At 43.1% G+C, this 249,861-nt stretch overlaps 1 protein-coding gene across 4 annotated transcripts; it reads right to left on the bottom strand.

Annotated features, from left to right (window-relative positions):
* Positions 1-31,656: 31,656 nt before the first annotated feature.
* On the bottom strand, positions 31,657-240,928 carry RAD18 (RAD18 E3 ubiquitin protein ligase). 4 transcript variants are annotated; one of them, XM_075938716.2, is made up of 14 exons: positions 240,771-240,928; positions 240,153-240,339; positions 164,472-164,553; positions 162,069-162,130; positions 159,154-159,224; positions 138,314-138,669; positions 133,876-133,975; positions 127,957-128,141; positions 113,657-113,733; positions 108,788-108,848; positions 100,075-100,209; positions 93,453-93,615; positions 71,202-71,264; positions 31,657-34,434 (listed from the first exon to the last, which is right to left on the bottom strand). In XM_075938716.2, the coding sequence occupies exons 2-14, from the start codon at positions 240,153-240,155 to the stop codon at positions 34,335-34,337; spliced, it is 1,458 nt and encodes a 485-aa protein (XP_075794831.2). In that variant the 5' UTR covers positions 240,156-240,339; positions 240,771-240,928; the 3' UTR covers positions 31,657-34,334. The 4 variants fall into 4 exon arrangements, with proteins under 4 accessions (XP_075794831.2, XP_075794830.2, XP_075794829.2 ...); XM_075938715.2 differs by lacking the exons at positions 240,153-240,339; positions 240,771-240,928 and adding exons at positions 51,027-51,097; positions 166,371-166,593; XM_075938714.2 differs by lacking the exons at positions 240,153-240,339; positions 240,771-240,928 and adding an exon at positions 166,371-166,590 and having other exon boundaries at positions 31,657-34,431.
* Between the last annotated feature and the right edge of the window lie 8,933 nt (positions 240,929-249,861).

The following is a 249,861-nucleotide window of genomic DNA, read 5'->3' as shown; positions in this document are numbered from 1 at the left end:
CCAACTTATTTGGAGAGTTTGGCTTGGGTGTCTATACCGCCTGCCTAGCTGAAATTCTTCCCTTCTGCCAGCTCAGCACAAGGCTAGACACCCCCAAAAGTCCAATGGAGGCCTTCAAAATAAGGCCTAAGTGGGATCTCTACGGTGCACCTTCTGTACTGGCGTGAAAGCTGCCCTGCCAATTTCTTTGGTTAATTCAAATCCCAACTTACAGCAAAAATGCTAATTGCATTTTTCTTTTCTTCCAGCTCTTCTGTTGTCAGCTAGTAATGACACTCACCGCTCTGCTGCTGGTATGATCATGGTAAAGTCCTTAGATACATGTGAAAGGCGATACACAGAATAAATCAAGGGAAATTAATCAGAATTCTAGCAAAGAGATGTTGCCAGACCAAAGCATGTGCCATGTTCAGCATGTGCTTTTTAGTGTGCACGGAAGAAGAGATCAAACGACTTATTAAGGAAATGTCACTGGCACTAGGACAACAGAGCCACTTTGCTAATGGAGAGACAAAGCCAAATGGGGCCAAGCCAAGCCTTTCTCTCACTTCTATTTTCATTATGCTGCATGTCTGATATGTAATGAAATCATTTGGTCCCATGAATGCGCGTAGAGTGCAGCAACTGCCCTTTAGAATTCTTATTTCTATTCCAATAGCATGTAGGAGCACTGGTCATGGGTCAGGACCTCATTGTGCTAAGTGTTGTATGAAGAGATTGCAAACTGCTTGGGGCAGGGATTGTCCTTTTGCTCTCACTATGAAAAAAGTAACAACAGTTAAGCCCAGACAGGCAGGCGAGTACAAAGGAACAATAAGAGAATATTGGTCCGCATTATACACTGTGGTCTCAGTACACCAGCAGCCTGTTAAGTTTTTTTGTGGGCTTCACTGCAAAGCAAAGATCTGAAGGGGGAATAATAGGTTTCACTGGTCAAAGCCAGACAGAAAATATTGATATTGTTTGCCTGAGGCAACCCAAGAGAGGCTAGACTTACGAAGCCAGTTTCAGGAAAGCTGTAAATTTTAACTTTCCCCATTAGCAAAAGCCCTTTCCTCCTGGGAGAAGGTCCAGATTGTGTCTTGGTAGGAAAAGGGGGCAGCTTTAATATCAGCCAGTGCCCTCTAGGAACTGAGCTGGAGGGAGCTCTAAAAATGAGGTGGCGGAATAGCACATGGTCGCACTGAAAAACCTGCAGTCCTTCCTCAGAAAAGCCTTCATTAAAGCCAATCAGCCAAATCCCAAGAAGTGCGGAGTCCTGGCAAATCATTTAACTTCAGTGTGAGTTGCAAGCCTTCAGCCCTTCTCAGGATTCAGCTGATTGAATTCATTGAAGGCTTTTGTGAGTACAGATGGAAGGATTTGGAATATGGATGGAATTCTACCATAGGTGCTGAGTGCTTTCAGCCCCCGTTGGTTTATACTAGTACCCGCTGAGGACTGAGTTCTTTGATAATAATAAAAAAATACTACTCTCAAAAGTTGTGACATCCAGATCGAAGAGTCTTGCATGAAAGTCACTCTTGCTCTTTTTCTCAGATAACAAACATTGGAAATCAATGGCCTGGTGTACTCGTTCTCCACAAACTAAGTGAACATCAGACCTCAAACATCTCTGGCAAGATCTTCCACTAGTATGAATCAGAACAACTTTGTTGAAGCTAATGGTGCTACATCAATTTCTGCCAGCTGGAGATCTGGCCATCAAGTTGTGTTTTCTGAATAGGTTCTAAATTTTGTCCTGTGCTCCACTTCTTACTTAGCCTCACAGAATCGTACAATCCTGCCTAAAGGCAGCAGCATTTTTGTGTTTGCTCAAGCTCTAAACATGAAAGCAATGTGTGGTGATAAGCCCAAGTGTCCTTTATGCTGTCACTTCTAAAATGAGTCATAGCCCAAATTAATATCACAGCCGAGCCAGATCCATCACAGTGAACACGAGTTGGTTGGTATGACTAGAGATTTGAAACAATGTAAAGAGAGAGGAAGAAGGCAAGAGGATGTTCAATTACTTTGAAGGCCTTCAATTTGCAGAGTGAATGGATATATTCCTGCCAAGATCCATACTTTGGAATCTGTGCTAGTCATGTGTCATGCAAAGCACTATTTTTCATATGCTTCAGGTAAGATGTCCTCAGTTCTTGCAGACTATGTATACACACCCTGTTCCTTTGCAGAGTACTTGCAAGCAGAACATACCAGGCTCATGACCCTGAACTCAGCTCCTACCAGAGAAACAAAGGAACAACTAGTTTCAAATAGTTTGGGTTTACATTTATCTACAAATAAATTTAGCCTACCCCTTTATTTAGTCGTGCCACATGAAATTCCTCTGTTTCAATTTGCCAGTGTGTATTCTAATTGAATATATTAGGTACATTTAGAAGAATTAGTAGGTGACATCTATCAAGTGCACATCACCTCAAGAGATGCATTCTACCTGGAGCATGTGGGTTTGCAGCAAGGCTTTTCTACCTCTCTCTGGACTTGGAACATTTGCAGCAGACCACAAGCATTGTATCTCCTGAGCCACAAAACAGCAGTGGCTACAAATCCCAGGTCCTGCACTGCGGTGGCAGCAGCACGTAGGACAAAAGCCCAAAAGTGGAGCCATTTGACACTGAAACCCTTTTTTGAAAGACTGGGGGTTTTTAAGCTATTATTACACCCCCACAGCAAACTATTTTGCTATTTATGGCAACTTCACTTGGGAGATAAGACAACTGCTTGCCTTGAAACAGTGACGCCTTCACAGGCAGTAAAGGAAATGAGAAATTGGAGTGGGCAGGAATGATATTTAGCAGGGAATAGTAATAAAAATTGTTGCCAGTTCCATACAAAATGTCCCTTGGACCCGTGTGCTCATCCCAGCTGAAGGAACTATCATAGTTCCTGAACATCTAAACAGCTTGTTTTTACTAGATCAGATGCTCAATGCTAGATAAGCGTGCTACGCATGGGGCAGAAGATCACCTAGGGGCTGGAAGAGCACACTGCAAAAAAAGAAAAGATGCTCAGAACTTATTGTTATACAGAACTATCTGGGTGTTCACACTGGCCTCATCACTGTAGCCTTTGTGTGCCAGTGCTGTTTCACCTGGCATGACTTTGCATGGTGTACTGTTGTGACACTGAGTGTGGCCAGGGTATTCACCACTCTCCCAAAGTCTCCAGGAGCAACAGACTCTAGGGTCCTGAGACTCAGAGATATTGAGCACCGGCCACACTATTAACTTTAGCTGGAACTATGTGCGCTCAATACTCTGTAGAACTCCATGGAACTTTACTTTAACATACTAACTAGACTGCAGACAGACAAATGTTGACGAATGGCATCAGGCATCAGTCTTTCATCCGGGCTTAATCAGAGATCCAAGTAAGCCAATGAATGTGTAACCAGAGGCACTGAGAAGGGAGAGCAAAGTCTGCTTTATAGTCTTAGCTGAGAGCCAGTTGGCTTTTAGCGTATGTGGGAGAGGCTTGTGGCTTTCCCACATGCACTAAGGCTGGTTGTTTTTATGATATTCAAAGAAATGGGACTTTGTGTGCATATTTTACAAACAAACCTATTACACCAAGTGTGAACTCTCTCTCTTTTTATATGTGATTCTTATAATCCAGTTCTCATCCTAACAAAAACCACCTTGGGAAGGCCGAATATTGGCTAACCAATTAGGTTAAAGGGATATCAATACATGCGCATATACACACACCTGCTCTTACACACACACACACACACACACACACACACACACACACACACACACACACACACACACACACACAGAGGTTGGGCTGAATCTAGGACAAAATCTTCGGGTATGTCTACGCAGCAAAGTTATTTTGAAATAACAGCCCTTATTTCGAAATAACTTTCCTAGCGTCTACACAGTCAAATCACTGTTTCAAAATAAATTCAAAATAGCAGAGCGCTTATTTCAAATTTGGTAAACCTCATTCTACAAGGAATAACGCAAAATTCAAAATAGCTATTTCAAAATAAGTGCTGTGTAGACACTTCTTTCAAAATAGGGGGCCTCCAGCCTTCCCAGGGTGCCTTGGTGGCCACTCCAGCCTCAACCAAGAACACTTCTCTCCCTCTCCCCATCCCTGGAGCCCTTAAAGGTGTAGAGAGTCTGCCTGTGGCAGCTCCAAGCCTGCCAGCCCAGAGCCAGCAGTCACTGCCCCTGACCCAGTGGCCCCAAAACATGAGCCAGCAAGCCACTGGCAGCCAGCCCTCCACCGCTCCCCAGGACCAGTCTGCCAGCTCCCAGGAGCCTGCCAGGGCCCAGAGAAGGCAGGCTCCTTCTTGGTCCAGGGCAGAGATCATGGACCTTATTCAGGTTTGGGGGGATGCTCCCAACGTCCATGATCTCCGTACTAGATGGAGGAATGCGGCCGTCTATGGCAGGATAGCTACCTGGCTGGCCACCAAAGGCCACATGCGAACCCAGGAGCAGGTTCGCATGAAAATCAAGTTGGTCCGGCGAGACCCCCAACCCTGAGCTTCCCCTCCTCCTTCTTCCCCTTGCTTCCCCCTTCCAGCTTCCTTCTCTCAGGTTTCCCCCTTCCCTCTCTCCTCCTCTTTCCCGCCTCCTTTCCTTAGTCTCACCAGAGTTTCATCCCTCCCCAGTTTTGTTAAATAAAGACAGTTTGTGAAAAAACGTGTATTTTATTTTACATCAGGAAAAGGGGCTGGGGGGAGGATAAGTGGAAGGACATGAGGGAAGAATGAGGCACAAGCCCCCAGTGGGGCAGACCAGGGAGACTGTTAGTGCTCCTCAGGGTGGAAGCTCTCCCGCAGGGCCTCCTGGATACTGACAGCCCCCCAATGGACCTCCCGGATGGCAGCCTGCAGAAAGTGCAGCCAGGCTCGCAGCAACGCACCCAAGAGAAGCACTAGAGTGCCCAGGGGCAGCGCTGGCTCCAAGTTGCAGAGTGCTGTGGTGTCCCGAGTGAGGGCAACCAGAGCAGAGACAAAATGCTTTGCTGTCTCTCATCGAGGTAGGCAAGCAAGCAGGGAAACCTGAGAACCGGCTGTCGGGGGAAGAGGGGTCACTTTAAGCACAGGCCTCAGATAGCCTCAGGCAACAGCCACACAAAGTGTAGACATACCCTTCATGATTATTTCTCCCTTACTAGAACACCAGTCACAGCTGATTCAATTCAAGCCCTTTCACCCTGACAAATCTGGACAGAAAGTCTATAGCAGACACATGTTCCAGACTGACAGCTTTTGTTTGACTCATCAGTCATTTGGGGGATCACATCTGAAGCTCCAATACCTATGCCCAATTCCTGAAAGGAAGTGAGAAACACATACTGTCCAGATGCCAACGCCACGAGAACCATACTTTCAGCTACTTAACCCTATGATGAAGTACTGCACCACACTCCCCCTCAGGGAGTGCTATGTGACTGACAGGAAAGATGTCAGTTCAGTCCTAGCTTTGTGGCCATTTCTCTTCCTTTTACTTTCCTACAGGGGCAGCCTATCCAGCAAAGACCTATAGAAAACGGTAAAAGTTAACTGAACATGGCAAGACATTTCCTAAACATACAGATTTTGGGAATCATAAGAGCTTGCAGCGGAAAGCTTGGAGGAAATGTGAATGCAAACAGGCCTCTGGTTTATTACCTAATCTCTTAAAAAAAAACCCAAAAAACCACAGGAGCACACAATACCCTGGCAGATAGCAGATGAGTGAATTCATCCCTTTAAATCTGCCATCAACGTACACGAGAGCAGATTTAACTCAGAAGGAAGGCTATGCTTTGATGACTGCATAAAATCCATAACATTTGGGTGCATTGCTTCTACTGCAGTAGGAAAAAAAACCCAGACTAATTCTGCAGAAATGTGCAGTTTTGATTTTGAAGATGATAAATTTCAGCCCACTTCTCCACTCACAGAATAATTGACTCTTGGCTGCAAATCTGAAAGGATCCCGATAAATAGTAAGGAGAGGATTTGGATCTCCCAGAGAGAGGAACTCTTGAACCCATGGAGTTAACTGGGAACAGTGGATCCAAAATAACTCCCCCTCAGAGCAGCCCTTTGCACTTCTGTGGAGCTTCTTCATCCCTAGATCTCAAAGTCCTGTACAAAGGAGTGTAACCCTTCTGCTGGGTAGGCCTGGCAGTAACCAGGGCAGGGTTCAATATCTTGGGGTCAATCTCACATAGAACCGGCTCGAGCCCCCACCCAGTAATCTGGGAAATTCACACACCCCTGGGTGCCTCCTAGAGGCAATCTTCCCCACTCACAAGCACTGAGTCAGAGTGTAGGAAAGAAACATTTAATGAAACAGAGGAGAAGTCATACGGCATTAACTTGGGGGAAACACCACAAACAGAGTTCATAACCCAAACATGAGCCAAGCCCCCACCCCAGCCAAGAATCGCCCGAAGTCCAAAGAGTCCGACACCCCAAAAGTCTCTGTCCCTGGTCCATGCCACCCAGAGTCCCGAAGTTCACCTGCAGGGTTTCACCTCCCAACCTGGGTAGAAATGGGGGTGGGGAGATATATAGGGGGCACCTTATATGAAACTCCGTCATGCTCCACCAGCTGTCTCGTCCAACACCTCTGGACACTCCGCTGGGCACCTGCCGCAGCCTCTCATCTGCTGCTGCCACTGGTCGCCACTCTTCGCCTGCTGCAGCTCCACACCACGCCGCTGACGGCCGCTCCTCGCCTGCCGCCGCTCCATGCCACGCCGCTGGTCGCCGCCACTTCACTGGCTGCAATAGGTCTGGCTCTCAGCCAAACCAGTGATTTCAGCTCTCAGTGATTTCAACTCTTTAGCCACCAGCTGGACTGCCAAATGAATCCAGCTTTCACTGAACTAGCAAAAGGAAAAGACTTTTCAGGGAGTCTGCTTTAGGTCTGTCCTTAAAACAAAGGGGGAAAGGTGCAGGCCAGGCCAGGCCAGTCTTATAGCTCACACCTGGCAGGTGTGAAGCAGGCTGACTCAAGTCCTTTAATTCTTTCCCTCAGCTCAGTTCACTCAACTCTGGAAGGGGGGAGGCTTGTTCTTCTGAGACTTCTTACCATGATGGTGGTGTCTCTCCTGCAAGCACTGGTGGCATGTTTTACAGTTCCCACATTTAGGGGTAGCATGATTAGTTACCCCCACAACAGTCCCAAATTATATACAATTCTCCACATTCCATTCCAACACTGACCCTCCATCAGCCCTGGCTGAATGGGATTTTTACATAGCCACACCTTGGATTCTTTCCTGAGAAGTATTTACATAACAGTTAACAGTTAATTACCTTGCAGAGCTAAACAACTGTAGTGGGCACACCCACCCCTCCTTTTAGCTGGCTGATAACAAGCAGCAGTTCAGCCCCTGCTTACATCAGTTTAGGATCCTTATCTCCATTTTGAAGAGAGGTGAAGGGGCTTACACAGGGTCATATGCAACAGGTCCATGGGCAGAGGTGAAAGTGAGTTAGTAGGGCTAAACAACTTTATGTAGTACGTATGTAGTACCAGCAAGAAAATGGCCTGCAAGGCCCAGTTCTCCATAATAGCTATTTATAGCCAACATGGCACATTGGCAAGACACCAAACCACCCCCAGCTCCTCCACAGAGCTGCCCCTACTCCGGTTCCCTGTACAGAGAACAAGTGGGGATGGAGGTGAGAGCTGCTGCCATACGGCTCCTTTCCCTGCATGTTACTGCCCTTCCCAGGAGGGAAAGAGGCAGTAAAGCCCAGCCCCGCCCCCTGCTGGCAGAGCATAAAAAGCAGCAGAACTGCAGGCAGCTCTTCTGGCTGCCGTACTGCCCCCAGGCCTTCCTCTCCATAGGTAATGTGGGATGGGGAGGGAAGGAGAGGGAAAGAGCGTGAGGGCACTGGGGGTAGGGCAGAGTCATGGGAGACTTACTAGGGGAGGTTACGAGTCCGTCCGCCCAAGCCTTTAGCTGATGTGCCAACCTCCACCCTGTACTTTCCTCCTTGTCCGAGGGAGAGCCCAGAATAGAGCTAAGGTCTCCTGAGTCCTGGTCCAGTTTTCCATCCTCTGAGACACCCAGGGCAGTTCCAGTCAGATCTCACCTTACAGGGCACCGCCCACGACATAGGAAGTGTGACAGGGCTGGCTCGGCCCTGCCTGCAAAGAGCTCAAAGCCCTTTGGCTGGGCAAACACTTCATGAAGTTGATTTACAGGGTTCTTTTCCACGCCTTTGCAGGCTGCACGTCATCATCTCAACCGTACCATGGAGCCCTTGGCTTCAGAGCCACAGAAGGAAGAACTGACTCATGGCTATGACTCACTCTCTCTTTCCTTCTCCTGCTTTCTGCACCATCTGGGCTAATGAGTTAATTAGCCTTCTAACTCTCTCCAGCCCAGCTCATTTCATCACGTAACTGGAGTTGCGATGCTTGCTCGGCGACCACAGTCCAGCCGTCTGTCCCAGCATGCGAAGAATCAGGTCCATAGTATGATTTTTGGGCACCTCCAGCTTCAATGAAGTGGAGGACCAGAGCATTAGTTTATATTTAAAATAAAATAAAAGTTTTTATGGGCTGCCCTTAAAGGTGCAGGCGACCTTTATTTTTGCTCAATAACTCCCCCCCCCCCATCCTTTTTTTTTTTTTTTTTTTTTGCTCAACAAAAAATTCTTGGTGTTCCTCATTAAAAAAACCTGTTTGGTGTTCCTCAGTCTTAAAACAATGCTCTAATGCGAAGTCTGTAGCTAATGATTTCTACCATGATTCTCTGTTGCACGGCAGTGAAGAGGAACTGTGGAATAGGTTTTAAACGGGATCTTTCTTTATGAAATAAAAAACATATGGGCAAATTATGAAGATCTGGCCATGATTTAATTACCATGATGGCGCATGATCTCATGCCAGCTTCAAGCAACTCTACACCCCAATCCTAGAAAGACATGCTTATCTTTATGCCATTGTAAATAGCCCCCTTGATATCAAAGGGGCTACTCACAGGACATACAGTTAAGCATGGGAGCAAGTCTTTTCAAAATTGGTCCTACTTTCAGAAAAATATGGGGCACAGTCTAATACTTTGACCTTGCAATGTTGGATGTAAAAATTTACGTTTGTGCAAAACATTTCCTGCTTTATTATAGGCACAATAATAATCTCCCAAAGCATTAGAGAAAAATACCCACCAGTTCCACAGATCAGTGTACAACAGGATGCACTCCACATCCATTAGAAGAATGTACTTGACCAAAGCCAACAAATTCCAAGATACTAAAAAAGTTTAATCAAACAGCTGTTTTCATTTCACTACAGGAAGACTCAGTAGGATTCTTTAATTGTCAGATAATTAGGGTTTAATCATTATGTGCTTTTTAACATCTTGAAGTTGTCATATTTGAATATAAAACTGCATCAGAAACTGTTTCCAGTTCCAGTTTTATTTTATGATAATCTCCAGACATTTGAAAAGACACTGTCTGAGTATTCATTTTGGTACTGAACAAAACTGAAAAGGTGCCATTCAGATAAGCATCCAGAAATGTGGATGTTGTTTCCAAAAGTCTTTGGTTTTAAACAGGCACAAATAGCATCTTTCAGCCTCTGTCTTGATTTCTAGAGTTTCCTGCTTTGAGCCAAATCTGAAATAGACTAAGCCTCTCTCCAAACAAAATTCCAGAATAAAGACTCTGTGCAAACATTACCATTCTCGCTGGTATGGCTTTCCCATTCCCACTGTACATATGACAGTTACATGTTTATTGTTCCCTCTAATCTTTTCCATTCATATGTGGATTTTTTTCCATCCATACATGGAATAAAATTTTATGTGCACCAAGGCTTGTTGAATGTGCACCACTTATAGAACCACAAAACCTAGCTGTGAGCATCTGCTAATCAGCTGGGGGCTTTGGAATTTCTCCTGAGCAGCTGCACAAGTGCACAGTTTACCGGGAACACTGCATATGTGACTGAAAATATTAATCAATTACTAATACAAAGCAATAGCAGAGTCAAGCTGGGCAAAAACCTCCTATAATCATTTTCTGTGTGTTTCCTCTCAGATTTCATGTGTATATTTAATTACATTCACTTGGGATACAAGTCGGTTGTGTCTACATTGGCACCCCTTTCCGGAAAAGGGATGCTAATGAGACCAGTCAGAATTGAAAATGCCGCGGGAGATTTAATATCCCCCGCGGCATTTGCATGAACATGGCTGCTGCTTTTTTCCGGCTCGGGGTTTTGCCGAAGAAAAGCGCCAGTCTAGACGGGATCTTGCGGAAAATAAGCCCTTTTCCGGAAGATCCCTTATTCCTACATTTACATGCATCCATGTTCATGCAAACGCCGCAGGGGATATTTAAATCCCCCGCGGCATTTGCAATTCCAACTGCTCTCATTAGCATCCCTTTTCTGGAAAGGGGTGCCAATGTAGACACAGCCGTCATGTCTTACAGAATCATAGAATCCTAGGCCTGGAAGAGCCCTCAGGAGGTCATTGAGTCCAGCCCCCTGCCCAAAGCAGGACCAACCCAACTAAATCATCCCAGCCAGAGCTTTGTCAAGCTAAGACTTAAAAACCTCTAGGGATGGAGATTCCACCACCTCTCTAGGTAACACATTCCAGTGCTTCACCACCCTCCTAGGCTACATCTAGACTGCAAGCCTCTTTCGAAAGAGGCTTTTTTGAAAGATACTTTCGAAAAAGCCTCTTTCGAAAAAGAGCATCTAGACTGCAAGCAGTACTTTCGAAAAAGCAAGCCGCTTTTTCGAAAGAGAGCACCCAGGCAGTCTGGATGCTCTCTTTCTAAAAAACCCTGTTTGCATTCAAGAACGCCTTTTTTCGAAAGAGCACTTTCGAAAAAAGGCGTTCTTCCTCGTGAAATGAGGTTTTCCTCCGTTGAAAGAAAAGCTGCGTTCTTTCGATTTAATTTTGAAAGAACGCGGCTGTAGTCTAGACGCAGGTGAAGTTTTTTCGAAAAAAGGCTACTTTTTTCGAAAAAACCCTTGAGTCTGGACACAGCCCTAGTGAAATAGTTTTTCCTAATATCCAACCTAGACCTCCCCCACTGTAACCTGAGACCATTTCTCCTTGTTCTGCCATCTGTCATTACTGAGAACAGCCTCTCTCCATCCTCTCTGGGACCTCCTTTCAGGAAGTTGAAGGCTGCTATCAAATCCCCCCTTACTCTTCTCTTCTGCAGACTAAATAAACCTACATCCCTCAGCCTCTCCTGGTAGGTCATGTGCTACATCCCGATAATCATTTTGATGGCCCACCATTGGACCCTCTCCAATGGGTCCACATCCCTTTCTGTAGTGGGTGGCCCAGAATTGGATACAGAATTATCCTGTTGTATTTCTGAGAATAGGCAAGGGTGTTGTTTTACTGACATATTATGCACTATCGTTGCTACTATATGCTGTGAAGTAGTGTAAAATGATATAAAAATGAAAAACCAAAGAAAATGGAAATGAATTTCACTTAGCAGTTTTTCCAAAGTAAAAAAATAACATTTAGAAAATACTTGTTTTCATGGGAAATGTAGTCAAAATAGATATGATTTTGCAATAATGATAATAAAATAATAAAATAATAATAATAATAATAATCTCAGTTTTGTCTAAGTAGCTTTTTTTCTTTTTTAGAGAAAATTATTTTGACAAAAATTTTCCAACCAGCTCTAACTGTGAATTGTTTACTCATTTCTAATCAGAAATCATATCAAGTATTGCATAATGCAAAATTACCGTTTGGTAAGTATACTTTCAGCTACAAATGATCCCAGCAATTAAAGAACAAAGTGGACGGCTATAGTTAACAGCATGATTCACTCAACTATAATTTTCACTAGAACATTACGTTTAATAGAGTTGCCATATTACTGTAGCTGTCTCTATTAAATTAAATACATGGTGCATCCTACTTCTCTCATAGCACCATAAATAACCCTAGGGAAAGTGAAATATTTTCTTTTATTTCTAGAGCTCATGAACTGTGAAACTATTTGCAATCTCCTGCCCCAGTCCCGTGAAGCCACTGCTGATTATCTTGGGCCATGTCTTCACTAAAGGGAAGATTGACGTTGCCTCAATCGATCTTCCAGAGCTCAATTTAGTGGTTCTAGTTAAGCCCCACTAAATCAAACTCAGAGGGCACTTCCCTTGGCAACCAGTACTCCTGCTTCTCTAAGGAGTAAGGAAAGCTGACAGGAGCATTTGCTCCCATCAGCCTCCTGCTGTGGGGACGACGAGGAAACTCGAAACAAGGTATGTCGACTCCAGCTACGTAATTAACTTGTTTGGGGAGTCAGAACCGAGCTTTTGTTAATGCAGTGGTGCTTTGTCACCTACCAGCATGAGAAGCAAGAACAGACACATCAGCCTTGAGGGTGGGCTGATTTCATACGATATGTAGACAGACTAGGAGTGAGGAGCAAATCCCCCAGCTCACTAAAGTACTTCTAAAGACTCACTTGCCATGTAGGGTGGTTTTTTCCTTGAGGTGTGCGCCTCTATGCTCAGCTATGCTGACTAGACCCACCCCACATTGGTGGAAAGGAGGCAATCTGCTCCGATAGCTCCCAATGGAGCGTGCCCACGGACATCATCCTTTCAGGGCCCTCATCTCATCCCAGATCTCCTCTGCTAGCTAGTGCCAGGGCATGGTGGCACAATGCTCCTGACTCATCCCTGCCCCTGTTAACAATGGGCGCCATGGAAGTGAACTGAGGGATCAGCTAAACATGGGGACATTGGCAGGCCTTTGCGATGGCCATGCAAAGGGGTCACGAGATGCATCTTCTGATCCCTCCTACACACCATCCTGGGAGAATCTGGACCTATGACGAGGCAGAGCATGGGCACAACCACTGCAAGGTGTATGTCCCTCCAACACTGTAATCTCCTGCTGCTGATCTCCTTTCTCTGCAGGTCACTTGCCAGGATCATCTGGCTCTGCCTAATTTAATCTATTCCTTACCACCGTAGAGGCTTCAGGCACTGGTGGCCCTCAGTCCCTCTTCTCCTCTGCCCATGGCACACACTAGTCTATTCTCCTGTGGGCTGCAGTACCTAGGTTTAATTTCAGTAGTGGGGTATCGCATGCTGGTGGCCTGGGATATATAAATTAGATTATCTGATGTGGTGGCTCCTTCTAACCTTATATGTTATGACTTTCAGGAAGTTATATTCTTGGGGATTTTCACTCCAGCTTTATTCACATGGTTGAACCTTTGGGACAAAGTCCTTATTCTCACTTCTGCAAACTCACCCACAATGTGAGGAAATCCCCACTTACTGGGAAAATGCTGGCACCAGGATACAAAGTAGGGAGCAAGTGCAGGATTTCTAGATGTTCCTGTTTTATGAATTCTACTGGTTCCTACAATTTAGCTGCTTTTAACTCTAACTGGTCTGAGGCTACATCAGCTATTGGGCTCACTTATGCCTCCGTGTTGCTGCGGCCCACTACAGACATTCCCTTCTGGAACAGGACATTTTCTACAGTCTGCAATGGAATCCATGTGGGAAGAGACAGATGATGCCCTGAGTCATCCTATATTGACTCAGCGTGAATAGATATGTTCATCTGTCTCTTCCCACATGGATTCCATTGCAGACTGCAGAGAATGTCAGTGTCGCACTGTAACTTATATTGTCTCTTTGTAATGCAGATAAGAATGTTAAATTCATGCCCATTATAAGTCAGTTAACTCCAGTGGACTTGCAGCATTCTGGCCTCAGATGATCCATCAAGACCCATATTCATAAATCCTGGAAATAGAATATCAACATTAATAATTTTTTTAAAAAGTATGAATAGATCCCTTGAATTTGTTTCCATGACATACTTCCCTTGTGGACTTTGGAATATTTATCATATGACTACATAATTTCAAGGCTGAAATGCTCAGATCTCCCCCCTTAACTCCAGCCTTTGATCCTTTATGCTGAATTAGTCACTATTTCAGATGGCAAAACTTATTAGTGGAAGTTTGCCGCGTTGCTCAGCCGACACTGGCTAGGTCTACACTGCGCTGGTTTTGCGCAAGAAATATGCTTTTTGTTCTGGAAAAAGAGGGGTGTTTTGTGCAAAAAGGAGCTGTGTAGACAGCTCCTTTTTGTGTAAAAGCCTCTTGCATAAAAAGCGGCTGCTTATTAATTATGCAAATGAGGCTCGACAATATTCCATGCTTAGCCTCATTTGCATATTTTTTGCGCAAAACCAGCACAGTGTAGACATAGCCAGTGACGAGCAAGAGAAAAGAAATAAAGATGGGCATGAGGACCACATGTAAAACAACTATTCAGCTGTCAGCTAAGGAACATCTTAGAACAACTTCATAGAGATGTCCTGAAAGCTGGCACACAGACGGCTTTTTGTTTATTACAATTTCTAGGGTATGCATTACCCTACCTGTCTGAAAAAAAGGCTAGGAATGTCACAAGTATTCTGTTTTGGCCCAAGTGCTCCCATTAAAATTTATAGAACTTTTATCGTTGATGTCTGTGGGAGTAGAATTAACTTGACACTAACAAATTAATTTCCTTTAAGCCTCCCACACAAGTTTACAAAAACCCTAACAGTCTTTTCCCAAATTAAGTAGCTAACTTTTCCTTGGAGTTCCTACAACAACAAATATGTCTGGTACTGGCTGATTTAAACACTTTTTTTTTCAGACGTAGCTCAAAATATAGCTAGTCCATCACTACTGCACCAATGAGTTATGAGGAAAAAAAGGGTGCTCTGCATGAAAATGAAAATTACAAAAAGAAAATCCTCAGGCTAAATTAATCCATTGAGTCACAGCACTGATGGATTTTGGCCCAACTCAATCACCATTCATAACAAAAACAATTCACATGTCTCCCAAGACTCTGTGGGAATGTATTTGCCTTCTAGTAGAACATAAACACTGAACATCCTGCTAGTACACTTGGATCACTCCAAATCCATTTGGTGGGTATAATTTGCAGGGGTGTTCATAAGAATACATGTGGAAATAGCTATAAAATACAATTGAGAAATGTCTCAACTCCTATTGTATTCATGTTGAGCAAACAAATGAGTCCAAAGGTGTAAATATGGCCCTGTCACGGCCCAACATTGTAACAGTTTTAGACAAGATTCAGGATTTGGTATACATGGACCCAGGGCTGTCCTGATATGGGCCTGGGCCCACCCTCCCCCCAATTACAGGCCCTGCTCTGTCCCCAACCAGCCCCCTCCCCAAACTCCACCCATGCTCTGCCCCTACCCTACCTCCCACTCCTGAACAAGGCAGTCCAGAGGATTACAGGGGGACGTGGCATGGTAGCAGCGAGGGTTTCCACCTCCCATTCACCATAACGGAAGGAGCCAGAGCAGCCTGGGGGCCTGCTGCGCCCCGCTGAGCTGAACCACTCTCCCAGTCTCCTGTGCCCTGCTTCTGTACAACAGCAGGACGTGGAGTGTCCTGCAGCCAGGGAGCTCTTCTTCCCGCTGCCACTGAGAAGCTGAGCACAGTGGAGCGAGCGGAGTGGAGTGGAGCAGGTTGCTAGGCTGTTCTAGCTCCTTCCTCTACGGTGAGTGCAGGGAGGAGCAACCCCTGCTGCTACTGCACCAGGCCCCCAGTAATCACGTGGATCCCATCCATTGCACAGTTCAGGTGGCCACTGCAGGGCCCCCAGAGGCATGGGAACTACGACCACCACCCTGAACCATCCTGTGGATGGGACGGCTCTGCATGGACCTCACCCTGCATAATACTAAAGTAAACATCCCATTTAAAATCTTTGTAGCTTTTTGTTAAAGATACAGAAAAGAATGAAAACAACTAAAGCTTTGGACATGTAACATACGAAGTAAGATCTGATTTTACCAGCCACCTTTTCCTTGCCACCTCGGCTGGAGAGAATTTTTAAGAAGGAAATCAACCCCTTTGGGACAACGTTTTACACGGTATCAGCGACGGTGAAAACCAGCCTTTTCAGGGGAAAGGGAAGTGACTTGAGATGGGCCAGCACTGTCCATTGCTACTGTCATTGAAGACTGGTCCCACTGCCTAACAGACAAAACAAAGCAAACCCACATGAGGGGAGAGAAAAGAACAGCAGAGAGAGAAGATGCAGCTTCTGTCCCTGGTGTTGACATTCACTGCTGGAAAAGCACAGGTACAGCACACACTAGTATCAGCCACTCCCAAACCTGGCAAATTTGTTTAAGCACCGAACTGTCCAGGCCACTGGTTTTAGTTGCCTCTTTCGGATCACAGGCTTACAGCAGCATGGTGAAATGTACAGTCTTGACTGGCTAAGCCATCTCCTGTTTAAACAGAAGGCATAGGGAAAGGAATGGGAAAAGGAAGGAAATGGGGGGGGGGATGCAGGGCTGTATTATGACTTTCGTGGGCCCTAGGCACTTTTGTCTTTGTGGGCCCCTCCCGCCATAATAATACCAATATTAAAAATTATTTTTGATATAACTTTAAATACTTCAACATTTTATTTTTTTCTGTTTTAGGCAAAATTTAATAGATTTTCGTGGGCCCTAAAAGTTTCATTTTTTTCTGATGTGAGAAAAAAATTAAAACATTTTCTTCGACCCTAAAAGTTCATTTTTTTCTTCTGATTTTAAAAGAAATTAAAACATTTTCGTGGGCCCCTAAAAGTATCGTGGGCCCTAGGCACTGTGCCTACTGTGCCTAATGGATAAGTCGGCCCTGGGGGGATGAAACCCTGGGGGAGAACGGAGAGACAAAACGTCATATCCCACTCACAGGGTATTTGGGATACAGCCAGACCGGGTGACATCATTTGGGTCCCTCTCACTGGCCTGGTCTGGACATCCTTTGGGTTTAGAACATGGATGGTCCAGTGGTGTGTCAGTGGATCCTGGAGTCCCAGGAGATGGGGTGGATGGTGCCCATGATAATTAATCTTGCTTCTTCCTGCTCTCCCATCTTTCTAGCAGACAGCATTTTGGTTTGTTTTTGTGCTGTCTAGAAATATGTTATTTAAAGACCCCAAAAGGTGAGTGATGGGTGGAATAGCCCAGCCCCTCATTATTTTGTGCACTAAGTAGGCCTAATTTTCAATCAATTTTGGCCTATGGATTTCCAGTCCCACACTTTTCTTGTATATCAGGCATGATTTTAATACAGTCCTTAAGACAAATCAATAGGACTCAGTCTGTTTGTTTGGACTCAGTCTGTGTGCCTTTTGCACCTTTCCCCATTAGCATTTCCCATTATAGGTTATTGGGGCACTTTATGAACTTTCACTCACTTCTTGAAATTGAGCTGCCATTTAGGGTATGTTTCCAGGCCTGCTTATTACACCATGCCCTAGGCTAGAAAGGGCAATTTTTGAACATCATTACATGACGCTCACAGTTAGTTGTCAAATGATGAAGCAAGTCAAATGACACAATCTGGCATAGTCCAAGGACAGAAAGGAGCCCACACAACGTGACTTTCTATTACTATAAGACTGCGTCTCAGTTAATTAGCATGGCTTCAAAAATTGTTCTAGTACCTATTTATGCCACATACTCCCACGCATCAAAAGAGCTAGTACCATCTGTTGTCTATCTAGGTACTTATGTGGATTGCATTTTCAATAAAGTGTCTCACATTCAATAAGGCACAAATCTATTGGTCATCCTTGAAAACCTTTTCGGGATTGCCTTAAATAGCTGAACAAATGTATCTCCATATTGCCATACTTGGTATATTGGAGGATACTTCAAGCTGGCAAGCAGCTTTATTTAGCTATCTAATTTAAAACAAGAATGACTGAAACCTAAGCACTGTAGCTGACCACAATATTTTCAACAAAAAGTACATTTATCAAAATACCCTGGTTTGTGGAGATGTTTCAAGGGGAAATTTTCTGAGGATCAGGATCAACTCTGTGGTAACTTTATACATACTGGGAGCATGAGGGAATCTAAAACCAGACTTTTCTGATCTGGAAACAGACATTTCACCACACTTCCATTTCATTTCATCCCCATGTGGAACAAAAACTAATTGCTCACTGTCAACAGTTATCATGAAATGGAATAGTCCTCCTCTAGCCAGCTAGGAAGTACTGTGCAAATGGAGGTCCTGATTTGGCAATGAAATCCTACTAGCACTACTGCCTACAGATTTCTACTGAGGGCACTTTTCGAGGGCACTTTCGAGGGCACTTTTACAAATATTCTCAAACGAACTGGTCTCTACGTTTAAAGAAAATTTCAAAGCACTAGATACTTCTGAGGAAGGTCAATAGTATTATTTAAGCCTGTAGCTAGTAGCAGAAGCTGAGGTAATGAGAAAAATCAGTGATTTTATCCAAGCTCAGGTAGCTAGCGATGGTTGAAATGTTTCTTCTGAAACTGTTTTCCTATGCAAAATTGTGTTTGGGACTTAACTAAAATGTTCGTTTCAAAAGGATATTTTCCACCAACGTTTGTTATTATCCATCTAAAATGAATGCTTCAAAACAGAAAATGGGCCACACTTGGGAGCTGCGATTCAGGTGCCTTGTGTTTCCATTTTCTCTCCATGGGCCAGATTCCAAACCAGACTTCATCTCCCATCATGCACTGCAGCTATGTGACTTCCACAAGGAACGAACTGCCCTGGCCAAGAGGTGAAATGACACAGGTGAAAGATGGAAGAGTTAGTCAGACTAGGGAGCCTGACTTACAGAAGATGAAGGGAGTATGAAGCACCTAACTACAACTCCCATGAAGCGTCTGGTGGCATTTTAGAATCAAACTGCTATAGTTTTGGGATGAAGTTTTTTATTTTGATTTTTTTACTGAACACTTGACATTTCCACATTTTGCGATGAGCAGATCACTGACCTAGCTAGAAATACAACACATTCTAACTCCCAGTTCCTTGTGTTTACTACTTAGAAAGGACTCCCTCGTCTGGCAGTGGGATTTATTACCCAATGCACAAGCATAATGAATGAACAATGTAGATTTGACAAATTAATGATGATCCAAGAGGGATTTTGAAAAGCAGTGTTTGCAAAGAGCTGCTTCTTAGATCTAATATTTCTGACAATCCTGAATCGGAGCCAGCTATTCTGTAGTCTGCTCCTGGTAAACACAGTGATTTAGGTGCTCTGGCCACGATTCTCCAAGCACGAGGACAAAATATTAAAATTGTGATTAAAGAAAAAATTCACAGAACTTGCTCATTTGCTAATAGGCACTTTCCCTAGGAGGCCTAATCATGCTGGCATTCCCTGAAAAACATAAAACTACCAGCAAGTTTGGAAAGAATTTGATGACACTTCTAATTTTATATCAGCTCTGCACACTGCAGATTGTATACAGAGTGCCTAGAAGAACTTTGGAGACTGCAGACTGCTGTGCCCCCTAAAATGTGGGGAAGATGTGATGTACATTTAATTTTCAGACACTGAAGTGTTGCACATCTTTCAGGCTTGCATTCACAAGAATTGGGATAAATAGGAATTACTCTTTACACTCTTATATCTAAGGCAATATTTTGACTATGTCCTTTCAAAAACTCTCTAATTTTGTTTCACAATCTAAATAATCTCAATAAGAAATAAACTCCACGGATTAGCAACAGAGAGAAAAAGAAAAATGTGAAGCTTCTTCTGTGTTTTAGATGGCTAGACAGATCCAGCCACATATTATGGTATTGCTCTTCTAAAGTGCAGCAAATATGCCCAGAATATTCTCTTTTTCTATTGTTACCATTGAATCTGGCTCCATCATTAGTTAAAGAAACAGAGATTTGTGAGTCAAGTGTGGTCCATTATCAGGGCCTGATGGGATAACACTTTTCAAACAAAGTAATTTGAATTAATCTTGACTCTTGAAATATTAGAACCAAAACAACTACTGCAGCTTTTAAGGGGAATGCACTATAATTAAAGAACTACTTATATGAAGCCTCCAAACCCGCTGCCATTATCCTCAATAAAAATATCTTGACCAAAATTATCTTAATGTGCATCAGGATAGTGGTGTCAGAATTGGGTCCTTAATATAGTTATTTTCCCTTCTCTCTATTTGTTCTCCATTTGGGCTTCATCCCAAGACATGCTGAGAAACCTCCAGCTCTCACTGAATTCTATGGACATTTCATACTTTCTTCCTTGATCTAACAAAGGTAGATCCTGCTTTATTTCTAGGAAGATGGTACTAACTATAAAGCAAACAGAATCCCCCTCCTCCCTTGTTAAGTAAACATGCTTGCCTGTGAATAAAAAACATTTATCTTGCTCTGTTTGTAGACAGCCATATATTGCTGCTGTTAGGATTATAATCAACTATTGTCTGCAAATGTCACCACTGGTTAAAATTCAGAAGTAGAAAGATGAAATAATAGCACAGTGAAAAAAAAAGCTCAAATTTCAATATTCACAGAAAATGTGTAGGTAGAGGTGAGACTCCATATTTATGAAGTACTGATTGATTTCTATTAAAATAGAAATGTGACTAGCACACAACTGTTCTATAACATTCAAAACAACATGATGTTATTAAATGAAATCACATCTAAACATTAACATTTAAAAATGGTTACTTCTTTATTTCTTTGATTAACTGCACAAGCAATTCAGTGTTAACTCAGTAAACTCACCAAGTTGTAATAGCCACATGTTTTCAACAGCATATCTGTTCTTAAAATTTCCCGTTCGAACTTAGGGTGTGTCTAGACTACTGAGTTTTGTCGACAAAAGTGGACTTTTGTCGACAAAACTATACCAGCGTCTACACTACCGCGGAGTTCTGTCGACATAACGTCGACAGAACTCAGCAGTTTTGTCGACGCTGGTATACCTCATTTTACGAGGCATAACACCTTCTGTTGACAGAGTTCTGTCAACAGAAGGTGTTATTGCCTGTAGGGTTGCGTCTAGACTACAGGGTTCTGTCGACAAAGCAGCTTGCTTTGGTCGACAGAACTCAATGTGTCTGGACGCTCTTTGTCGACAGATACTGTCGACAAAACTTCTGTCGACAAAACCTGGTAGTCTAGACGTACCCTTAGTTGTCATTTTTATAGATTTATTTCTATTACTCCATAATATTGCTATGGTCTCATCATCTGTGGTGCAATTATTCATTGACTTATGCCAAGGGCCCTACCAAATTTGAAATGGTAACACACAGAAACCTGTTGGCGCTCATTAATGGATTTAAAGGTGGCTATTCTCTTACAAAATAATTTCAGGAATCACCTCGAGAGAGAATCTGCAGAACTGGCCTTCTTATACGAATTTGATGCTCTCTTGCACGGCCTGAACACAGACATGAACTGATGGGAGACTTTATATTCAACACCCAAATGACATCAAAAGCTAAGTATCAGGCACAAACAGCCCACTCAATTTGCCTCATTTAATATGGACCCTTTATTGAAAGGGTTTTCCCCCCTACCTATTTCCTTCCCATCTTCCCTCTTTTCCTGCTTTATATTTCAAACTCTGTGCCCCTTGCTCCATATTTGTCAACTGAAAAAGTGGGTTGTGCCCACAAAGCTCATGATACTATTTATATATTTTTGTTAGTCTTTAAGGTGCTACAGGACAATTGTTTTTAAACCTATACAGCAACCTTCCATAGGCATCATGATTGATAGAGTCAAAGGCTGTGGTTAGGTCAATGAATGCCATGAACAGCTACTGGGGTTGCTCTCTGCACTTTTCTTGAATCGGTGGTCTTTGATGCATTTTTCTTGGCTGTGAATTTGGTAGGGCCCTACTTATGCCACAATATGCAGCAGATGGGTCAGTATTCCTAGTTGGCAGACCGTGATCCTCTTTAGGCTGGTTAAAAAATTTCTACTAAAACTATTTTTGGATGCAAAATTGGTGGGTTTTGACTATCCAATTTTTGTGTGTGAAAAGTGTTGAATTTTTCATGAAAAAATGTTTTTTTATTAAAAAAAGCCCCCTCCAATCATGCGTAAAAACAAAATATTTTCGCCAAAGCACAAGATACTTAGATTTTGACATGCTGCTTTGGGCCTTGTTGGAGTTGTTGCTTGAATGCCTCATTCTCCTACTCCCCAGATGGACTTAATCTGCTCTGGAGGCCCTACAGCCATGGGATTCCCATGGTGCACTGCCTCCAGTCCTCTCACAGAATAGGAAGATTGTACACAAAGGCTACGTCTACACTGCAGGCTTTTTGCGCAAGAATGGCCATTCTTGCACAAAAACGGCCATTCTTGCGCAAAAACTTGTAGAACATCTACACTGCACGCGTGTTCTTGTGCAAGTAAATTTACAGTAAAGTGTTGGAACAGAGGGCTTCTTGCACATGAGTTATTTCTCTCCCCATGAGGAGTAAGCCCTCTTTCACAAGAGCTCTTGAGCAAAAAGGCTAGGGTGGACAGGCACCAGGAGTTTCTTGTGCAAGAAACCCCTATGGCTAAAATGGCCAAAAGAGATTTCTTGCACAAGAGTGTCTCCACATCGCCATGGATGCTCTTGCACAAAAGCACATCTCTTGAGCAAAAGCATATGGCAATGCGGACATGCTCTTGCGCAATAATTTTTGTGCAGAAATTCTTGCACAAAACTGTTCTTGTGCAAGAAACCTGCAGTGTAGACATAGCCAAGAAGTTTTAGTGCCAATAGAAAAAAAGCCCTATTTTTAATCACCAGCTTGAAACAGAAAATTACTACTTCCATTTTTGTGTGTGATAATTCTACGGTGTTGCTTGTAAATTGTGCACTTGTGCGGCTGCTCAGGAGGGATTCTAATGACACCCAGCTGATTAGCAGAGCACCCACAGCTAGGTTTGTGTTTTTCCCTGCAGATGCACATTCACCCATGCCTTGGTGCATGTAGCAAAATTTATTCTATACATAGATGGAAAAAATCCACACATGGATGGAAAAGAACAGAACATAAGAACATAAGAACGGCCATACTGGGTCAGACCAAAAGTCCATCTAGCCCAGTATCCTGTCCACCGACAGTGGCCAGCACCAAGTGCCCCAGAGAGGGTGGACCGAAGACAATGGTCAAGCGATTTGTCTCCTGCCATACCTCTCCAGCCTCTGACAAACAGAGGCCAAGGACACCATTTTATCCCCTGGCTAATAGCCTTTTATGGACCTAACCTCCATGAAATTATCTAGCTTCTCTTTAAACTCTGTTATAGTCCTAGCGTTCACAGCCTCCTCTGGCAAGGAGTTCCACAGGTTGACTACACGCTGTGTGAAGAAGAACTTTCTTTTATTAGTTTTAAACCTGCAACCCATTAATTTCATTTGGTGTCCTCTAGTTCTTCTATTATGGGAACTAATACATAACTTTTCTTTATCAGCCCTCTCCACACCACTCATGATTTTATAGACCTCTATCATATCCCCCCTCAGTCTCCTCTTTTCTAAACTGAAAAGTCCCAGTCGCTTTAACCTCTCCTCATATGGGACCCGTTCCAAACCCCTAATCATTTTAGTTGCCCTTTTCTGAACCCTTTCGAAGGCCAAAATATCTTTTTTGAGGTGAGGAGACCACATCTGTACACAGTATTCAGGATGTGGGCGTACCATAGTTTTATACAAGGGCAGGAAGATATTCTGGGTCTTATTTTCTATCCCTTTCCTAATAATTCCTAGCATCCTATTTGCCTTTTTGACCGCCGCTGCACTCTGTGTGGAAGTTTTCAGAGAACTGTCCACGATAACTCCAAGATCTCTTTCCTGATTTGTCGTAGCCAAATTAGCCCCCATCATACTGTACGTATAGTTGGGGTTATTTTTCCCGATGTGCATTACTTTACACTTATCCACATTAAATTTCATTTGCCATTTTGTTGCCCAATCACTCAGTTTGGTGAGATCTTCTTGGAGTCCCTCACAGTCTGCTTCTGTCTTGACTATCCTAAACAGTTTGGTATCATCTGCAAACTTTACTACCTCACTGCTTACCCCTTTCTCCAGATCATTTATGAATAAGTTGAAAAGGATTGGTCCCAGGACTGACCCTTGGGGTACACCACTGGTTACCCCTCTCCAATCTGAAAATTTACCATTTATTCCTACCCTTTGTTTCCTGTCTTTTAATCAGTTCTCAATCCAAGAAAGGACCTTCCCTCTTATCCCATGGCCATGTAATTTACACAAGAGCCTTTGGTGAGGGACCTTGTCAAAGGCTTTCTGAAAATCCAAGTATACTATATCTACTGGATCCCCCTTGTCCGCATGTTTGTTAACCCCTTCAAAGAACTCTAACAGATTAGTAAGACAGGATTTCCCTTTACAGAAACCATGTTGACTTTTGTCCAACAAATTATGTTCTTCTACATGCTTCACACAATTTTATTCTTTACTATTGTTTCGACTAATTTGCCCGGTACAGATAATAGCTCAGCAATTTCCCATTTGAGTTCTTTTAGAACCCTTGGATGAATGCCATCCGGTCCCGGAGATTTGTTAACATTAAGTTTTTCTATTTGTTCCAAAACCTCCTCTAATGACACTTCAATCCAGGACAGTTCCTCAGATTCATCACCCACAAAGGACGGTGCAGATTCAGGAATCTCCCCAACGTCCTCAGCTGTGAAGACTGAAGCAAAGAAATCATTTAGTTTCTCCGCAATGGCTTTATCGTCCTTGATTGCTCCTTTTATAGCTCGATCATCTAGGGGACCCACAGGTTTTTTAGCAGGCTTCCTGCTTCTAATGTACTTAAAAAACATTTTGTTATTTCTTTTTGAGTTTTTGGCTAGCTGTTCCTCAAAATCTTTTTTTGCTTTTCTTATTACCTGTTTCCACTTGATTTGACAGTGTTTATGTTCCTTTCTATTTATCTCACTAGGATTGGACTTCCACTTCTTAAAAGATACCTTTTTGTCCCTCACTGCTTCTTTTACATGGTGGTTAAGCCACGGTGACTCTTTTTTAGATCTCTTGCTATGTTTTTTAATTTGGGGTATACATTTAAGTTGGGCCTCTATTATGGTGTCTTTAAAAAGTTTCCATGCAGCTTTCAGGGATTTGGCTCTAGTCACTGTGCCTTTTAATTTCTGTTTAACTAACCTCCTCATTTTTGCATAATTCCCCTTTTTGAAATTAAATGCTAGGGTGCTGGACTGCTGAGGTGTTCTTCCCACCACAGGAATGTTGAATGTTATTATATTATGGTCACTATTCCCAAGCAGTCCTGTAACTGTTATATCCTGGACCTGATCCTCCACTCCACTCAGGACTAAATCGAGAATTGCCTCCTCCCTTGTGGGTTCCTGCACTAGCTGCTCCAAGAAGCAGTCATTTAAGCCATTGAGAAATTTTATCTCCGCTTCTCTTCCTGAGGTGACATGTATCCAGTCAATATGGGGGTAATTAAAATCCCCCATTATTATAGAATTCTTTATTTTGGTAGCCTCTCTAATCTCCCTCAGCATTTCTATGTCAGTATCGCTGTCCTGGTCAGGTGGTCGGTAATATATCCCTACTGCTAATTTCTTATTATTGGAGCATGGAATTACTATCCATAGCGATTCTATGGAACATGTTGATTCACTTAATATTTTTATTTCATTTGATTCTACATTATCTTTCACATACAGTGCCACTCCGCCACCCACCCGGCCTGCTCTATCCTTTCTATATATTTTATATCCCAGTATGATTGTGTCCCACAGATTTTCCTCATTCCACCAGGTTTCATTGATGCCTATTATGTCTATCTCCTCATTTAATACGAGGTACTCTAGTTCACCCATCTTATTAGTCAGACTCCTAGCATTTGTGTACAAGCACTTTAAAAATTTGCCACTGGTTATTTGTCTGCCCTTCCCTGATGCATTGGATTCCTTTGTATGCGGTTGTTTGTCAGCTCTGGCCCATGGTTTGCCCTCTCCCCTCCTCTCTTTCCGACTACAGCTTAGAGAATCTCTATCAACGGATTCTCCTCTAAGAGAAGTCTCTCTCCGATTTACATGCATCTCCGCACCAATCGGCTTTCCCCCATCTCTTAGTTTAAAAACTGCTCTACGGCCTTATTAATGTTTAGTGCCAGCAGTCTGGTTCCACCCTGGTTTAGGTGGAGCCCATCCTTCCTGTATAGGCTCCCCCTCTCCCAAAAGTGTCCCCAGTTCCTAATAAATCTAAACCCCTCTTCCCTACACCATCGTCTCATCCACGCACTGAGACTCTGAAGCTCTGCCTGCCTACCTGGCCCTGCGCGTGGAACTGGAAGCATTTCCAAGAACGCCACCATAGAGGTCCTGGATTTCAGTCTCTTTCCTAGCAGCCTAAATTTGGCCTCCAGGACATCTCTCCTACCCTTCCCTATGTCATTGGTACCTACATGTACCATGACCACCGGCTCCTCCCCAGCACTACACATAAGTCTATCTAGATGCCTCGAGAGATCCGCAACCTTCGCACCAGGCAGGCAAGTGACTATACAGTTCTCCCGGTCTCACAAACCCAACTATCAATGTTTCTAACGATCGAATCACCCACTACTAACACCTGCCTCTTCCTAACTGGCATTATGGTTATTATTTAATTTTAACCTCAAACTGTGCTTGTGGGATAGGGAGATGATAAAGCATAGGATAGATTATGAGACTTACCCAAGGTCATATAGGAATCTTAGGTTGGAATTAAACTCAAATCTCATGAAGTTCCGTCTGAACCATCCCCTTCCTACTTCTGCATCATTACCCATACCCGCAGCTTGACATAAGGACATTACAAACTTGAAAGAAGCTGCAACCAACAGAGGAACATTGATTATCTCTTTTCATTGTCTTGTTTTCCTAATACCTTGAAAATTTAGATTTAATGAGACTTGCTTTCTACACTTCAAAACTTTCAGAAGTCTCCATAAAATCGCTTGTAAAAGGGTCTTTGAAACAAATTAAATCAAAGATTTTGGCAGTCTTGTTCACTGATCTATTATTATACTATCTAGATTTCAACATTTAATATTTTCAGCCTTAGCCGTTGGCATTTAATTTCTTTAAGACAAATCTTTGACATCTGACAGTTAAACTGTTAAAATGTGGGATCACGTAAGTTTAGTTTTGAGAACCTTGGCCATGGAAACATTTGAACAACTATTTAAGTGCTTTCAAGAACAAACCCTTTTTCTAGGACAAAATATTTGTGTGTGAATAGATTGGGTTGAGCAATGCTATCAATGTAAGCAGGAAAAAAAATAATTGTGTTACAGTTATAAACATCTGTACATCTAGTTTTTATGGCCTTATCCCTGTAGCATCTGACCACTTTATGGTTATTATTTAATTTTAACCTCAAACTGTGCTTGTGGGATAGGGAGACGATAAAGCATAGGATAGATTATGAGACTTACCCAAGGTCATATAGGAATCTTAGGTTGCAATTAAACTCAAATCTCATGAAGCTCAGTCTGAACCATCCCCTTCCTACTTCTGCATCATTACCCATACCCGTAGCTTGGCATAAGGACATTACAAACTTGAAAGAAGCTGCAACCTCGCTATATAGTAAATATAGAATTGTCTTCAAAATATTAACACCCAACATCCATTTGGGATACTTAGTAAACAATATTCACCATTGTTCAGTGGAGCTAGAAATTATGCAACATATTTTTGGGGGCTCTAGCATCAACTGAAAGATTGTATTGTCTATTTAAATAGATTAGATAAAGAGATGAGAAATATCTGTTTGCAACTCCATGAGTTGCAAGTGAAAACTTTGTAAGGCACATGGCAGAGAGATGAAAAACTTTCCTATCAATAAGCAAAGACGTTCTCAAGGACTTCTAAATAGAGGACACTGTACACACATTAAAAATAATTTTGGTATGCCAAAAGTGGCCAGAGTTTTGGAAGTTTTTTCCTTCAAAAAGTGTGCTTTTCATAAAGTCTATTTAACAGGAGAAATACAGAGGTATGAAGACTAAAAACATTTTTGGAAGCAAAGATGGGGAGTCCAAAATCCACCTATCAGTCAAAATATATTATTTCAAAGATTGCTGTTTCTGATTAAAGGAATCTAGGAATTCAGAAGCCTCTATGCAGCTGCCAATCCCTTTGCTATGGTAAGCCATCATGCTATCACAGTTCTTAGCCATTATTAAATAGTGTGAGAATATTATGTAACTTCCCTTTAAGTTATATGAAGATCACAACTCTGATCCTTTAATATTCTCTCCATAAAAGACAGTATTGTTTTCAGTTCCATTAAGACTGTCTTACATAACTGTCCTGATTTCATTTAGTACATAATACTGATGACAATACAACTATGCCTGATAAAATACATTAAGTAGCATCTCCATCTTCAAATCCATTAAATAATTAGTCAGTTACCAATAAAAATGATGTGATTTGTATCTTTGCATTATTTTATAGGGCAGCATTTGAAATACCTCCAAAGCAAGAGGAATGGTTTATAGAGCATCAACAGATACACACACAATTGAGACAGTGCTTCTAATGCCACATTTAGCATGCCAGTGGTTGGAAACACATTGCACGCACAGCTCAACAAGCTTCCAATATCTGAGTGGAAGAACTTTCTCACATTGCATGAGGAGAGATTCATTGTTTTTGGGTCATCAGCAACAAAGCCTTTTCCATCCTTACCACAAATCCCTCATAAACAGATGGCATTGCCAGCATTCGAACACAACATGCAAAGGCAGCTTCCTTCAAAAGAAGATAGTCAAACCAGGTACGGTGGCTTTATCCTTTTATACCAATTCTTTACTTTACTTTTGGTCACCCCACTAAAAGAAAAAAGCTCACAAAGGCGTTAAGACTGTATAAGCTGTCTGCTGGTGCTGACTAAAACCAGATAATATGTTTTAAAAGGATCTGACTATAGTAATTTTCAAAAACATAAGCTAATACATAGTAGTGGAAATATGTTAGCTAACACATTCTTGACATTAGCTATTTTCCTAGTCCTTAGCAAAAATCTCTTCAGTGTACAGAGTTTTTAATTATTCATTTCATTTCAGCAGTAATCACTTTCATGCACAGCACTTATTAACAGATGTTCTCCCTCTGTACTCTGCAATATTTTCTTTGAATGCCGCAGTATTTAGCCACCAAAAACCACCAGAGAGTTCTCAAATGGGTTGTTCTTTGAGAATGTTTTTGAAGAAGGATTTTCTTTCTAACACATTATAGAGTATCTTTTTCCAACATACCTTTCAAACTGGCATGACGGAGGCAGAGTTTTAGGGTTTCTGACATCTGAGCTGTACTCTTTTTAGTAATGATGACAAATTATTGCAAGAAATGGCAATGAAAAAGCCAGGGACTTTTCTAATAGACAAATGAAAAGATCACCCTTTAATCAGTAAGGCTATACTGCAATTAAACAACCACAGCTAGTCTATGCCAGCTGACTTGGGCTTGCACTATGTGGCTATTTAAGTGAATTATAAATGTTAGGGGTTGGGCTCTGGGGCTCTCCCACCTCACAAGGTTCAGTCGGAGCCCAGAAATCTACCCTGCAATAAACCCTGTAACTCAAGCCCTGTGGGCCCCAGTTAGCTGGTATGGGCCAACTGCAGGTTTTTAATTGCAGTGTAGACATACCCTAAGACCAGGGTCTCAAACTCCCCACAGACTGGGGCCTCCAAGCACCACCCCCTTCCTATCATCATCCCACCCTCTTACCCAGTCCTTAGAGCACACAGCTTTTGGGCTCACTGGGTTGGGGGTGGGGTTGATGCCATCGATAGCACCGTTTGTGCCACCCCTAGAGTGCAGCCACCCTGGCAATGTAGAAGGAAACATGACGGCAAATATCTTTGAGTCCTGTTTTCGAAGTTAAAAAAAATGGAATTTTATCCATATTATAATCATGATCATCATGTCAATCAGATGTTTTATACATGTGAAAATAAGACTGAAAACAGCAAATAAAGGTCTTGGAACAAACTGAATTCAGACACAAATAGTTTGCTTTTTCCTGCTGGCCAATAGGTTCACCATGGAGACCAAAAAGGGCTTTCTTTCTTTCATGGTCCTTATTGAGTGGCTAAAATGACACCAATCAAAGACAAAACTTCAGACCTTTGCAACCCTTACTGAGATTAACTTTAGGACATGGTGAAAAAGGAAATGTCACAGTTTATGGATGATATTGTGTTTCATTTGGCATGGAATTTAATGGATTTAACACTGCACACTTTGGAGTGTGTTTCTTAGTTGTAAGGATGTTGAGTTTCCAGATTGAACAGGAATAATTCATTTAGATAAACAGAATAGTTAAAAGGATGGAAAGTGAAATTTTAATTGAATTTAAAAAATTAAAATGAAATTGTCTTTTATTGCAGGCAAAAGCCAAGATGCCTGAGCTCCAAAAATGTGTTAAATTTTACATCTCTTTGGGACATATTTATGAGGCCTGACCAACACAGGGATCAGTGGTGTATGGGTCCCTGATAAATGAGGATCTCCCTGCTCTCATTACTGAACAATTATAACATACTACACTGATCACCAGAAATGCTCCATTGGAAGATGTAGGGTGGGATTTCCAAAAGCACAAAGCACTTGTCTAAAGCAGCATTAAACTCCTATTGACGTTACTGGCAGCAGCATTAAGCCAATGCTAGTTATACAAAGGTGTTGTATAATATTTGCTGTAAATGTTATACAACACCATTGACAGTTAATCATACTGTAATTGCTGGCCGCTAGAATAAAAATAACTAGAGAGTCTGGTAAATATAAGCTTTATCATTTTGTTCACTAAGGCTGTATCTAGATTACATCCCTTTTTTCGAAAAAGGGATGTAAATTAGACACTTCAAAATTGCAAATGAAGCTGGGATTTAAATTTCCTGTGCTTCATTTGCATAATGGCGCCATGGTTTTTTTTTTCAAAACAGGGCTTTTCAATAGAAAAACGTTAGTTTAGATGGGGATCTTTCAAAAATAAAACTTTTTCGAAAGATCCTGTACGCCTCAAAAAATGAGGCTTACAGGATCTTTCAAAAAAGGGTTTTATTTTTGAAAGATACTCATCTAAACTGTCGTTTTTCTATTGAAAATCCCTATTTAAAAATAACGTGGCTGCCATTTTTCGAGAAAAGGGATGTAGTCTAGATACAGCCTAAGTCACAGCATCTACGTGTACTTCAGTTTCAGTTAGGACTGGAATGTGACATTTCTTTGGAAGTAGAATTCAGTAATAACGGATACCTCTATTTCACTTCTGCTTTGGGAAGGCAAGATGGCTGAGGTAAAATCTTGGACCAACTTCTGTTGATGAAAGAGCTGTCGGTTGGTCCAATAAAATATATGACCCTCACCTACCTTGTCTTTCTAAAATGAGATCAACATGACTACATTGCTCCTGCAAACAACACTGTGGTTTTGGTTGGTTATATAACCAAAATGCTATCTAGGGGTAGGTAGCCAAACCAAACTTAAGCCAAGGCAAAGGTGCTTACTTTGTTACAGATGTACAGATTCTTGCTGTTATTTTTCATGATTTCCCAAAAGAATTTAAAAGTACCTCTCAATGCCTCATGTGGCTACTTTGCCTATTTTTGTCAGTGTTTTCCCCAGTGTAAAGTCAATAATTATTAACTTACTGGAAGTCACCAAAATTGGTACAAACATATAAAAACAAGTAGAACCAAAATGTTAAATGATGAGAGATGAGACAGAGGCAAACAAGCAAGGGAAGAAGTACCCATATAGACTTATGATGAGGAGAGAAGAAATAAACGAGTCTCATAACAAGCATTTGTATCAAGTTTTATTACAAAGAGATATTAGCAGGCAGTATCACAAATTACAATAAAAATCAACAGCAATGAAAGCACAAATTGGAAAACATAAAAGACTAACCTGCAAATTTCATCTTTTAATTATTTTGTGTCTATCTTACTGTATTGCTTGCAATGACATCACTCAAATTTAATGATTTATATTTTCCATCTTGTATGTAAAAAACAGAGTCATTTTGATGTTCAGGGAACACAGCGTACTGAAGGGAACTTTGGAACACAAGTTTCAACCATTCACATGATTTTCCTAGAATATCCTGAATTTTGCCATGTATTTAATTTTCACAAAATCTTATGTTTTAAATATTTCACGGTTTCAGTGTAACATTTCACTGGCTGCAGGTATATACAGAAATAACCTAGTGTATTAGTGAAATGCAGAGTATAAGGAGCATACACCATGAACAGATTCAACTCTTCCAAGAGAGTGGCTTTTATAAAGATATTTTTTTGGTTTACATGCTCATGGATTTAACTTTGCAAATGCACAGTTTTAAACATAAGTTAGCAATTCTATAAACAGTTGCCTATTGTGCCAACATTAACAAAGGTACTTACTACTTCAGTTGAACTATAATACTCACTGACATTTCAGCAGTTTCAGAGCCTCCTGTTAGAGTAGCACATTAACAAGCAATGCAAAGGCCCAGACCTCGTTACTCAAATTTTATTAACAATATTTTCACACTTGCCCTCTGTGGTTAAATTTCAAGTATGTGCTAGTACTGGTTACATTTTCATTGATGGAATTGTCCATGCCTAGCAGTGGAGTAAAATCATGTTTTTTTAAGTATTTAATTAACCCCAACTAACTATAAAAATAGGGCAATCAAAAGCAAGGACCTGGTACTGCAAACTCACCTGGGACATCCTTTGCTACTGTAAACTGCCATTTAAGTCAACAGATGTTGACCTATGTATGTAACATGTTTTATATCTTTCTCTATATAATTGAGTGGAATTTAAATCTTGCTTCTGTTAATTGCCATGAACCACAATACAATAACCTAATAATTGTAGTTAGTAGTTATCTAGTCTCAATGGGATTATTTTAATTAGAAAATGCCGCATCCAAGCTCTTATTTCTTATCTCTACTATGACAGTTTACACTAGCTGCAGATATGCCTATTAGAACAGATACACTGTTTGCTACCCTGGGCCGAATGGAAATACCCAACAGTAAGCAATTTTCCCAGTAGAAGCATGTTAACCTCAAACTTCAAAACTGTATTTTAAAATATAAATTCACAGAACCCTCTATCTTAACCAGTAACTGGATTTTGTGCGTCACACAAAACAGTCATGACCATGTAGACTTTGCTTTCCAAGGGGACTAAATTTGATTATTTTTAAATTCGGGGAGAGTATGTATTCTCTGTGTGAGTCCTATATAGGGGAAAGAGCCCCTTTAATTTTTGTATATGCCTTTAAACTATTAAAATAAGCATATATACATTTTAATATTTATTTCACATCTAGAATACATACATTCTAAAAACCATGGAATCTTCAATTTAAACTTAATGCTTAAACTACAATAATGAAAGGAATAAGAATAACCTTACAAATATATATTTTCACACAGCATATTGCTTTGGGACTGAAATGGTTTGAAATATGAAATATTTCTACCACCTGCAAAATCAAATTGTTTCATAGTGACCAAATATATTAATCTCCCTGCCTTATCATTTCATTACGATTTCAAAAAGGCAAAGATTTTGGTTAATACCAATGCAAATAGAGCCCAACTACCACAAATATTTAAGATAAAACGCTGGTAGTACAAAAGGTCACTGGATTTATATTACTCTTTAGTATGGTTTGTGGTGTGTTGAACATTTACAATAATTCGTAAGAAATTCAGACATTTTAAATGCAGGGGTTATGTTTATCTAATTATGGAATGGTTAAGGGACAGATCCGATTCCCCTATTCACACTGGTTACAACTGAGCCAGCCTATATATTCCCTACGACCCTCAGGCTCCATCACACAGCTACATCCTCTCTCCTACACCAGTAAATAGGGAGTCAATCTTTGGCTCCAGCCAGAAACTGAGCTATCACATGGAAGTAAGCAGCCCAAGGAAAAGAATTAGCAAAGCTTGCATCCCCATTTTTGGGTTTCAACTGTGACTTAAATCAAAACTTGGTCCAAGCTCTGCTCTGAAGCAGTGCAACACCACGCTGTCCTTTGTCAGGTGCCAGTTTTCTCCATTAAGGAAATCTTACTCCACAAATAGTCACACCGATCTTAAGAAGGCTACTTACGGAGTAAACTATTCTCCTACCTGAGCAAAGGTGTCATTTCTTCCTAAATGATAAAAACCATTTTCCCCACAATGCAACATATTTGTCATGCTAAAAATATGGGCAGAAGAGTTAAATGTTTATAGAAAGATGCAGCATTATTGCATGTCCATTCTTAAAATGAAATGGCCCCAGTATTGTAAGCAAACACAAGTATATCAGTTATTTCAAGGCAGTTTAAATGATAGGAATGCACATAATTTCAGTGCTTAAAGTCTTCAAGTGCCCCCAGACATACCTGGGAAAAAAAGAGAGAAACTGTATGGAAATCTCATAGAGTATCCAGATGACTGCATAGCCTTAGATGTCAGGTGACTGTATTGCTAGTTCTTCTTCCGCTTACTCCTGGGAAGCAATTGCCCACTTTCTGGTGTTTTGGGGCGATGTAATTTTCGTTTGCTAACTTTCACTTCTGGAAGGCTGCTGTGAAAAAAAAATAGAAAAGAAAAAACCTGTATAATCTGTTTTAAATGTAAATAAAAGCTCAGTATTTCTACTAACATGGCATACACTCTACATCTATATTCTTTGCGAAGATAAAACACATACTGTTTTAATTCATTTTGTCTGCTTCATAGGTATTGATTCATGAAAGTAAGGTGGAAAATAGAACTCTTGTTATCAGGTTCCTCCTATAAATAATACCAACCCAGTTGTCAGTACAGATTGTTTCTTCTGCACTTAAGGGAGCAAATACTGACCAGCCAGAGATTATGAACATTTCATGTCATGGAGAACTGAGAAAGCCACAAACTGTTAAAATGTGGAGTGGCTGCTCTTCAAAAGCACTTCAGTGAACTGACTGATGGTTTAATGCAGTAAGCCATGTTCCAATATCATGTTTCATGCAAAATATCAATTCTCTTGGGTACAGACACTCAACATAAAAGTAACAGGATGTATCATGCAAAGTTTAAGACTAAACAGCAGTTCCTCTGTTTAAACTTTGAAATAATACTTTCCTTGGTCTCTAAAATTGTTCTCTAATTAGTAGCACATGGTTGGTTGTTTCTTTACCTCTCATAATTTTCATTAAAATAGACAACATCAAAACTTTGGAATCACAGCCTCCAAATGTGGTAAACCCCAGTTCATGAGAGTGAAGCACTTAATTTCTCCGGGCCTGAGAATTTGAATGTGACTTTATTATAACATTCCTTATAAGGACCCAACACTTACAAAAGCAAAAGAAAATTATTTTAATAAAAAGTAGCAACTAGGGCTCTGACTCAGAAAAGGTACTAAAGTGCATGCCTAACATAGTGTACATAAAAGCCTGCTGAAGTCATACAATCATGGCATCATAGGGTTGGAAGAGACCTCAGGAGGTTATCGAGTCCAATCCCAACTAAAGCATCCCAGCCAGGGTTTCCCCCACTGCAACTTGAGACCATTGCTCCTCATTCTGTCATTTGTCATCTCTGAGAACAGCCTCCCTCCATTCTCTTTGGAACCCGCCTTCAGGTAGTTGAAGTCTGCTATCAAATCCCGCCTCACTATTGTCTTCAGTAGACTAAATAAACCCTGTTCCCTCAGCCTCTCCTCATAAATCATGTTTCTCCAGCCCCCTAATCATTTTTGTTGTCCTCTGCTGGATTCTCTCCAATGTGTTCCACATCCTTTCTGTAAGGACCCCAGAATTGGATATTATACTCCAGATGTGGTCTCACCAGTGCCAAATAAAACGGAATAATCACTTCCCTAGATCTTCTGGCAATTCTCCTACTAATGCTCCGCTATATGCTGTTAGCCTTCTTGGCTACCAGGGCACACTGTTGACTCATATCCAGCTTCTCCACTGTAATCCCCAGGTCCTTTTCTGCCAAACTGCTCCTTAGCCAGTCAGTCCCCAGCCTGTAGCAGTGCTTGGGATTCTTCCACCTCAAGTGCAGGACTCTGCCCTTATCCTTGTTGAACCTCATCAGATTTCTCCAATCCTCCAATGTGTCTAGGTCACTCTAGAACCCAATCCCTACCTGCCAATGTATCCAAACTCTCTCCTCAATTTAGGGTATATCTATACAGCAAGGATTAGCTTGAAATAAGCTATGCAAATTGAGCTACATTAATTGCATAGCTTATTTCAAAATTGGGACCATTTATACAGCACTTATTTTGAAATAGAACACTTTTCTTCCAACTTCCCTTACTCCTCGTACATGAGGGTAACAGGAGTTGGAGTAAGAAGTCCTCCGGCTTGACAGTATTTTGACATTATTTCAAGATAACCACCTGCTGTGTAGATGTCGACTAAGTTATGTCAAAATAATGTTGCTGTGTAAACGTACCCTTAGTGTCATCCCCAAACTCCCCGAGGGTGCAATCTATCCCCTCATCCAGGTTATCAATAAAGATGTTGAACAAAACTGGCCCCAGAACTGACCCCTGAGGCATTCCACTTGATACCAACCACCAACTACACATCCAGTTGTTGATCACTACCCATTGAGCCTGACCATCTAGCCAGCTTTCTATCCACCTTCTAGTTCATTTCTCCAATCTATATTTCTTTACGTTGCCCTTAAATTTACAAATCGCTTAACTTTCTTACCTCAGTTTTTCTGTCAATAAGATGGAAATAATGCATCATAGGAGCATTGCAAAGATCAATGCATTCTATTTTTGGTATTTCTAAGGCTCATCTCACTATAGTACCTTGTCTACACAGGGAAATACATGGGCAGTAAGTGTAATTCTGAATTAAAAGCACACCAGCCCCTTCACCCTAAGGCTCTGTCTACACTTACACAGCTGTGCTTTAAAACTGAAAGAGTGGTCATGGCATGAGTACTCGTGGAGTGCTCTCCCAGCATTCTATGTAAACCACCTCCACAAGGGGAGTAGCTAACAGTGTTGGAAGCATGGATCCCAGTGCGGTAGCCTGGTTCATACTGGTGCTTTACAGCATTGTGTCTTGCTGTGCTCAGGGGAGGGTTTCACACCCGAGTCAGAGTTATAGTACTGTAAAGTGCCAGTATAGACTTAGCATAAGTCCCCATGTAAACACTCTTATTTAACTTTAAGAGAGCTCTTGTGTGATTTAGCCTAGTACGTTTCTAAAGAACATTAAGCTAATGCACACAACAGGCACTCAGTGTGCACTAAGAGGCTATGTCTACACTGGCGGGTTCTTGCACAAGAACATCTTCTGCAAGAACACGTCCACACTGCCATGTGCTTTTGTGCAAGAGCATCCATGGCAGTGTGGACGCTCTCTTGTGCAAGAATGCTCTGATGGCCATTTTAGCCACAGGGTTTCCTTGCGCAAGAAACCCCTGCTGCGCATCCACACTGCCCTCTTGCACAAGAGCTCTTACCCTGGTTAGAAAAGAGTGTAGCTCTTGCGCAAGAAGCCCTGTCCTCCAATGCCGTACTGTAAATCTTCCTGCGTAAGAGTGGGCAGGAGGTATTGATGCGCCGTGGGTTCTTGCACAAGAATGGCCGTTCTTGAGCAAGAACCCGCCAGTGTAGACATAGCCAGAGGTGTGCATGCAGAGAGTCTGTGGACACACCGTCTCCTGCAGATTTTTTCTTTTGTAGACAAACCCTGAATGCTGTTGTCCTTACTAGTTATACTTGGCAGGAAGAAAAATAACTTAAGATTTGGAGGTTTCTTTGACAGGCAAAAAAAATAATAATAAAAAAAATCTTTCACTGTAATAATACTAAAGGGTTGCGCCCCCTGCTTACTATGCTCGCCAACCCCCGTCCGTCCGCTGTAGCCAGATCGTGGCCTCTCCTCTTATTCATGCCGTATCAGGACGGAGGCTGCCACTAGCCTTTTCTGTGGCAAGATTGGGAGTGGACCATTGGGCCTGCCCCAGGATCAGGACCGGAGACAGGACCCTGCGGCCAGATGCAGGCGGGGCCCCAATTGGGGGCTTGTTGGCCAGCCTTCATTTTTAAATCAAGTAAAATATTATATCCAACACAAAAAGGTTTCAACGTTGTATTTATTTATTGCAGGGGTGGAGAATCTTTTTTTGGGTCAAGGGCCACTGACCCACAGAAAAAAATCTGTTGGGGACCATACAAATGAGAAGGAAAAAAAGCCCCTCCAAAACCCTCAATGATGTGGCCCTCAACTGAAACACCTCGCTCCCCTGGTGCTCCAGCACTGGGACGGGAGAAGAGGACTGAGGTTCAAGGCCTCAGGCCAGATTAACTCTTCTGGGGTTCCAGGGTTGGTGGATTTTGTAGGCCCCCCCTATGCTCTGGGTTGGGGCCAAAAATGAGGGGTTTGGTGCGTGGGACAGGGCTGCCAGTGAGTGGGATAGGTATGGGAGTGCAGGAAGGGCTGAGGGTACAAGGTCTCAGTGGGAGCTAGGGGGCAGGAATGGTCTGGGGGGAAAGTGTCTGATCAGGAGGAGGGGGCAGGAGAGGTCTGGGGGCAGGTTGCTTGGCCAGGGGCGAGAGAGCAGGATGGGGGAAGGGGCGCAGGCATGCGTGGTGGGGGGCTCTTGGCAGGTGGTTGAGTGAGGGGCCTGGGATGCAGGGTCTGGGCACGAGGAGGTTGGGGGCACTTACTTGTCTTCGGGCCCCATGCCAGTCCCAGGCTTGGCTTCTCGCTGCTCCCATCAGGTGGAATGTGGCCAAAGGGAGCACAGGAAAAGGCTCCAGCCAGCACGCTCCCACACTGCTGTTCCCCCAGCCCAGGAGGGGCAATGCTTCTTCCCTGCACAGCGAGGCTCGGGGCTCTCTCTCCCTCCTGCTTCCTCTCTTCCTAAACCCCACGTGGAGAAGCTCAGGGCTTTCTCTCCCCCGCAGCCCTGAGCCTCGCTGCTTTCCATCCCTGCCTCCCTCTGCAGCAGAAGCCAGTGCTAGTGCTCCACTCACACGGGGGAGGAGGGAGAACAAGGGGCTGTAGCACCAGGCAAAGGGGGCCCAGGTTGCTCAGATCAGTGCTGCCAGGCACCTCCTCACCTGCCTTTCAGAAGTGCTGCTCGCTGCTGCAGCCCCATGTGTGGCTGGGTGGGCGGGTGGGAGAGAGGTAGTCTGGGGGCTGGGTTTGGGTCTCAGCACAGCAGCTCGGCACTGGGCTGAAGACTGGGGCACGGTGGAGAAAGGGGTTGTGGGTGGCCAGGGATGTAGGGCGCCTCTCTCGACGCCTGGCACTTCTCGTGAGCCAGCTGGCCCAGAAGCCTGTGAGCGCTAAGAACAGCAGCAGCACAAGCAAGCAGCCCTGGAGCAAGTTGTGCTGTCCCTGAACAGTGTCTGGGGCAGAGACCCCGTGGGAGGGTGGAGCCTGTGGGACACCAGAGTGACATTATGATGTCATCCGAAAGGAAATGTTTTTTTATATACATAGCGAGAGAATTTTGAGGACAGTCTACTGTTTTCTACACACATTTAATCAGTACATTATCAAATTATCTTGACCTATGTTAACTGGGAAAATTAATCCCTTAAACTTAATTTCTATTTTCTTAAAAGCACAAGGACACCAAGATACAAGTTTATGCCATTTATTTTACACAGATTTGCACATTTGCTTAACGGGTTAATTGGTACTGTTGAAAAAGGTAGGAAAATATATTACAAGTCAAAATGATACAACTATTATTAAATCACTAGATTTACTCAAGCATTGCTCGAATCCTTAACTCAATTTTTGGTTTTTGGAAAATAAAATTAAAATGTCCATGCTTCATTTGAATAATTGCTGTGGGGGTGGGGATGAGGGATTCAATATGAAGGCTGTCCTGGGGAGAGGACTACCCAGTCCTTTCTCACTGCAGCATCTTGGGACTAGGTGAAAAATGGCTCTCCATGGCTGCTGCAGCTCCAGCAGGCACAGCCGCAGGAGGAGTGCATGTCCCCTGGTTGGGGCAGGTCCAGGTTCATCTGCCCCCTGCGTTCCCCAGCCAGAATGAAGAATGCAGCAAACTATGCACTTTCCCATCCCCTGACAAAGGGGAACAGCCAGCAATGTTCCCATAGGAATCAGAGAAGGGGGGCACTTCAGCCCTCCCCTCCACCTTCCCTAAAGGATGCCAGAAGGTGGCAGGCTCAGGCCTGGGGCAGACCAGACCCTTTAATCTGCTTGGTGATTGTCTCTTTTCTGTATGGTTTTATGAGAAGCAATCCCATTCCAGACACATCCCATTTTCCTGGCACTACCAAACCCTTACCTTGCTTTAAGTTATGGTAAGAGGAAAATGTATATCAATTTTTGTGAGCCTAGTTCTTAGAATTTAAGAGGAGTTCTTGAACAAATACACAGACTCTCTCAAATATATAGTAGATTACCTATCTTTCTTCATATGTATGTGGCTGCTGGTATTCTGCCAATATTTTATTACACCAAGAAAGCTCCTGGTGGTTGTGTTTTCAATAAGCTTTAAACATCCAATTTCAGCTGAAGCAGAGACTTGTGAGGCAAGAATGTCAGCTAAGCTGAAAAACAGACTCCAGTTTATGGTATTAAAGAACTTTTCTAAAACATATCTCCATACGAGCTATTCTTTCAGTGGAATTTTCCTTTGTAAACTAAGCATAATTTATCTTGTTCCATGTTAACAACCTTGCTTTGTACTGCAAATTAAAGATGAAGATCACGCTTCAGTCTCAGTTCTATAATCTTTTTATTTATCTAACAAGCTAGAGATTTTTGGGGGGGGGGGCGGTAGGGGGAGAGCAGGTTAACTTTAAGGTACTTAAAATAAGGGAATTTAACATTTACTACAGTTATAGTTCCAAAATGATGAAGTTAACATAAAACACGGCACATGAGAAGGAAGTAATTGCAACATCAAATCCATGTATTTTTTTAAAAAGGATTTAATAAAAGGCAGAATATAAAATATTCCCCTTTCTATTCACCCATTTTTTATCATGACTTTTGAGGGATGGGGGGGAAGGGAGGGGGAAAGAGGGGAGAAAGAGAGTGGTCGGGTGGTGGTGATTAGACAGTTTTTCCTCCAAAACTGTGTGTGGGTAGGTCACTTTCTGACAATAGCAATCACTCATGTTCTCTCTGTATAACTTGCTCCCTCTAGCATATCAAGGGCAATGGTCACATTTTTGTTGATTTAAGTGACTTCAGTCACTGAGAGCTGAATGTACTATGAACTTAGGTCACCGTATTCAGCATTAGATTGAATGCGTAATCAGTGTCTCTCTCCAGTCAACCTGAGGGCTATGTCTACACTCGCGGCTTCTTGCGCGAATAATATGCAAATGAGGCTAAGCGTGGAATATCGCTGAGCCTCATTTGCATACCTAATGAGCCACCGTTTTTTTCAGAAGAGGCTCTTGCGCAAGGAGCGTCTACACTGCCCCTTCTTGCGCAAGAAAAACCCTCTTGCTCAATGCCGTTCTTCCTCTCAAGTAATAGGTGTAACAGCATTGTGCAAGAGGGTTTTTCTTGCGCAAGAAGGGGCAGTGTAGACGCTCCTTGCGCAAGAGCCTCTTCTGAAAAAAATGGTGGCTCATTAGGTATGCAAATGAAGCTCAGCGATATTCCATGCTTAGCCTCATTTGCATATTACTCACACAAAAAGCCGCGAGTGTAGACACAGCCAAAGGGTTTTTGAAATCAACCCCTGTACTCCACCGAAAAGAGCGATATTCACACCTCGAATTAAGGGCATATTAACACTGTGTGTGGCAATTTGGAGTTGATAGCCTCCAAGCGATGATCCAGAGTGCTCCGTTGTAAATGTTCTGGTGAGCTCTTTGAACTCTAATACACTTTAGCCATGTGAACAGGGAAAGCCCTGGGAACTTTTGAATGTTCATTTCCCATTGGAGTAGTGTGGAGAGCTCACTAGCACAGCTGAGCATGCCCAGGATCACAAATGCCTCTAGCATGAAGCATTCAGGAGACAGGGACTCTGACTGCTGGAAGGAGGAGGAACAGGCTGTGCAGGTAGAGCTCTGAACCATCAATAAAATATGCCAAAAGTGCACAGGGCTGGGTGCATAAGGACTATGCCAGGGACCCACAGCAAAGCCATGTGATAATAAAGGAGCTTAGACAAGCGTACCACAGGACAAGGCTGGTTCTGAGCTACAGACATGGGAGGCTGATGACATGCACCCGTAACAACCCACAACAATCTTTTCATTCCAAAAGGCATTGGGACCCTAGCTCAGAATTCCAAGTTGCTGCAGGAACTTTGCAACAGCTACCCACAGTACATCACTCCTTGAGTCGAAGCAACCCCTGGCCATGAGGATATGCTCCATTGAGCACAGCTACCTAGCAGAGACATGCAAAATTGCAGTTCTTAAATTGGATGTTCAAAGTCAAAAGAAATAAAATCAACCTAATTTTGTAGTTCAGACATGTCTTGAGTTTTGAAATTGAACCAGAAATGGGATCTAAGTGAGGAAATGATCTTCAGGAAGCACCAGGAAGCCCAGGTGTTCCAACTCCATGACAGAGACTGAATACACATTGATCGGGATTGGTGTACGGGAGGAACTGAGTAATTTGGTCTTTCATTCCCAATTTAAGCATACACATGCATACAGTAATTTTATTAGCTAGTAATTGTATAATATTACAGTAAGAATAACATGGAGTCCTTTTTCCCAAGTCAAATTAGTTGCTTAGGAAGCTAGTAGGCAAAGTTACAGAGGCGATCTTGCTGAGACATCAGTAATTTGAGGTACATCATTTAAAAGGCAGGCAGATTGGGAATTTACACCTCATTTAGTGACATACTCACTCCACAGGAGGGTAGGACATCTTGTCAATGTATTTAAAAAAATAGGATTTGGGGAACTGCTTGTGAAAAAGGAAAGGATACTACAGCAAGCAACAGCAAAACTGTGAGAAGTATTAGCTGCAACAGAAACAAATCTAGCTCTGGATAAACAGCTAGGCCAAAACCTCCAAATATGGCCTTACTCTTGTGAAGTGAGATTTTAGAAGGCTTGTATGTGGAATGGGAATGTTTGTATAACACCACCCTGTCCCTACTGGGCATATCAGTTTGGGAAAGCCAAGATATAATCAATACTTGTTGCTGCGGTTTTCCCTAGCCCCAGCTGCTGATGGAACAAGGTGGCCATACACTCAAAACCATTTAGGGATTCTATTAATGCTGGCTTAATCCACCTAGTGCTCAATGGAGTGCTGTGCTCCATGCAAACAAAAAAACAAAAAAACAAAAACAAACAAACAAACAAACAAAACAGTGCGAGAGAGGTTGCAGGCTCTTTGTATTCTTCTCCAACTAGTATACCCAGCATAAGACAAATTCAACTTTGTTACAATAGGGAGCCACAACCAGTATTCCCGCTAATTTTTTCCCCTTCTGAGCAGAATGAATTTTCTTGTGTGTACCAATGCAGAGATGATGTGCAACAAATCACCTTCATATTGGTGCATATAACAAAATTAATGAGGCAGGAGTGGAGTCTAGGGGTTCTGAATATAGGAGGGGATTCAAGGCTGGGGTGAAGAAGTGTGAGGGCTCTGGCTAAGGGTGAGGGATATGGGAGGAGGGGCCTTGGGTTGAGGGACTCAGGGCTAAGACAGAGGCTTGAGATGCAAGGGGCTCCAGCTGGGGGGTGCAGGTTCTGGGGTGGGGCTTGGGATGAGGAGTTTGGGGTGCAGGAGGGGGCCCAGGTTTGGGGGGTTTGGGGATGGGGGTGTGGGATTTGGGGCAGTATCAGCAATGAGGGCTTTGAGTGCAGATGGGTGGTCAAGGCTGGGGGGGGTGTTGGGGTTTGAGTTTACATGGGCAGCTTTGTGCTGGGGCCAGCAAGTAGGGGCACCCTTTTGCCAGCTGCAACAGCTCTGTGCTGGGGTCAGCAGGGAAGGGCTCCTCCTTGCCAGCCGCAGCAACTCCATGCTGGGGCTGGCAAGAAGCAGCCCCTTTCCACAGGTTGCATCAGCTTCAGGACTTGGGGAAAGAGATCTCTCCTCGCTACAGCCCCGAGTGCCTGTGCAGGGTTTAATGGGAAGTTGCACAGCCAGGCAGCTTAAGGGGAAACTTAGGTCACAACTGCTGACATTTCCCTTGTTCAGTGTTTCTGAAGAATCAAATTCTCATTTTTATTTTGAGAGCTAACCCTCTATTATGGCTAGTGTTGACAAAGCAGGACAGGTAAATTATTGGAAGAGGTCTACTTAACATGGAACTCTTTATGGTGATAAAGAGCTTGAGAGAAGCCACAGGGGATATTTGCCACTGCTCCTTCTAAAAAAAGGAAGGAACGTGGGGAGTTTTCTTTAGATGGATCCCATTTGCCAGATAGTCTTCACCAATTAAAACCAATGAATATTCCATCACCAATTCAAATAGTTTCCCCCTCTCAGTCACAGAGTTAACTGCGTACAATTGCAGTACTGGTTGAGTTTAAATTAGGCAGCTAAATTCCATCTTCCACATTAACAGCTTGAAATCCCATGTAGTGATAACATGAACGATGTGATGTTCATTTATCCATACCTATTACAATACCAGAATTCTCCATTTGCCAATATTAGTCAAGGAAAAATCATCTGGTGAAACTGGAGAATGTTATCAATACGACTGGAGGAACTCATAGTTCAGAGTCCAGTCTGAAGAGTGGAAAGGCCCCGCCACTGGAATAAAACCCCTGCAACATCACTGACTGTGACCCTCAGGATTTACAATGTTCCTTTGTTGGCTGATGTTTGTGTGACCCTAAGAACCTCTGAATGCCCACTAGCAAAGGGATCCCTATTATGTAACTGGACCAAATCGTCAGCTGACCCAAATAAGCTGGTGTGTGCACTGCCCTTTTGGAGATAGTTTCTAAGACTATCCAATGGCTAAAGGCTGGACACTGGAGGGGAATGCTTCAAGGGGACTCAAGGATTGGGGTGCACCTATTGTTACAAAGTACAATAAGGATTAGCATTGTCCAGAGGAGAGTATTTGTGTGCCTATCAGGCTACTAATATCAGGCAGCTGACATCCAGATAAACATGCAAATCATCTTCTTGATGCAGACAACAGGGTAATAAGGTGACTCAGAGTCCAGGGCATCTCAAGGAAAGTATAACAGTTTGATTGAATCTCACTTGGTTATCCACAGAATGAAGCCCACAACCGAATGTACCTGACCCCACTGAAGCCCTTCCTGGACCATGAAGATACAAACCTAAGGACTTCAAGAATTTGATTTCTGAGTGTGTAGGGGAAGTGAGGGAATCAAAACTGTGGCTACTGTTCCCTTTTCCAATCCCGACCCAAATTCAATTCTGGCTGCTTTTGATTCCCAGCACACGTTAGTGGAAGGGAATGTATTAGCTCTAAGCCAGAAAAAAACCAGAGCCTTTAAAAACAAACACACACACACAGACACACACACACACCCTCCTTCACTGGCACAACTCACAGCCCTGCATCATTTAAATTCAATGCCCCTGCATCATTTAAATTCAATGCAAGTAGTATAGCTGTATAGCATGAAATATCCCATTACTGTAACACATTGCTAAAGGCAGTTCCACGTTGAACTGAAACACATAAGCCAACTTATGAAAGTATTCATAATAGATCTAGGTTGCTGAAGCTCTTTTATAAGCTTGCCAAATTCCAACATGTCATTTTTGAAACATCAGCATCAGAGTTATTTTCAATTTATTCATAACTCAAAACATGCTGGAATGGTTTCTTTTGGTGTCTTTTTACTGAATTCTTACAAATTAACTAGTTTCAAAGAGCTCTCTGTACATGTGACATACATGAAAGGGGAAGGGATAGAAAACTTCATGCTATAGCATTAGTCAACCTCTAATTACTGGAAATTGGGGGGGGGGGAACATCCTTTGGAGTAGATTAACCAATAACTATCAAATTCAGGGCATGCACCTTTTCCCTATAGTTATTGGTACTGAACACAAGAATGGCCATACTGGGTCAGACCAAAGGTCCATCTAGCCCAGTATCCTGTCTGCTGACAATGGCCAATACCAGATGCCCCAGAGGGAGGGATCACAACAGGTAATCCTCACATGATCCCTCCCCTGTCTTCCACGTCCAGAGAAACAGAGGCTACGGACACCATTCCTACCCATCCTGGCTAATAGACATTGATGGACCTCACCTCCATGAATCTATCTAGCTCTTTTTTGAACCCTGTTAAAGTTCTAGCCTTCACCACATCCTCTGGCAAGGAGTTCCGCAGGTTGACTGTGCGCTGCGTGAAGAAAAACTGCCTTTTGTTTGTTTTAAACCTGCTGCCTATTAATTTCATTTGGTGACCCCTAGTTCTTATACTGTGGGAATAAGTAAATAACTTTTCCTTATTCACTTTTTCCACACCACTCATGATTTTATAGATCTCTATCATATCCCCCCTTAGTCTCCTCTTTTCTAAGCTGAAAAGTCCAAGTCTTTTTAATCTCTCAATTAAGGGACCCATTCCAAACCCCCTACTGGACACTGTCAGAGACACAATACTAAGCTAGATAGACATGTGGTGTGATTCTACATGATGGTTCAATAAACCACATTTGCATTTTCCTAATCCTGGGTCTGTTCTCCTCGTACAGTTAAGAGGTTATTTAACCTGCAACGTCTATAAGATGGCCATGACATCTTACTTCCCTCTATTGGAATGATCCTCTATGTTCATTTGTGCCTTTGAAGCAACACAAAGCTTCCCTAACACCAGGGAAGTCCTTTATTTATCCACAGGCCAGGTACAACATGAGCAATGGAAGCACACGCTTCATCACCCTACAAAGCTCTTCATTCTCTTTTGGAGGAACCACCTCTAAGATAAGACAAGGAAGGAGATTACTATCCATGTCCCAGCAAAGGCTGTCACCATGTATGTCTATTGTTATTGTAGTTTTGAAATACAGCCATCTCTCTGTTCAGAAACTTAACTGAGGTAACTAATTATTTTCACATAAGCCTGCGTAGTGCTTTCAGACAACAGTGATGTTTGGTCTCTCTGGACCAGGGCCAGATTCCATACAGTGATCAGACGCAATATATTAGGTTAATTATAAAATGGGAACTAAAATTAATTAGTATTTTAAAGTTAACGTTGGAGATTGATGAGCAGCTATTTTGTCCATTTTCATTTTATAGGGTACTAGAAAAGTCACCCAGCATTGCTCGGGACCTTAACTCAAATACATTTTGTTTTTCTTTATTTAAAGCATTGTTCTGGGGTGGAGCTGAGAATGACCGGTTCAGTATGCAGGCTACCCTGGGGGTAAGAGGACAGCTCCAGCCCTCTCTCACTGTAGGGGCTCGTCTACACTGGCCCCTTTTCCAGAAGGGGCATGTTAATTTCAGAGATCGCAATAGGGAAATCCGCGGGGGGTTTAAATATCCCCCGCGGCATTTAAATAAAAATGGCCGCCGCTTTTTTCCGGCTTTTAGAAAAGCCGGAAAAGAGCGTCTACACTGGCCCCGATCCTCTGGAAAAAGCGCCCTTTTCCGGAGTAAAAGTAGGAATAAGAAGTAGGAATAAGATCCTCCGGAAAAGGGCGCTTTTTCCGGAGGATCGGGGCCAGTGTAGACGCTCTTTTCCGGCTTTTCTAAAAGCTGGAAAAAAGCGGCGGACATTTTTATTTAAATGCCGCGGGGGATATTTAAATCCCCCGCGGATTTCCCTATTGCGATCTCTGAAATTAACATGCCCCTTCCGGAAAAGGGGCCAGTGTAGACGTAGCCTAGCAGCTTGGGGCCAGGTCAGAAGCGCCTCTCCATTGCCGCAGTAGCTACAGGAGGCACAGCCGGGGAAGGGGTATATGTGCCTCACTTGCGGGACAGACAGACACACAAGCTGAAAAAAAAATCTTTGAAACATATAGTAGTTAGCGGTCCCATTTTCCACTTCTGCCCCCTGCTAGCTCAATGTGGCTATAGCTGACCCGGTCTCTCTCTCTGGTCCCTCGCTGCTGATTCTGTGGTCATATTAGAGTGCAATTGTCCTTCCTGCCAGACTCCACCTTTTCCACTTTATGAGAAAGGTTCAAATTCAAAGCACATCCCATTGCCCTGGCACAACCAAATGCTTATGTTGCTTTAAATTATTATAAGAGGAAGCGACATACTAAATTTAGTGGTTCTAGCTCTTGCCATTTAGGAGGAGTTCTTGAACAACTGGACTCAGACTGAAAGACAGATGCCCATTTCTAAAATACATAGTAAGGTAAGTTAACATGTCTTGTTTTAGATTTTGCTAGCCCACCAGGAGCAACTCAAATAAATGAAAGATCAAGAAGACTCAGCAGGCCATCTAGAGTAGGATATTCCCAAATTGTGGTTCATAGGATCATGGGTGCTATGCAAAGCACATGGTACTGGTTTCACATTCTTTTTTCCAGATACTAATTATATTGTATATATTAAATATGTTTGTAATGTTACTTTTCCTATAAACAACTGCAACAGTTGACACAGGATGTTAAATGATTGTAAAGGAGGGATGTGGTTTATGCAGTCATGATGGAGAGAGGAGATTTTCTAGGAGACACTTTCTATTAAAAAAGCACACTATGGAAAAATTTGGGAACAATTTTCTTCCCCACACAGGATTGTTTTCTGAAGTACATTTAATAGTACTTTGCTGAGCCTAGACCAGGGTTGGCAAAGGGGCCTCCATGGGCCAGATCCAGCCTGGGGGTGGAGGTGAGCGCACAAAGTTTCCTCCATCCTGCCAGGAGTGTGTGGAGGTTAGTAGCGCTATGCACTCCTGACAGGGTGGGAGGAGACTTTGCGCGCTCTCCTGCCCCCAAGCCCTGACTGGCTTCGGGGCAGAAGGAGGAGTGCACAAAATCTCCTCCCACTGCCAGGGGTATGGGCACCTACGAGGAACCTTTGGGGTGGGGGTAGAGAAGACTTCAAGTGCTCCCCTACCCCGAGACCAATCATGGTCTGTGGGTGGGAAATAAGGGAAGTATCCTGGCCCTGCCCCTTCCGCTTCAGGTCCTGTCCCTTCCACTGCAGCCCAGGGCCACTTCAAAAATTTCTGAAGTGGCCCCTGGCAAAAAAATATTTCCCACTGAAGTGTCATTTCCTCAGCTTAGGCAGGTGGATCACACTGGTGTGAAGTCTTTTCTGATATTTACCCAATTATTGCTGTCAATATCTTGCTTTTGCACTGTCCAAAATAATCTGTCTCCATCTGTAAAATTTACTCTTAAAGTTTTGGTAGACCATTATTTTATCTTCATGTAGTCACTGCTTAGTCAGGCAATTACCTTAGCAGATTAACTTCATTAATACTACTTCTACTCAGGTCCCTCTAAGCCTTTGATAATTTTTCTTGTTTGCTTCTTATATCCCTCCAATTTATCAACATCTCTCTAGTATCAAAGACTCCAGAAATCATTGCAATATTCCAGATCTTACTATAATCAATTAGACATTGATTATTGCCTCCTTTATCCAATACACAATGCCTCTGCCAAGCAGAATGGCAGCGCAGATGGCTAAAATAATTTTGCTTTTCACAACGCATACTTGTGTCTAATTTGGTCTTATCATTATCACCCCCAAGTCTCTTTCAAGTTTACTTGTTTCCAGCTTCCTCCCACTTAATCTGAAATACAAACACAGTATTATTAGTGTTCACTTTCTAAGATGAGTCTTTGGGACTTTCTATATACTGTGGCCCACGAAAATACTCAGCTCTGTTACAGCAGCGTTCTAACATATGGCCTTCGAAACTGAAATAGTAGCCATTCCATGAAATAGCAGCCAAGCATGCAGCCATGTATATACACAGTCAGGAGTACACCATGAGACGTGCAAATACAGCTCTTTTTAGGGATGTGGGATAAACACTAGACTGAGAAGCAAGCAGAGGGCTTAAGGGAGCATAGTATGTCAGCGAGAGCCAGAAACAGCCTTAGCACAATTATGGGCCCCAATCTCTACTGAATTTACATTCCACAAATTTGGAGAAATTGGCTAGTGAAGCATTATACGAATTCAAGATATACAATATTCTGCTCTCATACCAGCTTCCTTTCATTCTGTTTAATAACTACTTGAGCATAATTATCTATTTAATATTCCCACCAAATTGCCCATCAGCTTAGTGTGAAAAGTAAACCCTGCTCGTGCTCATGTTTTATATAAATTTGCTTGGATTTCAAGAAGTTTTAGGAATACCTGTACCAATTTTATTTGCATGTGTATGAGTGTTTCACACAACCCTGGCTCTAGCTCCATACATTTAAACCAACTGGTTTTTCAAAAGCCATCCATAAAGTAATTTCTTTTATGTAGTGTTACGTTACTTCAAAACAAATTTTGTATATAAGAAGAAACAACACTCACATACTTTACACTTAAGTTCAGCTACTGCAAAACATCTTGATTTCATAATCACTTTCAAAAAACCAAATACTTAAGAACCAAGTATTCAAGACTAATGTTTTAAGTCAGTCAAGAAACTAGAATTTGAAACCAATATTTGAGATTTTGTGAATCTACTGTACCAAATATCCAGATCAAAGTGACAAATATCTCACTAATTTGTAAAAAATTATGAATTTTGTCACTGGTCTGGCAGAGTCATGACACAGTCCCACTAGCCTATGGTGGATATCACATTTACATAGACTCAGAGGGATAGCTGTGTTAGTCTGGTAGTCTCTAAGGTGCCACATAACTGCTTGTTGTTTTTACATTCACATAGAGACAGTCAAGGACAGAACAATCTTCTGAGTAACAACTTTTTATTATCAACCAGAATTTATAAATTGTATAGACAGATCCTCCAAATCATCACATAGCTTCCTTGCCAGAGCAGAAATTGGATATTCTGACTGTAGTACAGAATTAATCAGTCCAGAACATTTATAGCATGCATGCCACAAAATCTGAAACACTAGACTGATGAACTTTTCAACATATTAAAAATAGAAATTGAAAACAATATAAACTGTTTAACATATCTATTATGTGGTACACATTAGTGTTAATTATGTCTTTAAAGGGAAAGTACATGTTGCAGAAGCACAAAAAATCTAACTCTGTGATGGCTCTTTAAAAGGTTTTTTTTTTATTTTGTTCCTATATTAAAGGTGCTAATTAGCATTACACACTCTTTCCTACCTTTTACATGGATAGTGATACCAACAACAGATGTAATTAAGCCGTGCTTGTGAGGAAATCCATTCACATCACTTTGGACAAAAAAGGAGGAGAAACATGGACTGAGCTCTTGCAGCATTTCACTATTATCAAACAACATTCAGAGACAAAGTTTTGGCATTGAACAATTCACTTAAAATCAAATTATTTTAATTCTGAAAGTCAATACCAGTGTGACAAGGTACAACATCTGCAAAATTCAATCAACTTGTTAATTTATGCTTATATTGGGGGCTACTGGAGATGGTACAGTAGGTTAATGCACTAACCTCGAACACACTGCCATGTTAGGTTCAAAGAGCTTAGCTACAGGAACAATTTCACCAAGTTTAGAAGGACTCAGTGCACATTCACGAGAGACCAGCACACAATGACAATTTTTTGTAAGATCACACGCTCTGATTCAATAAAGTACCCCTATTCAGGTCCCTAGTGATGCACAAATATGCATCTGAAGTCAATGGGAGCTGAGCACATGCATCAATGTTTTGCTGAAGCAAGGCAAACTTAGGAATGATGCAAAGTCCTGAATTTGCAAAGACTTAAGCATATAGTAACTATGCGCTGTGACTAGTCACAGTGCAATCAATGATGTTATTCACAATATGTAAAGTTATACATATGCATAAGTATTTGGAAGATCAGAGTCCAGGTCAGTTATTAAATATACTGATTAAAAAAAGAGTATGCAAGGAAAATGGTGATATACATCTGCCCCCCACTTTCATGGCTATTAAAATGTATCATTTAAAATTAAATCCTATTCAAGGTCACTGAGTAAAAATGGATTTTAACATAGGAAACAGATCCTTTATTCCTCTAATAGACACTGATTTGGAAATGGAACTTCATTATAACAACAACTTCATTATATCATTTAAATATAAAACTAGTGATATTTTCATCTCTAATAAGCTCATCATTGATTGACTTAGCTCTTAAAGACAGTTTGCACTGGATCTGAACGGCTTTATCATTTAAAAATAACTTGTTACATTATACAAAACAAAGTTTTGACAATAAAGGTATAGAAATAAATGTAAGATTGCTATTAATTTTACAACTGTTCTCCTGAGATGTTTTTTATTAGTGCTTTTTGAACCACAAATTCGGTTTTAATTTTAAAAACAGTTGCTGCGTGTAAGTGAACCATAACAGTGCTGAACAAGTTTGTAAGAAATAGTTCATGCCAAGCATCATTTCCAATTGTACTATGCTTTTCATTTGTGATATGCATGTCAAGACTGTTTAATAGTTATTCTAAATCCATTAAATTATGTAATCACTGCCAGCATTAGAAGTTAGTTACTTACCCTACAGATTTAATATAGATCTTTGAGATGTGCTATCCCCACAGACTCCACTATTGGTGTCCAAATGCCCCAAACATGCAAGAGCAGATTCTTTTCAATAGCAGTGTCCTTTGGGGCTACTCACACATTCTCTGTGCCCCTCACACATTCTCATTTCCTGTAGTTGGGGATATAAGGCACAGGGCATCCTCCACCAATGCTCAGTTCCTTTGCCAATAAAAATCCCAGATATAGGACCTCTGATGAGCATGGGCAGAGTATAAGATATGGAATCTGTGTGGATCACTCATCTTGAAGAACTTCTATTAATCTTGGGTAAGTAACTATATATATATATATATATATATATATATATATATATATATATATATATATATACACATACATCCATCCTTCTTTGAGTGACTGTCCACACAGACTGTATTCCCTGTAATAGCCAACAGTCCTCCTGAAAGCCAGGAGACAAGTGAGTAAATGTCTATTTGAAATGTGACCATAGGAGCGCCCCTTGAAGTCTGTACCCACCTGGAGGCAAGCACCAAAGAACAACAGAAAGTAAAGGTGTTCACAGAAATCCAACTTGCCACTCTGCATATATCAGAAATGGGGCATTTGCAAAGCTGGTTGTAGAAACATAGGTAAAGTGAGCCCTAGCTGTATTGGAGAGTCTTTATTGGCTAGACAGTTACACAGTCTGAGATCCATTTAGATTGTCTCTGGTGATACTGACTAAACTCAACAAATGCAATGAAGACTGGGCATGCATCTGAATGGTTTTAGTTCTATCACAATGAAGTTCTAACAATGTCTAGCATATGAAGTCTCTCATATTTATATAATCTTTTTCTCCACTCATCTCAGGAAGGTGATTTTGCCCATGAAAGCTTTTATTTATATACTAGCAAAAATACCCAGCGCCGCCCAGAGAAAATATAGTAAAAGGTGTGATGAATGAACTACATCAATGACATTTACATAGCATATTTTATTGGAAATACTTTTATTTTATATATTACTTTAAGAAATTAACACAGTTAGTGATGTGCTTACAAAACACATTTACATTTAACTCATTTCTTGATAACAAAAGGTGCGGTGAATGAACTGCATAAATTATGTTAACATATTTTATTGGAAATACTTTTTCTTTTATCATAGGGAAAGGATCTCATAGTTGCAGTTTATGTGACACACTTAACGGAAGAGTCCAGCAAATACCTATGATCAGGTGCTCCTAAAAGCTAATTAGTGGCCCAATTGGAGCTCTGGGGGCCCAACTGGAGCTCTGGGGGAACTAATTTTGAGATATAACCAATCCAGTTATTTAAGTTAGGAAATTAGTAGTATCTATTCAAAATTTAGTGTTTCTAGCTCTTACCATTTCGGAGATCTTTCGGGACAAACAAACAAACTTTCGGAAATATTTATAAGACAACTAACAGAAATACCCAGTGTCACCCGTGGAAAATATAGTAAAAGGTGTGATGAATGAACTATGTCAATTACATTAACATAGCATATTTTATTGGAAATACTTTTCTCTCATATATTACTTTGAGAAATTAACATAGCTAATGATGTGCTTACAAAACGACAAATCCCTTAGGGTCTCTTTTCTCAATCCCCACAAATCAGGAAGACCCATCTTCCCTTAAAGACTCTATGCAAACCAATGTCTGCAGCCCTGAGAAATGGAGGGGATGTCTCTTGGGCTCTGCAGCAGCAGCAAATCACTACTCCAAGTAGCCACTCCCCGAGTGCCTTCAGTGCACACTCCATGGGGCAACCTGAATGGACTTCCTAGCAGCAGCTGGACCGGTTGCATTGATCAGACAAATCAAAATACCTTCAGACCATGTCCAATTAGTGATATCTAGATGATCAGAATATGCAGCACCTGATAATACCTGCTCTTATGAGAATAGGCTGTTCTGAGCATACCATGTCCTCCTCAGCCTCCACAGTGCTCAAAACTTTGTCCTCCTACTCATCTCCTCTTTGTACTGTGAGCTTAATCCTGCAAAGTACATAATGCCTGTGGCACTTGCTGATAATGCACACAGCCCTGCCAGGAGAACACACGCAGCCCAAAAGAGGGCGAGTGGTGGGATGGCTCGTTTGTGTGTGCGTGTGTGTGTGTAGGGGGGGAAGCAACTTTATTTTCCAGAAGGGTTTCCATCAGAGCCCAGCTGCGTGAAGATGTTGAAAGGCTGTGATATCTGGAGACTTCTCCTACCCACAATTAGCAAGGCTAGACCCCCGCCAGCATCACCCACATTTGGGTCTGTCCTGGAGACCTGCTGGTGCCCTATTATAGCAGAGGTTGCTGATTCTCTGCCCCATTGCAGCCTCTCCCCCATGGGCTTTCCCTTGATGGTGCTGCAGGTGCCCACATGCTTTATCCTCTAGTATCTCATAGTTGCAGTTTATGTGACATGCTTAACAGAAGAGTCCAGGCAATGCCTATGATCAGGCACTACTAAAAGCTAATTAGTGGCCCAGTTAGGGCTCTGGGGGACCCAATTTCAAGACATAACCAATCCAGTTATTGAAATTAGGAAATCAGTAGTATCCATGCAAAATTTTGTGTTTCTATGATCAGGTGCTACTAAAAGCTAATTATCAGTGGGCCCAGTTGGGGCTCTGGGAGAACCAGGGGACCTGTTTCGAGATATAACCAATCCAGTTATTTAAGTTAAGAAATCAGCAGTATCCATTCAAAATGTGGTGTTTCTAGCTCTTACCATTTCAGAGATCTTTTGGGACAAACAAACAAACAAACAAACAAACAAACAATTTCAGAAATATTTATAAGAAGATTTATAAAATAAATAAATAAATAAAAGCTTTCATGGGCAAAACCACCTTCTTGAGATGAGTGGAGAAAAAGAGTGTGTTGGCTGATATGAAAGTTGGATACCCACATAGGCTGACAGTTGGAGTTAAACCTATGGACTCTGTGTCCTTGTGAAAAAATACATATAGCAGACCCACCATGAAATCTTGCATTTCCCTTATCCTTCTAGCTGAGATGACCACCACTAGGAAGGTGTTTTTTATTGACAAGCAACAAAGACAATACTTGGCCCTTGGTTCAAGAGGAAGGGCTCAATCAAGGATTATCACATGTGACGGGTTGGATCACAGAAGTCCCTTTGAGACTATAACCCAATGTGCTGATCATATCACTGATCCTGCCTACCTACCCTCTCAGGCACCCCACTATCCTATTCTGCTGGGCCAGAGCTCTGGTCTCCTGCAGCAAAGGCACAGAGTTGAGATCACAACCCACAGCAGAGTAACAAAGACACTGATAATAGCTCATCTCTGGAAGGCCTCATTTACAAGAACTTGACAGCACCAGGAACACAACCCCAAATAGGACCAAAATGCTAAATAAATCCATCTCACACTATACAAAAGTTTTACAAAGAAAAAAGGAAGCACATGAAAAAACAAACAAACAAGAAACGTCAAACCCATGACATCAGAGTACATAGTTGGTCATCTCCATCTCAGGAGGAATGAAGTTTACATATGCTAATACAGGTTAGTAATGGAATGAAATAAAATTAATGGTCACTGAGACAGAAAATAGTTTAATCACTACAGCAATACGTATAACTGGTGCACCCTGATGGCATCTACCCGTTAAGCTACGATCTCATTAAGCAAATGGATACTGAAACCTAGCATGCTTTCAGAGCAGTGATGCCAGACGACACATGAATTAACTCTGTATCCATCAGTTTAATTGATTAAACCAAACTACGCTAAAAAAGAATGCAATGAATTTAACTTTATAGGACTGTAGGTTAGTTAAGAAGCCAGTCCAAAAAACTCATTTGCATACCAGAATGGAAGAATAAACAATGAACTTTACAGGATTTTTATAGAGCAAGAGCCTTTAAGGAACCAAGAAGCAACTAGTAGATATAGGATAAAATAAAAAAAGCTTTAAGAAGAGTATATTAAAATAGAGCCTAAGTAAACAAAAGTGCTAGTAAGTCATTGTAAGGCAATCAATTAAATGTATTCTATTACAAGGGTAATAAAAATCACCCTTTGTTGAAAGCTCATCAGAGATTTACAAAGTCTATTGTATATTTGCCAAAATACAGATACACTCATAATGCTGATTATGTAATACTGACTCCTTAACTCTATAGATTTTCTCTGTATGTCAGAATCATATCTGCTTAGTCATCATGGCTATTCTTAGGCAATGAGTTGTAAAATGGTTGCATTCTTGTGCCCATAGAAAGCTCCAATTAAGACAATGGGAATATGCTTGCAAACACTGGTTTGAGGTTTACATACCAATCACAAACTCCTTTTAGCTCTAATGAGCAAATACAGATATAGAAAGGAAAGGCTGGATTCTCCATTTTGTTTCATAACCGCCACCAACAAAATTTGGCATTTATGTTTTAAATTCAGGATCATTGTTCTTAGGGAAAAAGAAGAACATGTCAAGCTCACAGTGCAAAATTCAAAATACGTATTTCACTTGTACAGTGAGCAAATATGATCTGAGAATCATCTACAACAAATACAGAAGCCCTTGATATTTTTATCACCTTTCCAAAAAATTATATGGGGAATTGTATAGGTTGGAGATTTTCATTTGTCTGAAGCTATTCCAGGTTGCATCGTATACTCAGTGCAAAATATACATGGTATGCAGGGTGCAAATTGAAGCTGAAGTCTTAGACCGGTTTCCAGTGTCGTCATCCCCAAAACTGCTGAAACTGCCGTGAAAACTGTCTGAATGAAAACAAGGACCAAATGGGCATGGAAACGGAATTACTGCCTCGCCCTTAGATGTGACCCCACTGTGATAAAACACAATGGAAGTGGAGGTATGGGGAACTTTGCATTTCCAGTGCTCACAGCATATACCAATTCCATGGATAAAAACCATCAGACTGCATGGCTGTTCATTTGGTACTCTTCATGTCCCATTCAGAGACTCCACCCTCAGTTGGGAGGTCAAACAAATCCAGATTCACTTGCCATGCTTTCTTCCCTGCCCCTTCTCCAAGGCCTTGCCCCACCCACCTCCAAGGCCCCACCCTGCTCACTCTGTTGAGATGAGTATGGGGGGAAGGAACACTGGCATCTCAGAATCTCCCTCCTCAGTCTCCAAGGCAGAGGGCAGGAACAGCACAGCAGTGGGAAGAGGGGCAGCTGAAGGGCCAATCCAGTCAGGATCACCTGTCAGAGATTCCGGGATCTACCAATAGATCCCAATCTATTGGTTGTTGACCACTGATCTAGAACCTTGCCATGATCCACCATTTGGGGAACACTGTCTTTAACGATGCTTGAAGGTGTAGGAAGGATTCAGATTCATGCCTTAATCCAATATCTTGTACACAGATATCCCCATCATAAAGACAACACCAGGAAGATTTCAATGGACTTTATAAGTTTCAGTACAGTAATTCCTCATTTAACACGTGCCCACTTAACACATTTTCGTGATAGCATGATTTTTTTTAGGGAACGTTTTTTGAATTACACGACCGTCCCCGGAATAACATGATTTCCCCAGCCAGCTCATTGCTGGCGGCTGCGTGGGGCTTCCCCTGCCTCCCTGAAAAAAGGGCGGAGGGTTCGTCGCTCGCTGGGCCATTCCCCACTGACTCCCCCTCGCTGGATGCAGTGCGAGTCCTGGCAGACTGGTCACCGGGGCATACTCCCAACCTAATCCCCCTCCCCTCTCTTTCCCTTCCCTTCCCCAGAGCCAAACACTTCCCCTTCCCTGCTGCAACCCAGTTCCCTTTCTCCCCCAACCTCATGTCCCGGTCCCAATAGACACCACTGCTTGAAACACAACCCCCACCTTTTTCATTATTTTCAATGGGAAAATTGACCCCACATAATACATTTTCACTTAACACGATCGTTTTCTGAAACATATCTATAGTGTTAAATGAGGAATTACTGTACTGAGCACCTGTAATGCCACCTCAATTTCATTAGATTTGGATGATCTGCATGTATGTTCCAATTAATTTGGTTTGCAGGCCTCCTCAGCATATTTGAAAAGGTAGCAAGTTTACCTGTTATTTCTTCAGAGAATGAGAGAAGCAATAAAAACAACAACAAAAAAGCCTTTCTGAAATTATGCTTAAATACATTTCAGGAATGACCCTCAGATTTAGATAAAAAAGGGGTAAAAAAGCCAATAAAAAGGAATAAGATGTTACTGGGCTGTCAATTTCTGCATTTTTCATAAATAACTTAAGTGCAATAAATAAAATAACTAATATTTGGATTTACTGCTTCAATATTAACTTTTAACTTCAGTGTGTCAAAATACAATGATTAGCGCAAATAAAAGGGATCTCAAGAAGATTAATGTAACATCTTAATGGGGCCCATTAAAAGCTTTATGAGAGTAGGCAATTTATTAACTGCAGCATATGAATATTAATTTATCCTTTATTAGCTCTACCACTTAAATTAATATGTACAACAAATCATCATGTTCCCATCAGTAAAACTGTCAGTAGAGCTCTGGTTTGACTTTCAAATTGCTGGATGTGAACAAATGTAACACAACTGGAGATTTCAGACCAACTTTTAAGCTACTGGAAAATAAAAGGTCTAGAATTCAGTTACAATCCAAAAACTATAGTCTCAATTATGTTCTTTCTTTATCTGCCTAGGAAAAGGAATATGCAGACTAGATACCAGTGAATAGAAGGCTATAGATTACTATATGGTTTCTGATTTGTATCATATCTGTCACCCTCAATCTGTGTGTGCCCTATCAAACACTAAAACAAAACTATTGACATCAAATGGTCAAATGAAAGACCCTTTGTTGCCATGGCTACTCTTCACCCTTTACCCTCAGATAAATTTTCTCAAAGGCAAGTTAAAAGGCATTGGCGTTATGCTCTAAGTCTGTCAGACCAAGCTGTGGTATACCATGGCGAAGTCAAGGACTCCCCATTGAAAGTACTCTGACATCTGGCTTCAGAAGTTCAACAAAAGAATCTTAGATAACTGCCCCAGCTCCAAGTGGATACTGAGTGGAATGTATTAGAAAAAGTGATCTGTGGGGTAGTATACAAATTTGATTTCCCATTCATAGAAATACATTCCCCACCCCCACCATTGCCCTCGGCAAATTAAATTACTGCAGCTATCCTTTTACTACTCAGCACAGAGCAGCTAGTTGACATTCTCCACACAAGTGTTAGCATGTCTTCATCATAATCCATTCATATCTCAAGGAAACCTTAATTGCCAACAGAATAAAATCATTAGAGTAGAAAACATAAAATGCTCATTAAGTAAAAGGTTAGAAGATTGTTAAATATTCTGCGTCAGACTTGACAAAGAATGGTTGTTTAGCTGAGGAATAATCATTTCTCTTTTAAGATAAAAAAATCATCCTGCTTCAAAGATTATAACAATGAACACCAGCTGTCCTTTACAATATAAAAATATAAAAGCAGTAATACTTATTAGCATCCTCATCATAGAAAGGAAATGTGGTTTTAGAGAAATAAATATTTCTAACAGTTGGTGTTTAAAAGGTGACTGTCAAGTTTATTTGTTTTTATTGTACCTATATTACCAACAAGATAGATAAGGTTCCTAGTCAGATTCATTCTATAGGTCCTCACATTCTAGCACATTACTGTAGTGTTGGATTTGCAAATACGAACAGGGTAAACTTTGTATTTGGATACACACTACCAACAAAATTTCTTCACATCATAAAACCTACATTTTGGTTCTGATCACAGAATCATAGAAACATGGAATTGAAAGGGACGTAGAGAGGGCTGAACTGAGGCAGGATCAGTGTTTCCTGTAAGCTGAGTGCTTATGTGGCTGCTCAGAAGAGATTCAAATGCTGATTAGCAGAATGGCCACAGCCAGGTTTGTGTTTCTACTGGTGGTGCACATAAAAAAACTATTCTGCCCATGGATGGAAAAAATCCACACTTGTATGGGAAAGAGTAGAGGGAACATTGGACAGGAGGCAAGTTTTTTTTTCTAGATCATCCCTGTCTAACTAGTTCTGAAAAGTCTCCAGTGATGCAGAGTCTACAATCTCCCTAGGTAATTTGTTCCACTGCTTAACTATCCTTACAGATAGGAAGTTTTTTTCCTAATATGTAATAATTTTGGTGCTCTTCTCTAGATGCTCTCCAATTTATCCACATCCTTCCCAAAGTGTGGTACTCCTAAATGGACACAATACTCCAGATGAAGCCTTATTAATGATCAGCAGAGTGGAATAATTGTTTCATGGCTTGCTTGCAACACTCCTGCTAATACATCCCAAAAGCATGTCTCCCCCCCTTTTTTTTGCAACGGTATTACTATAGTTTGTGTACTACTACAGGTTGAACCTCTCTAGTTCAATACCCTCAAGACTTGTCCAGTGCTGAATCAAAGAATTTTCCAAACATGGAAGGTCAATATTATTGTGAGTAGATCTCTCTATTTTTATTTCAACAAGATGAATCAACAGGACAATGCTAGCAATGCTCCTTAGTAATTAATGTATGATTGTACTGATACACCCAATATATGCTTATGCCTACCCAAGGCTTGTCAACTTTCTTCATAAAAAAGTGCTAGTGTTGTTACACCATTTTACTGTATTGGCACAAGAAAATAAGTAGCTAAAGCATTAAAAAAATATGCTTACGCTTAGCAGCATTATCATCAACACTGCCACTGCTTACTGGACTCAGAAGATATTTTGGGGTAAATTAGAGCTAAACAACAGCACAGAAAACGGAGAGCAGGACTGGTGGCCAGAAACAAACTTTGAGGAATTTGGCCACGTCCATGATAAGTGGACATCCAACTAACTAAAATCATGCCAAACCACAAACATTGCCAGACCACAGCATACAAGATGAGAGAGATTCAACATGTATAACCTCCAGACCCTTTGCTGCAGTACTCCTATCCAGGTAGTCATTTACCATTTTGTATACATGCAACTGATTATTTCTTCCTCGGAGCAGTATTTATTGAATTTCCTTTAACTTATTTCAGACTATTTCCCCAGTTTGTCCAGATCATTCTGAGTTCTAGTCCTGCTGTCCAAAGTGCTTGCAATCCCTCCTTAGCTCAGTATCATCCACAATTTTTGAGTATATTCTCTGTTCCATCATCCAAATCTTTTATGAAGACATTGAATAGAACTGGATCAGAACAGAACCCTACAGGTCCCCACTCAATACTCCCTTCCACCCTTAGTGTGAATCACTGGTAAGTACATGATCTAAGCTTTTCCAAACAGTCGTGTACCCACCACACAGTAGGTTTGTTCCTTTTCTAGGCTATATTTCTCTAGTTTGTTCATGTACAACTGTATCAAAAGCTTTAGTAAAGTTGAGATATATCACATCTACTGCTTATCCCCTGACGACAAGGCTTGCTACCTTGTCAAAGAAGGATATTAGGTTGGTATCACGTGATTTGTACTTGACAAATCCATATTGACTGTTACTTATCACGTTATTTTCTTCAAGTTGTTTACAAATTCCCTGGGTTGTCTTTATTCCATTTTTTCTGGACAGGTACTATATTTACACTTTTCTAACCTTCTGGATCTCCTCCATATTCTATAAGTTCTCAAAAATTATTATTAAAGCTCAGATAGTTCTTCAGCTAGTTCCTTAAGTATTCTAGGATGTATTTAATCAGACCCTATCATCTTAAAGACACTTAGCCTAAGTAATTTTAAATTTGTTCTTTTCTTGTTTTAGCCTCGGATCCTATCCCATTTATACTGCTGTTCACTATGTTACTCATCCAACCATTGCTAACTTTATAAGTGAAGACTGAAAAAAAAAAGGCATTAACATTTTGGCCAATGCTATGTTTTATGTTATTATTTTACCTTCATCATTCATTAACGGCCCACGCTTTCCTCAATCTTTCTCTTGCTTCTCATTTTTATCTGTAAAATGTTTTCTTATTACTCTTTATAACCGTAGCTAGATTAATCTTATTTTTTACCTTGGCCCTTCTAATTTTGTCCTTGCATGTTTATGTTGTTGTTTTTTTATATTCATCTTTTATAATTTGACTTAGTCACACAAAAAGTGAAAACTCTTTATTGAGTTTCAGTGTCTTGAAGATCTCCTGGTTAAGCAAGGGTAATCTCTTACAATACTTTCTATATTTTCTACACCTTGGGACAGTTTGCTCATGTCCTTAATAATATTTATGTAAAAAACATCAACTCTCCTGAACTATTCCTCCCTCCAGACTTACTTCTCATGGGATCTTACCTACACATTCTATGAGTTTGCTAACGTGCATCTTCTTGATGTCCATTAACTTCATTCTGCTGTTTTCCCTCCTATCATTCCTTAGAATAATGAATTCTATCATTTCATGCTCACTTTCTCCTCTCATGCCTTTCACCTAGAAATTCTCAACCGGTGCCTCCAGTTTCTCAGAATCAAATGGAGAATTGCCTCTCCCCTATTTGTTTTTTCCATCTTCTATAATAAAAATTGTCTCGAGTGCATTCTAAAAATATGTTAGATAATCAATGCCCTTCTTATTTTATAGATGTCTGTGTAGTTTAAATCCCCCATCATCACTAAATCCTGGGTTTTGGATGATTTTGTCAGATGTCTAAAAATAGTCTCATCCATTCCTTCCTGGTGAGGTGGACTATGATAGACACCTATCATGACATCCATCATCCATGGGGTTTTTAAAATTCCTTTTTAACGAGAGATTTTCAACAGATGTGCCTCCCACTTCTACCTCATCTTCAATGCAAGCATATGCATCTTTGATATAAGGCAACAACTCTTCCCTTTTCCCCCGTACCTTAATCAGTTGAACATTTCTATACCAATATTCCAGTCACATGAATTATCCCACCAAGTTTCTATGATGCCAATTATATCAGAATTGTAATATTCACTGGTATTTCTAGTTGTTTACTCCCCATACCTCTTGCAATAGTAAAAAGACATCTAAGATGTTTATTAGGTTGCCCCTCAATATTCCCTCCAATCTCTCCTTTGTCCCTACTGTTGCTGCCCATTTCCTCCCAAGTTCCTATGTTTTGGACTTACATTTGGGCTTTTGTCTTAAACCTAGTTTAATGCCCACTTCACTAGGTTAGCCAATCTATATAAAAAGATGCCTTTAATGAAAGCAGAAGAGCATCACAACAAATTTTTACCTTTCAGAGTTGATCTAGCTGCCCTATTCTGCTTTGAAAAAAGGCAAAATTCATATAAAAGTGTAGTGTTAACTTGAATTTTTGTATGACAGAGTGAAAAGTCTTCTTCCTATATTTATTTATTGGAGTTTTCTTTTTAGTACCCTGTAGATACATGATAACAAAATATTTCACAAATGTTGGCTTTTATTTTATGGAGTGGCTAAACTATAGCATGATATTTGGCTAAGAAACATTGGTTTCCGGCCAATGGGAAATGCCGGTTGTCAACAGGTAGCTTGTGAAGCACCCTGTCCCCTTCCCCTGAGGCTCATGGCTGTTCAAAAACCACATGCCCCTGCAGCCAGTGTGGGGGCAGGGAAGGTAGGGAGTCTACCTGAGAAGGCTGCTGGCTGGGAATCAAGCAGATAAGTTTTTCAGCCGGAACCTGCCTCTGGCACCCCAACCCTTTGTCCGTCCCACTCCACATAGAATCACAGAACCATAGAGCTGGAAGAGACCTTAGAAGGTCATCAGGTCCAGCCCCCTGATCTAGGCAGGACCAATCCCAACTAAATTAACCTGGCCAGGGCCTTGTCAAGCCGAGACTTAAACACCTCTAGGGATGGAGACTCCACTACTTCCCTAGGTAACCCATTCCAGTACTTCACTACCCTCCTAGTGAAATAGTTTTTCCTAATATCCAACCTGGACCTCTCCCACCACAACTTGAGACCATTGCTCCTTGTTCTCCCATCTGTCACTACTGAGAACAGCCTTTCTCCATCCCCTTCAGGAAGTTGAAGGCTGCTATCAAATCCCCCTCACTCTTCGCTTCTGCAGACTGAACAAACCCAACTCCCTCAGTCTCTCCTCACAGGTCATGCGCTCCAGCCCCCTGATCATTTTCGTTGCCCTCCGCTGGACCCTCTCCAATGCGTCCACATCCTTTTTGTAGTGGGGGCCCAGAACTGGACACAATACTCCAGATGTGGCCTCACCAGAGCCGAATAAAGGGGAATAATGACATCTCTGGATCTGCTGGCAATGCTCCTCTTAATGCAACCTAATATGCCATTAGCCTTCTTGGCTACAAGGGCACACTGTTGACTCATATCCAGCTTCTCATCCACTGTAACCCCCAGGTCCTTTTCTGCAGAACTACTACTTAGCTGGTTGGTCCCCAGTCTATAACAATGCTTGGGATTTTAGAACAATGTTCTAAAATTAACGTAAAGAATATGAAGCATAATCAAAACTATAGTTTACTTTCTGCTCTAGATTCCTGTGCACAAATCAACCTGCCCACATGTTATTACAGCTTGGCTTAAACAAACCTATCAACTACTTGACTACATTTTCTGTGTAAGAAAAATATGAAGAAAAAGAAACAACTTTATTATGAACAAGTCATCCTGATATTAATTTCCTATAGTGCTTGTAGCCAGACAGCCCGCCCCCATCACATCCATCTTATTTGCCTCTCTGAGGTTCCTGAAGCATACAGGGCAGAGAAGGAGCAGTAAAATCAGCATAGTCTATGCTGGCTCATCTGATCCTGAGAAGCTGAAAACATAGATATGAGGAGAGAGCGATTAAGGCAATAAGCTGGCCTTGAGGCTGCAAGAACTGCCACCGGCTGGCACCTATGTTGATTCGAACACACACACAGTCCCTGGGAGAGGAATTTCCCACTGAGAAAAGAATGTCCAGTAATTCCAATTTAGTTATCTCTCTTACAAGTGTAAATTAAGTTCACAACTCCCTTGTAAGAACTGGTCTCACAAAAGACAGACCAGCCCCATTTGGCATGACAGACAAGAAAGAGAAATACGTGACCCCATGAGTATAAAGGTGGTACAGCAGCACACTCTCTTTTGAGTGTCATTCTACCCTCTATCTGCTGGTCGGGTTAGGTGTTTGACCTCCCGAGGTTCTATGGGGACGCCCACCTCGTATTTTTGTCTTTCCTAGGAATTTGAGGGACCGGCCCTGGCCTGACATGCTGGAGTCGAGAGGCACAGAAGGGGGTAAAAATTGTACCTGGATGTGGTCCTCTGTCTTAAGTGTACACATAGAAAGAGTAAGCTGTTACTTGGTACCATTATTTCTATTTTTCTATCTTTATCTTCTTTGTAACCATTTTTAAGATCTATATTTTGCTAGTAGTTAAGAAATAGAGCAATAGCCATTGTAACCATATGATTTATAAGCTTCTTTAATAAACCTGTAACTGTTTAAGTTTTAACCTGACTCCTTCAGTTGCTGTAACAGAACCAAGCACAATTTAAAAGAACTTCAGCCGGTCTTAAGGGACAGATATAGGGAGCCCTGACAGTCAGCTGACAGTGCTGTGTAGAAATAATCTCCATACATAAACTAAAACTCTGCAAGTTTCAATTTCCTCTTCCACAACAGAACATGGTCTGGAAACCAACAGAGAATCTAATGATTCCACTCCCTTAACCAATGGATCTCTACTCAATCAGAATCGGTAACTGGCACTCTGCATCACAGTTTCATTGATGCAAAAGGGAGCATAAGATTTTTACACAATTGTCACTGGGCAAACTAGATGAATGTCACTGCTTATTAGTTTAAACATGATGGCCTTCAATCTATGGCTCAGAGAATAAATGATGATGTTGGGAAAATAAAAGAGTCCCTCCACTGGGGGAGAGATTTTTAGTTGCCCTATAAACCTTTGCATGAAGTTCTCAAAATACATGGCAATGATAGACTGGATGATACAAATAATCAAGAATGGAGTAAGAAAAAAATCAGTGCATTGTTTCTATTAAGAAATAATTATTTCCAACTGCGAACATATTTAAACAATGGGTTCTAAATGTGAAACCAGATTTAAAAAAAAGTTACAACAGGATCAATAAATAAGCTGTGAATTTGGCAAGAATCTATAGATAAATGAAAAAATCCCCAGAATGTACACTGAAATATTCTCACATATATCAAACACTAGAAGATTTACCCAGCATTGCTTGGATCTTTCATTCAATTAATTTTTGTCTTCATTTAAATAATTGTTCTGGAATGGGGCAGGGGATGAGGGGTTCAGGCTGCCCTGGGGAGAGAGGACAACCCCAGCCCTCTCTCACTGCAGCAGCCTGGGGCCAGGTGAGACGCGCCTCTCTATACTGCTGAGTGTCAGTGGGCACAGCTGGGGCGGGGTGCCTGTCCCCCAGCTGGGGCAGGTCCAAGTTTATCTGTCCTCTGTGCTCCCCAGCCAGAGTGAGGAATGCAGCAAACTAAGTAATTTCTCCTCGCTCCCTGACAAAGGGGAACAGCCAGCAATGTTCTTGTGCAAATTGGTAAGGTAGCAGCTTTGGTCCGCCCCCACCCTCCCTACAGGGCACCTATGGAGTGGAAGGTTCAGGGCTAGAGCAAGCTGGGGAGGGCATACCCCCAGCCAGTCCCTTTCACATGCCTGGTGATTCTGTCTCTTTTTTGTATGATTTTATGAGAAGCAATCCCATTCCAGCCACCCACTGTTTTCCTGGCACAACCAAACCTTTACCTTAGTTTAAGTTATGACAAGAATGTCTACCTGTGGTCTGAGAAGCAAAAAACTGGTCTATCTGGGAGCATATACGGAGATATTGCTACTGTATAGGACCAAATCCTGGCCACATCTTGCAGCCCTCTATAAGCAGACTGTGCTCTGGAGAGATTCTGGGCAACAAAGGGAAGAGGATTTCTTCTCCTCCTCCAAACAGTGAAGCCATCCAGCAGCTGGGCTCCTCCCTTTTGTTTGATCCTGCTTCCATCCAAGCCAATGGAAATTCTGCCACTCATTCAAACTACAGCTACATCCAGTTCTGTTGTGTCAGGAAAGTGTTAGTTGATTTTGTTTCTTTTCTTATTATGAGATATTATGGATTAAGCTAGTTGATAGAGATACCCAGTTCATAATGGATAATGAGCGAAGTCTGAAGTCCAAGAAATGCAAACATATACATTGTAGGGATGATCAGGTAACAGAATAGTTGTGTAACTGCATGAATTCTTATTGATTACATGATTATTCTATAGTTCGGAGGAGGGAGGGGAAGCAGGGCTGGCAGCCAGTAGACTCCAGCCCCACTCCCGGGGAGCACCCTGCCACTCTGCATTGTTCTGTCTGTATCAGATACAGCAGTGCGGGGTACCAGGTGGGAGTAAGTCCAAAAGGGGAGCTAGTTTAAAAACCAGTTCCCTGTGCAGACAGGCTGCCTGCCACCCCGCGTTGCTGCCTCTGATACAGAGGAAGCAGCATGGGATGGCAGCAGCCCCTGTCTGCAGGGGTCTGAGTTCCCCACCGACAGAGGCTGCTGCAGGAGGGAAGAGGAAGAGGGAGGCTGCCACAAAGCATCCTGTTTCCGTGGAGACCCGGGTTGGCGGTGGACAGAGGCTGGTCCTCAGAAGCAGCCTCTTTATGTGGGTAGGGTCAGAGTTCCCCATAGACAGAGGTTGTTCCATGGGAGGCAGAGCAGCCTCTGTCCGCAGGGAGTTCGGGCTCGCTGAGGACAGATGCTGCTTCACGGCAGCCTTCCCTGCTCTCCCCCTTCTGATAGAGGTAGCAGCATGGGGAGGGCATGCGGTACTGCGGAACTGGTGCTGAGGGGGAACAGGCTTTTGAGATGATACAGAGGCAACAAGTGGGGGGAAATGTGTGTAGTTGACAAGATTAACCAATAAGCCTCAGCTTACTGGTTAATCATATAGTTGACTACACGTTGACATCCCTAATACCCTGGTGTGCTTTTTTCATTTGCTTTTATACATGTCATCTAATTTATATCATGTTAGTGGACATAAAATATATCTGCAATGATTTCTCTTTTAAGAAACTGTAACCCAACAGGAAACATTCCAAGCAGTGACAGTCAAATGTCATTCTTCAACATAACCATTTAGGACAAATCTAAAGACCTCTTCAAATTTCCTTCTTTCATCTGATATTGTCAGATTATTATTATGTTTGTCATTTGCAATAAGCTCTCTGCCGATTCATATTCGGCATCCTGTGCTATAGTCATGTAGGAAGTTTGAGTCATAAATCATCAATCCCTTTGATATGGTGCACCAAAAGACATTTTGTTGATTCAAATGTGTCATTCTGTAGAACATTTACAATGGTATGGATCTGTTCAACAAAGATTTGTGATGGTGTGCAGGAGGGGGAGGTGTTCTCTCCACATTTGCCCCTCCACTTCAAAAAAGGCAAATATGTAACAATTTGCATGCTGATGACAAATGGGAGTCTAAAGAGAGACATAGGTAGCTTCCTAACAACAAATCAACTTGGTATATTTTATATACCTCTCTCCTTGTTAACAAGAACTTCATAGAAACAAATATTGTTCTCAAATTTGTAGCTTCTTAGCAGTATAAATCTGTTCCTTAGCCACTTTTATTTGTTACTTTTTCAGACTAATAGTTGCCTTTGAAATCAGTAATTAGTATCTAGCAGGAAACAAACCCAGCAACACTTTTCTAAGTACTCTGCAGTGATATTACCTGAACTGAACCAAGAAAATGACATTTTTAGGGAATTGATTATATGTCCCAGATAAGTCTTTATGGACATTCCAATTTTCTAAAGAACAGATGTAAGATAAATATATTTTGCCAACAGAAGGTATAAGAAATCACAGCAAATCACATTTGTGCTGTTTTTGGGAAAAACAACACATAAAATATTTCATATTTTCATCCCATTTTCAACTGCACTTGTCATAATTTAAAGAAGGTATAATCCTACCACCTTTACACCCAATCCTAAAATAAACTGTTATCCCAATAAACTTCAAGAACAAATCTTAGATATATGTTCAAATTACATTCAAAATAAGTATAGGTAAGTAAAGGGGAGCAATAACTAACTCTGTGTCATTTCATGCTAGGTAATACGTTATGGTTCACGTTACAACTCATTTGAAGGAGTTTGCATCTCTTACATTGCCAATACCTGGGTAGCAATCATACAATTACACTCGCAAGTGTTTTTTTTCAGGAAGAGGGTTGTGAGGAAGGAGTCAAGCAGTTTATGTATAAATATACCCTAAATATTAGGAGTTCTAACTCCTGTCTGCTTCAAAGACAGCTACGGCTGCTTGCTTGCATTCTGGGTTAACGTTCCAGACAATGGAAATAGCAGCAGAGGAAAATCATGAGGAAAATGTTACAATGCAGATTACAGCACTGGAAAATAGTACAACTGAATATTTTATGCTGGTGCTGTCAGAAATTATGCTTACGAACATTCTTCTTCTAAATGCTATATATTTCTCTTTCCTAACCAAGGGCTGATTTTACACTAAATGTCTAATGATTACTTATTTGATTTTTTTCTTCTGATTAATATTCCCATTTATTTCTGGCATTATTATAGTCAAGGCCTTGTCAGTGTTCCCTTTACAAACTGTTATTATGCAGTATAGCACCATACTTTTGAGTAAATAATACACATTAGGAGTTTCAAATTTAATTTCAGTTATGGCCTATGACTGTGGCCCTCAAACTTTTTGTCCCACAGCACACCCTGCTCAATGCAGACCTTTCCGCAGACCACCAATGATGACAAATTAATGCAAGGTGGGGTGTGAGTGTGGGGTCTGGCCGGGAGGTAGGGAGCAGGAGCGAGCTGACGGTGGGGGGGTCTGGCTGGGATTCCAGCCAATGGGAGCCATGGAAAAAGCCTCCAGGTGAGTGGTTTCCTGTGTTGCCATTCCCTTAGGCAAGGGGGAAGGCTCACAGAGTCAACCTCACAGGGAGATGGGGGAGAGAGAGGGCTGGAGTCCCAATGCGGGGTCTACCTGGATTCTATTTCTAGCTCTGACACTCTTGTGTGATCTTGGGATCTATCACTCTGTGCATCTATTTCTCCCCTACACCCTTTGTGTGTCTTATCAATTTACACTAAGTTTTTAGAGCATGGACCATTTCTCATTATGATGCCTAGCACAATTAAGCCTGATCTCAGTAGGGACTTCTAGACACTACCATAACACAAATAGTAATAAACTATATTTTCTGTTCTAAAAAATGCTTTTAAATGCAGAGGAGCAGACTTCCCTCGCCACACAAAAGGAATGCAAAATGAATACTGGGAATACTGTGTGCTTGCTTTGTAAAATTTGTGATGCTATCAATGTTTTTCAACATTTCTAACTCCATCACGGCAGCCTTAACTGCAAGTTTTCTGTTACTTGTGTAAGCTAGGGATGTGACAGTGTAAATGTGTAAATGGTTAACCAACGAGTCTCGTGGTTAACCTTCATGGTTACATGTAGCTCTCCTTTCCCACCGATATAGAGGCAGCAGCATGGGGGGGCAGGGCGCTCAGGCAAGAGCTGGTGCTCATGGGGAGCCCACGCAACAGCATGGTGGGGGAAGGTGACTCCCAAGGAGCTGGTGCTTGTGGGTAGCTGGCTTAAAAGCTGGCTCCCCGCAAGCACCAGCTCCTACTTGCTCCCTCCCATGCTACTGTCCCTGATACAGTGACATTTTCAGCAGTTACACATTTACCTAAACACATCTGAACATCTCTAATTTAAACCAAGTCTTTTTATTTACACAGAGGAAACAATTAAATGGCTTAGAATAGTCTCAATCAAAAAAACTCATTCATCCACATAGTGTACTCACTTATTGGATGGCTCTGTGAACATCTCAACTTCTTGCAGATCTCTCAAAATATCTGAACTGGAGCTGAAAGGATAATAGAAAAAAAAACCTTTTAGACTATCTAAGCAATCCTTGACAATTATCCAGAACTGGACTTTCAATAATAAAGTCCAGTTCTTTCAATAATAAAGTCTCATGGAACGTCTTATAGCTCTCTGATTCTCAGGGTGATTACTAGCTGATCTAGGCTCCAGCACAGGTTACTGAAGCTGAAGGACCCCACATCAGCTGACCATAGCCAGAATGCAGTATGTTCTGGCCACTTCCCCTTCCCAAACCAGAGCTCAGTGTGTAAGCAGGAAGGAAGAATCAGTTATGTTGATGGAATTCTCAGCTGGCCAGATCCAACTGCTGTTCCTCCTGTTTGCACAAATTAAGTAGCATATAGATGGGGGACATATTAGAAGAAAGAATCTGGTCCTATAGTTGCCATTTAAGTTAGCATCTAGGAAATAAAGACTCATTATTATGTGAGCACCATTTTGCAGGTGATTGGACATGACAGCCACAAGATTAATGAGTTTCTGAAAGAGATGAGCATGTCCATTTACAGTGTCCATCATGCCTGAACAGTTTCATTAGGCAGATTATAATATAAAGAGACTGAAATCAACTAGTACAAAGAGAAATATTTTCCTGTCAATTTTCTGTCAAACCTTTGATAACAAAATACCAAAATGTAAATTTCTTTACAAAATGTATCACCTCTGTTGAAAAGCCACAAATGGAACATAAAAATCCTTATATTGAATTGCCATATTCCAAACAATAAACCAACGTACTGTAGTTTTGGCTTAACTCCATTCCTAGGCCACCTTTCACAATAATTGCACTGGTTTTCTTCCAAGTATAGGAAACCTATTCATGTTATGGTGAATAAGCTATCCAAGCACTAAAATCGTGTAATATTATTAGAGATAAAAGGGTTTTTTTTAAATCAATATATTAGATAAAAACATTGCAAAAGTATGAATATCTTAAGCACAAATAAAAGAAAAATAACATGACAAATGTCAGTGTTCTGCAAGAACAATTTAATCACATCATGGTCATTGTCGGAGCATTGTTGTGCTTGTTTTGTTGAGCATCACAAATTTTATTCCTTAATGACTTCCATTCCATCTGAGCCTTGTTTTTCCAATCTTCAACTGATTACTTCATTCCCAACATTCATAATGCCACTGCATCTGCTCTTTCAGGTCTAACAAATAATCTATCTTAAATTTTCTCCTGTCTGCCAGCTGCTTCTCCAACACCTCCTCTTACTCTGTTTCCAAGCCTCTCCAGGTTTCCGGTGCACTAATCTAAGACAGCTCTCCCACTGCCTTCCAAAACCTTTTGCACTCCACACACTACCAGGGTGGAATCTCAATGAGACAGAATACTATATTTTTTTAAAATAAAGAATGATTGTCAATGTGCATGCATTCTCCATATGTGGCTGGGATTTGGTATCAGAAGTTCATAAATCACTGGCCATGTTCAGTATCCTGGGCTATGCTGCTTCCAGTCACTGCTTGAATCACAGGTAAATATCATTTTCTGGCTTTCCTTTTAAACATTATGATTAAAGGCAAGAGACATAAATAGATCAGTTCACCCATTGTGACGTAGCGGGGATTGTATTGCTGTGTTGCTTTGCGTGTTATGTGTGGTTCCTAGCATCCCGGGACCTGCAACACTGTCTGGAGGAAGGGGGATGACTCACTGCAGAAGTGTATTTGGCCTCACACCTAAGGATCAGATATAGGAGATAACTCCTGTTCAGGAAGGGAGACAAAGGATAGGCAGAGCTGACACCAGGCTGGGACTAGAGCTTGGGGGAAGGGCTCAGTCTCCGCTGAGTTAGGATGAGAGAAGGGGTCTAGAACAGCAAAGGAGGGAGAAGGGCCCAAGACCCCTACTCCCCGAGAGGAATAATGCTGCCTGCTCTTGATCCCTGTGTTAACATCGATCCTATGCTATGCTGTGTCCCTGTGAACCAATAAATCTTCTGTTCTACCCACTGGCTGAGAGTCACAGCTGGCTGTGGATGGGGGTGCAGGGCTCGGGGATTCCCCGACACGCCTGACAGCCATCAACAGTTCTTTTCTTCTTACTGCTTATTCCACATCTGAAGGTACAGTCCTGGATTGCTAAAATTAGAAATAGCTGTCGCAGACAAAATTGTGAAATCACTAAAAGGATTATCACTGCACAGGAGAAATGAGCAACCAAATCAGATTAAGTGCTATGGAACAGAGAAACTTCTTATGCAAATGTGTCTGCAGCATTACTGCAGAAAGCCTTACTCATTTTATGTGTCTGTGCAAATGACATAATGATGAAAAGGAAAAATAAAAAGGAGATCCAACGGTGGTGTAGGGACAGAAGTATTTCAAAGCAGAATGGGTTTCAAAGTTTTCTAAAAAGAATTAGACTTTTCCAACGCCTCCTTTGGAGCATTTGTGAATAAAGAGTAATTTGTGACTAAATCATGGAATACAAATATTACAAAACAGCTCTACTGTGTAAATATAGAAGTATCATAATCTGAAATTAAAAGCAGTGATTGTGATTATGGGGGAAATACCTTTCTCTTGCTCCAATCCTAGGTAGTAGGGCTTGGCACAAGAGCGCCCCATTGGAGACAGTGGGAAGGAATTCTGTTTTCCCCCATTTGAATGCAGAATGGCAGAAGAGCTTTTCCATGACTGCCTAGATGGAATCTCCACTTGGGTTGCATCTGGTTTATGAATGCACACTTGCCTGATGAGCTCAGTAACTCTCCAGATCAGGAGTGGGCAATAATTTTTGATAGGGGGCCACTCCAAGATTTTGGAAAGTGGTCAAGGGCAGCACTTCTCTATGGAAGGGATGCAGGGTTCAGGATGGAGGGTGGATGCAGAAGGGAGCTCAAGATAGGGATCTGGGGTGCAGGAGAGGGTGTGGGGTCTGAGAAGGAGTTTAGGTGAAGTAACGGGTTGCGACCTTGGGCAGGGGATTAGGTGCTGGGTCTGGGAGGGAGTAGGGGTGTAGTAGCGAATTGTGACCTGGGGAAGGGGTATAGCAGGAGATGTAGGGTATGCGAGAGAACTGTGATCTGGGGCAGTGTGCAGAGGATTTGGATGGTGACCTACAACAGAGGGGGTGAAGACCTGGGGTATGGAGATAAGTAGTAGATGGGGCTGGAGTACAAGAAGCAGGAGCTGAGGTGCTGGAGGCAGACTCTGGTCAAAAGTCATTTATTTACCTTAGGCACCTCCCAGCCAGCAGTCCAACAGTGTCTCTGGAGCAGCCCTAGCCACATGGGTTCCCTCTCCATGTGGCTCCCCCAGAGCTGTGCATCCCTGGGGAGCAAGAGACTTTGCACACACATGCTTCCCCACCCTCAGGCCAATCGGGTCAGATCTGACCCATGGGCCATATCATACCCACCACTGCTCCAGATCAAGCTTCAACATTCTAAAATAGCAACGGAGTATATTTCCAAACAAGCTCTAAAGGCTGTTGTGTGCCTACGAATTTATACAAAACGAGGCTACATAAACACAAACCATGCTGCTGATAGCAATGAGTGACTGAGACTCTTTGCTCCACGAAACAAACAGAAATGCCTGACACCTCTCCAATCCCATTCTTGCTACAAGCAGGACAGTTCAGAGGAGAGGAATGATTTAACATGACCTATGTTGAAGTCATTTGTGTTACTTAAAGTTCCAATTCAGCAAAGCACTTAAGCACATGTTTAACTGTAAACATGACCTATCTGCTGACTTCTAAATGTGATTATTCATGTGCTTAAATGCTCTGCTGAATGATGTACTGAAACATCACCCCTGCCACAGAGCACCAACATATCAATTTTATAGTTAATTCAGTACTCACGGGCTAGGGAGTTGGGGAAGAAAGAAGCAGTTTTATTACTGTACAATAACACACCTAATCTGAGCAAGTTAACTAAAATAAAAAAGATATTTCAGAGCTTCTAAAAAAATCAGATGCAAAGGGGCTACTTAGAAAGTTGTTAGTGGCATTTTGTTACTAGTTTAAGTACACTTATTTGCCATGTCCTTTAGGCCCATACCAAATAAGCATACTTGCAGAAAAAAATAACTCCAAGCAAAGGTATACAAAGTAAGTGTTGCCTGTCATATATTGTCTAATGCGAGCAAATTCTGCTGTCATGGATGGGTCCGCTTATCCGAATGCATACCCTGCCAGAGCAAAGATTGTGCTTTCATCTTGTGGATATGGAATAATGTGGGAAAAAATATCCCATGTTATTTTTGAGAAGCCTTCTCTGACCAAGACAGAAGCAGCACTGGCAGGTTGCAGAGGGTGTTGCCATCAATAATTAAGAAAGGACTAAATTGGAATGGACTTGACACATAGTACATTCCCATTTATCTGGATAGCCTTGTGCACATGCACAACTTTTGGATAACCAGATGTCCACTAATAACTTCGTAAGTAGCTTCTTTGCAGCTGTTAGAATGTTTTGTATTGATTAGCACTACAGATAATTGTGAAGGTATTAGCTGGAGAGTAATACATGGAAGACACTTTTAATCTGTACAACTAGGACTTTCAGATGGAGGGAATTCAGATAAACAGCAGTACACTATTATATACACACTGATCTTAAACCAATGCTAGACTGTTGACTGCAATGGAGCTACTCTAGTTTTGTACTGGTTTAAGTGGTAACCACCCCATATTCTATATGGGTAAGCAGAAGTATACCAAGGTGCACAGGAAAACTGAATGCTTACAAATTCTGGCTACACCAATAGTCACCAACCAGTCAATCAGGATCTACCGGTAGATCTTAGAGCCTCTGACAGGTGATCCTGAGTAGTTTGGATGGGAGGTTATCAAGTGCCAGGACTTTAGCCTCCCCTCCTCCCACAGCCCTGCTGCTCCTGCCCAGAGCCGCCTCCTGGGAGCCTCCTGTGTGTTGTGCAGGGTGGGGGAGACCGGGGCAGGGGGCGCTGATGTCACTCTGTCCCCCATCTTCATAGAGTAAGGAGGGCAGGGCCTCATCAAAGAGGCGGGGCAGAGGCGGGGCCTCGGAGAAGGGGCGGGCCAGGGGTGCTTGGGTTTGAGGTGGATCCAGGGCTGGCTTACATTCAAAAAAGGTTGGAGACCACTGGGCTGCACAGTGAGGCACACAGCCAGTCAACAGGTTTCTGGGTATTTAATATTACTGATGTAGTGAAGTTCATTATTGCTTTTAATAAATGTTATGTTGTGACAGAAAATCAATAGCTGATTAAAAAGAGAAAGTTTTAATATAAAGGACACAGGGAAAAAAGTTCTTATTTCAAAATAACATGGATTTTCAGTGTTAGGAAATTTATTTCCAGGAAAACAGGCCAGCAGTTGAGGGGGCTTGCTTGATGTGTATTTCATACAGCGAGATTAAAGGCTCCAATACCATATTTCCAACATACTCTTCCAAGCTCTACCATGTTGCCTTTTTAACCACATGACTCTATATTACCATATAGCTGCTTATTTCTAAACATGTGATGATTTACACAAAAGAAAAGGGAAGAAAAGTTGTGGAACAATTACTGGCTACCATCACTGGCTCATGTCCCTATCTTTAGCTTGTGTTGCCTATTTAGAACAGGGGTGGAGAACCTCAGGCCTGGGGGCTGCATGTGGCCCCTGGCTTGCCTGGATCCAGCCCCCAAGGCTTAGGGAACCCCCCAGACTGGGGTGCCCATGCTGGAACTCAAACCCCCCATTGCCCTCCCACCATGGGGCTGGAGCCCACAAAATCTAGCAGCCTGGGCTCCCTAGGCTCTGGTGTGCAAGAGGAATGTGGGGAGTGTATTTCTTCTTCTCAGGCTGTATCTACACTATGGAGTTTTTCTGGGATACTGCATCCAGGGAATGCATCTGCTCTTCTGACATTTTTTGCAAAAGAGCAGATGCGCTCTTTTTGAAGCCCTGTCTTCCTCACGTCACAAGGAAGAAGAGCTCTTTCAAAAGAGGAGATTTTCCAGAATTTGGCCTAGTGTAGATGGGCCAAATTTCGGAAAAGCCTCTTCCGAAAAAACAATCGGAAAAAGGTACGCAAATTGCAGAGCACATTTTGCGTACCCTTTTCCAAAAAAGAAGCATAGTGTAGACATAGCCTCAGTCAGGGCCGAGACTGTGAGGGTTGGGTTTTGGTTTTTTGTTTCTCACTTGCATGTGGCCCCCGACTGATTTTTCTCTGGATCAGTGGCCCCTGACACAAAAAAGCTTCCCCATCCCTGATTTAGAGGGTAAGATCTTTGGGGAAATAATAGTCCCTAATTCTAAAACATAGCACAAAGGGCCTCTACTTGGTTGGCTCATAGGCACTACCATAATGAACAAGATAAATAAGCGCAATTTTAAATGGTAAATAAATTAAAATATATGAGTAGGGATTCTGTGGTTTTCTTCTTTCACTGTCAAAATAAATTATCCAATAATTAACAGATACATAAGAGCTAGGTATGTATGATTTTAAATTATGTATAAGCTTTGCCTCGGTATGTCTTCTTTTATCATACTTGTTTTTAAAAATGACAAATCTAGTGTGTTTTCATTTAAAATACAAATAGCAAATACAATTTTTTGACAGCTGGGAGACTGAGAACATCTAGAATATGTTTGGGAGTAGAATTAAAACTCACTGGCTTATGCCTCAGGTCAATTAAAAGTTAATTATTCTACAACAGAAGCATGTTTGATCTCTGGGGAAGGATATAAACTTGATTTATAGATTACATATGCAACTGGCCTCACATAGTTGTACTGTCACCACCCTATTGGGACCACTCTCCAAATGACTTTTACATTCAGAACAATAGGTAGAAGAGGAGTATCTAAAAACTGTCAGGGGTTTACAGGAAAAGAGATAAAAACCATTAACAAATCTGTTTGATTATTTTTTCCACTGGTTTTAGTCCTGTGTAATAGTATTACTGACACAGCCCAAAACTAACGGAGATTTGTGCATGTGTTATTTCTTTCAATTGCTTTGTTTGATCTCAGCCACTGAATAGGTTACAGAGTGAGTTTGGATGCAGTAAAAAAAAGTTTTCTGTAATTGGATTTACACAGATCTTGATTTCATTTTATTTTTTAGTGTATAGCTTTTAGAGAGCAAGAGCGCGAGCACTAACTAAAGTATAAGTCTCATTACAATTATGCAACACACAGGGTACATCTAGAATACAAGCCTCTTTTGAAAGAGGCTTTTTTGAAAGATACTTTCGAAAAAGCCTCTTTTGAAAGAGAGCCTCTAGACTACAGCCAGTACTTTCAAAAAATCAAGCCGCTTTTTTGAAAGAAAGCACCCAGGCAGTCTGGATGCTCTCTTTCAAAAAAGCACAGTTTGCATTACATAGCACCTTTTTTAGAAAGAGCACTTTCAAAAAAAGGCATTATTCCTCGTAAAATTAGGTTTTCCGCGGTCGAAAAAACTGCCGCATTCTTTCGATTTACTTTCGAACTCAGGAACCAATCCTTGCAACAAACCTCAGTGCCAACTCTGCCCACATATATACACCAGCAACACCATCACAGGACCTAACCAGATCAGCCATACTGTCACTGGTACATTCTCCTGCACATCTACCAACGTAATATATGCCATCATGTGCCAACAATGCCCCACTGCTATATACATCGGCCAAACTGGACAGTCCCTACTTAAAAGAATCAATGGACACAAATCTGATATTAGGAATGGCAACATACAAAAACCTGTAGGGGAACACTTCAATCTTCCTGGACATACAATTGCAGATCTAAAAGTAGCCATCCTGCAGCAAAAAAACTTCAGGACCAGACTTCAAAGAGAAACTGCTGAGCTACAGAGATAGAAATGTAGCCGTGTTAGTCTGGTGTAGCTGAAACAAAATACAGGACTATGTAGCACTTTAAAGACTAACAAGATGGTTTATTAGATGATGAGCTTTCGTGGGCCAGACCCACTTCCTCAGATCAAATAGTGGAAGAAAATAGTCACAGCCATATATACCAAAGGATACAATTTTAAAAAAATGAACAAAAAAATAATTCTTTTACCTAATTATAATTCTAACAGAATGCAGAGGATTACTGCTTAGTTCTGACTGAAACCAACTGTGGCAGAAAAGAACATGAAGGGAAGGTTGGCTGTGCACATGCAGTTGCCACTCCGGTGCATGCTGGCTGCCCCACATGCACAGCCTACCGAAGGCACTGCTATCATAACTCTCTGACCAGAGGCTCAGTGGTGCCCCAAACACCTAAGGTGCTGCATCCACAAGGACAATCCTTGAAGAAAGAACAAACTTTATTTCACAAAATAATTACATAACTAACCTGAGATAAGGGCTTGTCTAAACTGACTGAAACTTTCTCATTCAGGGGTGTGAAAATTCGCTTTAATGCTGCAAGTGTAGACAGCAAACACTACAAGAAATTATAGTCATGATTTTGTTCTCAGTAAATTGGGATCAGATGCATCTTGTATCTCTTGTGATCAGAATCCAGTCTTGATCTTCTGTTAATACAGAGAATTACAGGAGACAGAACACCGCAATTTCATGTCCACTTACTGTGTTTGCCAAACTTTTTCAAGCACTTATTGTCCATATCAAAGAACTCATAGTACCATTCTGCCAAATCATTCCTTAGAAAGCAGTGTTTTTATTTCACAACATAAATCTGTCCTTTGCCTAAAATATAAGAAAATAATTATCTACTTTACTATAGGTTAAGTTATGACTTCTCCTCAGCTCTGACCACAGGTCAGTGTGTAGTTGCTGCTCTAGGAGCACATTAAGACTCAAATAGTGTCTTGTAGGTTTTTCCTTCAATCTAAGTAGGGAAATAAGATATGCCAGCCATATACTGGATTACAGTATAGATGGCTTGCCCTGGCAAACAAGCATAGCTGGGCTGGCTATCACATTGGAGGAGAAGCTGGAGTTAAAGCTCCACTCCCTCCCTGCCTCTACCAGTATACATGAGTAGGAATCTAGTAGACACTACTCTCCCCAAACACTGCAACCTGGAACCAAGGCAGCCTATGCAAAGCAGTAAGGGTCATACTACCTTTTCTTTGTGCAGCCCTATCCCACAATAGTTCTGCCTTTTGAATACAATTTAAATATGTGCCTAACATAACCAGACATAGTGAAGCAAACTCCAGAGACTTCATTCAGCTTTCAAAACCACATACAACATTTTTGCATACCTGCTTTTCTATTTTTTCTTTATTAAAAATCTCTGCTCTTGTTTAAGACTTTGCATATTAAGTTTCAACTGAGTGAATTTTAATGACAGAGCTATAAAGCTATGAAATTCAAGTGCTTGTAATGGAAAAATTGAGAACTACAGCAATAGGAGGTCAAAACTCTTATTTGTTGGAGTTGCTCTCAAGTTGTGTTAAGTGCAGATCACATCAGCCTCAAGCACTTCCCCAAGTCTGCCTCCGTTTATTCATGACTGACTACTATTAAGCAACAAGAGGTATTATACCTGAAGTAACCCATTCTTTTATTGACTACAATTTGGATTTGACTATAAACATTTTCAAGCAAATTAACCATCCAGAAAAAAGAAAAAGCTAAAATTAAGGGAGCTAGTCTCCTTTAAAGTTTATTTGTTTTAAAGGGGGAGTACATTTTCTTAGCTTCACAGAAAATCTAATCAATCCATTTTGTTGGGTATGAGGTAGTTAGAAACACGGATGTTATCAAACTTCAATATCCAAGCTCAATATGCATACATTGAAATCTGAGTTTACATGTACAATACTTGTTTAAAATCTTGAGGCGCTTGATATATTTTCTCACTTAGATAAAAGACAACCAGGAAGTTATTGTAAGTAAACAGTGTTTGCAGTACATAAAGAACTCCTCAGAGCACAGAGATAAATTTGCATAGGGTTGATGAAAATGGAGCAGAGATAAAGCAACTTCTGACATCCATGCATGCTCTTCCTGCATTATAGATAAATGATTACTCCTCTATTTAAAAAGATGGCTTATTCATGTGCAAAGGTGCAATGTGAAAACTTAGCTTCACCAACTTGTGGAAAATTAAAGCTAAGTGAGTGAGTGAGTGAGAGTGAGAGTGAGAGTGAGAGTGAGAGTGAGAGTGAGAGTGAGAGTGAGAGTGAGAGTGAGAGTGAGAGTGAGAGTGAGAGAGAGAGAGAGAGATCTGAAAACTGAGCATGGAGATCTGGAATGTAGACAAATCACTACCAGTCACTGATCATGAAAAAAATTCAGAAAAGATAGGCTGTACACTTTAAAACTGTGGTGGGCAAATACCAGCCCCCACATTGCTGTATTTACCTGCCTCTCTGCAGATATGAGAGATCACAGGTCCCATTGGCCACAGATTATGGTTCTCGGCCAGTGGAAGCTGTGATCATCCATACCTGCAAAGGTGCAGGTAAATATAGTGGCAGCAGCCCAGCAGGGGCTAACTCTGATGAACTATCGCTATTTTATTGCCCACCCCTGCTTTATAAGGTTCTGAATTGTTGACATGGTGGACAGACATCAGTGCCTGATGATCACAAACAAAGTCCAATTCAAGACCAACTCTCAATTCCACAGAAGATCTCTGAAGCATGAAAAGCAGACAAGCAAATGTTAAAACAGTTATGCAGTGGGTACAGACAGTATCTTTGTGGAGATTTTCAGATATGGGGGCCATAAGGGAATCATGAAGCTCACTGGCGTCTACATAAGATTTTGGAAACAAGAGGTGTACCACAGGAACTTAAAAATGACAACATTATTCACCTTACCAAAAAAATAAAAAGCAAGCAATTGCATGACTTAGAATAACCATTGTTACATCTTGCTCCTTGCCACTTCAGGAAAAAATACTCAAGTCATGCTAAACCAGCTGACTGCTCAACTTGCAGAAGTAATAATGGAGTGCTGCTTCTGTTCTGAATTTGGTACTTCAGACATGATCTTTGCACCCTACCAAATTCAGGCAAAATGTTATAAGCAGAAGTCCTAAATGCAGTTATCATCAATCTTAATAAAAAACTTGTTCTGTAACTCAAGATGGCCTGAGAACAGTCCTCTGCATATTTGAATGTCTTCAATAAGTTTGTCAATATTATTAAATAATTTCATTCTAGAATTCAGATGTATGTCCTTGACAGAGGCTGACTCTCAGCTCCCTGATGTACACAAATGGAGTAAAACAAGTCTGAGTTCTTGATCTGATTTCATTAGCACCATGTTTGCAGCTGTTCTAATAGATGCATTTAGAAACATTTGGTGAGGCATATGCAGTACTAAATGTTAACCTCCAATCTTGTCGTGCTGACCTACACATCTGAACACTGCCAATTCATAACAAGACCTCTATACTTTGGACTCGAAGACTTCAAGAGCTCACAGATTTCCTGCAATCAAGAAGAGAAGTGAGGGCATAAAGCTAAAAGCAGAGCACATTCATCTGCAATTGTTTTCACTTGTGGCACTCATTGGCAGGGCCGCAAGTACAAAATTGGTCTTTGGTCTGATCTCAAGTCCCACAATAATTGACTGTACCTCACCTATCCAAGTCAACATGAGACTCCATTATATCATTACTCCATTATATTAGTAATTTTAAATGTAACTATGCCTTTGACTACACTTTTTTTAGATATTAATAGATAGACATTAATAGATATTGATAGAAAAGTTGCTGGCTGGTAAACTTCATGTTTTTTAAATGAAAAGTGGCTTTCTTCACCCCTATTTCTGCTTCTTAAGTTGGTAGACAAAAGACCCAGTTTGGCATAGTTCAGCACATGCTGCAGTGCATCACTAAATCTGTTCATTGGAGCCTTATCTAAAGCATCAAAAGCTTATACCAAAACACCAACTGACTTCAGTGGGCTTTGGGTCCAGTCTTAATACTACAGATCAGAAGCTTAGCAGTTTAAATTGAAGCTATATGATTTCTACCAGTTATTTTTAACTTTTTTTTTCATCTGTGGACCTCTAAAAATTATGAATTGAGGTGACTCATTTGGAAATCTTAGATATAAACTGCAGAGTTCAGGACTTCATGAATCAGAGGTTGAAAACCGCTGATTTACATCAACTGAGAATCAGTTTCCAAGTCTGTTCGCCCTGTTCAGTGAGAATTTCAAATTAAGTTGTCAAGTTTCATTACACACTTTAATAGCTCAGCATGCTGGTTGGCCACTCCAGAAAACATCACATACAGAAGAGTAATATCCAATAACACACAAGTGCAACTCCTGTCACCATTCATGGGTGTCTGCCTCACATCAGGAGATTTTATAGAGCAGCTTTTGTTTATTTTTAAGAAAAAGACTGAAAACTGTCCACATTATGGACCATGCTTTAAAGAAGAGAAGAAAATTTGATCCTTTATAGCTGATCCATTGATTTAATCATAATTGCCTCCTAGGTTTCTTTTTGAGTCCTGCTACTTTAGAAGTAGTTGTGTAAAACATGGTTTTGGTTGAGAAAGCTAAGGAATATACCACACCTATTTACACAGAACTCAGCAGTTCATGAAAGCTATATACATTACTTGAGTTAATATTGTTGAAAGAATTATCCATTAAAAGTCCTGTTCAAAAGTCCTGTTAAAATTATCCATGTTCAATTGGCATGTTATATATATTTTACTTTGGGTAGTTTTATCAATTGATGAAAAATGACTGAACATGTTTGGATTACTCTCATACCCCATAGATACGCACTTTGATATAAGTCTTAAGATTTTTAATAAGTGTCATTTACTCTTATTTCCTCAATGAAAACAGTAGTATGCATATCTAAAATAGTAGCAGTGGATCCGTACTAGTTAAACTAAAAATGTACCAATTTCTATCACTATGATCATATGTAAAATAAAAATTTCAAGTACTGGTGTTAATCGGTTATTAAACACACATTTGTATGATAGTAACAACAGAGAGGTGATGAACGTTCCTAGATTACAGTACTTAACTCAAAAAAATGCAGAAATCATAGCATCTCTTAATCTTTAGGAGTCTTTTGCTCAAAAATCTCTCTTTATTACTCTCCTATAAATATTTAACATGTAGGCTTGAACTTTCTAATGTATTGCACATGCTAGGGGTCACCTTTGACAACTGTTATATGATATCCTATTATCAAATAAATGCAACACCCACAAAAATCATGGTTTTGCTAAAATACGCAAAGTTATTTAAAGAAAAGATTTAAATTATTATTTTTTCTTAAAGCCCTGCTCAATTTACTCCTATCTGATTACATATGAACCTTACAGTTTCAAGAATCAGAGATACATTGTCCTGCATTTTGCTTCAGCTACCCCAGACTAACACGGCTACATTACTATCAAGAATCAGAGAGATACTTTAATTTCATGCTAACTACATTACCATACTATTACATTCTATCATGTAACACCTTGCACCAAAGGACCTAGGGTAACGATTGGGCTGCAAGATTGTTGTAAGCAAGATAGTATCCCAGGATAGAGTAGTTTTGCTAACTGCGCTCGCACACCTAGAATTTGCAGGGTTTGCCAACTGCATTCGGGAGGAGATCCCGCCTCTGCCCGGTGCTGGTTGGCTGAGAGGTGGGGCAGGACACGCCTTTCCCAACAGTCACAGTGGGAGAGGAGGTGCTTGACGATGTACTTCAGCCCCAGCCACCAGAGCCACTGTGTCCTGGCAGCCAGAGGTCTGCAGACCAGTAGTTGGGAACTGTTGCTGCAAACAATGAAGCTACCCAAATGTTAATACTTATTTAGGGCTAGATCATCCATACCCCAGATGCAACTAAGCAGGGGAGGAATGTCCTTCCTCTTCCCCTGCACAGCTGGATGAAGGCTGCATGGACTGCTGTTCTTGATGTAGGGTTGCCAGGTGTCCGGTTTTGAACCGGACAGTCCAGTATTTGAGCTTTCTGTTTGGGAAACAAATTGAGAAAATATAAATGTCCAGTATTTTCTAAATAAGAAGTAATGTAGATTGTGATGTAATGTCAAGTGTGTCTGGTATTTTTGTTGAAACCATCCAGCAACCCTATCTGGATGTAGTGAAGAGTATGCAATAAATGGCCAAAGCACCCTAATGCTAGTTGGTAGGCAAAACAAACCACAAGTGTGCCAAACCCTGAAGAGGGAGCCAGAAAGGAATACTAACAATTCCTTCCTGGTGTTCCTCCTGGGGTGACACTGCTAGATACTAACTCATCATCAGGCTTGAGTTTAAATGCTCAGACTAGGCTTCATTTATTTTACATCCACCACCGTTAGGAGCAAGCAAAAGGCAGCAAAGCAAACTGAGAAATAGCTCCAGACACTGACCTAAGAAATATTGGCAAAAAAAGTAGTCTTCTGAGGTGCAAGAACAGGCCTAGAAACAAGGGCAGGCAGAAAACACAGCTGCAGCATTAAACTCCTCAAGAGACATAAAAACAGACAAGACTGGGTTTAGTACTAGTATTTCTGTTTTAGATTCTCTCTCAGAGCAACTGAGAGGAAGTGCAAGGGCAAACAGAACCTAAGTGAGATGACTGCTTTTTGCCTTTTTGGCTGCTGTATTTTTTTCCAAGTTTCCCATTGCTGGGTCAGGAGAAGTGGGAGAGAGGGAGACATTTTAAAAATCACCAAAATGTGTGTGTGTTTTCTTGCAAGGAAAAGGCTTGTTCCGTACAATCTTGGTAGCGCACTCAGAAAAAATATTTTGGGTAGCTTTTCAAATGAAGTGCAGTTTGGAGAGAACACCATACTGCTGGCAATAGGCTGGTGCCTCACACATATCTGCAGTCGTTTATGTACTTCACTTAAATCTTTGCTTTGTTGTTAGCATTAGTCTCACTCTCAATGTCTGATGAAAAGAATTACAGTACAACATGTGGTACTCTCTAAGTGCACACTAAACACTAACTGTCTGAATTTATGTGTATTGCTTTAAGATACAACATGGCCAAACTTTTAAAGCGCTTTCTGAACCACTGCAGTATCTGGTTGTTAAAGTTCATATTTTTAGAGTAGCATACTAACCTGAATTACAAAATAAATAGTGAATATCCCCTAAGTAGGAAAGATGAGGAAAAGCCCTCACAAATTCTGAAAAACACAGTTCTTTGGAGTCTCTACAGCAACTCAACATGGGGCAGGATCAAAGAGTAAACCACAGACAATTACGAAACATTTATTTTTGTAAAGAAGGTCCAAATAATTGCAATGGATATCTCATGCTGTTCACATCTGTGAGATTATGAGTACAATTCAAGAATTAATGGATATTTTTCGTTGTGTTTTTGCACTTAAGAGAGTGAATTTAGTTCCCATAAAAGGGAGGGACAAAAACACTCTTCGGCTAGACATATATTCCACCAGGTTGAGACTGTAAACACATTCAGATTATTAGTAACAGCAATACTAATATCCTTTACAAGACATTGTTACTGCAAATACTAAAGTTTATATGATTAAAACTTCAAATATATAACTTCCAATGTTATGAACAGTTCTGCACAAACAAAAACTAAGGAATCATCTCTTACATCTCACATACTACAGAAAGGACCATCTCAAAACAAGAAATCACATACTCCCACCTGCTGAAAACAAGGACTCGCAAGCAAGGACAAGAAAATTCCACCAGCGACATTTAGATTGCCTCATGAAATGGGTCATGCAAATACCCTGAGAAAACCTGCTTGAAAACAGAAAAAAATCCCTCTGATCATACAACCCTAGTTGTTACCTACAACCCCATGCTGGAAACCATTCTAGGTATCATTAAACAACTACAACCCATATTCAGTAGAGACTAGGAATGTAAAATCCCATTTAATTAGTTAACCAGTTGAATATTAAGGTTGACTGATTAAAGGGGGTGGGCAAGGAGCTGTTCCAGCCCACTGGGCTGCAGCAGCCTCCCCCCGCCCACCATGACCGGGCTGGAGTGGCCTCCTATGCCATGGGCATGGCCTGCTCCAGCATGGTCTGGGCATCCTCAGCCTCACAGGGTGGGAGGAGGGGGAAGATGGGCAGAAGTGTCAGTGGGGGGAGGCGGAAGCGACAGCAGGGGGGAGGGCTGCCTCCCACCATTAAGGGTGATGCTTACAAGGTAACTGGTAACCGGTTACCAATTTACATCCTTTATGGAGACCACACCACAAGAAATCTTTTTAGAACCCCTTCTTCTGGGCTTCAGACACCACATCATTCTCACTACCTTCATCATCACACGCAAAGTCCCCACAAACCAGCATCCACCAACTCAAAGCAGCACCAGACTCTGCCAAACAGCTGCAAAACCTATTAACATTTCTCCACTGCTACAACACCAAATATGCCCCACAACTTACCTTTCAAAATTAAGGGGCCTCTACATTTTTATCACATTTTGTGTCCCTCATCCAGTGCATTAATGCCACAACAAAAAAGTGTGATACCAAACGAACATCATGCAAAGACCTCACACAGAAAAACATGCAGTACCGAATATTATACTATCTGTGAGCAAATACTTTTCACAAAACAATCACTCCATATCTGACCTCTCAGTTCTTCTCCTCCCAGAAAACCTGCACAACACTTCAGAAGATGAGCCTGGGAGCAGCAAATTCATAACTTTAGTAGACACTAAAGATCAAGATCTTAATAAAGATGCTGGATTTATGTTTTATTACTACAATCTGTACCTTGCTTTTTGCCACTTTTTCTGTCTTTTGATTGCAGGCGTGTTAATGGCAACCTAATCTTGAAAGGTCCCTTAGCATATGTAGTTAACATATTGTAACAATTTGTTCCATCTTGAATTTAGCTGTAATACTGGGAATACATTTCTCAAAGATGAATAAGTTGGTCCAATAAAATTTATTACCTCACTCATCCTGCCTCTCTGTTTAAAACTTAAGGCAGAAAGGGGAATAGAGAACTTGGTTTGGCAGGAGAAAAAACGAGGTCTTGAAATATCAGGTACTCAGTCTATGCCCAATTTCAGTTTACATGTTATAAATTATTCTTACCAATCCAGGAAAATAGCTCAAACTTTTCAATGTTTGAGGAACAAGAAACTGACAAAAGAATTTTGTATAGCACTATCAGAAGTGTGAAAAACAATGCAGGCAAGATTCCTGTCATTTAAATACTTTTGCTGGGATGCTTGTACAGTTCATTTTATTATGTATACATTTTCTTATAAAAATAGTACAATATAAGCAGATTAATTTGTCTTCACTACAAAGTGACATGAAATTAAAGAAAGTACACATTCTATAAACAGACTATGTTAATAAAACTAAATGGATTTACAGAAAGTAGCTAATGCATTTAAAACAAAGTTGTAATTGGGTGGTCTCATTAAAAATATTGCTGAGCATACAAGTACAATGAAGCAATTAAACACAAACACAGTTCAGATTGAACTCTAAAGCTATTTTCCACATTTAACAAACAAAATGGGGTTTATCAAACTTCCGTGGCATGACAGTCATTTAAACTGGTGAGTTCTCTCTCTTTACCTTCAACCATTGTAACGATATGTGGCAATGTATAAACTCTGAAGAGGTTTTAATTTTAAAATAGCAAATCATCTCTATGATGTTAGAAGGCATAAAAACAGTGATAATTATCAGAATGGGCAACAGGAAATCATAAGAACTGATAAGTAGAGCCCTGCAAATCTGCAGATATCGCCTTATATCCGTGCATAATTGTATCCAGAGGTGTCAATGCAAATAGGGATGTGGATACAAATTTTGTATCTGTGCAAGGCTCTTCTGATAAGACATATTCTAATACATTAAATTAGATTACAAACAACAGTAACCAACCTGTAATAAACCTGCTTTTTAATAGGTCTGTGTCTATTAACCTGCAAATACTAAATTTCTTAGATTAAGATACACTATTTCTTTTTTCCATTACCTTGTCAAGCTAAAATATTATTTCATTTTGGATTTTTTTAAGATGAAAAAGTAAAATAAAATGTACTTTCTTTGCAAGAACGCTTGAATATCTGTGTGTTCAGTTATCCAAACACAGGCCTAAATGTAGGTTAACAGAAGATCTAGGAGCGAATAGAAGGCAGCACATTTCACTTGGGAGGCAAGAATGATTGCAAACTATTCATTCCCAACCATCTGTTTATGGAATACCTGTTTGGTTTTTAAATTGTGTAGGCATAAAGAATCATCTTATAATTCTCCAGAGAAGGCTTCATACTTTACTCTGAGCTACAAGGATCTTACTAATCTTAATACAAATCACACCTGCATAAATTATAGGCAAATGCAGTTTTACATAAGTATCATGCTTAGGGATTAACAATCTTCTAAAGATAGTCCTCAACTACTGTGCAAATTCACATTGAGAAAAAGTGTTTTCAAGGATGCCAAATTCCAACCCCCCAAAATCATCTACATATTTCACACTTTCACGTATTTGTATTTATAATTATTAGGGCTATAAAACAATTAAAATTGTCGTTAATCGTGTGATTAAAAATTAATTGTGACTAATCACACTGTTAAACAATAATAGAGAACCATTTATTTTCAAATACTGTATATTGATTTCAATTACAATACAGAATACAAGGTACAGTAATCACTTTGGTCTTGATTACAAATATTTGCATTGTAGTAAACAAAACAAACAGTATTTTTCAATTCACTTAAACACTATAATGCAATCTTTTTATCGTGAAAGTTGAACTTACAAATATAGAAATATGTAAAAGAGTAATTGCATTCAAAAATAAAACATTATAAAACTTTAGAACCTACAAGTCCACTTAGTCCTACTTCTTGGTCAACCACTCACTCAGATAAACTAGCTCATTTACATTTGCAGAAAATAATGCAAATCACTTCTTGTTTACAATGTTACCTAAAAGTGAGAATAGGCATTCACATACCATTGCTAGAGTCAGTGTTGCAAGGCATTTAATTGCCAAAGCATTAAAGATTCCTATGTCTCTTCATCCTTCAACCACCATTCCAGAGAATACCTGCCCATGCTAATGACTGGTTCTACTTGGTAACTATTCTAACAGTACAGACCAACATATGTTCATTTTCATCATCTGAATCAGATGCCACCAGTAGAAACTCAATTTTATTTTTTATAGCTCAGGTTCTGTAGTTTCCGCATCAGAGCGATACTCCTTTAAGACTTCTGAAAGGATTCACCACACCTTATACCTCTGAGATTTTGGAAGGAACTTCAGATTCTTAAACCTTGGGTCGAGTGCTGTAGCTATCTTTAGAGTTCACATTGGTACCTTCTTTGTGTCTTGTCACATCTGTAGCAAAAGTGTTTTAAAAATGGGCCATCATCCAAGCAGAATGCAGGTAAAACAGGGCAGGAGACACACAATTCTACCCCAATACATTCAGTCACAAATATAATTAGCACTTTTTAAAAAAAACAAGCATCATCAGAATGAAAGCTTGTTCTCTGGGATAGTGGCCAAAGCCTGAAGGGGCATATGAACATTTAGCATATCCAGCATGTAAATACCTTGCAAACACAGCTATAAATGTGCCATCCGAATGCCTGCTCTCGTTTTCAGGTGATGTTGTAAATAAGAAGCAGGCAGCATTATCTCCCATAAATACTAGTTTGTCTTAATAACTGGGTGAACAAGAAGGACTGAGTGGACTTACAGGTTCTAAAGTTTCACATTGTTTGTTTCTGAGTGCAGTTATGTAACAAAAAAGTCTACATTTTCAAGTTACACTTTCACAATACAGAGATTGCACTACAGTGCTTGTATGAAGAAAACAAACTATTTCTCTATCATTTTTACAGTGCAAGTATTTGAAATAAAACTAGTAATCTATAGTTAACATTGTACACTTTATATTGTGATTTAATTGAAAACAACGTATAAAATGTAGAAAAATATTCAAAAATGTTCAATAAATGTCAATTGGTATTCTATTATTTAACTGTGCAAATAAAAGTGCAATTAATTTTGGGGGTTAAGAGTGTGAGATAACTGTGATTAATCAACAACCCTGCTAATTATTTTTACTGTCTCCAAAAGAACACAAACTAACAGTAGTGGAGGTCATAAATAACATTCAAATTTGAAAATCTAAATGAAAAAACGATGACTACACATATGTATGCAAAGAAAAAGGCTACAGACCAAAAAGGATAATCAAATTTGATATGCAGCTTCCTCTTCTCCTAACTTAAAGCATGATCAGGGTTTGGTTGTGCCAGGAAAATTCGAAGCACTGAGAAAGAGACCATTTTCCATAACATGGAAAGGTGGGGGTAGGGGGCTGTTTGAAGGGCCGTGATACTGACAGTGGGAGCAGTGAGCCTGCAGGGGAGAGATATCCTGCAGAGTGTACACTGGGAGTACCACCAAAGGAGCGGCCAGATGCGCTGGGGCTCTGCCATCTTCCCTGCCAGCACACTGAGTAAATGGCCCCCTTGCTCCAACCCTTTCCCCCCTTCCCGGCCTTTGGTCCCAGTGCCAGAGGAGAAAGGAGAGAAAAGGCTGTCAGAGAAAGGTCTTGGGAAGGGAAAGAGAAAAGGCTCTTGGTAGCCAGGGGGTAGCGCCCTGGAGGAGAGAAAGAGCCCTTGGTGGTTAGGGCAGGGACTGGGGAAAGAAAAGGCCTGTGCTGGATGGGATCCCCCAACCTGAGCCCCTCCTGACCCCCAACATTGACTCCTGCACCTCTGCCTCACCAGAAAGCAGAATGACAACAGATAAATTTATAATAATCTTTATTTCAATTTGGCAGGTGTATCAAGACTTTTTAAAAGAATAGGATACCGGATACCGCTAAAATATAATCTGAATTTACCTAAAGAGCATAACACAAAACAGCCCCGACATGTGAACAAAAGACAAACACACTAAACTATTTTCCAACTCTGAAGTATTTGCTACAATACATTCTACAATTCCTTATTTTTAGTGTTTTCTTTAATTACATAAAATTAAAGAACAGACAGGGTTACATTTTGGTTTTTTATTTCTATATGTTCGGTACATTTAAGCAATGGATGAGAACAAAGCAGTCACATTTCCTATTAAGGTGTGAAAGCACACACAAAATGTAAACAGGAAAGTAACTTCACTGAGGGCAAGATCCTAAAATTCCTACATAAAGTCAAGTTTGCTTGAACATGAACAGGTACAGGAGAGGGCCCTTAGACCTAGGACATATCTTAACACCAAACTTCCAATAAAATAGAAATTTAATGGATTCAGAAGATTAATGAGCCTCTACAAACTATTTCTTCCACTCCAGAAAAACCTTCTCAGTTTAAAAACATTAAAATCCAGATTTGCTGAGGATGTTAATGCCAAACAGCTTAAAATCAAGCAAATAAAATGAATAAAATAGATGAGAAGTAGGCACTATTTTTGTATTAATTAGCCTGATTTCCCCTCAACAATCTACTTTGTGAAACTAAAACAAAAAGCAGAAATCCTGAGGCAGCTATAGTAGCAGTAATGTTCAGGGCAAGGAATCCCACTTTGAGATGTGTGTTGGTAAAGCCTGACCCTCAGTGTGAACTACATGGAGTTGGACCATCATCAAGCCCTGTGAACAGACTTCCAATTTGCAAACTGTACACAAATAAACCTGTGGGGTTCATGCTGCCACATGTTTACTCCAAACTCTTTGTTAATTAAAATTTGGTCATGTGCCTCTGGTTATACTGCGTTATAGGTTGAACAGATGAAGCCAAAATGCGTGCACGCGCGCACACACACGTAAAGCAGAGCTGACTGCAACTGTTTATAAATGATTATTTACCACATATTCCCGAGTTAGTTCTAGAATCTAGAAGGTCATAGAGACATCAAAAATGTATCAGAAAGACTTACAGTTCCGACATACGAATGGATGACAAATTAAGTGTTAGATGGGAAACAACCTAAACAGACACTAAACATATGAAACAATGAAAAGGAATGGATAGCAAAACTGGTTTTATATTAGCAAAGCAATTCATTGCCAATAAAAACACAACCGAATCTCTTTTCAAAAATATCTCTGTTTGAAAATGCACAAATTTGTTTCATTACTTGTAATTAAGTGAGCCCCCAACTTAATGATACAAAAAAGGATTCGTTGCCAAGAAGTTGAAATAAAAGCTCAAGGAAAGGCTAGATTTTGCTGCTATCACAAGTCTTCCGAACTTTGTTGTCAGCTTTTATCATAAGACACATAAGGAGGAAAGATAGGCATTATAAATTCTTATGCCACTAACCTTCTTGATGATCCTGATGATTCTGAGAATGCAGGAGAAAGAGATTCCGAGGTCTCAGCCATATTATGGGATTTCCTTGTGTCAAAATCAGGTATTTCTATTTTGAGTACCTGGTCTGTTACAGACATGTGATCTATGCATTGTTTTTTAATATTCTGTTCTCCTGGAAGAAATAATACAAGACAGAGATAAAACAGAGTTTAATACCTCATAGATAATTCAGTTTCTCTTTTTTTTCCTGTTTGTTATTCTCTAGGGGTACGCCTACACAGCAACATTATTTCTAAATAACTTAGTTTACATCTACACAGCAGGCAGTTATTTGAAATAATGTTGAAATACTGTGAAGCTAGAGAACTTCTTACTCCAACTCCTGTAACCCTTATAGTACGAGGAGTAAAGGAAGTCAGAGGAAGAGTGCTCTATTTCAAAATAAATGCTGTATATATGCTCCCAAATTCCAAATAATCTGTGCAATTGATGTAGCTCAATTCAAATTAAGCCCGACTATGTAGAAACACCCTAGTTTGGAAAAAACAAAGTTATCATATTTCAAACATATTTCCTCACTTCCTTTGACTACCTGTGCAAGATTACTATTTCAATACACTGACTCGTTTCTTTTCCCAACATAATTAACATCCACCATGAACCAAAAATAAAAGCAGCAACATTTGTCCAGAATCTATTTTATGCAAAGATGGGAGAAAATGCAAAGGGTATTTAAGTGCACTTGTCTTCAATTATAGGAACTGACATCATATTTTAAAAACTAGCAAGCACTCAAAATGTGGCACCTCTGTTCACTGGTGCCCAATACCACTTGATGTTATCACAGTCAACAGATTTATAATCTGGAAGTTTGAAAGCTCAAGGCTATAAATTGAGTGTAAATAAAACTAAGCTGATGATTTGGCAATGCGTCTGAAAAGACAGAAATGTCAGTCTGCTGTCTTTTTTGTTTTTTTAAATTAAGGAAACATATGTAGGAAATACTTTTCTAAAACCGTTCTGTTATTTTTTATATTCGACAAATGGTTTTATCAGTTATCATAAGCATCAACTCTGCTCTAGATGGGGGTACTCAACTTCCCACTCTGCTGCAAGCCCTCCCCCACTTCGTCCCTGCCTTGTGCCTCCTTCTATCCCTTCTTTTGAGTATGCTGCATCTTCACTCCTACCCCTCCCTTCAGGAGCATCCCAAATGCTGCCAAACAGCTGTTTTGTGGCAATGGGAGGAGTTGAGAGAGAGGAGAAGAAGCAGATCAGTGGGATCACAAGCAGGTGAGGAGCTGGGGTGAGAGAACAAAGGGAGGGTAGAAAATGGTGGGGGAGGGGGTCTTGGCTGCCGGTGGGTACTGAGCACCCCTCTGATTTTTCCCTGTGGGTACTCGTGTCCCAGAGCACCCACAGAATCAATGCACATGGCTGTCACCTCCAAGTGATTCCCTCTGCCATTCCAGAGGGACAAAGATGTCCACTATTTCCTAGAAAATATTATAAAGAAACTAAATTATTTGTATATCTTGTCTACACTCATTTTTCAATGCAATGAGGGTTATGTTACAACCCTGCTTGAGATACGATGCTCAAACCCCAATAGACATTAATCCCTATCATGGGAGTTGACAGTCCTGCCAGATCCTGGAATAGATGGGACCTCAGGGAGAAGGAGAAGGGCTGGGGGCAGCCAGCCCTCAGCACCACACAGAGTGTGCCATGCCTACTCCCTGCCCAGCCAACCCTTAGCACTCCAGTGGTAATTTAAAGGGCCGGAGGCTCTTGGGCCATAGCGCCGGTGGCAGCTGGGAGCTTCAGGTTCTTCTGTAATGCCAGGTACTGGGGCAAGTGCCCCCTTGCCTCCTCTGCCCGCTGTTGGCAGGCCTAGTTCCAGCTATGGTAGTTTGCAATAAAAAGTGTCCTCCAAATACCAGAGAAGTAAACTATGATCACTTAGAAGAAAAAAAGACTTCGTCTAGAACTGCAGAACTGATCTTGACAAAATATCAAATACTTTTGAAGCTACAATGTGGATAAAGGCATGTAGTTTTAGGCACCATTTCCCTCACCTTAAAATAAATATCAAGAGGATCCATCTTGTCAGTTGAGAATGCATTTCAGAAATCAATTAACTAAATCTCCAAACATAAATCAACTATAGTACCATTGAAATTAATGGATTAGAAATGAGAAAAATCTATTAGGTATGTATATGATCCCCCGGAAGATATATCCAAAATTAAAACTTTTTTTTTTAACATGGCCTTAAGTCAAAAACCAAATCAAACAACAGTTGAAGAACACAAAAATATTATGATTAGAAATTTAAAAACAGATCAAGATCAAGTGAGACAGTCTTTGTTATCTTTCCTCAGCTGTAGGAAGAGAACAGTGATTCAAGCACCATCAAAAACCATAGTAAGAATCTGGAACATTTGCAAAGCCCATTAAATTCAACCTGCTCACAAAGCGAGATTGCAGCCACATGCAGAATCTGTAGGGACCATTGTTCTAACTTTATGAATACTATATAACATTGTAGGCTAGGGATTGTATTCTGCTCCATGGAAGGAAGAGGCACATTAACCAGAGTCCCTTCAGGGACTATAAAGTTTGGGGAGAAACGGGCAATTACTGCAGTCTCTATAACTAAATAGTTTCAGAGAAGTACCCACCCAAGTTTTCAGACATTGGTTCAGTTCAGGAGACACAGGAGTCACAGAAAGAATCCAGGGTATAAAATGTCAGTTAGAATCAACAGAGAGAGCTTGATTTTGAGCCAAGCAATGGGCATGACTTGTTTGTCTGGAGGGATCACACTAAACCTTGTGGAAGGCTTGGAAAATTGAAAGCTGCCACGGCCTCATCGAATTGATGCGGTACTTTTGGTACGTTCTGTGTACACTCAGATCTTTTGTTGTTTTATGAAATTTCTTTGTATGGTTCAGTGCTTAAATAAATGTACTCTGCCTTGAAAAAGCTGTTAGTTACTCAACCAGTGGTATACACTGATCACAGCCCCCAGAAAGAAAGTAATGTTCTGGAACAGGACTCCTAGCTAGACTGGCCAGGAAGGAGAGGGACACATGAACTTGTCCAGAGGTAACAGCTACAAGCTTAAGAGGATATTCCTTGAGCAGACCATGGATAGGGTCAGAAGTACAGTTACCCTGAAATGGTGACAATCACTAAAAAGTAGAAGTCAAAGGGAGATATTAAATGAAGAGCCAACAAATGGACATTACATTTCCACTAGGAACCAGATAAATTGTACAACATGCAAGAAGAGGTTTCTAGTCTCATTAGTGAAGCATTCACACAGGAGTTCATTAATCCACTATTCTTTTTTCTCTCCCCTATTAAATTATACAGTTTGACACAGAGCAAAATTATCTTTAACTGAAGACACAGAGGAACACTCTTTGATGGGTTTATTTTTTTAAAGCATTGTTAACCAGATACAGGAATTATGGATGAAAGAATAGTCAAATGCAGCTATAATCTGTCAGAAAAAAATGCATTAAAATTTCATGGCCTACAAAAGGTTGTGAGCACATGATGTGTCTTTTGTGATCACTTGCACTAAGCAAAACCAAAGAACACCAAATGATGCAAACTAGATGGGATAAGTATATTAGGGACAATAAGGTACGTGCAATACAATAAAATCCTCTGTAATGTGAGTTGAAAATTTAATAAACCAATATAGCTGAAAATATGATACGAGAGGGGTTGTGGTTTTTTTTAAAGGGACATGTGCAAGCTTTGGGGAAAATTATGTCTGACTTATTTTAGTTTAGTTTGTCAATAAAGCCCCACAATTGAAAAAAACACAAACAGAATGGCTGCACAGAAGATATGATGTACAGTGATAGTACGTGAGACCTAGATTTATAACAGAGCAGAGCTAGAAATTAACATTTCAGAGTCTATGATCCCTTCATCTTATAAGATTTTAAAGAAAGGGGCAAAATATATATAAAAAATATCATTTCAACAAGTTGAAAAAGGTAAACTTTGCCTCCAAGATTTCTAAAATTTTAATACACTTGAACCGCCGTACTCTGGGCACCTGTGGTACGGACCCTGACAGGGGTAGGAGGAAATGGCTCTGTGTGCTGCTACTTCCCTGCCCCTCCAGCTGGGGGAACAGCAGCATAGAGCAGCACTTTACCAGAGGCTTTTCCCCAACACTCCCATAGCAGTGAGAGGGCTGGGAGTGCCTTAGGGAGTGGCAAAGGCTGCAGAGCCATGTGTGCATCCATCAGCAGTGCACCAAGTTCCCCATTGCCATCCCCTTCACATGCCCCCCTACTTCCTTCCCTCCCAGTCCCTGTCCTAACACCCTTCATGAGCTGCACAACTTCCTTAATCTGGCATACCCCATTTCCCAGGGTTACGTGATTAAAGAGGTTCAAGTGTAGCTCAACTGAACATGATTATTTAGTGCATCAGTGTCTGTTTGAAATGATAAGCATAAAGTTCAGGTGTTACAGTGGTATTTTGCTTTAGTTTTATTCATGAAGGTTCTGTCAAAGGAGATAGATTGTGAGCTATTCACAGGCCAAAGCACCAATGCCGTTATCTTGAGAAGAGCAGGGATTCAAATGCCTGATCAAGTAAACTGTCAAGTCTTCTGAGGCAGCAACCAACATCGCCTATCCAACTTTGGTCAGTGGAATTATTTATGTGAATTTCTGTAAGTATCATATGCTTAAATTCCACAAGGATTAGATTCAGAAGTACCCTCCTAGATCTTCCCAGAAACATGACCCAAGATATACCTACATTGCCTCAACAATTAATATCATGAAACAAATGAGGCTGAACAATCTTATAGGGTATGTTTACACTACAGAGTTAATTCGAGTTAACTTAATTCGAATTAACGCATCTATACACAAAAAATATTTCGAAATAGTGTTTTACTATTTTGAAATAGCGCGTCCACACTGAGTGGACCCTGAACCAAAGTTAAGGCTGGCCGGAACCAGTACCAGCAGGGCATCAGCTTAGGACTTAGTGTGTGGGGCTGCTGCCTGAGGCTAACTGAGCTCCGTGCTTAAAGGGACCCTACACCCACCCCAGACAGACAGTTCTCAGGGTTCCCCGCTTGCTTGTCTACCTTGATGAGGGACAGCAAAGCAGTCCTGTCTTGTAGTGCCCTGAGTGCCCGCACTCGGGACACCACAGCACTCGGCCACATGGAGCCGGAGCTGCCCTTGGGCATGCCGGTGCGTCTTATGGGGTCGTTGTCATCAGCCCAGCTGCACTTGCTGCAGACTGCCATCCGGGGGGCTGTCAGGATTCAGGAGGCCCTGCGGGAAAGCATCCACCCCAAGGAGCCCTCAGAGCCATCCCGGTCCTCCCCACTGGGGGCTCGTGCCCCATTCCTCCCTCACGTCCTTCCACTTACCCCTCCCTAGCCCCCCTTCCTGATGTCGAACAAAAGACACGTATGTTCAAAAATAGAAGCTGGGTTTATTGAACAAAACTGAGGGGTGGGGAGGGGGTGAACCTCTGGGGAGACTGGGAAAAGAAGGTGGGAGAGGGGGAGAGAGAGGGTGGGAGAGGGGAGGGGGAAACCTTGGAGGTGGAAGAGGGGAGGGAGAAGCTAGGGGAAGAAGGGGGAGGGGAAGCTCAGGGCCCAGGATTGAGGCTCTCACGAGACCAACTTGATTTTCATGCAAACCTGCTCCAGGGTTCGCATGTGGCCTTTGGTGGCCAGGCTGGCAGCTATCCTGCCATAGACGGCCGCATTCCTCCGTCTAGTCCGGAGCTCATGGACATTGGGGGCACCCCTCCCCCCCCCAAATCTAAATAGGGTCCATGATCTCCACCCTGGATGAGGAAGGCACCCGCCTTCTCCAGCCCCTGTCAGACTCCTGGGAGCTGGCAGACTGCTCCTGGGGAGCGGTGAGGGCTGGCTGCCAGTGGATTGCTGCCTCATGTTCTGGGGCCACTGGGTCAGGGGCCCCAGTGGCCACTGCTGGCTCTGGGCTGGCGGGCTTGGAGCTGGCATAGGCACTGTGGCCAGGGTCTACCCCTTTAATGGCTCCGGGGCTGAGGGAGAGGAGAGTAAGTTTTCCTGGTTGTGCCCAGAGTGGCCACCAGGGCTCCTCCCAGGGAAGGGCTGGAGGCCCCCTATTTCGAATTAAGTGTCTACACAGCACTTAATTCGAAATAGCGATTTCGAAATTGGCGTTACTCCTCATAGAATGAGGTTTACCAAATTCGAATTAAGCGCTCTGCTATTTTGAATTAATTTCAAAATAGTGGTTTGCATGTATAGAAGCTATTAAAGTTAATTCGAAATAACAGCTGTTATTTCAAATTAACTTTGCAGTGTAGACATACCCATAGAGAGAGAACTAACAGCACCATTGGGTATTACTTTGTCATTGCAGGCAATGAAGACAGAATATCTATGCTAGATTTTATTCTATTAGACTGGATTACTCACATTTGGGGTTAATCATGTAAGTATTTATCTTATTAAATCATGATTTACATAAACAATGGGCAGTTGACATTGTTTAATTGGTGGCTCTGTGATATGTGTGCATGTATAATTTCTTCAGGAAAATTATTTTTATTTGCAGATGCATTAAACATTACTCACCTGTGTCTGCTGCTTGTTCTTCATCAGTGGGTACTTCTCTCTCTTGTAAGCTCTCAATTTTCCTTTTACCAGTTTTCTTCCATCTGTTATTTATCTGATTCACTAAAAGCTGAAATTCACCTTTATGTTTATTCCCTGCAACACAAAAGTACACTCCTTTATGAAAAACTAATTGCTCAGAGAACTGGCAGCATCATGTGTGTGAAAGGGGAGAGTGAAAAGGACATAAAAGAAACACAAATGCAAAATGACAAAAGCATTTCTCAATTTAAAAAAATCACCAAATGACTCACTGTTGTAACATTTTAATTGTTCTATTTAAGGGCTCAATTATTAAAAGCATTCACTGAAATCAGTAGGAGTTTTTTGCCATTAATTTCAGAGGATCTAGAATTTCACTCACTCTTAGTCAAAATTGTTTTTTTATGAACTTGGTTAAAACCCCTGGTACCATATATCATTTTGTGTTAAAAAATAAATGTCCACATTTATTCTGGTTACCTTGGCCTGAGGTGATGGCAGGGAGGAGTGGTGTTCGGGGAACAATAATGGTGATTCTCCATTTCCCCACCTCTCCAGATGGATTGTGCAACCCATGGGTTCAGAGTTGAGACCTCTGTTATTTTACATCATTGATTACTAGGTACAGAATTGCATAGAAATTTTTTTTTAAACAGTCAAAAATCTAAATAGACTCGTGTAAGTTAGGATAAGAGAACACGTAAAAAAATGTTACTAGTCTGTTGGCATTTTGCTAAAAATCATTTAAACTGTGTTAAAAATAGGGATGTGAATGGATAACCAGTTTACCAATAAGCATCAACTGGAATGGTTAACCAATGCCCGAGAACAGCCAGCTGCAGGTGGTTCCCACCCCTCATGGTGCTGCCGGGTCCCAATCAGGAACCAACAGCCCCATGCAGGGCCAGCAGAGCCCCCCTACATATACTCCTCCTCCCCGCACCTCCCTTCTCTCCAGCTAGAGCAGCTCCCCTGGCCCCATTAATCAGTTAACCTATTAAACAGGATTTTACAACCCGGGTACGTCTACACTGGCCCCTTTTCCGAAAGGGGCATGCTAATTTTACAGGTCGTAATAGGGAAATCCGTGGGGGATTTAAATATCCCCCGCGGCATTTAAATAAAAATGTCCGCCGCTTTTTTCCGGCTTTTAGAAAAGCCGGAAAAGAGCGTCTACACTGGCCCCGATCCTCCGGAAAAAAGCCCTTTTCCGGAGGATCTCTTATTCCTACTTCAAAGTAGGATCTCTTATTCCTACTTCAAAGTAGGAATAAGAGATCCTCCGGAAAAGGGCTTTTTTCCGGAGGATCGGGGCCAGTGTAGACGCTCTTTTCCGGCTTTTCTAAAAGCCGGAAAAAAGCGGCGGACATTTTTATTTAAATGCCGCGGGGGATATTTAAATCCCCCGCGGATTTCCCTATTACGACCTGTAAAATTAGCATGCCCCTTTCGGAAAAGGGGCCAGTGTAGACGTAGCCCCCTAGTTTAAAGCAAGATGTGAAACAGAACAAAAACATTTGTTCATTCAAATGCCAGGTTAAACGTACAAGCGCTTTGGAATTAAATAGCATTTGTTTTTTCCCCCAATACCATTGTCTGTCAATTTAAAAAAAAAAGTCTGCTAAATAATGTTGTTATTTTGGCCATAATGTTAGACAATGATGTTGAAGAATTCTAGCTTCCTTGGGATTTTCTGGAGTACTGGTTAGGGACGTAAGCAACTAGTTGACTATTCAATAAGCATAAGCTTATCAGATAATCAAGTACCCTTTCAATTAGTTCCTTCAGTCCCCTCCCCCTCTCTGGCAGCTTCTATCAAAGAGAGGCAGCAAAAAGGGGAGGGAGCAGGAGCCAGTGCTGGGGGTACTCTCCGCAGGAGGCAGGGGAGGCAGAGGCATCCCTGCTGCTGCGCCTCTCCCTTTGAAATGTACAAGAGCTGAGGGCGTCTCTTGTACATTCCAAAGGGAGAGGCACAGCGGGTTAGCAAGAGCCCCACTTATCAACTCATAGATATTTAATATCCCTAGTATTGGTTGCTCATGAGGGTCCAGATGGCTCAGTTAATAGATTAGTAAGTGGAATAGCAAGACTTTGACCTCTGTCACGTGTCCTAATTTACACTGGGAAAATAGTTAATGAAAATCATCACAACTGATCTGTCCAGAGGCCTATGCAGAAAGTGCTAGGGATTTCAGTTCATTACACTGTAGAAAACTACTTACATTTCAAAATACAACAATGGCTGCTACTACCTAATAGAGAAGACAGAATGGTCATGGAGACTGGACTGCTGAGAGTCTCCAAAGATGTATGCACTGCTGCTGCTCACCCTGTTCCATGCATAGAGTGTTCAGTCCTCAGGACAATCAATATAACTTAAACATTCTTATACTGTCTACTACAGGGGGGGTTTCAAAACTTAGAGCAGAGAGAGATATGACCAACTAATTCTCAGTGAATCACTGCTGATCCAGATTACAATTTGGAAATCTCTGTTTCTCTTATAAGAAAAGAAAGCAAAAGCTAACACTAAAGCATTTTGTGCCACTACGAAAGGGGAACTTAAGGCCTCATATTACTGATGTTCTCTTTTCACTGCAGATGTTCACAGAGCTTGCAGAACCACTTTTTCTGCACATAGAATCATGGTTTCTTGTTAACTTCAAAAGTGATCAATCTCCACTAATCTTCTTAGAACTCGTATTTGCTAATCACACTACTATCAAGGCTGCTCCCCACTCTGGCACAGATTCCCTGACCTTGGGTGATGTTATGCAAACTCCCTTTTTCTGAACCCAGGAAGATGCACTTGGGAACTTCTTCCCATGGGGTGCCTTAAGCTCTGTTTTCAAGCTCTCTCCTAAGAGAGAGTAAAAAGTGTAATTTCTAATAGCTAACCTCTCAGTCTCAGGCACATGTACACAGACCCTCCTGTTTTGTAGGACACAATCAGATCACAGCCTTAAAAAAGGTGATTTTATTAGCAAAACAAAAGAAGACATGATGGTAGAGCATACATGGTTGCCAGGTGTTACAGAGCAACTGAGAAAACAGGTTAATATTCAAAGAATTGCTTCCCTAGGATTCAGAGTCAGTTACAGTGTATGGGGGGAGGCACATGGGTTTAGCACAGAGTTAAAAAACCAAGATTTTTTTTAAAATGACCTGACTGTGTGTAGCTACACATTCCCTATGTACTCACATTTCTTGTTTCCAGGTTCCAGCCTTTGTAGACATAAATATTGCTGCTGGACATTCCATGTCCAGCTTTCAACATTCATTCCATCTTTCCCAGCTTTTCTCTCCCAAAACCACACAAAGAACTGCAACAGGCACATCACTGCTTTCAATTCAAATCTAATATTTTCTTCCCATTGGCACTTCTGGCTCCCTGCCAACATACCCTGGATACCCACTGTTTTGGGTTTAACCTTTTAGTTACTAAATGCTGGGGTGTTTAGAAAGAGTAGTACCCTTCCCAACCTTAATTCAGCTCCCCTGAAAATGTTGGCCTTTATGTTATATAAAAGAAAGCATTGATTGTGCTTCAGGTAGAATTTTTCTAGAACAGCTTATTCTCAACTTTTTCTGTATCAAAACACTCTAACCATCACTTATCTGGATGCCATTCTTGTCAACCTCCCAGCCTTCCATTTCAGTTTCTAGATGCAATGGAAACAGATTTAATATGGAAAGTTCAGACGTTGCATAATTTTCCTTGCCTTCCCTATAGCTTAATATGTCTGGAAAAGGACAGTGAAACTGATATCTATATATTGTGTTAGGGAAAAGCAAGGTTAATAGCCTACAGATACATTCTATAAAGCAATGTTAAAAATACTATACATAGAATGGTAATCTTGTGGGGGAGGTCTAGCTTGGATATTAGGAAAAACTATTTCACTAGGAGGGTGGTCAAGTACTGGAATGGGTGGAATCGCCATCCCTAGAGGTTTTTAAATCTCAGCTTGACAAAGCTCTGGCTGGGTTTATTTAGTGAGATTGGTCCTGCTTTGGGCAGGGGGCTGGACTCGATGACCTCCTGAGGTCTCTCCCAGCCCTAGGGTTCCATGAATCTTCATTCTAACGTGACATTCAGTTGTAATTGAAAATCCAGACACACTGTTTTTTGAGTAACTTTTCCAAATGGATTTTTTAGACAACAGATCTTTTGTCAAATAGCACCACATTTTAATAAATATTGCTACAGAGTTTAATTGTACAACTACATCTGTTATTTCATGTTTGAAGGAAAAAAGTGTTTCTGTTCCAAGATGGTGACAAATTTTTCTATAAAGGAAATTTTAATACACATCTGTGTCTTTTATTTATGATACCTCAGTGATTCAGAACATTCCTAATCACAGCCCAATGTTACCCTTTAGCATTCACAGCATTTTCGATGATTTAGTATGTTTCTGATCAGCTTATGGTATTCACTCAAAGCAATGCTTCATATTTGGACTCTCAAAAGTCTCTTTCTAAAAGTCTGGCAAAATGAGAAGTTTGCTCAGACAGAAGATTATGTAGATTAAACACTATCTATACGGGGAGAACGTGCTGCTTATTCTAAAAATGCCATTTACAAAAGAGGTGTTATTTGACTGTAATTACCAGTACGATGTAGCAAGAAAAGCCATGAAAATGTGTTGTAGTTTGCTATACAATTAATCCAAAGCTATCTAAAGGCAAAGTTAAGCTACAATTTTTTTCCACTGAAAAGCCCCAAAATCTAGAGTTGGCTAGAAAAATAGAATTTTGTTCAGCCTTTCAGAAAAATTTATATATGAACTATATGACTGGGTGGAAGATGCAGTCAGTTTTCTTTCTTTCTTTTAACTAAATAAAAAGATGCAATGTATTTGTGAAATGTCCATACAACGATGAAGATCTGCTTTTACTAGCATGAAAAAAAAATCTCTGCATTCTCCAGGGCGCCACATAATATACCTAAAGGCTATGTCTAGATTACACTTTTTTTTTTAAAGTAGCCTTTTTTCGAAAAACTTTACCTGTGTCTACACTGCCACCACATTCTTTCAAAATTAAATCGAAAGAACGCGGAGGTTTTTTTGACAGAGGTAAACCTCATTTTACAAGGAAGAACACCTTTCTTCAAAAGAGCTTTTTTGAAAAAAGGCGTTCTTGAACACAAACAGGGCTTTTTAGAAAGAAAGCACCTAGATTGCCTGGGTGCGCTCTTTCGAAAAAGCAGATCGCTTTTTTGAAAAAAGTTGTGCCTATCTAGATGCTCTCTTTCGAAAGAAGCGTGTACTCTAGATATACCCAATGAGCCCATCCATAGAGATTTCAAGACAGCCAAAGCACCCACAAAATAGAGCATGAACGAGTGTACAAGTTAAATGACTTGATGAGTATCCCAAAATCAAAGAAACAGAAATATTTTCCAGTGCTTCATTTGCCAGAAGGGATTTTGAGAAAAAATAATGTTTCTCTTCTGTCACTACTTATTGCAGCAGAAGTCTGTTGGTATCACAAGTGTATGATCTGTAAGCGAACCATTACTCAGAATCATAATATATGACGCTTCTGTACAGACATACGTTAAATTATACAGCTACTGAACAGTGGTTCATGCAAACAATTCCTCCTATATCCAGAATAATATTGATGCTTTATGCTAGAACAGAATAGCATTTAATGCTGCTTCTTTGTAAAACTCATCCATATGCTGCCCTGGATGCACCCATCATGGAGGGGAGTAAGGAAGCAGACCCTCCAAAGAAATAAATAGATCAATTCCTCAGTTGGTGTAAATCACCTTAGTTCTATTGACTTGCCTGTGGACCTATGTCCACCACAAAACTTACTGTGCTAACAAGCAGTTTGGACTTATGTATTCAAACAGGTCCATGTTAGTAGACTGAGAATCTAACATACATTTCATATTCAGTCCTATAACATCAGTATTTAAGAAAGTTAATTTCTGGTATTAAAACCAAGGTGCTGTGAATCCTGCAATTGTGAAATCAATCTCTTGATACAGCTGACACAGAAGCATGCTTCCAAGCCCTGATTTTTTTTCCTGGAAATTCAGCCTCCACCTCTCTATTTCTCTAACGTACATTGAGTGAACACTGTGAAAAAGAATAATAGCACTTTCCCTCATCTCCCCACCCCACCTCCTCACCTCTCTCTCCACATACCCTGTAAGACAGTGTTTCCCAAATAGTGCTCCGTGGAACCCCGGGGTTTCGCAAAGTGAAGGTAAGGGTTCTAAGAGAACCCGATCACTCTACCCCCCCAACCAGTCTTAGGAGCAGGCGAGCCGGGTGGTTACCCGGGGACGCCATTTTCAAGGGACCGCTGGCCACCATGGTCTTAGGGGCGGGCTGGCTTTTTTTTTTTTTTTTTTTGGTCAACCAGTTTCCCCCAGGTTTTTTAAAGGGTTCCGTGGCCAAATAAAATTGGGAAACACTGCTGTAAGATATCGGAAATGGGGAGGGATAGCTCAGTGGTTTGAGCGTTAGCCTGCTCAACCCAGGGTTGTGAGTTCAATCCTTGCGGAGGCCATTTAGGGATTTGGGGCAAAAATTTGTCATGGATGGTACTTGGTCCTGCTGTGAAGGCAGGGAACTAGACTCAATGACCTTTCAAAGTCCCTTCCAGTTCTAGGAGATAGGCAATCTCCATTAATTTTATTTTAATTCTGTTTTTGGCCCCAGCTCCCTTCAACTTCCACTCCTTTACCTCACTGCCAAATGCTCAGTCTCCCTTCCCATTCCCACTTATTGCTCTTCCTCTTCATACCATTTCTCCCATCAGAAGCTCTCTCTATGTATTTTATTCTGCTGAAGAATTATCAGCACACTGTTATTTGTTCATAGAAACCAGAGATGCTATGGCAAAGACATTCATTTCAACAAGTAAATAATGGATGTGTACATTTTTTTCCATCTAGAGACATATGTACTTGGAAGTGCCTCCTCTCATCTACACAACAAGCTCCATCCATCTTACTACTTTGGCCAACACTTTCAACATTACTATTTTAGGATACCTCCTTCACATTAGGGATGTAAGCAACTAGTCAACTATCCAATAAACTTATTTAACTATGAATTCAAGCTCTGTGATATTAACTTGACCTTCCTTTTCCTATCTGCATTCTTCCTTACAGAAGGACAAAAAGAATTCAAAATGGTATATCCTATATCTTGTACATTTAACACCCTTCCTTTTGCTGTGGATGGCAGAAAATAAAAAATTAGCATGTAAAATGCCTGAATTAAACCAATATACATGGGTTAAGATTTTTCCTGATTCTTTGAATTTTTCCACCTCCATCAGTGTTTTAGTTTATGGTGCAGCTACACAGCATTTAAATCAAATGAGTGATGTTCTGGAAAACAAGCCACATCTACTATATAATATACAACACTGCTGTGCAGTCTCTGAAACTACACATGAGCAGGTTTTTAAGACTTATGGGTGTTCTGATAATACAACTACAAATGCAATTACAAAGTTTAAAAAAAATACCCACATGACATCAGTCACTAAACCTCTCTCTCTGGATCACCACAAGACAAACAAAAAGATTGACAATAAAAAGATATAATAGAAAACAAACTTTTTTGCACAAACGAAAGAAAAATCTACTGAAAAAAGTTAAGCACTCTCCAAGATCCACATTCAATTAAAAAAAGGCCCCACCCTACCCTTCCTTCATTAACCCTGATTTAAGGTGCCAGGTTATCAAAAAAAAAGAGAAAAAGGATTTTCAGACGCTTCCTTAATAGTTCAACTGCTGCTAGGGGCCAAATGCCTAATTACTGCATACTGAATCTTCCCTTTTTGAAGTAGGTTATCGAGAATGTAGTAGTGAGGCACCTGCAACAGAATCCTTCAACTTTAGGAATCTTTGAATCCTATCAGCTTGGTTTTAAGCCTGGGTCTGGTACAAAATCTGCCCTGGATGTTTCAATTATCTTATGTGAGGGAGGATGATCATGCTTTGTCTAGCTAAGCTAAATAGCCTCCACTCTCTGGGTACGTCTAGACTACATGCCTCCGTCGACGGAGGCATGTAGATTAGCCAGATCGGCAGAGGGAAATGAAGCCGCGATTAAAATAATCGCTGCTTCATTTAAATTTAAATGGCTGCCCCGCTCTGCCGATCAGCTGTTTGTCGGCAGATCGGGGCAGTCTGGACACGCCGCGCCGACAAAGAAGCCTTTCTTGATCGGCACAGGTATGCCTCGTGAAACCAGGTTTACCTGTGCCGATCAAGAAAGGCTTCTTTGTCGGCGCGGCGTGTCCAGACTGCCCCGATCTGCCGACAAACAGCTGATCGGCAGAGCGGGGCAGCCATTTAAATTTAAATGAAGCCGCGATTATTTTAATCGCGGCTTCATTTCCCTCTGCCGATCTGGCTAATCTACATGCCTCCGTCGACGGAGGCATGTAGTCTAGACGTACCCACACTGAGCCCTCGCTACACTCCTATGAGGACAGAGAAATATTACTGTCTTTTTTAACAGATCACAGAGAGGGTATTTTTGATATTTATATGCATGCCTACAACAAAGATTAGGACTATGTCTAGACTGCAGCTCTTTTCCAGGATACCAGAGGCAATTTGTGTATCTTTTTCCCGATTTTCTTCGTAGTATAGACATAACCTAGGAGATTTTAAAAATCATAAAAATGCATAAGTTGTATTACTTACGATAATCGGTGTGAATCTCCTCTATTTCTTTTTCTGTCTGGTCCTTTGTAAATGTCATGCTCTACAAAGTCACAAAAAATCTTTATTTGAAGAAGAAAATTAAAATATAGTGACTTTTTAAAATCACAAACTTGAATGTGAAAAGCTGAAGGAAACTTACCTTTGAACCAGAGGAAATATTATTTTTACCCCCTCCCCCACTTTTGAGATACAAAAACAATTAGTATTACTCACTCCTTCATAAGGATGATGTCAGTCTTATGTGGGAGGAGGTCATTTGACCGGCTATTTCCCATTATCTCTGATCAGCCCTACCTGTTAACATTTAATATGTTCCTGGGCTGTATATAAAGTGCCCCTTTGCTCTACTTTCACAAGGGCAGCAAGAGATGACAAGCTGCCAAAGAGACTAAAGAGAACAAAAACAGACCTTCCTTAAGGCTTCTCTCCAGTTTTCTGATTGGTTCAAGGCCAGGTCAGTATCTTTATCTCACACTATAAACCCCTGGGCATTTTTACTGCAATCATAACATGATCAAATGTAGATGATTCGACCATAAAAGCATCAGTATTACACAAATTAGACTTCCCCTTAACATAAGTGATGAAACATTTTAACTGCAAGTTGTTTAACCCTAGGGCTGTGTCTAGACTGGCAAGTTTTTCCACAAAAGCAGCTGCTTTTCCGGAAAAACTTGCCAGCTGTCTACACTGGCCACTTGAATTTCCGCAAGAACACTGACTTCCTACTGTCTGAAATCAGTGCTTCTTGCGGAAATACTGTGCTGCTCCCGTTCGGGCAAAAGTCCTTCAAAAAAAGGGAAGAAGGATGATCCAGGGAACTATAGGCCGGTCAGTCTTACCTCGGTTCCTGGAAAAATCATGGAAGGGATCCTTAAGGAATCCATATTGAGGCACTTGGATGAGAGGAAAGTGATTAGGAATAGTCAGCATGGATTCACAAAGGGCAAGTCGTGCCTGACCAATCTGATTAGCTTCTATGATGAGGTAACTGGCTCGGTGGACATGGGGAAATCAGTGGATGTTATATACCTTGACTTTAGCAAGGCTTTTGATACAGTCTCCCACAATATTCTTGCCAGCAAGTTAAGGGATTGTGGATTGGATAAATGGACGGTAAGATGGATAGAAAGATGGCTAGAAGGCTGGGCCCAGCGGGTAGTGATCAATGGCTCAATGTCAGGATGGCAGTCGGTTTTCTAGCGGAGTGCCCCAAAGTTCGGTTCTAGGACCGGTTTTGTTCAATATCTTTATTAATGATCTGGATGAGGGGATGGATTACACCCTCAGCAAGTTTGCGGATGACACTAAGCTGGGGGGAGAGATAGATACGCTTAAGGGCAGAGATAGGATACAGAATGACAGACAAATTGGAGGATTGGGCCACAAGAAATCTGATGAGGTTCAACAAGGACAAGTGTAGAGTCCTGCACTTGGGACGGAAGAATCCCAAGCATAGTTACAAGCTGGGGACCAACCGGTTAAGTAGTAGTTCTGCAGAAAAGGACCTGGGGGTTACAGTGGATGAGAAGCTAGATATGAGTCAACAGTGTGCCCCTGTAGCCAAGAAGGCTAATGGCATATTAGGTTGCATTAAGAGGAGCATTGCCAGCAGATCCAGAGATGTCATCATTCCCCTTTATTCGGCTTTGGTGAGGCCACATCTGGAGTATTGTGTCCAGTTCTGGGCCCCCCACTACAAAAAGGATGTGGAGCATATGACTTATGAGGAGAGGCTGAGGGACTTGGGTCTGTTTAGTCTGCAGAAGCGAAGAGTGAGGGGGGATTTGATAGCAGCCTTCAACTTCCTGAAGGGAGGTTCCAAAGAGGATGGAGAGAGGCTGTTCTCAGTAGTGACAGATGGCAGAACAAGGAGCAATGGTCTCAAGTTGTGGTGGGAGAGGTCCGGGTTGGATATTAGGAAAAACTATTTCACTAGGAGGGTGGTGAAGCACTGGAATGGGTTACCGAGGGAAGTAGTGGAGTCTCCATCCCTAGAGGTGTTTAAGTCTCGGCTTGACAAAAACCTGGCCAGGTTGATTTAGTTGGAATTGGTCCTGCCTAGAGCAGGGGGCTGGACTTGATGACCTTCTGAGGTCTCTTCCGGTTCTATGATTCTATGACTCTATGAAAGTTTTTGCGCAAAAGGGCCAGTGTAGACAGCTCAGATTTGTTTTGCGCAAAAAAGCCCCGATCGCGAAAATGGCGATCGGGGCTTTTTTGCGCAAAAGCGCGTCTAGATTGGCACGGACGCTTTTCCACAAAAAGTGCTTTTGCGGAAAAGCGTCCGTGCCATTCTAGATGCTCTTTTCTGCAAATGCTTTTAACGGAAAACTTTTCCGTTAAAAGCATTTGCGGAAAATCAAGCCAGTCTAGACGTAGCCTAGTTGTTTAAAAACCCACACAAATCTTAAATATGCTACTAAAGGTTAATTTAAATTTAAAGGAAATGTAGCATCTGGGCACCATATAGCCTGCTCCCGCAAGCCATCCTGATATGTACCAAAAGAGCTCGCATGTTAGAAGTACCACTAACAGCATGATTCCCTCTTCCTTCAGAGAAGGATTGAGTTGGGTAGGATTTAGCCCCAGACATAAGTGGTTTTCCAGTTGAATATTTTAGTACATTGACAGGAACTCCAATTCCTTCAATGAAGAAACTACGTGTGTAAAAACCATACAAAACAGTTAACCAGTTAAATAATTTCTTTAACTCTATGGTCACCAACCCGTTGATTGCGTTCAACTGGTCAATTGTGGGGGCACAACCACTCGATCAAGAGGTGTTCCCAGCTCCCCTCGTTCTTCCCACCCCCAAGACGGAGCCCGCGCCCACTTCCTGCAGCATGGGGGGGAGAGGGGGAGTCCCATGGCTGTGCACCAGATCCGGCGTCTCAGGAAACACGTGCTGCTCCTCCCCTCCACACAACAGCCAGCATGCTTCCTGAGGCACCGGCTCTGGCGTGCAGCTGCAGGACTTCCTTCCCCATGCTGCCTGCCTGCTCCCCCAAACCAGCTGTCACAGGAAAGCAGGCAGCATGGGGAAGAAAGTCCTGCAGCTGCACGCCAGAGCCGGTGCCTCAGGAAGCATGCTGGCTGTTGTGGGGAGGGGAGGAGCAGCCAGTGAGCAGCCCCTGCCCACTGGCCCCGGGCTGCACGCAGAGTTCTGCATTCCCCCTTTGAAATGTACAAGAGCCCAGGAGGAGGAATGCAGAAGTGCCTATCGACCAGTCAATGAAAATTCCATCAACTACTTGACTAGTCAATTAACCACAATTTAACATCCTTACCCCCAACCAGATCTCCATTAGCACCTTGCTCCTGCCAAGACCCCCATCCAGCACCCTCCCCCTTACTCGTGGCTAGACACCTACCAGCACCCTGGCTCCTACCCCCTGGCCATACAGCATCCAGCACCCTGCTCCTGCCCTCTCCCCTCCTGGTCACCTACCCCCACCTTGCTCCTGTACCCTATTTTCCACCCAGATTCTGCACCCCCATCCCTACCCCCACTCACTGGCAGTCCTGTCCCGCACACTGGATCCATCATTTCTGGTCCCACCTCAGAGTGTAGAGGAGCCCACAAATTCCACTGACCCTGGAACTCAGAAAAGTTAATCTGGCCTGAAGCCTTGACCCTCAGTCCTACCTACCTTTCCACCACCCCCAGAGGGATGGAGTGCCAGGTGAGTTGGGGCCACATCAGTGAGGCTTGGGAGGTTTGAGGGTTGTTTTTTTTTTTTTTGCATTTCACTTGTGTGTTCCCCAATTGATTTTTCTGTGGGTCAGTGACACCTGACCCAAAACAGGTTCCCCCGGCCCTCCCATAAATAAAGACAATGCTTACACTTTTTATGTTGGAAATAATATTTTATTTAAAAATGAGGCCTGGCCAACAAGCCCCCAATTGGGACCAAGCCCCCATCTGGCCACAGCATCATAACACTTCTGCACCTCCCACAGAACCCAACCCTGAGCCCATCATATACCTGAATCCCCTGTCCTGAGCCCCTCACATCCCCAAACTCCTGCACCCCCACATCCCCAGTCTTCTGCCACAACACTCATTCACCATCCACACACTGAAAATCTGTGTCCCTAGCCCATCGTATTCCCAACCTCCCTGCCCTGAGCCCCTCATGCACCCCAACCCAAACTCCTGCACCCTCACATCCACAAGCCTATGGCTTGCTCGGCACCCCAACCCTTCACCTGACCCCACCACTCTCCAGCCTGGAGCCCCCTCCCTGAGCCAGCATCCCCTTTTCACCTCCTCCTGGACTCAAATTCCCTCCCAGAGCTTGTACTTCTCACCCCTTCCCACATCCAAATCCCTAATTCGCACCCCAGAGCCCGCACCTCCTGTTTCAACCCGGTGAGTGTGAGTAAGGGCTGGGGACAGGAAGTGATGGAGAGGAGAGGAATGGAGAGAGCGGGGATTCAAGGAAGTGATGGAGCCTTGGGGAAGGGATGGGGTAGATCTTGGCTTGTCCTTACATTTAAAAAGTATTCTTGGGTTGGAGACCACTGGTTTAACTGGTTAACTACCAGGGCAGCTCTGGGACGACCCTGCTGCACTGAGGACAGCAGAAGATGCTGCAGCCCAGCCCCACTCTGCTGTGACAACCTCGCGGGCTGGGGGCTGCTCTGGCCTCACAGACTCTGGAGTCCTTTCCTTCTACTGGTGGGGCCCTCTGGTTAACCAGTTACCTGGTAAGAATGTCACTAAGGCTTATGCTTACTGGGTAACTGGTTAACCATTTAACTACTTACATCCCCAGAAGAAATATGTAAAAATGCTTCTTGTCACATTCCACAATTATTTTGGTACGGAGATAATAAACTTACATTTTCACCAGCTTTATTGAATTCAAGCTGAGTCCGAGTTCTCTCATTGTTTTCAAGCTCTTTCACTATTTCAGCCACTGTTAATAACAACAAGCATTATAAATGGTAGAACCATAAGATGGCAGTTAAGATAAAGAATAAAACAGCATTGGAAATAAATGTCCTGAGGTTAAATGATATTCAGGGCTAAATGCATTCATCTTTCACCTCCAGATACTCAGTCTGAAATCCAGATTTGAGTCACAAGTGAAAACAAAATATAACAGGCTTATCCCAGTAGTCTAGTAGTCATTTGGTAACAGCACAAAACCATAATTTGCAACAGTTCAGTAATATTAGTGGTCTGTACACAGGACTCAGGAACAGAACATAAGGTCAAAGTCTGAGTCCTAGCACAACTGCCCTGAGGAAAGTTACACGGTGCTTGCTTTCAGATGGCTCCTCACCAATCCCAGGTCATTCTTTCTTTCTTTCTTTCTTTTTTTTTTTTCTCTCTCTCTCTCTCTCTTTCGTGTGTGTGTGTGTGTGTGTGTGTGTGTGTGTGTGTGTGTGTGTGTGTGTGTGTGTGAGTGAGAGAGTGAGACAGAAGGGGGGAGGCAGAAAGACATAGATAGATCAGATTTTCATTAGAAGCTGTACCAGCATATATCATAATGATCTAATATTTGTACAAAGTCTCCATTTTATAGTACATATTTAAATGAAAGATTCAACTGTGAATGTGAAATACGTTGTTTATATTCTTTTTAGGACTATATTCCAGATGGAAAAGAAAACTGCCTGTGGTGCAGATCCAAAACCCATAGACCAAAGAAAGACCATATTATTATGGTCAGAATTAAATCAGATACATCTCAAGATAACAATTAGACATATTTCGGCTTATTAACGTTTAAGACATAACTAGAGCTATGCAATACTTTATGTAATTTATTTTGTCATTTAAATTACGAATATATCGCTACACCTAAATACAGGCAGTCCCCGGGTTACGTACAAGATAGGGACTGTAGGTTTGTTCTTAAGTTGAATCTGTATGTAAGTCGGAACTGGCGTCAGCCGCTGCTGAAACTGATCAGTTTCAACAGCAGCTGAATCTGGACGCCAGTTCTGACTTACATACGGATTCAACTTAAGAAACCCAGGCGTCCCCAAGTCAGCTGCTGCTGAAACTGATCAGCGGCTGATTCCAGGAAGCCCGGGGCAGAGCAACTCTGCCTCGGGCTTCCTGTAGTCAGCCCCTGGTCAGTTTCAGCAGCGGCTGACTTGGGGACACCTGGGGCAGAGCAGCTGGGGTGCTGCTGGGTTGCTCCCGTAGCGCTGCTCCTCGGCGCTACTGGAGCAACCCAGCAGCACCCCAGCTGCTCTGCCCCAGGTGTCCTGAGTCAGCCACTGCTGAAACTGACCAGCAGCGGCTGAATCAGGACGCCTGGGGCAGAGCAGCTGGGGTGCTGCCGGGTTGGTACAGTAGCGCGAGGAGCAGCGCTGTGGGACCAACCCGGCAGCGCCCCAGCTGCTCTACCCCAGGCGTAGGCAAGAAAAGCCTGGTCTGCTGGGGGGAGAGGGGGCACTAGCTGCACCCCCCCCCCCCCAGCAGACCAGGGAGACGCGGGTGGCGGGACCGCCCGCATCCTCCACGGCTTTGCTCCGTCTCCCTGATCTGCTGACCAGGGAGACGGGGAGCAAAGCCGCGGAGCACGCCCGCAGCGGGACAGCCCAGGCGCGCCCGGGCTGTCCCGCTGCGGGTGTACTCCGCGGCTTTGCTCCGCGTCTCCCTGGTCTGCTGGGGGGTACCCCCCCCCCCCCAGCAGACCAGGGAGACGTTGAGCAGCTTTTCTCGCCCCGGAGGACATGGGCGGCGGGACTGCAGCGCATCTGGGCGTCCCGCAGCTCCAGTCCTCCGGGGGGAGAAAAGCCCCGTTCGTAACTGCGGATCCGACAGATCCGCGTAACTCGGGGACTGCCTGTATATCTGTAGAGCCATCGGAAAACTATGTACATGTTGTCACATTATTGAATTTTAAGGATCATTGCTGCACCCATGGGAGTAGGGTGTTTGCCCCAAAAGTCGGTACAAAGGGGGCCATGTGAGGTTTCATGTGAAAGCTTATGTTCTACTGATTCTGTATATGCCATACACGTACTTGTATAATATCTGTATGTGGAATTATAAATATGTACTCTGGGTTGATGGTGGAAAATTCTCTGAGTCAGAGCAATGTGCCAGAAATGTTTGTTCAATGTCTATGCTAATTAGTGAGGCTCCATGGACAATAGATCTCTAAATGCCAAAGACACACCTGAAGGAATGTATCTGGCTACCTGCAAACTAGCCAGGGCATAATGGCTGCAAGCATGTGAAACAAGGATAGATCCCTGAACCATGTGGCCTACTATGGCCAGGAAGATGCCAGGAGAGGCATGTAAATGCCACGTGGCAATCTCCATCTCGTCTTGAGTTCAGCTCCTAATCCCAGATGCAGCCTTGCAGGGAACAACAAACTGGGAAGAACCGTGGACCCATCCTGACCTAGGATGTACATCAGAGACTTTTAAGATAGCAGTTTATAACATCTCTGCTACGAGCCTGTATTGAGAACTGCATGTAATATATTTTAACAATATAATATAATAACAATGTAACAATGTAATATATTTTAACATGCTTTTCTTCCTTATAGTAATAAACCTTTAGATTTTACATTCTAAAGGATTTGCTCAGTGTGATCTTGTGGGTAAGAGCCAGAGCGTAAATTGATCTGGGAACTGTGGCTGGTTTCTTGGGACTGGAAGAACCCGTTAAGGGTAGGTGAGATTGGGTTCTGTAACCCCTCACCTGTGTGTTATGCCCGGGGCTGATTGGGGCACAGGAAGAGCTGGAGTGTCAGAGGGGTTTTGCTTGTGAGGCTTCTTGCTGGCCAGACTGGCAACTGAAGCGCTCAGTGTGACTGATTTGTGGCCTTTTGGGGAAGGTCCCCAGTCTGGGGCTGTAAAGAGCCGTGAATTTGAGCAATTCACCCTGAGTGGACGCCCTCAGCCATGCCCAGACCTGGTCTGATCCATCACACATGTATAAAAATGAATACATTCATGAGACAACTAAGTGTTCACAAGAAAGTCTTTAAAATGCTACCAGACTATTTTTTTTAAATTTAACAGAAGAAGTGGGCTATGCCCACGAAAGCTCATGATACCATCTACATATTTTGTTAGTCTTTCAAGTGCTACCAGACTATTAGTTGTTTTTTAAGTTTTTCCTGTTACAGACTAACTCAGCTACCCCTCTGAAGCTAAATGTTCACAGTTTGGTCAGAGAATAAAAAACCTTAAATTATATAGGAATAAAAACTGGACAGAACTGGGTTTAAGCCATAATCCAGGAATTTGACATATGCTTTTTCTGTAATTCAGCTATCCTTATTTCACAATGGCCCTAGCAGCATTGCTATAGTTGAGGATGAATTAATATTTCCATTATAAATCCTAGGATTTAATATTCCAGCTTTATAAGAAGCACATTGAATCAAAACTTGGTAACAGAAGCAGTACATCATTTATGGACTGCTACCTAAAGTACACAGTATTCATTTCACTCCACTGGGGAAAGTACACAGAAAAAAATGTTGTGCTACTTCACTATAATTTGTGAAAATCACCCTTAGAAAAGTGTAACACCCAGAACCCTAGAACTGTAACACAGAAACTATTAGTACTGCAGCACTTGCCTCAAGGGGAATTGGTTGCATTTTTTAAAAGAACACTAGGGGGCTCCTTCCCCCACCCCCTCCGCCCACTACACTCACCAACCCACCTCCCCTCTGGGGGTTGGTATCTGGACAGGGGGGAGGGGGAAAGAGTGGGCTGGGGTAGGTATCTGACCAGGGGGACGGTGCAAGAGCAGGGGAAGGGGACAGGAGTGGGCTGAGGTGTGGGGTGTCAGCTTTGGGGGACATGAGTGAGGGGGCTGGAGGTGCAGGGTCTTGGCAGGGCAGTGAGTGAGGAGAAGTTGGGGTGGGGACCACTTATGTGCTTTCACGCGGCTCCTAGCACCGTAGCTCAGGCATTGCCTGCCACTGCTTTTTAAAATCTATCTAATTTGTTTTGCATTAATAGCTTGAGTTAACTACAATTGAGAACATTAATTTTCATGCCATTATATACGTTGAGAGTTTGCCTTCACCTGCAGTGCTGGCTGTGTTCACTTTTGGTCACCCTACCTCCAAAAAGACATGGAGAGATTTGCAACCCAGGCAGTGAAAATGATTAGAGACCTAGAAAGGTTGTGTGTGAAGAGAGACTAAACAGATTGGAACTGCATTGTGCTGCCAGCAGACAACAACTTGGGGCATGCCAATGCTACATTTACCAATGAATAAAGCAGAAACATATTGGGGGCTCAGATGGCGGAGGGGATGTGGCTCAGCCCAGGGGACAGGGGTTGGGCTCGGATGGCAGAGGGGATGAAGGGCAGCCAGGAGAGGTATGGGGGACCCAACCCCAGCAGCTCTTCCTCAGTGGCACAGCCCTCCCGGGTATGAAACGGGAGCCAGAGCTGGAGTAGCCCATGCCCAGAGGGGACAGCACCAAGGATGGCCACAGTAAGTGGCTAAGGACAGAGGTGAAGGTGGGCCATGGTGGCAGTACATGGACGCTGATGACGTCATTCTGTTGTCCCACAGGAAATGTTTTTATATATATATCTGAGAGAGAGAGAGACAGAGAGAGAGAGAGAAGAATGGCCATAGTGGGTCAGACCAAAGCTCAGTATTATGTCTTCTGACAGAAGCCAATGTCAGGTACCTCAGAGGGAATCAACAGTGTCCCAGCATCTGACAAACAGAGGCTAGGGACATCATCCCTGCCAAACCTGGATAATAGCCATTGATGGACCTATCCATGAATTTATCTAGCTCTTTTCTGAACCCTGTTACAGTCTTGGCCTTCACAGCATCCTTTGGCAAAAACTTTCACAGGATGACTCTGTGTTGCATGAAGAAATACTTCCTTTTGTTTGTTTTAAACATGTTACCTATTCATTTCATTTGCTGACCTCTAGTTCTTGTGTTATAGAAAGGAGTAAATAACTCTTCTTTATTCACTTTTTCCATACCAGTCATGATTTTATAGACTTCTATCATATCCCCCCTTAGACACCTCTTTTCCAAGATGAAAAATCCCAGTTTTACTCATCTCTCTTCATATAGCAGCCATTCCATACCCCTAAACATTTTTGTTGCCCTTTTCTAAACTTTTTCTAATTCCAAGATATCTTTTTTGAGATGAAGGGATCACATCTGCATTCAGTATTCAAAAAATGGGAATACCATGGATTTACTGTCTTATATCACTTTCTTAACAAACCCTACACCAGTAAAAACCTCACTTCCTTCTATGCCTATGCTCCTGCTTGTCCTCTCTTAGGCTAGGTCTAGACTGTGACATTTTTGTGAAAAAAGCAACACAAAATCTGCTCTGCATTTTGCGTAGCTTTTTCGCCGTTTGGCCCTATCTAGACGGAGCCAAATTTCGGCAAAGCCCTTATGCCTCATGAAATGAGGTATACAGGGCTCCCCAAAAGAGCATGTTTGCTCTTCCATGAAAAAAAGCGGAAGAGCAAACGCATTCCTTAGACACGGCCGGGTCCATTGTCTAGATGTAGCCTCAATTCTCTGTCTAAACCTCACACAATTGCATTCGTTCTCTACTTACCACCATTTTCTGTCAATTCACTACAAAACATTTTGTATCTTTTAAAAAAGTTGGTAAAAATATTATAGCAGATACAATTGTCCTCTGAAGAGTTATGCTGAACCTGGAAACTAATAATCAATGATTATTGGCAGTTTTAATCCTAATCTAAAGGCCAATCCTTCATACCTTAAAGATGGAGTTGATTCTGAACTGCCATAATTAAAGGACGCTTGCTCTAATCAAACTCCATTTTAAAATTAACTGCAAGTATACAGATGTTAAATATTGAGTATTACAATATATTGTTCCCGAAGATTTAGGATGAAGTTTATAAAAAGGCACCCAAGTCCCATCTTTAAAATGGATTTAGCCATTTATATGCTTATATTTAACTGAAAGTCAGTGGAACTTAGACTCCTAAATCATTTAGGCTCTTAAGTATTTTACTCTTAGTCAATACTTAGAAGATTTTCTGGGTGTTGCTCGGGTCCTTAATTAATTTTTGGTTTTTGGAAAATAAAATGAAAATGTCCATGTTCCATTTCAATCGCTGTTCTGAGGAGGGGCTGGGGATGAAAGGTTCAAGATGCAGGCTGTCCTTGGGCGAGAGGACTACCCCAGTCATGTCTTATCGCAACAGTTTGAGACCAGGTGAAAAGCACCTGTCCATGGCCGCTATAGCTCCAGAGGGTACAGCTGAGGGAGGAGTACACATCCCCCAGATGAGGCAGGTCCAGGTTTATCTGCCCCCTGTGTTCCCCAGGCAGAGTGAGGAATACAGAAAAATATGTGCTTTCCCCTCATTCCCTGATGAAGCGAAGCAACCAGCAATGTTCCCATACAAATGGGGTAGGGAGGGGAAAAGAAAAAGCTTTGTTTGGTTTTATTTGAAACAATTCCATCCCAGACACATCCCATTTTCCTGGCACAACCAAATTCTTATCTGACTTTAAACTATGATAAGAGGAAACTGTATACTGAATTTAGTAGTCCTGGCTTTTACCGTTTAGGAGGAGTTCTTGAAAAAACAGACAAGCCCTGTCAAATATATAGTAGCTTGCATAAAGTAAGGAACAAAAGGAAAAACCAGCAGAAGCACTGGATGTGTCAAACTGAGTTTTTTACTCTGTATATTTTGACATGTGATGTTGACAATACGTGTTTTAATGGTTAAGAGCCTTAACTTTTTGAATATCTCCTGTGATTAAATATTTTGACCCCTTATAGTTTCCTGCAATTCTAAACATCTAAATAAATAGAAAAAAAGATTACAATCCATACTTTTGTGCAATCCAGAAAGTTTAAAATTGATAAAAATCTTTAAAAATACTTAGAAATATAAAGATATTACTCATCAAAATTATAGAAACATTTAATTGACAAGTTTACCCTTTTGCTATTTGACATTATTTTGAAACAAGAGTACATTTTTTACACTACACACTGAATAAAACAGTAATTATATTCTCAAACACAGTGCAGTCTAGTGGTCACAGAAGAGTCAGGTTTTCAGGATTTTGTTTTCCAGTCCACAGCCGCTTTACTGCAGCCCCATCATCTCTCTCGGGACATAGACTTGGCAGTGAGGCTGCACCCAACCCTGACACTGTACAAGGCCCAGACCTGCCTCAAACTTCCCTGGATGCTTTCTCTCCCCTCCAGGCACACCAGGGCTACATCTAGACTGGCATGATTTTCCGCAAATGCTTTTAACGGAAAAGTTTTCTGTTAAAAGCATTTGCGGAAAAGAGTGTCTAGAGTGTCAGTGCCAATTTAGACGCACTTTTGCGCAAAAAAGCCCCGATCACCATTTTTCCGATCGGGGCTTTTTTGCGCAAAACAAATCTGAGCTGTCTACACTGGCCCTTTTGCGCAAAAGGGACTTTTGCCCGAATGGGAGCAGCATAGTATTTCCTCAAGAAACACTGATTTCAGGCAGTAGGAAGTCAGTGTTCTTGCGGAAATTCAAGCGGCCAGTATAGACAGCTGGCAAGTTTTTCCGCAAAAGCAATTGCTTTTGCGGAAAAACTTGCCAGTCTAGACACAGCCCAGGTGTAAGCAGTGAGTGAGTGACTTAACCTATTTGTGTCTAAGGCAGTGGTTCTCAAACTATTTGGCCGCAGACCACCATCCTTAACACAGACTTTTCTGTGGACCACCAGCTAACCACCCATGACGACAAAATAGGTGCAGGGTGGGAGTGAGGGTGCATGGTCTGGGTGGGAGACAGGGTTCAAGAGCGCGGTAGGAGTGCAGGGTTTGGGCATGAGGGGTTTGGAGAGTGCTTACCTGGCTCCATCTACCCCATCGCTCCCAAGCACCGTCCCCTGCAGCTCCCATTGGCTGTGAGCAGCGGCAAAAACCTTCAGTCAAGTGGTTTCCTATGCTGCCATTCCCCTAGCTGGGGGCAGGGGGAGTGGCAGTGGCAACGCATGGAGCTGCTTCCTTCCCCTGCAAGCTCGACCCAGCTCGCGAGGCTCTAAGCCAGTGCTGGTGCCCCAACCGCACAAGGGGGTGGGCCTGGAGTACCAGTACAGGCTCCCCATTGCAAGGGGTCGGAGGGCAAGCCTCAAGACTGCAGCCCACCTGCAAGATGGTCAGGACCACTGTGGACTACACTTTATGAGCCACTAGCCTAAGGACTTGTCTACAGTACAAAACTAAGTTGACTTAATTTAGGTCAACTTACAGCTACTGCAGTAATTCCATCAGCTGTTGGTATCCATGCTATTCTCCCTCCTGCTGGTGGAGCATATGCTCACAAGGAGCTTTTGTACCAACCGAATTGTGGCATTGTGAGGCACTGATAGCCACACATGGCTTGCAGTGGAGGCCCTCCACTCATTCCAGAGTGACAGTCCCAACTATGAGTCTTCCATGGTCTTTATTTCACAGCAGAGAGCTGGCTGCTATCATCTGAGACTCAAAAATGAAAAATAAAAATGAAAAAAGTGTCAACTTTTTAAAATTCTGCAAAATTCTGCCTATTTGTTAATCTGTCAATGTTGAGGAACCACCATAGCAGTGAGGAGCACAAGCGCTGGCTGCCTGAAGATGGAAGATCACCTGCATCATCCCCCATCATCTCTCTCCGGGACATGGACTCGGCAGTGAGGCTGCACCCAACCCTGACACTGTACAAGGCCCAGACCTGCCTCAAAATTCCCAGGATGCTTTCTCTCCCCTCCAGGTGAAAGCAGGCAGGCTCAGTTCAGCAGGATTCAAGTACGGGGTGAAAGGGTGCTGTGTGGGGCAATCTTGCTGTGGGCAGCTCAGTGGGGTAGTCCAAGTCGGGAGAGTGGTACCTGGATGCACAAGAACAAGATCAGGGCCAATGGGACTCTGCAAGGTCTTTGTTTTAAAGTGTGTCGCAAACTTGACAATGAGAGCCCTAGGAAAAACCAAGATCCCCTCCCTCTCCTAAGAGTTGGAGGCATACCCCTGGCCAAGCTGGGGTCCAGCTATGATGGATTTTGATGGAGAGAAGAGTCAGGGGGGATTTGATAGCAGCCTTTAACTTCCTGAAGGGAGGCTCCAAAGAGGATGGAGAGAGGTTGTTCTCAGTAGTGACAGATGGCAGAACAAGGAGCAATGGCCTCAAGTCACAGTGGGGGAGGTCTAGGTTGGATATTAGGAAAAACTATTTCACTAGGAGGGTGGTGAAGTACTGGAAGGGATTACCTAGGGAGGTGGTGGAATCTCCATCCCTAGAAGTTTTTAAAGTCTCATCTTGACAAATCCCTGGCTGGGTTATTTAGTTGGGATTGGTCCTGCTTTGGGCAGGGGGTTGGACTTGAAGACCTCCTGAGGTGCATTCCAGCTCTGTGATTCTATTAGGACCTCGGGGATGTCATCTGAGGTTCTTAGACACCACTGCATTCCCTCTTTTTTCTGCTAGCCTGGGCCCCCTTTTATCTGTTCTCGTTGAACCAAGCTCTCCAGCCTACTCTAGGAAAACCCACAGGGAAGGCCACACTCAGCTGCAGATACAGACACTGAGATCAGGTCTAGGATTCACTTGAGGGATTTATTACATCAGCACCCAGATGTTCACACACACTCTTTGGTGTACAAACCCAAAATTAAAGTTTGCTTCCTTCTTCGATATGAAAGAAAGTAATACATAGCCTCTTCTCCCTCCCACCCCCCTACACAGTTAGTAATTACAAAATTTATTAACTATGAATAACTATCAAAAAGTGGATTTTATGTGGTCAAAGAGGTAGAAAACAGAACAAAGAAATTACTAAGAAAATAATACAAAGCATGTAATCTAAGATAGATTTACTAAGAACTGGTTATGAATAACTATTTCTCACCCTCGTTATTACTTTAGGTAAAATCCTTCATGGATCGGGGGGTCTCTTGGCCTCGGTCCTGCAATTCCCCCCCCCCCCCCATACACACACACACTCTTCAATTATCAGAAAAAACAGGACTATGTAGCACTTTAAAGACTAACAAGATGGTTTATTAGGTGATGAGCTTTCATGGGCCAGACCCACTTCCTCAGTCCTGTTTTTTGTTTCAGCTACACCGGACTAACACGGCTACATTTCTATCACCCTTCAATTATAGTCCTTTTGTTTCTAGGTGTATTCAAGTATCCCTTTGTCATGGGGAGGCAGAGAAAAAGTCAGCTGAAGACACTCATTTTCCTTCCCTCCTGTATATAGAATTTTCATACAATAGCAAACCTTTATTTCAGGAGCGGGGAACCTCAGGCCCGGAGGCTGCATGTGGCCCCCCAGCTTGCCTGGGCCCGGCCCCTGAGGCTCAGTCCCCCTCCCCTAGCATTGGGGAGCCTGCACTGGCTCTCCAGCCCTTCTGCTGCCCCCATCATAGTGCTGGAGCACCCAAAATCTACTAGGTTGGGCCCCTCATGCTCTGGTGTGCAAGGGGAATGTGGAGAGTGTCTTTCTTCTCCTCAGTCGGGCACGTCAGTGAAGGGTTTTTGTGCGCGGCCCTCAACTAATTTTTCTATAATTTTAGTGGCGCTCAACCCATAAAAGGTTCCCTATCCCTGCTTTATTTGATTCCCCTCACCCTACTCCCTGTGAAATAGCTCATCAGACCAAAGAGTTGGTTACTATCAGGTGACCAGGTCACCTGAATCTACAGTGTTCATGAGTCAGTAGCAGTGTGGAGTGTCCCCAGGAAGGCCAAGCCAATTAACAAGCCACCATACCAGCTAATGGGCCGTTAAGCCCTGTCTGGCTTTTCCATTGCAGCACTGAAGCGTTGGTAGTAGGGGTGTGCCAAACCAGCAAATTTTGTAGCTTAGATCAACTTAAATCCGTACTGTAGACCTGCCCTTAGTTTTGGGGGGCACTTTCTTTAGCACTCACTATCATTCACAATTTTTTTCTTTTTTGTGAAATAGCCTCTCTCATTACTTTAGATCTGTGCTTCTCTAGCAAAGAGCTGATAATTTTGTTCAGTATACTGAGAATCAGGTCAGCTATTATTATTTTAAGATACATCTTCCTTCTGGCAATTTAAACTCTGCTCCCAGCATATGCAGTAATGGAAAACAAATAAGTTGAAGGGTGCTTATAGTCTGAAAAAATAGCATTGTGGGATCCCAAGATTTTAGCTTGCTCAATTATTTATTTTTTTCCCTTAAACTATCTGCCAGCACTGCAGACTTATCCTGGAATTTAAAGTCAAGCTGTGTTCTTTCTGGCTCACACACCTTCACCAGTAAAATATTCTCTTACTGAAACTTAAAGATTCTCTTTCATGATGCCTAAGCCAGACTAAAATCCACTTCACTCTCCAATAGTTTTATTGGCTATGCTGTGCTAGCAGAAGTAAAAAGAAGGAGGAATTCTTTTTTGTCAGAAAAACAAACAGATGTGACTTGAAATATACACTGGGAACAGACCTGTTAATTAAGAATGCAGCACACATCTCAGAATAAGTTTTCTGTTCGTAACATTTTCCTGTAGGTTTAACATTCTTAGTTACAAAAGAATTCTTTGAATTTTATTTGTAGGAAAGGATGGATGGGAAACATTTTTGAAAGAAGGGAGGCAATTCTCTATATATTTATAGATTCCCCCAATTCGCCCATAATTGCTAACTATTGCATTTTACAAGACACATCTAAACCATCCAGATTCTCCTCTACAGGATACAAGCAGAGTAACTCCACTGAAGTCAATTGCTACCCAGGTATTGAAATGAAAATCAGATCCTTCTTTTTCTATAATCATCAGTGCATTTTTTATGTTTAGTCTGAATTAAAAGTATGCATAAAAATAAAAAGTTTTGCTATGTTTTGTGTGTAACCCTGAACTGATTATCAGCAAGACAAGTTAATGTACATGGACATAGCTCACCAAGACTTCAGAGGGAGCTGTAACCCACTACTGCCATTGCTGAATTTGGCCTTTAAATTAAAACTAGCTTAAATTACACTGATAGTCACTAGATAGATCAATTTTAAAAGACACCAATAAAAAAAGTAGCTTCTCCTCGATTTAAGTCACTGTTTTTCTTGACTGGTGCTGTCATCAGAATATAACGTAATCTGGGGTTGTGCTCAAATTTAACAAACATATTGCTGCAACCAGTGTTACATCAGTTTCTATTCCGGCACACATTATAACTGTGCATGAGATCTTACATTGGAGTTTAACATTTTTCCAGGTATTTAGGTGGCATGCAATACAGGTATACACTGATTAAAAGGCAGATGTTTTTAATATATAAAATTATAAATTTGCCATCAGTCATTTCTGAACTATAGATTTGGGACAATCCTAAAGGACTAGCATAAAACAAACTTTAATTCAATTTAAGGACAATATTCTCAGTCTTTACCTTCCCTATCAGAACCAGCCAGCATGCCTTCTCATTAAGCAATATGGGGAAAAACTTGGTGCTCCCTACCTCCCCTCATTCTCATTCCCAACTCTACAGGCTGAAAACCGGTGCTTTAGAAGAACATCATTCTTTTTGAGGGGAAAAGTATGTCCATAATGTTTTTTATTTCCTCTCTTTCAAAATATGGGGCAAGCAACTGTGTTTTCATTCTCCTGGGAAGGATGGATGAACTAGTAGTTAAAGCACAGAACAAACATGGGATGTGGGCTCCATTTTTTACTCTGCCACAAACTGAAAAGTAAATTTATTAAAAAATGCATTTTTCAGGATATTGAATTTCTTCATGAATATGATGCAAATCTGATTAATAGTTTCAGGCAAAAACATTTTCAGGCCTGAGATACCAGTCACAAAGCAGTTGGTGGCGGGGGTACCACTGCCTCCCTTATAACTTTAGATTTTGAGCTCTTTGGGGCAGGAACAGTCTTTTTGTTCTGTGTTTGTAGAGCACCCAGCACATTGAATCCAAGGCACCATGACAATACAAATAATAAAATTCAATTAAGTAGATTAAATTGTACATGTTTTTATTAAAGAGAAATTATTTGCATGACATCTGATTTATGGTTAAGTTACCTTACTTTTTCTTTTCCAAACCAAAAGTGCCTAGCAAACAGTTGGTCTTGGGAAAAAAACATGAGAATTAACTTTTTATAAATTACAGAAAGATTATTTCCAATTACTTTTTTACAATTACTTTTGGGGCTTGAGCTACATACACTAAATTCTTTCTACACTGTTGTACCAATTATTTTGTATATGTAACAGATACATACAGTTGCTTCCCTCTAACTCACATGCATCACTCAGAAACAACAAAGGTCACGTTGCCTATAAAGCCAGAAGAAATCCAAGAGAGCCAACATGCCCTTGTAGAGATTGAAAGGCTTGGCTGCATTTCATTCATAGCCCATAGATGGCATTATCTAAAAAGAATTCATCACACAGCAGACAGACAGTAGTTTATTGCTTAAAGAATGTTTACCCTATCCAAGTAACTTCATTAGAAGTTAGAATGAATTCCATTTCCCAACAAAGCAAAGCAAACTGTTTAGAGAGATCTATGGTTACAGTTAATTACACTGCAGCAAAGCTACATATCTATAATGATGGGGGAAAATATCCATAGCAATGCACTTTCTTACTCATTAATTTCACATGCTTTACATCATCTCTTCTTTAAGTCTAAACTTGAAACCAAACCCAATGATACAGAGTGCCTCACTGAACAGGACAAGGAGAAATTCAACATAGAAATAATTATTAATCCTTTCCCCTGGCATTAAGATCCTCTGATATTTCCTAGCTTGCTAGTGATGACCCAGGGAATTTGATCCGGAGACATCCCAACATCATTCTTCACATGCAGCATCAGTAGCATTTTGGAATTTATTGAGCAAACCAGAACGTTTCAGAGGATTTTATCTCAGTGGAAAAGAAGAAAGTTATTGGGGCTGTTTCTAAAGTTAAGTTACAAATTGTTTGTTCTGGATACCCTCTTATTACATGTCTTAACTAAATTTGCCATTTTAGCTTCACAGGTCATATTTAATATGATTAATGCCAAATTCTTCTAAACCCCATATTCTCCCATAAGGCCCCATGCTGTCTTTCTCCTGTTCTGAGAGTTAATTCAGTTTCTTACAATACAGAGAGAGATCATTTCATAAAATGAATCAGGAACTTAAGGAGAAAACATCATAACTTTGCCATCCTACCTGATTTAGGATTTAAAGAATCACACTGAGCATTATGCATATGCACAAATTCTTGATGCCTTTTAATGAGCTGCTGCCTGGTTCCTTGGATAGACAGCCCATATTCCTTTAGCTTCTTCTTCAGATCACGATCAGAAAGTAAGTTGTAAACGATTTTAGGCAGGAATTTCCTTTTGTGACCAGAACTGTAGGAGAAAAACAAAAATAATACAAAAACAAGAAATTCTGTCTTGTATAGCAGGAAATCAAGCAGTAAGTTATAATTCTATAGTGCTTTTCATTTAGAAAAGCCTCAAAGCACTTTACGTCATGCTTATAAACAGGGTGGATTGATTTAAATCAAGAAAATTTAAATCACAATTTAAATCACCCCCCAAAAATCATTGATTTAAATCAATGTTTCCCACTGACATGTCTGAAAATAGGGAATAGACTTATGAGATCATTATTATGATCTGTGGCGATGATATTCCAAAATAAGAGAAATGTATTTGTAATGAAAAATAAGAAAATGACACTCAGTGGCAACTAGCAACTAGATTTCTCTTACTGCAGCTTTCTGTACTGTACACTTGAGTGACAAATTCTAAACCTAGTTAACTAATTAAATAAGCCATAAGAATTAGCTAAGCTAAACTTTTTATTCTAGCAATAGCAAACATAACAAACAACTTGGGAATTAACTTGTTAAAATACCCAGATACAAAAAAGCAAAGAGAGAGTATTGACGAATGATGCATTTCAAAGTTGATCCACATAGTTCTTCAGACATACCCACATCTTCCCTTTATTTTTCCAGTCCACTCCACTCCATCCTTTCCTATATATTATTTTCTGTCTTTAGACAATATCTTACCTAACTCTGCTGTGCTTGGCCCAGGTCCACCACCACATACGCACTGAACAAAAACCAATCCTATCCAGTCTTTGCACATTAGTCTGCTGACTAACAGAAATTGAAAACCCAGAACTTTCAAAAAGCAAGAGTTGGTTGTTAGGGTGCATGGTCTAGAGTCATTAATTCATTTTTATGAGACCGTAAATGTAGGTGTAGCACGTTTGTGATAAGATTTAATTTTAAGTGTGATTTTTAATGAGAAATTTAGTGCTTTATTGATGATTTTTTTTAAATTTGAAAATCTGATTTAAACTGAAAAGATTTTTTTAAATAATTGATCATCATCCGTCTTGCTTATATGAACCATAGGACCTGCCACTGAAATGCATCTACCTCTAGGATGTAATGTTCCTATAATGCAGGAACACCTTATCCATCAAGCACTTGATGGAGAGGGGTTTTAAAGTTATGGAATGCAAGAATCCAAGTTTAAATTTGCTCAGGAAATTGGAGTAAACACCTCCATTTCTTGAAAAAAGCACTATAGGGTCTTTAATAGCTGTTATGAGTGAAGACTTCAAACTCATATTATGCACTACACCTGACGCCCAGGTTCAGCATGGACACAGAGGGAAGTACACCATTACCTGAATTATCAACAACTGTACTGGAAGCTCGTAGGCTTTGCATCCAAAATAATGGCTGTCTCTCAGCTGCATAGTTTGAGATTTTAAAAGATCATAACCCTAGATTTATGTTGGAAAAATTTCCAGTTTTCCAAAAGAAACACTGTGAAGACTAAACCATCAAATTTCAGATTACACTTGATAAATTATATTAAGAAAATTAATAATGCTCTCAATGAATTACCTTCTACAAAGAACCCCACTTCCTGATGTTGCTTAGTGTAAAATAAGAATATGAACGCATCCATTCTGCTATAGCACAGAGGAAATTACTTTATTAAAAGAAATAATGGAAAATAGAAGGTTCGGTGTAACATTTAGCTTTTTGAATGAGCACACAACATTCTGACTACACAATCTTGGACACAGAGAATGTCATAAAAGTGCCAATGTATGCTCAGGTCACCTTACTAGCAAAAACTGCACCTGAGATGATTAGATTTAGCTAGCAATCCATACTAATTCCTAGTTTATCTTCAATTCAAATAATCTTGAGCTAGTAATACAAGGAGAGAAGACCTAACAGTTACAGATGCTTTTCTTTTCTGAAGCAGACTACAGCAACCCCCTTGCAGAAATTTAACAATGGCCCTCTACATTATATATAATGTAACAGCCGTCTGCCCCTAGAATAAAAGATACTTACTTTTCATTTGAAAAGTGCATTTTCCAAGCAATATTAGGTCATAATACTAAAATAAATTGAAAATTACTACAAACAGGTTTTCATGACAATTCTAATTCATTTACTCTAATCATGTAACCGCTGTAGCTCACCTGGTGAAAAGATTTATTGCCTCCCAATTACTTTCAAGAAAAGATTGTTTAAGATTCTATTGGAAAACAAACTTTTCATTAAATTAAACCTTTTCAAAGCTCTGAAAAGTTTAATGCCTACTGTAATGTAGATATTGTATGGTCTAGTGGACTCAAAATAAGGATGGGGCAAAAGATAATCCCAGCTATTCCAATGAAATATTGGATAGCTACTGATGTTTTGTTTCAGCCCCCCCCCCCAAAAAATTCTAAACAGTGAGGTGGCAAAATTTGCAGATGATACCAGATTGCTCAAGATAGTTAAGACCAAAGCAGACTGTGAAAAGCTTCAAAAAGATTTCACCAAACTAAGTGACTGGGCAACAAAAAGGCAAATGAAATTTAATGTTGATAAATCTAAAGTAATGCACATTGGAAAAAATAATCCCATCTATACATACAATATGATGGGAAGAAGTATTAGCTACAACTACTCAAGATAGAGATCTTGGAGTCATTGGGGATAGTTCTCTAAAAACATCCACTAAGTGCAGTGACAGCCAAAAATCAAATAGAATGTTAAGAATAATTTTAAAAAGGGATAGAGAATAAGACAGAGAATATCTTGTTGCCTCTGTAGAGAGCCACGGTACGCCCACATCATGAATACTGCGAACAGATGTGGTCACCTCATCTCAAAAAAATATATTGGCACTGGAAAATGTTCATAGAAGAGCAACAAAAATTATCAGGAGTCTAGAATGGGTCCCATATGAGAAGAGATGAAAAAGACTTGGACTTTTTATCTTAGAAAAGAAGAGACTAAGGGGGGATATGACAAGGTCTAATAAAATCATGACTGATGTGAAGAAAGTGAATAACGAAAAGTTATTTACTTATTCCCACAACATAAGAACTAGGGGTCAACAAATGAAATTAATAGGCAGCAGGTTTAAAACAAACAAAAGGAAGTTTTTCTTCACTCAGCACACAGTCAACCTGTGCAACTCCTTGCCAGAGGATTTTGTGAAGACTAGAACTGTAACCATGTTAAAAAAAAGAGCTAGATTGATTCATGGAAGTTAGCTCCATCAATAGCTATTAGCCAGGATGGGTAGGAATGGTGTCCCTACCCTCTGTTTGTCTAGGAATGGATGACAGGAGAGGGATCATATGATGATTACCTGTTGTGTTCCCTCCCTCTGGGTCATCTGGCATTAGCCACTGTCAGTGGATACTGGGCTAGATGGACCTTTGGTCTGACCCAGTATGGCCATTATTATATTCTTAAGACACTGACAGCATTATTGCAAGAAGATAAAAATCAAGGTCACACTTAATTCCACAGTAACTAATCCCTCATCACAAATTATCTTCTTGGATACTTTTTTAAACTCTGAGAAGTGTAAATGAAAATAAAGCAAATGATACTAAGTGTAAATTCTTTATATTCTAAAGGAAAAGTGTGTTTCAATCATGCCCTTGCCATGAGCACTTAACATCAGCAACCAATAAAGAATTAACTAAAGGTCAAAAATCTGTCAAAATAATAAGATATTAGCACCTGTTTGGCATTGCACAGTATATTCCTGTGGAAATAAGATTAATTACAACTGTTTGTCATTGTCTCCCTATTGCTAACAGAAGCACTAACACACATGTTTAGCTGTTCTCTTGAAAACCACAAAGGTTCTGCATTTAAAATCTTGGCTCTAGGAAACAAATTAAAATTTATCCCATTTTCTCATTTGTCAAAGAAAGCACAAAAAACAGTGAGAACAATCTCACTGAGCAGAAAAACAGAGCACAAAAAGTCTTTCGATTCCAAAATGCTGATACCTTTATTCACTTTTAAACACTTACGTTTTTAGATTTTGTTATACCGGTTGTACTTCCCTAAACCAGGACTCTTTGGTCTGGAAATATCCATGGCCTGGCAGGACCACAGATGTTCCTGCACTGGGGGGGGAGGAGAAGGGGTGCTCGGGTGGTAATGGGAGCTTCTCTGTGTGGAAAGGGTTGACAAACTTGGATAATGAGAAAAACTGAGGAACTTTGAACTTTTTTCCCCCTAATTTAGGTGAAGAAAGAGCAACTGAAGGGAAGCGCCATCTGCTACTGAGAATGATAGAGAAGGAACTGAGGTGCCACACCGTGTGCGTGCCTAACGAATGCCAATGGCACGAGAAGATGCCAGTGCACATGTGAGGCATGGTGTGGCAGGGGACTGCTAGAAGAAATCTCGGTCATTAGTGCAAGGACGCACCAGCACCCAGAGTGGAGCGCCCATGCCAACATCACTCGAAGAACCACCAGCAGATTACAAAAAGAGTTAACTGATGAAAAAAATGATCATTTTTTAATGCAACAAACTCTCCTTTCCATATGATTGAGAACCCGCACTTAATTAACATGGTTCAGTCAATAAGACCAGGATCACTTGCAACCTGAAAAAGCAGGAAAGCTTGTTTTTTTTCTTCCAGACAATGAACAGGAAAATGAAGTTAGCTGCAAAAGCTAGTATTTTTAGATCCTCATGTTGACCTGGCTGACCTCGTATATTTAATTTTGGGTTTTTTTTTAAATAGTTCATTAACTATTTTAGTTCAAAACAATTTTAACAAAAACAAACCTGATTTTAAAAAACTTCGATGTTTAACTAGACTCAAAAAATCATATTCTTGTTTTGTTAAAATATTACATGTTTGCTGTTGAACACAAAATCCAAAATACATAACGTTCTTGTTTTAGTTAAATATTTTAAATGTCTGTCTGATGATGTTCTCCTACTAATACGGCATGGCAAGAAAATCCTCCAAATATTAATGTTGAATTGGAGATAGTTCACCAATTACTTCATAAATATCAGCTTTAATTGCCTTTAGTAAATAAAATAACCAATCATTAATTTTCTGATATAGCTGTAAAACTAATCTAAAAAGTTTTCAAAATAAATCACTGTTAAAATGTATATAGTATGTACCTTCTAAAAATGAAACCTACATCTATCTCTGAGTTCTGAAGAATATGTATTAAGATTATACCAACCAACAAGAATGTACTTTTACGTAGAAAACTATGATTAAACCAAGTCTTCCTGATTAATTATTTAAATCAGTTTTAAAATCAAAATTTAAATTAATTTGATTTAAACCAAATCCACTCTGGCTTAGAGGACTCCGGAAATACAATTAGAATGCCAAAGGTGCACACAGCATAATTTCTGCATGGCTGAATGATCCATAGCAATGGATAATACTTCTGCTAAATTTAGATAATTGACAACAGCGAGGGAGAAGACTCCATATCATTGATTTAAATAGGGCAAAAGTGGGACATTATTAGGAGAGAGACAGTAAGAGAACACTGGCCCTGAGATGCATGCACAAAGTTAAGCATGTACACAAGTCTTTGCAGTATCAGGATTTTAAAAAGAAGGGTGCAGCAAATCCAATTTTCCCTTTCAGGTGAATGTAAGGCTTGTTGAGAGAAGAAAATCATCATAGTTTACATCCAACTTTGACATCCACAGCAGGTAACAGAGAAGCAAGATGACAGTTCACGGTTCATTATCAGCATCTCACTACAACAGTAGAGGCAACTGGTCAAATTAACATATAAGTTCTTTAAGTTTCCTACCTTCTGAGGCTGTCCTTCTTCTCATCTCTTATCAAACAACTATCTAGGTGTCTGTTTATATACTGCTCTGGAATACACACCCCACATACAGGACAATCCACTGAAAATAAAAGAAAGGGCAACTTGATGTGTTTTTAAAAGCATGTTTATTATTTACAGCAAAGCAAAATATTTTCATATGAAAAATGCAATTGTTATTTCGGTATGGTCAAACACAGAAAACTAGTTTGTTTGTTTATTAGAAATTTGGCACATCCACCCAGACAAATACTAAAAATATAATCATTTCCATTTCTAAAACATTTATTCCTACATTTTTCTATATTTTTAGCTGCATCTTCTACTCCATCAGAGTTTGTATGGAGTGACGAGGATCCATAATATCACTATATCATACATGCTTTTGAATGTTTGCTATAAGATACTAGCTAACAAACACTGCCAATACATGAACAACCATACTGGGGCTTTTATGCCACTGTAATTGTACATTATTACTGTGAGTTTACTTAGTTTGAATTATTTCAGCTCCCAGTAAAGAACTTTTTCTTAAATTATGACAAATAATAAATTATGCTAATGCTTTATATTCATGTAGCACCTCCTTAATCCGAGGATCGCAAAATGACTACCTTCATTCACTGAGTAATTAACTATGCCTCATGGAAGTCCTAAAATGTAAATAAGTATTAACTTTTTTTTTTTTTTTGGGTACAGTAGACTTCCAATAATCCGGAACCTTTGGGACTTAGGTGGTGCCGGATTATTGGATATGCCGGACTACCAGGAGGTACTATAAGCTGGTTATATATATATACTGTATTCATTATATACTGTATATAAAGTGTTCTTAACCCTTTTTATTGTACATACTGTATACAGTACACTGTGATATTTTAGTTTAACCCTTTTTTACCCTTTTTGCTCAGTTCAGCTGCTGCCGCTGTTGCCTTGTATCTCATTTTTTGCCAAAGCTCACTCACTAGGCTCTTCCCATTTTGATGTCGGACTATCAGGAGTGCCGTACAATTGGATGCCGGACTATTGGAGTTTTACTGTATAAGCAACTGAGGCAGAGAGAGGTTGTGTGACTTGCCTGCAGTCTTACAGCAATAACCCAGAACTGATCCAAAAATCACTAACTCTGCCAGTAAAATATGCTCCCTCTTTCACTTACAACAGAGGTCACCTTAAAGAACTTCTTCATGTGTTCATGTTCTCCTAAAGCATAATTATTTTAAAGTTACATTGATACTTTTATTCTTTTAATATGCTTGCCCTTATATAGTCAATCACTTTGTATAAAACCCCTCTAATCAGTAATTTTTAAGGCATAATTTGAGAGTGAGGTTCATCAATCATCACAATGCTAATATGAAAAAGATTAGTTTTAAACAAGAGAATTCTTGATGTCCCTGTAATACTATTTCTTGTAAAGAAATTTGACGTTATATAATTTTGAGTAACATTTACAAAAACACTCAAAACTAATTGTGTGAGCACACAACTCTCAGTACACACTATGGATGTAAAACCCCAGTTAATCAGTGAACTGGTTAAACTGGGTGGATTATCAGAAGATTTAACTGTTAATAATAAAAATGGTAAGCCTGAAATCTTTAGTTATCCAAGAACAAAACGAGGAATATACTATACAGAAAGAGCTCACAGTTGGTTTTTAGTCAGTAAAAGTGAGCAAATACGATGCACAATACTAGGAGGCAGATTATCGGACTATGCGGAGCATATTTCTATCTAGCCACTTTTCTGATCATATGCACCCATTTAAGTGGTGTGTAGCAAGCTGATGAATAGATACAGACTTCTGACCTTTGATCTACTAATAAATTATCAAATAGAGATTTAAAAAGAAGAAATAAAGATGATGTGGTAATAGTCACATTTTTATTCTTACACAATATGGTATTTATTTCCATTTGTTCTTTAATCAGGATAGTAACAGTACCACAAGGATGTCATATGATCATAGAATACTAGAACTGGAAGGGACCTTGAGTGGTCATCAAGTTCAGTCCCCTGAACTTAGGATAGGACCAAGCACCACCTAGATCAGGGGCGAGGAACCTAAGCCTCAGGGGTCGGATGCTGCCCTCAGCTTGCCCAGATCCAGCCCCCAAAGCTTGGAGCTCCCCGCCCCTAGCATTGGGGAGCATTTGCTGGTGTTCCAGCCCTGCCAGCATCCCATCCCATCATGGGGCTAAAGCATACAAAATCTACTAGCCTGGGTCCTCTTAGGCTCTGGCATGCAAAGGGAATATTGGGAGTGTCTTTCTCCTTGTCATTTGGGAGCCATGTCAGTGAGGGTTTGGTTTTTCTTTTTTGCTTCTCACTTGTGTGCGGCTTCCGACTGATTTTTCTGTGAGTACGGGGGCCCTGACCCCCAAAAAGGTTCCCCACCCCTGATCTAAATCATCCCTGACTGATGTTTGTCTAACCTGCTCTTAAATATCTCCAGTGATGGAGATTCTACAACCTCCCTAGACAATTTATTCCAGTGCTTAACCACCCTTTACCATGTAAAAATTAAGAAGATTCCACTGTCTTACTTTAGCAGATCACAAATACTCTGAATATTGAAAATAGGGATGTGAATGGTTAACTAGTGAGCATCATCCTTACTAGGTGATGCTTACTACTTACAGTTAACCAACAGGGACTGGAGCAGCTCCCTGCTCCTGCCCGGAGGGGCCCACCACGGGCAGGGGCGCTCTAGTTCAGCATAAGCAGCCCCTACCCATAGTGGGCCTTGCCCAGCGTGTCATAGTCAGGGGCACTCCAACCCAGCTGGAACAACCCCTGACTGTGGTGGGGGAGGCCTCTCCAGCACAACCATGGCAGATGGAAAGGGGCCACTCCAGCTCAGGTAGACTGGAGTGCCCCCTTCCCCGCTTTCGCCGTTAACCAGTTTAACATTACATTAAATAGGATTTGACATCCATAATTGAAAATACTAATTTGTACTCTTCTTAGCACCAAAGTAGAGAGAGAACAACAGCATGACAAAGTATAATCTTTTTCTGGACAGCTTATCAACAGAATCGTTAACTAAGATGCAATGGCAAATAAACATTGTGCCTATATGTGTAGCCCTCAACTGCATTAGGGATGTTAAATTGTGGTTAACTGACTAGTCGAGTAGCCCATGGAATTTCCATCAGCTATTCGACTAGTCGATAGGCACTTCCAAATTCCTCCTTTGAAATGTACAAGATCCCCTACTAGCGGAATGCGGAACTCCACATACAGCCCGGGGCCAGCGGGAAGTCTCACTGACTCTGAGCTGCACACAGGTGTGCCAGCTTTGAAATGTCCCCAACAGGGGCTCTTGTGCATTTCAAAGCCATGGAACCCGGGGTCAGCGAGGGACTCCGAGGGACTCCATGCTGTGCTCTCATACAGAAGCAGCAAGGGGGGGGGGGAGAGAGGGAATCAACTAGTCGACTAGTCCTTAACATCCCTAAACTGCATTATAACTATACCTTTAATACACTCCACTTGGGTCAGGCTGAACAAGGATGTGAGAGCCAGAAAGAGACTGAGACTGAGTAAATTTGCTATGCAACCCTAAATTGCCTTTAAAATTTGTTTTTATTTTCTCTTAACAGCTCTTAGAAACTCGAAATAACATGCACAATTTGAGTTACACAAATTGCATATCTTATTTCAACTGTATTTTGAAATAGATTATTTTGAAATTTGTTGAGTCAGCACAGCACAGCACCAAATTTCAAAACAACATGCTATTTTGAGACATCCCTTAACCCACATGGAACAAAGGTTACAGGGATGCCGGAACAATGTTTCGAAATAACAGGTGCATTTAAAAGACATGAGGTAGCTATTTCGGGATACCTCAGGTATCCTGAAATAACCCTGCTGTCTAGACATACCCTTAGAGTTGAATTATATTTTAACAACATGGCATTGGCCCACATCCCCTCCAACAAGCATGTGTTTAATGCAATACGAGCCTAATAAAGCAGTAGCCAATACCATTCAATACCCTTATAGGGCATGTCTACACTGCAGTTAAACACCCATGGCTGATCCACGTCAGCTGACTTAGATTTACTGCACTCAGATTAATGGCCTGTTTAATTGTGGTATAGATGTTTGGGCTCTGGCTGCAGCCTGAACTCCGAGTCTCTCCCACCTCACCACGCCCTAGAGCCTGGACTCTTGTCCAATCCTGAACATCTATGATGCAGTCCTCTGGACGAGGCACATCCCACTTAAACATAGCAGAATGTAAATCTTTGTACCTTTCCTCTCAAAATACTACAGAAAGATTAATTAAGCATCAACACTCATTGACACAGGCAGCATATATCTGATATTGTCAACAAACAGAATGGAAGATTTTGGTTCATATAACAAATTCAAGCATGAAATGAGAAAGACAGAATAGGCAACTCACCTTTTGTAACCACTTTCATAACGGAGGTAGAGGGTGTGTCAGGATTTCTCATGCCTTTGGGACTTGTGGCTGATACCCCTTCACTGATCACATCATGAGTCCCTGCAGAACTACATCTATTATCTGTCATTTGTTCACTGTTACAACCTTTACATTCCATCTCAGCAGATACAGATGCCCTTTTAAGGGTAGGAGTATTTTCCTTTATTAGGAAGTTGTCTATACATTGTTTGTTTTGTTTTAAAGCTGAACCAACCATGAAACCTGATGCATGACTTCTGACAGTAGAATATTTGGTATAATTTGTTGAAGGAGAAACTGGTGGTGAATCCAAGACCAAGTCGAACAGTTGCTGCCTAGAAATAACCAAAAGACAAATACATCTTTAGATAAACAATATTATTGTGTCCCTTGGATAGCCCTCCCTCTATCCTTCCTGATCAGAGCAGCAGCCCCTGCCTGCGGGGTGCCCAGGCTCCAACCTGGACGGAGCAGCCCCCCGCAGGACTGGAGCAGCATCTGCCCAAAGCAGGAGAGGAGCTTCTCCAGGTTCCACTGGTTAAACGGTAAGCCTCACAAATTAAGTGTGAGGCTTACCTGTTAACGGATTAAACATTCAACTCCCTAGTCTACAGTGGAGCACCTGCTGGTGGAGCACCCACTGGCAGGGGCTACTCCGGCAGTCCCGGGAGCCCCACAGGCAGGGGCTGTTCCAGCTTCCGGAGCAGCCTCTGTCTGTGGTGAACCCTCCAACCCTCTATCTTTAATCAGTTTACCTGTTAAACAATATGTTTAACCAGTAACCAATTAAATGGAATTCTACATCCCTAGTCCAGGAGCAGCATCCTGGTAAGAATTAGAGTTTTCATCCTTCATCTATTGTATTAGTTTGTCTAGAAGATTTAGGGCTTGTCAACATTCCCAAGCTCAAGGTGTGTGGTTAAACTGGGGGGAAAAAAGTGTGATTTGGGGGGCAGTATAGAAAAGGAGAAATAAAATATAATGAAATAGGTGGAGAACACAAGGTAGGAAGGAGAAAGAAAAGAATAAAAGAAGAAATTCACTAGAGACAATACAGATGCACAATAATCTATTATAAAAAAAAGGAGGGAAACGGTGTTAAGTCTGGAAGGAAAAAAGATTTTGGTTTGGGCTGGAATTTCTGCAAATTCAAAAGGAAGGCAAGTAAGCGACATTTTTAAATGTGGCCAACTGACTGGCAATATGTCACATTATATCTAAGTAAATCCTTCAAATGGAAGAACAGAGATATCAGGAATTTTTTCCATCCTGATGAAGTTGTAAAATTAGTATTTTCAAACTACAGATATAAGCCTAGGTTTTTTTAAATCCATACTCTGACACAATACCAGCTAATATCCCTTACATTAATGTGAAGACCACAATTACCACTCACATTAACCCTGTTAGCCCATGTACCACTGGCATAACTGCAAAATTATTTAAGAGACATGCTCTCACTCTGCATTACAAAATTGCACATCAAAATTGACATTTACAATAGTCCCACGGCATGGTGAAATTCTACAGCACAAACAAGAGAATCAACAGCAATTAAGTGTGGCAACAACAAATGTTTTGCTGTCTGCTCTCAAACAGATGTGGACTGTAAGTGTGTACTGATGAAAAGGTTGTTATTCCATGACAGACATGCAATTACAGAAAACTCTAGCTACAGGTGTCAGAGGACTAAATTAAGGAAAAATAAGAGCAAGATGGTTCAGAACATAAAGAGTGAAATTCACCTCAATGTAGAGTGTCTATGACTTACTTATGCTCTCTATTAGATGTTTACCTGGGGTTAATTTCACCATAAAAGAAAGATCAGAAAACTATAAGAATAAATCTACTTTAGACTCTCCTCTGAGGGGGACCCAGGCACCCTGACATAACATCCCAGGAGGTATGCTGCCTGCCAGGGGCCCGTATCCCAGACATTACAGATGGATTGTTGAGTATCATCTGACTCTCTTGACTACTACCCCATGCTACTCATCCATGTGGGCACTAGTGATACTGCAAGACGTGACCTTGACCAGATCAAAAATGACTGTAGGGCTCTGGGAGTATGGGTGAAGGAGTCTAGGGCACAGGTAACGTTCTCTTCAATCCTTTTGGTCAAAGGTAGGAGCCCCGACAGAGACAGATTAGGGATGTTAGCGTGTAACCAAATAGTCATGTAACCACACAAAATATTATCGGTTACAGGACTATTCGATAGTCCCTGGGGGCAGGGCCGGCAGCCAGTGCACTCCCGGCCCCACTCCTGGGGAGCCTACGGCCACCCCCAAGCAACTGCCTCTCTATCAGAGACAGGAGCACAGAGTGGCAGGAAGAGCTGGTCCGCAAGGGGAGCTGGTTTAAAAGCCCGCTCCCCACATGTATCTGCTCCCGTCTGCCCCCCTTCACCGCTGCGCTGCTGCCTCTCTATCAGAAAAAAACCCTTTTTTGAAAGAACCTGTACCCCTTATTTTTTCAAGAATACAGGTTCTTTAAAAAAAAAAAAAGAAGATATTTTTTCAAAAGAACCCCGTCTAAACTACACTTTCACTTTTGAAATACCCTTTTTCGAAAAAGCACTCGGACGCGAATATGCAAATGAAGCACGGGATATTTATATCCGTACTTCATTTGCGCTTTCAATTTGCTTCATTTACATTCCTCTCTCGAAAGAGGAATGTAGTTTAGATGTGCCCAAAGTGGGTAACTTAATGAGGAGGGCTTTAAACTAGGTTCGATGGGGGCAGGTGACCAAAGTCCACAGGTAAATGAAAAACTTGGAGATGTGGGAGAAACTGGGGGCGAGCATGGGCCGTAACAGTAGGAATAAAGGAGGGATGAGGCAAAACTGAGGGGCAAAATCAAATCAGTGTCTTAGTTGTCTAGAAGTATGGGGAATAAGCAGGAAAACTTGAAAGGCAAATAAAATACAACTATGAAATAGTTGGTATCACAGAGGCTTGGTGGGATAATCCACATGATGGGAATATTGGTACAGAAGGGTACAGCTTACTCAGGAAGGATAGGCAAGGAAAAAAGAGAGGACATGATGCCTTATATATTAAAAATGTATGTTTGGACTAAGGTTGAGATGGACATAGGAGACAGACTTGTTGAGAGTCTCTGGGTAAGGTTAAAAGGGGTAAGAAATAAGGGCGATGTTATAGTAGAGCAGTGGTCCCCAACCTTTAGAGGCTCCCGGGCACCTGGGGGTGGGGCCACTCACGCGCCGGGCGCCCGGGGAGGTGGGGCTGCGCGTCCAGGGGCACGCCAGGGGACAGGGATGCCCTTGCACCCTGCGCCGGTGCTGGCATGTGCCCCAGGGCCAGGGCCAGGGCTGGGGCTGCCCAAGCGCCTTGTGCCGTGGGCCCGCCCGAGCGCCTTGTGCCGTGGGCCCGGGGCCGGTGCCGCCGCCTGAGCCGCGCGGCTGGGGCCGGCGCCGGCGCTGGCACCGGCACCGCACAAGCGCCGTGCGCCCGAGCGCCCGCATATGCCCCAGGGCCGGCGTCTCCCGTGCACCACGCGCCGGGGGCGGGGCCAGCCCAAGTTGTTGGCGGGCGTGCACAAATGCCCCGGCGGGCGCCATGGCAGCCACGGACACCACGTTGCGGACCACTGTAATAGAAAGTCTATTACAGAGCAACTAAGCAGGAAGAAGAAGTGGATGAGCGTTTTTTTTAAACAACTTACAAAATCATCCAAAGCACAATACCTGGTGGCGATGGGGGACTTCAACGATCCAGACATCAGGACAGATTATCCACCACGTTCTTGGAATATATTGGAGGGGTTTTTTTTATTTCAGAAGGTGGAGAAAGCTACTAGGGAGGAAGCTGTTCTTGATTTGATTTTAACAAATAGGGAGGAACTTGTTGAGAATTTGAAATGAAAAGCAGATGGGTGAAAGTAGTCATGAAATTATAGACTTCATTATCTAAGGAATGGTAGAAGAGAAAACAGCAAAATAAAGACAAGTGATTTTAAGAAGGCAGACTTTGCTAAACTTAGGGAACTGGTCGGTAAGGTCTCATGGAAAACAAGATTAAGAGGAAAAAACAACTGAAGATAACTGGCTGTTTGTCAAAGGGACACTATTAAAGGTGCAAGAGTACACTACAGGCAGTCCCCGACTTACGTCGGATCCGCACTTACGAACGGGGCTTTTCTCGCCCCGGAGCTTGCGGGCAGCGGGACCGCCCAGAGCGCAGCGGTCCTGCCACCGCGTCCTCCGGGGCGAGAAAAGCTGCTCCGGGTCTCCCTGGTGTGCTGGAGAGTCCCCCCCAGCACAGCAGGGAGACAGGAGCAAAGCTGCAGAGGCAGGGGACCCCGCCGCCTGTGCGGCTTTGCTCGGGTCTCCCTGCTGTGCTGGGTCCCCCCCCCCAGCACAGCAGGGAGACAGGAGCAAAGCCGCAGAGGCAGGGGACCCCGCCGCCTGTGCAGCTTTGCTCGGGTCTCCCCGCTGTGCTGGGGGGGACTCCCCCAGCACAGCAGGGAGACAGGAGCAAAGCCACAGAGGCGGCAGGACTTCTGCACCTCCGCGGCTTTGCTAGGGTCTCCCTGGTCTGCTGGGGGGGGAGGTGGCGCAGCTAGTGCGCTCCCCCTCCCCCCAGCAGACCAGGCTTTTGTTGCGGGACGCCTGGGGTAGAGCAGCTGGGGTGCTGCCGGGTTGGTCCTGCGGGGACCTACCCAGCAGTGCCCCAGCTGTTCTGTCCCAGGAGTCCAGATTCAGCCGCTGTTGAAACTGATCAGCAGCTGATTCCAGGAAGCCGGGGGCAGAGCAACTCTGCCTAGGGCTTCCTGTAGTCAGCCGCTGATCAGTTTCAGCAGCGGCTGAATCTGGAGCCAGTTCTGACTTACATACAAATTCAACTTAAGAACAAACCTATAGCCCCTATCGTGTACGTAACCCAGGGACTGCCTGTATTCCACTGCATAGAAAAGATAGGAAGTATAGCAAGAGACCACCCTAGCTTAACCAGGAGACCTCAAATGATCTAAAAATAAAAAAGGAGTCCTATAAAAAGTGGAAACTAGGTCAAAGTACAAAGTATGAATATAAACAGATAACACAGGTACGTAGGAAAAAAGTTAGAAAGGCAAAAGCACAAAGCAAACTCAATCTCGCTAGAGACATAAAAGGTCACAAGAAAACATTCTACAAATATATTAGAAGCAAGAGGAAGATCAAGCACAAGATAGCCCCACTGCTCAATGAATGAGGAAAAATAATAACAGAAAATGTAGAAATGGCAGAGGTGCTTAACTTCTTTGTGTTGGTTTTCACCAAGAAGGCTGATGGAGATTAGATGCCTACAATACTGAATGCTGGAGAAAAGGAGGTAAGTTCAGAAGTTAAAACAGGAAAAGAACAAATTAAAGATTACTTAGAAAAGTTAGATAGTGCTTGGTCCTGCTCTGAGTGTAGAGGACTGGACTTGATAACCTCGAGGTCCATTCCAATTCTTGTATTCTATGAGTCTTTCATTTAACACATCAATTGCACATCAATAATAGAATATTATAATTAGCATACAGGAGAACAAGGGGCAATTAATAAAGAAATTGTACACTCTACAATATTCAAATTAGGCATAATATGCTGAAATTTTAGAGTATTTCTCACATGCTGTATTACTGCATCCTGTAAATCTACAAAGAAATTAGACAACTATTATTCATAAATATTTATGCACAATTCAAGGGCTGCATCAATGTGCCTTGCAAATAGCATCTTTTTGGGAGGGAGTTGGAGTGGGGGAAAGAAAAGGTCAGTGCAAGTGGTTTGCCTTATTGTCACATGAAATGCACATTTCTTCAAAAATCAATAATAAACATGTATTCACAGTCAGCAAACAGTCTTTTCAAATTGATCGAGCAGATACCATCCCCTCCACTGCACCAAATTAAACTATGTGCAATTCAGATAACATAAAACAGATCCGAAAAAAATAATAATTTGGTTTTGAACCACAGATTGACTCTCACATGTTATTGCAGACAATAAAAAAAACTTCTGATATGTTCTTATTGATAAAATATGCAAAGCTTATCTAGTGGTCCATAACTCAGCTTTCTTACACGATAGAGCTGAATTTATTCCTTTTATCTTTTCAGCGTATTCTCTTATGTCACAGGCCCTCATCAAAAATGTGGCTTATCTGTCACAATTATTCTTTTTCTTTCTTTACAGTTTGTAGAGTTCCCTGGTTGATGAATGTATGAATTACATTTACTCTTCTGATCACCTTACATACTGACCAAACTTTAGACAGATAAATATTAGAAAAAGAGTAAAAGAATATCTTTCTAGGGAAAGATCATTATGCCTTCCTACAACTTGTGCTGTCTCATATTAGTAAGATTATGAACCCTTCTGGGAAAGTATCATCTTGTATCTCTGTACAGTGGTGAGAACAATAGGGTCATGATCCTACATAAGTACAAATAAAAGATACTAATGTACAGACATCTATCTTGTATACAGTTTTTATAACTCCAGGTCTCTTACTAAAAAGGTCTTCTGGTATACAATACGGATGTGAAGGTTTAGCCAGTTAACTGGTAAGCCTCATCTTCAATAGGTGAGACTTTACCAGTTAAGGTTAACTGGTGGGGGCTGGAGCAGCTCCCCACCTGCCACGGGCAGGAGGCGGTTCATGCCTGTAGGGGAACCGTTGTGCACTGGGACTGCTCCGGGCAGAGCTGGAGCAGGCCCTGGCACCCTGCAGTCCATGCCTGCAGCGGGCCACATGCAGGCAGGAGATGCTTTGGCATCCAGGTTAGTGCAGCCCCTGTCTGCAGTGGAAGAAGGAGAGGGGCTGCAGGCAGGGCCTGCTTTGGCTGGGCTAGAAAACAGAAAAGCCTTACAAAAGAATAACCCCACATCTTCACAACTCAGACATCCATACTCTCAACTACTATATTTTAACTTGTCTACCGAAACACAAATGGACCAGGTCAGTCTACATCTGTTTTGTGGGAAAATCAAAACACTGTTACTCAACTCCAGAAAGGAGATAAAAGTTGCACACAATGGGGTCGTCTTAGTCTATTTTTTTAATAACGTAGCACAGCTACATTTAGCAGTGTGGTGACATCTAGTGGCTACATTTTGTGTGTGATGAATCAAACAATATCCCCAAAACAATGGCAAAATCCAATGAAAGGTCCTAAGTATGTTTGATTGTTAATACAATACAGTCCCTTTTATGTAACCAATATCACCTGAAGCTTTCTTTATTGTTAATTGCCATCACCTGGTCTTCCCATTTACTGAATCCCACTTAACCCAACTTTAAATGATCCCTCATGTTTCTGACAATTATCGCTCCAAGTGGTTTTGACAACTAGTTTTATACTGCAGTTTCATTTGTTCCTCCAAACCCAGAAAGCAAAAAAAGCCAGATACATGGTTACCATACAGGTAATGGTAATGCCCCACTTTCTTTAGAAATTGATTCATGTGGTAGGTACTGGTTTGATGTACAGTAGAAAGATTTCACACTTGAAATTGCAAACATAATACAAACAGTATATAACTATAAATTGAGAATGACTTTTACCTTCAGCTAAATTATCTGTTATATGTTTTATAACTTTAAACAGAACATAATCCTATCTGAAATGTTATAGCCACCTAATTGGGAAACATTACTTTGAGTAGAAAGTGTCCTCTAAGATTCACAAGATAATTAAAAGTGATATGTTTGCTAAAACATATAACACAGTACACAGAAAGTTCCGTCTTATATTAGAAGACCCTTGATCCCACTGATCATAAGTACATTTTCCTTGCACAAGGGTTTATCAGACAGCAAATAAAGTGAAGTGCCTGGAAACTCACAGCTTCCAAAGAAGAATGCAGGAGAGGGACTATGGGCTAAGCCTTCTAGAGAACAATTACATAGGAGAACTATAAGTATATGACATGGCATATATGTCCCACTCATACAAATTCTCCTAAAACTATATATCTACATAAAAAAATTACAGCTCCTTTAAATGTTAATTACCTATATGGGGAAGATGTTTTATTTCCCTCCACTGAAACCCTGGCTGAGAAGTATTCTTCACTAGAAAACTGACCATCACCATTGTGGGGATCATTTTCAGTTCTGACCAAATTAATGTTCTGTTTATATAATATGCACATTAACAGACCATCTTCACGCAAACAATTGCTGTAATAGAATTAAAGCTTGTCTTTTCTGCCTTGCTAGTTCGATGTATAACTCACGTTTTGCTCCAACGCAATTCCAGTCCACACACAAAAATCTCCAGCTCAAGTTAAGTGGTGCCTGAAGTTCAAGCTGACTGGCCATTCAGGAGGTATGGGCTGAAGCTCAGGTGCAGCTTATGCTCTCACTAATAATGGACTATGGATACAGCAGGTACAATTATAACCAAGACATCAACTGCTAATCAAATTACTCAGTGGCTTGTGTGTTGTTTCTCAGTTGAGCTCATCTAGCTCAAGAGAGAGCAGCTAAGTGGAGTAACTTGTCTGTACTAACTTGAGTTAACTATTATAGTGAAGACTATATTGTAACTATACCAATTCAGAGCCCTGTACATCCATCTAGGGGAACAGGATTCACTGCACACAGCGGGCAGTTAAGGATGTTAACTAGCAGTTAATTTACTAGTTTCGTAGTCAATGGAATATCCATCAACTACTCCACAGGCACTTCCACATTCCTCCTTTGAAATGTACAAGAGCCCCAGTGGGGCTCCATTTCAAAGGAGGAATACGGAACTCCATGTGCAGCCCGGGGCCAGCGGGAAGTCCCACTGACTCTGGGCTGCACACGGAAGTGCCAGCTTTGAAATGTACAAGAGTTCCCAGTGGGAGCTCTTGTGCATTTCAAAGCAGAAGCACCCTCATGGAGCCCTGGGTCAGCTGGGGATTCAGAGTCTCCAGCTGACCCCGGGCTCCATGCTGCGCTGCCGATTTGAAATGCCACGCAGAGCCCGGGCTCTGTGTGGCACTTCCATTTTGAAATGCCAAGGCAGCGCTGACACTTCGAAACGCTGAGGGAGCGTTTCAAAGGAGCAGTGCCACACAGCTGAGCTGGGGATCTGCTGCTTTGAAGTGCCTCCTTTTGCCTCCCTCCCCCCCTTTGCTGCCTCTATTTGATAGAGGCAGCAAGAGGGATGTGGGGGATTCAACTAGTCGATTGACTATCCTATAAGTATTTGCTTATCACATAGTCGATTAGTCCTTAACATCCTTAGGCAGTTCACAAACATTTAGAGGCCCCCATCCTGTGAACAGATATGGGCTCGAATTAAGCATAAACACAAGGATTTGCAGGATCAGTGCCCTGAAGTTTAGAATTATTATTGTTATTAGGATTGCCCATTGTGGCTTCCTCCCTTCCCCGCTGTTCTTGGGAATGGGGAAGACTAGGCCGGCTCGGGCAATGGGGCCTTTTTCCTCTCCGCTGCTACCGGGAGCGGAAGGGTGGTTGGGGCCATGCATCCTATTCCAGCCCTCCCCCCGCTGCTTTAGGGATGCTGGGGTTCACGTGCCGGCTCACAAGCATGGCTTCCTCCCGCCCCACTGCTCCTAAGGCTGGGGAGGCTTGGGCCAGCTCAGGCTGCGGGGCTTCTTCCCTCCCCGCTGCTCCTGGGGGAGCTTGGGTCATGAGGCTTCCTCCCTCCCTGCTGCTCCCGGGTGTGAGGGAGAGGCTCAGGCCATGCATCCTCTTCCCTCCCAGTTGCTCCGGGAATGCTGCGTTGTGTGCACGCACTCTCCCCCCCCCCCCACCCCATGGTGAGGAATGGGGGCACGCGTGTGCTCAGCGCACTGCACCTCCTCTTCCCGCTGCCCCTGTAGTGAGGACGGGACCTCAGCAGAGGGGGTGAGGCTGTAGGATCTGCCTCCCCCTAGATACTTCTCAAGTCTTCTCAAATGTTCTCTGTGAGACAGCATGACAGACACCTCTCCTTTATTAATAGTAATATAGATCTAGGCAATAGATATAGATTCTGTTCCATTCCCATGCACACATTGACCTTGGAGCATAAGCGTGTACTCAGCATTTACTAAAATATGCTTGTAACATTAGCATTTTCCTTTCCTAAAGGCCTGTTTAAGGGAAATATTTGCATTCTGTGGCACACAAAAATAATTTATTTAAGGCCTAAAAATGCCAAGCTCTTGGGCTACAACTGAAATCAATATAAGCTGCAGGCGCTTGGCACATCTGAAAATCAGGCACTTGTGAGGGTTTTTCTGGCATTACGGGGGGCAGGTATAGTAACAGAGAGTAGAAAAGGGGAAAGGTGTTCTGCACACGCTACTGCAGACAGAAACTGGCCACATTTATTACAAAATGGGACTGTAAGAGCTGCACACAGTCCACATGCAGGCAATATTTCCACTGGAGTCACCTTCAGAGAAAAAGAACTGACTACTACAGATACTTTTGTAAATACAGTCAACTCACAAGCAGTCTCTAGTTCTTGCATGTGATTTCAGCACACAAACAGCTGATTAAGAGATGACTTACAGAACTGTAAATTCAATCTAAAAAATACGTATATCTAAACTGTATAGCCCAGTGATACATTTATTCTCTTCCATGATAGTAACATGCAGGAAACCAGGCGGTTACTGTTCTTGCATGCATAAGCTGAGAGCGCTTTTTTGGGGCAAGTATCATACACAAGAACACCATATTAAAATTAAGCAAGACTCCTCACTAACAGAACAGATTCTTGACTCAAGAACTCCACTGCCCTGCAGAGCCACAATTTCATTGCCATATGGTTCTCATGCCTTACTTAGAAGGCCTCCAAGGTTCCCATTTAGTTTTCCCCTCTGATGAACAATCTTGTCTACAGCAAGCACCAAACATGCGCACAGCCTAACTCCACGGCTCTTTATACATCAGGCCAGAGCCAACCAGTTCCCAGCCCCTAAAAGCTACATGCACATCTCTTTTAGGGTTACTGACTTTCTAATTCCAAAAACTTGACACCTTTGCCAAGCCCACTGCCCACCCCTTCCCTGAGATCCTATCCCCTCCTGAGGCCCTGCCCTTGCTCACTCCATCACCTTCCCCATCACTTGCTCTCTCTTACCCTTGCTAACATGTTTGTTTTCATTGCAAGGTACAAACAGGCATATTTATGGGTTGGACACTAAGTCCATGTTTTATTTGTTACAGGATTCTACAGCTGGCAGCAAAATAGTCAAAATGAGTAATTTAAAAATGAAATTTCACAAAGGTTTTCATTATTCTCTCTCGCCTCTCATCCCATTTTTTGTAACCAGTTCCATGCTTTTTGTTCATAAAAGTTATTGTAATTTTGTGTGTGGAATTAGGATCACACATTATTGCAGTTGCAATGAGTCCATTAAAGACCCGCTCCTGAACAGCAAACAGCACGACCATGGAACGCACCTGTCCAGATACCTATATAATTAAATCTGTAGAAACTGACTCCCACATCTACATGCAGATATATATGTATCTAACATGCACTTACATATATACTTCCACATTATTTATTATTACAAATGTTGTTTAGTGCCTAGAGACCCCTAAAATTACAGCTCCAGAGTGGTAGGTGCTGGATACACCCATCACAAAGGTTTGTAGTATAGCCAGACAAAGGTGGTGAGAAATGTATGATACACTGGCTCTTCTGAAATTATTAGTCAACAGTATCCACATTTTAAGAAATACATTTCGTTTAGCATTCCCTTCTCTTTTAAAAAATTGTTATGAAATGAATACACATTTTATGTCATCAATCTTTTGTGCACAGGCCAGTAAAAGGAATAAAAGTCAGAGTTAGGCTGCAAATTTTATTCATATACATGGCAATATATGTACCTCCCTATACAAAGAGACAGTCTCTTTGGGTACGTCTAGACTGCATCCCTCTTTCAACAGAGGGATGTCAATTAGACACTTTGAAATTGCAAATGAAGCTGGAATTTGAATTTCCCATGCTTCATTTGCATAATCACGTCATGGCGCTCTTTCAAAAAAGCACTATTTCGAAAGTGAAACTGCAGACTAGACGCAGTTCTTTTGAAAATAGAAGGTTTACAGGATCTTTCTAAAAAGGGTTCTATTTTTGAAAGAACCACGTCTACACTGTGGTTTCACTTTCGAAATAGCGCTTTTTTGAAAGAGCACCATGACGTGATTATGCAAATGAAGCGTGGGAAATTCAAATCCCGGCTTCATTTGCAATTTCAAAGTGTCTAATTTACGTCCCTCTGTCGAAAGAGGGATGTAGTCTGGACGTACTCTTCTAGACATAAAGTGCATACATGCTTAAACAAAGATACTTTTCCATATTCTTTTCCAGAGGATGCCTAAATCACCAAGCTGGAAGGAAGATGGGCTGGAGAGGAAAAGATGGGGGTAGTGGGGAGAAGACGGTGAGTGAAAGAGGCCAATGGCACAAGTATGACTGAGGGTGAAAGGCGAAGAGGAGAGAGGAGGGAATATGGGGAGGTTATGGTAGGATGAGTAGGTAGGGGCAGGACAAGATGGGATAGGCACGCAGAAAGAGATTTGGGGGAAAGGAAGTGGGTCAGTGAGGGATGGTATGTAAATCACACATAGTAGGAAGGAGATCAGGGTGCTTTAACTACTCCCAAATTAATCAGCACTTCCTCCAGCATCCCAAGTGGTATGTCTGCCCACACCCAGCTATTTCCTACTCTCTCACCTGCAAAATCTCTCCCTGTCCCCAACACCTAATATGCTCCTCTTCTCTTCCCCTCCAAACTCTCCCCTTTCCAGTGCCTCACTCCCTCCTCCTCACCTGCACTCCTTCATCCCTGCCCTCCAAACTCTCCTCCTTCCCCCACAGCACTCCCCAGCCACTCTTCTCTTCTGTGCCTCCTCTCCTTGCCCTTTCTGTCCCCTCCTCAGCTGCAGTCAGATCCAGTTCCAGGCAGCTGCTTCCTTCCTAAGACTGAAGTCAGCCCACAGTGCCCGCCATCTGGCAGGACATTACTGCATCTGCCTCACATAGTATTTCCAGACTTCGCCACAAGGGCAGTATGTACTTGGTCTGCTAAGGCTGCAATCCCCTCACGGAGCAGCCAGGGCCAGCCCACAATGCAGGAAGCTGGGGTGTCCATGGCAGTGACCTAGAGGCAGGGCACCAGGCGCTGTGGCTGCAGCCCCACAGAGCAGAAACAGCCAAGCGCCAGAATCCAGCCCAATGATCCTATGATTCTAGGACTTGACTGGCGCGGTGCGGCGTGGCACGGCGCGGTGTGGCGTGGCAATTAGCAGGCAGTCTGTTGCCCCACAGAGCTGCCCAGCAGCAGTGCCATGCTGCTAACTGGACAATGAAGAGTCCAGTCAGCAGAACTGATTGGAGTCATCAGGATCCTTGTTTGACCAGGTGTTCTGATCCACAACCGGACACCTTGTCACCCAAATCCCTTTCCACGCAAGAGTGAACAGTCATCCCTTCCACTTAATAAATCATGTGGGAGTGAGAGAAACAGTCAGATTTCTACACAGTAAGATCACTAAATCTTCTACCCCTCATCATTTCACATAAAAAGATTTCTCCAACTAAGCTTTTCTGTGATCTGATCATAGCATTTAGGCTCCTTCAGCAATTTACCCACACATAGAGATGATTGGGGGAAAATACCCTCAGCCCTGTTTGTTTCCCTGTTGCCTCCCAAACACTCATTAGTTATCCAAATATCAACTACCAGTACTTAGTGCAGCGTATCTCAGACCAGTTGTTCCTGCATTTTCTAGCCACTGTGTTTCCATGAAGAAAGGCTACTCTCGTTTTAGCCACTGTCTAGTCTAAGAACAGTAAACGCTTGTCTTTATTTCCAAGTTAACTCGAGTTATAAGTCCAGTGTTACCCTTAATTCAAGTCCTATCAATGCAGAAAATCCCTTAACTCATGAGGTTGGTGATTTTCACTTGAATTGGCTGGACCATAAGGTGGCATAAGCTAGGACTTGAGTGAGGACAACTCGTAAGCTGCTAATATGACCACTTTGTAATATAAATGCAAGCTAAAGACACTTCAGTGCTGCTACTACTCCAACAAATTTCCACCGTACTCTCTCCCTTTTTACCTTGTGTGCCCAGAAAGAACAGACACGTTCTCTCATAATTCAGTATGAAGAGTTCATAAAGTAGTTCAACTTCCTGAGGCTCTATAAATCATGCCATGTATTTCAGGACATCTAAGCACGATACGAGTGAGTATAAAACAGGCCTGGCATATTTCCCCACCTCCCACATTCTTTTCACTCAAACAGCTGGCTATTTCTGCACACACTTTCAAAAAACTTAAGTCTAGAAAACTTCAACCTAGAAAGGTGAAATGGAAAAGTATAAGAGTTTCAAAATGTGGTCTTAAAAAAGAGCTTAGGAATCTTCAACTATAGCTGTCCTACATGTACACAATAGAAAGAAAATAAACAAATATTGGGCACTAATTGATCATAAAAAACTGGAAAAAACAATCCCTCATCCCTTTAATGAATGTGATGTAATTGTACTGCAGAGACTTGCAAACAGAGATATTGCTGAGGACATATTAATCTGCACTGCGGTGGTATAAATTGTAGTGTGCACTAGCATGACACACCTTAATGGCACACACTGTCCCTATGTGGCAAGCAGTAAAAATTCTTTGTGAACACTAATATAGTGCTGTTTCACACTAGAATTTACACCTCTCTGGTGTGCACTAAAGCACCACATGGACAAGCCCTTATATAACCTTCCAAATATAACATTGGCTCAAAATTCACGAAAAGCATTTGAGGTCACCTTTCCAATTTCAATTATAATATTTTATGAAGCATATTCTTATTCTATGCCTCAAGATGCTTCCAGCAACCTGACAGTCATCACAGAAAAATAGTAGAAAGTGATTTGTGGAATTCACAGTAATCACAAAAGGTCAGTAGGGAACCGTATTCAGTATTGAGGCACTATAAGTGCTCCACTCCCCTCGATTAAAAGGTTTTTTAAGGTTGTTTTACATACTTCCCAGATTAGGAGAAGCCACTACTGTTTTAGGTCTATCGATACAATTCTGTGTTGAGAAATTTCAGGTCTGATTGATATAGAGTCTTACCTCTGTGAACTATAAGATTTATATTGATTCATCAAAGCAGCCAAAAAAATTAAGGTTTAAGAGTCAATATCATAATGGATTCAAGTCAGCCTAGCGTGTTCCCAGCAAAATTAAATACTAACCAAAAAATAAAAATCTATTTTTCACTAGAAAGAAAGCTGAAGCTAAAATATTAGAATTGTTCAATTTAAAATCTTTTTAAATCAATTACATCTAATTGTAGCTATTTAGCATATTATCTAATACATAATAACTCTCTCAACACACACACAAAATGAACAAGATATCCTGCTATCATTTATGAAGCCAAACTATTCAATGACTTTCAGAGGGTCAGCTTTTAATAAAAAAAAAAAAAAAAAAAAAAAAAAAAAAAAAGCATATAGCCATGTTTACTTCCCATAACTAAGTACAGTAAACTTCCAATAACCCGGCACCTTTAGGACCCAGGGGGTGCCGGATTATCAGATATGCCGGACTATCAGAAGGGGGGGCTATGAGGGGTCTGGAGTAGGGTGGGAGGGGATGCCACCCCAGGCCCCTCATAGCCCCCCCTTACTGAATCGGAGATGCCTGCAATAGAGCAGCTGGGGTGCTGCTGGGTTGGTCCCGCAGCGCCGAGGGGCGGCGCTATGGCACCAACCCAGCAGCACTCCAGCTGCTCTTGGGGACGCCTGGGACAGAGCAGCTGGGGTACTGCCCGGTTGGTCCCTTAGCACTGCCCCTTGGGGCTGCAGGACCAATCCAGCAGCACCCCAGCTGCTCTTGGGGATGCCTGGGGCAGAGCAGCTGGGGTGCTGCCGGGTTGGTCCCGCAGCGCCGCCCCTCGGTCAGTTTCAGCAGCGGCTGAATCCCGACGCCAGGAGCAAAGCAGCTGGGGTGCTGCCGGGTTGGTCCCGTAGCGCCGCCCCTCAGCGCTGCGGGACCAACCCGGCAGCACCCCAGCTACTCTGCCCCAGGCATCCCCAAGAGCAGCTGGGGTGCTACCGGGTTGATCCCGTAGCCCCGAGGGGCAGCGCTACGGGACCAACCTGGCAGTACCCCAGCTGCTCTGCTCCCGGCTTCCCCGATTCAGATGCTGGTCAGTTCCGTAGCAGCAGCTGAATGTGGGAAGCCTGTCCGGCTGCTCCAGCACTTCCGGGTTCCTGATGGTGCCGGACCATCAGGAGTCCCGGAGCATTGGATGCCGGACTACTGGAGTTTTACTGCAACGAATAAACCAATCATTCACTATCTTACTCCTTTTATCAGGATGTCCATTTTCCATCTGTTAGCGTGAGAAATCTCACATAGCCAAATATATAGAGAACCATGCACAGATACAAAATCGGTATCCACATCTATCTCTGCAAAAATGAGACACAGATGTGTGCATCCACATTCGTGGATGCGGATACCCATGGATACAAAGCTTGTCTACATCAACTTGTCTTTCTTTCATTATTTCTTTTATTCAGGGCTACAAAATAGATCCCTGGGGCAAACCAAAAGCAAAGCAGGAAGTAAGGAAGAAGACAACAACCACATGAAGGCACGATACTCCTGCAAATCTTTTAACTACTTAAAAAAAAATTCAGATTTTAGGCTCTTTATACATTTCTTCTACTTTTAAATTCATTGTGAAAATTAACTTCTGAGTGAATAGCTATTAGACCAAAAAGTAGATTTCACCAAAAATGTTCATTATGGATAACATTTTCAATTTTGTTTCCTATGCAAATCTTGAAACCAAAAATATTTTCTGATTTCAATATAAAAAATTGTTTCAGTGTCTGTCATAAAAGACAAAACTTTTATGGGAAATTTGGGGGAAATGTTATTAATTTCTCACAGAAAACTGGTATTTTTCTATATGCCTTTTTATAACTGAACACCTGCAGCTAGACTGAATTTATACGATTTAATTCCCATTTTCTGTTATAAAATTAGTGTAATCTCATCTAAACAAAAAGAATTTTCACCCAGTCATAAATTATAAAAGTATTTTTTAATCCGTGACTAAAATATATCATTCAAATACTGTACTCTGCTTTAAATTATGGATATTTGTAATACAATACTGTTACAAAGATGTATCTTTTCTTTTCCCATCCTCATCCTGTCAGAATAAACTCACTAATTCTAAAAGTAGAGTATCTAGTTTCTCTCTGGGTCACAAATTCTCCCACAAGAATGAATGAAAGAAATAAAATTTAAATTCAGTGAGGTTTTCATGTGCCCTTCACAAGCAGTTGTCCCTAGTGCATGCTGGAACTTGATTAAGCTCCCTAAGTATGTAAAGCAGCTTCTCCCGTAACATGTTGCAATCAAGATTTCAAGAGTCCATCTTATTCTTCTCTTGACATAGAAGAGCTTTCTTTACTCCCAGTATTGTCTCGGGCATCTAAAAAAGAGTTCTCTCATGGTTTCCATTATATCATCTCTGCTATAGAAAAACTCTGTTTCTGCTCAGAAACACATCTACTTCCACAAAACATCAACAGCAAGTCGTCTTTTTTTTCTGTTTTTTACAATTGCCTTTCACCTATGAAAGAGACTTTTCTGAGCTGGTTCCAGAATACAAGTGCTTTTGAATCTGTATCACTGCAAGCTCTTTTCTATTCTATGATTCACCTGTGTTTCTTCATTTCTTTAAGAAATATAGCAATGATACATGTCTCCATGCCCAAAATTAACTCCTTACCTTTAAGAAAATCCAGCAGTACTGCCCTGTACCAGTCTCAGTACAGTAATTCCTCATTTAACACTATAGATATGTTTCAGAAAATGATGGTGTTAAGTGAAAACGTGTTATGTGGGGTCAATTTTCCTATTGAAAATAATGGAAAAGGTGGGGGTTGCATTTCAAGCAGTGGTGTCTGTTGGGACCAGGACATAAGGTTGGGGGAGAAAGGGGACTGGGTTAAAGCAGGGAGGGGAGGTGTTTGGCTCTGGGAAAGGGAAGGGGAGGAGAGGGGAGGGGGACTGGGTTGCGAGTATGGCCCTGTGACGGGTCTGCCAGGACCTGCACTGCATCCGGTGAGGGGGGGGGGAGGTGCCGGGGAACAGCGAGGTGAGCGGCGAACTCTCCACTGCTTTTCAGGGAGGCAAGGGAAGCCCCATGCGGCCGCCAGCAAAGGGCTGGCTGGGGAAACCTAGCCACCGGCCTGCAAGCGGGGGCAGAGGAGACAGGGCAAGATGTCCAGCAAGAGGGAGTCCGTGGGGAACAGTGGAGAGTGGCAAATCCTCCACCGCTTTTCAGGGAGGTGGGGGAAGCCCCACGCAGCCGCCAGCAACGGGCCAGCTGGGGAAATCGTGTTATTCCAGGGACGGTCGTGTAATTCAAAAAACGTTCCCCCAAAAAAACGTGTTAAGCGGGCACATGTTAAAGAAGGAATTACTGTACTTAATTCCTTTCTCCCATGCAATTGCCCTGCTCTTTAGAAGGAAATGATAATACGTATATTACCCAATTGATAAAGTTAACATGGTTGGTTTTTTGATTAAAGAAAGTGTTAAGGCCTCATATGTATGAGTAATATATTTAAAAGAACAGTTTACACAGTACAGGGAGGTGAGAAGTTCAGAGGAACCATTCAGGCACCTGAGCATGAATCACCCACTATAAAAATTACATTTAGTAACCGGAAGACAAGCAGATCAATGCTAATACAGTTCATTCTCACAAATGGTAAGAAGTTGTCCAACTGTCATCCATATCTTGTTAATAAAACCATAGTCAATATAATCTTAAAATGGATCTGGCAACATCTCTTTCACAGAGGAAGCACCTTGCGCATGCTGACACTGTTTTTCACCTTGTCCCTATATGCTGGCTCCTAACATAAGTTAGGAGGGGCTTACGGGAAATCAATAGTAACAGGAGATTATAGGCCTTCCTTACCTTGGCTGGCAACAACAGCAGGACTAGGGAGTTACAGAAAAGTTTCCAAAACCTGCTTTGTCTCACTGCCAAATTCTCTATTACATTTTCTTTGTTAATGACTTGTTGTGAGGAATCTCTGTATTGAGCAGTTATTTATGGCTTTGGCTTTCTCCACTTTCATTTGGGGTATGCATATGCTTGCACTTCATCGACAAAGCTTTTGCCATTCATAGGTTCTTTAAAAAACTTCCACAAACAACACAGTTTTGCTGCAGCAAATGAAAGTATGAACACTGCTTTGTTGGCAGGAATGCTCTCCTGCTAAGCAATTGAAACCCCCTTGTTGGGGTGGAAGTATTTTGTCGGCAAAAAAGTGCCGACAAACAGCATTCACACAAGCTGACTTTTAGAGACAAGGCTGTATTGACACAACCTTGCTGCCCAAAGCTGTGTGCTGTAGACATCCTTAGAGTGTTAGGAAAAGCCTGAGGTTCAATTGCATTATACATTATGGAAAGGATTAACTCATTTATTAAAGGTGTCAAAAGAGTCTGAAATAGTATTTATTCTATTTATTTCACTGAACTTACCCTAACAGTTAAAGACTAGTACAGCATCCGATAGGTAAATGGATTTCACTCTCAGCTTTTCACTGTGTCAATGTTTATAGTTCCATAAATAATCATTTTAGAATCATAACATTATGCTGTAACTCTACACACCACATATCCATTTGGGTGCTTCTACTGAATTTTTAACAATCATTCAACTAAAGACCATTAACTTACATACATGCCCTTTTCTAGTATAGTACGTCTGTGTGCAGTTTTTACTATTTAACTGAGTTTCTAGACATAACCAACACTCTATTGTTCAGAGCAATATGTGGAGGATACAATTATGAGTTCCAACTTCCAGTAATTACAGTACCATTATCAACTTCAAGCAAACCTGACTAGGATGGAGGTCACAGGTCAGAGTAAACTTGAGTATAAAATTAACTACAAACATCTTTGAAGAAGCATAAAGCATCTCTAATACTGTTACCAAGAATCTTGCAACACTACCAAATATGAAGGGCCTAGTCAAAAGCTTACTGAAATCCATGTAAAGGCTCCCATAGACTTCAGTAGGGATTGGCTCAGGTAATAAGTGCAAAGAATCTAAGTATGAAAGGGTAGAAGCAAATGTACTGTTATTTGCATTTGTGTTGATGCACCACAATGTAAACTAAAACAGATTCCAGATGCTAGTATTTTTCACAAAGATTATCACATAGCCTGAAATTATTTTTTTCTGGTATTTCTTCATAAAGTTCTCTAAATGGTCATCTGCTTTTAAGTCGGAATGCACAGGTGGTCTAATTTGGTTGAACAGAAAGGAACTACATCATTTGTAAAAATGGAAGAGCTAAACACACTTTCCCTCCTCCCAATCTTTGTTTTAAGGACAAATTATGTGCACAGCTATCATGATGGGTTCCTTAAAAAACCTGTAATAATGCATGTTCTGTCCAGATAAGCTTCCATTGACTTCATCTACAATTAAGTATAAAAAATGCGCCTTACGATCAGGCCCCCTTTTTTTTTTCAACATTAGTCAATTCTTGCAGCATTTACATGACAAATTAAGCCTTCATCTGCCCATATACCCTTATTAATGAATTAATCTACTATATGAGATACAATGTGAAGATTTTCGATAGTTTGTTGTCTTTATTGCATTATGACGTAGGGCCTAGATTTCTAACTCAAAACACATACACTCTACTGCATGCAATCTGAGCTAAAGAAGTCAAGTGATTTCTACATCTCTGACCATGGAAGCACATAATAGTTGTAAAATTCTGTTATACCTTGCAGAATTAAAGTTTTTTACCAGCTCATCTAATATCCGATTATTTTTCAAGTCAGGTTCCGTGACTGCCTACAAAAGAACAAAAGTAAACAGTGTTCAAGCAAACATAATTTACTTCTCAGATGTTTATTTCAGACAGGATTCCATCACAACCACCAACCCTCAAAACTGTTACGTCAAAAAAGCTGCATAAAAAAGCAGTACAAATGCCTTCTACTGAAAAGATGGTTTATTAGATGATGAGCTTTCGTGGGCCAGACCCACTTCCTCAGATCAAATAGTGGAAGAAAATAGTCACAACCATATATACCAAAGGATACAATTAAAAAAAAGTGAACACATATGAAAAGGACAAATGACATTTCAGAACAGAAGGGGGATGCGGGGGGGAGGGGGAGGAGAGGAAGGTAAATGTCTGTGAGTTAATGATATTAGAGGTGGGGAAAGGTAAATGTCTGTGAGCTAATGGTATTAGAGGTGATAATTGGGGAAGCTATCTTTGTAATGGGTAAGGTAGTTGGTATCCTTTGGTATATATGGTTGTGACTATTTTCTTCCACTATTTGATCTGAGGAAGTGGGTCTGGCCCACGAAAGCTCATCATCTAATAAACCATCTTGTTAGTCTTTAAAGTGCTACATAGTCCTGTATTTTGTTTCAGCTACACCAGACTAACACAGCTACATTTCTATCACTATTCTACTGAAAACTATCTAAGACCCTGAGGTAAGTGAACATCAAAAATGTTTGTTAACAGCCAGAAGTATAAATAAATACAACACTTTGTTCTAAGACCAAGCCCATTAACACTAATCTACAACCATGCTTGATTGTACCTTAGCTCCAATCATTTTGGAAGACTGAAGTAGGTTCCCAAGGATGTGATGAGAACATTAAGCAAGAAGAAGTAAAATGAAAGTGCTAGTCTGAATAATGATAGGATGAAAGATACACATTATGGGGTAGTTTTCTGCATACATATTATTTTAAAAGAACCTTCCTCTCTATTTTAATTTTTCTCCTGTATTACCATTCCAGAACTTCCTTCGCTCTTACTCACATTAATCAATGGTAGCTTTAAGAAAGTAGAAGGACAGACAAAGTGTGCAGTCCAGAAATATACACTCAGAAGTCTGCATTTGTATAAATGTCAAAAAAACTGACAAATAGATTTTTCTGAATTCTGGCCTTGAAAAGAATCTAGACTAACTTATGCTTTAGCAGTGTTTCTCAAAGTGGGCTGCGGGCCTGATTTGGGAAAGCTGCTAGTGGACCCGCACGGCTTTGTTTACCTAAATGCTCCGTAGCCTTTTGCAACTCCAATTGGCTCCAGTTCGCTGTTTTCAGCCAAGAGGAGCTGCAGGCATCACAACCATGGATGTCAATAAGGATATCCATGACTCATTTTTCCAATGCTAATAGGGCTCTATATATAACATATAGTCCACAATTCAGTAGGGGGTGAGGTAAAAGGAGAGAATCAATCAAAAAACATTTATATTGGCTATAGATTTTGTAAAAAGCTTATTTTTACTAATCCTAAATTCTGGATCATGTTCAAACTGACGGCGTCGCCTTAAAATAGCAGTAATGTAAACTAGGGATATTCGATTAGTTGATTAAACTAAATTTTCTAGTCAATGGATTTTCTATCGACTAGTCAATAAGCCGTGAAGCCAGAGATTTTCCATCGACTAGTCAATAAACCGGGGAGTCGCAGCGGGATTAGCTCCCAGCCCAGGAGCAAACCCCACTGCAGCTCTGCCTTTTAAATGTGTTAGAGCTGGTAGGCTCTTAATACATTTAAAAGGATGGTGTGTACTGGGGGGCGAGGGGGAAAATCAGCTATTCCCCCCTGCTATGCTTCTGATTTTTAAATATATTAAGAGCTGGAATGCTCTTAATACATTTAAAAAGCAAAGGTGCAGTGCCTGGTCCCCAATATCCCAAATACCCCCCCCCCCAACCCCTGTGGAGATGGTGCTGGGGGGAGCTGGTTTTAAGCCAGCTCCCGCCAGCACTGGCTCCACCTCCCTTCCCTTGCTGTCTCTGATTGAGACAGCAAGGTGGAGGGGGATGGCAGGGAGCGACTAGTCAAGGGACTAGTCAACTAGTCGCTTACATCCCTAATGTGAACCATGGAATGATCAAAGGTCATGAAGAAAATTAAACAGCCCCTTGCGGAATACATGCAACATTTTCAAACTTGGATGCCCACAAGTGTGTAAATCTGTATAGGACACTTATTAAGATACCTAAGGGTATGTCTACACTTGCACCATAATTCGAACGAGGGATGCAAATGTAGGCATTCAAAATAGTCAATGAAGCGGGGATTTAAATATCCCGCACTCCATTAGCATGATCTTGCTGACACGTTACTCCAATCAACAGCTGTTTCAAAAGTGAAAGTGCGCGCCAGGACGCGTTTGAGGAGTAACGTTAGTTCAAACCAAGGGGTTTGTTTCAAACTAACGCATCCCGGCATGCACTTTCACTTTCGAAACAGCTGTTGATCCGAGTAATGTGCCGGCGAGATCATGCTAATGAAGCACAGGATATTTAAATCCCCACTTCACTGACTATTTCAAATGCCTACATTTGCATCCCTAGTTCAAACTAGGGTGCAAGTGTAGACATACCCCAAGATTGCAATGACTTCAATGGGAGTTGTGAACATTCAGCACCTTTAAACAAAAGCCGTGCTTTTTTTCAGGACAGCTGTCTACATGCAGAGTTTAGTTGTTCAGTTTGAGGACCACACATTTGAAAATACTGAGCTGAGATGAACAATATAAGAAGCAGCTCTGTATATTTTACCATGACACATCTGATTAGATCCAAAGAGGAAAAGGTCTTAACACTGAAGATTTGCCCAAAACATTATATAAGAAAAAAAAGAAAAACACTTACCACACAACATGTTGGACACTGAGTTTTGTAAGACAGAAATTTGCGTATACAAAGGGAACAATCTGAAAAAAAAAAGTTACAATCCTTACAATCAGAAAGTATATGAAGCTAAACTTGGATGAACACACAGGCTGTGTCTAGACTGGCCAGTTTTTCCGGAAAATCAGCTGCTTTTCCGGAAAAACTTGCCAGCTGTCTACACTGGCCGCTTGAATTTCCACAAAAGCACTGACGATCTCATGTAAGATTGTCAGTGTTCTTGCGGAACTACTATGCTGCTCCCGTTCAGGCAAAAGTCCTTAAGTATAACTGCTCTTTAATATTTACTATGATATGACATTTATTCTTTGAATACATTTCAGTGCTTTACAATATAATTAATGCTCATTTCTTACTTACCCACAGTTTCAATGTTTATATATTAAATGCTGGTAACTAATCAATGACCATCTAGCTAGCCAGAGACATTCCATATACCCTTTATGAAGAAGTCTAAGAAGCACTGTGCCCATTAACAAAGTTCTAATTCAACATTTACGACTGCTAATCCATTTGAAATGGTCAATTAATTTTACATGATATGCTATTGAGAGAAAAAGAGAGATTCTATGCATGAATATGAATCAACTTAATCGATCTGTGCCTTCAACAACCAACAATTTTCAGAAAGTGGTGAGACTGATTTATGCTTGCAAATCATCTTATTCAGAGCCAGAGAAGTTGAAACACAGTGAAGGATAAACCGAGAATGTTCTGGTCCTTACTGCATGTGCACAAAAAGATAAACTGTTGTATTATAGTTCATTTATATTTCCAATGACACAGTAAATCTCCATCTGTAAAACTGAATCTACCAAACTAATCACGGCACTTAACTGCACTATCAAAATTATCAAAAGCTTCAGAGGGGTAGCCGAGTTAGTCTGTAACAGGAAAAACTTAAACAGTAAATAGTCTAGTAGCACCTTCAAGACTAACAAAACATGATATCATGTTTGTTAGCTCATGATACCATCTACATGTTTTGTTAGTCTTTAAGGTGCTGCTAGACTATTTGTTGTTTTTTAAGTTTTACCAAAATTATGTCTGCTGAACTAAGATTTCCAGCTTTTCACTAAGCTTTACTATATACAGAGAGAGAGAGAAGACAAGTGACCAAAATGTAAATTTACAGTGAACAGGACAGGAGGCTTCCATGAAACTGACAAATGGGAGACTCTTCAGCTGTTAGTACAAATCACCGCCAGCCAATCAGTACTGTCAGGTTTAAACTAGTAACCACAAGTGCTTACAGAACAAAGAGGGATAAAGTACATGCGTAGTGAGAACATTAAAACCTCTGTAATAAACTAAAATAGTCTGCCTGATTCGCTAACACTTTGTACCAGTGAATCCATTTGCATTTTTCAAAGTGCTGTGCAAATATTAATTAATAAGGAAGTAGGTCTGATACCAGTAAGCAGGAATCAAATTAAATGAATTCAACTAGGAAAGGGAAAAAAAGGCTACAGACAGGAAATTACTTCACGTGGAAATGAGAGCTCTCCATTCCTTTTATATCAATGATTCAAATCCAACTATATCAGCCCAAAACTAGGGATGTTAGCAAATAGTTGACTACCCGATAAGCAGAAGCTGGGCCCTGCCACGGACAGGGGCTGCTGCCGCCCAGCCAGAGCAGCCTCTGTTTGCAGCAGACAGGGCTGGCCACCACAAACAGAGGCTGCTGGACTCAGCACAAGTCAGGACAGAGCATCCCCTGCTCATGCTGTTCTGGGACGCTACTCCTCTGCATTTTAAATGTAGTAACAGCCTGGCGGCATTCAGACTGCAACGCAGACCCAAATTAAAGTAATCCTCTCCACCTACGTTCCCTCTAATTTTTCCTATCCCAGAGAAAAATGAATTTTGTTAAGTGCACCCAAGATGAAGGTGATGTGCAATAATACATCGCCTTCATATTGATACACATAACAAAATTCATGAACTGGGGGGAGGGGCAGAGAAGGAGGCACATGGTTCATAGTGTGAGAAGGGGGTTCAAGCATGGGGCAGATGGCTGGAGTACAACACTGTGATGCAAGGGTGTGAAGGCTCCAATTGGTTAAACTGGTAGTACAGGCTATGGGGTGGGGCCGGGTTTGGAGTGAAGGCTTTCCTCTCAGCAGCACGTGGGCTGGGGGGGAAGAGCACATCTCCGCACTGTGGCAGCTCTGAGGCCAGGCTTCCCCAGGCGCAACAAGGTTGGGGCTGGGATTGGAGCCAGGCAGTCTGGCCCACCCCAAAAAGACCAGAGCAGAGTCAGGGCCTAAGAAGCTAACAGAAGAGATGACAGGATGGAACGAGCGTCAGGCACCAGGAAGGGCTATATTAACACACTCTTAAAAATTCTGCTATACTTACAGTTATGTGAACACTGTGGTATGATCATTGCAATATCAAAGTAATCAAAGCATATCCCACAACGCAACAAATCATCTACTGCCTGAAATAGGAAAAATAAAAGTTAAGGTCATTCTAAGGCACCCATAAAGATCTCTTCCTCAGACTACATATACAATATAGGAAATATCAATATGCTTTCAATCTCAAATTCTTGTCCACCAGTTTCTTAAACCCCATAGATGAAAAACAAAAATCCCTCACATCCCCTGGGAATGAGTGGTACAGTAGTTATATGTCAAGAGCTGCTACTCTAAAAACCAACCCAAATGCAAACTGTCAAATAGCTAAACAGTAGCAACTTGCTGAATACAAAGTCAATAAATAAATGTAAGTCAAAACAGCTTCCAAAATCAATTCTAGTGTATATATTTAATCCTCAGCATCAGTGCTAGAGCTCAAAAGTGTAAAGAGGGAGGACAGGAGGGAAAGGCAATCCTTGCAAAAGACCCTTGCCAGAAGGAGAGCTTTTCTAGTAACTCAATATTAACTGACAGTCCTCCTAACAAAACTCCACCCCCCCCCCCCCCATCCAACTCACTCCCTAGGAAAGATAAGGGTCTTGTCAAAATAAAAGGGCATGCACTGCCACCTAAAAGCTTTTGGAAATGAGAAATGTAAATTCCACTATAAATATTGCTGCCTCTGTGAGAGACAACACCATGGGGGAGGCAAAACAGCCCCTGTCCAGAGTGGCCTGCGCAGGCCACAGGCAGAGGCTGCTCTGGCAGTAGCCCCTGACCACGGGGGGGGGGGGGGGGCTCCCAGAGGGGAGCCTCTGGTCATAGCCTCTGCCTGGGGCAGCAGACTCCCCTGCCTCTCCCCTAGGGATCCCCCAAAGATAGGGCTGCTGCTGGAGCTGCCTCTGCCTGTGGCCAGTTCAGGCCACCATGGACAGGGGCTGCTCTGGCCAGGCAGGCAGCCCTGCTCAGTCCCAGCTGCTTGTGCCAGGTCTGGGACCTACCCCCTCTGCAGCTCTGCAGTTTAAATGTATTAAGAGCCAGATGGGGAGGCAGCCTGGCTCCTACTACATTTAAACTGCAGAGCCACAGCACAGGTAGCTCCTGGACCCAGTGCAGGCCAGGACTGAGCACCTTCCCTTATTGAATAATCACGCAGTCAATAAAAATTCAATTGACTACACGATTCGCCAATTACCTGCCTCTCAACATCCTTAACTATAAAGCCAGCAGCAATCTTGATACTTTAGGCATCCCCACAGTCACTCTGGGGAGTCCCCATGAATCAAAATGCCAGTTCTGACACTTGAACAGCCCTGGGGAACCATTCTTTTGCTTTAGGATTTTAAAGCGCTCTTACTTATGGTCCAAAGTTTATTCCCACCACCACCCCACAGCAAGCACCTGATCTCACTGGTCATCACCCTCTGCTCCCATGGGGTGCATTCCCCAGCTCCCATTGTGCAGCCTGCCCCCAAAACCCCGGGCACTCCCCAGCTGTCACTGTGCTAACCCCCTCTCAGGCCTCAGGTTCCCCACCGCCAGACCTCACTATGGACTCCCATTCACCCAGGCCTGCACCCTCCCAGCTGTCACTGTGCAACCCCCCCCCCACTCCCTCAGGCTCCAGGCTCCCCCCCCAACTGTCACTGTGCAGCCCCCACCCACCCCAACTGTCACTGTGCAACCCCCCCCCCCCACTCCCTCAGGCTCCAGGCTCCCCGCCCCCAACTGTCACTGTGCAGTCCCCTGAGGCCGCTCCGCGCGCTCACTGTGCAGCTCCCCCAGGGCGCCGGGCTCTCCCCACTGTCACTGCGCAGCGCCCCCGCGCCTCCCTCGCGCTCCAAGCCGCACAGCGCCGGGAACGGAGGACCGCCCCCCCACACAGACAGAGACTCACTTTGAGCAGGGAGAGGTTCTCCGGCCAGCCCGGCTCGGCCAGCGCCATGGTGCCCGCCACAGGCCGCTTCCAGCCGCGCAAGCGTCCCCGAATCACCCGCGCTCCGCTCCAGACAGCAGCCGGCTCCGCGCACTTCCGGCCCCGCCCCGGAGGTTGCTGGGAGTTGTAGTTTGTGCCGTGGCTCAGGGCTGCCGGGCCAGGATGGAGCTGGGCGTCACGAGGGAACAAAGGATCGTTCCTTCTTCCCTACGACGCGTCAGCCGCTCCGCCTCCCTCGCGCAGACACATGGTACCGCGGCTGCGTTTCGAATGCAAGGGCCAGCTGTTGCCCTGGGACCTTCCCCTGCTGTCCATGGAGAGATCTCATGCCACGCCCCCTCACTCCTAATCATCTGATGAAGTGGGTTTTGCTCAGGGGGCTATAGGGTTTGGTTAGTCTCCAAGGTGCCACAGGACCTCTTGTGTCTCCCTACACAGGGTTGCCAGGTGTCCGGTTTTGAATGGGACAGTCCAGTATTTGAGCTTTCTGTTCCGGGAACAAATTGAGAAAATAGAAATGTCCGGTATTTTCTAAATAAGATGTAATGTCAAGTGTGTCTGGTATTTTTGCTGAAACCATCTGGCAACCTTACTACTGAATCTAATATCACACTCCACCTTGTCTAACCAAACGCTCAGGAATCACGTCTGGATACCACAACCACCCATCAAATCATGAGATTGGCATAAATATGACAACATATTATTTAAAAAAAACTTTAAATGTCTTTTTAGTTGCCTCTAAGATTCCTGTTTTTAATCTTTTTCAGAGTCTTGTGGCTGTGAAGAACTAAATTACAAAAAACGAGGCGAGCTAACTTTAATATGATGATTTCAGGAGCAAAGGCCTCAAGAAAGTTCAAATACTGTATTGCAAGACGCGCAATACAGCAGTAAGCACAAGCACCAGTGTAGCCATCTGAGCATGCTATAATGTCATTTATTAGTTTGCCTATAATTTTACCTGGAAAAATCTGGAGATAACCGATTACTTTTAGAGTAATAGAATTTAAGGCTAGACTCAGGATTATCCTGGAGTCTCCAGGAATTAAAGATTAATTTTTAATTAAAGATAATGCTATGTGATGAGATCTCCAGAATTCGTCCAACCAAAGTCGAAACCCCTAAGAAGAGACAACCAGCTCATCTAGTCTGACCTTCAGGCTACCAGCAGCATGCACACATTAAACTGAAATTAGACAAAGGAAACTAGACTATTATATCCCACAGCTAGTAAATAGGAGGGATCATGGTGCACCAGTGTCCAAGGCAACTTCAATGGAAGCGAAATTATCCATACCCACATCCTGCAGAGAAAGGCAAAAATCCCCAGGGTCACTGCCAGTCTGACCCAGAAAGTAAGCCGGTGCACCCCACTGTGCTATTCTGGCAAGAAGGAGATGACCAGCTGGGGCACTCAGCTGCAGGAGGAGGCGCAGCATGCTCTCAACCTGTCTCCAAGAGATCTCCTGCAGGCTTCTGCATTAAGCAGCAGGCAGGTAAGCAGATTAAAGGAGTTGGCTGGGGGCATGCCCACCTGACATTTGTACCGGGATGCTGTTTGCTGTTATTCCCCTTCCTGTCACTGGCAGGAAGCAAGAGGAAAGGGCACAATTTGCTGCATTACCCTCACTTTGGCTGGGCAGGTCAGGGCAGACGTGCTCTGCACTCTCCTCTTGTTCCCTGAGGTGACAAGAAGGAAAAGAGCAAGTAACATCATGGTACAAATCTTTGGAATGGGGAGGGGGTCTTCAATCCCCTTGTCCTCCCTTCACACACACACACACACACACACACACACACACACACACACACACACACACACACACACACACACACACACACACACACACACACACACACACACACACACACACACACACACACACACACCAACCCCCTGGCCAGGGCCCCCTTCTGCCCCTGGCTCCTGCCCCTCCACACACGCAATCAGTTAGCCCCTGAGCATGTGAGCAAAAACCAACCTGCCAAGTACTAAAGAGAGAATGCTCAGAATCCTGGTCCTCCCCACCCAATGCCCCATTTCCAGCCATGGACATGCCTCCTGCTTCAGAGAAAGGAGATGAAAAACAAACCAGAATAAACCGGGAGATCAGTGACTAACATGATGAGAACTTTATAAATACCTAAATGGATTTAGTGTGAGTGTTTCATTGATCCCTTGAGTTTTCAGTTGGATCCTTCTATAAACATTGGGTCTAAATTGTTATTTAATTAATGCACATGTGGTTATTGGCTGGTTGAGTGTGGCTGGTTGGCTTGAACAATGTGACTATTTGGCCATTTGAGTGTTGCTAGTTTGCTTTAGTGGTAACCACTATAAGGGCCACTGCTTCAGAACTTCAGAACTGGTTGGACACCACAGTAGTTGGGGATATGCTGGAAAACATTTTTAAGGCAATAAGTAACTTATTACAAAAGGAATGTTAACTAGTATGAAAGTGGAAAGCCAAAGATTGTCTTTGAGTTTGACATTCCTGGCTTACACAGTTCACAGTTTGCATACCAGATACCTGCTTGCAGTGAAAATAAATAAAAAAGATTATTTAATAGAAAAAACCCCATAGACTCAAAGATGAAAGTAAAAGGAAAGGGAAAACAAAAAGTATGCAAGCTATCAAAAAAACAAAACAAAACACAAACATCAGATGCCAAATAAAAAGATCCCCAAGTATATTTTCATCTGTGATTTCCAGAAGCCAATCTCTCTTTGGGGAGTGAAGAAGGTTGATTCATGAGTTTTGAACTTTTGGAGTTGGCAATACAGTACATGCAAGTTGATAGTGTCTCCCCCTGTGTCCAGGAACCCACACAGAAACCAAGATCCTACAAGACATGAAACTGAGTCCTCAGCCTGATTCTCTCATGTCCTCAGACTGGGATGCCACCTCCTTTCCCTCCCACCCGCACTAACATCCATACCCTCACACTGGGATCCCGCCTGCCCCAACAGCTAACATTTGCATCCTCACACTGACATCCCACCTGGCTCCACACCTCACCAGCATCCACATCCTCATGCTGAGATACCCCATCCTTGGCTGAGGTAACCAAAAGTGAAACCCACTGCTTTGCTGGCTACAAAGGTGCATCAGCTTGTGGGGCTCTCTGGCCACCACGGGTCTCATTGTGGCATAAGCACCCTCTGTGGCTGGGACTATGTGGGCACCAGGGGCCTGTGTTCTGCTGAGAGCCATGTGTGCAAGTGAGTCCCTGTGTGCTGCCCACCCTCTCCCTTCCATGCCCATCCAGCAGCCACGTGGGCCTGATTAAATAACTTTTAAAAAATAGATTGGAGGAGTGCTCAGGCCATAGACTCCTGAATTAGATGATCACAGAGGTCTTTGCTGGCCTTGGGATCTATGAAATAGGAAATAATTATGGTATCTGTTGGGAAGTGGTAATTATGTCAAAACAGAACAGCTTGTCAAATAGAAAACTTCTTCACCAGCGCTGATTACGCTTGCTGAGGCTCCTGCTGTTGCCCAGCCATCTTCCTGTAGTTTAGTACAAGATGATTTATGAAGTTTGTTGTTGGGTATATTCTGAGTGGAAGCTAGTGGTACAGGATCACATTCACTTCCACTCAAACTATACCCAAAGAACATCATAATTCAGGAGTGGGGAACCTTTTTTGGGTCGGGGGCCGCTGACCCACAGAAAAATCAGTCAGGGACCACACAAGTGAGAAGCAAAGTGAGAGGTCCCAACTGAGATTGAGAAACTCCCCACATTCCCCTTGCACACCAGAGCTTAGGGGGCCCAGGCTAGTAGATTTTGCGTGTTCCAGCTCTGTGGGTGGGGGGGCTGGAGCACTAACGCAGTCTCCCCAATGATGAACCGGGGCTGAAGTTCTCTACCCCTGTCATATATCATCTTGTACTTACTGGAGATCCATAGAAGGCATTTCCTTTGCAGTTGCTCCTGCATAGTCCCCCTGTAATGGTACCACTAAGGAGAAAATTTTGGTAAGTTTTCCTTCAGTTTGGAATCTGACCTTGCAGTCCTATGGACAAAATGTTCTTTATGTGCTTCATTGCAATAACTTTTATGGACCAGATGCCTGGTCTTAATCATGGGCTATTAAACTTACAAGCATCAACACAATTGTTAGGCTTTTTAAATAGTTCACTATAATTAAATTTGTACTAAAGCAGCACATTGCTCACAGAAATGTAATTTATTGGCATAATATTTAGTCTGAAATAAAACAGTGTCCCACTATTTGACTAGTCAAGTCTGCAGCTTTAGATCAGGATACATTAGTTGGTCAGAGTTCAGCAACTGCTCTTCACTTCACTTGGTTATGCTTTCACCTGAAAACCGTGCAGCCTCCTATGATTCTCATCTTCCCACAAGCTTTCAGAAAAGGCCTAGATAAGCTCATGGAGAGTAGGTCCATCAATGGACCATAGAGCTATTACCAGGATTGGCAGGGATGGTGTCCCTAGCCTCTGTTTGCTAGAAGCTGGGAATCTGCAACATGAGATGTATCCCTTGAAGATTACCTGTACTGTTCAGTCCCTCTGGGGCCCATTGTCAGAAGACAAGATAACTAGATGGACTAGTTGGGCTAGATGGACCTTTGATGAGAGCCAGTATGGTTGTTCTTATCTTCTTTACAGTATTGTAACCTCTGGTGATTTCTTCCCTGATCTATAATGGGGTGTTTTTTGAGAAAATGAAAAGGTCAAGGTCTGTAGACTTTTATCCGAATAATTATTTATTTAAGAAACTGTGTAGCCTATGTTATATAAGAAGTCAGATTCTATTATTATTATAATGGTTCCTTCTGGCCTTAAATTTTATCACTCTATGAATTTATGTTTCTGAGAAGAAACTAATAACTTGCAGAGTCTCATTGATCTATAGTGAGACCTTACAGGATAATTTTCATTACAATCTAACTGCTCACTATTAACATTTTCAAAAATAGTTTCCTCCAGTTAGTTTCACTTTCTTCTGCTGCTCTAGCAAGTTCATTTCAACTTCCTATGGCTTGTTTTTTAAACTTTCTATCCTTTGGCACTCTCTCCCACATAGTCACTATCTTCTGATTTCATACACCATATGACATCAGCCATTGGTTTGTAATAAAATAATACAATCCAATAATACAATCCCCTCCCCCCCTACCTCCCTTCCTCCCCCCCCCCCCCCCCGCATCCCCCTCCTGTTCTGCAATGTGATTTGTCCTTTTCATATTTGTTCATTTTTTTAATTGTATCCTTTGGTATATATGGTTGTGACTACTTTCTTCCACTATTTGATCTGAGGAAGTTGGTCTGGCCCACGAAAGCTCATCATCTAATAAACCATCTTGTTAGTCTTTAAAGTGCTACATTGTCCTGCATTTTGCTTCAGCTACCCCAGACTAACACGACTACATTTCTATCACTATTCTACAATCCAATTAGTATAGGAGCACATCTGCATCACTCTTTGGTATGCTAATCAACATCAAAGGACAGATGGTGTATTCCAAATTCTTGTGGAGACTTCTGGAGCTCTTGCCATATAAATTGCTATAGAGTAAAACTGAATACTAAATATTTCCATGTTTAAAGCACCTGGCCAAGCAACCGAGACTGTGCTTTCTTCTGAAACTTTGTTCATCATAGCAAAGCAATCTCTTCATAGCATCCATCTGCCTAGGCTGTCTTGCTAAATTATCCCCACAGGCCTTACAATGTAATATCATTACAGGGGATGATTTTATTCGTCACCCTGTCCTCAGTATGTTGCTCAGGCCGTGTAAAGGGATCATGAATGCAGTGCATCTGGCTCGTGGTGGGAGATGGGGATTCCCCTAAGGTGGACACAGCATAGAGCTAACTTGTTTACCTATCTTTCAAGCTGCAGTATAGCATGTGTGTCAGGAGCAAGGCTAGGAGCAAGAGGCTAAAAGGAGTGGGGCCATAGCACACGGCACTATGAGGATTTGGGGCTGCAATGAGTTTTAATCTCCTTTGTTTTGCTTCTTCCCATCTATATCAATGTTGATAAGAGAGATGGGTCCTTCTCAAACCCTGAGATCCGGACACCCTGAACTTTGGGGAAGCTGAACCTGTACCTAGACTTTACAGCTCAGATCTATTTGGGTATGTCTACACTGACATTATTCCAAAATAATATAGTGTGTGTCTACACTGCAAGCCTTTATTTCAAAATAATGTCAAGCTGGAGGACTTCTTACTCAGACTCATGGTAACTCTCATTTTATAAGGAGTAAGGGAAGTCAAAGGAAGAGAGTTCTTCCTTCGACTTCCTGTTGTATAGACAGCGCCAAAAGCCAAATTAAGCTATTTCAACTTAAGCTACGTAATTGATGTAGCTGAAGTTGCATAGCTTAATTCGACTTTAGCTCTGCTGTGTACATGTGTCCTTTGAAAGAAAGATAGACTTCAGCTAGCAAAGGGAGTGGTTTGCCCTGGACAGTTCTTTTCAACCAGTTAGTTCTAATGCCCATATTTGTGTGTTAAAATGTGGAAGTAATTAGCAGGCCAGGGAAGTCTTAGAGGGACAGTTAAAATGCCCAGGAGATCACCTTACAAAAATGTAGTATGTACAAGTTACAGGAGTTAGCGTGTGGTTTATGGATAAAGAGTCCCATAAAACTGCCTGTAATTCCCTGCTTCATAATCAGATTTCTTGTCTGTTTTTTAATTTCCCCTACCAGAGTATAGGAAACATGCCACAAAAGGCCACCTGGGCCACCGGATGAGTAAACCCCACCCAACTCTGGGTATCAAGACTACCCATGAACGTGGAGCTTCCTATCACAGATGGGGGGGGGGGCGATGAGGAATCAATGAGGTCACCGGGATGGTGAAATGCATGCAGCTGAGGGGTGAGCAGGGAGCTCACTACTGCTGGATGGGGCAGTTGGGGCACATCTCTGTGAGTCAGAAGGCCACCAAGAAGCTGATTGTTCTCAACCACTGACACTTCGGGGGAGGGGAGCTCACAGCAAATATTAACCTTTACAGAGAGAGTAGGGCCTGCAGAAGCCTTAAAGGAAGGGCTTGTGTTAGTAGAGGCTGGAGGTGCCCATTGCAGGCACAGAGAAGGCTTCCTCAGAAGGGCAGGTGGGAGCAAGGTGCCAGAAACAACTTTACATACACCCAGGGACCCTCATACACCACCCCGGGAAGCCCCTACAGATTAGCTCAGGTGAATCTGGCCCATAGTCTGGTCCCAGCCAATCTCCCATTTCCCACCTTCCCTAGGTTTTCTGGTCTGGCAGTTGAAGACAATAGTGCTGCCCACACAGGTGGAAGAATTTCAGAGCTTTATCCTGTTGTAGGGGACTCTCTGAGTGATTGGAAAACCTGAGTCAGTCCCCCCCACAGTCCTGCTCCTTGTGCAAAGTGTTTCTGCTCCTGAGCATGGCCCTATCCTGTTGCCAATGCCAGTTTTCCCAGTCAGTAAGTTGGCCTCAGTGACCAGGAACTGAGCAGAAAAACTACAGAATCAGCTTCCTGACAAAGTGGGGTTGGCTTGAAAGGACCTCCTCTGAGTGGGAATGAGAGCCAGCTGCCAACTCAGTTAGCGCAGGATTGTAAAAGAGGCAGCCAGGTAGGCCCTTCCTGCCTGGGTTCAGACACAAGGAACCCAGAGTAGTGTATGTTGTAAGGCAGAAAGGTCACAGGAGCAGAAATGGCTAAATAATACCACCAGTGGTTCCTGCACTCAGAGGGTATGTCTACACTACAGCGCTAATTCGAACTTACTTAGTTCGAATTAGTTGATTCGAACTAAGCTAATTCGAACTAACGCGTCTAGAACTAAAAACTAGTTCGAATTAGCGTTTTGCTAATTCGAACTAGCATGTCCACATTAAGTGGACCCTGAACAGGGCTTAAGGATGGCCGGAAGCAGTGCCGGCAGGGCATCAGAGGAGGACTTAGAGCGTGGAGATGCTGTCTCACGCTAGCCGAGGGCTGCGCTTAAAGGGACACGACCCCCACCCCGGACAGACAGTTCTCAGGGGTGCCCCGCTTGCAAAGCAGTCCTGGCTTGGAGTGCCCGGAGTGCCCACATTGGGCACATCACAGCACTCGGCCATCAGCCCGGCTGCACTTGCGCAGGCTGCCATCTGGGGAGAGGCGGCAATTGGGGGGCTGCAGGAGAGCTTCCACCCCCAGAAGCCCGCAGAGCCATCCCAGTCCTCCCCATTGGGGACACGTACCCCATTCCTCCCTCACCTCCTTCCACTTACCTTTCCCTAGCCCCTTTTCTTGATGTACAAAATAAAGGACAATTGTGTTCAAAAATGGAATCTGTCTTTATTGAACAAAACTGGGGGAGACTGGGAAAAGGAGGTGGGAGAGGGGAAGAGAGAGGGTGAGAGAGGGGAGGGCAACTACAGGGGTTGGGAACAGGTCCCATATGAAGAGAGGCTAAAGAGACTGGGACTTTTCAGCTTAGAAAAGAGGAGACGGAGGGGGGACAGGATAGAGGTCTCTAAAAGCAGGAGTTGGGTGGAGAGGGTGCATACAGAAAAGTTCTTCATTAGTTCCCATAAAGAAGGACTAGAGGACACCAAAGGAAAGGAATGGGTAGCAGGCTTCAAAGTAGTAACAGAAAGTTGTTCTTCACAAAGCAAAGAGTCAACCTGTGGAACTCCTTGCTGCAGGAGGCTGTGAAGGCTACAACTAGAACAGAGTTTAAAGGGAAGTGAGATCAAGTCATGGAGGTTGGGTCCATGGAGTGCTATTAGCCAGGGGGTAGGAGTGGTGTCCCTGCCCAAGGTTTGTGGAAGGCTGGAGAGGGATGGCACGAGACAAATGGCTTGGTCACTGTCTTCGGTCCATCCCCTCCAGGATCCTTAGGGTTGGCCGCTGTCGGCAGACAGGCTACTGGGCTAGATGGACCTTTGGTCTGACCCAGGACAGCCATTGTAAGCTCAGGGCTCAGGGTCGGGGGTCTCAGTGGACCCCCTTGATTTTCATGCACACCTGCTCCTGGGTGACCAGACTGGCAGCTCTCCTGCCCTAGCCGGCCACTTTCCTGTGCCTAGTGCGGAGGTCGTGGACAAGGAGTCCGGGGCCGGGAGGGGGGCAGACGAGTTTCCCTGGTGTTGGCCAGAGTGGCCACCAGGGAAACCTGGGGAGGGCTAGCCTCCCACTAGTTCGAATTAAGGGTCTACACAGCCCTTAATTCGAACTAGTAAGTTCGAACTAGGCTTAATCCTTGTGGAATGAGGATTACCTAGTTCGAACTAAGCGCTCCGTTAGTTCGAATTAAGTTCGAACTAACGGAGCGCTAGTGTAGCACCTATGAAAGTTAGTTCGAACTAATGTCCGTTAGTTCGAACTAACTTTGTAGTGTAGACATACCCAGAGTGACTATATTGGAGCCTAGCAGAGGCACGAGCCAGGAGCTGTGCTTTGTTACAGCCATCAAGTAGCAGTTTACTGAGTGGCAGCAAGCAGAGGGTGCTTATGCATGGTGGGAGACCAGGAGTTATTGTTAAGCAGATGATTGTTACTGTTTACAATGGATAGTGCTTATCCCCAGAGCAGACACATAAGCAAAGGTACAGAAATGTGGCTTGTCTTGGGAAAACATTGCAAAATTGTGGGAGAATTGAGCTGACCCAAGCTACGGGCTGACCGGGCTACCTCCCAGGGCACCCCATTGTAGGGCTGCCAGACCGGGTGGGGGTGGGGCCGTACATGTGCTGGGCGCCCAGGGCGGGACTGCACATGCGCAAGGCACCCAGGGACACACAAATGGCTCGGGCCAGCCCTGATTGAGGGGGCCACAAAAGAGCAGATAAGAACTGCAGTAATGGATCACCCAGTAAATAGGCTATTAGGGGATGGGTGCTACATCTGCAGTTGCTCCTTAAGGTGTGTGCAGAAGAAGAGGAAAGAAAAGCAAGTAAGGTCCTGCAAGATCTCCAAGCAAAACTCTTTGAGAAGATCATTGCAGTCCACTGAGGGCACAGAGGGGCACCTTCAGTCCATCAAAAGATGCCTATGGGCAACTGCAAAGCAATGAGGACTGCTGCCTGAGAACAGAAGGCAGGGGGGAGTCGGCAGCCTATTGAAGGCTGCTCCCTGAGAGGATGGATGAGCACTTACTTCCTCAAGCCTGCATCTCAAGTTTTGCGGCTTGGAGAGCTAGATGTTCGGTCAACCTGACACTTTTGATAATAACGTGATTTTAAGCAGCGAGTTGTTCATATGCTGGGATCCGATAAGAAGCACATCAAGTGATTTGAAATCACACCTGCAACAAATCTACAAAGTGAGTCAATTGTAACCCCACAAAGATGAATAAAGGTGTTTATCTTGTTTATCATCACTGCCTTCCACAAAACCTCTAATTTAATGGCATGCAGCCACCTCCATTATCCTATTTTGGAACAGCACCTTGCTAGATTTCTTGCTCCATGAGGCATCTTGTTCTCTGTATAGCTTCAGGTCCTTTCCTTTGCTCAGACTTAGGATGGGGAGGTAATGTGTTAACATCCAGGGCTTTTTGTTTTTGGTGACAGGGGGACTCAAGTAGCTACTTATGGTTAGTGATAGCCCTGAAATTCGTCTGTTTTCTTATTACATTCTGCTGCAATCAGGGACAGGTTGAAGCCAGAGAATACAGGCAGGCCAACATCTTGACTGCCTCTGTGTCTCACCAGGGACAGCCCTTTGGGAAGCCCAACACGATGCACTGTTCACTCCACTGACTGGTAGAGCTAGTGGCAATGCCTGCAATTACAGTTTGCTACATTATAAGAACATATTTTCAGTCACTTACCCCTGGCAAATTGATGGTTGGGATTGAAATTTTCCATCCAGGGAATCTGCCTCAGACTGATTTTTTTAAAAGTTTTAGCAAAAAACAGGCCAGCCATATCCATGACCAGAAAAATACATTGTTTTCCCATGTTGTTTTTAAACAATGATCCAACCAGAATTGGACCCATTGTGGTTGGTATTTACAAAGGCACTTTGATTCTTCACTCCCTGGCATAATAATTTTTAAATAATTTCTGATTTAAAAGTTTTCAAACTTTTGCAACAAACTATTGTTTTCTTATATCTTTTTTGCTGGCTGGAACTATAGAGGCCAAGCGCTGACCATGCACCGACAGCTTGGTTGGTTGTTGTGCTCCAGGACTGGAGTGGGGGACCTTATGCTATCACTGCCCAGATTAGATTCTGATCTGTTCATAGAGGACTTTGGTCTCCAGTGATATCAGTACAGCTCCAATGAGAAATGCAGCATTTACACAAATAAAAACATTTTGAAAAGTTAAGCATCCCAGGAGACGGCAAAACAATACAAATATTTTGTAGGTCACTTTTTTAAAGGTGCTGTTGTGTGAAAATAGATCCACCAATAAACCAAGCAATTCACATAGTCTCTTTATGAATTAAATTGTTCTTACTTCCAGACTATATAAGTCATTTTGTGAGAATATGAATTAGAATAACTTATACAAATAGCATCTGCATAAAAGTTAATATCTAGAATCATCTAAAAATCCTCAAGTTGTACTATTCTGAATTAAATTAACAAAGTAAAGCTTCTTCTTTGCAAGGCTGGTAGCGCTCCTCCCACATTAAAACCATTATTTGCAGAATAGAAGATTGCAATAGAAGTTCTCCCAACTGGGTTACCTACTGGTCATTCATTCAAAACTTTAGAAAAGACTTCATTCTCATTTTCATTCTATCTTGTCATCTCTTCCCCAAACTTGAATAATAGAAGTGGGAAGTGGAAAGAAGATAGGTTACATGAATGAGGTAATGCTCAGTAAATCAACTTTAGTTACTGGAGCTTAGCACCGAAAGTATAGACTGTGTCGATATAGAGAATAGGTACAATTTTCAAGTCCCATTTTCAAAAATGTCTAAGACTTAGGCACTTCTGAAATTTTACACCAGGGCTTAGATTTTCAAAGGACCCTAAGTGAACCGGATAAAACTTTATTATTCCAAAGAGATTTTACACACACACACACACACACACACACACACACACACACACACACACACACACACACACACACACACAGAGAGAGAGAGAGAGAGAGAGAGAGAGAGAGAGAGAGAGAGAGAGATGAAAATGGTATTAACGTTTAAAATACTGGGAGTAATTATTTCTCAATTGTATGATGCCTTTCAGCTCAAAACAGCAGCCTAGGATGGTGGGAACAATTTGTGCAGTGGGGATGCTGAGAACCATTGAACCAAACAGCATACCCAGGATATAATGGAAACAACTTCCAGTCAGAGGGTGCAGCAGCTCTCCCCTCCCCCGTACCCTTAGTTCCAGCATCTATGATGAAACAGAAATAAAGTCACTTCACAGCCACCACTTCAGCCATAGGAATGACGGAAGCTGTGTCCATCACTGCTCCCCTGGCTCTGTCCCAGATTTAACATCCGCACTTGGATGCAAGGAGCTCTAGTGGGGTTGTTCTCCCTGTCATGGCAGTGAGAACCCCCTTGCACATAACATCCCTGTGACAATTAGTACAACTATTTACATGGAAAAGCCATACCAAGAATATGAATATTAGGAAAGCACTAATATGTTCCACCATCTTTCACTGTGATTTAGCAGCTGGCAACAAGGAGAGGGAGTTACGGCCATGTGACCAACCAGCTCTCTGTGGACCATTGGTAGTCCATACACTGTAGATTGAGAGCCACTACTTTCTATAATGAGATACAACTGGTGTTTTTATGTAGAGTTCTGCATGGATACAAATGTCTACATGTGGAAGTGGATATCCACAGATAGGAATCAGTATCCACTGATCTGCAGGGCTCTACTCCCAAGAGCCACTGTGACCAAAGGAGCAGAGTGTGGTGCCACATCTTGCAGGAGCCAATACCCTGTCCTGGCAGCTGCTCCCAGTAATGCAGCTGTACCACCCTAAGCCCCACCACCAGCAGGGCTGTACTTTCCCAGACAGGAGATGCACCACATTCCTCTCCTTTGGTTGCAGCGTCTCCTGGGAGTACAGCCCTGCAGCTGAGTAGATACCGATTTCTATCCACAGACATCCTCATCCGTAGGTAGACATTTGTATTCACTCAGGGTGTGTCTAGACTACAGGGTTTTGTCAACAAAAGTGGACTTTTGTCGACAAAATTATACCTGCGTCTACACTACTGCCGAATTCTGTCGATATAATGTCGACAGAACTTGGCAGTTTTGTTGAAGGCAGTAAACCTCATTCTACGAGGAATAACGCCTTTTGTCGACAGAGTTCTGTCAACAGAAGGTGTTATTGCATCTACACTGTCCTTTGCGTCTACATTCTCATGTCGACAAAGCGGCTTGCTTTGTTGACAGAACTGGATGTAGTCTAGACGCTCTTTGTCGACAGAAGCTTTGTTGACAGTATCTGTCGACAAAAGCCTGTAGTCTAGACGTATCCTCAGTGCTCTCTTTTTATGAGCATTGTGTCTGTTACATAAGTAAAAATACAGGAGCAAAGGGGACAAAAATTTAGGGAAGAGTATGAAAACCAGAGCAAATCTGAATCCATGCCTGGTCTTTATGTGTCCCTCAAAGCTCCTTGTGCTATCTCAGCATCACTACAACACCTATCACTTTCTTTTGCTAATGATTTTGTTCTAAGTTTGATTAATTTGTATGTTGCATGTCAGAGTGGAAATCCTGCAGAGAAGGCCGCAGAGACCTCTACTGTCACAAATAGCTACACAGAGGAGAAATGCGGAGGACAAGAAATAAATCTGGCACCCTGTTTATGAATTGCTTCCAGTGACAGATGTATCTCTGTTATGCACAGTCCCAGACAACAGATACCGTATGATTCACCTGACTATAGCTCTGTGCCCCTGGTGGGTTTATCTGACAGACTGATTTGTTATTTAGGACCAAACAAGAGAAATGATAATTTTCTTAGAGCCCAAACAGCCTTAGCAATATTGTCTTTTAAAACACAGAGCATGTTTTTAGCCATTAGTTTCTTTGAACTCAGTTCTGCAAGTCTCCCTATGCAGCAGTTCCTTTATGACCCATAAGCATTCTATGCACTGAGCTCTTGTGGGATAAGGGCCCATAGAGTAATTCTCATCTCCCCATGACTTGTGTCAATGGGTCACTAGAGTCAGATAAGTCTGGCTAACTCAGAACCAAGGCCAATCAATAAGCTTAATCAGATAACTGATTTCCTAGACAAAGAAAATGCAGTAGATCAGTATCTGTCTGGATTTCAATAATACATTTGATGCAATTCCACATAGGAAATTATTAGCTAAACTGGAGAAGATGGTGATTAATAGAAGAACTGAAAGGTGAGTCAGGAACTAGTTAAAGGGGAGACTACAGTGGTTCATGCTTTAAAGTGAACTCTCAGTCTGGAGCAAGATTACTAGAGTTGTTCTTCCAGGTTTGGTTTTGGGCTCAATCTTATTTAACATTTTCATTAATGAACTTAGCACAAAAAGTGGGAGTGTGTTAATAACATTTGCAGATTACACACAGAGGAAGATATGAATATCATACAAGAGAAATGGATGACCTTGGAAACTAGAGTAATGAACATGGGATGAAATTTATAGTACAAAGTGCAAATTTCAATCACCAACAAACAAGTTCGACCACCAACAAGAATGTTTGCCATCACCTGGGGATATATCAATTGGAAACAACCAAGGAAGAGAAAGACCTGGTGTGACGGACCGGGCCGTGTCTGGGCACAACTGAGGGTGTCCGCTCAGGGCGAATTGCTCAAATCCGGGGCTCCTTACAGCCCCCCTGACTGGTGACCTCTCCAAATAGGCCACAAACCAGTCTCACAGAGCACTTCAGCTGCCTGTCTGAAGCCTCACGAGCAAAACCCCTCCGACACCCCAGCAATATCCGTGCCTCAGATGGCCCTGGGCCTATATACAGGTGGGGGGTCCTAGCACCCAATCCCACCTACCCCGAACAAGTTCTGTCCGGTTCCAAGAAACCAGCCACAGATCCCTGGTCAATTTGCCCTCTGGACCTTACCCACAAATCACGCTGGGCCAATCCTTTAGAATCTATATCTAAAGGTTTATTATTACAAGAAAGAAAAGCCTGAGAGTAAGGTTATTAAAGTACAGTACGTTACATGCACCGAATCTCCCAGTCCTCGATGCAGGCTCTAGCAGAGATGTACAGCTGCTGGTTTAAAAGTTCTTATTGCACACCCTACGATCAGGATGGGTCCACAGGTCTTCCGGGCTCTTCAATCCCTGCAGTGCTGCCTCAGGGATTGAAGTGCTGAGCTGAGAACCAAATGGCATCGACCACATGGCCCCTTTATACCCCCTTCCTGGCCTCTTCTGGTCTCAGCCGGTCACCTGGTCCTCAGCCTCTCTCTGCTGGCAGCTCTTAGGTCTCCGCCCTCATGCTTTAGGTGTGTCTTTGGCCCATCAAGTGCCATTGTTCTACAGGGCTTCGCTACTCAGCCTGTCCATAGCAATGCTTAACCACATTCCAAGAAATATTCAGCTTCCACACAGATTACAGATTCCTACCTACACACACAGACATTATATACTCGCATAAACAGTGTACACAGGATCAGCAAACAACAAGCTCCCATTCAATACCCCACATGGCTCCCTTTTATACCAATTTCTGGGGCCAACACCCCCACCTAGGGGTGCAGCAGCGATCTGGCTGCTTCCCTCCAATTCGGTAATGTGACACCTGGTCAATCACAAGTAGACTATGAGTGCCAATGTGATATGGCCATGAAAATGGCTAATGAAATTCTAAGATGCAATAAAGAAAAGGAATTGTTATTGCCAGGATACAAGGCACTGGCCAAATCTCATCTGGAACACCGTGTGCAGTTCTGATCGTTCATGTTTAAAAACCTGAATTCCAAGTGGAACATGTGTGGAGAAAGGCTACTAGGATGATCACGGGAAAGGAAAACCTACCTTACAACAGGAGACTTAAGGAGCATAGCCTGACAAAATGAAGTATGAAGGAAGAAATGAGCACTCTGAATACATCAGAGAAATGAGTATCAGGGAGGGAGAGGAGATATTTACATTAAGGCTAATGTTCTCACTAGAACAAATGGCTATACACTGGCCACCATTAAGGTTAGGTTTGACGTAAGATGAAGGTTTCTAACCCTCAGAGGAGTAAAGTTATGGAACAGCTTGCAAAGAGGAGCTGTGTGGGCAAAAAACCTAACTTGTTTAAAGACTGAACTTGATACATTTATGGAGGAGATGGTATGATAAAGTGGCCTAGAGTAGCCTATGACTGCTATTAGCAAATATCTCCATTTGCCAGAGATGGGACAATTGCCTGAGTGAGCTCTGAATTACTACAGAGAAGCTTTCCCAGAAGTTTGACTGGTAAGCCTTACCCACGTACAAATAGATGGCCATATTTGAAATCAGGAAGGAATTTCTCCCCAGGTCAGATTGATTGAATCCCCTGGGGGAAGGGGAGAGTTAACTTTCCTCTGCAACATGGGGCAAGTGTCATTTGCTGGTTTGATCTAGAGTACATGGTGGATTCTCTGTTCCTTGTCGCCCATATATTTGAAAGAGTCTCTGTCTGTCTGTCTGTCTGGTCAAGAGCTCCTCATAAACAGTAAGAGCTAGGACCACCAAATTCAGTATACAGCTTCCTTTTATCAGAACTTAAAGCAAGGTCAGGATTTGGTTGTGCCAAGAAAAAAGGGATGTGCCTGGAATGGGATTGCGTCTCATCAAACCACATAGAAAAGAGACAGAATCACAAGGCAGGTGAAAAGGGCTGACTAGAAGTGTGTCCCCCTTGTCTGGGACTGCCCCACACCCAAGCCTCCCATCCCCCAGCACCCTTTAGACTGGGTAAGGGAGGCTGAATTTCCCCATGGCCCAGATTCATACAGGAACATTGCTGGCTGTTCCTCTTCATCAGGGAGTGAGGGGAAAGTGGAGTTTGCTGCAGTCTTCACGCTGGCTGGGGAGTGCAGGTGGCAGATGGGCTGTGCACTTTACTCTCACTCAGTGGCGTAGCAAGGTGGGTGGGAGAGTGTCATAACCATGAGGGATGGCCAGCAGCCTGAAGACTAAGGGGTTAACTATCTCCCCTGTTCCTAGCCAGGTAGCAATCAGCCAATAGAAATGCAGATAGGCAATTCAAACTGAGACAAAGGAATTTGGGGGTTTTCCCTCCTTTGTCTCTGAGCCAGTTTGCTCTCTAGATACTGACGGAGACAGAAGACGTCTCTCTCCAAGAAAAAGATTCTTCATAATGTGTAAGTAGGGTAAAGTCTAGATAAATCAATCAGGTTGATTGTTTTCTGTTTTGGGAATTTGGATCTGATGTCTGTGCTGTTAGAAATGTTTTTTTCTCTCTTTTACAACTAAGTTTTGGCCCATGGGGGAATCCTCCATGAGTATATAAATTGGTGGCTCTTACCATCTAGCCATTCCAACTATGCTTGTAACTGGGGAATTGTTTTAATAATAAAAGTTCTTTATTTTTATTTAACCTGGTATTGGTTCATTTTTGTGTCCTGGAACATCTGTCTGTGGGATCTGCATGCCTCTGACGAGGGGTCAGCAATCACAAACTGCAGCTTGCATTTCCTCTTTTCTTTTCAAGCTCTTTGACGAAAAGAGTTTGGGGTGCCCTGGGGTTGGTTTCAAGTGTCAACCCGTTTGTGGGTTCAAAAGCACTTGATGGTGGCAGCGGATTCCCCAAAGTCTGGGTATTAGGATTTTGAGGGGTGTTTTTGTACCAAAGTCTGTAAAGATCAGGTTTTGGGTTGCTTTTGTGGGCCCCCCACTTCTGCATTCATCGTGCCAGAGTAGGGAATAGCTTTGACAGGGAGCAGCTGCCCCTGGGAGCCACGCTAGGGGATGCCAATTTAATCTCCCTCCGCTCCCCCTGTCATCCCTCAGCTCGCTTGCTCCTCCTCCGCTCACCAGTGCTGGCTGGAGCCTCTTCCCCACCTCTTCGCCCCCAGCCCAACCCTCCTCTATCTCTTCCAGTGGGTTAGTGCATGTGGGGGCCCAGCACAAAACTGGAGGGGATGGGGGAAGTCACCGTACAAGCTCCCCCCGCTCCTCCCAGGGTCGGGCTCAGCTGTGCGCCAGGTTCAGGGCCCTGTCGCATGGCGGCGGGTGGGGGTGGGGGGGATCAAATTTTACCTTTGCCCCCAGGCGCATAACACCCACACTACGCCTCTGCTCTTACTCCCTGACAAGTATAGCAAGGAGAAGAGCAAGCAGTCCTGGTATGAACCCTGGTGGGGAGGTGGGGCTTGGCCCTCCACGCACCTTTTTACACACACACACACACACACACACACACACAGAGTCACCAGTCCAGAACATCTTCTAACTCCCAACCCAGACTCCAACACCCCCACACCTGCAATCCTGAGCCCCTCCTAAAGGACCCGAGCAACACCAGTTAAATATGCTAGTAATTAAAGTAATCTATGATTGAAAATTTGAGGACTTTGGTAACTCAGTGAGGCTTTATCTACACTGCCAGCTTTTGCCAGCAGACAGTATGCAAAAACAAGCAATGTGAACATTTCCTTTGTGTGCAAAAACTCCAGGGGAGGCTGTAGGGGATCGACCCCCGGGGGGCTTAGGTCCGCCCTCTCAGTTACCAAAATGTTGTTTGCCACTCCACGCAACTTGTGCTGTGCGTGCCCCGCGGCGGTTGGGGGAAGGGGGTCCGGGCCCGCCCTCGCTCCGGACCCCAGCCCAGGGCCCTAAGGTAAGGGAAAGACTCCCCACCTAGCAGGGGGGGTCGAGACCCCTAAACTCCCCTGCTCTCAGGGTCCACGTCCCTGCCCTGGGCCACTTCTTCCCCCGGCACCAATCGGTTCACCCGGGTGTTCCCTCGGCCCGCACCCAGGGCCTCCAACACCAGCTTACGCTCGCTGGTCCTTGCGGGGGAAGCGTCTTCTCGGCGCCCTCCCCCCTTGCCTGGCTCCCGGCTGCTTTTGAATGGGCCGCCGGTCGCAGGCAGATGACGTCCGCGCCTTCGTCTGCCTGCGGCCCCTCCCAGGGTTGGGCGTCATGTGACGTCTCCCTGACGTCACCTCGCCCTCGTCCCCTTCCGGCGCTATCTGCCGGCCCCGGCTCGTCACCCGGCCGGGGTGCCGGCTCCCCCGTTCCTGCCCCGTGCGCGGCGGTCTGTACCGCTCCAGGGGGTGAGCCCCCCCGCCGTGCTTGCAGCGTCCCGGCGGCTTCTCTCGCCCCCGCCCGCCCCGGCTCGTTCCCCGGCCGGGGCGCCGGCTTCCCTGCGCTGAAGCCGCGGGCGGCGGGCTGTGCCGTCCCGGGGGTTGAGTCCTCCCCCCCTCTCCGCGGCGTGCCAGCGGCTTTCGGGAGGGGCGGGGCTACCCCGCCACAGAGGCATAAGGATCTTGCGCAAAAAGGGGTTTTTGCACAAAAACTCTGGGAGTGGCCAGACAGCCCACCACAGGCTGCCCCAGGGAGGGAGCTGGCTCCCATATGAGGAAATCAGGATAAGGGACGTGCTGAAGGTGGTGGGGTGTGCGCTGGACTAGCCTAGGGGATATGGCATTCAAACTGCTTGTTTTTGCGCAAAAACGGCTTGAATAGTTATGCAAATGAAGCATGACAAAATGCTAATCAGCACTTCATTTGCATACTCTCTGCCTGCAAAAGCCAGCAGTGTAGACAAAGCCTGAGTGTTTATGAGTCTACTGCAGGAATGGATGGTTTCTGTGCCCTGCAATGTCCAAGGTCAGACTAAATGATCATGATAGAAATGGTCCCTTCAAGCCCTTAAAGGCTATTCATCTAGCAGTGTACAGCTTTCACAATATCTCCTAACTATAAAAACAACAGTTTTAGATGAGTCAATATCTAAGATTTATTTTCTGTACAGTTTCTACCTGCAAACTTCTGTAAGCAATTTATATTGTAAACTGTAAAAATCAATAAATATAACCTGGTTGTCACTCACTGAATCCCAAGGAAGCATTGGGTTTGAATACAAATCCCTCATTTCATACCAACTGCTGTAGATATATATATGTACTTTTAAACACAGAACAGAATAATTATAGTGTAGTACCACACTTAATCAGTAAAATGTAATCTTCCAAAGGCACCTGCAGACACCACACATTCAAAGATGAAAACCTGGTTTATTTTACTACATGGGTCTGATTGTAATGTATTTCTCATATAATGCAGGGTTTAGGAGGACAAAAGGGGAAAAGGAGATCATGGGAAAACTCCTTCCCAGTTCACTGTTAGCAACTTTTTTTTCTTTTTAGTCTAGAAAACAAGAGATTACACTTTAGAAAGCTGGGCTGGGATTACAGATTAAAATTCACTACAGTATCTGTGACAGTATGTGTTCTGTTTCTTTAAATCTCCACCAGGCAGCCAGACAAGAAGAATTTGAGAAAGATTCTAGACAGACGTGATACAGTGAAGCAAAAGAAAGAGACAGAGCAGCTTTAGGATTGAAACTATTTTTCTAATTCTAATAACTCCTTGTTCTATGTTGAAAGAAAGTGATGCATTAGGCTCTATTCTGTTTACTTCACTCAAACTAAGTCACTGGGACTACTTGCACAGTGAATGAGATTAAATAAAGCAAGAATAAAAGCAGCAAAAGCAAGTCTTAAGAGATTTTTTACAATTATCACATGAAAGCATTTAATAGCTAACAACTTCCTTTGGGGCCTAAATTTTGCTTTTGCAAGGTACCTTTTCCATTTTCATAACAAACTGCTGTGATCGTATGACACATGTAGCTGCTATATTCCTACACCCATTTTCACCAGCTAATCCTTCTCAGATAGTTTTGGGGTCAAAAAGGACCTCTACCAGTATTTGTTATTTTTGAGAGGGAAGGTGTTATACAAAGTATGACTGTGAACTATGCTTTCAGCTCTCATTTCCTTCCTGGGCTTACTCTGAGACGTGATCCTAAATGTCTCGTTAGAAAAATAATTTCATAAATCACTCCAACTTAACAAAAAACTGATTATCCTATAGTTTCCATTCATAGCCTCTGCAGAAAAAATAAGGCATTGAGGGGTTTTAACATTTCTGCCGCAAAGAATTTTCACTGCAGTAAAATTATGGCTTTTTGGATACTTGCCCGTCTCTATTTCCAAGCAAATTTTGTGAATCACCCTGCAATGCTGCGTGCCAGTCAGTTAGCCGCACCTCACAACTTCTGGCTGAATTTACAAGGCCATTTTACATGCACACAGCCCCAATTAAAGCAGCAATGTGGTCAGGATATATACATCATGACCCATTTTTGATCCATGGAGTTTGGTGTGCCAGGTATGATAATAAGAGGCTGCATTCTCCACTGGCTGTTCAATTCAATTATTTCATACTAGAAGATTTACCCAGAGTTGCTCAGGTCCTTCAGGGCAGGGGGGCTGCAGGTTTGTGTGGGGCTATGGACTCAATGAATGTTATTTTAATTGGCCTATGTTCTGTTTCACACCTAAATTTCCTTTAGTAATAAATTAAAATATTTCCGGAAAAGGGATGCAGATTAGACACATCAGAATAGCAAAATCTGCGGGGGATTTAAATATCCCCCACGGCATTTGCTTTTACATGGCTGCCGCTTTTTTCTGGCTTGAGGATAAGCCAGAGAAAAGCACCAGTCTAGACGTGAATCTCCGGAAAATAAGCCCTTTTCTGGAGGATCTCTTATCCTTGAAAGTAGGAATAAGAGATCCTCCGGAAAAGGGCTTATTTTCCGGAGATTCACGTCTAGACTGGCGCTTTTCTCCGGCTTATCCCCAAGCCGGAAAAAAGCGGCAGCCATGTAAATGTAAATGTAAATGCAAATGCCGCGGGGGATATTTAAATCCCCCGCGGATTTTGCTATTCCGATGTGTCTAATCTGCATCCCTTTTCTGGAAAAGGGGTGCAGTGTAGACACAGCCATATTGTACTAATTTGTATAATGCAATTTAAATAAAAGCAAAATTAAAATAACAAAAATGCTTTAAAGTAAAACAAGTTTATAATGTAAAGATTGCATCTTCTGGTTCATGTTTTCAGCGTAATATTTGTAATCACTCAAATAATTACAACTACTGTAGTTTTCAAAATATTTTGCTAAATAATAAACTTTTAAAGGGCAAAAGAAAGAAAGACATGACATGACATGAGTAATTAAATATGGGGAAAGCCTCATATCTTGAAAAGCAGGAGATATCTAAATCAGCAGACTACAACTGGAATATTTGTGCTATGGTAAGTAAATGAATAAGTAAGCTAAAACACAGAATGTCTGAGCTGACGAAAATGAAATGGGGGAACACACAGGGAACTATTTACTAAGTACAAAATAACAATAGACAAGATATGGTGGCAGCATAAAAGCAAAAGTAAAAAATCAAACTAAGTGAACAAAGCATGTGGTAGAGAGCTTGGTTCTTGCAAGGAAATCAAGCCAATCTCAAAGTATATGATGCAAGATATAGCAAATGTAACTGTGTAAATGTATGTGTAGGATGTTACTTAACTAGCTGAAGTCGTACCACATCCCACATGGGCCAGTTAGTTCATCTGCCATGCACTGCACTTCACCTATCCCTAAGGCTGCTTAAGAGAGGAGTCTATCGTTTTGTGCTCCTGCTTCTATTCTGAACATGATGGTCAAAGTTCCCTCTAGTTTTGCCGTCTGTTTGTGGAATAAATTTTGTTATGTGAACGAAGGCATGTGCACTGTGGGTGCTCTGCAAATCAGCTAGGAGGCATTTGAATCTCCTCTGGGTGGCTGCCAAAGTGCATAGCTTATAGGGAACACTGATTACGGTACCTCCTGAAGGGGGGTGGTGGTTGGAGTCTGGCTAAGTTCTCATTATCATGGGAAGAAAAACCTTGGGATTCTCCATGACTACAGAGGGTCAGGACATTGGATTTTATAACCCTTCTGTGACAAGGCGCCTCCTACAGATTACACCTCCTGCAACTCTGCTGCCGCATTACCGGAATGCATTAGCTCAGATACTCATGCCATTAGAATTATCAGCATCTCAGTTTTCTCTCTTACAAGTGCCAGCCATGCACAGCTTATGGGAAATGACCAAGTCACCAGCCTAATGCCGTGAGGCTGTGGCTCAGTACAGTGCTGACACACCTGTCGCTGGTGTCTTCCGGGGAGGCAGCAACATGTGAGTGCCATCATTGTTCCCTTATGGGGGGGGGAGAAGGGAGACCATGGACCATGTGGCCTTGCTAACCATGGATCACGCAGCAACCTGTGCATGTGCGAGCACGTGCCGTGCCACTCCTGGACACGTGGCCTCAGCTGGCTGCCACACAGGGGCCTTGGTCTGTTAGCCACACGTGTGTGTGAAGAGACATGACATGCTCCTGACCCCGGGATGGGACACAGCAGGACACCCTTCCTCCACAAGCCCCCTCTACACAGAGGCAGGGGACATCTCCCCCCTCCCCGCCCTGCACACACACACAATATACAGCACAGGGGCATGGGTGCAGTCCTGGGGCAGCTCCCATTCCCGGGGATAGCAGGACATCCCAAACATGGCCTCTGTACAAGCACATCGGCTCTGATGGTGTGGAGAACTGTTGTCCTCACCTTGCAGAGGGTGGCTTCACCCACTGTGTCCCCAGTGATAACTGACCACTTCTCTTGTTTCTCCACAGCCGCACCAGCTGCGAGTGCAAGGTGCACCACACCACCCGGGACATGCTCCCGCACCCGAGGACTCCGCAGGCCCACCCATGCAGTGGAGGGGTACCAGCAGGAGCACTTGGGGACACTGCAAGCCCTGCACCACACCCTCAACCACTGGGTGCAGGAAGACCTGCAGCTCCAGCAGGAGCAGCTTGCACTGTTTCTGATTCTAATGTTCCAGTTCTTCTCAAATACTTGCTAAATAATGACTATGAATAATTGTTGGTCTATAGCCTGTTTGAGAGCACTTTATTCTGATCAATCAAGGTGCCCAAAGGGGCTGGCTGGGGCAGGACATCAGGAGGAGTGGGTGTGGCAATGACATCACAAAAGACTGTTACAGAACCTCAGCTGATTGGGGAACTGTGGTAGGGAGATGGTGACCTCACAGAGAGACCCTGACATCAGCCAGGGAGGTGAGAGATGCAAGGCAAGGGCAACCTCAGAGACACCCCTTTATGAGGGAGAAATGAGGCACAAGCCCCTAGTGGGGCACACCTGGGAGACTGTTACTGCCTGCAGAACTTGCTGCCATGCTCGCAGCAACACGTCCAGGAGAAGCACCAGAGTGCCCAGGGTCTGGCTCCATGCTGCAGAGTGCTGTGGTGTCCTGAGTGAGGGCAACCGGAGCATGCAGAGAAAACAGTGCTTTGCTGTCCCTCAGTGAGGTAGGCAAGCAAGGAGGGAAACCTGAGAACTGGCTGTTTAAGCATAGACCTCAGATAGCCTCAGGCAGCAGCCTCACAAGGTATCTCCTGACCTGATGTCCTGCCAGAACCAGTTCCAGCCGGCCTTAAATGCGATTCAGCATCCAGTCAGTAGCTATGTCTAGACTGCATCCCGCTGCCGACAGAGGGATGCAAATCAAGCACTTTGGAAGTGTAAATGAGACCGGGATTTAAATATCCTGGGCTTCATTTGCATACTCACATTCTGACACTGTGCAAATCAGGCTGAGTGTCGAAAGTGAAAGTAAAGTGTAGCCGCGGCTCTGCCGACAGCGGGAAGCTTTTTCAGCAGATCCTGTACTCAATAACTATTTCAAAATAAGATATTTTGAAATAATGCTGCAGTGTAGACATACCCTCTGAGAAGGATTTGGGAGTCATACTGGGCAAGCTACTCAAAAGGAGCTCCCCAGGTGATGGTGTGGTGAATGCAGCTAAAGCCCTCTTAGACATATGAGCAGAGGAGTGAGTAGAGGCAGGAAGGTGACACAGCATCAGAGAGACTGAGATTGGATACCGTAGGCTGTTCTACAGGCCACATCTTAAAAAGCTGTTGAAAAACAGTAGATGTGAGAACAAAGAGCTCGATCAGTTTTGAGGACTGAAGAAAAATGCCTGTTGCGAGCTATTGAAAGGAACCCAATTTGTTTAGTTTCTACAAAAGAAGCTGAGAGGTGACTTCACTGAAGTGTCTAAGTGCCTTCCTGGAGAGAAAATGTCAGGTACTAAAAGGCTGTTTAATGTCACAGAAAAATGCAGAAGTGATTCATCATTGGAACACACTACAAAAGCAAGTGATGGATTCTCCATTTCTTGATGTCTTCTAATGAAGACTAGGTGCCTTTCTGGTGTGTGCTTGGAATTGCTCTGAGACTGATTCCCTCTGGTGGTGACCTGGGCCATCCTTTCGAATGTGTGGTGAGACCTCTCGGCAGTGCTACGCTGGGTCCTTCCTCCTTCAGGGACAGGGGAAGGATATGGAACTTCAACTCAAGGCCTTCGGAATGGGGTGGCCAGAAAGTGGGTGCTACTAGCAGGGTGCCTATCTCTAAAGGCCGGGAAGTGGTGGCAATAGGTCAAATGTCCAGCCTAGTTGGCAACCCAACTACCACCAGCAGCGCAGTAGGAAGTGTAGCAAGCCAGGGTATTGCCACCCTTCCTTCTGAGCCGCTGTTGGCGGTGGCAATGTTTTCCAGGCTGGGCAGCTGAGAACAATTGCCATGCCAGCCACCCAGCTCTGAAGGCAAGGAAAAATCATGGACATTTTTTCATGTTTCTAAAGTCTGCCTGGATGGAGATCAGAGGACTAAAGTCGTGATAGCCAAAAAGCCGAAATACCAAACATGTGGTGACCCTACTAGTGATCCTCTTGCACTGACCTTGTCACCCCCTTTTGTGGTGGAGCTCCCTAGTTTGAGAAATACTGCATTAAGGGATTCCTCTACAACCCCAACATCCAACACAGCCAGTAAATCTTGGCATATCCTTTCCTACAACTTTCATGGAAGTGGTTGTAGAAAGTTTTTCATATTTCAAATACCTATCTGGATGGAAACTAGAGGACCAAAAAGGAGGTCATGTCCAGGAAAACCCAGATGCATAATATGCCTCTCAAACATTAGCATCCCTTGCATTAAGTGGCCATATACTTCTTTGCGCAAAGAAATCTGTTACTTAGCCAGGAACAAAAATATTGTGTCTACATGCCACTTGTATCAGCTAGAATTTATAAACCTTCTTAGTAGAAGGTTAGTAACCCCGTTAGTCTCCTGCTGCCTCCACCTTAATTTCCTGGAAGAGCAAAAATGAAATATAGCCTCCAAGAGATGCTACATCAATGCAAAATTCTTCATCCTGGGAGCCTAGCCAGCCTCAGGCGGACCAAACTCAGGAGCCAAATAAAAAAATCATGAGATTGGCTTTAAATAATGACATTGAAGAGTAATAAACAATTCATTTTGGGTTTATGTGTCTTTGCTTTCTGAGCCTTGAGGCACTCAGATCATGTCTCAGCCTTTTCTCTTCAAACCTGAGGACTTGAAACACTTTTTACATGAAAGCTGAGGGTATGTCTACACTACAGAGCCTATGTTGCCATAGCCAACATATCTCCCCCACTTAGATGCAGGAGTTTTTCTGTTGTTATAACAATATCACCTCCCCAAACAAAGCCCTCTTACACCCATAACTTGGGAAGTCATGCCTAGCAGTCAGAGCCATGGCAGTCAGAGACCAGGATTCAGAGACACGGGTCAGAGCTGAGGCCAGGAGTCCAAGAGCAACCCAAAAGGCAGGTATCATTGACTCAGACTTTAAGGGCAAAAGAGACCGTCATGTGCAGTCCACAGAACCTCATCCATCCACTTGTGCAATAGACCCACAGTCTCTCACTGAGGGTGTGTCTAGACTACACGGCTACATCAACGGAGCCATATAAACTAGTTTAGCTGACAGTCAATGAAGCAGGGATTTAAATAATTTAAATAATCCCTGCTTCATTAAAATAAAAATGTCCACCATGCTGTGCCAACAATCAGCTGACACGGCACAGCGCGACAGTCTAGACATGGCTTGGTCGACAATGGAAGCTCCGGTAAACTTCGTTTCACGAGGCATAAGGGAGTGGTCGACAACGGCTTCCCTTGTCGACCACGCCACGTCTAGACTGCCATGGTATGCTGGATCAGCTGATTGTCGGCACAGCATGGCGACCATTTTTATTTTAATGAAGTGGGGATTATTTAAATCCCTGCTTCATTGACTATGTCGGCTAAACTAGATTACATGGCTCCGTCGACGGAGCCATGTAGTCTAGACATATCCTGAGTTACTGAAGTCCTCAAATCATGATTTAAAGATGTCAAGTAATGGAGAATCCACCATTTACACTATCTGAAACCAGCAAGTGACCCATGCCCCATGCTGCAGAGGAAGACAACCTTACCCACCCAACCCCAAGGTCTCTGCAAATCTGACCCATTGAATATTCCTTCCCAACTACAAACATGGGGTCAGTCAGACCCTGAGTATTTTGGCAAAATCCACCAGCCAAACAGCTGGGAAAGAATTCTCTGTTGTAACTCAGAAATCCTATGTGGCTTTATTCTTTCAGGCTTTTCCTTTTTTCAAAATGGAACCATTTTCCACGTCTCAGAGTCTCTCTCTTTTCACAGCCAACATTAACCTTACTCCAAATATTAGCTAGAGGGCTTGTACTGAGATGATATTTCAGACACAAACAGCATAGGCATTTTGCATTATGAATTGTCATGCCCAGCAACAAGTGATTTAGTATTCGGACTATCCATAATCCCTGGCTGGGGAAAAGAGACAGCAGACCAGGCACCCTGCTCACTGTAGAATAGATGGAGAATGAAAATAGTCTGCTGGGTAAACTGCTGTTTATTCTTCAATCAAAATGACATCAGAATTTTTCTTGGCATTGATCTGACATCAGCTCAATGGCCTATGCAAGCTGTTCAGAAATGGACCAGGATAAAAAGTTGAATTTCAATCATGATCCTTGTTTGTTTCCTTGCCACAGCTGTCAAGCCAATACAAATTCCCTCACCTTTGTACTGCCAACTGACTGCAAGACTACTATGCTTAGTATATTAACAAAAGCTTCGAAGTGGTAGCCAAGTTTGGGTACGTCTAGACAACAGGAGGTTTTCTCGGAAAACCGGCCATTTTTCTGAAAAAAACTTCAGCTACACCCACACTGCAATCGCATTCTTTCGAAAGAAAAATCGAAAGAATTCAAGGGTTTTTCCAACATTGGTAAACCTCACTGTATGAGGAAGAATGCCTTTTCCGAAAGAGCTCTTTCAGAAAAAGGCGTGTGTGGATGCAGGAGCGGCCCAAGGCCGGCTGCCGCACCTGGTGCCCTAGGCGGAGCACCGATTGCAGCACCCCTGCCTGCACGCCGTCAATGCCTGTGACGTCATCATCGGTGCCTGGGCCAGTGGTGCCCTAGGCAGCTGCCTAGCTTGCCTAGACTCATGGGCCACCCTTGTGTGGACGTGGAAGAAGGAGTTCTTTCAAAAAAAAGAGGCCTCCAGGAAATGCACAGGTGCCCCCGTGGACCCTCAGTCCACGCTAATCACAGCTCTATAGTTCCTGTCTCCAGCCAGGTCTTAAAGCTGCAGGCACACAGGGCAAGCCTGTGGCAGGAAGCCAGCCTCAGAGCAGCACCTTGACTGCGCGGCTCTCCCTGCCACACCAAGAACGAGCCATGGCACAGCCACAAGCCCCCGGAGATCTCTCTGGCCCTTCCAGGGAGCAGCCCCAAGGGTCCCAGGACCCACCAAGGGGCACCAAATGCTGGGCACCATCCTGGTCAGGGGCTAAGACCCAGGCCCTCCTGGAGCTCTGGGGCTAGGAGAGTCACTCCAGGAACTTCAGTTGCGCTGCAGAATCACGGACATTTATGGCTGGATGGCCGAGGCTCTTGGCCAGAGAGGACATCACCCCCACATCCAAGTGGACCAAGTGAGGAGCAAAGTGAAGGAGCTGAGGCAAGGCTACACATGAGCCAGGGAGCCCAGCGCCCGCTCTGGGGCAGGACCCCACTCCTGCCCCTATTACAAAGAGCCCCACCAGATTCTAGGTGGTGGGCAAACCCAGGCCGCAGTCGCTCTGGTGGACACAGGTCTTGAGACACCCGTGATCGCCTGGCCAGAGCTCCGGGTGGAGGAGGACGATGAGGGACAGCAGCTGCAGGACAAGGAGGACACTGGCAGTGTTGTCACCCTCAGCCTGGAGCTGGTACCCCAGGCCCTGGACATCTCCCAGGCATCATCTGATGCCGGGGAGGGAGTATCCTCCTTTCCCTAGGGTCCCCCTTTTTCAGCTCCCCGCCCCCCTGCAGGGAGTGTACCCCCCGAGAGTGCCTTACCTCCATAAACATGACCCAATGGTGGACTTCCCCACGCCAGACTGGTGTCCCACTGAACAGTAGCTGTTGGGGGTGGTGAGCTTCCACACAGCAATTGCGACCCTCTTCTTGAGGGGGATGGCGGGCCGCAGGTGGGTGTCCTGTTGTTGGAGGGCAGGAGCGAGCCAGGCACACAGCTCCAAGAAGGTGGCCTTCTGCATGAGGAAGTTTTGGAGCCATTGCTGATAGTCCCACCGCTCTATCACGAGGCGGTCCCACCAGTCAGAACTGGTGTCCAGCCTCCAAAATCGCCTCTCGACCATGGGGTACAGGAGCAAGGGCATTTCTTCCACATCCAGGCAGAGGTTCTCAATGCAGAGATCGAATTTGAGCTGGGGCAGGACTGTCACTAAAAAAGCTTTGCTGTCCCTCAGAGAGGTAGGCAAGCCCACAGCAGAGGCTGAGAAACGGTCCCTTTAAGCATGCGACTCAGATAGCCTTAGGCAACAGCACCCAGAAGTAACTGCTGACCTAATGCCCTGGCAGAAGTGGTTCCGGGTGGCCTTTTATGCAAGAGAGCATTCAGTGAGTGTGGGCGCTCTCCTTCAAAAAAGTAGATTGCTTTTTCAATCTGCTTTTGAAGCGTGGACACTCTGTCGAAGGAAGATTTTTTGGAAGATCTCTTCTGAAAAAGCCTCTTTTGAAAGAAGCCTGCAATCTAGACATACCCTTTGTCTGTAACAGGAAAAACTTAAAAAACAACAATTGACTAGTAGCACCTTAAAGACTAACAAAACACGTAGATGTTATCATGAGCTTTTGTGGGTGTAACCCACTTCTTCAGATGATTGGAGAATTAGCAGTCCAGATCCAAGAATAAATAAGAGGGTAGGTGGGAGAGAAAAAAAGAGAAAAATGGGGGGGAGAGGAGGAAAAAAAAGGAGAGAGACAGTGGGTAGATGGTTTAAATAGTTACAAGAGGCTGATAAGAATAAATTAATACCTCCGTTGTTTGCTTGGTTGGTTAAGTCATTAGGATGTGGAAGATAGTGTGCGAGCCAGCCGATGTCCTTGTTCTGCATAAGAATTAACCTTGTAAATTAAATTAAGTTCCAATCCTTCTCTGTGTATTTGGCTTGTGGAATTGGCCTGAAACAAAACAGTGACTTGGAGATCCATTAATGAGTGTCCGGGTAGATTAATATGTTCTCCAACAGGTTTCAGTGTATTGCCTTTTCGGATGTCTGATTTGTGTCCATTAATTCTTTCCCAAAGAGACTGTCCAGTTTAGCCAATATACATGGCAGAGGGGCATTGCTGGCATTTGATGGCATAGATCATATTAGTGGAAGTGCAGTTAAATGAGCCTCTGATTAGGTGGCTGATATAGTTGGGCCCAGTGATGAAATTGCTTGTGTAGATGGATGGGCAGAGTTGACACCAGGTTTGATTGCAGAGATGGATTCCTGGATGATAATAATGGAGGAGTGTAGCATGGTTACTGGAAAGAATTTGTTTGAGGTTAGGGGGTTGTCTGTAGGTGAAGATTGGCCTTTCCCCCAAGGTCTCAGAGTGAGCGGTCATTTTCCAGGATATGTTGTAGATTGTTGATAATGCGTTGGAGGGATTTAAGTTGTGGACTGTAGGTGATGACAAGTGGAATTCTATTGTTTTCTCTTTAGGGCCTGTCTTGAAGTACTTCATTTCTGGGTATTTCTTTTGGCTCTATTGATCTGGCTCTACAGGAAAGAATTAATGGACACAAATCAGATATCCAAAAAGGCAATATACAAAAACCTGTTGGAGAACACTTTAATACACAGAGAAGGACTGGAACTTAACTTCATTTACAAGTTTAATTCTTATGCAAATTGTATGAACAAGGACATCGGCTGACTTGCACACTACCTTCCACATCCTAATTAACCAAACAATGGAGGTGCTAATTGTTCTTATTAGCCTCTTGTAACTATTTGAACTATCTATTCACTGTCTCTCTCTTTTTTTCTCCTTTCCCCTCCTTTTCTCTCTCTCTCTTTTTTTAATCTTTTCCCTCCCTCTCCCCATTCCTTATTTATTCTTGGATCTGGACGTCTAATATTCCAGTCACCTGAAGAAGTGAGTTGCGCCAACAAAAGCTCATGATACCATCTACATGTTTTGTTAGTCTTTTAGGGTGTGTCTAGACTACATGGCTCCGTCAATGGAGCCATGTAAATTAGTTTATTCGGCATAGTCAAAGAAGCAGGGATTTAAATAATCCCTGTTTCATTAAAATAAACATGGCTGCCATGCTGTGCCAACAATCAACTGATCTGACACAGCGTGGCAGTCTAGACGCGGATCTGTCGGCTGGGGAAGCCTTTGCCGACCGATCCTGTAAACCTCATGGCAGCCTAGCTGAGTGGCGCAGAACTCAGTTGAGCACCACGGCAGGAGGCGAAGGGGGGCAGGGCGGTGACGTACACGGCCAGGCCCCGCCCCCTTCCCCTCCCACTATGGCGCTCTGCTGAGTTCTGCGCCACTCAGCCGGGCTGCCACAGGGGAACAAGCGGCGCAAGCGGCCGTTTGGGCCCCGCAGTCCCCCTGTGCTACATGGGGACTGCGAGGCCCAAGCGGCCGCTTGTGCCACTTGCTCCCCCATGGCGGGCCGGCTGAGCGACACAGAAATCAGCCAAGCACCACTGTGGGAGGTAACAGCACCCCCTAGAGGCAACTCGTACCGCTACAGCATTACAGAGTCTCAGACATTGGGCTACTATATATATGATTTTACTACCTACTTGTTACAATAATACTATTTTGTGCACATTTAGTTATGATTATATGTGATTTTGTGGCATGCAACCAAAAGCAACAAGTGGGATTAGATATATTTTATTGGTTTCACCTCCATATGGACTTTACCTTATTTATATTTCCTTCTCTCCAAAAGGAGATGTTAATTCTAGGAGGGTATGTCAACATGTCAAAGTTAATTCTAAATAACAGCTGTTATTTCGAATTAACTTTAATAGTGTCTACACAGGCAAACTGCTATTTCGACTTAAATTCTAAATAGCAGGGCGCGTAATTCGAATTTGGCAAACCTCATTCTACGAGTAGTAACACCAAACTTGAATTAGCTAATTCAAAATAAGTGCCGTGTAGACACTTATTTCAAAATAGGGGGCCTCCAGCCTTCCCAGGGTGCCCTGGTGGCAATTCCAGCCTCAAGCAAGAACACTCTTCTCTCTTCCCCAACCTCCCCGCAGCCCTTAAAGGGTAGACTATGGCCACAGTGGATACTGACAGTCCCCTGATGGACCTCCTGGATGGCAGCCTGCAGAAAGTGCATCCAGGCTCGCAGCAACATGTTCACGAGAAGCACCAGAGTGCCCAGGGGCAGCTCTGGCTCCATGTTGCAGAGTGCTGAGGTGTCCCAAGTGAGGGCAACCAGAGCACTCCGAGACACAAATGCTTTGCTGTCCCTCAGCGAGGCAGGCAAGCAAGCAGGGACACCTGAGAAAAAGCTGTGTGTGTGTGCGTGTGCGTGTGCATGTGCGACTTTAAGCAGCCTCAGCCTCAGGCAACAGTCACACAAAGAAACTCCTGAACCTGATGACCTACTCCCCCACCTGGTTCCAGCCAGCCTTAAATCCGAATCAGTGTCCACTCAGTGTGGACACAGTATTTCGAATAAGCAAAACGCTAATTCGAACTGCATTTTGTGTGTAAACACGTAAATTCGAATTAGCTTAATTCGGATTAACTATTTTGAATTAAGATAACTCGAATTAACGCTGTAGTGTAGACATACCCAGAGAAAATAGAGAGAAATAATTAGATAAAATTGTAGGGTAAATCCCAGGAGGGTCTTCTTGCCATGACCCCTTAAACGTGCTGGAAATGTGATTTTAAATATCAGCTGCTAAGAAAGAAAGCTTTGTGATTGGCTCATCATCAATCCATAACAGGCTGAACTACCGAAACAATGCAATCATTTTTGTCTTTGTAAGAAATATGGACCCAGGCTTTGTCAAAGCTTCTTTTAACTACACCATGTTTTTCCTGCTAAAATCGAAGCAGATTAAATAAAGACGCAAATAAATTTGCCTTCTCTTAGTATTCATGGAACTAGAATAGGCAATGTGTTCTGACTGACCTAATCTAGCTAGCCTCAGGAAACCAAGGGAGGGAAGCAGACCATTGTGATATGAGTCTGAAAGGGTCATGACTTAGACAAATCAATATGTCTACTACAGGGCCCAATCCTGTTTCCTCTGAAGGTTTTCCATTAACTTCAACAAGAGTAGGATTAGCCCATTGATCCTACTCCTAGACTTCTTGGCTACTATAAATAAAAATATTAACCTTCCTTAAATGAGGTATTAAAAATACATGCGTTTATGATAAGGTCATTTTCACTGCAGTGCTGCTATTTGGATTTTTTTTTATACAGAAAAAAAGAAAGTTGAAGCCTTGCTAATGGAGAGGCTGAGATAAAAAAACCTAAAGTCTGAACTGATTGTAGAATCAAATTAAAAGAACAGCACTGCCTTTTTGATTATTCCATCAGCTCATCTGGATTCCTGCTACCTTCTCCCTCGCTGCCTCTTTAATCTTATCCCCTGCTTGAAATACATTACTTGTCTCTTTGAATCTTCCAGTCTTGAACTGCATCAAACTCAAGCTCCTCATCTATTAAAATCTACATAACCTTGCCCTAATTTTGCATTTCTGCTTTTACTTTGTGTAATGCAGAGGTGGACAAAATATGGCCTATGGGTCACATCCAGCCCACCAAACCTTTAGATCCAGCCCACCATGGACCTCAGCTGACAATATCCTGCAGCCTAGTGGGACCCTCGGACAGGCTCCCTGTCTGCCACTTCCCCACACACCACTCAAATGGGAGCTGCTTGAGCTGTACTTGCCATCACATGCAGTGCACAGAGCCTCCCCCCATCCAGGGACACGCGGTGCAGAGACGCACGTGGCCACAGCAGCCGGCCGCTTTAAGCAGCATGCTGGAGTGAGGCAGGTACGGACCCTGCCCAAGTGTCCCTCTGGGCTGCTGGCCAAGAGCCACGAAGGGTAAGTGCCTCCTGGTCAGAACTGGCACCAAATCTCCCTTCCCCCAACTCCTTGCCCCAGGTTACAACCCAAACCCTCTGAACCCCTTTCTGCACCCCTGTCACCACTCCCTTGAGGACCCTGAACTCCAATCCCAGATCACAACACCCTCCTTCATCCAAACAACCTCCCAGACCTCACTCCCCCTCCACCATCCCAATTCCCTACCCCAATCTCCCTTCTGCATCCAACCTACATCCCAAATCCCACATCTCTTCCATTCAAATGGAAGAGTGCAGCCTTTGATCTCTTAGCAAACTTTTGGAGTGGCCCCTAATTCAAAATAATTGCTCACCCGTGATGTAATGGAAAGCTAAACTGTTTTATACTGTTCAGCCAGTAGGTGGCCCTGTGTATAATATACCTTATTTAAACCAATCTCTGCCATACCTGGCCAAGCATAAACAGATCTTATGATGAACACATCTGGTGTGTATAAGCAAGTTCTGTGGCCAGTCCATACCAGGCAAAAAAGTACATTACTCCACCTTCCCTCCTAGGTGGCTCTCCTCTGCTGTGCCCTTTCCCACTGTCAGCACTCCATCTCCCCAGAGCCCCCTCATGCTTACTTGGGGGACCATGAGGAGTGTGTTTGCACTCTTTGCCCCACCCTCTCTGTGCACGGCTCTGAGATGGCAGGCAGGGAGAGGGCCAACCCACTGCCCCCTCCCCCCCCCCCAAGCCATTAGAGGTAGAAAGAGGTGTAAGTGGAAGGAGGCAAGTTCTGGGGGGAAGCAAGCAGATTACTTGGGGGAAAGAGCTGTGCAAATGTGGATGTAAGTATCTATCCATATCAGGAATATTGGTCAATGCTTGTGAACAATGATCTTTGAATGGGTTTGGAAAGTTGATGCTAGAATAATAGAATTACAGATACTTTGAATTTCTAGCTCTACCAAGAATCTCAAAACATTTTGCCAACATTAATTAAGCTTTATGATATCCCTTATTAGCCCCACTCAGCCTTTATCATTCTATCTCATCTGCTACTAAGCAGGCTCTGCCCAAATGTGCCTTGAGTCTGCTTTAGGACATCAGCATTACCCCAGTACAGTACAGGGTCCAGCACAGGCACTCAAGCTGCAAAATTAAAATACAGTTTTTGAACATCCAAAGGCCAGGGGTCTGGGATTTTGCTTGGCCCTGTTAGAAAGACTGAGGCCATTTGCAAAACCTGCAGTTCAGATTCAGATTTCAATCCCCCTCTGTCGTACATCTGGAGTTGTTTAGGTCTAGGTCACTGATTCACAGCCACGTCTTTCACAATACATTTCTAAGGACACATCCACACTGCAGGCAGAGTATGTGATTGCAGCGCGTGTGGACACATCTGACCTACCTTTAAGCCAGCTAGCTCAAGTACCAAAGTATCAAAGCTGTAGCAACATGGGTTTCAGCATAGGTTGAACACGCCAGCCTGGAGCCGTGGGCAATCACTCAGGCAGCTAGCCCACATGGGAGTCCATTCTGCCAGGACTTCATTGCTCTCTAGCTAGATTACATCACAAGCTTGGCTATGTCTAGACTACGCTGTATTTTCGAAAGAGGATATGCAAATTCCCAGGGGAATTTGCATATCTTCTTCTGATCTCACTTTCAAAAGCAGAGCTTTCAAAAGTGAAAGTAGTCTGGATGCAGGGTTTTTTTGGAAACAACTTTTTCCAAAAAAATGTTCTTCCTTAAAAAATGAGGTTTACTTAGGTTTTTTAAAAAAAAAAAAAAAAAAAAGATGGGAAGAAGATATGCAAATTCCACGGGAATTTCGAAAATACAGTGTAGTTTAGACATACCCAAGGAAGTCCCAGGACAGATGGTTCAGTAGGAAATACTATTTAATCTGGGCCTTCTATAAGTAACAGGAGACTTCCACACATGGGGCTGACAGAATTGCCAAGCCCCTTGGCAAGATGGGGGTGGCAGCTCCTGCTCCCAGAAAAGGTGGGGCTTCAGGCAGAAGGGACGGCGGTGGGGCCAGTCAGCCTTCAGCACTACACTCCTGCCAGTCCAAAGTGCTACTCAGAGTGTGCCACCCACAGCTCCGGTGGCAATTTCTCATGTCCAGAAATCGAGTCGCTGCCGCTGTTGCAGTAGCTACATCTGGGAGCTCTGGGCCCTTTTAAATTGCCAGGCCCCAAGAGAGTTGCCCCCTTTTGCTCCCCTGTCAGCAGAACTGCTTCCATTTCATCTATATCTCACTCCACTGAGCCCAAGTATTGCTGGAACTAACATGGTATGTTTTATACGCTATGCCTGATACAAATGCAACAGGTTAAAGATGAAGTAAAAGTGACTCTAGTTTTCCCAGCTTGGCGGGTTAAACCAGATTCTTACCATTATTATAACAGTTTTACAGGGTATTTTTTTTTTAAACAACTTTTTTTGCCAAGCTGACAGACTGATGGATGGAGATGCTGGAGTGAGGTAGCCATGAAATTGGGTACCGACACTAGGGCCTGGTGCATTCTACACTCCTATCGTGCTGATGAAGTAAGTCTTCCTAAGCATAACTTGGTCTGTTTGTTCGGATGCTGCATGATAAGACATCATTTTCTCACACACCCTGCTGGCACCTTGGAGATTAGGCACATTATTTATTTTCCATCTCAGGGCTCCTCATCTTGGCAGAGAGAGAGAAGCCCCCATCTGAGTTTCACTCCAAAATGATTTGTGACGGCTGAGATAGCAAATCTCTGGAAACAGAGTTAATAATATTTATATCATCTGATCCTTCACAACCGTGGCAGTGCCACCAGGCCTATCGCTCTGGTTCCATTCCCATCACATTGCACTGAGTTGGGAACATTACCACTTACACTGCAGTCTCTGTTAATGGGATGTAGGAGCTTTCTTGGAAGTAGGCACATTGGGGACTTCAACTCACTCAAGTATATGAGCATCACTCAAGGCAAATTGGAAACTGTTTCCCAGGGCTTGACCAAAGCCTTGAACTGGATGACCCATTATAAAACATGCTTTTCTTACATTTAACACCCAATTGACATCAAAAGCTAAGTATGGGATACTTCCAGCCCTCTCAATTAGCCTCATTTGCTCCAGTACTACAACCTATAGGTACTTCTTTTCCCTCTCCTTTCTTTTTCTGTTATAAATTGTGATCCCCTCCTTTTTAATCCACTCAAGGTTATATGAAGAAGTGGATTTTGCCCACAAAAGCTCATGATAACATGCCACCGGATTACTTGTTTATAAAGCTGTAACATGGCTACCCCTCTGAGATTTTTTAAAGTGGTGAGTGGTTTTAGGAACCTCAAACACAAAGCACCTAACTTGAGACACCATAAGAGAGCTTAGTGCCTGCCCTGTGAAAATCAGGCCTTTTTAAAGTTTCTCCAGATGGACATCCAAAAATGAAGCGCTCAAAATTTGGGAAAGTGCAACAAGAGATCCAGCCCTCTCCTTCACCTGCAGACTGACTAGATTTTCAAAATGAGAAGCTAGGACACTAGTGGTAGCAGGTACCAAAATAACAGTTTTGGTGAGGGACAGGTGAAGGGGAAGGAACATGGGTAGAAATAGGCCACCTTTCTCCTTCTCTCAGACTAAAAAATATGGGTCATATTTCAGAAAAAAGGCAGAGTGTAAGGAATCTATTCATTACCCTATAATCCCATCAATGTTTATTCCTAGACCTTCTCTCACCACTCTCAATGACATGGCTTTTAGCTTTGAATTTCCCCTCTATGCCTTATTCACACACTCCTGCTCAAACACCACCAATTTATCCCCATCTTTATCCTCCAATTCATCCCCTTCCATCCATCTCCCCACTCCCCTTACACTCAAACCTCCTCATTTAAACCATTATCCTCTATGCTCAGAACTCCTCAGTTCCCTCATCTCTTTCATTCCAATTCAGCCTTCACTTCTCCATACTCAGTCCACCACCTCTTTTATCTTCCTCAGGCTCAGAAAATTTGTTCTACCTTAACTCAAAACTCCCACCTCCCAGAAACTTTCTACCCCAGCTCCACAGAGCTCAGAACTCTTCCCATCCAACCCTCCCACTACAGGTTAAACCTCCCTGGTCTGGTACCCTCGGTCCTGAATGAGGGAGTTTGCTGGACCAGGGGAGGTCAAATCTGGCCTCTGCTGCTAGCCTGCAGGCTCTCCCAGGAGGCTGCTACCCTCCCGGCCAGCCTCCCCTCTTGGCTGCTAGGCTCTGCTGACAGCCCCAGCCACCAGCCTGGCACCGCTGCCAGCCCCAGCCACCAGGGTCCTTGACTCTGGCACTTCAGTTGGGCTCCTTTCCTGCTCACTGGTCTGGTTCCATTGCTGGCCCTGGAAACTCAACTGCCAGCTGGTCCCTGCTCCCAGCCACTGGGGCTCTCTGGTCCAGGGTTCTTTGGTCCAACAACATCCAGGGTACCTGGAGGACCACAGATGTTGCCGGACCAGAGAGTCCCAGACCAGAGAGACTCAACCTGTATTTCAAAACCACTTCCAATTCCACTTAGTTTTTCAGACTCAAAGTCTCCAAGCCCAACCCCAAGCTCTGTGTACAAACAGAGGAAAAGAGATGGCCCAAATCCCAAAAGCTTACTATGGGAGACAAGAGACAACAGATGGACATAGACAGGGGAATACAGGAAATTAATGAGACATTAGTGGTCAGAATTATAGCTCTCTGCACATCGTCAGTCTATTGTCACTTTTTGTAGATACAGCAAAGGAGACTTTTAAGGAGGGAATGGAAGGAGGATAACAACTTTGGGTACATTTTGGAGGTGTTCCCCCTCACACACAAGAAGGGCATCATGGGAAAAAGCATAAAGGTGCTTGCTTAATTTAACAAATGGGTGATGTGGACACTCAGATAAATAAAGCATCTGGTAGCCCACTGGGGGCTAACCCTGGCAAATCATGTCCATCCCAAGGCCCATGTGTTGCTCACCCCTGCTCTGACTTTTGAAAATGAGACTTAGGCTCCTAAGTCACTAAGAAACTTTTGAAAATTTCACCCTTATCCTGTTTGCACCCCAGTTTCTACTTCTATATAATGAAGACTGCATAAGACTTGTCTACTTTGCAGAGTGTTGTGAGGTTTAATTAATTAACATTAATAAAGTGCTTTGAGAGCTGAACATGGAAGGTCTGTATAAGTGCAAAGCATTATGAAAAGGTGAGGAAAACTGTTTTTAAAAGTGTTTTCTTCTAAATGTCATTCGTGTTGGCTAGAAGCCTCGGGTATAATGAAAATTCCCTTTCTCTGATCTTATTTTCTTGAGGTACACCAGGCTGATGTGCAGCAGTGCACAAAGTGTAATACAATCAATTTTCAAGTCTGTAATTTCAACAAGGAAATGCTAATAACCTTTCATCTTTAAGGTTTCCAGCCTCTTGTGCTGAAAAATGAGTTGAAACTTTTTTCACTGGAGGCCACCCTGGGTACCACTGAACACAGACTGATTTATTTTACAGTCACCCTTTGGTACTATTTCTCTGTGCCAAGGGTTCATGAATATCTAGAAATTTCATGGAAAAAAATCACCTTGTAAATGTAAGGAAAACCCACCTTTTAAAAAAATATACTCCAATGTCTGTACGCCAATATAAACCAGTGAAAATTCTTACTGCTCTACCCAGCACTATGGAAACTTTAGAATGAAAAAAAAGGCTGGAATTAGCGTCTAAAAGACCTTTTCTGAAACTGCCAGGAACAATATTTAATTTTTCTGTATAACCATACTGCACGAGAGAGACACAGTAGGGGAAACCACATTGTGCATTTCATAACAAAGTCTGATCTACATGGATCTGATTAAACAGCAGCAAACTGATAGCTATCAGATGAAATATTGGCTAGACAGCAGTAGATTAATGCACCACCTTTTGTGCCTCAAAAGACAAGAGTTCAAATCCTGGTCATTTGATCCCAACAAAAATGTCTTTGCTTATTTTGGTCATGCTCTCTCGTAAGTGTTGCTATGGAACTATCACTTCCGCAGAAATGGCAGTTTCCTAGGGCTTGCTTTTGATCTCATTAGTTACCCCTCTTAAATCACTAGCATTATACTAGGTAAAGCTTGTGCATGATGTTAAGCAAAGCACATAGCAAACCCTATGGATAAGGCTGCAAAATTGTTTCCCTTTTAATGGAACATTTTCGATTGCTTGCATATTTGTCAATCTTTTTCCTTATGGTCCAAAATTTGGCAAGTTTGTTCTTAGTCTGGCAACAGTTTCATAGAATCATAGAGGATTAGGGTTGGAAGAGACCTCAGGAGGCCCTCTTATCCACCCCCCTGCTCAAAGCAGGACCGACCCCATATGAAATCATCCCATCCAGGGCTTTGTCATCATTGCCTAATTTGTTTGGTTTGTGTTGTTTTGCACAGGTTGAACAAAATCAGTTCAGCTGGTTTTGCTAAGAGGAAAAAAATGCCAGTTTAGAGAAACAGTCATGGACTCAATCCCTAAATCACTATCCCTACACCAAAGATGACAGGATGATGGCTCATGCCACTAGTTTTATTTGGCCATTCCCCATCTTTTGAGGGCTTCACTTTCCAGTGTTTGCTTTCCTTTCATGTCTCCATATGGAAATGATTATTGAAGGTTTGTCCTGGGATGGTGCCTAGAGGCCTCCATCCGAAGGGAGATCCCACTGTGCTTGGTTCTTAAAGACTTAAAAGACAAGTCACATATGAAAGAGGTGATGACAGAAAAATACATCAAATATACATACATTGATTTTATGCTTCATTATCTATATAGATTAAAAAGCAATCCATTTTCCCGATTTGCTCCTGAATCTAGCCATTATTAATTGGCTGATTTATTATAGTGAGAAATGGTGTTGGAGTCAGAGCTGTCCCATCCATAGGGCAGTTCAGGGTGGTCTCCACAGACTCAAGGGCCTGGCATGGGGCAGCAGCAGGGGTCCCCTACCCCCTGCACTGGCCTTGGTGGTGGGAGCCAGAACAACCTGGCAGTCTGCTCCACTCTGCCTTGCTGCCCTCTCCCAACTCACTGTGCTTGCTTTCTCCACGGCAGCCAAAAGCAAGAGTGCCCTGCTCCAGCTCCTGCTGCCACAGTGATAGCAGGGGAAGGGACCCTCCTTCTGCCTGGCCCCCGGTAGTTCCCAGCTTGAGTCACATGGGGCAGAGGGTGACGGAGCAGAGCAGGAGTGGGAAGGGGCCCAGTGGGGATAGGGCTTGGGGGAAGGGGTCCAGCCTGCAGCAGGCTGGAGGGGCCCTGGGCCCTGCACTTGGAACATAGGGGGGCAGGTTAGTCACTCCAGGCTCTGTGTCCCCTCTCGGGACAGCCCTGGCTGGAGCGAGAGATTGTAATCAGGTTCTGAGCACTGGAATATCAGGAGCTGACAAGTCAGGACTGAGCTGGGTTGGCCAAGCTGTGAGAAGCAGCTGACTCTCGTTTAGGTAAGAACCCCTCCATTTTCCAGAGCAGAACATTCACTGCTATTTGTCAATCTGGAACTCAAGCTCACAGGGTTTTTTACTTGAATAAAGATATGGCACCACTAAGGCTGGATTACTCAGCATAAAATAACTCTTAAATCTTCCCCCGAAACTTGAGCCAACGCAGAGTGCTCTCTTTTCTCTGGTCTGAACAAACATTTTCCCTCCTGTAATTTTCACTTTAACTACATCTCTGCATTTCCTAGTTCGTGCTGGGATAAGAAACACTGAAATACCAAACAAAAAGCAATTCTTTTAGGACTTCTAGTCTGCCAAAAAACAGAAGTGGCCACATCAACTGCTCTAGGACCAGTCTTTCTAGAGGCCCCAGCTTCCTCCTCACTGATCTCCAGTCTTCTCAAATTAGCCCAATCCATTAATTTAACCTGCAGTGAGTTAATCAGCCCTTAAACTCATGGGCTTGCAGTCTTCATTTCTCTCCCCATCAGGTTCTTAATAGCAGCCTGGCATGGGCTAGTGTCCCTCTGCTATCTCAGGCTATTCTGGCTCCTGGTTGCTGGGCTTCGCATTCCATATTGGTCCCGCCTGTGGATGCATGTCTCTTTGATTGGTAGTTCTGGTAGCTGGGTAGGATTTGGTCAGCCTTGTTGGTAAGCAGGGAAGATTCTTCTCTCCCTTCTGCCTATGCTTAGTATAGGGTTTGTTAACCTCTTGAGAATGTGCTAAGATTTCTAGCCTAGTTTGCTGGGCCCAAGAAGTGTGGATAAGTTTGTACATTTGTGGCAATTTATCTAACTTGAACAGACCAGACAAACATTCTGAGGTCTAATGCATCACCTATGTCAGTGCATAATCTTATTTTAGTCAGAAGCAATATTAAAAGGAGTAAAGGTTTGCTTGGTTTGTGGCTGGGTAAGCACTCTTATTGATATCCCTTCACTTCTATCTCATAGCTAAAGCATTGCTACCTGTCTGCATGGTTTCTTACACACTCCATTCTATGAAAGAGCCCCATTTCAGTTTTCAGCACTGAATAAATACATACATAGTAGAATTACTTCATGCTTGCCTGTCACTGAGCTACATATGATCAGCTACTAGTATAACCACAATCAGGCAGACTTGAACCTGGGACCTCTGGAACTGAGTATAGGAACCTCTAACCTCTGAGCTAAAAGCCAGCTGCTTTCTAGCCCATGCTATAGAGGTCTCTTGATCTTAACTGTTGCTGTGGTCTAGTGGCCACTTGCATTGCTCAGTAACCACACTAGGGCTATGTCTACGCTCGTGGCTTCTTGTGCAAGAAATATGCAAATGAGGCTAAGCGTGGAATATTGCCGACCCTCATTTGCATACCTAATGAGCCACCATTTTTGCAGAAGAGGCTCTTGAGCCAGAAGAAGCTGTCTACACTGCCTCTTCTTGCGCAAGAAAAACCCTCTTGTGCAATGCCGCTATGCTGATTATTATCAGGAATAACAGCATTGCACAAGAGGGTTTTTCTTGCGCAAGAAGGGGCAATGTAGACAGCTCCTTCTGGCGCAAGAGCCTCTTCTGCAAAAATGGCGGCTCATTAAGTATGCAAACGAGGCTCGGCGATATTCCACGCTTAGCTTCACTTGCATATTTCTCACACAAGAAGCCGCGAGCGTAGACATAGCCCTAGTGTGGCTACTGAGCAATGCAAGTGGTCCCTAGACCACAGCAACATTTCTCACGCAAGAAGCTGCCAGTGTAGACATAGCCCGAGGCTATGTCTACACTGGTGGCTTCTTGCACAAGAACATCTTGCGCAAGGGTTCTTATGCAAGAAGTCTTGCATAACAACATATCCACACTGCCATGTGCAAGATGTGCTTTTGTGCAAGAGCATCCGTGGCTGTGTGGATGCTCTCTTGCACAAGAAAGCTCTGATGGCCTGTCGAGGGGCGCCCTCCCCTCGGTTGGGATCTCTCCCATATTGGCCCAATGGCTCAGTCTTTAAAGTTCCCCCTTTTGGGAGGAAATACGACCTCGTGGCACAGTCTTTAGATTTCCCCTCTCGGGGGGGTTAGTAAGGCCTCTTGGCACAGTCTTTAGAGTTCCCCTCTCTTGGGGTAAATACAGCCTTGTGGCCTAGTTCTCAGGCCAGTCGGCCCTCCTGGATTTGGGGCAGTGCAGAGGGAGAGGTAGGGGGACCCAGGCCCTCCCATTCCACCAGGTCCCAGCCCAGGGTCCTATGGGCAGTAGCTGAGTCCACTGCCTGCTCAGCAAGGGGTTCCTCCCCGTAACCTGCTGAGCACTTGGGGGCCTGTTCCTCCCTGCCCTGGGCTGCTTCCTACCTTCCCGCCTTTCTCCCATGGTTGCACCCCTCCACAGTCTCCGGGTCCAAGGCTAGCGCAGCCGCTGGGGCAGTTGCGTTGGTCCCGTTGGTGGGGACCCCTCTAGGTTAGGAGCTGGCCTTGTCAGTCCTTCCCTTTTGGCTATCAGCCCCAAGTGAGCTGGCTCAGAGCCTTTTATGGTGCGGCTCACCAGTGAGCATGCCTTGCAAGGCCGCGGGTGAGGGGTAGTCTCCACCACCTGGATCTTCTCAGCCAGCTGGGCCCTGCCCTTAGGCTCACTTATAATGTGGGTCACATGGCCATTTTATCCATAGGGCTTTCTTGTGCAAGAAAACCCTGCCGCACGTCCACACTGTCCTCTTGAGCAAGAGCTCTTGTGCAAGAGAGCTTACACCTGTTAGAAAAGAGTGTAGCTCTTGCATGAGAAGCCCTCTCCTACCACGCTTTACTGTAAATCTTCTTGCGCAAGAGCAGGTGGGCAGTGTGGACGCTCTGCAGAAGAACGGCCGTTCTTGCGCAATAACCCCCCAGTGTAGACATAGCCTAGGTATGTGGGTTACTCTAGCAACCTTGGACTACTTGCCCTGGTAGTTGCTTATTCAGGCATAAGTTTTGCTGAACCAAAGTGTAATTGTGATCTCCAGTTCCAAACATGGCTCTCTGGGTCATTTATTGGGCATGTCAGAATGCTCTGTGTCCACCTACAACTGCAAGTGCACTAGCGATAAATAAACTGCAGTGTACAGTGACAGAGCAGACAAAGCATTACATATCCTTCAAGAACTGGTACACTAAATCGCTCGGCTACGTCTACACTGGCCCCTTTTCCGGAAGGGGCATGTAAATTTCACTAGTCGTCGTAGGGAAATCCGCGGGGGATTTAAATATCCCCCGCGGCATTTAAATAAAAATGTCCGCCGCTTTTTTCCGGCTTTTAAAAAAGCCGGAAAAGAGCGTCTAGACTGGCCCCGATCCTCCGGAAAAAGTGCCCTACTTCAAAGTAGGAATAAGACCCTCCGGAAAAGGGCACTTTTTCCGGAGGATCGGGGCCAGTCTAGACGCTCTTTTCCGGCTTTTTTAAAAGCCGGAAAAAAGCGGCGGACATTTTTATTTAAATGCCGCGGGGGATATTTAAATCCCCCGCGGATTTCCCTACGACGACTCGTGAAATTTACATGCCCCTTCAGGAAGAGGGGCCAGTGTAGACGTAGCCCTCTGGTATTAATAAATGCCTTGAATGACAGATATTTCAGCCCTCCATGGCACATACAGCCTTGTCTGCCTGGTGCTTTTAATCATTTTGGTAGTAATAGATCAGAAATTTATTTTTACTGAATTAAAGGGAAACCCAAACATACCTACCCAAGACTCTACTTAGGTATGCAGTCTGGTTGTCTGTTGTCTTTCTTCTCTCTTTATCCTTTCCAGGGAATTGTACACATTCCTTTCCTCATTTGAACCTTTTCTGCGTGCTCAGAATTATTTGAAATAACATAAATGCAATTGAAAGGAATCGTTTTACACCTACCCTCACAGCAGCAATAATATTAGTAATATTATTGCCCCATCTAGAAAGCCCAAGACACAGATCAGGACTCCACTGTGCTGAGCGCAGTACAAACAGAGCTCAAAAAGAGACTCCGCCCCCAAAGAGTTTACAGGGAAAGTATAAACAAAAGACAAGTGGATGCAGAGGGACAGAGGAGGGGCCATATGAAACAATACTGAACAGCATGCTAAGCAGCGGTCTCAGCATATCCACTGCCTAGCCATAATTAAGACATTGTTTTATAGGCATCATGGCAAAGAGGAGTTTTGAGAAGATGTTTAGAATGCTGCTCTAATGGAAGAGTACCCATTGCTAACCACATTGACACCTTTCTCTCTCTCCCTGCTGGACACGATATGGGAACAAGATGGGTGAGGTAATATCTTTTATTGAACCAACTTCTGTTGGTGAAAAAGAGAAGCTTTTGAGCTTATACCAGTAGGGAAAAGGTACTCAGAGCATCACAGCTAAATATGAGGTGGAACCAATTTTTTAGTATTAGTCTTACTATATAATTTAGAAACTGTGTGTGTCTGTCTGTCTGTCCATCCATCTGTGAGTCCTTTTGTTCAAGAAAAAATCCTAAATGATATGAGCTAGGACCACCAAACTTGATATGTAGCTTCCTCTTATCACAACTTACAGCAAGGTCAGGGTCTGGTTGTACCAAGACAATGGGATGTGCACGGAATCCAATTGTTTTTTTTTTCACAAACAGAAAGAGGGTTCTGATAGCAAGGACAGTTATACTCATGAATGACCACAGGGAGGCAGCAAGTATCCAAGCCCTGGGCAAAGAGCAGCTGCCAACTGTGCTGCACATCTTCCATGCCTTAGGCCAGATCCATGGAGAATCCAGAGAGCAGCCTGCACAGCACCACCCTGCCCTGGGTCTGGGGAAAAGACAGTGGGTGAGCCATGCATCTCCTGCCATTCCAGCTTTGTCCTGGGAAGTGCCAGCAGGCAGGCTGCGTAGTCCCCACTGCCCCAGGCCAGCTCTGTGGATAAATCACTGGTGATCCTTGCCCCAAGTCCCCCACCTCCTTCCCTGAGCCCCCCCTCCACATCCCAGCCCCCTGCCCTGATTCCTGTACCCTCACCCCCTGCCCTAAGCCCCCCCTCCTGCTGTGACTCCTGCAACCTGACCCCATTTTCTAAGCTCCGCCTCATCCCCAATCCTGACTGTTGCACCCCTCACACATCCTGCCCCACCTCACCCCACCAACCCTGACTCCTGGACTCCCCTCACACCTAGCTCCCTGCCCCAAAGGACCCAAGCAACACCAGGTAAGTCTTCTAGTTGACATATATTTCAAGGGTGCATTCAAGGTAAAGAGACCTATTCACACTCCTGCAGTCATAGGGGGAAAGGAAGGAGAGGGAGGCAAACATCTGTCTGTGGTAAATAATCTGTTTCAACTTGCATTTAGCTGTGACAGTGTGGGTACTTTTCCCAGATCTAATAAAGAGCTTTATACAAGCTTGGAAGCTTCTCTCTTTCTCACCAACAGAAGTTGGTACAATAAAAGATCTTATCTTACCTGCCTTGTGTGTCTCACATCCCGGGACTGACATGGCTATAATACCTTTGTATACAACACATTGTGTCTTGTGCATTTCTAGGACAGCTAGTAAAATTCAGAGGGAAAAGTGCACCGAGGATAAAATCCTAGATCCATTAATGTCAATAGAAAAAATTCCCAGTGAATTCAGTGGGGCCAATATTTCTCCCTATGTGAGGATTATATATCAACAATGATTCTGAACAAAGTATATGTTCTTCTCAAAAGTTAATTGGCCATAAAGATCAGAATGGAGTTCAAAACTAAACAGATTACATGTGGGCCTGGTTTCTTCCCACATCAAGAGCCAGTATAAAGCAATTATTTGCTGCTTGTCATCTCTGATGTCTTTGATTTTCCATTTCAAATGCTAATTATTTGGACTCCCTTTCTATGAAAGATAAGATTAGACTCCACACAGCTTGGTGCTATATATATCATTTTATGGGCACTTTCTTCTCCAAATGAGTTAAGTGATTTTCCAGCATTTTAGCATGACAGTTTTGCAAATGAGGGTTAATGCCTTTCCCTCTGATGCATACCAAGTACTACCGTGCTCTGGCCCACATTCGTTCCACACGTGGAATCCTCCCATGAACGTCAAGGAGAGCTCAACAAAGTAGTGAATATTCAACAACAGGCTGCCCTGTAAGTCTGGGAGCAGAGCTGTGCCCATTGGTCAATCCCAGAGATCTGGTGCAGTGACATTTCTATATACTCTACATCCGTGGTCACCAACCAGTAGATCGCGAGCTACCGGTAGATTTCAGGGGCTCTAAGAGTAGCTCTTGAGCCCTCTCTGAACTGCGTGCCTGCGCAGTACATTTACATTAGATTTCCTCATTTGAGGAGCAGCTACTCACCGAGCAACAACACAGGAGAGTAGCTGCGAGGAATGGTGGGAGCTGAGAGGTCAGGAGGGCTGAAACACCCCAGCAAGCTGACTGTGGCTTTTAGCTGAAAGCGGCTGCCCCGCACTCCAGCTGATCGGTGGCTTTTCCTCTGCGTCTGCCCACGTGGAGCTTGGTGCACCCTGGCTGAGCGCCATGGCCAGCTGGCCGGGCAGCCACTTCTCTTCCCTATAGCCTGGCTGCCCTGCGCTCAGCCCAGGGAGACTGCGTCTAGCTCCAGCTGTGCTGGAGCAAGCTTCCCAGGCTGAGCGCAGGGTCACAGATGCCCATCTGATGGACTGTATACAACTAGCAATCTCAGACTACAACCCAGACTTCAAGACACTGGCAGATACTGTTCAGTCACAGGTGTCACACTGAGACTTTGTTATTGGAAGAAAAAATATATAATTACCAATACTTGATTTTAGATTTACAAAATAGCAGAGAACAAAATGTATAATTGTAAATGCTTCATTTGACATTTAAAGAGCATGAATTAAAAACAGACCAACAACTATAAACATGTGATTTTAATTTTATATATTGCATGATTTAAAAATAACTGTTTAACAGAGTGTATAAGGGCTGGGGATAGCAAGTGATGGACAGGAGAATGGAGAGGGCGGGGCTTCAAGGAAGGGGCGGGGCGGTATATCTTCCCCTGTTCTGAGACTTAAAAAGTGATCTTGAGTGTTACAAGGTTGGAGACCACTGCTCTACATGTAAATGTTGAGGGACCACACCTCAGGTCCCAGCAGAGAGTTGGAACTTGTGTAGGTAAATACCTTGGTATACCTGATCCTACCAATCTAGTTGCATTTATCACAGGAATACTTAAAAGTCTTGTCATATTTACAACATGCACACATGCACATTCCCTCCCCCACCTCCCACTCCCCTCCCTGGGAACATACCATGTACCATAACAGATCAGACCCATAATACATCTAGTCCAGTATCCTGTCCAATAACAGCCAGTACCAAAGGCTTCAGAAAAAGGTGTAAAAATCTTCCTTATGGACAACAATGGACAATCCAACCCACAAGGAAACTTTCTTCCCAATGCTAGAGCTGAGCAAAATAACAATGTCTAAACTGCTGGATACTGTGATATATAACTCTCTGTTTTCCTCCTGAAATCAGCATGAAAAGTTGAAATATTTAAATGCATAAATAAAAAATGACAGAACAATAAGTTCAGAGAAATTGCAATGTGGAACTACATAAATATTTCAACATTTTCATTGAATCATAAAAATCATAGGACTGGAAGCAAACTCAAGAGGTCATCTGTTCCAGTACCCTGCACTCATGGCATGCGTATTAATTAGTATCACCTAAATATTACTGATAGGTGTTTGTGCAACCTGCTCTTAAAAACCTACAGTGGTAGAGATTCCACCACCTTCTATGCCATTTATTCCAATGTTTAACTATTCTAACAGTTAGAAAGTTTTTTCCGAAAGTCCGATGTGAACCTTCCTTGCTGCATTTTAAGCCCATTGCTTCTTGTCATATTGTCAGAGGTTCAGAAAAAATTGTCTCCCTCCTTCTTGTAAACACCTTTTTATGTACTTTAAAACAGTTATCATGTCCCCACTCAGTCTTCACTTTCCCAGACTAAACAAACACATTTTTTTCAATCTTGTCTTATAGTTTGTTTTCTTCTTGCCTCATAGCTCATGTTTTCTAGACATTTAATCATTTTCGTCACTCTTCTCTGGACTTTCTCCAATTTGTCCACATCTTTCCTGAAATGTGGTGCCCAGAACTGGACACAATGTTCAGTTGAAGTCTAATCAGTGCAGAGTAAAGTTGAAGAATTACTTCTTGTGTCTTATGACACTCCTGTTAATACAGCCCAGAATGAGGTTTGCTTTTTTTGCAAGTGTTACGCCGTTGATTCATATTTAGCTTATGGTTCATAATGACCCCAAGACTGGGCCTCCCTATGGGGTTGCAGGGACCATGATACCCACCCTGGCCCCATCCCTTCCTCCCCCGTTCCACATCTGCCCTGCCTCATTCCATCCCGTCCCTAAAGACCACAACCCCTCCTCTCTCAAGTGATGCTGCAAGTCAACAAGGCTCAGCAGAGCAAAGTGAGGCTGGCAGGGCTGCCACTAGCCCCCATACTGCCCAGGCCCTATATCCAGGGCCAGACAGAGGCATGGGCGAGCTGGGCAGCTGCCCAGGGCACCAACCGATGGGGGGCACCTGATGGCAGCTGTAAGGGGAGTGCGGAATCCCTTACAGCTGCCAACAGGCACTGTGTGCCCGGCTCCCGCAGCACCAGCCCCGCGGCGCCAGCCAGTAGCGCCCTTCCCCCCACGACCATGGGGCCCTGCATGGCCCAGCGTGCGCGCCAACAGCGCTAGCTAGGCCAGGCTGGGCAGCACATGTGCCATGCGCCCCGGGTCAGCCCGCGCATGCACCGTGCGCCCTGGGGGACGGACCCACGCACCCTGAGGGGTTGGGCCCGCGCCCCATGGGTGGGCCTGCGCATGCGCCGTGCGCAGGCAGCACCACATGCCAGGGCCCAGGATGCCAACAGGGCTCCGGCCGGCCCTGCCTATATCCCCTGAAACATGAGCCCCACCGACCCCCACAGCATGAGGTCTGGGGTGAACACCCTGAACCATCAAATGGCCTGGACACCTCTGCCCCCAGATCCCTTTCTGCAGTAATCCTTCCTAGGCCGTGATCTCTCATTTTGTACAGATGTTCCACAGACTGGTTTGTAATTCCCCAGGTTGTCATTATTTCCCTTTTTATAGATCGGCAATGTATTTGTCCTTTTCCATTCTTCAGGAATCCCTCTTGTACTTCATGACTTTTTAATATCATCACTAATGGATGAGATATCTTCCCAGTCAACTCCGTGAGTATTCTAGGGTGCATTTCATCAGGCTCCAGTGTTTTAAAGACATCTAACTTATCTAAGTAATTTTTAACTTTTTCTTTTCCTATTTTAGCCTCTTCAGAAAAATCATACCTCATTTTCACTAGCATTCACTATGTTAGCCATACAGTTGCCACTGTAGGATGAAAATTTCTGAGGCAGGCTATGGTATTTTGTTAAGAACATCTATTCTAAATTGGAGTCTGGGACTAGCACACACACAGTACTTAATGGCTACTTCCCCCCCCACACACACACACTTAGCCCAGGGTGGAAGACAAGACATGACACACTCAATGCTGCTAGGCACAATTGTGCCATTGTTAAGTACTCCTAATGTCTCTGCTTTAATCCCCAGATGGACCACATCCTGCAGAGATACCTTCTTGAAGACACGTCACCACTTAACTGATAATTGATAATTGATGTCTGCTTTGTTTAAATACTTGTTTTACTGGAAACACTATGTAACTTTATATTATTGCTCTTATCTTGCCTTACTATTAGCACCTATCCAGGGCTGTGTCTAGACTGGCAAGTTTTTCTGGAAAATCAGCCGCTTTTCCGGAAAAACTTGCCAGCTGTCTACACTGGCCACTTGAATTTCCAGAAAAGCACTGATGATCTCATGTAAGATCGTCAGTGCTTTTCCAGAAATACTATGCTGCCCCGTTCGGGCAAAAGTCTTTTTCCGAAAGACTTTTGCGCAAAAGGGCCAGTGTAGACAGCACAGTACTGTTTTCCGCAAAAAAGCCCCGATTGCCAAAATGGCGATCGGGGCTTTTTTGCGGAAAACCGCGTCTAGATTGGCCACGGACGCTTTTCCGCAAAAAGTGCTTTTGCGGAAAAGCATCCTGCCAATCTAGACCTGCTTTTCCGAAAATGCTTTTAACGGAAAACTTTTCCGTTAAAAGCATTTCCGGAAAATCATGCCAATGTAGATGTAGCCCAGGGGTCCAGAATATTATTCCCCCCCCCATCATTTTGATCTGCCCATTGAGCATCCTATATAATTAGTTGTAACCTATTGTTTGGTAGCGTTCACTGAGCTCAAGCAAGCGAGGTGACACTCCACCCAGCGCTGTGTGTAATAAATTTCTGCTTGCTTCACATACAGGCTACGTCTACACTGGCCCCTTTTCCGGAAGGGGCATGTTAATTTCAACTATCGTAGTAGGGAAATCCGCGGGGGATTTAAATATCCCCCGCGGCATTTAAATAAAAATGTCCGCCGCTTTTTTCCGGCTTTTAGAAAAGCCGGAAAAGAGCGTCTACACTGGCCCCGATCCTCCGGAAAAAGCGCCCTTTTCCGGAGGCTCTTATTCCTACTTTGAAGTAGGAATAAGAGCCTCTGGAAAAGGGCGCTTTTTCCGGAGGATCGGGGCCAGTGTAGACGCTCTTTTCCGGCTTTTCTAAAAGCCGGAAAAAAGCGGCAGACATTTTTATTTAAATGCCGCGGGGGATATTTAAATCCCCCGCGGATTTCCCTACTACGATAGTTGAAATTAACATGCCCCTTCCGGAAAAGGGGCCAGTGTAGACGTAGCCACAATGTCCAGATTCTATTCCTTCACCACCAACCTGCTTGGAGAAAACCAAAACAAATAAGTCCTCTGCCGTCTCCACATTTTCCATTATTATTTTCCTTCCCTCGTTGAGTAATGATCCTACTCTGTTCTTGGTCTTTCTCTTGTTTTTAATGTATTTGTAGAATGTTTTCTTGTTACCCTTTGTCTCCGGCTAGTTTAATCTCCTTTTGTGCCTTGGCCTTTCTAATTTTGTCCCTACACTAGGGTTGTTAGATACCATGTAATTGAATGGTTGTGTAACTGCATGAAATTTTAGTGGGTACACAATTAATTGATAGTCCCGGGAGTAGGGCCCAACCCCACTCCGGGGAAGGACCTTGCCACCCTGCACTGCTGCTTCTCTATCAGGGGCAGCAGCTCAGGGTGTCAGGTGGGAGCCAGGCTATGAGGGGAGCCAGTTTGAAAACTGGCTTCCCACACAGATCAGCTGCCACCTTGCCACCTTGCACTGCTGCCTCTGATACATCTCCCATGATGCAGCGACAGTCATGTGATTATCATTATGCCCATACCACTTAGGTAGAAGGATGACTTCACTACATTACTGGAGATGTAGCCCAGCCAGGGAGCTCAGCCCTTAGGAAAGAATGAGGACTACACTCACCTGAGACAATGTGCCATGACAGGGAAATGCAATTTAATCTTGAACTGATTCTAACTGAATTATTTTGTTTCAGTTTTACAAACAGAAAAATCAAAATGTTTCTGCAAACATCAACATTTTCTCATGGAACACGTCAATTTTGCAGACACTGCATTTGCTGTCATGAGACCATCCTGACAGAAAAATCCTGACTAGCCTACATTAGTAGCTGATTTACATGCTGAAACAAAAAGTTTTATTTTCCATATATTCTATCTTACTGTGATGCAAGAAGAAAAGATCTACAAATTCATGGCTTGAAACAATTTGGCCCCAATAGTACAGGTCCTTTATTAACTTGAAAATAGGGCATCTTCAGACAGGTATCCAAACCACATGTAATAAGGTTTGATATACATTCAATGCAAAACTGATGGGAAACCTAGCAGATAGCAAACAAGGGGCACCTAACACTGTAGGCCTGGAGCAGCCTGGCATGTGACAACACACTGGAAGGGAAGAGATGGCTGCTTTCCCTCCTCCAATTTCAATGAGCTTCTGTTCACTGTACTAAAAAGACTAGGAGTCCTTGTCCAGCAACATGGCAAATATTTGCTCAGCACACATCCAAGAAATTTTTGGGCAAAAGACCTAGGCCAACTTCTCAGCTGGTGTAAATCAACATATCTCCATTGACTCTGCTGGAGCCAGGGACACCAGGCACTGACATTTTCTATGTTGTTTTTGGAATGAAAGGTGCAGTATTGTCTGGCGCTACATCTAGACCAGTGTTTCTCAACCAGTGGTACGAGTACCCTTAGGAGTACTCAAGAGAAGTCTTGGGGGTACGTCAACACGACTGAAATTTGGAGAAAAATGAATTTTTGTTTTAAGTTTTACAGCGTTTTATTACTTTTGTAATAAAAATTTCATCGCCCGCCCAGCTACGATTAAGTTGTTTAAACAAATGTGTTGCAATGGTAGACAAAATTTTGTGTGTCAGAAAACTGTAAGTACTGGGGAATATTTATAATTTTTTAAAGGGTTATTTTATTTAAAAAAAGGTTGAGAAACACTGGTCTAGACTATGGAGTTTTTCCAGGATACCAACTCTGCTGCATCCAGGGAATGCATCTGCTCTTCAAACATTTTTTGCGGAAGAGCAGATCAACTCTTTTGGAAGCCCTGTCTTCTTTGTTTCATGAGGAAGAAGGGTTCTTCCGAAAGAGGAGGCTTTTCTGAAATTTGGCCCAATGTAGATGGGCCAAATTTTGGAAAAGCCTCTTCCGAAAGAACTATTGGAAAAAGGTTCGCAAATTGAGAAGCGCAATTTGCGTACCTTTTTCCGATAAAACTCCATAATCTAGACATAGCCTAAGTGTGGGAGCAGGCAACCTGAATCAGGAGGATTCAATTCACAACTTTGCCACTGACTTCCTGAGAGACCATGGATGAGTCATGTCACTTTTATCCATCAGTTACCCCATGGGCAAAATAGGGATAAAGCCTAGCTTTGTACCTCTGCTAGAGAGCCACAGAAGAAAGGCCGAAGTAAAATATTTTTATTTCTTTGAAGCTTTAAAATTAAATACATGTTAACCTCTAGTCATAGTAATTTCTTTTTGTAAATGGATTGTGGAATTAAGACAAAGGTTAAATCATCTGGAAACAATATTTTTAAAAGGCAACACTTGGAATTTTATCCACCCAGATTATTTGACCACAGTAGCATTTAAACAGCATGCTTTATTATGAATCAACGTGATATGAAACACTGGTTTTTTTTGCCATTTACCCAATGAAGCCAGACATTTCTGCATTCTAACTGCATTATAAAATAGTTACAGGCAAGAAATCCAGAGCCCTACTACATGGATCAATAATTTGTTTCTCAACATTAATTATTCATACATTCCTAACAAGTCTGTATTACCCGCCTAGGAATATGAGAAAGGTGGCATAGTACTGTATTACTGGCTTCCTTTACTTTTTCTATACAGGTATGAGATAGAAAGCAAAAAGGCTCATATTACTTACAGGATGCAAATGAATCTGCCACTTTCCATTAGACACTTTTAAAAATATAAATTAACAACTCCCAATGTTAACTGGCAAAGCCAAGAAATTAATGCAGATACAAAGTGCATCAATAGAAAAGCAAAGTGGAGTAAAACTAATGCTGAGGGCAAGCTCTAGATGCCTTGTGAACAACAGAAGAAGCATGCTTTTTAAGCTAAGTGGACCTAGGCTCAGAAAGAGTTCTGCCTAAAAGGCAGTCTGGTTTCTGGGTACTTTTCCCCTTCTCTTACTTTGAACAGAGGTCCCGCTGTTTGTCTCTTGCAAATCTTCCAATAACTGCAGGTCCTTTGTCAAAGGCCAAATAAATCCTATTCCCCTTTGAAGCCAGAGGGAGTTTTACAGGTGCAAAGCCTTGAAGATTTATCCCTAGCTGAAGTTATGACCAGAGCTTTTCAACACTTAGGGCACCTGACACTAGCTCAGACTCAGCTGCTCTTTCCACACACTTCCCAAATGCGAAGGGCATTGGTTGACTTTCAGTTTGAGATGCTGAAATTCTAACAAAACTGGAAGTGCGTCTTTCTCCAGCTGACAGAATCGCCCATATTTGGAAGGTAGAACTCTGCGGTTTGTTTTGTGATTGATTTCAGATTTGCTGGGGGGAAAATCACGTGGCATGGGTCTTCCAAATCCCTGGGTAGGTAATTCTGAACCACATGGTTGGGACAGCAGGGCCAAATGCATTGCTGGGCTCCTGGGCAAGGCAGGGGGAGGGATGCTACTCCATGCCCTGGAAAGAGGCGGAGCCTCGGGTGGAAAGAACGGGCTGAGGCCAGGCAGAGTGCAGTCTGGAGAGCACCATGCCTTCCCAGGCAGCCCTCAGCAGTGATTCAAAGGGCCTGGGGCTCTGATCTTTTGTAACGCCTGACCTCCAGGGCAAGTGCCCCCATTTCACCGCCTGTTGATGGCCTGCATTGGGAGGGGGAGCAGAAGCCAGGCAAAAGAACTTTGGTGGCACACTTGAGTCCTCACCATATGCCAGGATACAGACCGTGCACTGGGAACGCAGGTAAGAGAACAAGCAGCAGCAGATGTTCTGAAACTTAACAATCTTGTTTTCATGCAAATATCATGGTGGGAAAAAACAAAAGGTCACCTCTCTGGGTCTTGTTTCTGGATCTGCCACCGATGCTGCATGGCTTTGGCCAAGTCATAGAACTGGTTTGTGCCTCAGTTTCCCCATTTGTCATGCAAGGTTATAGCCTTGACTACACTTGCAGCATTAAAGTGCAACACGGAACATGGGTGGAGGTGCTGGGTGTATACACTCTGCTCAGCATGTCAGCTAACACCAGTCATCGTCCTGGACAAGGTGCCATTTCGGGGGGAGGGAGGCAGCAGCCATGCGCTCCAGGGTGCGGCTTGCTTTTCATCTTGTTCTCCAGACGGGTAAGGGAGTGAGGGGAAAGTGCTTGCAATCTGTGCATGCCTCTCACTCCCAGCGCTCGGCTGCTGCCCCCCCTACCCTCTCAAAATGGCACCCTTGGTCCTGGACAATATTTGATCTCTGCTTGGCCACACTGGAGGCATAGCAACATATGCTGCAATATCTTTGGAGCGCTAAGAAGGGGCTTGGCTGTGGCTTTCTCTAGAGCAGTGGTTCTCAAACTTTTTGGCCCGTGGCCAACCTGCCTCAGTGCAAACCATTCCGCGGACCACCAGTTGCTAATGGACTTGCCATTAATTACATAATTATGCCCAAGCCATTTTGCTAGCGCTGCAGCTAGGAAGAATGGTTTAATTTAACCAGCAAGAAAGGAAATGTTAGGTTAAATTATTAAACAGACTAAGTGCTTTAACTTTTTCATGGTAGTTTACCAAACTTCATTTTAAATGAAGTAAAATAGTAATTTATGTCCACACAAAAGATCCCCATGTTTTATTTATGGCAGGGCTGAGGAACCTTTTGTGGGTTGCGGGCCACTGACCCACAGAAAAATGAGTTGGGGACCACACTAGTGAGAAGAAAAAAAAACCCAAATCACCAACCCTTATTGATGTGGTCCCCAACTGAGGCACTTCACTCCTTTGGTGCTCCAGCTCCACTGTGGGGAGCGGAAGGGACAAGAAGGATTGAGATTCCCAAAGGCCATATTCCAGAATTAGTGGATTTTTGGACCCTCTAGGCTCTGGGGTTAGGACAAAAAGGGGGTTTCAGTGTGCAGGACAGGGCTGCCAGCAGGAGGAATGCAGGTGCCGGATCTGGGTGAGATGCAGGCAGCAGGAGGAGTGAGGGTGCAAGATCTGGATGGGAGGTAGGGTCCAGGAGCAATCTGGGAATAGAGTGTCTGGACAGGGGGAGGGGACAAGAGCAAGGGAAGGTGCAGTGTGTGGCCAGGAAGGAGGGTGCAGGAGCAAAGGTGAGTGCAGGAGTGAGCTGGGGATAGGTTGTCTGGACAGCAGGGAGGGTGCAGGAACAAGGGAGGGCACAGAAGCAGGATGGGGATAGCGTATCTGGCTGGGGGGAGGGTTCAGGAGCAGGCTGGGGGTACAGGCCTGGGCATGAGAGGGTAGGGGGGCACATACTTGCCTTTGCACCCCATGCTGCTCTTAGGCATGGCCTCCGGCTGTTCCCATTGGCCGGAATCCGGCCAATGGGAGCAACAGGGAAAGCCTCCAGGATATCACTTGCAGCTTGGATATGTATTCTCTGCAACATCTCCAATGGTCAGGGTATGTCCATTGGCACATGCAGCCACTGGTAGAGACCAAATGGTGTTGCAAAGGCTATCCATATGCTGGCCTCTAAGTGCCAAAGCCCATTCCTCAAATCACAGACTAAAGATTCTGGCTTGGGCAAGTCCTGGCAAGGTGTGAGCAACTGTGGATAGCAGGGCCTTTTCAATGCCCCGTTCAGTGACTTTGGGTCTGTGTTATTCGAAATGTGGCTGACACCTTTACCACCACCAAACTGCTTCCCCAGGCTGTAGTGTCTCGGGCGGTGCTCTAACACCCCTGCTCAGCAGATTTTCAAGCTTCTCATGTTACCAGTTCCAATGGAATTTTCCTTTGTGGAAAACAGATTCCGTAGCAGGTTCCACCTCCAGTCCCAGTTTTCCTTCAAGGTACCTGAACCATTGAAAACATCCTCACAGGATTTTAAAAAGGTCTCCACTATCTGTGGGATTCCCCCTTTTGCTTCTTGCACTGGAGTTATAAAAATCTGATGTTGCACTCTGATCAGATCCATGGCTTGTAAGGCTGTATTCCCCAAGGGTGCTTACCTGTGTTCCCTGAAAGCACGTGTTTGGGCAGCCACTCAGGAGAGAGTCAGGTGCCACCCAGCTGATTAGCAAAGCACCCACAGCCACCTACAGCCAGCATCAAGTGTTTCTACTGGTGGTGTACATCTGCACATGCCTCATGTACATAACAAAACATTATTCTGCACATGAATGGAAAAAAAATGAGAGGGAACATTGGTGCTTACCAACCACCATCACAAACTGCAGTTGGTACCATCTGTTATTTTTCAGCTGAGTTATGATGAGAACATTTTCCCACAGGATGCATTATGCTCCCATTGCACATGATTAGCTTGTGCCTGCTCTTGTTAATGGGTGTGTTCAAGTCCGAATAACCCAAGAAATCACACAGAAGGAGGCCCCACTTTCCAGCTGAAATCACACAGAACATTTCCCGACTAAAACTATCTACAGGAGGTGGGGATTCATATTGTCCCCTGGTGCTCTCCCGTCCTGACAGCCTGAATTTGATCGGCTCTTGGACTCTCTCTGTGAGTCAGGATGTCACTACTGTGGTCTACGTGCCCTCTCCACCTTGTCCAAGTCTGATGGCCTCTTTCTGGGACCTTCCTCTGCTCCTGCATTCACTGCTAAAATGGGTCAGTTTCCACCTCCTGTGCAATGTCGCCCAAGCGTGGGGCTCCCTTCCCACAGTAAACACAACTCACTGCGGGCACAAAAGTCTCGCTGCCAGCTCTCCTTTGCTGTGGCCTTGCTGTCTGTACTTTGGGGGGGATGTGGTGGCTCCGAGGGCTTTCATCCTCTGTCTTGCGGCTTCTGCTCCATATCCAACACTTTAGTCTCTATCTAATGTGAATCACGTTCCTCGAGCAACCACTCCCAAGGGTTGCAGATGATTCAGTCCTGAATTAGAGAGTTTGTCAAGTCCCCGGCATTGCATTTAGCAGACAGGCTATGACATTGGGGTCTACTGTCTGTGCTTTCAGTTGGTCTCTAGTGAAAAACCTGTATTGCTCAACAGCAGCGTGCCTCCAGGGGCTGGCTCCTAGGAGCACTGCATGACCTGAGGCTGCAGTGAGCGTCAGAGTGCTGCAGACCTTCTACCTTGTCCCCCCAAAAAGTGAAGTAACAGTTTCACTTCCCTGCTCTTGTCACCCCCTGCATGGCTAGGTCGGTGCCAGCTCAACGCACTAGGTCCACTGCTGAGCCTGTTTTCTGTTCACAAAATCCAGTGCTCCTGGGGGCTACAGAACAAGACCCATGGTTCACTGCCAGCTCCTGAACAGCAGAGAACTTGCAGCCACCATGTTTCCATAACAACAAGTGCCACTGAGGGCAGGATAATTTGAACAAGTGACTATTTATGAAACCATGTGAACTGTTCCATCCATGGGGCTGAGCTGCTTCCAGCCCAACTCTCCATATTTCCTTTTACCTCTCAGGCCACATCAACAGTCCCAACAGGGAACATTGGTCCTGTGACTTCAGTTCAACCAGTCATAATACAGGTATTACATACCTTCCTCCTGGCATGGCTGTGGGGCTTATTTAACAATATCAGTAAGCACATTGGAATCCTTACAGAATATGACGCTATACAATTGTAGCCTATCACTATGAATAACAAACAATTTTACATCTTGTTCAGAACTCTCTCTACCCACAAGCTCAGGTTCTCAGTGAAGTGCCAGTAATTGTGCAGCATATCTCAAGACAAAGGTGGTACTCCCCTGGTGTAACTAAGAGCAGCCTGCAGGCTGTTCTACCTACCATCAGCTGCCAGCAGCTGGAAGAGGCCAATACAGCACCTGGGGATCAATGAATTGAAAGGAAACGTCAGTCACATCCACTTTGCTGAGGGGGTTGGTATATGAGTCACTACCCCATCCGGGACTCCCTTTATGCAAGGGGGAATATGGCAGGACAAAACAATATGGAAAAATTTCCATGAGTCAACATCAGATGTTTACATAAATGACCAGATGTTGCTTAGTAAATGAAGGCCTGGAACTGAGAAAGCTCCCCCAGAAGAGATATCCATATTTTTTGAATTACCATACAGCTGCAGCTTATTAACATGAACTGTAATATTAACACTTTCACAGACTGGAGATCCAGTTCTGTGCTGAACCTCCAGGAGGACAGTCTGAGACACACTGTCTGAGAGGGTGCATGGAATGGATGGATGGAGCAATGGATTGACATAAATGTGACTTGACATTGCCTTTGCACCCTCTGAGCTGTAAGCACTACCCAAAATGGCCCCTGAGGGAGTGTTAGAGAAGTTCCAGATGTACTTACAGCAGCCTATTGTCTGGTGTAGTGCAGACCAGAATCCCAGGAGTACCACCCCTCATCTGCCCTGTGCCCTTCCTTCCATCCATCCATTATGCCAGACCTTGCAAAGAGATCAACACAGGGTCGCTCAGGCAGCCGGAGATGTTCCTGCACTGGGGCAGTGGCCAGTACCGGGCATTGTTGCCTATTAATGATCCCTGTTCATCTCACTTGAGTAGCAGATAGAGACTGGGGAAAGGGGACAGAATCTGGAGTATTTGATCAGAATCTCTAAAGCAGTGGTTTTCCGACTCCGGCCCGTGGAATGTACAGTGCGGGGTCACCTTGCTCAGAACCCAGGGATCCTTGTGGCTGACTAAAGCTGGGTCGCGACCCACATTTGAAAGCCACTGGGGAGTCCCTACCTGTTCTGACACCGCACTGCTCCTCGGAAGAAGCCAGCAAGAGTGGCTTCTACATGTGCACCACTACCGCCCCAAGCATCAGTTCCACGCTCAGGCCAATGGGAGCTAGGGGACAATGCCTGTGGGGAAGAGCCACATAGAGCTGCTTGTGCACCTCCACCTAGGAGTTGGACCTGCTGCAAGATACTTCTGGGGCACTGCGTGGTCAAGCAGAAAGTCTGCATCTGCACCCCTGATGCACTGCTGTTTGGGAGCCACCCAAGGTAAGTCCTTACACCAACCCCATGTCTCAACTCCTTGCCCCAGACCAGAGCCCCCTCCCATATCCTGAACCCTTCATTCCCAGCCTTACCGCACAGCCCTCACCCCTGCACTGCTACCCTCTGCCCACTGCTCCCTTCCAAACCCCAAATCCCTCAGCCCCAGCTCTGTTTTTTCATGGGCATCAACATTTTTTTGTATTGGGTAACCAGGAAAAAGGTTTGAAAACCACTTCTCGAAAGCCTATGCTGTTTGGTTTGGTCCCTTTTACTCATCTATACTGGCAAATTAATGGTTCCCTTTCCAATTTTTTGTTCACTTTTTCTGCACACTGTAATTTGAAGAAAACAATGACCTAAAAGGACAAAAATCAAAATATATGCAGCCTTCATGCTTAGTAAGCTTTTAGTATAACCGAATAGCATTTGTGAATAAATGGATATCTCCGAGCAATCTGCCATTTTGTTTTTGGAATTTGAAAATAATAGCAAGTTGATTAGTTTTCTTGTTTCTACTAGTTGTGATCTTTTAATCATCTTGTGAGGTACTTAGTGAAAGCTGCTTCTAATTACATGCTACCCAGATTAATTTAAATGCTGAAAATTAAATTGCTTTTGGATCCAAAACACAGGACTTCCAGACTGGAGAATTTCACCAGGAACTATATAAAGAAAGTATGTGTATTAGTCACTGAACAGGTAGTTACTTAGAACCTTCTAAGTGATCATGAAATAAAAATACCCCCATTTGTGGAGGGAAATTCTATAATTGGTGAACGAGTGGTTAAATGCAGATTCCTTCTCCTGACTATTAGAAGTTGAAGGCTGTATCATATCTCACTAGAAAGGTAATTTCCCCTGCATTTGTCATAAACTCTCAGAATTGACCTACTGTTCTAATGTTGGGTTCAAATAGAGGTTGTTCGAAAAGGTCACTAAGTATTAATGATTTCCACATTGCTGTTTGGGTTTACTAGAATCTTATTTCAAACCACATCCTGGAGGAAATGAGATTCCACTGAAGACACAGATACGATATGCCCTTGAACAAATGCTCCCCTCATTCTGAAGTCCAGCAGCACCACCCCAATGCGCCCTGAAAATGGAGAGAAGTAACTCAAATAAAATGGTAGCCATGCACTTGAGGTGAGAGCCCAGGATGTTGAGATCCACCCTGATCCTGGAGACACGTGGATACATGGGAATCTCAGCTTTCATTTGAAAAAAACAAGGAGTTTCTAACCCTCCGGCTTTCAGAGGAAAGTTTGGAAATGTCACCTAAATGCACCTTAATGGTTCAAACACCAGAAGGCAAATAAAAATATACATGTGGGGAGTTCTTTTTAATTTTATGATTTTAAGACAGCCTCCTGATCCTTAAAGGGTTGGGATTGGCAATAGTGAAACTACTATGAAAGGTATTGGAACCTTCCCCCACTGAATGTGCAGTGGCAGTCAAAAAACCTAACACAATGTTAGGAACCATTAGGAAGTGGATAGATAATAAAACAGTTAATATCAGAATGCCATTGTATAAATCTATGGTCTGCCCATACCTTGAATACCATGTGCAGGTGCTGGTCATCCCATCTCAAAAACACATATTAGAACTGTATAAATACACCGGGAAGGAAAACACAAAAGTTTAGAGACATGGAACAGGTTCCATAGAGGGAGAGATTAAAAAAGTCTGGGTCCGTTCAACTTACAAAAGAGGTAATTAAGAGGGGGGAGGGGCAAACAAAGGTCTATAAAATCATGAGTGGTTTGGAGAAAGTGAATAAAAAGTGTCATTTACCCCTTCAAGTTGCACAAGAACTAGGGGGTCATCCAATGGAGTTAATAGGTAGCAGGTTTAAAACCAATGAAAGGAAGTGTTTCTTCACACAACGCACAATCAACCTGTGGAACTTATTGCCATGGGATGTTCAGAAGCCTCCACTGTCCCCTGAGTTCTTTCTCCCTGCTTCTCCACTTTATAGTCCACCTTCCAAACACACACTTCTCCCCACCCCTTAGCTGCCATCTGCCTGCATCCTGTGAAGGTGCTCGCGTGTCTTACACAGGGCCATCCTTAGGCATATACAGCACATACAACTGTGTGGGGCACCATCGGCGAGGGATGGAGGGCACAAGTGCTCAGGCTGCTTAGGACACCAAAAATCATAAGGATGGCCCTGCTCCTACACAGAGGAGCCCACAGCTACACCAGGCCCCTGGGCAAGGTAGAGGGGCCAATTCTGCGCTCCTAGAAGAGGCGAGGTCTCAGGCAGGAGGGAGCCACCCAGCTGGCCCTCAGCACCACCCAGACCATGCCGCTCCAGGGCTGTCTGGAGTGCACCATGCAGTGCCCCCTCCTCCCCAGGCAACTGTAAGAGCCACCTGGAGTGCACCATGTGTCTCTCTGGTGGCAATTTAAACTGCAACAGCACCCAGAGCCCCTTGCTCCTTTGAATCACCAGGCCCAGGGCAGTTGTCCCCTTTGTCCTCCACCTCCCATTGGTGAACCTGCTCCTACAACTAGCGAAGGCGTATTTCAAGGTCACATGATCTTTGTTTACCTTATTTTGGAGAAAACTCCCATTAGTCCTGGTGATGTGAAACATGCTTTGCATATTTCGTCTCATTTTCAAGTATTAACGGCTGCCTTAGCAAGCAAGGTAAAGCAAGGTGCAGGACTGTGATTAGAGCAAAGGAATGGCAGTCAGAAGTCCTGTGTTCCAGCTGTCATTAACATGCCCATTTAGCCTCTCAAGTCCTGACTTACCCTTTTGTAAAATAGGAACAGCATAAGTTACTGAAATAATGAGGCATAATGAGATTTAATTAGGACCAGAGTACAGATAGACCTTAAATAGGTGAGAGAAAGGGCAGTGGAAATGAGCCCTTCCCCCTTACATCCCTGTACAAGAACTAAGAACAATCCTTGTACTCTGGGCAACACGTAGACAATAAGTATATAAAGGAACATGTGTGTGTGCATCATGCTAAGTAAGCCTCTGCAAGTGCAGATGGGCTAGAAACGGGATTCCTAGCCACAAACATTTGAGAAATGCAACTGAAAAAAATTACCCAAATTGCCTTCTTTAATTTGCATTTTAATTATTTTACCAGTTTGGTAAATTAATATGTGAATTTGGTAAATTGCTAAATCAATTACATAAACAAATCCCAGTATTTCAGACCCTAAAATGTCTACTTTTAACAAGTTATAAACTGGTGTCAGATATCCTCTAAGTCCTGTATCTTTTTTTTTTTAAATCATTGTCTTTAAGAACATATATTAAATAGGGTTGCCAGATACCTTCACAAAAAATCCCGAACAGACAGTGAAGAATTGGTTGAGCAAAAAAAAAAAAAGAGGTTGCTGCACCTTTAAATTAATGCACTTCTTGCTCCCCCCATCCTCATAGACACCATTGGCCATCCGTCCAAAGAAAACAGAAAATACCGGACATATTATCTGTTTTTTTTACCGGACAGAAGGCCAAAATACCAAACTATCTGGGCGAACACCGGACACCTGGCAACCCTAATATTAAATTATAGAATTACTGATCATTTATGTTCTTGATTCAGCAAATGTAACCATCTAACCAGCAGAAAGACTGCTGCTATTTCTAGCACACTGCTGATGTATACTTTAGATTGACAATGGTGCTTTTAAGAGAAGTAGAAAATAAAAATGTTTTAAAAAAGACAAAATGTAAGTTCAGAAATGTCAGTCTTTAAAGAACTATAGTCAAGAGGAGAAAACATTCTTCAGCGTCCCTTTAAGTAGTTGCTCAATAACAATCAGCATACATCATTTAAAGTAAAGGTGTTTTGCTATTTGTTTTTTAACTAATTTTTTTTGTGAAGGTGAAAAGATACTTGAAAAATAAGGATCTGGATTCAGATCCATCTCTAGAAAATGGTTTTATAAGAAAGGACATTGTGAGACAGGATGTTTACTAGAAGTCAGAGAAGGAATTAGGCTTTTGGACATCTGCTACTAGGTAAATCATTCAGCCTATCTGCCTCAATATCCTCACCTATGTTTAGCTCATAAGTGCCTTGAGATGCTTAGATGAAATTCATTTTAAAAGAGAAAGTTTACATTTAAATTCAAGCTATTCATCTCCAGCATTACAAATAAAATCTAACAGCCCACTTCCAAAGGGGTTTTTCGGCACTGTTCAGTGAGATTATTTTGTTTTTTAAGCTATGAATTAAAAAAGACAACTTCTCGCAAGAAAGGAAACTTCAGAACTATTCATTAAAAGTTGGACTTACACATGCAATTATTCAACTCTAAAAACCAAGAGTTAGTTGTGAACTGTACTGAAGACAAAGCAAGCATAATGAAGAACACTTTTACCCATTATTCTTCACTAGCCAATAGCCCGTCAGAGAATGGGATTTTTCGAGTCTCTCCTCCATGTCCGTCTCTCTCTCTCGCCTCCTCCTCCTGCCTCCCCTTTCTCTCTCTCTCAGCTCTCCTCCACCTCCTGCCTCTCTCCTCCCCCTCTTGCCTCTCACTGGTGTGCTACATGGGGAGTGCGGGGCCCAAATGGCTGCTTGCACCCCCACGGCAGCGCGGCTGAACAGCACAGAACTCAGCTGAGCGCCATAGCGCAAGGCAACAGCGCCCCTGAGACGTGACTTGTAACACTACAGTGTTACAGAGTCACAGGCATTGGGCTACAATATATATGATGTGCTAAGGAATTACTATAAATTAAATACCTCCTAGAGCTGGAAGGGACCTTGAAAGGTCATTGAGTCCAATCCCCTGCCTTTACAGTAGGACCAAGTACCCTCCCTGACAAATTTTTGCCCCAAATGGCCTCCAGAAGGATGGAACTCACAACCCTGGGTTTAGAAAGCCAATGCTCAAACCACTGAGCTACCCCTCCCCCCAATGTCAGGGAGGGATACTATTAATGTGTTTATTCAAGAACAGTTCAAATAAGAATTAGCTTCTGAGTGCAAACACTGATGAATATTAAAACGCGATTTTAATTACACTTTTACTTAGCTTGGCTCAATGGTTTTTTATGAAAACATTATGTGCCCTTCTCATGCCTTTTGTTGAAAGACCATTCTGCAAAGCACTACACATGCTCAAGTTCTATTACAGTCAGACAGCTATTCACCATGGCACCCCTTTGCTTAGATATCTGAGAAGAGCCTGTATTTCTATGCCTGTGCTTTCCCAGGGCTTCAGGGTAGAAGCAGAGGGGTCATCAGAAGAGGTCAGGAAGCGGATCCAAGGCAAATTTAACAATGGGGGAAAACTTGTTTGTATCAATATTTTTCTTCCAAAGTTTGTCGGATTTTTAGTCAAAAAACCCAAAAATTTTATCCAAAATTCTTCAGTATTTGGTGGCTGAAAAGCCAACATATTTGGCCTCAGGTATTCTGTTGAAAATGGATGTTTCCCACCAAAATTTCATTTTTGACACAAAAAAAACATTTTTAAAAATCAAACACACATTTCGAATACATTTTGACTACATTTAGTTTGTATACAACTCCCCCAGGGAGTTAACATAATCCTTCCTGGAAAAGACCCATATTTACTCTAAAACAAAACACTCAGAAGATTGACAATGCATTTGTGTGTCTCATATGCGTTGTCCAGTACACTGTATGCTTCTCTGGGGAGGGACTGTGTCTTGAGCTCATACACTGTCAGCACTCCAATTTGTAACACAGAGTTTTATAAGCAGACAGAAGTCCCTACTCTGAGGAGAATTGCTAATCAAACAGAGAACAAATTACAAAAGATCAGATTCTTAAGTGCCATCTTAGAAAAAGCCTCATTGAGAAGGGAAAAGGGGGGGCGGTCTTTGATGAGGGAGCCCAGGTGGAACTCAATGGACCAGATAACAGGTGGAAGGAAAGAAATCAAAATCACAAATTCAACATATAAATGCAGCATCAAGTTACATACAGGAGTGAATTCACCCTTTGATATCTGTTGGCACAGATCAGGCAAACCTACACTGCAGAGTTCTTGAGCAAAAAACACAACGCAAAAAGCTCTCTGTTCTGTCGATTGTAGATTTTCTTGTGCAAAAACGTGCATGAGGTCTGGATGCTCTGTGGGTTTTTGCGCAAAAACCTTGTGGTGTAGACGTAACCTGAGAAAGCTGCAACCGGGCTGTTCCAGTCGGTTTACTTACCGTCTCCATAGCCACAGAGTCTCCCAGATTCCATTGGCTGCGATTTGCCATTTGCACCTTAGGGCAAATTCAGGAAGCAACGTGATCTGGACCACTGCTTCCTGCGGCTCCCCTTAGCTGCAAATGGCAAACAGCAGCAAATGGGAGACACGAGTTGTTGTGGAGCTTGTAAGTAAACAAACTGGAGCAGCCCAGTAGCAGCTCTCTCAGAGTGGGTCCATAGACCACTTTGAGAAACACTGGTCTAAAGGGTGGGGCAGCGACACTCAGCCCACAAACTGTATGGGGGAAGGTCAATGTGTCTCCACAGGTCAGATGCCCAGGGCGGGCAGCAATGGTAACATCAGCTGTTCTGCCAATGGGGAGCATATCCCTACTGCAGTGCAACTATCCTGGATGCAGGAGTGAATCTGTCCCATACAGCGGGAAACAACTTGTACCATTATTCACTATCAAGGGGCAGCCTTGAGGAGTCTCGGCTTATAATTATATTGAATAGTAATAGAAATGTAGCCGTGTTAGTCTGGTGTAGCTGAAGCAAAATGCAGGACTATGTAGCACTTTAAAGACTAACAAGATGGTTTATTAGATGATGAGCTTTCGTGGGCCAGACTCACTTCCTCAGATCAAATAGTGGAAGAAAATAGTCAACCATATATACCAAAGGATACATAATTATATTGATTTGTGGAGCCATACTGAGGACAGCCCCTTTAACAGACATAGGTGTAAGAAGCACTCACCACATACAACTTCCCTGGGCACAGATCAATCCTATGTGACATTGTAGCACACTTCACCAAACACCTTTAAATTCGAGGATGCCTCAGATACTGTCAGATGTCCCCTGTCCAGTCTAATCAATCCCCAAATATTGACATCGGAAAAATTAACCCAAAAGCCTAGTAATAGAAAGCAATTATACTGGGTTTTATTAGTCACTGGTGGTTTATTTGTTTGTTTGACAATGCTGTAGTCATATTACCGTCTTGAGTTTTATGAAGAGGGTAAAATGACTACAACACTGTACAACAAGCTGCTTTTATGGTCTAATATAAACATCAGAGTTCATTGCTGCTGAACTGAGTGAAAAAAATCGGCTGCTGTGTGCAACCATGGAATCATAGAACACTAGAACTGGAAAGAACCTTGAGAGGTCATCAAGTTCAGTCCCCTGCATTCATGGCAGGACCACGCACCATCTAAACTAGGGGGCAGGCAATACCGGCCCATGGGCTGGGCTGGTCCACCAGAGTTAGCCCCTGGCAGGCCCCCACACTGCTGTATTTACCTGCGCCTCTGCAGGTACAGGAGATCACAGCTCTCATTGGCCACGGATGGCTGTTCACGGCCAGTAGGAGCTGTGATCACCCGTACCGGCAAAGGTCCCGGTAAACATTGTGGCAGTGGCCCACCAGGGGCTAACCCTGGTGAATTGCTGCTGTTTTATTGCCAACCCAATAAACCATCCCTGACAGGTGTTTGTCTAACCTGCTCCAATGATGGAGATTCCACAACTTCTCTAGGCAATTTATTCCAGTGCTGAGGCTAGGGAGCAGGGCCAGGGATTACCCCCCACCCCTTCCATCCTGATCCCCCCTCCCTCCCACTCAGTGTCCTGGCCCACCAAAGTGGAACCTTCTGGCTACCCCACTGTGCAAGACTGTGTCAAGCGCTTTACTAAAGCCTAAGTATACGCAAAGTAAAATACAGAAAACCCTTTAAAAGTCATGGGCCACAACCTCAGCTGGTGTAAATCAGCACAGCTCTATTTGTGGAGGCCTGTGAAGCTGCTCTGTCTACGCAGAAAACTAAGGGCCTAATCTGACAAGGATCCAAGCACTTCCTGGAAGATGTCACACACCTTCAAATCCTATTGAGTCTGTGGGAAGGGAGGTTGCTCATCAGTTTACAGAATCAGGCCATGAGCAAGGGAGAATGACCTACTACTCTGTCAATGATGGTTTATCCTTTCGTGGAATCATCACCTTGCCCTTATTTCCACCTAACTGCGTTGTGTTCAATTTGCCTGTATCCTCTCAGGCTCCAGACTTGATTATGAAATAAACATCCAGCACTTTTAGATATAATGAAATCCTGGATCGTCAAACTCGCCAAGTAAATCAGACCTTTTGCAGAGTGACAGGCGCCCTGTCGTTTCCTTCTTTTGCACGAGAGGATGTCTCATGCACAGTGTGCGGCTCCGGACTTTCAAGCAAAGACTACGATTCCTAATTTGAATGCGCAATAAACAAAACATTAAAAAACAAGTCAGCAATAAAAGCTCAGCATCTGTAGTGAGTTAATATGTAATTTATAGTAACAACCACCATTCTCCCTCCCTTGCTGTAACTCTAAACCAGGGGTGGGCAAGACAGTGTCTGTGGGCCAGATCCAGCCTGCCAAGCCAGATGATCTGGCTCGCAGTTGCCCTGCAGCTCCCCCTCCCTCCTAGGCCAATCAAGACCTGGGGACAGGGCAGAGCACAAGGTCTCCTCCCACCGCCAGGGGCACGTGGTGCCTAGAGGGAACTACCAGCTATTCAAACCAGCTGGTGGTTCTCTCTAGGCAAGGGGTGAGGAAACTCAGGCCCAGGGGCCAGATGTGTCCCCCGACTGGCCTGGATCCTGCCCCCAAGGCTCAGGGCTTCCCCCCCAGTTTTGGGGAGTCCCCCCACTATGGGGCTGGAGCACACAAAATCTACTAGCCTGGGCCCCCCTAGGCTCTGGTGTGCAAAGGGAATGTGAGGAGTGTTTTTCCCTCTCTCAGTTGAGGGCCACAGCAGTGAGAGTTGGTTTTTGTTTTTTTGCTTCTCACTTGTGTGCGGCCCCCGACTGATTTTTCTGTGGATCCCGACCCAAAAATGGTTCCCCACCCCTGCTGTAGGCGTGGTGCGCCCCTGGCAGGGTGAGAGCAGGGGGCAAAGACTTCTCATGCTCCGCTGCCCCCAGGCCAATCAGGGTCTATGGACGGGGAGCACTCAAAGTGTCCTGGTCTCCCCCCGACCCCTTCCACTCAAGGCCACACCTCCTCACGGGGCAGACCACAACCACTTCCAAAATGCATGAAGTAGCCCCCCTTCAAAAATTATTGCTCACCTCTGCTCCAAACAGAATCATGCCCATCACTAGAGTAGTGGTCTCCATCTTTTTAAAGCACATGATCACTTTTTGAATGTAAGTGCAATCCAGGATCTCTCTCAAAATCAAACTGCTCCAACTCTTGGCCCCACCTTTTTCCCAGGCCCTGCCCTGCTCACTCCATCCCCCTTCCTCATTCATTTTCACCAGGTTGGGCATGGGGTTAGAGTGCAGGCTGTGGTCTTGGGTTGAGGAGTTCAGCATGTAGGAGGGGCTCCAGACTGAGTCTGGGACAGGAGGTTGGGAGGTAGGAGGGGGTTCAGGATACAGACTCTGGGAGGGAGTTTGGAGGCAGGAGGGGCTCAGGGCTGGGGCAGGGGTTCAGGATGTGGGCTCTGGCTTGGCACCACTTACTTCAAGCAGCTCCCAGGCAGTGATGCAATGAGTAGAGCTAAGGCAGGCTCACCCCCCACCCTGGCCCTACGCCACTCCTGAAAGCAGCCATCCTAACGATTTTTAGACTCACAGCTGCAATTCATTTCAATGGAAATTGTGCATCTAAATCCCCTAAACCACATGGAGAGTATCAGTCCAGAGCCTCACTGTGCTACAAGACCCAGAAAGGAAGAAGTTTACATTTTTCTAAAACTTTTCTAACTTTTCTTATCTTACCTACCTCCGCTCTGCAAAGGATTCAAAGCCCAGTGTCTCCATAAAGCCCTCTACCCAACCATGGCCCTGAGCCTGCTTTGGGTTCTCCTAATAAAGAGCCGCTGAATTCTTGATGCAGGATTGGAGTATATAGAAATGAATTGATCCTGACAGGAAACAGGATCAATGATATGTGACATACATGACCACTTTCAACTAAACGATACAGATGAATTTTTGAATATTAGTAGATAAAACACAAAGCAAACTGTTAATGACCATACAGGCTTGTTTTGTTTTGTTTTGTTTGCATTTTTAATCTGCAAAAATTAGTCAAATTCAAATAATGAAAAAATGCAATGAAACTGCACTCTGCTGACCAATACCGCAGGAACAGAAAAGAGGCTGCTGGGCTTCTCAAGGAAACTTATTTATGGGTCATTGTCTCATCTCAAAAATCTATGTGTACTACCCCCTATCCACAGATACATACACACTATTCATTACTTGTAGTGCAGTACCAACAGTGAGTTCCTTGCCATGGACCTGGAGACCATTGTGCTAGGAGCTGCATAAGCACAGTCCCTGCCCCAAACACACAGGCTACGTCTAGATCCCTTATTTCTCTTAAAATAAAGGATAAGGAATCTTTCAGAAAATGTTTTATTTTCCAAAAGATCCGCGTCTAGACTGGCGCTTTTTTCCGGCAAAGCTCCGTGCCGAAAAAAAGCTGCAGCCATTTTTATGCTAATGAAGCGGGGGAGAGTTAAATCCCTGCTTCATTAGCAATTGCGATATGTCTAATTTGCATCCCTTTTACGAAAAAGGGATGCAATCTAGACGTAGCCATACAGTATATACATTTTAATACAAGTTAACATTGTCCTCTCCAAAACTGAGCTTCAATCATTATCCTGGTTTTTAGCCCTCTAGTGAAACTCACTTTGTTCCATATTTCAGAAGCGAACAGAAACCAGCTACTGCAGCAGTCTGTACATAGCTAAGCCTCGTGCGTTTGTGTATATTTAGTAAACACCATTATTGGGATCCAGCAGTGCCCAGGTGGTTTCTTCCTATTATTTTTGAACATTTACATTTTTGCCCCTACACTTTGGTATTTTAACAAAGGTTTCATTACTCCCAGACTACATTTTTACTGATTTATATACCAATTTAACATCTAGCCTATTATGAAGTTTTGACAAAACCAATGTGAATGATCTAACAACATTATCAACTTAAAATGAGCAAAAATGCTCTCTAGCAGCATAACAATTCCTGGCAAGGTTGACGTGTTACTTTAAAGAAACTATTTTTATTCATTCAGTCACTTCTCTCCTTACTACTTTCTTCAGCTATAGGCATGTTGAGTCAGATAAGTTCATGCAATGCTGTTTGATAATCACAAAGTATTCAATTGCAGTTTGATGTGCACCTTTCAAATGTACTGTTAAAATGTGAGAAAGGGGGAAAGGAACGAGAAGGCTGTGTATTTAGAGGGATGTTATCAAATACCCTGCCCACCTTCTAGAAGTTTCTACACAGGGGCACCATTTCAGATTTTGGTGGGGGGGGGGGCAGCTTAAACCATGATTCCATTCCAGCTCCAGTCACCACCACACGGCTCCTGCCCCAGTGTCAGCTCCAGCCTCAGCTACATGGACCCCACGCCAATCCAAGCTCCAACTGCTGCCACGCGGCCCCAGCTCCGGCTGTCGCCATGCAGTCTCAGCTCCGGGCCAACACCAGCCACATGGCCTTACCTCTGGCTGCCACCACAGCTCTAGCGACCACCATAGGTCCAGCCACTGCTCTGGCCGCTGCCATCTGGCCCCGACTCTGCCCCTAGTCATGCAGCCCCAGCCATGTGTCCTTAACTCTGGTCACTGCTACAGCTCTGACCTCTGCTCCAACTGTGGCCCCAGCTCTGTTCCCAGCCACATGGCCTTAACTCCGGCCCCAGCCATGTAGCCCCAATTCCAGCTACTGCCACAGCTCCAGCACCCACTCCGACCACCACCACAGCTCCGGCACCCACCCCAGCCACCGCCACAGCTCCGGCACCCACCTCTGCCGCCGCTAGGGTTGCCAAGTGTCCAGTTTTGAACCGGACAGTCCAGTATTTTCCAAATAAGAGGTAATGTAGATTGTGATGTAATGTCAAATGTGTCTGGTATTTTTGTTGAAACCATCTGGCAACCCTAGCCGCTGCCACAGCTCCAGCATCCACCTCAGCCACCACCACAGCTCCAGCACCCACCCAAGCTGCTGCCACAGCTCTGACCCCACCCTGGCCACCTCCATCTGGCCCCAGCTCCAGCTGCCATCACACGACCTCAACTCCTGCCACAACCATGCAGCCCTGGCCTCCTCCCTTTCCCACCAGCTTACCTACCATATCAAGGAAGGTAAATGCTTCTGTGCAGCTCTGTTGAAGAGGTGGGTGGGATTAAAATTCTTTGTGCGCGCCCTCACCGGTACACACCCTAAAGGGAACTTGGGCAGCCAAGTAGCAGTTTGCATGGGTGGGTCCTTTTGATGAGCCTTGATGAGCCTGCATTTCTTTTACTTCAGTGAGCAAACTGGAGGAGGGGAGAGGAGTAAAAGGAAGAAATTACTTATATTCCTCTCCCTACTGGCTAGATAGGAGAGGCAGGAGATAGTATTCTGCTACAGTAGGAAATCAAGGGGGGAGGGCTGCAGCCCTTCCCCCCCAACACCCTGAAATGGCATCCATGTTTCTACATTCTAGCAAGTAAGTCCTCCCAACAGTTCATAATCATGCAATTTGTTAACTTGCTGGATCTGAAAGAAAAATTAGATGGCAAATGTTAGTTTTTGAAAAGGCATTTTTAACCGCTTTTAATGTTTTTAACAGATTTGTTTCAAACAGTCTAAAAAATTTCAGTTCTTACCTAAACTGACCTACCCCATAGGAGGTTGCAGGCACACAGGACCTACTCCTATATATAGCTCATGTTTATATAGGCAGAGACAATGGCAAAGTACATACCACGAAAAGTAGGTGTGATTTTGCTCCAGAATGCATAGGAAAGCTGCCGCTTCCAAGATTTAGTCCGCTGTCCTGAGCCCAATTCTCTGCTTTCAAAGTTTGTAATGTCTTTTCAAGCACTTTCACTCCCATTAATCAGCCTGTTGCTAAAAGTCTTCTCATTGTCTTTCCACTGTGTACAGACATTAGCAAAGAGAGGCTTGTCAGTGAATATAAATGCATTGCTCCCAATGGGCCTGACTCAAAGCGAGCCATTAGCATCCTATTTCCTATCTTTGCCACCACAATGTTAACATTGAGCTATATTTCATCTTCCTTAGAACTGTGTCTTGAGAATGGATTTATGTCACATTTTGACTTGCCAAGGTTTGTATCAAGTACAAAATCAGGCATGAGACTTGTATCGTCCATTAGACATTTTGAACAAAACTATAAACTATTTAATCAATATGTTTATATTTCAGAGATTTGTGTATCTCTGTGAGTCCGTTTGTCTGTGTGTCTGTCTATGAGCCTGTTTGTTCAAGAACTCCTCCTAAACAGTAAAAGCTAGGAATTTGATATGCTCCTTCCTCTTACCGTAATTTAAAGCAAGGTCAGAGTTTGGTGGTGTCAGGAAAACAGGAAGTGCCAGGAATGGGACTGTTTTCCATAACATGGAAAGGGAGGGGCACAGAGAGGAGGCCACTGGGGGCAGTGAGCCCGCAGGGGACGGCTATAAAAAGGAGTGGCCAGCAGGGATGGGGCTCCACCATCTTACCTGCCACGAAACTGAGTACATAGCCCCTCTGTCGCTGGTCCCTCCATATGCAAGACCCTCTCCCCCAATGCAAGGCAAGTCAGGGCTGGCCTTGGACATGCTGCAGGCCACAGGGAGGCTACTGCAAGGCAGGGAGACCCCAAACTCTGCCCCCCCCTCCCATGGACAGCCTACAGGCCTGAGGCAGACCTCAGAGCTTGCCCTGCCCCAGATGGGCTGCAGGCCACCGGGGAAACACTGCAGGCCAGGGGCAGCCCCCAGACACTGCCCTCTCCAAAGACAGCCTGCAGGCCATAAGGGGGCTGCTGGAGACAGGGGCCGGCCCCCAGAACATACCCTCCCCTGACAGGTTGCAGGCCATGTGAGAGCTACTACAGGCTAGGGCCAGCCCTTCCCCCAGACAGATTGGAGACCGTGAGGATGGGGGTGGCTGGAGGACAGGGCTGGCCTCCACAGTCCCGGTCCCCCCAGGAGGAGACGCTGTCCAGGAAGTGTAGTCCCAGCCCCCTGAGGGGAACTGCCGCGGAATCAGCACCACCCTTGCCACCATAGAAAACCCTGGTAAACTCTCCCCCAACCTCCCAGCCCCCTGCCCTCAGTCCTGCACCCCACCCTCTTTCTATTTTAGCAAAACACAGATAAACGGCAAAGTTGTCTACCAACAAGCTCTAATGTTCAAATCACTTTCCTTCTTTTATCAATACAAACTTCCTTTGTCCTTCATTTCTGAAAAATAAAATCGGCATGTACATTTTTCTCTTATTTTCCACACAAAACCCCAAACCCATTACTTCACTTAAAGACCCAAGCAATGCTGGTTACATCTGTTAGTAGCTTTATACACAGACAGGCGTCCCTCCTCTACTCTCCTATGCATCTTCTGGATGCCAGAATGAACAACAGCCTTGGCCCTGACCATTGATTCTCTAACACTAAATCCCAGCTGGCTTTTAAAATGCAAAGGGATCTGGCCATTCCCAGATGCCTTTCAGGATCATCTGTTCCCTCCCCCAGTCTGGTGCCAGTGTTGTCTGTTACTCGAGTAACCACTGAATAACAAACATAGTTAACAGTACACCAGTGAAACAATCCAAATCTCCACAGCGGGAAATAACCCCAAGCAGGTGCTTTCCATTAGCTGTGAAAGGAGGGCTTAAATCCAAAGTTAAAACGACAAGACAGACAGACAGATCTTGTTGCATAACCCAGCAGAAATCATTTAAATGGGAAATAAAATAAGCAACATGCTACATGGTGTCTCCCACGTTTTCACTGTGCCTGGAAGTGTGGGGATTTTCACTTGCTATATGAACTTTTTTTTAACAATATAGGGGTAGCTATGGATCAGACACCTTAGCTGATACTCCCACTGATCCTCCCCTGTGTGTGAGCTTGGGTATGCCTCTTTGTGTTCCAGTCATCCTTTCTGTCAAACAAGAACGGATGATGGTGCTCTCTCACTGCTGAGAAGCAACTTTGAGTCATGAATGAATTCCAATGGATGAGAATAGAAGCAGTATTAATCATATAATATTTAGATCTTATATATATTACTTTTCATCTGAACAGCTCATATCACTTTACAAAGGAGGTACGTACTATTATCCCCATTTTTACAGAGAGGGAAAACTAAGGCAGTGAAGTGACTTGCCCAAGGTCTCTTAGTAAATCAGCAGCAGAGCAGAATTGAATTTGGTCTCCTTAGTCACAGGCCAGTACACTATTTACTAGACTACATGCCCTCCCTTTATAGCTCTGGACAGTCTCAACGTTATGATTGTCTCACATTACAGCTGATGTATTGGTTGTAGTGAAGAAGATGCACATAACTACTCCTATGTTGCAGCTAGACAGTAACTTACATTTGCTTTCTTGCCAAATATAAAATGACATACAAATGTTATTTGGGAATCATCCTGCAGCCAACCCTGAAATCTCTGGGTTGACACAGAGCAGTTGTTTAAATAGCTCACAAGAACCCAACCGTTTCCAACAGAAAATATGGAGAAGTATCCTGCCTGTTTGAAACAACTACTTTAGAGGACTGGCTAACTAATTTAACCAGTGGATCTACAGCACCGCTGGGGCCACTGCAGCAACCAAAGACCACAGAAACAGCAGCACAAAAAAGAAATGGTTTCAAATCACCTCTCCAACCTCAGCATCAGTAGAACAGAGTTATGAATAAAATATTGCAGAGCAGTTGAAAAGTTTTGCCCAATGTTCTGCACAAATATTTTTATTGTCTCGCTTTGAGACATTTTGACCCCTCTGGATTTAGTTTTTATGAGCACTTTTAGAACACATGCAAATTCAAATACTGAACTCCAATTTTTTAAACCAATGGGCTGATTTCTCCTGCTAGAAAAGGAGCCAATTTTCAAGCACAAAAATTAACGCCAAGTGGCAACATTTTATAAATGAAAAAGGCCAATTTTTGTGCTCACAATTAAATGTAAAGCGCTCACATTTTGAGCATCCCAGATTCTTTCAAAGTGGGTAATTTACACACTCCTAGGTATGCATAAATTCTGACTGACTGAAAAACTCATTATTTATATGTGGAAAATGGCCAGCCATCATCCCACAACCTGAGTGGTTGGCACACACTTTCTGCTGTGTCTAACATATGATAATTAATCAACCACACTACTGGAGCTTTGCTAGATGTTGCGTGAAGGTATAATATTAGTAAAAGAATTATGCTTTTTTATTGGGACCATTAGTCATTATGCTGGATGTCTATTCTAAATGAATGCCTTTTCATTTCACAGACTTCTTGGAAATCAATTCTCTCTTTCCTAGCAATGCCTGATGACATTTTGTTTTCCCCATACAAATGCAAAGAGGCAACATTTTTAATCCTTGGGCTCCACTTCATGAAAAAAATGTGTCTATGTAAAGGCATTCCAGAAAGTGTTCAATACTTGGATCTACAACTGACACTAGAGTACCATAGTTTGAACTATGTAGCTATGTAATAATAGATAGATGAAGGTCAGCAATTAGAGATTAGAAAACTTGAAATGTGTGTGTGTGTTGTACTTCAGGGTATTTTAATGAGAACTTAGACCTGTTCCAAACACCATTTCCATTTCCCGAAAACACTGTTAATTCACTGAGTTTAGTCAGGTTAATACAACATGATGAGATTTATGGTTTCTTATGAAGTTTCCTTCCATTGTTAATATCTACAATTGAAAACACTGTTTATGAATAGGAGCTAGTAATGACAAACAAGCCATACACCATAAAACAAATTAACAGTTGCCTACTGCCAAAATGTTACTGATAATCAGAATTCTAGAGTGATTGGAATAACTGTCTGTTTTTTACATCTGAAACTTCATCCGAAGCACAGCATTTTCAAAATGTTCAGTTCTCTGCAGCAAAATTCTAGCTACAGAAAGGAGAATGTAGGATAGTGGATAGAGGATACTAATTGCATCAAATGGAGAAAGAATAGGAAGTTAGCAGTGGAAAAAAGTATTTGATTGAAAACACATTTATGTTTCCATCATGATTTTTCTTGGAGGATAGGACACATCTGATGGGCCCATTTAGTATCACAAGAGAGGTCTGAGAGTTACAAGGCCTGTAAATAGACTGAATTTTTATTAGTATGCTGTCAGTAAGCCATGTGTTTTTTGTCTGTTTTTATAGCTTTGCTAATCTGAAAAAGAGTTTAAAAAATAATCTGCAGAATTCAGAGAATAACAATGCATTTCATCAGCTCATCCTGATGAGGCTTATAAAAAACAAACAGGACTATATGACATTTACCTTATAGATCAGAAAGGATTACCAGTAAAACTTAAAACATGTGACTGTTTTTCCAATCTCCTTTCTCACAGTAATATTTTTTACTAAATCCCGAACTCAGTCTGATTTGCCAATAGCCATATAATATAAACAATTGTCTTCTAGAATAACCTCCTGCTTTCTACTGATCTAAAGTTTCCTCTTATTCCTTTTTCTCCTTCACACTACCACATATCTCTGTCTTCCACTCCGTTCCACTCCTGCTATCAAACACTTCTCTTCCAGAGACTTTTCTACTGCACCAGTAACCGCCTTATCAAGCATCCAGTGCTTGGTGCCCTCACTCTTTTCTCATTCTGATAATATGTCTCCAGCCAAACAGGGAACCCTAGAAGTTCATGAGATTAACTGCCTAAGGTTTGATCTACTCTTAAAAGTTAGGTAAACATAAGCAAATTGATCTAATCTTTAGTGCAGACACAGCTAAGTTGATGGAAGAATGCGTCAGTCAATGTAGCTAACTTCATCAGAGGAGATAGTTTTCATATTCTGATGGGGAAAATACCCTTTCACTTGTAATGCTGGCAGACCCTGATCATCTGCATATGGAATCGAACCTGGGACCACTGGACCATAACATGTGAGCTTCCACCACGAGCTAAAAGCTAGCTGGCTACTAGCTAAGTCTGTAAAGCAGACTTGTTCTCTCCATAGGGGTACGTCTATACTGCAAGGTTAAAGTCGAAATAAACTACACAACTTTAGCTACGTCAATTGCATAGCTTAAGTCGAAATAGCTTAATTTGACTTTTGGTGCTGTCTACACAGGGCTGGCCCACAACATTTTGGCACCTGAGGTGGGGAGCTCAAATGACGCCCCTATGCCACCTTTTCTCCTGCCTGCCTGTTATGTCTCTTGTGCCCTCCTTCTTCTAGCACAGCACGCCACCATCTCTGTGTATCTACAGCAGAGAGAATATATATGCACCAGCAGCAGATACAATTTTCTATACTCTGGGTCCTAGTGGTGCCCCCTCCCACACACACACACACAGTCTGGCACCTGAGGCAGCCACGTCAGTTCACCTCATGGTAAGGCCAACCCTGTGTCTACACTGCAGGATGTCGAAGGAAGAACATTTTTCCTTCAACTTCCTTACTTCTTGTGAAATGAGGGTTACAGGAGTCGGAGTAAGTAGTCCTCCAGCTTGAAATTATGTTGAAATAATGACTTGTAGTGTAGACACACTCTTTGTTATTTCGGAATAACATCTGTAATTCTGAAATAACACTGCTGTGTAGACGAGCCCCTAAGTGATCTCAGTGCCAATACATGGGACAGAACACCACACCCAGGTGATGTGTGGGTTACATAAGCTATGTCTACACAATAGGTGTGTACCAGCACTGCTGGTAAAGACTCCATCGTGCAGATATAGCCTCAGCTGCAGAAGAGAGCTTTAGAAATGTGAAATAGTGATAGTGATGTAGCCGTGTTAGTCTGGTGTAGCTGAAACAAAATACAGGACTATTACTTAACAAAGACCCCAGCTATCTTACACATTACAAAGATAGCTTCCCCAATTATCACCTCTAATACTATTAACTCACAGACATTTCCCCTTCCCCACCTCTAACATCATTAACTCACTGGCATTCACCGTCCTTCCCCCCCCCCCCCCCCCACATCCCCCTTCTGTTCTGTAATGTGATTTGTCCTTTTCATGTGTGTTCATTTTTTTTTTAAATTGTATCCTTTGGTATATATGGTTGTGACTATTTTCTTCCATTATTTGATCTGAGGAAGTGGGTCTGGCCCACGAAAGCTCATCATCTAATAAACCATCTTGTTAGTCTTTAAAGTGCTACATAGTCCTGTATTTAGAAATGTGAGGCACTCTAGACCATATCTATAGTATGGGAGCAACAGCAATATATTTATGGGGCTGTAGCTATGCTAGCATAACCCCGTAGCGTGGACACGGCTGACAGCAATAGAAGCGGGTTTTCCATCCAGGTAGGAATGCCACCTCTCTACCCAATGGTGGTTAGGTCAGCAGATGCATTCTTCTGCTAACACAGCTGCATCTACATCAGAGGTCAGCATAGCGCTTAGGAGATGGACCGTATTATGGAAACCTACATTTTAAGTATAAACTAGGCCCCAGACAGTTGATGTTTCATAAACAAATATAAAAGTGCTGTTTTTCTGCTGTTGATTCAAAATGTGCATGTTGGCTCCTAGGTAAATTAGTAAAAATATTTCCAGACACCTGCAATACAATCTTCTGAGATAAATTATTGAAATGAAGTGGGAACCTGAAGCAACAATTAACATGCAGCTCACTGGCTGCTCACAAATGGCTTCACTCTATCTCTTTTGATGGGTTTTAGTGGGTCTGTTTGAAGAAAGAGGTGATACACAAGGTGAGTACAGTTAATAGAATCTGGCTCTAATTTGAACTGTGGTAATGTTTTTGCCTCTTCGCAGAAGTTCTATATTGTAATTCTAAGATTTTCATCTATGATAGTCAACTTTTCCAGCTCCCTTTGAATGTCCCTACCCAAAAATATTATACGTTGTATTGATTTTGCAATGCCACAATTTAGGAATTAGACTGTATCTTTTACTAAACAACTAGGATAAGAACTGGATAGAATTCCACTCCACAGAGCAATTCAAAACAAGTTAGAAGTGTATCTGTGCTTATTGTGAAAACAATCAAAGATACGATTAGCCAACAATCTTGTAACTCAGTCTGTCCCCAAGCTCTGGTACTGACAAGGGAGAGTCATTATGAAGAAAACAAATAAATAAGGGGGAAAAGCTCAAGCACTAATATGAGGATTTAAGAAACTTATGGCTCTAAAGCCAAAAGAAAGGAAGAATGATCCTGTGGATAAGGTACTGGACTGGAATTTGGGAGATCTTGGTTTCTGTTCCACAAACATCCCAGGCAACTTTGGTCAAATTATTTAACCTCTCTGTGCTTCTGTTCCCCATCTGTAAATTGGAGCTTCTGCTATTTAGCTATATATGGGGTGGGCAGTAATTGTTAAAAGGCAGACACTTCATACATTTCTGAAGTGGCTCCAGGGCACCCTGGAAGGGGTGGGACCTCGGGCGGAAGGGGCAGAGCCAGGAGACTTCTCATGCTTCTCCCTCTCCCCCTCCCAGCCCCCCTTGAAAGACTTGCCAGCCATTTTAAAACCGCTGGCAGTTCCCTATAGGCACCGCAAGGGAGGAGACCTTCCTCCAAGACCAGTCAGGGCCTGAGGGTGGGGGGAGCATGCAGAGTCTCTCGCCTCCTGCCCCTGCTCTGCCAGGGGCAAGCAGTAGCTAGAGAGAGCCACCAGCTGTTTTAAAACAGCCAGTAGCTCCCTCTGATGCTGGGTGCCCCTGGCAAGCAGGGGGGGAACACTTAATGTGCACCCCCTGAGACCAGGTGAGATCACAGAAGACTCTTTGGGGGGGTTTCCCCCATTGCCGCTCAACTTCCTGCTCTATGGGGCTTCTTACCACTTGGTCCTGCTGGGCCAGCTTCACTGGTCTCCCACAACCAAGGCACCAAGCTGAGATCATTCTCCCACCCCCGAGAAGCAGTACAGACACTGACCCTCTTCAGGTCCAAGAAGATTGCTATTTTGGGCCCAGCTTCCTGGGATACCAGGCCCCAAATGGGATCAAAACCCTCAGTGAATTACTTGGGTAAGCCCCCTTTGACAATGAAAGGAGGAAGGTACACACTGGTTGCCCCCCAGGTAATAATTATTTACACTTGGCTTTATAGTAAGTAAAAGTGATTTTATTAAGTATAAGCAATAGGATTTAAGTGGTTATAAGTGAGAACAGGCAGAGCAAAGTAGATTACAAATCAAAAGTAACAAAAACCACTTAGCTAATTCTAACACAAAAATCCTCAGCGCAAACTTATTATAAACTCACCCTAAAACTCTTTCTGTTCCAGCCGCCTTCCAAACCAGGGTCAGCTCCCCTCCCCTGGAGTCTCTGCTTCACCGTTGGGTGTATCCAGCCGGCCAAAGACAAAAGACTCCGACCTTCCTATTCTTTTTAAAGAATTCCCTTAGTGCAGGGGTGGCCAACCCATTACATGAAGAGAGCCGAAACAGCGACGGAAAAAATGCGAAGAGCCACCAGCTGCCACCCTCTTGCTGACAAAATTTTGCCATGCCGGACGGCTCCCCTTCACCCGGTGAACACAGGGAGCCAGGGGCCGTTTGTAGGGGCGCATGGGGCGGCTTCGCGAGCCGCACTTTCAGGGGTGAAGAGCTGCATGCCGCTCATGAGCTGCGTGTTGGCCACCCCTGCCTTAGTGCACGGAGAATCACATGACTGCTCCCTACCAACCACTGCTAAGACTTAAGGACAAAAGGCTATTTGCATATGACTGCCCAGACACTGAGGCCTCCCAGCAGTAGAATTACCCTTGATGGCTTTCCATTTACACATTTAAAAATCATAAATTTGTCCCTGCTCCATGTCTAATTTTATATACAAGAGTATATAAATAAGATAAACAGAACCAGCAGATTATGATATGAAGATTG

Source organism: Pelodiscus sinensis, chromosome 11 (genome assembly GCF_052426305.1).
Source record: "Pelodiscus sinensis isolate ZL-2025 chromosome 11, ASM5242630v1, whole genome shotgun sequence".
Taxonomy (NCBI): Eukaryota; Metazoa; Chordata; order Testudines; family Trionychidae; genus Pelodiscus; species Pelodiscus sinensis.
Note: the sequence above shows the minus strand (reverse complement) of the source record. Positions and strands in the feature narration are given on the sequence as shown.

What these genes read in the sequence shown, in the direction of transcription:
- RAD18 (XM_006132811.5), bottom strand. Translation starts at nt 166,418, where the DNA reads ATGGCGCTGGCCGAGCCGGGCTGGCCGGAGAACCTCTCCCTGCTCAAA. An exon ending in TATGAAAGTGGTTACAAAAG is followed by an intron (nt 133,976 to 138,313) that starts GTGAGTTGCCTA and finishes TTTTATTTTCAG; the next exon opens with TGGATTGTCCTGTATGTGGG. An exon ending in GGAGATTCACACCGATTATC is followed by an intron (nt 100,210 to 108,787) that starts GTAAGTAATACA and finishes TTTGTGTTGCAG; the next exon opens with GGAATAAACATAAAGGTGAA.